Source organism: Eupeodes corollae, chromosome 1 (genome assembly GCF_945859685.1).
Source record: "Eupeodes corollae chromosome 1, idEupCoro1.1, whole genome shotgun sequence".
In the NCBI taxonomy this organism is placed as follows: domain Eukaryota; kingdom Metazoa; phylum Arthropoda; class Insecta; order Diptera; family Syrphidae; genus Eupeodes; species Eupeodes corollae.
The window spans coordinates 18,154,450-18,442,807 of record NC_079147.1 but is presented as its reverse complement, the minus strand read 5'-3'; the positions used below and the strand labels follow the sequence as shown (position 1 = coordinate 18,442,807).

The following is a 288,358-nucleotide window of genomic DNA, read 5'->3' as shown; positions in this document are numbered from 1 at the left end:
CTTTGTAATTACGGACTCGCCAATGTTTTTGTTAGCCTACTGCGACGAAGCTTTGAGGCGAATAGCATGGCTTGCAACTATTTGTTTGCTAAATATGTCAATAGGTATAAGGTAGAGTAAGGTGTCCAGCGCCGCAGATGGGGTCGTGCGAAGCGATCCACTTATACATATGCAAGCTGAACGTTGGGTTGGGTGCTATAATGAGTGGAAAATTGATAGCAGTTCTTGCGCAAGATCGGTAGCCACATTTGCTTTGGTTCCGGAGTGTCTAGGTATCCACGCAGGCCTAATATATCAGATTGTTGTACAAACTTATAAGCTCCGAAGAAGGACATTTATTTGTCTCATTTTAAAGACCCATGAGTATGCCGAGATTATCGGTCACAAGCAATAGAATAGAATAGAATATTATACATTTATTTATCAATAGCTGTTAGGTCTGCAATGTAGCTGCCTGCAGATTCTGGTAATATAGCTTGGTCCTTTGTCCTTTGTTTGCAACTGTATGATTGTGTGAACCGTTTGTGTTAACGATACTATCAGTTTTAGAAGCAGAGATCAATTCCTCGTGAAGCATCTAAATATTTCGTTGTCGCTGGTATTTTCCTTTTTGAATGGGGCAAGTTTAGTATTTATTGCAAATGTTGCTTCCAAGGCGGTTGCGTGTCTTCCAGTGTCTCCTCGTTATTGGATGAAAAAGCGCTTAGATAAGGTACTGTTGATTCGTTTTTTATTTTAAACCCCTAATATAGATTTTTCATTGCTATTCCTCGCTTCTTCAGCAGACTTGAAACGAGGATGGCGACCTGGATCAGGAAGTTCTTGCATTCACAAGATTAATTTTTTTTTTCTCCAAAGTTTACAAAGTGTTAAACGACTGCTTCCAGTCTGAGAGCTTCTATTTTTGTTGCTCCAAAGGTTGCTGAGATTATTTAAACACAATCTTTTATAGTTGAGTTAGTGTTGGTGATATTTTATCTTGATATCCATATAAAGATAGTAACACTGTGTTAAAGGTACTAGAAAAAGACTAGAATTTTTGCAATTTAAAGAACGCTATGAACAAAGTATTGTTCCGTCTTTTCAACTAGTTGTCGACAATCGCTCTTGGTTTATCATTCGCCAAAATGCGGCAGCATTTCTGCTTATTGACGAATCCACTGGGATGAAAATGTGCCTCATTGCTGAAGTTGATCATCGACTTTACCCATTTCTTGCCAACATTCTTAGCATTAAAAACGCTTGAAATGACCAAGAGGCTTTAGTGCTTGAGTCAATAGCACTTTTCTAGCGTGTAAATGGAAATATTTAATGTTCAGCAACAATGAACTTGAGAGGTGCAATTGTTGGGCAGTGCAATGAGTTGAGCTTCTTAAACTACACTATGCAAACAGCAGCAATATTTACTGGAGTACGAGTTGAACCAGCCTGCACTGGTGTTTTCACATCTCCTTTAGACCCGGTTTGCTCAAATGTTTGCACAATTTTTCAGATTGTACATATTCCGAAAAAATCACGAAGGCTACGACATTTTCATAATAGGCCCGAATAAATTACGTTGCTCGATTGTGAATCTTCCCATGTTTAAAGTTGAGTTAGTCTGAAATTGAGAAATGTCAAACTAAATGTAGACAGAAACTTGACGTTTAAATTAAACTACCCTTTATTTTACAAAACGTCATTACAAAAATTGGTAACGAAAGTCCATTATAATTTTTAAATCGCTTATTTCAACAAAGAAATATTTTTCCAACCAGTAGTGTTATCAAACAACATCATGTCCTACAGTGAAACATTGGAGTTTCAACTGTCAGTCATCACTTATCAAGACTGAATTGTTTTTTTTGTTTGCTAAAGACATGAGTGACTAGCCGTTAGAGACTCAGACCCCACCCTCAGAATTAAAACTAAAGCAGCTTATTCAACAAGTCACATATCTCAAACCATACCAACCATACTTGTATATTGAATGACTGACAGACTTGCCATAATAAACTCAGTCAAAGACCACACAAACTGACAGACGGTCTGTCGGACTGATTGAACGACAGCAAAATAGTAGCAAAAAGTACTGTCAGAAGTCTTGAAATTGTATATCTACCTTTTATGCCAGGTACCTATCTATGAGTCGAGTTTACAACATTAAACAAATGTACCTTCTCGTATAGAAGTAGAATTCGTTGTAAAACACAATCAGCACAAATCTCCGGATAAAACAATTGACTCGAACCACCATGGTCAATTGAAAAATTTAAAATGAGTTTGATTAACATGATTTTGTTGTTATTATGAAAATCAACTCAACCCTTGTCTTTTAGAGATTGTTTCATATTTTAGTACGTAGGCAGATAGACTGTTTTTCTTTTTGTTGTTGTAAATTTTTCCAGATTGGAAAAAATCTGTCTTGTTTTTTTGACAAAGTGTCAGACAATCAGAGCAATTTTATGATCAAATTGTTATCGTGACAACTGGATTAGCCAGAAAATATTGTTCCATAATAAATATTACTTAAGTCGTGAAACGTATGAATTATTTTTACATAATGTTTGTATAAAGAACAATAGAATGTACTGAAATTAACCTACTTATTGTGAATTGTTTATTTTTGGGAAAATCTTATCAGGAATTCAATTTTCTTGTCTAAGTTGTCATGCACTGACAGAAAAATAGAAACATGTCATGCACCTCCATGCAGTATTTTGACATAATGTACCAATTTTTGTCAATATTTATAATGCAGACAATTTTCAGAACTATGACCAAAGAAATAGAATAGAATAAAATAGAATAGAATAGAATAGTATAGAATAGAATAGAATAGAATAGAATAGAATAGAATAGAATAGAATAGAATAGAATAGAATAGAATAGAATAGAATAGAATAGAATAGAATAGAATAGAATAGAATAGAATAGAATAGAATAGAATAGAATAGAATAGAATAGAATAGAATAGAATAGAATAGAATAGAATAGAATAGAATAGAATAGAATAGAATAGAATAGAATAGAATAGAATAGAATAGAATAGAATAGAATAGAATAGAATAGAATAGAATAGAATAGAATAGAATAGAATAGAATAGAATAGAATAGAATAGAATAGAATAGAATAGAATAGAATAGAATAGAATAGAATAGAATAGAATAGAATAGAACAAAATAAAATAAAATAAAATAAAATAAATTAAAATAGAAAAGGGGTCATTTGGCGCTAAAGAGGAAGTTCGAACACTTATTTTTTCTCTGTGATATCAAAAATATCTCCTTTTAATTAGTAATTTCAAAAAAGCGCCCTTCATCTAACACCGAATTTTCATATCTTCCGACCTAAACACAACCCCCCCCCCCCCCCTTATTTGTGTTATATCTTTCCGTGATAGTTCATTTCAGAATTCTCTTAGAATTTTAAAAAAAATTGTCTTACTGCTTATAATTTTAACAGAGCGAGGGAGGGAGTTCCACAAACGAATAGAATGCACATAAAACTGGCGCTCAGATACAAGGAATGAGTAACGTACTGGGATAAGGTCGCATGATTTTTCAGAATGCGTAAAATGTATTTTATTATATAAGTATTCAGGTTGATGCGATTGTATGATATTGTGAAGCATGGTTAAAGTTCTTACTTTAAAGAGATTATCGAGTGAAATGCCATAGATTGACTTAGAAAAACTTGAGATGTCATATCTCCTAAGACCATAAAAGTAACGTGTGATACTGTTGAAACCAACTTTGAGTTTTCGCTTGTGTTCGAAGTCACAACTACCAAACACCTCATAACAGAATAACGTTTTGGCCAATATTAAGCATGTTTTCAAAGACGTTATGTGATGAGACGCCCAGAGCAGTCGAAGACCTCCATATACCTTACCTTAGATTAATATGAGTATTCCAACTTAGTGTTCTATTAAATGTAAGCCCGAGATTTTTGGCAAAATCGACGAACTCGATAGCACAGTTGTTTAAATATATCTCTGGAAAATATGAGGTATCCGTTACAAGATCATTTTTGCGGGACCACATAACAATTGTATTCAAATCCTCGTTGACTTCATGCACACCACTCTCAAGCATGTCTAGTTGAAAACTGTTGTATAATTGAACGTCGTCTGCATACATGTGCACAGAAGAGTTCAGTGGACATGATGGAAGATCATTGATATACATCGAGAAAAGTAAAGGGCCCAAAATAGAGCCCTGAGGGACACCTCTCTGCAGAGGAAGGAAAGTAGACATAACATTTTTAGCAAAAACTGCCTGAGATCTACCGGTTAAGTAGGAGAGAATAAGCTTAATAGATGCAAAAGAGAAATGAAATTGAACTCTTAAGTTTTTCACGAAGTCTAAAATGGTTGACGGTATTAAATGCCTTTGAAAAGTCAAGAAGCTTTAATATAGTCACTTTATCATTATCTAATTCATTTCTGATATTTTAAACGACGTCTATTAAAGCTGTAGTACAGCTGTGCTTAGGGCGAAAGCCTGATTGATTGATACTCATCAATTTATTACTTGTGAGAAAAATTCTTATTTGGTTATTTATCAGTTTCTCCAAAACCTTCGAAAGAAAAGGTAATATAGCTATAGGTCGATAATCATCTCCATCATAATTTTTGGGAATTGGTATAATCTTTGCCTGCTTCCAAACAGAAGGGAAAGTACTAGTCATAAATATATTATTAAAAATATAGGTTATGTATTTGACTATATACGGAAGAATGGCTTTAAGAAAAACCGGACGAATGCCATCAGTTCAAATAGAGTTAGATTTAACCAGTGCTTCAAACCGAAAGATTTTCCATCGCTTATATGCAAAATTTCGTTCTCCTATTTGATCCTTAATAAAATTGCTTAACCACGGCTTTCTTACTAGCTTGCTTAGTAACAAGTGGAACATGGAGGTTGAAGAGATAATCAATATTATTTTGAAAAAATAGCACTTGGTCATCAACAGAAGCCATATTATATATTTGGTACCACTCAATGTGATTCAGTTCCTTGTTTTAGATTTAAAAATAGGCGTGTCATTTAATTTCAACGCCTATTTTAGTCTTAAAAATCTGTGAAAAATCAAAATGTTTTAAGTCTAAACAAACAAAACCCCATTAAGAAGGCGTGACAAAGACCTTTGTCCATAGGGAACATAAACTCTTAAAGTATTCGAATAAATAGGCTTCTTCATGAATTTTGGATTCTTGACATTTTCCTTTGATTTTTTTCAAATTGAGACATTGAAACAATTAGGTTTTAGTGCAGCTTTTTGTTTGCTAGACAAGTTTGACGTGAACTGTGTACATCGTAGTAAACAAAACTTATTGCAACTGGAGTCTACTGTTTAATTAAAGAACTCAAATGAACATACAAGACATATGTAATTGATCCTAAAACTAGTCAATACCCAGATAATTGCTTTAAAAAAAAACACATAAAATGGCACTTATAATTAAGCGGGACTCACTGTACAACTTCCCCCAAAAAATAGGCTAATTTAACATATTTGTGTAATACAGTCAAACTTCTTTATAACGAACTTCCTTGTAACGTAATTCTCTCAATAATATCCCATACGAATTAGGTTCTTTATAACGAAATTCTCTTTATAAGGAACTAATTTTGTTCCTTTTTTTTCTTTATAACGAAATGTCAATTTTCAAATTTGAAAACAAAGTTTACTACGATTTGTATTCTTTATTTTAAAAGGGAACATCCTGTTTTGGGAAGAATTTTCTTAAAGTGAATGTTGTGTGTATGCATGGATGTGTAGTAGAAATGTTACGCATATCAACAGGTCCATTGTTTGAGTTGGCATTTTAAGTTCAAGAATTGTTGCCAAAATGTCGAAGCGCAAAGCTATTTCGCTATCAAAGAAGTTATCGATAATTGAAAATGTTAAAAGGGGAGAAAAGAAAAAAGATGTTGCAGAAAAATTTGGTGTATCGTTTAGTACATTGTCGACAATTTTAAAGAAGGATTGGAAAATTTTATAGTTTGTCGAAAAAAGTTCAAACAGAAGCCAAAGAAAAAGTAAGAAAAACAAAATACGGTCATGTGGATAAAGCAATGTTAAAATAGGTGCAGATAAACAGGAAAAGGAATTTACCAATCTCGGGCTCTATTATTAAACAAAAAGCTAAATTTTTGTCTGAATCTTTAATTTTAAAGACAGTACTGGGTGGCTGGATATATTTAAAACACAGTAAGCTAGTAAATTACCACACAACGTCTTGATAAAAAACCAAACGATAATAGTATGAGAGCTGCATTTGATAATATTCGAAGTTTTATTGAAACAAGAGATGAAAACTCAGATGATGCATATTAAACTCTTTCAGTCACGATTGTATACTAAGAATATTGTATCCTTTCTGTTTTACTTTTATAATTAAAATCGTCTAAAATATAGCAGAAAATATTTTTAAAAAAATCTGATTACTAAGGTTTTGGAGAAATGAGGTGGTTAGCAACACTAACCACCATGACTATTGACGAAGAGAAAACTATGATGGATTGTTTATAATTTGTATTATTAATTAATATTTCTTTCACAAAATAAAATTATAAACTTATTATAAACTTATAACTACTTGGTATGAAAATCTGCAAAACAGGTTTTTCTTTTGCGAATGCAAAGAGGAACTTTGCACGTATTGCACTGCCATATTGTCCTCACTGCATTTACTTTTGTGCTACATTTGCAGCATCTTCTCGAAGTACTTCTTTCTGGTTGATGTTGACTGCATTCTAGATGAATTTCCTCTGCGACTGTAGGCTTGTGGCGTTTGATAAATGCAGGTCGAAGAAATGAGGACCTGGAACTTCGTTTTCTGTGTTCTAAACCAGGCCTTTACTTCTGTCTGACATATTCCGGCGCCAGAAGACCCTGGTATACGCTTCGTCTAAAGCTTTTCAGAGTTAATGGGTTTAGGTCCGTGCGAGAAGAGGCCTGCAGTTCCTTATAAATTAAAAAGGCATTGACCACACAACAATCAAGGAAATGAAAAAAAATCCTGTGCCACCAGTTGTGTGATTTTCTATCAACAGCATGACTTCCTTTGAGCTGGTCAAATTTATCGGCTTTAACGGCTTCTGGACAGAAAACCTCGTTATAGGTGCCATCGCGCTCTCTACGGTTAACTTTACCAACGTTCTCAGAACCATGATAGTTTGACAACATGAATACTGATCTCTTGTCTTTCCATTTCAACAAACTAACTTTTGTCTTACTTATGCGGTAATCATGTTCTCCTCTGCGTAAATGCCTGTCTTCTTTTAGCTTCCGCAAGAACTTTCTATTTGAATTCACCGTTCCGTTTGTCTTCTTGTAATCTAACTTGTAAAGGGTAACTGTTGCAATAATTGTCAAAATAGACTTTATGATTTTTTCCATTCAAATTTTCACAAAATTTCGTTACAACTTTATTGCCTAAGTCAGTTTCAATGACTGCTTGCCAGTATAAAAATCGAAATCAAGGCAGTAACCTGACTCTGCATACATCATCCATACCTTGTAACCTCGTTTTGTCGGTTTTTTTTGGCATGTATTGCTTCAAAAAGTTCCTTCCCTTGAACTTTATCATACTCTCATCAATAACAATTCTTTCTGATGGCTTGTAATTGGTTCGAAAATTAGTTCGTAAAATGTCCAGTAGAGGTCTAATTTTATACAGTTTATCGAAATTTGGGCAGTTTCTGTCAGCCATTACGCTACTGTCATTCACGTGAAAATAATTCAGAATCCAAATGAAGCTATTCAAGCTCATAAACTTCGTGACATAGCTGTCATGAAAATCAGGTGCTGAAGACCAGTAATCCTTGTAGCTTGGCATTTTTTTTATACCTCTTCAGTTGTAGTGGGTGTATAAGGTTTTCCAGATTGAGTTGCGTAAAGGTTAGTTTGAAAACATAAAATGTTTTGTAAATGTTGTGTCTAATATAGCCGAAATAGTGAAAGAGGGCCAACATTCTCCATGCCCAGAATTTCATCAGATATTCCCACACTTTCCGAAAACTCACCAGGTGTGTCCATTCTATAATTTTTCTTCCACTTTGGAGCTAGTGTCATTGGTCTATTTACATTCACGGTGTTGGACTCCGTAACATTAGGATTTCGCTAAACTAAGTTTGATAAATGGAGTTCATCATCGGAATCAGTCATAATTGGGAACTTCTCCTAACAAAAGTGGATTTGGCTGATCGTCTCTTTCTTCTCCGTCATCCTGGTCACTACAAAAACTGTCGTTTCTTGAAGGAATATCTTCCAACAAATATTCGAAAGTTTCTCTTCCTTGTAGCCGGCGGCGGCGCGACATACTTGAAAAAATCAAAAACAGCAATTATATTTACATGTATAAATTTCATTTGGACTGTGACCACAAACACACAACATTCATGGTGGTTAGTTTAGTAACCTTACTTTTCCAATTCACAATTTTCTTATCATTATTATTAAGTTCTTATTAAAATTGAACCGAACGCAAAATAACAATTGTGCATTCAATTTACCGCAAATCTGTCGAATCCTGTCAAGCATGGTTCGAAAATTCATCACACTTTAAAAAATTGGCGCTAGAAGCTGTAAAACACAAAATAAAAATTCCGAAAGAGGTTGTTAGTGACACTAACCACCCAGACTGAAAGAGTTAAACTTACTAAATTTTAAGATTTTTATAGTTAAACAAAAATAATCAAAACTGCTCATGTGCAATCGAAAATTGATATGTTTTTAATGAAAAAATAAAAAGACATACATTTCTTTAAAATTAGTTTTTTTGTATTCATTCTATATAACGAATTTTTTATAAAACTTCTTAATAACGAAGCAATTTTTTGTTCCCTTGAAGTTTCGTTATAAAGAAGTTTGACTGTATCTCTTTCTGGAAAAAGACAAATATTTTACAATAGAAAACCCATGGACTCGGAAAACATTCACATGAATAGGACTCTTGTACATAATGAAAATTTTCAGTTTATAAAAACTCGTTTTTGGTGCAGTAAAATCGTCTTGTTGACAAATTTGACGTTGGACTTTTGTTTTTTGAACAGTGGACATAAAAACAAAACTTATCAATGACCATATTATATCAAATCTAAACAAATTCATCTAAACCTGTCAACTATATCAGGTTGTATAAATTGACTATTGCAACTTGAGTCTACTGTTTAATTATTCAATGTAAATGATGTAATTAAAAGCGGGACATGTAATTAAACACTGAACTAGCCAATACCCAGATAATTGCTTTAAAAAAAATCACACAAAAAGGCTGTTATAATTAAGCGGGACTCACTGTAAAGCTTGCATGAACTAATTGAAACATTAAAGCCTTTCTTGACCGCACTGCAATCAAAAAGAAAAGAAAATAATTACTAATCGATCAATCCGCACCTTCTTAATCTTTTGTGATTAAAATTTTAAAAATATTTCAATTTATAAATTGTAACTAATCTGTTGTAGATTATTTTTCCCTTACCTTGTTCATTTAAATTCCTATCGATTTTTAATGCCAAATCATTATAACACAAGCGACCCTTCTCTAATTCGTATACTTTTTGCAAAAAACTGAAAATTAAATCTAATGAATTATTTATAGATTGTTTCAATTAAAACACTTCGACGACGACGACGACGACCGAACGTAGTAGTCATTATCAACACCTCATTTCAAATCAATCAGTCTCATGTGCCAATTAAGAAGCGATTAAAATTATGTTATCTTGATGCATTTAGACGATCCAATGCACGTTTACTAAAAAAAAACTTCACTTTGTTGTTGCACAATAAAAAAAAAAAAAAACAAATTCAAACGTATCTAAGTTCAAACCCAGTACAAGATTATTTACCCACAAATGGTTACATTTAACAACAATGAACTTTTTTTCATATACAAACCAAAAGCCTATCCAAACCTCTCCTAAATGCAACAACCTCATAAACATTTCTTGAGTTCAAAGTTCAATTCATAAGACTTTAAATTTGTATTATAAATTATCTAACAGCTTGACTACCACCACTTTCCTTTTTCTATTTCTTCACTTGCACTTCTATCGTTGATTACACGATGATGATGTCTTCATCTTCATATCTCGGATTGTCAAGTCGTGCGTCTTCGTTTTATTTGGCATATAATTGAGTAATTTTAATAAACGCAATGAATTTTCTTGTTGAACTTTGTGCACCCCTAAACGAGTAGATAAGTATTTAGTATTTACTTAAGCGAATGTCAATGAAGAAGCCTCAACCATGTCTACGGAAGATTAGATACTTTTTTCAGAAGAGTATCTTTTCTTTTGCCTTTTCAATGAAATGTATCTTCACTGTGGAAGTCGTTGTATTTTTGTATCTTTTTGTTGTAACTGTAGCTGGAAGAAGCTCCCGAGACAGTACAGATTTATTTTTAAAACCGACAAAAATTTGTTGAATTCTTTTGGCATTAACAATCGACATTGAAATATTCAACATACGAGACTTTTTGGTGAAAAAATGGTGTAAGATGTCTCTCTGTCTCTTAGATTTTTCTATTTTTGGAGGTGATTAAGTTAATTTGAATTTTAAATAAGAATTATATAGTAATTAAATAAAATATAGCATTAACGTCACAAAAGGTGTTTTCTTCTATGGTATAGTGACCATTTTAAGAGAGAGTTGAAGAAATTGCTATCGTTATTATTTATTATGCCCACACTTAAATATTTTTGGTTTTATCTTAAATTGGAATCCAGTCGACTTCCTTGAAAATGAGGGTGGAATTTGACAGCAGAGCGTGTCAAATAAAATTAACTCAAAATCTGATTTGTTTTGATTTTTGTAATTTGAATGTTGATGTTTATTAAATGATGTTTCTTCATGATTTAATTGTATTTATCTGTAGAGAGAGAAAAAAATGGCTTACTGCATTAGTAAAATTTGAAGGGTGCTTGAGGTTTTGAAAATAAAAGTTTTTGAATGGGGCTACAAATATAAGAAATGGATGGATGAGTATGCTGAGCTTTTTAAATTTCTTTTAGAAGAAGGCATAGACAATATAATGCTGATTGGAGACTGTAACGCGAGGGGTGGGAACTCTCAGATACTGCAGATGCCGTCCGACTTGACCTCTTTATCAATTAGTTCAACCAGGTCAGCATGTGGCACAACGCTTGACACAAATGGGAGAAAACTATGTGAATCAATTGGTCTGACCATGTTGAATCGAAGAACAAGAAGGGACAAAACTGGTAATTCTACCTTTTTCCAGAGCAACTGCCAAATCCACAGTAGACTACTGCCTTTTACGTGGAAAGTGGCTCGAGTACACAAGAGACTTAACGGTGGAACAACTGGTATACTCAGACCATTTTCCAGTGGTAATTCCTTGTGAGCTCACCAAAGAGTCAGAACAACCCACCGAAAGCCTAAAACTCTTACTGAAACATCAGTGGAAGGAACGTTTTTTGCTATCATACCAAACAAGCCTTGACACAAGTCTGAGCCTTTTACACGATGATTAAATTCAATCGATAAGGGGTGTTGAGTTATTGTTTGCATGTGTCGAACAAGCCGCCCAACCGTTCCAAGCAAACCGTAGGCAAAAGAACTGTAGGGACCCATGGTTTGGTGCAGAATGTTAAGAAGCTAGGAACAAATCGTTCAGGCTGCTTAAGCTAGTCAGGACAATCAATTCAAACTCAGCAAAAATGTTGTACTAAAACGCAAATGTGGATTACAAAAATCTCTGCAAGGAAAAACAATATTCCTCATGGTAGGGCTGAACGTAAAATCATGTATCAGTTTAAAAAAAAAAACATTGGACCGAATTCTACCCAAACTCTAGGTCTCTGTAGATGCATTGGTTTCTCATCAATAATGTAATGATTTTCAAGGATTAATATTTGTCTATTTTGTTTGTTAACGTTGCCGCAGAAAAGAATAACGCTTCGGCAGAAAAGATGATTTTTCGTCATAATCGTTCCCCAAATCAAGGTGGTGGTGCTCCTTATCATCTGTGGGTGGTATCTGAAATATCATAATTTTGAACACTTGCTAGATTTCTGTGCAAAATTGTTTCGAGACCAATTTCTCCAAAATAAAATCCATCTCATATAACCCCATCAGTGGTAAGGGTCTTCTAGGGTAAAGAAAATAATCCGATAAAAAGCCATTGAAGAGCTGGTTAAAAGCTGCTGATAGACCGATTGAAAGCAGTTGATAAGTCGGTTAAAAGCGGTTGATGAGCCGGTTAAAAGCCGTAAGAATCATCAGCCAAGAAACACTAATCGAAGCGACCAATGCATAATAGAAGAGCCAAGAATCTTAGGAGAGTTAAAAAGTAGATAAGCCCTCTTGAACAAATACCATATCAGGACACCAATACCGTACCAAGGAGTTTAATTTATAATTTATACTATTTGAAAGTTCTGAATCAGGTTAAATCAGAGTTATAGAAAAAAAAAAGATCCTGGACTCGATGGGCTACCTCAGTCTTTGAACTCAAAATATATGACAAAAAAACATGATTAAAGTGAAGCTTTTCAATTTTGTCATTTAACTATAAAAATTATAATAATATGTTGATAAGGCTGGTTGAAAGTTTCAGAATCAATCAAAGTTCGGTTTCAAGGGTCATAATGGAAGCTACTGAAAACATTGGAAGCATAAAATACTACTGGTATATGTTTTGAAATGCTGGAACGGAAAAAGAAGCCGAAAAACTAGTCGGTTAAAAAAGTATGCATTTCAATACTATGTTAGTGCAATTCCTATTAACTTACACTTTAATTGATTTTGAGTCTGGAACACACGAAGGTAGTACCAGAGGTCTTGGATTCAATCCTTTTCATAATTGTGTCTTTTGGGAGGAATTGACAAATCCTCCAAGAGAGTAATTCTTGTCAAGAAAAGTACTTTCTCAAATCAGCCGTTCGAATTCGGCTTGAAACTATAGGTCTCCTCCATCCCTGACAACATTACTCGCGCACAGGAATGGTTGAGAGTTGTAAGTCACCAGGCCCTAGTTCTCAACGGACGGACAGACAAACGTGACAAGTTGTACATATAGTCATAATTTAGTGTAATCTGTTTATGTGTATAACAGCTTATCTTACATTTGTCAAACTATTGTTATTGCACCATTCCCAAAATTGATTTACATTTTCTTGTAGCTCTTTACGATGCTTGATGTAGTTAATAATTCGTAAAATCTTAAAATCGTCTTTATAGATTAGCGATGTAAAATTATTTAATAAACAAAATAAAAAGAAGTGGACCAAGATGACTCCCTTGAGGAACATCAGAATTGACTTTAAATTGACATATAGGGTATCTCCTGAATATGACGCAATAATACCTATCTTTAATATTGTGACGAAAAGCGATACACATCTATTCGTCAATTTCTACTCGTCAGCACCTACTTGTCAGCCCGACTGACAACGAGAAAGAAACGTCATTCTGGTTTTGGATAGCAGGCAGCGTGGTTCGCTTTAGGTTAAGTAAATTTTTGTAACTAAGAATTAATAAAGCATTTGGTTAATTTGTAACAATATATCGCGCCCTTCCCGCCAATTTATCGTAAGCGCCAAAACAAATGTTATCGTAGACGACAAATCAAAACTTTACTGCTGGCCCTTTAAACATCTTGTACCCATAGTCAGTATTGGAAAATGTTTAATTATGCTAAAGTATGACAATTCCTTCAAGGCTCTAACACATTAATTAAATTTTAATAATTGTGTTGTCTTTTTTATTGAAAATAGCGCTTACGATAGAATGGCGGGAAGTGCTCGATATGACGAAACCCAAATAAGTAAACGTTATAAAAAAAGCAATATTACTTAAGAATTATTTCAAAAAGTCCCATAGCAAGGCAATCAAATAGCTACAATTTATCTTTGAAGATTTTTAGCAACTATATAATTCGCAGTTGCTCTATACAGCTCTGATTATATGGAATCCCAATTTATTCTGCAAAATATGCGTCAAGGTGTAATGGTCATCTTCTGATGAGCCCAATCATTACACCGGGGCGAAACGCATATATGAACATTGCTTTATTTTGGTCGAAAATTTCTTTATACTGTTAGGGTTTTGTAGCACTCGTTTTACTTATTAGTAATTCTCATTTTTTATTTTATATAAAACTAAAGATTCAGAAAATCAACGTACCTACTATCTGAACTTAAACTGTCAGAATTTCTTTCAGCTGTATTAACCTTTTTAATAGAACAAACACACTAAATATTCATATTACAAACGTTCGATCCACTTAAAGAAGACCGTTTAAAAATTGATGATGTTTTGAGACTGAGATAGTGAATTGAGACAAACCTCTTACATTGAATTACACATCCTAAATTGAAATCTGTCGCATTGCAAATGCCCATACTCGCCATCTGAAGCTCATTCTCAGAGACTTTAAAAAAAGATTGTTCATACCACCATTTCTGATAAATTCCTCTCAGGTTAATTATCAAATGTTAAGCTAATTATCAAATGTTAAGCTTTTGATGTCTATAGTCAGTTGATGTTCTTGAATTGAGTCTTACTCTTTCGTCTACAGAACCCACATTTCTAGCCGTGCACACTGTACTGCTACGAGGACCATCAGTGTTCTACGGTCCACTGGCATACCAGTCCCCGAACTTATTCACAAGCTTGTGTACACCAGACTTGGTCAGGGGTTCATACCTGCCAAAATTCTTTACCAAAATGTTTTGCACTGTTTCGGCTTCTCTCTTTAGAAACAAGTTTTTCAATATTTTACAAGTTTGTTAATATTTTACAACATTGTTGCAAAACAACTTATTTCGTTACGTGGAGTTATGCTTATGTTTTTCTGTCAAGATTTCAAACTGTCAGTGTCAAAATAACTTATGATTCAAAAATATACCACTAGATAGCGTTCTTTGAATTTAGAATGAGTACAAAGAAAACAAAATGGCTGATGTGAAATGTCAAAAGGCCGTTGTAAACTGTCAAAATACTTTTGCAAAGCCTTTAAAGAATAATGTTTAATCAATTTGATGATGTTATGAATGAATTTATCTTTAATTTATTTCTTTTTTATGTCAGTTCTATTGGAATAACAAACTCACCCACAAATTATGGCATAATATACACAATTACACATCCACTACACTTCTTTATTTCTTCTCCTCTATCGAGGTCCCTTATTATGTTTCAGAGCAGAAAAAAAAAAACAAATGTATAACGTTTAAACTTTGTCAGTAGGCAGCACGGTTGTGGCAATTAAAATTGTCGCATGATATCTTTTTCATCACATAATAACAAAACAAAGAAACAAGTACAAAAAAACCTTAAATAATTCCCCTTTTTACAACAATCAAAAGACTTGCCGCTTGCCCTGTCATTGCATAAATGCTTGCAACAATTATTATTACTTTTTTTTATTGCAAAGCGCACGCACAATATCAACAAAAAGTGTTTCTTTTTTCAATTAAAATGAATTACATACCCATTCAAACAAAAGAAAATTAAAACAAAAAATAATTGTTAACAAAGTATATTTTTCTTGTACAAATCGAGTACGAATTTCGTAGAGTGAATTAAAGTACATAAAAATGTGCATCAGTGATGATGGATGAGTGAGTTAATTTATGACATACCATGGTTAATTAAATTTTCTCGCAAAAAGTGTTGATTTACATTATTAGCATGAATAAAAAGATATACGAGTCGTCTCTTATTTGTAAGGACAACAACGATGACAGTTTTTGTTTTGTTGGTTAAGGCATTTTGTATGTCACTAGGTCACGAAACTATATGGATGAAATATGGAGGTTAAATAAATAAGCAGATGGTTTAATCATCTATAACTTCAAGATATGAGAAAGAACTCTAAATGTATTTTTATGTTTTTGTTTACAGAACTAATGTACTATTTAAACTTTCAGCTGACAATTATTGAAAATTGTTACATTGTAATAAAATGACATTAGTTTCTAGTGACTTTTATCTTCCAAATATTTATTTTTTTAGAACGAAACACAGGCCTATATTTCTATGCAGAACACGATAGTCCATCTGAAATGAATTTTTTAAAGGGGTATTTTTTGATACTAGGTAATAGCTTAGAGATACATGTTTAAAGGCTACAATACACGAACGTGACTTTTTAAATAGAGCCCACCCCTAGCCACACCCACTAGTTCTAGTTTTCTTCTTAAACCAACATCAAAGCAGTGGCCAACGCTGATGACTCAACCATATTGATGACAGGAAAATTTCTAACCATTATAAGGTAACAACTGAACCAAGCGCTATACAAAATGTATACATAGACAAAAAACTGCGGCTTGATCAGCCCCTCAAAATAGACCTTATACTCTTTACTGATAAGAGCAAAATACCTGAATATAAAATCCCTAGCATCGAAGGAATCCTACTCCAATTATAATATTAATCTAAATACTAATGAGTAATCCTGGTTATAAAGCTGAATTTCGGTCAAAATACGAGATATTAGAGAGATAAAAAAGCTCAGATCGCATTATATCTGATCAAATAGATCGTTTTTAATCTACAATTTCCATACATTTTCTATAGGGTTAAGCTCTGGGGACTGGCCATTGGCCATTGGAACACGTCAATTCGTTTATGAATTCGTACTCTGTAAAATGTTCAAATCAAACAAAAAAATCATCTTGTACTTTTTCTATTTATAAATAGAATAGATTTTCCTAGTCTCGAAGTATTTCTCACGAGATGTGTCAAAGCCAACATAAAACAAAAATCAAAACAAATTAATTTTAAGGAAAAATAAAGTTCAATAAATGTAGAAAATAAAGAAGAACGATTTGAACCTAGAACAATTCTCGACAAATCAAATATTTTTGAAATGTGTGATAGAAGGTAAACAAAATGCGTGAGGGCCGAATTTATGGGAGGGCGACCGGGCCTTTTTTTGCTCTTTTACCTTTACCTACAGCCTACAGTACTTTATGCATACATGATTATTTAATTATATTAATCTTAAATAACAGAAATCATTCATCACTCAGTAAAATCTCAAATGGCCGTGATAAGAAGCACTTCACTACCCATCCTGAGCGAATATTCCAACAGCTTAGTGGCTGATTGGATTGGTACTTGGCCGGTATTCGATTCCGTGTCTCGAAATTTTGTTTTCTTATATTTATATGTATGTACATATAAATTAATTTCTGAAGAATCGGTGTTCTTCAATTCTTGGAAAAATCAATTATTATTGACTAATTGGTAATTTGTCCATCGGCTGTTCAATTCTTTGGCTTCCTACAGAATTTATACACGTTTCTCTTACTGAGAGATTGCATGCCTATGAAGCTGTACGTTCGAGATTTAGATTCCTAAATCACATCGAGCAGATGGATGCTGACAATTTGCACGCTACAACAGAGGTATTGGTAAAAGTGTATCCGCATGATTTAGAGCCTAGTCTTGGAAATGAGTTGGTGTCTTTCATTGACTCATACAAAAAGGATAAGGACAATGGAACAGATCAATCGCCTGAACTATTTTACTACCAAATTCTTGAAAATCAAAATCAATTATGTATTGAATGCTATTCGAGTGGTACTGTCCCCTCCCATGACTGGTGTGCCAGATATATTTAAGTTGCTGTAACCTTGAAGTTTTTAGGACCAGGAGGGTATCAGCACTAAATCGGCCATGACTACTCGATAGCAATGTAACAACAGACAACATCGAGTTCCCTTGGTTAACCGGGATGAGCACACATGAATTCCACCTTATTGCTTTTGTTTGGTATACAAATTTTTCGCTGATGATTCCCTGTAATGAAATTTATTTGCCTAAATTTTGAATAAAATTATCATTTCCTTACTTACATTTTATCTATTTCACACAACTCAACTCAATTTTCATTTTGTGTCCCTTGAAAACGACCTTCGAATTGCAATCCTTTACCTTTCATTAAGTAGAAACAAAATTTAGTTTTCGAACGCTAATGGCATTCGGAAACACATCGCCCTGTACGAAGAATCCGAATGCAAACTTCTCATTCCGTAATTATTAGATTTCTTATCCGCATTAGAAATAGAGAATTCAAAATATTCGTTTTTCAAAATATTTGCTTTTGAAACGCATTAGGACCCCAGGTCTTAACCATATTAGACGTGTGCTTGGGGTCGTTGTCCTGCTGAAATAACCATTTCAAAGGCAGAGGCAACTGATCCTCAGCATTATATTTTGCAAAATGTAAACGTTCCATTGTATCATCTTATTGGTGAATTGGTGCCAGTCCATGCCCTGAAAAACATCCCACATTATTACGTTATCTCCTCCGTTACAGTAGCTTTGGTGTAACGTGAATTTAGTGACACTTTGGCTGGTCTGCGAAATCGACGGAAACCACCCGGACCCTTGATATTGAATTTGGACTGGAAATTTTTATCTCTCCAGATTGTTTTTGGTGCAAATAAAGGCTTGATGATATAAAAGGGTCTTTTTTTTAATTGATTTTTAATATTGCAGAATCCTCTCGTTTTGTTGTTTTTCTTGGTCTGCCACCTCGACGAATCGTTTAAAATGACTTTTTGGATTTGTAATATTTTATTAGTTAGAGTATTTGTTTCCGAACATTTTACAAAACTTAGCTAAGAACACTGATAAGCTTGCCCGTAAACTGAATAACACCTAATAAATAGGTTCAAATGCACTCGTTTTTAACACCTTTAATATGAGCAATTGATTTTTTAGTTAACGAGCCTACTTTTCTCTATTAATAAGAAAAGGAGAGATAGTAATACAAAGTTGCTTTAACTGTCCTACTTTATGTCATATTTAAATGAACCGTTATGAAAACTATTTTCTATTGTGGTCTATTAAGAAGTACGAAGTTGGAGGTAGTATAAGTTACTATTGTTTTGACTAACACTGTATCCTTATGGTTCGAAAACTGCTCGAATCTGAAGTAAGTGCTTGTTTCTCTTCTAAAACACTTAATCTTGCCAAATTCTTCAGACTTTCCGATCAAAGCAGTGTATTTCAACCTGATGTATTGGCAGTAACATACGCTGCTAAAATGGTAGTGCTATCACAAGCTGATGTCACCATTTTCCTTAATAAGCAAGCAGCAATAAAATCGATTTCTAACACAATAATCAAATCGAAGCTTGTGAATTACTGTCGCCAAAAACGTATCGTTCTTAGCTCACAGCATATCATTAGGCTCTGCTGGCTACTTGGTCACATTGATGTGTCTTGAAACGAGTGAGCTGATGAGCTGGCGAGGATATGTACGACACTGGACCAATCCTGTATAGAATCAATTACAAACATCCTGCGAACTTAATGAGATCATTGGTTCAAGACACCTCAAGAAACTAATAAGAGATGTGCCACGGTCAGGAAATAATGACCTTAATTCGAAACTAGAAGACTAGATCAGTTCGATTAAACACCTAAACAAACAATCTCTACAATTGCTTGTAAGCTTAACAACAGACACAACAAGTTGGGGTTACATAAAAAGGAAAAACAGCCTACCGATGATATGTCCAAAGGCTTAATAATGAGACAATTGTTCTTTCGCCAAAATTGTAGCATAGAGGAAAGACATGAAAACCCACATCTTTTGGGTTTCGAAGAAATGTATTAATAATAAGTTGCAAATCATTTTTGTTCATTAAGCAAATAAAAGCTTAACACCTCTTTATTAACCCTCACGTAGATTTTATTGCTAAAAGCAATCTGAAACTCCTCCCATTCGAGAGACGGAATTGTCCTGGAACCAGTGTGACCTTCCATCAATATCATGTTAAAATTTCCATATTAGAAGCAAATTTGACGGTAATATCACGTTTTAGTGTATTTCAACATATTTTTACTATGGTACGAATCTGCACAACGCCGAACCCCGATAAGTATTCTTTCGGGAAATACAACCATTGAAAAAAAAATTCGACAAGAATTACCCAATGAATATCAGTAGAACTTTTTTTCGAGCCCTGTTTGACAATATTTTTGATTTTTCAAACCATTCTCCATGTTGTTTTATGGGCTCTGACCTTACGCGGATCTTTGTCAAAGCTCTTATTTTGCTCTTTTGTATTAATAACACTTATTTTTACATCGACCAATCCTATAAGTTTTTTGAATAATTGAACGGCCTTCATTGTTAAGAATATCAATTGTTCTTACTGGTTCTTCAGAAGTGCAGCCTTAGCCGTTCTTATAGCTTCTAATCCTTCTTATACTTGAAAAAAAAAAACAATAATTTAGCTTTGACAAAATCAGTACTTTGATACATTCTTCACCATATTTACATTTTACCAGGAATAAGCAAAGGGTGCTCCAATAAACAGAATAACTACCCTGTTTGTAACCAACACATGGTTATTTGAAACTAAACTTGTTTACCATAATTTATGGTCAAATATACTAGGCACGACCAAAGATTGAAAATCTAACTAGAGTTCCAATTCAACCTGATCCATGCACTTACAGTACAGGACAAAATAAAGTACGAACCGATGTAATTTTTGTGTTGGTGCTATAATGGATGACAAATAATAAGCTAATAATAAAAAAACAAAAAATATCGAAAATTTATTTTTTTATTTCATGTTTTCCAATTACTTACATGTTTTACAAATACTTGATAAACAAATTAAAATAAATATAGAAATATTTAAATCAATCAAAATTTAATTTTTTTGTATAGGACAAAATAAAGTACGCAATCAATAAAAGATTGGAATTGAACTTATTTAGTACTTCGTATGCCCTCCTTTAGCCTCGATAACAGCTTGTAGACGCCTTGGCATACTTTCCACGAGATTTTTTAAATGTTGGGGATCAATATTTTCCCAGGATGTACGCATGGTGTCAAATAAGTTGTCGCGATTCGTAACTTCCCCTTTTTCGAGGTTGGAGTCCAAAATAGACCACAAATTCTCGATTGGATTCAAATCTGGTGATTGGGCCGGCCAATCGAGCAGTTTGATCTTGGAAGAACGAAAGAAATCCTGTGTTTTCCTAGCCGTATGCTTAGGGTCGTTGTCTTGTTGGAAGACGAAGTCATCTTCCAGACCCACCATCAGCAACGACTCCTCCAGATTTTCATTGATTATATCAATGTAGACATCTGCTGTCATTGTTGTCTCGATTCGCACCAATTTTCCCGTTCCTGACCATGCGAAACACCCCCAGACCATAATGCTCCCTCCTCCATGCTTAACTGTTTTTTGAACATTTTTGTCGTTAAGCTTTTCGCCGGGCTTACACCAAACACGTGAGCGCTGCTTATGTCCAAAAAGATCAAATTTGTTCTCGTCACTCCAAATAACCTTCTTCCAAAACGAAATCGGCTTGCTGATATGTTTTTTTGCAAACTCTAATCGTTTAACTTTGTTCGCTTTTCGAATTAAAGGGCGTCGTTGAGCAAAACTATTTTTGAGGCCTGCTTCTTTTAACCGCCTTCGTATTGTTTTTTGTGAAACATTTACTCCAGTCTTTTCTTGAATAAAACGACTCGAAATCATTGGATTTTTTTTTACTTCCCGTATAATTTTGCGATCATCATAGGAACTAGTCTTTCTCTTTCTACCGCGACCAAGTTTATCATTTACCGAACCGAGTATTTGAAATTTTTTTTGAATCTTTCTTACAGAGGCTTCACTAATTAAATATTTTTTAGCAATTTCCCTATTAGAAATGCCTTTTTTTTGTCTAAAACAACAAGATTTCTAACTTGAATTGAAATTTTCGGCATTTCGATTTATTTCACCCACGCTCTTTACGCAATGTTGATAACTGTCCCAAAACTGTGCCAAGATGTTTGTCAACATAACGGCAAATTTATAAGGTACTTTTTGTTGCAATAGAATTGTTGTTATTGTTGCAATTATAACAAAATTGAAGTGCGTACTTTTTTTTGCCTAGTATAAAATGAGTCTTTGATGAAGGAATTACTTTCCTTCCAATTAATTTTAATGGTAAAGTATTTAAAGCGCTTGAAGAATGTCGAAAAATTAAAAAAAAAATGTTCCAGGCGTTTTACCTAACACATTTTATGCGAAAATAGCATAATCATGAAAATTCTAACTTTGCGTACTTTATTTTGTCCTGTACTGTAATTCGCCAAAAATAAAGTCTTTTAACATAAAACTTTTATTTAATAAATGCCTTCAAAAAAAAATATTTTTTCGTTTTTATGTACAAACATAAAACTTTGCAAAGTTCCCAATCTCTTCCTCCACAAAAACACAACTTTATTGCTTAGCTTAAATCTTCTTTCGACTCTTGTTTCATTGTAACAACTTCAAAAATGTCTTCTTTTTTTCAAATCAAATTGCAAATTCATATCAGGAAATCATCTTCTCTTCAATAAAAATCCCAACGATTATGTGTTTGCTTAGTTAAATGATTTTGAGGTTATCTTCCTCTAAATTAAGCTATTTTAAAATACACACAGTCAGTAGTTGCATATAAATGTGCATCAGCAATTGTATTTTAATTCGTTTCTTTTTTTTTGTTGAGTGCGTCACTTTGAGTGACATATCAATTAAAATCAAATAAAATATAAATCTTTGTATCCGCAACAAAATTATAAAAATACATGCATACAAAAAAAAATACAAACATCAAATTAAACTGTTGTGTGATGATTTATTTAATTTTTATTATTTTAAATTTTGTTTGTTTTTATTTTCTGTTTTTTTTTTCACTTACATTTCTGGTTAATAAAAACAAAAGGATATGAATACTAAAATGTAAATGGTGTTAAATAAAAATTTGACTTATGTAATTTATTATTTGAGTTGCGAGTTGTTTTTTTATATTTTATGTAAAGTAAATTTAAATTTTAGTACACGAGGTGAATTAGTTATTAAAAATATTTTTCTTTTTTCTTTATTTCAGAACACAAGTGAAGGCAATTAAAGCAAGTTCCATGTAAGTACAAAATTTTTAAATTCTATCAATTTGAAATATGTTATAATGTTGTCAAAAGTATTAGGAAATAATCCCTTATTTTGTTGATGTAGTTGGTCTTGAAATTTGTCATAAATTTACCTCAAAACTGACAATTTTAAGCTTTAAAATAAATCAAAAAAAAAAATCAAAAAAGGAACAAATAATTTGAAAATAACTTCAACTCTACGATTTGGTGGAAGGCTTAAAAAATGAAGACACTTTTCGAACTTTCTGCAGAAAAACCTAAAATGCACTTGGGATTAGAAATTGTAGTTGATTAAAAAGCTCAATTTTCAGCGTTTTTCCATGTACTTTTTTTGACATAAAATAGATTTTTGAAAAAGGCCTTTTGTTTAGTCTATTAAATTTATTGTCTTTGTAATACAAATCTTTACAAATAAGATTTGGCAGTATTTCTTTAAGATCGAGAAAACAAAGAAGGCTAGGACTTCTCTCGTCTATTAAAATAAATAAATATTCAACATAAAATTGAATTTTAAGTGACACCATTGATTGATGTCTTGATGAATCTTGCGAGAAGGTTCGCATATAAAATCAGCTTAGTAATTCCCTGCAAGCTCGATGTGGCCGATTCAATTAAAAGTTACGATTCATCATTTTATCTGAGGATTTTTTTCGAAATAAAAATGTCAATTCTTTAAAAATATGCTTCAAAAATAACTTCAGGCAATATCAATTTAAAAAATGTCCACTGTGGCGTATGCGTACTTTTTCAGTCAAATTTAAATAATTTTGTTTTTACATTATTTTGAAAATAAAATAAGTCAGTCAGTAACCACTTTCTTTATATTTTGTTGACTTGACAAAATTCTCTCTTTTTTTTTAAATAATTAACGGGCACTCAAGGAGTTACTAAACCCTTTACATGTTTAAAGTTTAAACACAGTGCGAGCTTTAGGAAAATATTGAAGGATTAAAGAGGATATGCCAACGCATATTGGTCTTAAAGTTTTGAATATCAAAATGGCTAAAAACAGAGATTGGTAAAGCATTCGACATTCTCGATGTGCGGTTAAAAAAAGAATCTCTATACTTGACAGTCCAAAATTGAGTTCAAGTATAAACTGATGTGCGTTGCTAGAAGTTCGAGTATTACGACTGAATTGTTTGAGGGGCGAATGCAACTAGCTAATTCGACAGAACACTGTTTATCAGGGTCAGTTCCTAGAGTGATGGAAATTGTCTTACATAACACCTGTATTTAAGTCAGGATCTAAACAGGATGTTACTAATTATAGACCAATCTGTAAAATTTCAGCCTTGCCAAAGTTTTTTGAAAAGATAGTCTTTGATAACCTATCTTTTCAAACAAAAGACATGGTTTCAGTGCATCAACAGGGTTTTATGTCTGGAAGATCTACGGTAACTAAACTGTCATTATTGAATAGTTATATAATAAACAATTTTGAATCACATTGCAAAACGGCAAACATCACCAGGTTCTTTTAAATAAACTTCTGCAGTTTGGGTTTCACTCTAACCTTTTCGATTAGTTAAAATCCTATTGAACTCAAAGGGTTCAAATTGTTATAATTGATCATAATTTTTCGGAACGGATCTTAGTGCGATCTGGTGTCCCTCAGGGCTGCCATTTGGGACCACTATTATTTCCATTATTTATCAATGCTATTCCTGACATATTCAAAAATTCATCATGTCTCCTATTTCCAGATGATCTTAAACTGTATCGCAACACTAAATCCATTCAAGATTGTAATTTGTTGAATGATGATTTAAATAGATTGGTGTGACACAAATTTTCTACACTTGAATGTCTCTAAGTGTCAAGTTATATCCTGTTTCCGTATCAGTTCACTTATAGACTTCAATTACACTATTAACGATTTAGAACTAGAGCGAGTGATTCAGAAAAAAGATCTAGGAGTTGTACTAGATACAAAACTTTCCTTCTTATCGCACATAGAATACATGATCAATAAATCCAATCAAATGGTAGGGTTCATTAAGAGGAAAACTTAAGAATTTAATGACCCATACACGCTTAAGTCCCTTTTTAATTCTTTGGCTAGTTCAGTGCTTAAGTCCCTTTTTAATTCTTTGGTTAGTTCAGTGCTTCAGTACTGCAGTACGGTTTGGAATCTAACTTATAATAACTCGTGTGAGCGAATCGTAAAAGTAAAAAGGAAATTTACGAGATATGCACTTTTTAAATTAAATTGGAGGATTATACTCCACCTTATAAAACCAGGTGCAAGTTATTTGGAAAACAAATTCTAAAAAGTCGTCGTACATACTCTGGAATAATGTTTATCAGGGACTTTTACACGTTTTATTTTAGTGATTTGATATTGTTTCATGATCGTTTTCGTAGAACAAACTATGGTCGTAATGAACCAATATCTCGTTGGGAAGCTTACCGTTCCTTAGGTAAGACTGTGGTTTTGTTGGACATTAAAATAGAAGAGCTTAATATTTAACTAGTATCAAAAATATGTTTCCATATTTCTTTTCTTCTTATGAAACAATAAGTTCACTTTTTTTTTAAAATATAACAATTCATTCTAAGGTAAACATGGGTTGCGGTAAGCATTGTTTCCTAGAAAAGAAAGCTGTTATTTTAGTTCTACGAAGTAAGGAAAAATCTTATAGAAAAATAGCCAGAATAATAAGCAGATCTCTCAAGTTGATTGCAAAAGCAATTTGACCGCTGAGAGCCAAAAAAAAAAAACATCAGGGAAAACAAGCAGACCAACCCAAAGAAAATACTAAAAGATCTTTTAGGCCTAAAAAAAAAGATCCTTACAAGTCTTTAATGGAAATAAAAAACAAAATACAGCTTCCAATAACTTCCAGAACTGACAGATGCCGCCGATTATTCGACTTAATGTCAAATAGATGTCACACTGTAATTAAACCTAAGGGACGGGCTGCCGTATATTAAAATAATTTTTAAATCCAGAATAGATTTGCATTTGCTGATTTCTTTACTCTTTCAATAAAACCCTTAGAGATTCTTGAAAATAAGAAGAACTGTGGAAAGGCTCCGCCGCACAACTTTTGGTATTTCACGTACTGATTTACCTTCTGGCTATGCAACAAAACTAATTACCGAACTTTCAATAACTTTTGTCTTACTTTTGATATTATTTCGACATTTATCAGGAAACTACCTTAAATGCAAGTAAAAGTCTTCCGAAATTATTAATTAATAACTTGATACGCAGTTTTTTTTTATTTCAAATTTAATTTGATAAAATGACGATTAAGCTTAACTGCTTCTTGGAGAAATTGCATTGCGAGAATTTACATTGTCTCTGTCCGATTAGTCGTGGAAACCACTGTATTTTTAATGGAAAAAGTTTAGGGGTGTTAAGTAAAAAGATATCAGTTGCCAAATGTGATTACCTCTTCATCCATGTTGGTCAAGAAACGCTTATTGCAAAATTCCTATTTGGCATGTAGCACTGTCTTGTTCAAGATAAAAGTCGTCCATATCAATGCCTTTAAATTCCAGACTCATTTTCAAACAAGTAAATTCCAATCACACTTCCAACCAATAGACCCATAGTTTTACCACCTATTTTATGAGTGGATATTATTACCTTTATTGTTCAGAGACATAGTGTCAGAACTAGAAAAGGAGAGATGGTTTGAAAGGAAATGTCGATGCACATTGGTTTTGAATTCTTGAATATTACAATGATTAAGAAAGACATAGTGTGGTAAGGCATTCCACATTCGCGCAGTACGGTTAAGGAACGAATCTCTGTATTGAACAGGACGGCCGAAGTTGGACTATAGGGTATACTGATTAGCATTCCTGGAAGCGCGAGTATTACGGTTGAACTGTTTAAAGGGAGAAAGGCAACTGACTAAAATAACGTTGGAAAAGGGTTAGACAAGAAACCTTACGACGATGTTCAAGCGAAGTGAATGAACTTATGATGATATGATTACCTATCAATTTAAATGCTCTACGTTCGATACTATCTAAGACGTTAATTAATCTGAAAAATGTCTTGCATCGTCATCGCGATGTGGTATCCGTGGCATGATTGTTAGTGCGTTGGACTGTTTTGCAAGAGGTCTTGGGTTCGATCCCTGCCTATGCCATCTAAAGTCTTTTCAAGGGTACTGCCTCTTGCGAGGAATTGACAAATTCTCCAAGAGTAACTATTGTCATGAAAAAAGTGCTTTCTCAAAATTAGCCGTTCGGAGTCGGCATATAAACTGTAGGTCCCCTCCATTCCTGACAACATTACTCGCACACAGGAATGGTTGAGAGTTGTAAGACACTGGGCCTTGGTTCTCAACGGACTGTCGCGCCACCCAATTTTTTTTATTTTTTTTTTATCGTCATCGCGATATCGCGTATGTGATCGTTCCACAAGAGGTGGTTGGTGTGGATTCGAAGACTTTTCGGACCGGAGCATTGGTTTCCATGCGCTCTACGTGACCCAGCCATTTTAGTCGTTGGACTTTACCTTTCTGGCTAAGTCTACGTCGCTGTATAGCCCGTGCAGCTCGTCGTTCTATCTTCTTCTCCACTTCCCTTCGATGCACATAGAACCGTAGATCACACGAAGAAATCACCCCGGATTCACAAAACTCAACCTGGAGGGTCAAATCCTTAGTATAACTCCAAGGACGGGGAGCCGGATAAACCGCTCCTTATAGGCCTGGGCTACGAATAAGTCGTAGAAGCCCTTTAAGGTGTTCACTAAGTGGTACTGTAGCACCACCGTTTCTTTCGCTGCCGTCTGGATAAGGAGAGGTGCCTAAGTGGAAACACCTCTCCCCCCCTCTCTCGCTTGCTGCCCCCAACAACTTTCCACTGGGGTTAGAACCCAATGTCCAGTTGAGGTACTAGGTACTCCATGTTCACCACGGGGAGGTGAGAGTAGGAGACGTTTTGGACGCTTGTGTCCTCTTGAATGCACATGTCTACCATGTAAACATCAAGCTTAGAGGACTATCGTCAGCGAAACAATGTATTGGATTTGAAGTTGGAGACAGGAGATCGTTAATAAAAATGAGAAAGAGTGTTGGAGATAAAACGGAGCCCTGGGGCACACCAGCATTTGTTTTGTGGTTTTTAGACTTGAACCCATCTTATACTATTTTTATGGAAGATCCGGAAGGACCTGTTTCATTATATGAATTATTCAGTAATATAGTTTGTAGAATCCATAATTCCAAAGATTGACGAGGAATTGACAAACCTGCGTTTTTGTCAATACAACAGGCTACAGCTACAGTATTCTCACTTATTTTTGAGGGAAGCCTCACTATTTCCAGACAGAGAAAATACTTACGATGACCCCGAAGTCCCTTGGTTCTGTGAACTGTGGCTATGTGCACCATCTTTGTTGTGAATTAGGTTTTACTTGTCAAATTTCAAAAGATGACATCTTCAAAAGCTACAGCTGTCTCCATAAGGGACCATTCGTTATGAAACCCCTTATTGGAAAAGCTTTTAGATTTCAATTGACTTTTTGATTAAAAACGAATCAGTTTGGTTTTGATTGAAATTTGATAATTCCACTTAGAATTCTATTTAAAGGAAATTTACTGACCAACATTCAACAGATAAGGGATTATCTATTTTATGACAACTTTTGCAATAAAGAAAAATATAAATTTAAGAAAAAAACAGACCACCAAAAAGTTCTTGCCTCAATACAAAATTATTGCAGACTGCAATATGGTTGCTATAAATTTGTTCAAAAAAGATAAGAAAAGTATTTACGATATACAAACATTGTACGAGTATACAAAACATTTGTAATTCAATGATTAGATAGACCATAATCTTTGTAGCCTTATTTAATGAAATGGAAATAGAATCTCCACTGCATTTCTCATTCATTCTTATCTAAAGATCGTTTGGTCTGAATCAACGTCTGGAATAAAATTAAACTCTCAGAATCTTTAGCACAAAAAAAACCCCTTTCTAAGAGTAAAATTGTTATTAAAAGGAAAAACATGAATGATTCATTTAAAACAAAACAACTATTAAAATAAATCAATAAAACAAGAAGTCGGAAGAACGTTTATCTGGGAAAAGTTCTGTGTGCTCGATGACATATTAAACAGGTTTGAATTGGCGCCAATTAAGAACGTTACCTTAATAAAATCTTACCTGCATTGATTAAACTTTTTTTTTCGATTATATTTTATGTATGTAGGTAACAATTTTACAACAAATCATTACTTTTGTTCAACAGGTTCTCTTTATTTTGAATGGTTTTTAATTTTTTTTTTGTTAAATGTTTATTTTTAAAAATGTTTAAAAATTATTATTAATTAATTTATTGATGATAAGTGGTTTTTAATTCTTATAATCGTTCTTCGATATGACCTAATACAGTGTAAAGTGTGTTACACTCTGAACTTGTGTCAAGAAACAGAGCACAGTTGCGACCAAAAAACTTCGTCTTTTTTTTTAAAACAAAAATGTTATGTTTTACGTATTTCGTTGTTTTATCATTATTTTTATGAGCAAAATTCTGTCAAACAATTCTGTCGCAATATTCGAAAAGATCCTAGGAAAGACATCAGTTTTATTTTGAACTCAATTTAAGACATTTTTTTAAGTATAGAGATTTTTGTTTAGCCGCACATCATGAATGTAGAATGCTTTATAAAACTTTTATTTATATTCTTTATATCCTTTGGTTTAATCCTTCGTTTTTTTCTAACGTGTAAAAATGTGTACAATTGTGAGTTTTCACGAGAGTGTGTTACTTTAAAAAATAGGGATATGTACATTTTGTGAGCTTTGCACAAAAGTAACGATTATGACACTGTTTCAGCGCTGTTTCGCACAAGATGATATAAACAAATAAAGGTCTTTTAATAAGGGCGATAAAAGAAGTCTTGTCCTGGATTAAAGAAAACGTGATATCAACATCTGATATCCGTATTCTCTCAGATAGTCAGGCCGCTATCAAATCTCTGGAATGTCTCTACAAACTCTATAACAGTCCATAACTGTCGATCATTTCTAAAAGAGATGGCACAGCAGTTTAATATTCACGTTTGCTATGTGCCGGGCCATAGAGATATTTGTAAGGCAGATGGGCTCGCCAGGAACGGTACACGTTTGGAAGGTACTGGCGTACCAATCGTTACTTGTAAATTGTTGCTAATGCAAGATGCTGTGAGAAGTGCAGGCAACGGGTGGAACATTACCACTTGTCAGGTCACAAAAAACAACTGGCCAACATTAGATTTAAAGCGTTCAAGGTGCTTGCTATCTCTAAGCAGGTCGCATATAAGCTCGATAATAGGTGTCATAACCGGACACTATAATAGGAAAGCACGCCACGAGACTAGGCGTATTCTCAAATGACTTTTGCAGAAGCTGTATGGATGAGGAAAAGGAGGAAGCAAGTCTTCATCTTCTCTGTACATGCCCTGCTCTAGCTTAAAAACGAAAGAATTACCTAGGAGAAATCTTCTTTAAAGATATAAACGATCTTAATCATATCAGCATCTCACGTTTTGTAATGGACTCAAACTGGTTCCATTGAGCAAACAAAGGGCCATTAAACTAGCCTGTGTATCCGTTTCCATCATGGACAGCCACTTTAACCTAACCTAATCTAAGGGCGGGCTAGGTGTTGAAATGGAATAAAACAAGCTGTGTGTGAGGTTTTAACAAAACATTTTTTTGTTCAAAAGGCGCAAGTATGTCATTAAATGTGGAATACGACATATTTCAAATGCCCGCCTCGGCTTCTTACGGTGGCATGGATCAGAGTGGTCAAATTTTCAATGTCTTCCGCGTAGATCCGGACGAATTCAAGCGATAGACTGTGTTATGTTCACCTTTAGGGCATCGGCCGATTGTCGTTCATTTTCCATAGGCCTGCGAGCTCCTGGACCAGTTGGATCTTATGTGGGTGTAGGCCCAAGTTCCGATTCAAAATTTCGCCAAGTTGAATCTTGTGAATGACCGAGTTCTTGTGCACGGCTAGGAATAGACTGCCTTTGGTTCTGCTGTACACTTTCACGGACCGCGACGATGTTCTCGGTCGATCTTGCGTTCGATGATTGTTTACTAAACCGGTCGTCTCAAATTTCGCCACCAATCGTTGAAGAGTCGACTGTTAAGTGCCACCACGTCTACTGTAAAATAGGCACAGTGCGTACAACGTTTCCGTTAACGAATATTCATTTTGATAATAAAGTTTTGACAGATGTCACCAAAACAAAATGGCAGCCACGGGTTGCCAAAATATACTAGCGCCAATTGAAAAACTCTTTACTTAGCCCACAAAACAAAATCAAACATTTTAAAAAGGTTTTCATTTATTTTTCAACATGGTCGCCTTTTAACTCCATACATTTGACCCAGCGATGCTCTAAGGCTCGTTTCACACTACACGGTTTTGACCGGACGGCGACATTTTGTTACAGGAGCGAAGAAGAGCTAACACGCTTTAATATTATACGATCACGGCAAAATGCCGTCGCCGCGCCGTGTAGCAACCGTCTACTGCTACTACAGTATACGGTAGCCGGACGGCGCGATAAGCTTTGTGGCGTACTTGATGAAATGCATGTCTTCTCATCATACGATTTTATTTATTCGTGCGGCAGAGTTTCTTCAGCCACTTTAAGACACGATACTAAGTACAGGAACCCTGCATACATCGTGTTTTACCGTACGGTTGAAACCGTATAATGTGTAATTAGCTATTGATCAGGTTTATGCCGTCCGGTTTTTCTCCCGTACGGTCAAAACCGTGTAGTGTAAAACGAGCCTAATTTCTTTAAACCGTCTGAAAAAGAAAGGTTTTCTCAAAGTTTGCTTTCCGCGCAAATTTCTGCAGCCCTGTGATGGTTTTGTCCTTCTCCAGGTAGTTGATGTAGATCACACCTTGTGAATCCCAGGAAACAGTGACCATCAACTTTCCGGCATTTCGCCTTCTTCGGAGCACGTTTGAAGTGGTCTCACGGTTGCACTTGTTGTGTGGAGGGAGCCAACATGGCAATCATCTTTTCGAAAGCTTATTCATACCCAACGTTTTATGTAGGATATGACCCACACAGTCTTTTGAGATGCCTACTGTGTCAGCTTTATAGCGTACCTTTAATCAGTCGGTGCATCGCGTTAGTCTGCCAATACGAAATCTTGAATTTTTGTTACGTTATCTTCCGTAGTAGCCGTTTTCCGGGCACCTGGGTGTGGCTTATCAAAAACCGATGTGCGATCACGCTAAAACGCGTTAATCCATTTTTTGACGGTAGAAGAGTCACCGTTGACTTCTTACAATTTTTTTTTAAAACGGAATTGAAAGTCCAGTGTTACGTTTGTGACATATTATGCGACCCATAAAACTTACAAACGAACCTGTATCAGGTCTAATATCCGGCATAGTTTTAATTTCCATTGCTGTTAAATTGTGGTCAATGGCCGTATCAAACTATTTCCTGACCTACATCAAGAAATATAATATTTTTTGTTGGTAAAGAAACTTCCATATTTGTGTGACTATGTTGACACCTTTTCTAAATTTGAACTTTTATAAACCTGGAAAAACTATATTTCCTCGTTAATCGTGACAAAAATAACGTGTTTGGCACCATGCATTACAACAAGTTTCATAGACGAACATATCATTAATATGTCTAAGGCTTTGGTCATCTTGTTATCAACCACGCTCAAATTTTATCAAAATGGTTCTAGATAAAATGTGAACCAAAATAAACTTGCCATTACATCAATAACGTTCAATCTCACCGAAAATGCTCTGACTTGCTGTCACCCAAAATCCTCATCTTAAATCCAATCAATATAGATCTACCGTTTCCGCCTTGAGGTATCCCAACCCACTAAGCTAAGTTTTGAAGTTTAAAAAATAAAACTAAGCTTCTATATCATCAACATTCAAAACAATACAAAATGCTAATGAAGTCCAAGACCTATAAATGGTGGATACTCTGACACACATTCCTTATAAAAGTTTTCATTTTCTTCTTCACATTCAAATTGAAAGAAAGAAAAATAAGAAAAAACACTATTGCATAAAAACAATAGAATTTCATAATTAATAAAAATGGAAACACAATTAGCATTCTTCGCGTTATGTTTTCCTATACAAAGTTGTTTAAGTTCATTCAACTATCTACACTTTACTTGAGCACTATGAAACATTTAAAGCTTTTTTTATCAAAAGTATCATATGAAAACAAAAAGAATTAAAGTTAGGGTACAACGGGGCTTCTTAAATAATGTGCTAAATTGTGTCTGATAGGAATGAAGGATTATTTGTATTCCAATTTTATTCTTGAGTTATGAAAAGTTCAAATATTTTGCTACTTAACTTTTAATGGTAATGTTTCAAGCAAATTAACCCCACTTTACCCTAAAAAGAGGGATTAATTGATTTAGACGGAGGTGAAGGTTTATTTTTATTCCAATTATTCTTGAGTTATGAAAAGAATTTGTCTGCAGAATCTCCAGTTACAATTTCTTGCTACATACATTTTTATGGAATTGTTTCAATAAATTAATCCCACTTTACCCTAAAAAAAAGGGATTAATTGATTAAGACGGTGATGAAGGTTTATTTTTATTCCAATTTTTCTTGAGTTATAAAAGTAATCTGTCTGCAGAAATCTCCATTAGTAAGTTACAATTTCTGGCTAATTAACTTTTCATGGGAATGTTCCAGTAAATTAACCCCACTTTACCCTAAAAAAGAAATAAATTGATTTAAATTTCATTTTTATTCTTGAGTTATTAAAAGAATCTATATGAAATTTTTCAATTGTCCATTAGTTAGTTACAATTTTTAGCAACTTAACTTTTCATGGGAATGATTCAGTAAATTAACCCCACTTTACCCTAAAAAAGAAATAAATTGATTTAAATTTCAATTTTATTCTTGAGTTATGAAAAGAATATGTCTGAAATTTTTCAATTCTCCATTAATAAGTTACAATTTCTAGTTACTTAACTTTTCATGGGAATGTTTCAGTAAATTAACCCCACTTTACCCTAAAAAAGAAATAAATTGATTTAGATTTCAATTTTATTCTTGAGTTATGAAGAGAATCTGTCTGAAATTTTTCAATTCTCCATTAGTAAGTTACAATTTCTGGCTACTCAACTTTTCATGGGAATGTTCCAGTAAATTAACCCTACTTTACCCTAACTTTCTTTTAGGCTGTGATTAACTTTATAGCTTTATTGATAACGTATTCGTAAAATTACCCCACTTTACCCTAACTTTCTTGCTGTGCTTGTCCGCCTGCATAGGATACATTTTTATGTAAATTAAACCCACTTTACCCTAACTTTCTTTTGAATGAGATTAACCTTACAACGTTTGTGGGAATTTCTTAGTAAATTAACTCCATTTTACCCTAACATTTTTTAGGGTGTGATTTACCTTACAGCTTTATTGCTAACGTTTTCCTAAAATTACCCCACTTTACCCTAACTTTTTTACTGTGTCTATCCGCCTGCATAGGATGCATTTTTATGTTACGTTAGTTTTATTTTGTCTTTAATTTTGCTTCACGCATGCAAAAAAGTATCTTTTAACAAAACAAAGCTCTTTTTGAGTTGTGTTTTTGTTTCTTGTTTGTAACAAATAAACGCCTACTAGACACTTTGTTGGGGTAATAAAATCCTTATAGATCCGGAGAATGCAGCTGGCTGATGTCATATTGCACTTAGTGAATTTTATTAGAGATATATCCACTGCCAAAGAGACCTGCCTGAAGCCTGCCTGCTTAACTGGCAATGGCATTAAGCTATTATACTCGTATCTAGTTAAAATATTATATACAATGTGCCCATAGCTTGCGCATCTATCTATTGTTTGGATGAAAATAAATTTTCCAAATTAATAGTTTCATTTCATAGATGCGACGAACAACCAACAGGAGAGGTTTGTATATACCTATCTATCTTTACTTATAGATACTTAAATGGATCGAGGAAATAAAATCTCTCAAAAGGTCAGAATCATCATTGAATTATTAATTTTAAAACACAACAAAAATAAAACATATAAACAAAGCTATTAAGTCTGGTATAGTGTAGATGTAGACATATAGAATACGCGAGGACTAATAAACTTATTAAGTTTATTTCCTTGGAATATAGCGCTGCTGGATATTGGAGAAGAAGAGAATGGTGGCTTTTGTAAATGAATTTACCACACACAGAATTGTTTACCATAGAGAAGATGATGATTCGTTAGAAACTGATTAGTTCTTGAAATGTTTTGTGACTTATGACAGTTGCAAATTAAGAGATTGAAGTGTTAAAATTCAGCCAGAAAAAAAGCTTACGAAAGACCGTCTATCGATTTGCATCTTGAGAGTCAAATTTGACACCCAAGGAATAAATGAGTGTTTCTAACATTATAGTTCGTCGGCAGGGGTTTTTTTGCAGCACTTTCTACCATTAAATTGAAACTAAAATTAATCAGCCGTTTCTATTAGATTGTCTTAAAACTTTTCTTAGCGGTCATTTAGTTAAGTGTGCTTAGATATTGAAGTTGCCTTTAAGTTTCAAAACTTAAATTCTTGACGATGTTTAAACAACAAAAAGTATAGCTTAAATATGTTAACAAAGGTTGAGTAGCACATTTAAATCCGGATGTGTCCAAACGGATGTCGATTGGATTGGCGACTCTAGTGACTGAATCAGCGAGCACTTCTAAAATTTCAGCTGATATCGCTTTACTTTCAAAAACATGCGATAGATTTGAAGTGTCAGACAGGGCGGGAGCAGCCATAGCCCCAGCAGTTCACAGACCAAAAATACTTGTACATAATAGTTGAAGCAGTTTCAAAAAACAAACAAATAACGTGCCAACAGATTTCTTCGGCTTTATGTTTCAACAAAGTCTGCTTCCGCAAATCTTATCACCCTTGCAACGTACATGGTCAAAGTTTACGCTACGGTATGGTTTTCTATTAAAACTCAACCCAGTTGTAAGGATATATCTTGACACTTGTTCAAACTAATCAAGCAAACCAGATATCTGCCAACAAATTTAAAAGTTGTTATCGACCCAGTTATTCAAAGGATCTGCTATTTCGCACATTCGGAAATCTTATTGCTTGCAATGATCACAGATCCCCAACCTCATATTCGTGAATTAGTTGCTCGTCGAATTTTAAAAGCTATATCAAAAACTTCAAAAAAAAATGAAGCTTTTCCAACTCCCGAAGGTAAATTTCAATGCTTTAACATATTACGACCTTTTGAGTTGGCAAGATAAAATTACTGAGCCACCGATATTAAAGTCAAACGAGTTCCTAGTATCAAAATGTTGCAGTTCAGCGTTTATTGCGTTAATTAGCCAAAATTTAATCTTGATTGCCATCCCTATTTTACTTCTTGTGAAAGTTTGAGTTCATCTCGCGGATTTGGCATACAAATTAAAAGTCCCCTCCATTCCCTGAAACTATTTGAATACTATGTTGGCTAGTAATTGTAGATTTCTGGGCCCTGCCAACTTAGCAGAGCTGATCATGACAGATTTGTTCGTGTCTAATACACCCTCTATTTTCAAAACCTTTCTTCTATTATCAGAATGAATAAGGCCTTCGTACAAATCTTTAGTGCCAACAAACAAACCCTAGCATACAAAATCAAGAATTATTCCCTCCAACTTTTACAGTTTATGATTATCTAAACGGACCCAATGGTCACTCACCTTGCAGAGGAATCCTTATTGCTGTCCAAAACAATACTCTACTACTCTATCACGGATGTCTGACAACCGATTGAATCCTATGAACTTGCCAGAAGTACGAGTGACCACATAACAGATTTATTTGACTCCAATGATGAAATACTTCTTTTCGTTAACTTCAACCATCAAAATCTAAAATGGACATCTTCAGATGATTAGTCAATCTATATAACTTCCAATTCAACATCCTCCAAAGAATCAAGATCGCCTTGCTGACTCAAGCCTCTATCAAGTCAGTGATATCTCCAATTGTATGAACAGACAACTTTTACTTATATTCTCGACAGACTCTTTGAACTATTCTGTTTAACATAGCCCCTATTTTCTATCAACTATTGATTGACTACTATACTGCCCTTCTCTTATCATTTTATCTTGACTCTATTATTTTCCTGCCCTCCTTTTGTAACTTTTACTTACGACTTTCATAAGGCACATTTTCGTCGAATTAATAAACACCTTAAAAGAGTTTCCTTTAATTTCGACGATATCTCAACCATAACTGTGCTTTCTAAAGAATTCTTCAATTCTATTTCTCCTGTCCTTGCGAAATAAAAAAAGCTGTGGGAAATGTTCCTTCGTTCACGATTCGTTGCTGATTATTTTTCAAACTACCTTGGCAGTAATCTACAATTTACTAAGCTATATAATTCCTTTTAACAGCGTTATCTATTGGAAACGCAAGTAAACTTTATTAAGGATCTTAAATAATTCTATCAGTTTTTTAACTACCAGAAAAAATCAGACGATTGCAAAACTTTTCTCCAATTTTTCCAAGCAATCTTTTGCTGATGACTCTTTTGTTCCTGATGCGTCCTACTTTAGTTATTTACAACAATTTTGTCTTGGCTTTTTCTTATTCGTATTGTCATATGTCAACCCTCATCACGGTCAAGTTAAATGAAATCAATTTCAGGAAGAATCAAGTCTTGGTCCTGACTCAAAAATCTTCTGTCCATCCCTCAATCAAAGTGAATTTTCTCAGATTTGGAAATCCTCATTTATAATTCCAGTACACAAAAAGGTCTCGAAAAGAGATGTTAACAATTATCAACCTATTCTAAACATTCTCATATACCTAAGCTTTTTGACAGTATTTTGTATGCGCTATAGCGCATTGTGCTCCTGGGCCTCAAGTAATAACTTTCGCCAGCTTACTCCATCTTTAGTTACCAGCTATCTCTAGTTTCGAATACCTCGGCCTTAACTCCACCGGAGATGAGGAATGCCTCTGCGTAGTGTTGAATACCTTGCCGGCTGGAGCTTCGATGTTCATTCGCTCGACCTGCCCCAGCCATCTTGAGCGCTGAGCACGAAGTTTTTTGACCAGTGGCAGGTCGCTGTCCAGCTCTTATAACTCCTGATTAAATCTTCGCCGCCAGATGTAACTTTGCTTGTCGACACAAACCGAACCACAGATCGTACGCAGAACCTTTTTCTCGAAGATACCAAGAGATCATCCTTCATCCGCCTGGGAGAGGGTTCATTCTTCTGGACCATACAGCAAGACTGGGATGATTAAAGTTTTGTACATTGTCTCTTTGGTACTTCGCGATAGGGCCTTATTCCTCAACTATAGGCCAAAGAAACAGCGTTTAGGAAGGGTAATTCTACGTTTGATCTCGCGCTCATATCATTTGCAGAATTAACAGCAGTGCCCAAATAAACAAATTCATTTACCACCTCGAAGTTATACCTGTCAATTGTCATGACAGCGCATCGCCTTGTCGAAGTCCTCTGTTTTTTTTGACGCAGCTACGAGCATTTTCCAGCGTCATCCTTATAAGTCGTATCAGTTTGATAGGAATACCAAAACTCTGTCTACACTGTAATAAGCTGCTTTAAAATCGATGAAAAGATGGTGTGTTTCGAAGTTATGTTCTTGGATCTTTTCCAGAATTTGGCGTAAAGTGAAAATTTGGTCGATGGTAGATTTTTTAGGCCTGAAGCCACACTGGTAAATCCTAATTAGTTCGTTAGTAAATGGCTTCAGGAGTTCACATAATACAATTGACAAGATCTTGTATGCGATGTTTAAAAGGCTAAAGCCTCTGTAGTTGGCGCAAAGAAGGTGGTCACCTTTTTTATGGATCGGGCAGATGGTGCTTAAGTTCCATTCGTCGGGCATGTTTTCTTCCGACCAAATGGTGCATGCATCTTACCAGATCTGCTCCAGCGTACTTAGAAAGCTCCACCTGCAGACCGTCATCACCGGCCGCTTTGTTCGACTTCAGACTTGTGATGGCTAGTTTGATCTCTCTCTGGTCAGGTAGGTGGAATTTTAGATCGTCAACCAAATAGATTTGACGTGGCTGCTCGCTGGCGGAACAGTTGACTTCGTCGCCATTGAGCAGCTGGTTGAAATGATCTCTCCAGAATTTTAGCATTGACTGCGTCTCGACTACGGTATTCCCCTCCTTATCTTTCTAGGCTCCAGGGCGGTTAATAAATTCCGTTGTTTTCTTTTTAACTCCTCTATAAAAGCTCCGCACCTGTTTTCTGTTAAAACATCCCTGGATCTCCTTAACTTCACGCTGCTCATGGACACAAAGAGTGTCTTCTGTCAATAGCAACATGGTCGATTTGGTTGCGTGTTTGATCATCAAGGAACCGCCAAGTACCTTTGTGGATATCTGGGCGCGGGAATCTGGTGCCATTCAATATCATGTTTTTCTCGGCTAGGAAGTCCATAAGCATGAGGCCGTTTCCAGATGTGATGTCGGGCAGGCTTTGTCTTCCGATTACCCTACGGCGTTAAAATCTCCCAGGAGAATTTTAAGGTCACTTTTGGGACATTGCTCATATATGTTTTGGCGAGGAGCTCGTAGAATTCTTCTTTGGTATTGTCATCCTTCTCTTCCCTCGGGGAATGCGCGTTGATTAGGCTCACGTGGTGGAATTTGGCCTTGATGCGGATTGTCGTCACTCTTTCGCTTACTTCCCAAAAGCTTAACGCTCTTTGCCATAGTTTTGCTATAACAGCAAAACCACATCCAAATAAGCACTTAATCCCATTGAATAGACACTTGCCTTAGTAGAAATCACAGCCATCGATCTTCCTACAGCCTGGCCTATTCCATCGCATTTCGTGGAGGGCTGTCACATCAGCTTTGAGTTTGGCAAGGGCATCGGCAAGCTGCTCTGCTTTGCGTGCCGGTTGAGTGTATGCAGATTCCATGTACAAACACGATACTCGTTGTTTTTCGTTTGCGAGGAGGAGGGGGGGGGGGGGGGTTGTCTACATTATCAGTCCATTCATCCGATTATTACTTCTGTTTTCATCACACTTGAAAATTTCCAGCATGTGAGGCCTGCGTTGCAGCTGGTTCTTCGGAGCGATATCTGGTCTTTTACTCCTACTTCCTGAGAAGATAACTCAGGTGTCACAGCTTTGGATCCCGATGCATCCAACGTTCGTCGTTAGTTTACCTTTCGGCTATCCAGTGTCACAAACGTAACATTGCACATTTATATATTTTGAATGTCTTAATTTTAAAACTTTCAAGTAATTCTTTAACAATTATGAAAAAATTTCCGTTCCGTTTCAAACCGCGAATTCTATCAAGGTTAAACTTTTAACTAGGTGTTAACCTGCAGGAGTTTAATGCAGGTAAAATTAAAACCTAAGTACTAACAACTATCAGTGTCTTATATTGCTATAAGAAGCTCGTATAGCTTAATCATAATTGCAATGTAATCCCCTTAGAAGAAAATAATCTACGTATTATCAGTTGATCACGTCTCTACGAACCCAGTTCAAGAAAAGCATAAATACTTTGACTAAGTCTTTTGTTACTTGTGAGTCATGCACCAAATGGCATTAAGTTAGAAAAAAGATAAGGAGGTGTCAAATTAGTAACAAAATTAAATTCCATTTGTTTCTAAATTTAATTTGCAGCAATAAATAACACATTTTAAAATTAATTCAAGTGTGTCCCATATTTTTCTCACGAGATTAGATATATTTTTAATGAAGTTAAAAAATGTTGAGGGACCTTGTAAGAGTTGTAATACTTAAAACAAAATCAACGTTATCAAAACAAAGTTTTCAAAGTTATGTCAAAGTCTTGAGTAATTTTTATTTTATTTATTTCTCTGTGTTGAATTTCGAAATGTCTATCTTTTGAAGGTCTGGATATTGCATTTCTTTAAAAAAATGTATCTCTTTTTTATTCCCAAAGTAAGATAACACCTTTTCTTAAAATCACATGTTTCATTATCAGTATCACACACGTATAAGCATTAAGTATAAATTCTTAACAAAATGAAAAGAAAAGATTAATAGATAAATTCTTTCATATTTGCGTGCTGTCGCGACATAATCAAAATCAACAACAACAACATCAACAAATAAAATTAATGTCAAAAATATAAGATTTGATTTAGCGCCCCCTAAAATAACCTGATGACAATAACCTTCAATATTTATAATAAAACACATATTTCTCCAAAGAACAATATAGAAATATTTACAAAAACAAAATTATAATAGAATCCAATATTGATAAGCTATAAAATACTCGTATGTTATGGAATTAATTTAACATCATCACACCGGCAATTAGTGCAAAATTAATAAAAATCAATAAAACAAAATGACAATAAAAAGGTACAACAAAAAGAAAAGAAAACAAAAATCCAACAATGTGTATTGACGACATAAAAATAATTATAATAATGTAATAAAACAAAACTTGGCATAAAAATCCAATCATCTGAACAAATGTATACAAAAAGAAGCCCCTTCGTGACGGTCTTATAGTCGTACAAAACGTAGTTAATATGATATGTTGATGTATACCGCCATCGCCAATCGCTGTCACTGCCGCCGCTACCACCAACACCACATTTGGTTGTTGCTTACAGTGGAACCATTTGAATTTTTTTCTGCACCCAAAATAATACAAGTTTTTGGTACGAACTTATTTCATAAACGTACAAATCAAAATTTTCAAGCACTTGAAATACTTTCTTACCTTTTTTTATTAGCTTAGAGAATTGCTATGATTTGTTTGTCACAACGTTTCATACTACTAAAGATGAAATGTCAACCCTTATGTCAAAAGCATTTTATCTACTAACTCTTGTTTCATTTCAATTTCATTCTATTTTATCGCTACTTTTATTAATAACAAACTAGCGAGTTCCCATCTCAAACTAACCTTTTCTCCAGTTCACTCGATAGTTTTTTCAAAATCAATCAAAATTCGAGTATATCGAGAATGATTTTGACAACTGACACATATTATTCGTTTATATAGCTCAATTGACAGCTATCTACAAACAAAATTAGAGATTTGAAAAGCCGGTTGCAAACGTTATTAAACAAACTTTTTCTCAATAAACTAGTCCACTTGCTAGTTTTTTCGAATTCAATCAAGTATATTGAGTAAATCGCTCATGATTTGACAACTGACACGTATTATAATCCACCGACTTACAATAACTCGTTTATATAGCTCAATTGACAGCTATCTACAAACAAAATAAGAGATTTGACAAGCCGGTTGCAATCGTTATTATGTTTGGACCAAACTAGCGAGTTTCCATCTTAAACAAACTTTTTCTCAATTAACTAGTCCACTCGCTAGTTTTTGCTAAGTCAATCATGCATATCGAACATAAGGTGAATGATTTGACAACTGAAACATATTATAATCAACCGACTTAATTGACAGCTATATACAAACAAAATTGGAGATTTGACAAGCTGGTTGCAAACGTTATTAAACTAACTTTTTCTCAAATAACTAGTTAACTCGCTAGTTTTTTCAAGGTCAATCAAGCATATTGAGTAAATCGCGAATGATTTTGACAACTGACACATATTATAATCAACCGGCTTACAATTATTCGTTTAAATAGATCAATTGACAGATATCTACAAACATAATTAGAGATTTGACAAGCCGGTTGCAAACGTTATAATGTTTGGGACAAACTAGCGAGTTGGATAGTAACAAACAAACTTTTTTTCAATAAACTAGTCCACTCGCTATTTTTTCGAAGTCAATCATGTATATCGAATAAAAGGCGAACGATTTGACAACTGATGCATATTAAAATCAACTGGCTTACAATTATTCGTTTATATGACGTTAATACATTTTACTGACTCGCTAGTGTAGATTTTATTTACTTGCTAGTGTAGACCCAGGATAAGTATTAAGAAATTCAGGAATTTTTGATGTGTAGTGTTTACACTTAACTTTTTCAAGCTTTGATAATAATTTTTTGTAGACCCTTCTTTGGAATGCGTACAAAAATATAAGGATTCAATAAAAGGATTCATATGGATATTATAAAGGAACGAGTACTTCCTGAGAGAGATGAATGGATAATTATTAATAATAAAAGAGTGAGTAGTCCCATTTACAATGATAAACATAATCATCTGGCATGGCTACGGTTGTAGCATCATATTCTTTCCATTAAATCTGTCATGATTAACTGGTACTTTAACGAATGGGTGTTATCAATAACTCCACCAATCCTATTTTTAAGACTGTAAATCGGACCGTATTTCTCATGTAAACCGACAAAATAGTCTTAATGTTTCAAAGGAAAAGATCTTTGGCGCAATTGTGATCAAATCTTCCAAAAGCATCACAATCAAAAATAATGCAATGACTGGGAAAGACTGAGTGGTAAGGCATTCCACATTCACGTAGAACGAATCTCTGTATTTAAAAGGACGACCGAAGTTGAGCTTGAGGGTATACTGATATGATGAGCATTCCTAGAAGCTCGAGTATTACGGTTGAACCATATAAAGGCAGGAATTCAGCTGGCTATTTCTCTAGAGCAGAAACCTTTACAGTAACGTTAAAGAAAGGTTATACAAGAAATGTTATGACAATGTTCAAGCGACGTAAATGAACTTATGATATCGTCACCAATCAATTTAAATGATAAACATTCAATTCTGTCCAAGAGGCTTCAGTAAGTTGCAGGAGCAATAAACTCACAAATACTAGGTATGATCAAGCTTTAGACGTATCTAAGTCTTGTAGATAACAAACAGATTAGATGAGGAGAAAAACTTTTTGCATCGCCTTATTAAAAATAAACATCAATGCTATTGACCGTAGCATTTGAACAAGCCTTATTTTCCAACAAGTATGGCCCAATCACACCTCCTTGCATTCCAAAAACCTCACCAAACAGTGACGAATTGAGGATAGAAAGGCTTTACACCATTCATTCATGGATTTTCGATTGCGACAATACTAATTATTAACGTAGCCTGTGAAGTAAAAATATGCCTCTTCACTAAAGATGACGTAAGTCCTTATCCAAAATAAATTAGGTTGCGCAACAGTCCGTTGAGAACTAGGGCCTAGCAACTCACAACTGTCAACCATTCCTGTGCGCGTTTAATGTTGTCAGAAATGCAGGGGACCTACATTTTTAAGCCGAATCCGAACAGCTAATTTGAGAAAACACTTTTTCATGACAAGAATTACTCCTGAAGGATTTGTCAATTCTTGGTAAGAGGCAGTACCAGTGAAAAAAGTTAAGTTGCACAGGCAGGGATTGAGCTCAAGACCTCTAGTATGTTCAACGCACTAACCATCACGCTATGGCTCCTTCGTGCAATGTCTAAACTCCAAAGATTGCGATGAATTCAGGAAACCTGGGTAATCATCGACACTATGGGCTATAGCAGTAATATTCTCAGTTGTTCTTGAGTAACGCAAACGGTTTTGATTCATTACATCAGTAACTTGTCCTTACTGCTTAAATTTGTTAACAAGTTTCAAAATTCTCAGCCGAAAAGTCGCTTCATGGCGACGATCCAAAAGGGCTTTAGTTTTTTGAAATGTGACTATTATAATTAAACCACTCTTATAGTGAATTTTAACAATTACAATGCATTGTTAAAACGTTGAACGTCTCATTTTTACTAATGACTGCATTAAGAAATGTCAAAAGATGACAGCTTCAGAATTGACAGCTGCCCAAATAGCTTTATATTCAAGCGACGTAAAGGAACTATATTTTTTTTATATTCAAAATGAAACATTTTATTGAAAAACCAAAAAGAAAAAATATCCTCTCAAGTTTAATCTGAAGACATATTTTGCAATTTGTCACATTTGTTGATGAAAGAGACATAACACGAAGTGCCAAAAATACTTCTTTTTCTTAAAAGTGTTTTTCACGACTACAAAGTATTACAATTCTAACCAAACAAAAAAACACCTTCTATACCCAACGAACTACTCAAAATAAATTCTAAGTCGAAAAAAGACCCACAGTACCTAGACCATTGTCAATCTAGGTTAATCTTCTAGCGACAACCACCTTAATAAACCAAACCATAAAACCATCAATAATTTGCTACCATACACACTTTTGTATTGTTTCGCTTCTTTTGCCCTACAGAGAGAGAGAAAAAAAGAGGGAGAGATATTTTCTAAGACTTAGCATAGCACTAGCAGTAGTTTTCAGCTGTTAAGACTTAGTTTGTCAGCAAAAGAGTAACAAAACAGTCTTCAAATTTAAAAAAAAATAAAAGTCTCTAGTACTTAAGTTTCTTATAGGCTAAAAGCTGAATTACGTTTTACTGTAAGAAAACCAAAAGATATATCATTGATCTTAAGATCGTAAGTTTCTCTCATATATCGTAAAAGTAGGGGTCTCTTGTGTCAAATATCAACAAGATATTGAAAACCCGAAGAACTGCTTGGAATAAACCGTAAACCGTACAAGAAACTAAAAAACAAAAGAAAACACACAAAAATAAGAAGAATAAGAAGGTAATAAAAAAGCACAAAAACAAAAACAAAATAACAAGAAAAGAAAAGAAAACCCACTTGGTGAGCAAATCAAGTACTACTACTACGTACCTACAGTCTACACGCTTGCTGCCAACAAACGACGCGACGAACGCTACCGCAACGAGGGGCCCGCTGCCTCTATACTCTACCACATCACGGAGAACGGACAGACAGCAAGCCAGCCAGAGCCCCCAGAGTCTATAGTCTTGACAAAGAGCGATTTCTATGAGCGCCCCTTTTCTGGGGCTGGAAGTTGTCTGACTGTTGGAATACAATTCAGTCGATGCGATTACTTTACAGCGGATGGAGGTATACCAACTGCGAATTTAGAAAAAAATTAAAAATATTATCGAGTGTTGTGTTTTTTTTCTTCTTCTTCTTCTTTATCGTCTTAGTCTTTCTTTTGACGAAATTAAATTAAATTATATTTGCAAAAGAATTGATATAAAATTTTTTAACGGAATTTGTTGTTTGAAAAATCGACACCATTACCGGAACAACGCACGGCGGCGGCGCATGTTTTTCAAACTAAAATTTTGAATAATTACCAAACAAAAAGAAATAAAGGATATAAACCGAAGTTTATGATCGATCGCGTTTCCTTCCGGGATGTGTTGATCTTCAGTTTTGTTTTTCTTTTAGTAAATCGCTCTCAAAACTAAAAACAAGAAAACAAAATACAAATACAAGTGTTATGCTAGTGATAATGTAAATTGAAAAGTATGTGATTTTAATTTCAGTTCAAACCAAAAAGAAAAAAAATTGATCTTTATTTTAAGAAAAATTGATCTTTTTTCCTTGAGAAGTCCCAAAATGTGTGTGTTTTTTGACGTCTTACTATTAGTGTTTTGGATAAGGAACTGTGTATGTTATCAGGTGGAATGTTTTTCTTTTAGTTATCAGTGACGATATTGTTATCATTAAAAATATTTGTTGTTTTTTTTATAATATTATTAAAATAGTTAATATTAGATGACAGAAGGAAACAAAAACAAGAGTTAAAAGTGACGTATCACACGCAGTGAACCAGATGATCGTGATCACGGTTTGTTACCTGTTTTGAACGATTTTTATTTTTAATTTGTATTTGTTTGTGCTTCTTTTGTTTAAGTTTTTTTTTTTTTTGTATATTTAAACAAACAAAGAAGAAGGTGGGACTAAAAAACAAAAACTAAGAAAGAAAAAGACGTTATACTAAAATTTAAAAACACAACAAAAGCTTAACTCGAAAAAAAAGATGACCCACGTGAAGAGAATGAGTAATTTTTGTTGGAAAGATCTGATCTGGTCTTGACTATATGACGGCGGCCCTCATGCCTCCTCTGTCTGTGTCTTGAAATGGTTTTAGACTCTGTCTTCCTATCGTCGATTAATCAATTCAATAAAATTAAGTTTATTTCTGCTTAAGTTGTTTGGTAGTTTTTTTTTTTTGTTGTTCCTTCTCTGTTTCTTTTTATTTTGTTTTATGTTAAATACGTTTACGGAATATTATGCACAAGAGAGAATGTCAGTTTGTTTATTTTGAATTTGTTTAATATTGCAGGTGCAGGCTGCACCAGACTTGAGGTACAAGTTTATTTTTTTTTTGGATTTCTTGATTGTAGAAAGTATGAACTTTTTTTTAAATGTAATTTTAAAGAGCAAGTAAAGTGATTATGTATACAAAAAAAGTGACAGTTAAAAACATAAACTTTTCCAAAAAGTTGAAAGGAGTTTTTTTTTTCAATCGTGGCAGGAAGGATGAAAGATTGATATGGAGGAGAAATATATACTTTAGAGGTTTGTCCAAATAATGGATTGTTCCATTTTAAGGTTCGCTTTTTCAGAAAGTGTTTTTTTAATTACAATTGGATTTTAGGTAAAAATGATTAAAATCAGAACTTGGTTAGAATAGAATAAAATAATTGTCACATTTTTGACGGTTAAGTGTAATTCTCGCCGAACTCTTCGTCTCGTCAGTTGGAAGGTGATTTAACTCAATTCAATTGAACATTTTCCCATATGAATACAATGTAGACTTGAGGTCGAAATACCATTAATTCTGTGTTATGGAGTTCTAGCTTTTAGTGCTAAGAGCTTCGACGAATTTAGATTGATCAAAAGATTCTTCCTTAAAGGTTTATTTGGCTTATCGAAAAGCACTCGATGATATGCACACTGAGTCGGGTATTACGCCAATTTTTAATTAGAAAATTAAAAGTCAATTTCGATTTTCTGATAAAGACCATGAACAAGCCTGATAATAGTATCCACACGCCAATTATGAGTTACCTTTTGCATACGAACTCGTCACCATTCAAGAAATGGAGAGCTCTAAAAACTCCCATCTTCTAGGGTTAGATCTATCTGAATCTTAGCTGGGTAGTTACACTTAGTTATTTCCGAAGTTAATATCTGAAGTTGACGAAGAAATATACCTTAAACATTTAAATCGTGTCTCTTCGTCAAGAAGGCTTATTTTATACAAAGATTTCATCGACTTAAAGCTGATACTTATTTCAAAGCAGAACTCCTTATAAAAGTTATAGGCACCATTTTTTGAGCAAGAGTGGAAACTGAATTAAGCACGGCAAAATCACACTATAAAGTACACTATCGGTCAAAAGTTTGAGACCACCTCTGAAATTTGAGAAATATCGAGTATTAACCCCTAAACTGAAGTTTTAAGAAAAAAGTTAATACGTGAAAGAAGTGAAGAGCTCCAGTTGTAAATGATAGAAAAATATAAACTAGTTTTGTACTAAACATAAACTATTTATTTAAAAAACCAATAAAAGCTCTAAATTGAGTTTTCATCAAAAAAACCCTCCTTTAAATTCAATAATTTTTTTTTACAATTCTGGGCAATCCTCTTACAGAGTTTTGTATTTTTTCTTGTGGAATATTGTTCCAGCAATTTTGTAGAGTTTCCCAAAGAAAAGATTTCGATGTTATGTGGTGATTCCGGACATTTCTGTCAAGCTCTTCCCATAAGAGCTCAATGGGGTTAATATCTGAAGACTGCGGTGCCCACACCATTACTTTACCCCGGCAAAGTTTTGAAGTGTGTTTCGGGTCATTGTCTTGCTGCAATCCAAACCTTCACCCATTAATCGGAGTCCAGATATCAAAACGTGGTCTTTCAGTATCGTTTTATAGACTTAGATCTCTTAGACTTAGATAGTGTTAGATCTCCTGCTCCATTGAAGGAAAAACACCTCCACACCATTGGCAGCAACTACTGTTCAGCACTGCGCCTGACGCACACTCTACAACTGGAGCCAAATATCTCAAACTGGGACTCATCGCTCCATAAGACTCTGTTGAAGTCTTCATCTGTCCAATCCTTATGGGTTTTGGCCCATTCCAACCGTTTGATCTTGTTTTGGTGTCGTAGAAATGGTTTCCGCACTGCAACGCGCCCAAAAAGTGCAGCATGCTTTAGCCTTCCTTGTATCGTTGATACAGATAATGGTTCTTCCCTGATTTCATTGATCTGGGTGCGTATTTCTGGTGCTGTTTTCTTCCTAGAACGCTTGCTTATGGTGATGATATGCAGATTTTCCGTTTTTTGTCGTAACTCTAGGTCTTCTTGACGTCGGTTTATACTTAAAACCGCCGGTACTAGAGTAACGCTGTATGGTCCTGTGAACTGCGCCTTTGGATATCTGCAGTTTTGTGGCGATTTCTCTTTGCGAATAGCCTTCTTCAATAAGGGTCATAGTCGCAGATCGAGTTTCAATAGTTAATTCCTTAACTTTTCCCATAATGCGAACTTTGTTTACTGGAGAGGATCACAGTCTCAAATAAATTTAAATTGGATCAAACCGAGCATTACATACAGAATCCTGAATATGTAGGTATTCAAATTTTACAGTTTTTTACCCTTTAATATTACCCGTCATAAAAAAATTCCAAATTGAATGTAAAAAGTCATAAAAAATAAAAACTATGGGAAATCCAACCAGAAGCCAAAAACCCAATACTGGTTTTTTTTTACCTTTTTTGGCAAAACTCATAATTTACAGAAAAGGATTATTATCTGGGGTTTTTTCACTTGAACCTTTTATGAATGGCCTAAGTTTACAATGCAGGTACAAAAATCCTATATTCATTCGTAAACCCAGGCGCCAGGTAGAAATAAAGCAACCCTTTGAAGGTGGTCTCAAACTTTTGACCGGTAGTGTATGTGTATCCAATTTTGCAGAAACTTGGAAGACTTTACTACCACTAATGTTACCTTACATAGTCAAGTCGCTCAAGGTGCTGTGTTCTCTACTCTGTAAATTTATGTGCTGAGTAGTGTGAAATGTAATCTAATTACTACCACTAAAGTGTCCTATCTAGAATACAGTTGATAGAAATGTTGAGAGCTCTTAGTTCTTGGAACTGTTTCTTCTTAATGAGTACAGATCTTCTTCAACCTTTTAACTTTTCATCTATCTTAATTTTTTTTTTTCAAATCACTATTAAATTGATCTAGTTTTTCTTTGTGTTACAAATCGCTCCAAAATTGTTTCAAAAGCTTTTGTTTCCAGGATTTATAAACTAGTTAATATCTTCATAATCGTTATTATATATTTTTCAAAGAACTTCAGTTTTTTCTGTCACAAAAATGTTTTTTTTTTTTAAATGGAAACAAAAATAGTGTCATATTCTTAGAAAAGTGACTAAGTATAAAATTTTAGTTGTGACAGGACCATTATTTTTGTTGTCAAAAATCAATCGCTTCGATACCAGGTTTCTGCCACAGCAAGAAAAGTTTTTCAAACGTTATTGTCATGGAGCTTAAATTTTCGAGATATTGTCCTATTTTGAAGGGAATTCCGTTTATTAAAAAAAAAAAAACATTTCGATATATGTATTTTGAAGATTTAAAAAGCAAGGCGAATATTGGACGATTTTGCCAATCAAGAATAATTAAAAAATTAAAATTACTGATTGCCCTTTAATGAAGTTTTTAAAACAATTATATTTTTAAAACAACATTTTTGCAAAGAATTTAAAGGTAGTGCATCGAACATTCTCAATTTAAAAGTTGCTGAACCGTTCTTTTACATTGAAGATATCTCCACTGGCAAGAGTCTTGAAAAAAAAGTCTCGATCTTCCCAAAGGAGAATTACATGATGATCTTTTAATTTTCCTTTTTGTTTTGTGTGAAAAAAAAAAACAGAATATAAAGCCAACGCGGCTTTTCGGCTTAAATAAATATAATTGCAATTTAGACCCTTGGATTTAATTACACTAGAAAAAATTAGGTTTTTTGCAGTTATTGCTAAATGATCAATATCGTCTTTAAATATTTCTAACACATCAATTTTTTTTTAATGCTAAAAACTACCAAAAACGGTGTTTCTAAGACTAAGTTCAAAATCATAATATCTGCTAACAATTAAGTGTATGATTATTTGACAGAGTATAATTACACACTTAATTTAGCGACCTTCTGAGAAAGGTGTAAAGATTCAAAGAATTTTTGGTAAAATGTACGGGAGTTGGTTGGAAACAATCGTATGACTTCAAGTGTATGAAAAGCTGAAGTTTTGGAATCCCATTTCCGATCCTTGTTGACATGTCAAGATGATTTACACTCGTTTCATTACGCTTGCTCAGGCACAGTCGATAATTTGCTTGATTCTTAAATAGTGCTTGATAAACTGAAATTTGCTCTTTTTCACTTGAAAAACAATAAGTCCCCAGAAATTGATGGCATTCCAAGCAATATCTTCTTTCTTTTTTACAACAACTTGTACGATTCCGCTTGCATTAATACGAACTTTAATAAAGCTGTTACATTTTCAATATTTAAGAAAGGTGGTGCTAGCTTGTCTGAGAATTACAGAGGTATTTCAATATTAAATTCCATTGGAAAAGTATTTGCTAGAATCCTATACAAAAGATTTATCAATTGGGTAGAATCAAACAATTGCTTAAGTATGTTTCAAGCTGGTTTTCATGAGGGCTTTTCAACGGTTGACCATATTTTTGCTTTAGCGAGTACTTACAAATTTATTAAAAAGAAAAAGAAGATGTATGCTTGCTTTATCGACTTACAAGCTGCATTTGATACCGTCAATCGACAAGCTCTCATTTACAAAATGGCCTCACCTGGAATATCTAAAAAAAATTCTGAATATCTACGAAAAGTTTGTATGTAAAAGTTATGCTACAGTTTGGCATAGGGCCAAGGTTTCAATCGACTACAGTTGTTCCCCAATGATGTATCCTCAGCCCAATCTTGTTTGCATTCTACATTGATGATATTTCAGATAATTTACCCGGTGGAGTTAATTTTTCTAAAAAGAAAAAAAAGCACTTCTTTACGCGTATGACTTGGTTATGCTAGCGGATAACCCATCTTCTCTCCAGCTACAAATTAATAGGGTCCAAACGTACTGCTATATCTGGGACCTTAAAATAAACTCAGATAAAACAAATATAATGATATTTCAGGCAAGGAGGTGTAGAAGGTTGAGAAGAAAGGTGTTTCCTTTGCAACCAACCTATTGAAATAGTACAGGAATTCAAATATCTAGGAGTGTTGATGTCTGCTAACGGTAGCTTCAATAAACTTGTTCAGCGTTAGAGTTAAGAAGCTAAAGTAGCTCCCAACATAATGTGGCCAACTTTCTTCTCAAACAAAAACATAGACTTAGGATCCAAATACCGAGTTTTTCAAGCAACCATTAACACTTGCTTGTCTTACGGTATTCAAGTTTTTGGTCACACCTATTTTGAAGAATTTGATTTGATTATATAAAAGATTACTACAAGAAATTCGAAGGCTCTATTTTCAACAGCATACTGTTATCTCAAGAGAACAAATGTCTGGTGTAATGAACTGATTCTTTTGGTGGATTTTATGTTCTGTGACCATGCTTTAAATTATCGAAGAAGCTTTTCAACCTTTTTAATTTTTTTTTAACGCTGTGTTCCTAAAAATATTAATTTCTGAAACAATTTATACTATGAATTTATAAAAACGTAAACTAAAACGCAAAAATCAATAGTTATCATCATCATGGACATCTTTCCTACAAAACATCGATCAGTGTTATTTAACGCATTTGTTACATTCAAATTTTAAAATAAAATGAAAAATTATATTTTAATTTTTCGAATCATTACAAATATACATTTTTGAATTTAAAGTAAGAAGAAGAAACTATTAATGGACTATTTAGAATTCTAAGATAAATTTGACTAATTTTAGTTTTTTTTTTGTTTATTAATGAAACATCAAAGAAAAATTTCGGAATTCTTCAAAAATAATTTTCTACAATTTCTCTTACAAAAGACATTACTCATGTGTGTCATTCTAATGGATTTATAATTATAAAAATAAAAACTTTTCAATTACCGCAATTTTTCATATTGTTTATTTTCAGAACAAATGAATAAAATACCTTAATTTTTGTTTTATTTAAATTCTGTAAAAAGTAAACACGTGTAGAAAATTTGGTGTGTTCTTGAAAAGTTCAAATTGTGAGAAAATTTTATTTTAAATCAGTCTTATTCGTCGTGCGTCGTTTACGTCGCATCGTCGTTGTTTTGAGAATGAATGAGAATTGATTTAAAAATAGATCACTGGTCGAGTACAACACAAAACAAATTCATTAAATTTAAAGATCGTTTTTATGCGTGATCTTGAAAATAATACGAAATAAAAATAAAATGAGAATTAAAAAAAATTCACACATCGCAGTTAGCAAATTAATAAACAATTCTTTAAAAAAGCGCACAATCACTTAAAACGTATTTTAATATTGTTTGCTTCCGTTTTTAATACAAAAACATTTTTTTATTTCTTTTTTTTGGTCAGAATGAACATTTTTGAAAACAAAAATTGAAGCGCCAAAACTCAATTATTTTTACATTTTCCATCACTTTATTTCTGTCTAAGAAGCACATTAATGAAAAATTGGAATTCTGGTGGAAACGTTCAAACATTGCAATTTTTGGAAGGCTGGGAATAAAACCCTGCACTAACCAAACTCAAATGATAAGAGGTTACGAGTTATCTTTAAGAGAAGTTCATCCACTCTTATTTTAATTGCAAAGAGGGGAACTGTATAAGACTTAAGTCTTTATGCAAAATTCAATGTTATGGTTTTTTGTGGAATACCTCATTCCAAAAATTGACAACAAAACTGGGTTTTCATCAACACTACGTGCTACAAAAGTGAAATTCGAAATTTTTCTTGTCATTAACTTTTTCACCAGGGCTTCGCTACGCGACGACTTAAGTTTTGCTAACATTTGATTGAAAAATTGCCTTAGACAGACTAATACTTTGGGCTGATCGGTGTAGACTGGGTGTTAACCCACACAAAACCGATCTGGTCTTATTTTCGAGGAGATACAAAATTCCATTTGTCAACCCTCCTTATATTAAAGGAATCCAATTAAAATTCTCAGACGACGCTAAATACCTATGTAGGTCTTGTCTTGACAAAAAAGTAAATTGGAAACGCAACGTACAGGAAAGATTCAAAAAAGCTACTGTAGCTCTCTTTTCTTGCAAAAAAGCTATTGGTAATAAATGGGGTTTACAGCCCAGAATCACGCATTGGCTATACACATCGGTAATCAGACCGATTTTAACGTACGGTGTCGCAGTATGGTGGCCTGCTTTAGAGAAAGGTATAAGCATTGATAAGTTAAATAAAGTCCAACGTTCAGCCTGCCTATGTATAAGCGGATCGCTTCGCACGACCCCGTCTGCGGCACTGGACACCTTGCTCTACCTTACACCTCTTGACATATTTAGCAAACAAATAGCTGCAAGCTCGGCTATTCGCCTCAGTGCTTCGTCGCAGTGGATTAACAACAACATTGGCCACTCCGTAATTCTAAGGAACTTAGAATCAATTCCAAAGCACACAGACTACACCATCCCCCAACTACAATTCGACAGGAATTTCCAGATTTCTATACCTACCAGATCTTTTAGGGAGGATAGGACATTCTTAGAGGATGAGTCAATCCACTTTTACACAGATGGCTCAAAAACCAAAGAAGGGGTTGGTGGTGGTGTGTACTCTGAACGACTGAAATTAAGTCTCTCATTCCGCCTTCCCAATCATTGTAGCGTGTTCCAGGCGGAACTTTTGGCGATTAAGGAAGTCTTGTCTTGGCTCAAAGAAAACGTGATATCAACATATGATATCCGTATTTTCTCCGACAACCAGGCCGCTATCAAATCTCTGGATTTTGTCTCTACAAACTCTATAACAGTCCATAACTCTCGAGCATCTCTAATGGAGATGGCGCAGCAGTTTAATATTCACCTTTGCTGGGTGCCGGGCCATAGAGACATTCTACGTAACTGTAAGGCAGATGAACTCGCCAGGAACGGTACAGTACAGCCCATCCTACCACGTTTGGCAAGTACTGGCATACCAATCGCTACTTGTAAACTGCTACTAATGCAAGACGCTGCGAGGAGGGCAGGCACCAGGTGGACCAACATCACCACGTGTCAAGCCACAAAAAACATCTGGCCAACACTGGATTTAAAACGTTCAAGGTGCTTGCTCTCTCTAAGCAGATCGCATATAAGCTCGATAATAGGTGTCATAACCGGACACTGTCTAATAGGAAAGCACGCCACGAGACTAGGCGTATTCTCAAATGACTTTTGCAGAAGCTGTATGGACGAGGAAGAGGAAGAAACGGTTCTTCATCTTCTCTGCACATGCCCTGCTCTAGCTCGAAATCGCAAGAATTACCTAGGAGAATTCTTCTTTAACGATCTAAACGTTCTAAATCATATCAGTATAATCAGCCTCTCACGTTTCGTCCGTTTCCATCTTGGACAGCCACTATAACCTAACCTGGTGCGTTTTTGAAATTGTAGTTTTTATATGTCAAATGTCAAAAGATGACAGTTTCAAAAAACACAGCTGCCAAAAAAGCGGGCTATCCAAAACGAAATATCTTATTGGAAAACCCCTCACTTTATAAATAAGACTTGGCAGCACTTATGAACAATATAAATCAATAATTCGCTTGCACTGAAGTACATTATAAGTTGACTACTTAAAAGGTTAATTTTATGAGGCGAAGTAAATTAAAAATGTAATATTAAATAATTTTCCGCTCCATAACCTTCGACAGTAGGTGTTTCTTTAAAAAGTTCCTTATTGCTTTAATTAACAGTTCAATGTTTTCATTCGATTTTTTCTTTTTTTATTTCTTAAGTACACCTGCTCCAATAGAGCTATGCCTTTGTTCGGCCTTGAACTTGTCGAATAAACTAAATATTTTGGCATTAAAAATGTCTTGTAAAACTAAATAAAAATTCGATTTCGCTTGTTTTTTTTTTTTTTTTTTAAGGTGCGTCGCGTCGAAGTGATCAACAAATGATTGTAAAATAGTTATTTTTTTAACGCCAAAGACATATCAAAGCAATAAAATAACATGAACCATTTAAATTACCAAAAAAAAGAAGAAAAATATGTTTATACAGCAGTCTTGAAACACATTAACACTGACCTTTATAACAATAAAAAACATCGAGGAAGTTTAAAGGGGAGGGTATTGGTTTGATGATAAAGTGCTTAACTTTTATTCGATGATAAACAAATTTGTATTTTTTGTTAATTCTCTTAAAAAAATAAAATAAACACTATGACTGTAAATAATATGGTAAAAAGGTGGATATACCTTTAGTCTCAAGACCTTGGTTGATCTGTCTTCGATTTATTTACCCATTTTTTAATAGTCGATGTTGTTTATAGATGTTCTAAGAAAGTCTTATAATTAAATTTTTACAATCAAATCCATTAGCTTTACCCTTACAACAAATAATTGTTAAAAAAGAATAATTGTAAATAAGTTTCAATTAAAAGTGTCAAACAATCAAAAGCGGCCGGGTCTGAGCGTTTTATAACAATTCGTTTACATTTTTGACCGCGCTTTAAGTATCAATCTGAGATTTAAATTATTTTACTATGATTTTATCTCTGCCTAACTCAAATGCCACCAATTTCAATAATTAAAAAGACACTGAACATCTGTAAACTAAAATAATCACATCAGAGATTATTTTTAATTATTATTAAAGAATCTATGAATCTTATTGAAGGTCAAGTGGGTCTGTGCATCATCCATTGTTTAAAATTGAATGGACTTTATTTGTTGTCAGTTTAAAGTGAAGCTGGATGTGAAGTTTGAAAATGTTTAAAGTGGTCATTTGTTCAGTCAATCAAATTTAATTAAATTTTATAGTTTTTTTTAACTATTTTAATAATAATAAAATAAAAAGAAAATTGATACTTAAAATGGACATTGAAAATATTTATTATTAGATTATTATCTACAGTATGACATTGTTTAAACATCAAAATGTATGAAACATAAGGAATGTAATTATGAAAGTCGTGACAAATTATCTTCACATTTTTTTAAATGTTAGTTTGTCCTCGGTAAATGACAGAAGAATAAATATTGAAGTCTCAATTACTCATATTCTTAGTAATGTGAAAAAAAAGGAAAAGGAAACTGTCATATATTTTGTCTGTAAATGTCCTGATGTGACCATGATAAATGGATAAAATCACAGGTCGACAAGGTTTCCTTGCTGGAAATAAAATTGCACTTTTCCAATGGGTAATTCAAAGCACGGCACATTTTTGAAATAACACGTTTTTTTTCAATAAAATCCGTGATGATGGTTTTCCAAATCTCTAATCCTTTTTTTTAATATTCAATAAAAATATTTATATTATTTCATCTAATGTTCGAAAAATCTTTATAAGTTGTAAGATTTCACGTGTCTAAGAAAAATTTGAAAGAAACGCTAAACCAATTGTGCTAAAACGGGTTTCAACAGAAAATAGTATGTTTTGTTCTTGTAAAGAATTTGTTGTCTAAATAATTCCATTATATTAAATTTTTGAAATGTATTAAAAAATATAAAAATATTATTGAAAACCCGGGTACTTTTTTAAACTTGCGCAAATAATTAAAATTAAAATTTTAATTTGAAATCAGCACTAAAAATTAAGACCAACAAATATTTATCAAAACTATGAAAGTATTAAATTCAAGGTTTTCTCAAAACGTCAAAAAAGACTCATAACTAATGAGAATCCTCAAAAACTAGGTAAGATATCAACAAAATTTAAATTACATCTAGAAGAGAATGTTTTGTTTCTAACTTAGCCTAAAAAGCCCTGTTTTTAGGTGTTTTAAGCATTTTTAAAGGGGCATATTTTAAAAACCATATGTAATAAAAATAAAATTAAGTCGTGATTTAAAGGTAGGATATCTTAATTATTTTTTGTCTATGGGACAGAAAAAAAATAATAGTGCATGTATTCGAAGAGGAGCTTTTAAAATGATTGGTGCCACTTACATCATTAACTCAGCTACGCCACTCGGAACATCGTCGTAAAGTTTCTTGCCTCAACATTTTTGTACCGTAATTTCAACAAACTATGCTATAGTTGTTTGAGCTTAACCGTAATACTCGGGATTCTAAAAATGCTCATCAGTTAACGTTTCACCCCAACTTCTGGAGTACTTTGAGATTCGTTCTTTAGCCGTACTACACGAATGTAGAATGTCTTCCCTCGATCTTTGGGGTAGGATGAGGCCTTATTGTTCGTAAATAAGCAGATTTTTTTGAACTTAACACCCTTTTTTTAAAAAACAATAATGGGTCTTATGTAAAAATTTTCATTTTCATATTTTAAAAAACAAGTGTTTTTTAAAGAGAAATCAATATGGATGCTAGAATTTAAACATGGAAGAAGTGACATTTTCAATATTCATGAGGTTTTCTAATCCAATTCGTAAATTTGCAAACTGAACTTCTTTTATGAAAAAACATCAAGAGTTACTTACATTTAGACACTCAAAGGACAATATCATTTCTCGATCAAATTCATCAAAGGTAAAAATAAGCCATTGTTCGAAACATTGTGTGATTGGTTAAACTGTCTTGTAAAAACTTCCAAAAATTTAATGACAAGTCCATTCAATTTAACGTAGAAAAAAAACATTACAAAATGTCTTCGAACCGATCTGTATCACTGTAACGTGACAGTCGTTTTTTTGACTAAAAACGATCCAATACCACAAATTTTATGATCACCTTACCGATCAATAACATTAGAAGCGGTGAACTTTGAAGACTGTCGGTTTTCAACTCTTCAAAACCCACAGTATGTTTATAACAATGATTTTTAACTTAAAATAAGCTTAGTCACATTGATCTTGATCATGATCTTGATAATGATCTTGATTTTGATCTTGATCATGATCTTGATCTTGACCATGATCTTGATCTTAATGTTATTGGCTCAAAATTGTAAACGATTAAGTAAAATGTTAAAGCCATTTTTATCAATGTACTAAGTTCAAAAAGTGATTAACCAAATTTATCTTAAATTTAAGGAAATTGCTACTTTAACTTTTCGTATTTTGTTAAATCATATCTGCACAATTATTCTTTTAAAAGCAGTGAATGAAATAGTGCAGTCTCAAGTTGGGATTAATAGGTCCGTTTAAGGTTCTTTGCTTTGTTTATTTTTAGGAACTGTCACTCTTTAGACATGTTCGGATGCCAGTTTTTTTTTAATAAAGCTGAATTAATAATTAACTTGTCAGTGAAACGGAAAGAAATGTACAAAATTTTGGAGTCGCTTAGTGAATTACTAAATATTTATAAAATTGGTACCTAGTAAAATTTCAAGCCCTTAACATTCTACTTGGGAATTCCAATTATTAGGTCCGTTTAAGGTTGTTTGTTTTATTTATTTCTACGAACTGTCACTTTTTAAACATGTTCGGATGTCAGTTTTTTTTTCTAACAAAGCTGAATTAACAATTTGCTTGTTAGTAAAACGGGGTCACTTAGTGAATTACTAAATATTTATTACATTGGTACCTAGTACAATGTCAAGCCCTTTACAAAAGGTTCTGTTAAATTGTGCGCCATTGTCACCAGCTCAAAATTTGATTATTTGATCGTCTTGACACTGACAGTTGTATGATATTTGTTAATGGGTGCGTTCACTTATAAGTACAAGGTTGTCAAATATTCCAATTCCTTCGCATTATTTCGTTTCTTCGTTAATCCTGAAAAACATCAATGGTTAAGTTAATCCAATGAACGATTCTTGTCAAATTTTCACTTTCACTTTTCCTTCAATCCACAGCAAACAAAAAAAATCGCCTTAGCTTCATTTAAATAAGATTTTAAAGGAAATGCTTTGTCATTTTTATTTCTGTCACTAGGATATTCCTCTATTGAACATTTAAACTGTCATTGGTTTTTGTATTTTATTTTGTTTCTATTGATTTTCGAAGCACAGAAATGCACATCCGGATCGTCCGTCGTTTTGTATTACTTTTTCTTGGTGCTTCTTCTTTAAGTATTTTTTTTTTGTTTCTGTTTTTAATTCAATGAAAATTAAATTTTAACGAGGGTGAAATTGGTATTACATAGACATGCATATTATACCCTTCACATGAAGGTATTTGAGTGTATGATAATTATTTAAAAAAGAACATTCAAAACCTTCATATGGTCTCATCTGGTAATGTTATAATTATTATTATTATTGTTTTCTTTTATGGCAATGTAGTGGTTTATTTAAGTTTTAGCTTATTTTGAGGACATAATTTTAGACGTTATGTATCTTCCTACCTCTAATTAGTATCTACGCTTGTGCTGACATAAATAGGTTTCTAACTATTGGGTGCAATTCATAATCCAGATTATCTTCGAATTTGGTTATGTACGAAAAATCGCATCAATTTGTGTCAAAACACTTTAGCAGACGTTGTGAGAAGTTCTCCATAGTCCTCTGAAGCATTTGACGTAGAACTATAAGAATGTCTTGAGTTATTGTCTAACTTGGGTCTTCGAGTATACGTGGTCCTTGAAATAGCCCCATGGTCACAAATCCGGTGATCTCCTCGCAATGAAATCAGCCGTTCAGGGAATGCTTTTCTTAAAATAACTCATTGTTGGCTGAAACACAAACACGCTTCAAATTAGGCTTCACCTGATGTTTACGAGTTCAGCCATAGGAATTCAATGCATACTATCACAATAAAGCTTCGGCCTCACCGTGACAACCGTAAGAAAATAACGTAATGTTACGTAATGTGACTCCAAACGGAAGCTCTGGTTTAAATTTGCTGAAGATTTGCTTTGTCTGACAGCTCAACACTTGGCATTCCAATTGGTTATTATTTTTTTCTATTTTTCGGTTTTAAAACTCATATTTTTGGTTTTATTTTGAGAAAAAATAACAGCTGCTAATGACAGAACTGCCATTTTAGAAATGTCGTATTGGAAATTTCATTCAAAGAAACTTCAAAGCCGGCCCAACGTAAAGCAAGCGAAGCAGAAGCTGAAGCATGTTTGTGTTTCAGCCATGTTGAATCTGTATATGATGAAAATGCACATCAAATTTCGAAATGCGACTAACTGAGCGGCTTAACATCCCTTGAGCCTGAGCATGACATACAGCCGGTTGACGAGGGCTGGCTTCAACAGCTTGACGCACTGTTTCTAGAGTCCTTACCTTTCGATCATCATCATCTAGCAGCTCCACGTGAATTCATCTTTGGGGCTTGATTGTGAGGTTCGCGGCGGATCGTTTTCAATTCGATCTTTCAAATTTGACTTGCATCGTATTTCCTTATTAACGAATTCGCCGGAAAGCGAAAATAGATCTTTCTACATTCCAGTGATTTGACACTTGGTTTTACTTTTGCTTCCAATATTCAGTGATTTGACACTTTTGGTTTGACAGCTTTCCACAAATTTAGTTTTGATTGAATTTTTGAAATGTGCGGTGATTTATTCAATAAACAATATATAATATTTATTAAACTTGTTTTAGCCCGATATTCAGGACCAACGAGTGCTCCCGTTGCAATTCCCTTATTTTCTTTCGTAAGCTCGACGAGAGCCAAAAATTGATGTCAATTTGTTTGCTTGTTTTTTTTGTTCCTTGAGTGAATTTCAAAATTTTATATTTTATTGTGGATTGTGGATAAATTATAAGAAAATTAAAATAAAGCTACCTCACATTTTTATATAATTACAATCAAGAAAGAATCCCCGAAATCGAACAGTGAAAAATAATAAAAAATCTTTCGCCTGTGAACCCGCCAAAAAAAAGCTGTCGGATTTCAACTCGCTAACAAACGTTATGAAATTTCAAATTCGTCTTTCAATTTGTTAATTGGTCGAATTCAAAACGAAGAAAGCGAAAGCAATTATTGAAAAATGGCAATCTCGCTAGCTAAACGATTTACCGCGAATCCGATAATCAAGCCGCTGTGTTTCAAAGACCCAATGGCCCGTTTCAATGAACGATACCCAATCCATGGTAGCTGTCGTTTCGTTCAATTGTAAATCTATAATTTATGGCAGTCCACATGGTTTTCATATTATTTTTTTTTGTTTAGATTCGTTTGAAAAACTGAAACAAGTTGACTGTGTCTTCACAGACTTCAGTAAGGCCTTTGATAAATTGCACACTAAAACATTAACTTCCAAACTTAAATTCCAAGGCTTTAACGATGACTCTTCTTATTTGACTAAACTCTCTATTTTCTCTGACCTTGGTATTATACTTGACTCAAAATTAAGTTTTACAAATGAGTTTCACATGATTTTTGCGACCCTTATATTCTTAAACTTCTTTATACATCATTTGTAAGACCAATATTGGAATATGGCTGCATAATATGGGCTTCCTTTTATTCAGTCCATATAAACAGAATAAAAGGAGTACAAAGAAGATTCATGAGCTTCTGCATCCGTTTCTTCCCATGGTCCAATAGGCTCGAACTCCCACCGTACAATCATAGGTTTACGCTCACAAATCTTCCATCGCTTTCTAAACACAGAGAACTATGACACATCTTCGATTCATTAAAGAAAAAGAAGTCAGCAGGTGTCGATGGTATACCCAACATTGTACTACGACATTTACCTCAGGAAGCTGTGGACATTTACACCACTCTGTTTAACAACGTTCTGAATAATGCATATTATCCGGTCCGTTGGAAAACCGCTGTGGTACATCCTCTCCCGAAAAAGGGAAAGGACAACCCCAAACCGGCGAATCTCCGGTCGATAAGTCTGCTGCCACGTATCAGTAAGGTATTCGAGAAGGTTATAAATAGAGCTCTGTCCAAGTGGACTGAGAATAACAAAATAATTCCGGATAATCAGTTCGGCTTTAAGGCGGGACATGACACTAATCATGCTGCGGCTAAGCTTGTTTCTGTGTTTCAGTGGAACAAATCTAAAAGACAATGTACGGGTGCTTGTCTAGTTGACTTGGAGAAGGCCTTCGACACCGTATGGTTAGAGGGCTGTATCTAAAGTAAACTGACTTGGCCTAAGTAAACTACTGTTGTATATGCTTTATGACATGCTTAATGGTGGACGGTTTATTGTCAAAATTGGCAATGTAACATCTACCAAAATCATTGATATTAAAAATGGTCTTCAACAGGAAGCGGTAAACTCGCCGATCTTATTCAGCATTTAAAAGAATTATCTAAATTATCTAACAACCTTGCGGCCAAACTGTAAAAGGTACACTTTTCGGAATAACACAAAAATCTTTTATGGCTGAAACACAAGCAAGCTTCATGTTAGGCTTCGTCTGCGTTACGTTGGGCCTGCTACCAGGTTACATAGAATGACTATTCCAATATGGCATTTGCAAAATGACACTTCCGTCATTAGCAGCTGTTAATTTTTCTCAAGCAGCTTATAATAACCGATGGGAATCCCTTCAAAAGCAAATATATTTTGTTTGTTGACTTTTTTACAGCTGTTAAGCTGTCAGACAAAGCAAATATTAGCAAATTTGAACTAGACATACCGTTTGGAGTCACATTACGTTATTTTCTTACGATTGTCAAATGAAACGTGAGGTCGAAGCTTCATTGTGATAGCATGCATTGAATTCCTATGGCTGAACTCTTAAACGTCAGGCGAAGCCGAAGCTGAAACGTGTTTGTGTTTCAGCCATTAAAGTTTCTCGCGAAAGAATTTTTAAATGATATTTTACTCTATTTTTACTCGAAGTGGTTTATGGCTACTTTAAAGTTATTATTTTTGAAAAACTTAACAAATCTTTTAAAAGGTTATTTAAAACAAAAAAATAAATTTGAAGAATTTAGAAAGAAACTACCACAACTTTTCGTTTAAACTCGAGTTTTTTTAGGCTTAAGTAGACAAAAGTTAAAAAACAAAGACGCATTTAAGACTTCTCAACGAAAAACGACCGTTTTTGAAAAAAAACAACAAACATAATACAAATGTTTATTATTTTTATAAATCTAGTTAATAATGCATCGGCTTGTTTCTATTAAATTAAAAATTAATTCGGAAAGCAAGTTGCAACGTATAAATTGTCAACAACAAATGACGGATCCCAGCAATCGCCATCATAGACTAAAATCAAATAAAAATATCAAAGTGATGACACAAAATAAAAATACAACAAATCTAACAGCATCGTAATAATTTATTAAACACAACTTATTTTATATAAAAATAAAAACAAATAAAATAGAAAATATAATTTAACAAAAAATAAATAAAGTTTCTTTTAAAAAGAATAAAAAAAAGTAACAAATCATAATTTTTGAATCTTTCAAAAGTCGAAAAGTGTAAAAAAAGTGTGATATAATAATTTTTTTTGTTGTTGAATTTTTTTTTCAATTTAAAATAAAATTTAAAATTTTTCTCAATCGAATTTATTCATCGTAATTTAAACAAAATTAAAATTGTGATAAGCTTTACTCTATATAACTTATTTAACTTAAAATAAAGAAATTTTATTTAATTATAACCAAAAATAAAAAAAATAAAAAAAATGCCTGTTGGACATTACACAAGTCGCCCTTACAGCTCATTCCGAGCGGGCAAACTCAACTCTTCATCCATCATTCACACGGCATCATCATCAATTTCAACAAAACCACAATACAATTATTTATCACCGACCGCATCCTCCTCATCATCATCAGTAGCAGCAGCTCAATCAGTCTCATCCTCATCGTTCACCAATCAAAGGCTACAACCATTTCGTAGTAGTTTGTATGGCACGAAGTCGACAGCTGGAGCAGCGGCCAGCAGCGACTACCGCAGGGTGACAGGATCATCAAGTGCCGCCGTAACTGCCATTAAGCCCCTAACCCCAAAAACTTGCAGACGCATCGAATCCTATGCCGATGCTGTAAATGGTGGCAACAAAACAAAAAACCTGACGCCGTTAAAAACGAATAACAATAACGGCAATAGCAACAACAACAATAACACAAATAGCACTACCAAACAATTCCTACGGAGTCGATCTAACAACAATAACATAGCAAGATCACAAAACTTCGATCGTGGCAACCAAAGTAACATCAGCTTCCGTAGCCGGAATAACCTCCAACCCCATCAGCATCAACATCAGCAACAACATGCCAAGTCACCTGCGGTAAGCAGTAGTGGTGCTTCGGACGAGTCAATTGTCCCGAAATACGGTGGTGCCATGTACAACAGCAATGGTGGGCGAACCACTACTGCGCTCCTTAATTGCGGCTCCCAGAAACGGGCCTACAACACAGTCAAAGTGCCAAAAGAAAATGTTCCTATGAACTCGAATAGCAGTCGTTCAAATGGTAGTAGTGGTTACTTCAACAGGTTTTCGACGTCGACAACGTTGGCATCAAAAGTTGCTCCACCAGTGACCAAAGACATAACCAAACCAGCAGGAGCAGGAAACAAGATCCCCCTAGCGCCTCTGCAACACAAAAAGAAATACAAAGAGGACAACAAACTCTCCAGCTCGTCATCGCCTCAGCTTAATGGCGTCCACAACCGTCGACAGTACCCGACTACGGTAATAGTGGGTGGTGGTGGAAATCGGGGTCGCGGTGATGGAGCTGGCAGCACTGGAAGTACTCTTAATGACAGCAGTGCCAGTGGAAGTTTAAGTGGAGGAAGCCAGGGCTCCCCGCGGACAAAGAAAGCCTTCTCCACCAAGTTCCCCAACGGTCTGCCATTCGAGGATGAGTTCTATCGATGGCGATCGTTTTCGCAATCCTCCAGCAACTACAGTCCGTACAGTGGTGCGCCAAGATCCAATGTCAGAGATGACGTTAATATGGCACGAACCAAGTTCAATGGCGATAACGACGTTGACGACGATCAGGATATCGACAACGAAAACGACTTAGACCGTGATGATGATGAGTTCACTCGAAAACCATCGAACGAACCACTCTATGTGGACTTTTCAAAACCGATTACACAGCAACAGCAACAACGAAGAAAGAATGACAGCGACACCAGTAGCATCAGCAGCAGTTACTATCAGCGACAGCAGCGACATCATCAGCATTATTTCGAATCAGCTCGTGGCCAGGCACCACAAGCAGCATCTAGTCATTTGCATTATACTCATCAGAGGCAGCAAGCTCAGCCTCAGACTCAGCCTCAGCAGGCCCAACAACAATATCGTACCAGTGGTTATCTGTACAATGGCAAAAACGAAAGTAGCAGTTTTAGGACAACAACGCGAAGAGTAGTCCGTGGAACGGGCTGCAGCATTCATGACAATATCAATAACAATGACTGCGCAGGCAATTATTGTGATGATGATGACGACGACGACAACGACGTCGATGATGATGATGTACACGACATTGTCTACGACGATCATCATCATCATCAACATCAACAACTTGGACAAAATGGTGGCAATAGACGGAAGACGGATGTTTATCGAGCGGTAGCATCGTGGGTTCCAAAATGTCCACAACACCAGCATACAACTTCTGTAGCAACTGCCACAACAACAAAGACTTATTCTTCGTATAGCGATCGTAACAACAACAATATCAAATTTTTACAGCAACAAAGCCGCAGAGACATTTTGGAGCCCACGAACTGTGAGTATAAGTAAGTTTACATTGCACATTTTTTTTTTCTTTTTATTTATTATGTTATAAAAGATATATTTTATTTTTATTGGAGAGAGTTTTTTGTTTAAAATTTATTTTTAGGGCATATCTTTGTTTTATTTTTTTGTTTGTTTTGTTTTAGAGAAAGGAATAAGTTATTGCTCCTTGGGGAATCTGTCAATTAAAAGGGAATATATACGAAAAAGTGTTTAGATGACAGAGTGACATAGTTTTGAAATACAGTTTTGAACTTTATTAGCAATGACGTAAAACTATAAAATTTAAAAAAAGTTCATTTAAATATGTCAAAAAGTGATTTACTAAGTGCTGAACGATTTCATTTCGAAAGAATGAAAGAGTTCACAAAAAAAACAATTATTTCACTTGTTGATGTCTTAATATGTCATGAACGCATCCAGATCGAATTCAATAGTTGTACAAAATGAAGATTTGTGATATGTTTTCATTGATCTTATTGTACAGGGTCCGGCATAAAAACCTCCCGTATTTTTAGACGTTTATATTTAAAGCTATTTATAGATAGTATGGTATTCCGGGTATAGATAGATAGAGGTCTACGTAACGTTTTTAGTTATCATAATGGCGCGGCACCGTGAGCTTTCCCCATTTGTCGTAGAGGAATGTATCGGTATTTCCGTATTTTTTCTAAGAAACTGGTCAAAAAGTTACAGATCGCTACTGTCACATGATTGAGACCTTCCTCCAAACAAACTTAAATCAGTATACTAGGAACCACAAAGAAGTCGGGTTTCAACAAGATGGAGCCACAGCACACACTTCACGGCGTTCACTTTTAAAATATAGGAGATCTTTTTGCCGGACCCTGTATAAGAACATAAATAAATTATTTTAGAAATTTCAATCTCAATCACTCTTTTTCTGCTTGGTCATTTTTACCTTTAGACAAAACTATCCCGTCTAAAAATCTAATGTTCTCTTAAATCTTAGCTCAAATTTCAAACCATATTATAAAATGTGTGTAAAAATTCGCAGCATTCAGCAAACACTTCACGTTTCTGTCAAAAATATAATAAAATATTAATTAAGGGGCTGCGAACTGTCAGATTAATACATTCTCAATTTACTTCAAGTGGGTGCGTTCCAAGATCCAGCAATAAAAAATTGATCCTAATCCACCTAAAATCTCATTATGATGTAAATTTGACAGTTCAAAATTCGTATGTTTGTCTAAAGTTGTCATTTTCCACATATTAAGTGAATGTTATCTTTTGCTGCGGCATTATGATACACCTTTGACAAACCAGAACTGTCTGCAAACTCTGATGTTTGTTTTAAGTTCTCATTTTTCCACTTTTTAATTTCTGTCAAAGCGGAAACAAATTTAAGAAAGAAGACAATTGTAAAGTATGTGGAGTTGGAGAACAGGAATTTTTGCGAATTGTCAAATGTTAATTCGCAATACACAACAACTAGAAGCGTTCCATAAATTAAACAATACGAAATTCATTCTAAAACAGCCGGATATTTTAATCAACATCACCATTTGCAGCTGTCTGCGCAATGTAAACGTCAAAATTCGTTCCTCATTTCAAACATTTAAAACTTCCAAAATACTTTTATTTATTTCGTCAAAGCATAAATGCAAAAAAATGCCCGAAAAAAGTGAAAATATTCACCAAGTGCTTTTTTTACGAACTGTCAAATGCGAATTCACAATCCACAATAACTTGACAAGTGCCAAACACCGATAAAAGCAAAATATGATCAAAATCCATCTGAAATTTCATGCCACATTATAATGTAGCTATAAAAATTCTTAGCTGTCAGAAACAATAACTTATTATGATAAGAATAAAACTAAAAACTCTCTTTTACCCACCATTAAGTGCATATGTTTGTCAACGAGTGATTTTTGTACGAACTGTCAAATGCGAATTCACAATCCACAACAACTTGGCAGTTGCCACACGCCGATAAAAACAAAATTTGTTCAAAATGCTTCTGAGATTTCGTGTCGCATTATGATGTCCCTATGACAATTCTTAGCTGTCAGAGACAATAACTTATTATGATAAGATTAAACTAAAAACCCTCTTTTACCCACCATTAAGTGCATATGTTTGTCACCAAGTGATTTTTTTACGAACTGTCAAATGAGAATTCACAATCCACAACAACTTGGCAGGTGCCAAACGCCAATAAAAACAAAATTTGTTCAAAATTTGTATGAGATTTCATTCCACATTATGATGTCCCTATGACAATTCTTAGCTGTCAGAGGTAATACTTTTTATAATAAGAATACAACTAAAAACTCTCTTTTACCCACCATTAAGTGCTTGTAACACTTAAACAACAATTCTGGGAAATTTTGAATTATGGAAATAAGTGAACATACCTTTTTTTTGTAAACAGTTAAATTTTAATCTACAATCCACAACAATTCGTTCTACAAACCTGCAAAAATAAATAAATCATAATTTGCTAGGATAGAACTTTGACAGTTCGTTACATTCAGCGACCTAAAGTGTTTATTTTCTTAATATATTGAAAGCATATATTAGTGAAAGTGCAAATTAAAAGCGAATCCTTTTCGTGAACCGTCAAATTTGAATTCGTAATTCACTGTATTCGCTCCACAATTAAAATTCATTCACAAACAGCCTTGTTTTCAGTTCCCTGATACTATCACTCAATATAATGTGAATAAAAATTCAAAACTGTGATTTTGTCTTTCGCAAAGAGCGAATGCAAAAAATTTCAGAAAATTGTGAATTACATTACAATCAGACCATTTTTGGAAACTGTCAAAAGCAAATTCACAATCCACACCAACAGAGGGAGCGTTCCACAAAGCCACGAAAATAAAATCCACATGAAATGTCATGATAAATTATGCCAGCGAAAATCAATCATTATGATGTGTAAACGTCAAAGTTATAAGTTCGTGTTTGATGTGGGAAGCTCAAAACTGTTATTTTGACATCATTCAACTGTTTAACTTCTGCCAAGTTTGTAATTTTTTAGAACACACTAAAATACAGAAAGATTGGGAATAAGGAGTAAACGAACAAATCTTTTTTGACAGCCCGAATGGTCGCGTTCAGGATAAATGTTGTTAAAAATAAAACAGAAAGATTAAACGAAGATTAAAATGCAAAATTTTTGATGAACGTATTTGGAACAGTTATTTTAAAGTGGAAATATGTGGAACAAACAAGGAAACGCCAAATCAAGATTTTCATTCGAGTGGAATAAAATTCAGAATCATTAATCTAAAAATTAAATTAAGAATTTTTTGTTTTTCTACAAAATAAGATCTATTTTTAGTTTTTTTTTAAACTATAAAGCTTGCTAAAGTGTGATACATCAAATCCATCCACCCACTCCTTATCCTAATTTACAATAGCCCCAGACAAAAATTGTTTAAAAAAAAAAAACTTATATATAACAAATCACCTCCTGAGTCATGGAATTTAATTAGCAACAAGAAATCAACCAGCAACACCACAGTTAGTGTATATTTGCGATGAAAGCAGAATTTAGAACCTCTTTGTACTAAACAAACAAAGTTGAATAAACTCCAGTGTGTGAACTGTGTAAAGAATATAATACCAATTATCATATATTTCTTTTTTTTTCGTTTTTATTGTTGCTACTGCCGACGGACGGACCGAACGACCAAAATTCAAAGAAAAGCATAAGTGAACCCATATCCAATTTAGGACAGGAAGAGAGGCATTATATTCTCTATATATCCATCAGCTGTCATTTGATTGACAGATTTGCTTACTTGCCACATGCGGGCACAGGATTAAGTTTTTAACGTCTTGTTCTTGGGAGAATGAAAAAAAGAACGAAACAAGAGGTACAAAAAAAACCTGCGGTAAGACTTGACGTGGGCTTCTATTTTGATAACTATTTTTTTTTGTTAATGGTATAAAACTGATTTTTATAAGTTGTGGGTTGAGCGGGGAACAAGTTTATGAAATCCGAATTCAAAGCTTGTTTAGTCGGTTGGTAAAATTAATTTTACAGCTTTTGCCCAATCATAGATTTAATCGACTTGCATGCGGTGGGAATTTTGTATGCAGCTTTACAACAAATTAAACAGTCGAAACTCTTTAAGGTGAATATTCATAAGAACTACTCTATCATCAAAATCAAATATTGAAGTTTTAGGTTTTTTAAGACCAATGTTTAACTTCAACTCATCGTCTTTACTCAATAAAAATCCCAACTGTAGAGTAATTAAATTTTGTTTCTTAACAACATTTTTGACAGTAAAGTCAATTGACATTTTTCCAACTGTCAGTTTGATGTATACATTTAAGTCTGAATTTACTCAAAAAACGGGCCTTAGGTCTAAGAATCTTATTTCTAAAAACACTTTTGTCAAGAATTTAGAAAAAAAAGTGTCGAATTTCAAGTTAAAGTGATTTGACTGTTGATTGATTGTGTTCAAAAATACAAGAAAAATTACAATAGTTATCACCTAAGATAGACCACTATAAAAATAAAAACGACAAAATGTTCAGTGGTTTCTTGGAATTAAATTTGGAATTAAATTTGTAAGACCGAATGATTCATGGGTGGCGACAGAAAAATATTATAGTTTCTCAATATTCTGTATCATTGCTCTACACAAAAAATAAATACACCAATAAAAAAATGTAGGCCCAGCTTTATAAGCTACTCTAATAATACCAAAGCCACACCATTTCAAGTTTTTCTTTTTGTTGTTTCAACTCCATGGCGACATATTTTACGTGGGTTGCAAAATACTTACCGAATGTCAGGTGTTGTGTTTTAAATTGAAAAAATATTTTTTTTTTATCAATTTCAAATAATCTTTTTATTGGTTCAGATGTGTAGGCAACACTCATGTCATGAAATAACTAAAAATGCATTTTTTCTATTGCATCATCAGTTTGAAAAGTATTTTTTTGAAGTTTTGTTTTGTATTAGTTTTAAGAGGCACTTCTAGAGTAAGCATATGGCAAAGTGAAAAATAATAATTCAAAGTTGGAACCTCCATGATTTGCAATAATTGAAATAGATAGGATTTCAACAGACTTTTGTTATGTCACATTGGAAAATCTTGTTATCTTTTATCATAATATAAGTAATGTAGAAAACAAGTAGCAGAACAACTTGAGTTTGAGTGTTACACTTTGTTTTAAACCAACACTAAACCCAGGTTGAGTTGAAATCTTAATTAAAAATCGTTGATTACACTTTTTTAGTTAATAAACACAGCTCCTGTAATATGCATGTCAGATCAAATTAGCTTATCGTACTGAATGTGTTCATCACTAAATCTGATTTCCGCTTCTTTTAACCTTCCCTTAGACTTCGTTTTAACCCGTGACTAAACTCAGATTAATTAATATTTAACCAAAGATTAGTTTCAATTAAAATTTTAACTGAACATTTAATTAACTTAGATATCAAAATCTTAAATCAGATTTTTTATAATTTTAATGGTCATAAGTTTTGACAAGTCCAATAAGCGTATCATACTGAATGCGTTCATCACAAATTCTGGAATAGTGGTTAGCTTTTCGATTGATTTGAATTTACTTTAAAATTCAAACTATTTTTGGTTGAGAAAATTACAAGGTTCAACTGTGCAAAAATTACCTTTCTCAAACTTGAGAACCTTAGTTTAACTTTATAAAGTGCTCACTTTCATGCATGGATGAAATTGACTATTGAATTCAACAAATCACTGAATTTGAACCACGTCATTTAACTTAAGTTTAAAAGCGTTCAGTTACTTAAACTTTGGTTGAATTTGAACAGTTGAAATAAATGAGTTTGAGATTTAATCCATGGGTCAAATTGAATATAGTTTTCCAACTAAACACTTCAATTAACCATAATTAAGAGACCTTCAGCTATGTAAAAAATTATCTGTCACTTTAGCCTTGGTTGAACTTAACTTGAACCACTTATTTACTATGATTAAAGTTTTAAATCCATTTTATAATTCGTTGAGCGATTCTTTGTAAGACTTTTGTCAAAGTTGACAATTTATGTCATCAGAAAAACTTAAGTTCACCTGACAGTTCAAAAAGAAAAAAAAAAACTTTTCCGTTAATTACTGAATGCGTTCATTTGTAGTTCACATAGATCACATTTACTACAGAATTCAACTACTACTATAAGCTAGGATCAAAATTCTTTAAATTTGAACCATGACAGTCAATCTGATTACTTACTTGCCACATGCGAGCACAGGATTAAGTTCTTAACGTCTTGTTCTTGGGAGAATGAAAAAAGAGAACGAAACGAGAGGAACGAAAAAAAACCTGCAGTAAGACTTAACGTGGGCTTCTATTTTGATAACAAATATAAAAAACGTTTGCGTTAATTACTGAATGCGTTCATTTATAGTTCACTTGTATCAAATTTACTATAGAATTCAACTAGGATCAAAAAATCATTGAATTTGACCGACGTCAGCTTTTCGTTTGACCTTTGCTTAATTTACTTGAATCCATTGTGGTTACTTTTTGTTTTGACAATAACTTCTGATAACTTTTCGTTCAGTTCTGACATTACTTTACTTTTGGTTAAGTCTATTATAGTTGGGGCTTCCATTTTACGTTTCGTTAAGTTATTCTTCGTTTGAGTTCTGTCAAAGTTTAAAATTCATGCGTATTCCCAAATGGATATCAATACAAAAACTTAAGTTTACCTTAAAAACATCTGACAGTTGACCAAATAATCATGAACATGGACTCACTGTTCACTTATTTACTGTAGGTCACATATTTATTTCAGCATTGTTTGATTTTTAATTAAAAAACATAAATACTTTGGTTATAGTTTTAATCCATTTTAAGTTTCGTTAAGTTATTCTTCGTTTGAGTTCTGTCAAAGCTTAAAATTCATGCGTATTCCTGAATAGATATCAATACAAAAACTTAAGTACACCTTAAAAACATCTGACAGTTGACCAAATAATCATGTACATGGACTCACTGTTCTAAACAAACATCTCTTAATTGAAAACATTCAAACTTTCGCCTTTTTACTGAATGCGTTCATTAATAGTTGTTAATACAACAATAGATGGAAAATGCATGCGTATTTCTAAATGGATATCAATAAAAAAAACTTAAATTCGCCTTAAAAACATCTGACAGTTGACCAAATAATCATGAACATGGACTCACTGTTCTAAACAAACAGCTTTTAATTGAAAACATTCAAACTTTTTCCTTTTTACTGAATGCGTTCATTAATAGTTCTTAATACAACAATAGATAGAAAATGCATGCGTATTCCTGAATGGATATCAACACAAAAACTTAAGTTCACCTTAAAAACAGCTGACCAAATAATAATGAACAAGAACTCACTGTTCTAAACAAACATCTCTTAATTGAAATATTCAAACTTTTTACTGAATGCGTTCATTAATAGATCTTAATACAACAATAGATGGAAAATGCGTGCGTATTGCTGAATGGATATCAATACAAAAACTTAAGTACACCTTAAAAACATCTGACAGTTGACCAAATAATCATGAACATGGACTCACTGTTCTAAACAAACAGCTGTTAATTGAAAACATTCAAAATTTTTCCTTTTTACTGAATGCGTTCAATAATAGTTGTTAATACAACAATAGATGGAAAATGCATGCGTATTTCTAAATGGATATCAGTAAAAAAACTTAAATTCGCCTTAAAAACATCAGACAGTTGACCAAATAATCATGAACATGGACTCATTGTTCTAAACAAACATCTCTTAATTGAAAACATTCAAACTTTTTCCTTTTTACTGAATGCATTCATTAATAGTTGTTAACACAACAATGGATGGAAGTGAATTGACCTATATCTTTTATACAACCATAGACAAATCCCCACGATTCCGCTTAATATGTGTTTACTGTTAACACGAACAACAGACACCCTTTTTACAAAAACAAAACAAGGAAACATCGCTCTGAATGGTTATCTCTCAATTCTTTAATGACTCCGGACTGTTTGCGAACACTTTAACCCGTTTCCCTGTTCTGCTCATCAACATCATTATCACTGGAACAATCCTCACTTTATATGACAGAATCATGAACAAGTAAGTTTTCATTCCTTTTGCGCTCCACTTTATTTTTGTTCTTGTTCTTTTGACAAAGAATTGCTGCTGAATGCGGCCAGTTCGGAATGGCGGGGTTCAGTACGCGTAAGAACACAAATTAGTTTGAGTTCGATTCCGTTCAGTGACTGCCACTGGACCTCTGATTGCGTTGTTTTTGTATTTTTTTTTTTGTTCTTCATACGTCTTGATTATGATTAACGCATCTTAGACAATTATATTGCGGCGGGCAAATGACCCCAATATAAAAACAAACATACCTAACTTATACGCCACTTCTTTATACGTTCCTGGTATTCATTGTTTTAGCAAAAAGAAAACAAAAAGGGAGCAACAAAAGCAGCAAGCAAGTGAAAACGGTTTTTAAATGATTATGATGATGATGATGGTGAAATGTTGGTGATGACGACCTTGTCTCTGAAATCATCAGAAGCTTTGTAATGCCAACAACCCCGCTATAAGATCGTTTGCGGTATAAAATTACATGTGAGAGTGAGAGGAGTTTTGAATAGAAAGAACAAGTTGTTATATATGAAATTTAATTCCCTGCTTACACTACCGTCTACCTTCTAAAAGAGTATGAATCATTTATTAAATGTCAAACAAAGAGGATGTTGTTTATACGAATATTAAGTATTATGAAATAAGTTGGTTCTTTGAGGTCATGCGGGTGTTGTAGACCTTGTGTTTATATTTCTACTCGTACTTAAAATTATGTTTATTTTATAACTGGATTTGAATTTCGCTTGTAATCCATGAAATCAAATTCAAATGCCAACGGCCATTCAACTGTCAACCATTTGCTTGTGTAGGAGCACATTAGGTGTGTTCGATTTGTTGTTTATTTTATAGTTCTTTGCTACGTTCTGGGTTTATATTCGATGACTTGCAACTGTCAACTGTTAGTGGATTTAATGATTTGTTTGTCAGAATGGAAAATCCTTTATTTTTAAACGAAAAAAACAACAAAGCTGCGTTTGATACGACGCGTTTTCTTAATCAAGTCAATTCGATCAACTTTGACATTTATTTAAATTTTCATTCATGCCTTTTCGATGTGCACCGGGAAAAGCTTTAATTTGTCAAATGTTCATCAAGTCTTAATTTTGCTGAGATGATTACAAATGAATCTTATACACACCTCGTATTGGTATATTATTTGTATGAAGTTTGCATTTGTTCGTTTTAACTTTTTGAACACTTGCCGTTGCCGTAGAGCAAACTGATTTATTGATCAATGAGATGTCAAAGTCAATTTTAATGCAATGTGTCGGGAATTTCAAGAGAAGTGTCAAGTCTCTTCTTCTCTCGCGCATCACCAATGATTTTGATGACGATGTTGATGATGATGATGGCTCGTGATAAAATTGTTTAACTACTTTTTATATCTTTTTAATTTAAATAAAGTGTCTTGCTAATGGCTTTTGCCAAAGAGTTGTGTGTCATTTAAACAAATCAAAAAAAAAAGAAACAATTTTAGACATGAAGCATGAATGATTGTAGAAAGCAAAAGAAGTGGTAATGAATCATTTTTTGAAGAAAACAAATTAGCATCAGGAGAGATTAGATGGGGATTTAGTTTCTTGTCAATCACTGTAGACTTTTGAAGTCTTTTGTAGGTGTAACCTTGTTTCATTGCGAATTACTCAATTCTTTGATTTTCCAAGGTCACACATATAGTTTTCCGTAATAGCAATTCAATAACGTCAACGCCGCAAAACCAAGGTCTAATTAAAAAAAAAAGCTTAAAACTATTGTACAATATGACTTAGATGAATGTTATAACTTTTAAATGTTTATCTAGAAATGTGTATTTAAATATTTAAATCAAAATAGGTACATAATCGTATTTTTAAATGAATAACCAAGTGGCTTGTTTGTTTTCTGTATAAATTCCAAGTATCTGAATCCATTTGTATGTTTTCTTTGGAAATTTGAAAATGAAGTGTTTATTTTGTAGACTGGAATGCTTCCAACTTTTGTTGTTGTGTGTTGGAATTTTTCATTGAACCTAAATCAATATAAATAAAAAATCATATTGTTTCAAGAAAACATAATAAACACATTTGAGGCTTTTGTATTTCTGAAAATTGAACATAAATTTGATAGCTTTTAGAAGGTGTTTCTAAAGAAAAAGTCCGTACTTTCTGAGAAAGATTGTGAACTGACAGTAAACAAAGCATTTTGGACTAAAACGACTCATTTCGTTCTATGGAGGTGTCATATTGACTTTCTGTCAAAATTTCGAGCGCTAAACAACTGTCAGTGCCAAATCAACCTGCAATTTGAGAAGATACCACTAGATGGCATACTCTCTAAAGGGTGGTTAAATTTTAAGGGTCGATATTGATTTCGAATAGAACACAAATTATTAAAGAAATTATCGTCATTTCTTTTTATTATGATAATATTGGTATGGTTCAATTATGTATGGAACAAAATATCGGCCAAATGAACAAGCGAGCCCGGCGGCAAACCTCCATTCGAGGTTTCAAATGTTCAATGATGCTGAGGCATAATTGTTGTTCTATGCCGTTAATGTGCCGAATTAGTTATTGTTAAGCTCTTGAATTGTGTTAAACTTTTCTCTTTCAAATAACCCCAAAGAAAGATGTCAAAAGGCACGATCTTGGCAGGTATGCCAAAACTATACATGGCTTTAAACAGCTCGTCTCTGTAGATGCTGTCATATGCGGCCTTGAAATCGATGGAAACATGGTGGGTGTCGAATTAGTGTTCTTGGGTTTTCCAGGATCTGCCGTAATGTGAATATATGATCGACTGTGGACTTTCCTGGTCTAAAATCACACTGATAAGGACCTATCAGGTTCACGTTCACGTTCACCTATTACGACTGAGAAGATTTTGTAGGCGATGTTAAGCAGACTGATTCCTCTATAGTTGGTTCCTCTCCTTTTTTCAGGATCGGGCAAACAATACTGAGGTTCCATTCATCGGGCATGCTTTCTTCCGACCATATCTTACAGATAAGGTGGTGCATGCTCGGGGCATTCAAGCCATCCGCTCCAGCGACTTTATTAGACTTCAACTTAGATACGGCAATCTTTATTTCGTCTAAGTCGGGAGGACGGGATTGTTGGCTTTCATCGTCTATGTTGAATGGATCATCCTGCCTGACAGCGGAATTAGGTTCGACGTCGCCAGTCTGCAGAAATGGTCCTTCCATATCCTCAGCATTGACTACGGTTTCACTACTTGTATATTTCGTTTCACCTGCTTATAAAACTTTCGAACTTCATTCCTGCTTTTGAACATCTTCTCATGCTCTCTCTTTTTCACTCTGAGAAGGCAGTGTTCCTCTCACCTCTTCTGCTCTTTAAGTTCGTGAGCAGTTCTCGTCTATGCAGCGCCTGTTGTTTGGCTTGCATTTGCCTGCCGACATTCCTCATCAAACCAGGAGTTCCTTGTTGGTGTTTGCTTGAAACCCAGCACGTCGGAAGCGGCTTCTCTAATTGCTTCTTGGCAATGTTGCTGCTGGTTTTCGATACATTGTGTTGGCGGCTGAGAACTTCTAGAGAGGTTACTTGTAACTCGGTCGGAAAAGGATTTGGTGATCTCTTGCGACTGTCACATTTAGCCGTTGTACCTTCTCCCAGCATCTCCCCGTTTTGCCTTGGGTCTGTAAACCCGAAGTGCTACCTTGGCTGCAACGATGCTGGAAGCGTATCTTATCGCTTCGATCGCAATACGGTCAATCTGGTTGACGGTTGATCTGGAGAACTCGTTTCGCCTCACAGCGAAATCTATGAGCCTGAATCCGTTGTCGGAAGTGTTGTCGTGTTTAATATCGTAACTAATAAACTGCTCATATGTTTTGTCTAAGATCTCGAAGATCTGTGGGGCCGTGCGCGCATATCAGGCTAATGTTGCCGAATTTAGCCTTGATGCGGGTGGTCATGAGGCGCTCGTAGGACGATGATAGTTCAAGACTTCTTGTCTAAGTCTGACTCCAATGACAAAGCCGCTTCCAAATAAGCGCTTTTGGTTTTCTCGGTAGCAGTCACCATAGTAAATGTCGCAGTTTTTCATCCTCTTTTTGCCCGGCCCATCCTATCGTACTTCCTAAATGGCGGTGATGTCTGCTTTATAGCAGTCTGGAGCCTCTGGGACCCAATATTCCACGTGCCTATCTGAAGCTTGTTGTCCTTAATTCGTTTGCGTAGATTCTCAACAGTAAATCCGTCCGTAAACGAAACTATTTGGTGCTTCGCAACTATGATGTTTTTACGTGGTCAGGAAGTCATCCCGACGGCACAACCCCTAACCTGGAGGTCCAATCCTTAGTATAACTTCAAGGACGGGGAGCCGAATAAACTGCTCCTTATAGGCCTAGGCTTGGAATAAGTCGTAGTAGCCTTAAAATAAGCCTGAACAAATTTAACGCGTTTCTCCATTGTGATGTGAATCTACCCATTGTTCAATTTGAGTTAGTCTGAAATTGAGAAATGTCAATTGCAATGCAGAGAAAAAACTTGACATTTAGGTGTGGTTCACATTCAACATCGGCCCTTCAAATTCAACCAGCCGCTAAATATATTAATAGGTTATGCTTATTTTCATAAGAAACAACAGAACCTAAAATATTTCTATAGTTTTTTTATTTTATAACTTAAATTAGTTTAACTAAGTTCACTAAGACAAAAGACTTTTGGAAGTTTGAATAGAAGTAATCCGGCTCGAAGGACCAATGTATATTTTGAACAAGAATTTTTATTTTTTTTTTAAATTTAGAAAAATAAAAGAGAAATTTTACTTGATTAAGATTTAATTTGAGTGTGAAGTTGTATAAATTTTACATTTTATCAAGGCTTATTTTTGCTCTATTATTCTTCTCTCACAGGAAGAAAGAAATAAAACCCAAACCTTGAAACATCCACATTCTTGAATATAACATTAGTACAACTCTCAGTCAACTTATAGTTTGAAATTATTTAAAAGAATTTTATGTAAATGTTATCTTTGTTTTGAAACGATTATATTATTCCATCAAGCTCAGGCTCTCTTTGTCTTACAAGCTTAATATCTATGTCATATTCATATTGCTACTTCCAGTAGAAAATATCAACTGCTGCAGTAGCATAAAACTAGAAATTATGAATTATTCAAAAAAATCAATTATATTAATATGTTTTACAAGAGTGCGAGTGACTTCTATAAAGAGTGTCCCCTTGAGGCACGCAAGCGCACCGTGCATTCACACTTTAGGCGTAGACCAAACAACAAACTGCATAAATGACAAACTTGATGAAAAATCCCTCACTCCAATGATTCCAATTATACTACGAGAAGTCCTAAAAACCAAACAATCTCTCAACGTCAAAAGGCTCATTTTATTCATACGTATGTATGTTTCTTCTTGTAAAGGTAAGTGAAAATGTTAAGATTTCCATTTCACGCGAATTAATTATGAAAATATGGCAAAGGAAATACCACACCGCACGTTGCCGATCGCCATGGACTTTTTTTTGCGTTGTGTGGTTTAGGAATGAATCTCATACTCCACTTCATTTGCCATAAATAGTTGTTGAAGTTTTCAACGATACGATAAGTATTTTTATGTAGGTTCAGGTTTATTTTTTTAAACTTATAATCTACAAGAGTAGGCAAAGCGAGATGAAGTTTTGTATAAAGTTATAACCACAAAAACCAACCACCATACACTCAGGGAGTTGAGTTGATGCGATAGACCTTGATTACGCGCCATAATAACAGCATCAAGTCGGAGATACATATATTTTTTCTGTTTTCATTTTTATTAATTTAATTTTGCATTTATAAAATTTGCATCAAGAGATTTTACTAAGCTTGTAGCCATATGAACGTTTACACGTCCCTCGGTAAAGTAGAGTGTCGTTGTCAGTGGTTGTTGGTCGACATTGTGCAGTGGGACGAAGAAGCCTACAAATTTGGATTTGAATCAAATTAGATTTATTTTCATAAGGAGTTGGAGTCATCCCTTTAAAGAATTCTACTGCAATACCTATACTCTTGCTTATAGAAATGCCCATCAGTACGATCTGAAATCGAATTTCGGCCAAACTGTCAAAAATCCTTTTTCTTAACTGCACAACACGAATGTGAAATACTTTGTCTGGTTTCATATCTCTCAATTACTTCATTAACGAATTTGTTAAACCTATTTTCTAATTTGCACCTTTTTTTTAATCATTTCAAACAAACTGTCAAGCAAAGAGATTATTTTTTTAACCGTACAACACGAATGTGATATACTTTATGCGTTTCAGTATTTCTTATTTTATCGCGCAGCCATTTAAAACCAATATGTATGGGTTTCAGTTCTTAACATCTATTTCCTAATTGAGGCACTGTGTTAAATCATTTTAAACCAACTGTCAAAAAAATAGATTATTTTTTTAACCACACAACACGAATGTGAAATACTTTATCCGTTTCAATATTTCTTATTTTATCACACATGCATTTAAAACCAATGTACATCGGTTTCAGTTTTTAAAACCTATTTCCTAATTGGCGAACTGTGTTAAATCATTATTTTAACCGCACAACACGAATGTGAAATACTCTATCCGGTTCAATATTTCTCGATTTTTAACCAATGTACATCAATATAAACTTTTTAAACCTATTTTCTAATTGGTCCATTGTGTTAAATCATTTAAAACAAACTGTCAAATAAAGAGTTTCATATTTTTAACTGCACAACACGAATGTAAAATACTTTATCCGGTTAAATATCTCACTCATTTCATCGCGTAGATATTTAAGGCAAATATGCATCGTTTTCACTTTTAGAAACTTATTTTCTAATTGGCGCACTATTTAAATTATTTCGAAAAAAATGTTAAATAAAGAGACTCATGTTTCTACCCGCACAATACCAATGGAAATTACTTTATCCGGTTCAATATTTCTTACTCATTTTATCGCGCAGGCATTTAAAACCCATGTACATCGATATCAATTTGTTAAACCTATTTTCTAATTGGCGCATTTTGTTCAATCATTTCAAACAAAGAGATTTTTTTTTCACCGCACAACACGAATGTGAAATACTTTATCCGTTTCAATATTTCTTATTTTATAGCACATGCATTAAAAACCAATGTACATCGGTTTCAGTTCTTAAAACCTATTCCCTAGTTGGCGCACTGTGTTAAATAATTATTTTAACCGCACAACACGAATGTGAAATACTCTATCAGGTTCAATATCTCTCGATTTTTAACCAATGTGCATCGATATACATTTTTTAAACCTATTTTCTAATTGGTCCCTTGTGTTTAATCATTTAAAAAAAATTGTCGAATAAAGAGTTTCATATTTTTAACTGCACAACACGAATGTAAAATACTTTATCCGGTGTAATATCTCTCACTCATTTCATCGCGTCGATATTTAAAACAAATCGTTTTCACTTTTAGAAACCTATTTTCTAATTGGCGCACTATTTAAATTATTTTGAAAGAACTATCAAATAAAGAGATTCGTGTTTCTAACCGCACAATACGAATGTGAAATACTTTATCCGGTTCAATATTTCTCACTGTCCACCTGTTTCAGATTTTAAAACCTATTTTCTAATTGGCGCACTGTGTTTATTCATTTTTAACAAACTATGACATAAAAGGATTCATTTTTTCACCGCACAACACGAATGTGAAATACTTTTACCTGTTTTAATATTTCTTATTTTATTGCACAAGCATTTAAAACCAATGTACATTATCAATATCAGTTTTTAAAACCTTGTTTGCAATTTGGCGCATCATCGTGTTGAATTATGATTAAAGTATAACCCTTGAGTTTAGAGCTTAGAAGGCTGCATGTTAAAAGCTCGAACTTTGCTAACTAGAAGGTGAAGAGGAATTTTCGTCCATTTCGAAGCAAGCAAAAGTTACAAGACACAATTTTCATCAGTCTTGACTATATTTTTTTGTATTTCACACAATTTACCCCACTGTAATATTCAGTAAATGTAGTTTCAAGTGGGATTAGCTTTGAGAATAAAATAAACTGAACTCAACTCGACTCGGTTCGAACATCGAAGTGGTGACACTTAAAAAACTTGCCAAGTTCTTCGTATTATGTATGTATTTCCATCCCACTCACAACAAGTTGCTCTCCAATAATAAAATCTACAAGAGGTAGGTTTATAAAAAGACCCACAAAAAATAAGTGCACTAAGAAGTTTGTTAAAGATACAACTTAAACGGACTTAGACTTGAGCCTCTCCCACTTTAAATACTTTTCAGTACACTGACCAATTTATTATGATGTACAAAGGGTCAAATCAATAAAAGAAAAAAACAACTTATTCAGTTATCGACCTTGTCTCAATTGTATTGTCAACGAAAGTCTCCACAGTTTGTAGGTAATGTAGTTTTGACAGACAAATTAAAAATGGCGATATAAATGTGCTATATCCGAGTTCTTGTTCTTGAAGTGGGGTTATGTTTTTGTTGTTGATGTTGAATGATGGTATTATAGCATGCCATGAACATTTTAAACGTGCGCGTTTTTTTTTTGTATAGTTATCAATCTTCTTGCTAATTGTTAGCGTATGATCACATGTCGCAAGTATTTCTTCTATTGGGCGATAGACGTGGGAAAATGGCGGCTTCGTTGACAATGGCTCAATGCTAACATGATACTTTGGAATATCAATTAATCTAGATTTCTTTGGATTTAACAACAAGAAAAAAAGAGCTTAAATAAATTATAATTTGATGTTAATGTCAGAATTTTGTCTTTAGTAGATTTTTTTTAGGTTAGAAATGGATGTTCTAGTTCTCATTGGAACTAAAAAAAACAAAAGTTATGATGAGATGTTTAAACATAATTAATTGATGAGGAAGAATCTAATTCCCATTAATACTTTGTTTAAATTATTGTAAAAGATAAAAGAGATCAAAAAATTAATCAGTTGATGGATGTGTACAAGATTAGGGTGGTTCATGAAATTGATGAATTGCTAAAGTCTTTAGAAGTAAAATGTTGTTTCGAAGTAACGTTTTTGATAAGAGCTTTTTTTCAAGTCTTTATTTATATTATTTATCTGAATCAAATGACTTCTAAACTTTAAAAGTTGGTAAATGTCATAATTGGAGTTACGTACATATATCAACTTGGCTGTCATTTGTTCAGTCCGTTTTGCCAAATGGTTGGATATAGATTTAAACAAAAATACAATCTAACCATCTATTGATTTCTTCTGGATGTATGTTGAAACCATTTGACACTGATATTTGTTTCTCGCTCGAAATATTGACAGAAAGTTGACATAACACATTCGCGGATCGAAATAAGACACTTTATGCTTAAACAAGTTTTGAAAATGTCAAAAACTTACTGTCAAATAAGTACTGTTCTCAAACAGGGCATTTAAAAAAAGATGTCTTGGCTGAATGTGTAAAAGTTCGTGTGACTTAAAGTTTAGTAAAGAACACTTATAGTCATCGTACGGCTCACATTCCACAATGTGTTTTCTGTATGACGAACATCAACTTGACATCATCATCAGCTCAGTATTTCATTCACTACCTTGGAGTAAATTCAGCACAATGATTGGGGAAGATCCAATTGTCTCAGCATTTGAAGACGCTCAACCATGCACTTCATTATTTCTTCGCCGTTAGGGTTTCAATCAGCTTGAATTAAATAACGATCTTTATTTCTTTATCGTTTCTTTATCGTAGGAATATAAAGAGGGATTGAAGAGGGGATACCTAAATACATCGTAAGACATTTCACATTCTTGATGTGCGGTTGAACAAGGAATATCTAACTTGACAGTATGTTAGCATTGACCTTTACTTATGAACTTTCTTGATAGTTCGAGTTTTTCGGTTGAAATTGTTTGGGGGGGGGGGGGGGGCAGACTGCAATTTCTATTAGATATATGAGTGACTTAAAAGTTTTGGTTGCAGTATTATGAACTTTCAAAATATTTTTTTTAATTTTTTCCAAACGCTTAAGCTTGTTATAAAGACTCTTACTCAAATAAATAGGCTATACTCAAGATTTGGCCAACCGAAACTTTTGTAGAATACAAACAAATTAGAAAGAGTTAAGCATTTGTGACTGTGTTACGGATGTTACGTATTTGTAGTTTAAGACTATTAACTAAGGTTAGGTTAATTGATGCATCCGTAAAGGCCGAGAAACTCCAAAGGAAAGGAGATAAGATTGGGTAAGATATGAAATTAGATTTGAACCATCCGGATTTCCGGGAAAATTTTAGAATGGCACCTAGAACCGCAAGGATGAAGCGACAAAAAAATATGTTCCTAATGTAGTCATTATTCATTTGGAAAGTGGAAATTATCTTTCTACATCTCCTTGTCCTCACATCGTCTACATAAATCAGATACGGTGATACCCATTCTATTCATGTATGTTACTTACTTACTAAAAGTGGCGCTACAGTCCGGGCGGACCTGGGCATCAACCAACATGCGTCTCCAGCCACCAGCTCGGTCCCTAGCTAGTTGTCTCCAGTTTCGCACGCCAAGTTGTTTGTGGTCTTCCTCTACTGCGCCGTCCCTTGGGATTGGATTCGAAGACCTTCCGAGCTGGAGCCATCTAAGCCGTTGGACTTTAATTCTGTTAACTAGGTCAGTGTCGCTGTACAGCCCGTACAGTTCGTCGTTATATCTTCTTCTCCATTCCCCAACTATGCGTACGGGACGAAAAATCACCCGAAGAATTTTTCTCTCGAAGCATCCTAAGACGCTCTCATCTTTCTTTGACAGGTTCCAGGCCTCAGCGCCATAAATGAGAACCGGGTAGATGGTGAATTTAGATGCTCGAGAGAGGACTTTGCTTCTCAATTGCCTTCTAAGTTCAAAGAATCAGCGATTTGCAAGAGTTATTCTTCGTTTGGTTTTAGCGCTGGTATCGTTGTTTGAGTTCAAAGCGGTGCCTAGGTAGACAAAGTCATTAACTACCTCGAAGTTATAGCTGTGCATGGTGACGTTTTGTCCAAGACATCGTTGTTCAATGTCCTTTTTTCATGACAGTATATACTTGGTAAACCCATCTTCTTCGCTTCCGTCGCAATACTCAAAAACGCTCCACTGACATCACGCTTTGATCTTCCAATTATGTCAATATCATCTGCGTATCCAAGTTATTGGATGGACCTTTGGAAGATTGTGCCTATATTGTTGACGGTTGACTTTTGCACAATTCTTTTCAGAACGATGTTGAAAAAGTCACATGACAGTGCATCTAAAACCTTTTTTGACATCAAATACATCGATAAGATATTTTCCGACCTTCATAGAGCAGCGTGCATTCTCCATCTTCATTCTGCACAAATGAATAAGTATGGCAGGAATGCCAAAACTAGACATTGGTCTGTAGAGCTCTTCCCTATAGATGCTGTCCTACGCGGCTTTAAAATCGATAAACAGATGGTGGTATCGATTTGAAGCTCCTGGGTTTTTTCCAAGATTTCATGTATGTGTCTAAAAGAAATTTCCCAATCTTTGGTCATAGATTCCTCAAAACCCTGCAAGTTTCAAGAGCTGACCACCTGCTATTGCGATTTGAATGAAACTTTTTGAATCAGTTCATTTACTTCCTCTAGTTTCTTGTAAATCATTGATACCAAATGGCTCGGACTAAGTATTGATCCCTTTTTTTGAGCAATTTGTCTGCCTTTTTCATAACCCTGTTGGCTTCGTTTAGTAAACGAAGTGACAGTTGCAAATGTAGCTTAGATCGTTGCTTAGCTGTTGATAAATATATCTATGTTTTTGCCTTCCAAATTGTGGGAAGGAAGATCAATAGCGGTTCCAAACATCGGCAGTTCCCGTTTTCCATCCAGTCTTCCAATCTATTGTTTTTTAACTTTTCTGTGACCTAAGAAACACCTTTTCCAGTTAAAACACTGCGTATAAGACGTAGTAAGCTTTTGACCACCAGTTCTTTCAAGATTATAGCGAGAGGGGCTAGCAAGTTGAGTGTCTCTAGGGCTTCCAGTTGGTGTAGTCTTCATATAGCACTTCAATACCCTTGTTTTTTAGCATTCTATAAATAGTATAGTAGAAAATTCCCAAGAAAACCCATCGGCAGTAGGCATTTTTTTGTATTTCAAAATTGGTACAACTGAAAGAAGATCTGTCAGAATAATAATAGAAACACACAAATAGACGAAAGGTTTGTGAAAATCAAAAGTTAAAATGAACTTCAGAAAAAAAAAAACTAGCTAAAACTAATAAAATGGACAATTTTCAAGTAAGAAACCATCTGGCAATTGAGATTCTATAAAAAGAAGCTCATTTAACAATTGCTTCAAGCAGGGGGTTTGTTCATAGACTACTACATTAACATGTGGTGTTGAAGAGAGCTTGAACCTCTCCTCAATTTTATATATACCTGATTCAAGTTGAAACGAGATTGACTCGACTCGTTTCCAATAGGGGATCAGAGCCGATTCAAAATTTGTGAAGAAAAACCTGTGTGGCGGAGTTGATTTTACAGATAATGCATTATGGTCTGTTTATTTTCATGTTTGTGTACAAAAAATATAGTTTTGTTTTAATCAAATTAAAAAAAAAGTTGCACCTGGAGTAGATAGCATATTCTTATATGGTGCTGAACTAATCAGCAATTCATAAGAAACATCGAAACACCATTTGCATTTTAGAAAGTGCTGTCAAACTTAATCATTTTTAAATCTTCTTGTGCGGTGAAAACACCAAAAAGATTTGTTTAATCTTGAATGGAATAAACCTTTGGTGGAAACATAGAAAAACTTAATTATCTTTTCTATTGTTTTCATTAACAAAATTATATAATATTAAGAGTAACAGATTGATTTTTCCTCAATGGAAAACACATTATTCAAAATGCACAACTACTCAACGAACACAGCCATCGAGATACAAATGCAATATCAATCGTACCAACATTTGACAACGAAATCATAGAAGATCCATTCGAGACTCGTATAAATGTCTTTAACTTTTATCGGTAGTATTCATACTGGGATATTATTTTTCTTATTCGTGTAAAATCTTACTTTACTATTGATAGATTTTTCTACAAATTACGGGTAATGGTTTTGGGGCTTTGATCCTATCTTCTGTCAAAAATCTTGCTGCAGGTATAGAAATTAACTGATTATTTTCACTGTAACATATTTGTCTATAGTAGTTAAAAGTACTTAGTTCTACATAACTCCATAATAAGCTCTAGTTTTCTGTAGTACAAAACTTCATTCAGTTTCAGAAAGCTTCAAAGTGTTTACCCACCTAGATTTAAAAACAATTAAATGGCGTGACTTTATCTGTATTTTGACCTTTAATTCATGTTAAGTATAGGTACGTAAGGTTGTTAATTGTTAAACTTGTAGGTATCAAACTCTTATCAAGCTAACTTATCATGCTTCTTGTTTTTACCCCTCATATCAATTGTTTATCAACAGAAAACCCTGATCTAAATACAAACATCAAGTCTATCTATTATAACTTAAGTAGGTTCGTATGTCGTATCTATTTTCTTTTAAACTTGTGTTCCTATACAAATTGAATACTCCACCCACGTAAATTGAACCAAAACCTAAAAAGACTTTAAAAAAACAAAATTCATTGTTAAAAATACAATAAGATAAAGTTCAACCTCGAACCTGGCCTACTTACGGTTCAATTAAATTAAAATTTATATCCAACTTGAATATCAACTTTATGTTTATTTCCCTTATACGACATGTCTACTGTTCATTTCCGGAAGAATTATTGAGAAACACTTTTGCTTTGATTTGCTTCATTTTAATTGATAAGAAAATCTATTTTCTATATAAATCATCAAGAATTTATTTATATAAAAATAGATTGCATCAACTTTATAATTATATGATTCATTGAAGTCATTGCAATGAATTTAAAATAAAATTATTTATCAATCAATTTAATTTCTTCTTTTAATAGATATGCCACATGCGTGCCATAGAAATTAGAAACAATCATCAATTCAAAAGAATAATTTGTTCTTCTTTTTTCTTTATTTTCATATTTATATGCATTTATTAAAGTAGGTAATCAATCGCTTTCAATTAAAATGTTTCATTTTATTAATAATAAAAAAAATTAACTTCACTTTCAAAACAAATCAAACATTTGACATACGACAAAAGGCATATTTTTAAATATGAAAATGATGGCGGCACTGTTGATTGGATGATTTGAAAATAACGAACGTGTCAGAAATTTGAAAACAATATAATAATTCGTTACTTATTGATCTTATTTTACCTACACTGAAAGAAACTAAAGCCGTATTCAAATAGTTTTTCAACTATGTCAAGTCAATTAAAAATGTCCTAACTTCAAGTTTCCATACTCTGGCTTCATTTTTAAACAACGTTATTCATAAGTGACACTAAAAAAATCTGACATTCAAATTCCTTAATTTTGACAATATTGACGTACAACTGTCAAAACGCCAAATTTCTTCTTTTTCTAAACATTGTAATTTCACACTTACATTCGAAAGCAACATTCTCTTTTTTAAAAGTTTTAGGAGAAAATTGATTGTCACAACAAAACTTAAGTTACTACTTTTTTGACATAATATAAATGTCAAACGGTGGATATAACTTCAATTAATTTTTTAAATTACAACTTGTGTTGCGCTTTCCATTCGTCAAAATAAATCGATTTATTTAATTTTGAAATTGAATATTCGGATATTGTTTGTTAATTTTAATGTGTCAATTTGACAGTTGGCACCGATATTGACACTTTACATTGTTATTTTAAGTGTATACTTTCGCCTGCCCTGAATGTTTTTTATACAATTTAACTAAGACATCACTTGTCAAACCAAAAATGAAGGGCAAGCTTCAAGGGTCAAACATCTGTAGAATGAATGCATTCAGAGGTGAAGTGTGGGTTCAGTTTAGTTTATGCAATGCTAATTTGAATTCTAGATATTTAGAACTTTTCAAATCAGTTAATTTTAGATTTAAATTTGTTTAACGTCATTTCTCATAAAAATAAAAACCAATTACATATTTTTGAATCAATATCAGCCTCATCTTCAATTTTAATTCAAGAAATTTAGTTAAACAAATTTCTGAATCAGTTGTCAAACGTCATTTATGTATCTCCAAAATAAATTGATTTATTTATGAATTTCTAAAATAGTTCAAACGTTAGTTCTTTGAGTGATTCGATGCTTCTTGCAGCAGAACAATTCACATCTGTCAGTTTAAGAGTTGACACTATTACCGACACTTTACATTATCAATTTTGATATATTCTACCTTTCGCCCTAAATGCTTTGTTAGAAAAACTATCTCAGATACCGCTTGTCAAATGAAAAATTCAAGGAAAATCTTCTTTGACTTCAACAGAATAAAAGTTTAAAACATTTGTAGAATTTAGTTGAGTTTCAACTTTAATTTTAATTCAAGGAATTCAGTTTGACATATTTTTGAATCAATTGTCAAACGTCATTTTTCTCAAAAATAAATTGATTTGTTTCTGAATTTTGAAATCCTCCTTGCATCAGAACAATTTACATCTGTCTGTTTGACAGTTGACACTCAACATTCTCAATTTTGGTATGTTAGATCTACCGGTCTGAATGCATTGTTAGAGAAAAAAAACTTGAAAGTCAAAATGTAAATGGAAAGCTTCTTTGACTTTGACAGAATAAAAGGGTCAACCAGTTTAAAACTTAATTCTTTGAGTAATTAAATGCTCCTCGCAGCAGGACATTTTTCATCTGTCAGTTTGACAGTAAACACTACTATCGACACTTAACATTCTCAATTTTGGTTTATTCGATCTCCCGATCTAAATACTTTGTTGTGTTAGAAAAATAAACCTGAACGTCACTTGTCAAAACAAAAGTGAATTTAAACCTTTTTTTTTACTTTGACAGAATAAAATTGTCAAACAGTTCAAATCCTAATTATTTGAGTGATTGAATGCTTCTTGCAGCAGAATAATTTTACATCTGTCAGTTTGACAGTTAACTCTATTATCGACACTTAACATTCTCAATTTTGGTATATTCGATATCCCGATCTGAATGCGTTGTTAATAAAAATAAACTTCGACGTCAACTGTCAAAACAGTTGAATTTAAGCTTTTTTTGACTTTGACAGAATAAAAGAGTGAAACATCTTTAGAAGGAATGCATTCAGAGAAGGACGAGAGTGGGTGACTTAAGTGTATTGAGCTGCAGCTTTAGTTTTAATTCAAGAATCAGTTAATTTTAGACTTAAATTTATCAAACGTTATTTCTCGGTCAAATAAATTGATTTACTTGTGAATTTAAAATCAGTTTCATAAATCTTCCTTTTTTCCATCTGTCAGTTTGACATTCTATGAATTCACCATGGCTTATTTACTTAACTGTCAAATATATATTTTTTGAATGCCTCATTAGTAACTGTTTCTATTTGTTTTTGTATTCTCTAGAATTTTCAAATCAGATTTGTCTAATTTGATAAGCCGTTAGAGTACTTAAAATATTAAAATGGGTCATAGAATGAATTCTAAGGACCGTTAACTTTTTGTGAATTTAGCTAAGCCTTAGTTAATTTTTTAAATTGAGTGTCAAAATTGTCTGTAAATAATGCAATTACCACCATCGACTTTAAAAAAAGAAGACAAAATTATTCCCGCCTCAACGCAGTTGACATTGTTCTAAAATTACCCTCCAAATAGAAAACCTCGTAACCCACTTGTCCCGGATTGAGGTTATACCACATCCAATGTTATTTTTTAAGTACAAATTAAAGCTGTTTTATTCTTAAGAAGTTCTCAGGTTAATTTAAGAAGCTTAGAACATACAAAAAATAAGTAAACTTGTTAACGTGACAAATCTGAAAAAAGAAAAATAAACGTGAAAGAAAATCCATCTGAGATTTTGAAAAGAATAATATTGGCGACCCAATTACATAATAAGAGACATACAATTTATGTCTTGCTAAATAAATAGACAAACAAAAATATGTCTTCAAAGAATTAAGGTAACCCCACAATTAGATATTTTTTCAACAAACACTTAACGCATTAAGTGGGTTTTCGCTTTGTACATACAACAAGGCCAATTAAAGAAATCATCAACAGTTCACTTTCCAATTTACACTATGATGATGATAATGATGATGAACATCTTTTAATTCTAACAACTGCTGCAACTATACACTATACGCATGACATAAAACATTTTGAGGATTTTAGGTCGTTGGTGTAATTTGCTTTTAAGTCAAGTTAAGTAAAGTTAAGACAGCAAGAAACGTTCAATTATGATGCTTGTTAGATTGCTAATTGCATCTTTAAAACTTTTTTAAAGTACCTTAATCATTTCCACCATATCGCAAATCATATCTTCACCACTTAACAGGTTTTTTTTTCTCACCACGTTCGCTTTCAATTGCATTGTATAACCAATTAAGGTCGGCTGTTTAAACTTCAAGTGAATAAAACGAATACACTTTCTCTGCTAATTAAGTACCTTATCATTTCCACGATCATTAACATCTCCCGACCTTTAATTCTTTTTTTTTGTAACAAATCACCGTAATTGTTTCAATGGAATAATGACGTTTATGAAACTCCCCATAGCTTACGTCAAAATAAAAATAATCATCCAAATATTGATTCATCGTGAATGAATAATTTAAAAATTGAATCAAATTTAATTCAAACAAAAAAATCCAAACGACTCATCTTCCCACCTTAACTGACAGCTAAAACAATGAAGCGACGACAACAATGACAACTACTTCGACGTCGTCGTCGTCGCACGATGGCGATGATGGCGCGACACGGCAATGTCAAAAATTAGACAATAGTGTCTAGGTCAGGTCTGTTTTTGCAGCAAAGATATCAACAAATCACAAAACGTGTGTCTGTTACACAGATGTTTTTTGCTATCGATCGTGGTGAATTGTGTATTCTTAAGGTTTTGGTATCACCATCAAAATTCAACTATGCATTATTGCCTCATCTAAATACAACACACACATTTGGTAGGTAAGGTAGTAGGATTGAATTTTTGATGAATCACAATAATTGTGTTGTCAGCTTAGCTTATCATAGCTAAATCTGACGTTTCTTTAAAGTGTCATGTTTAATTTATCAGTAGAATATTTAAATTTTTCAGACACGCCTTTTATAGCTGTTGGAAAAATATTAAAATATTTGAACTCGTAAGTTCTTTCATATGGAATTATGTATTAAAAAAAGCAAAATTAAACGAATAAGCTTTATAAGAACTTTTGGTATACTTAGCAAAGTCCGTAAGCCGGAAATTTCATATTGAAGGCATTATTCTTAATTTAAAGTGGTTCTGGTTAGGTTAGTTTTTTTTTTTTATCATTTAAAGAGTACTTAGAATAAGTTTAGTGGAATAATTATGCGTTGTTGTGTCTTAACCAGTACCAGTTAACATACAACAATAAAAAAATAAAAGATGTAAATGTGGTTTTGGAAAGTTTAAAATACAATTATAAGTTTAATTTCATGCTAATAGAATCAGAAAACACTGACACTTATAACTACTTTGTGGTGGTACTGGCTGACATATCCGATTAAATATGAAATTTGATGATTAAATTCATTATTATTATTATCAAGACAATGGAAATTAATGTGTGTGGTGAATCACAATATTGATGATGGTGGTGAGGTAACATTTGCAAATGTTTGTAATTTTACACAACACCACAAAATTTACAAAAAACAAACAAGTGAAAGTGTTTGTTTTTCTAAAATTTGAATCAGATTTTATTCATTTTAAACAAAAGATTGAATTTTATAAATGAGCAATATTGAAAACAATGCTAATTAAAAATTTAGCTTTATTCTGATATCCGCATTGGTTTTTTTTTTTAATTTTTCAGTCGTCAAAAGGTTATGAATTCTTAAACACAGCACATTGCATGAGTTTAAAATATTCAAAAAAGTTTAAAATATTCAAAAAAGTATGAAGGTGTCAAATCACAAGACTTCGATTCCCGATCGCGAATTCTGATAACCAATTCTAGGCATAATCAAGAAACTTTTCGTGCAAACTGCAACTTGTGACAGTTCCATTTACCTGTCAAATGTCGAAGGATGACAGCTTCGAAAATTATCAATTTTTTGATTTCTATAATTACATTGTACATATTTACTTTTTCAAAAACCTTGCTTGGTTGTCAATTACAAAAATATGACAGTTCGATTTTAAATTTTGACATTACTTGTCAAAATAATGAATTAAATTAAAGCTTCTTCAAATAGAAAAAAGTGTCATGGTTTAACTTCCTTTTTTCAACTACAAGCATTTAAATTAAAGAAATAATTAATTTTGTATATGCAGATTTAAAAATGCCAAATTTCAAATTTCAAAAATATGACATTACTTGTCAAAATAAAGAATTAAATGAAAGCTTCTTTTAATAGAATGAAAGTGTCATATTTTAAATCCCCTTGTTCAACTACACTCATTAAAATTAAAGAAATAAATCGATTAATTTTGTATTCAGAACATTAAAAATGCCATTTTTTTTCTTTTTGCTAAATTTGGGATTTGACACTTAAAAAGTAACATATTTATTTTAAAAGTTTTGGGTGGAAATTGATTGTAGGAACAACAAATGTCAAACCATGTATAAGATTCATTTTTGTTAATTTGTATCTGTCAGTCTTTGTTAGAAAAATCAACTTGAACATCACTTGTCAAAACAAAAATTAATCTAAAGCTTCTTTGACAGAATAATAGAATCATAAAAGTGTAGAATGAATCCATTCAGAGAAGGATTGTGGGTGAGTTAAATAAATTAAGCTGCAATGTTTTATAATAAGCTCACACTCAAGAGGATATTACTTCCATTATTAAGTGTGAGCACTAGAAAGAGTTTAAAAGGAGGTTTCGGTGCACATTGGTTTTGAATTCCTGAATATTGCAATGGCTGGGAAAACAGAGTGTGGTAAGGCATTCCACATTCGCGTAGTACGGCTAAAGAACGAATCTCTGTACTCGACAGTACGACCGAAGTTCGACTCGAGGGTATACTGATGAGCATTCCTAGAATTGCGAGTATTACGGTTGAACTGTTTAAGGGGGAATGCAGCTGGCTATTTCACTTGAGCATAAACCGTTAAAATAACAGTAAAAAAGCATGACACAAGAAACCTAACGACGAAGTTCAAGCGACGTTAATGATGATGTTTAAGCTTATATTGTTCCATTTATAGTAATGGCGTTATTTTTACCTGTCAAATGTCGAAAGATGAAAGCTTTGGAAGTGACACCTGTAGAAATAATGCACATTAAAACGGATGTCTTGCTTTTGTTTTTCATTCAAATGTCAGTTTTGTGATGTTTGTAAATCTGACATTTTATTGAAAAATTTATAAATTCTCACTAAAAAGTCTGTTTGTGTCTAATGTCTGTTTGTGTTTAATGCATCAAAATTCAGTTGATACTTATTGAGGATTATAAACTTTAATGACAATATAAATAGAATTTCGACAAAGATCATATGAAATTTTATTCCTGGTTTCTGACAGTTCAACTGACATTTTAAAAACGGATTGACAATTAAATTGTAGAAAATGACATTTCTGAAATTAAATTGTTATGTATTTTTAAGGAACGTTTAAGATTGATTACTAAAATTTCAATGCAAGTTAATAATTATACTTTTTGCCATGTTTCCTCTCATTTTGCAATAAGATCGTACAATATTTTCACTTAACTGAACTTGAAAAAACTATTTTATAATGACCTCTGAATTCTTCAATTAACAAGTAAACATAATACCCATCACTCATTTTTCATTACGTATGTCTTTTCTTTTTTTTTATTTGAATGCCTATAATATGCATGAAGAAGAATAAAGAGAAAAATATAAACAGCTTACTTTTAATTAACTGAGTAATTGAAATCGTTTGTCTATTTTTGTATAAAAAAAACTGTTTAATATTCTGCACCATTGAAAATAAGTTCTTTATTATTTCTGCTTAGAAAAATAAAATAAACTATAAAACAATATTGCCATATTGTGTGTGCCTGTGCGTATAAATCAAATCAAATGACAGCTTTGTACAAACTAATCCGCATTAAACGCGCGCGCGCCTCTATGGCGCTAATTTAAAGTGACAATGAGTTTTGTGATATCCATTTTTAAAATCTTTCATCTTTTTTTGTCGTTTTGTGATTATTTTTCAAATGACATAACGCATAACCGTTCTTTTCTTTATACTTGTGTTTTTCATACAAAATGATTTTTATTTTCTGGATTCCAATGGAACATAATTAAGATTGTGTTTTTATTTGTTTAAGATTTATGAAGTGTCATATGAATGCAAAAGAATTTAAGAAGAAATTTTTGAAAATATGACATTAGTAATGTCAGGCACTGGTAATGAATCAAAACTGTTTGCAAAATGTTAACTCAATTAGTGACACCTGACATTAATGTCAATAATTTAAATGTTCAAAATTTATCTTAACTATTTTTATAATTTGGATTTGTTGCTCCTCCTCATTTTGCAATCGGAAACTTAAAGAAAACACTGAGTTGCCAGAAAAATAGCCCAGTGCTAGTGCTTCCACCTCCTTAACTGTCATCTGTCAAACGTTCTTACTAATCTTCATTTGCTTATTGAGTTTTTCAATTCTCACCTGTCAAAAGTCACATGAATTAATACAACACGAAAAAATACTTATTTCGAAATGAAGTGCCAAACCATTTTTCCGTATGATATTCATGTCTAGTTGACGTTTATTTTGCACCTGCCACTTTGTCACATGCCACAGAAAAATTGACATTTTGATGCGATTATCATTTGTATATAATTTAGTAACTTAATTGGTAGCAATTTTTGTTGACATTTATTAAAACAATTGAGAGTATTTAAAGCACCTGATTTGTTTGTGATAAATGGACGAATGGGTCGATAAATTTCTTAACCTCAACGAATTAATAAATCAAAATGACATGTTTTAGACGCAAAACAGAGAAAACTAGTTCGATCCCATTAAACAGGGTTGATATAACGACATTTTTCCTAATAAAATTGGAACTGTTCATTTTCACAAGATCATTTGACTAAGTGACAGTGGGTTTCCTAGTAAATGTCACTACTCGAACAAATTTCAATTTTATTTAATGGAATGAATGAATGATTTAGAATTAATTTAACGCTTTAACGAAAGTGATCGAAAATTAAATAAATTCAAATTTTCATACATTCTAAACGAACCAAGTAGTGTCAAATTTTTGGATTTTCCATGACTTGCAATATTGAACTTATTTCTTAGCGTGAAATGATTAAAAAAAAAACAAAATTTAGTTTCTTAATAATTGAATTTATGGGCAAAGGAAAATTATTTAACGAACCGATGACGTTTCGATAAATCTTTTGCCATACTATTGACACACTTTCTGTCAAAAATGCAGACACCAGCACCACCGCCGACCCATACATTGTTTTTGTTCTTGTTTTTCAAGACATCATACACTGCAACGCTCGCCTACATCATAATAATGATCACTAGCGTTTATATAAACACTCATATATTTTTTTTCTTCTCCATTCGAATCTATTAAGAATTCTAGGCTAAACGAATGTATCTTTAAAATTTTATCAAACTTCCAGTTTAGTCTTCGTGGAACGTACTATAGTAGGTATATACATTTGTATGAAGAAGCAGTAGTATTGAAGATAAATAATGATGACGGCGGTAGTGGCAGCGGCATCGATAAATTAGAACGCGAGCCGCCACACACTTAACGAGCCATCGACGTAATAATAATTGGAGGCAACGCAGAGCGGCTGGCGGTGGCGTTGAAAAGAAGAAGCCCAAACCGTATCTTTTAAATTGTTGTGTTCTTCATTTTAATGGCCAATTGCTAGTGAAGATGGGAAGGAAAGAAAACTAAATCTATCATCCAAAAACCATGCGAGAATAGTTGGTGTGTGGATTCTTACAATGCAAGTGGCAGATGCGTCACGGCTAAACAAAACACATACAGAAAAACGGAAAATTATCGCGTCCGCTGTTTGCTCCCGATGCATTTAAACAAACAATAAGCACGCCAGGCGGTCGTAAGTCTTCTCAGGGTTGGATTTGCAGTTCCGCCCAAAAGCTAAAAAAAATATAAAAAAACTGATATAAAATATACTTTTCCACGAAGACTGATTTCGTGACAAAGAATATAAAAATATTGATTTATATAACATCCCTGGCGACCGACTGTCAATTTTGATGTTTTGTTAATGCTTTCCGAAACCACATCTTTGTACTTTCTAAGAAATTTCTGTTGATCAAATGTTTTTAAATTGTTCAACAAGGCAATGACAGTTTTAATAATGATTTATTCTATTCAGAATTAAAATATCTTCGAAAATTGTTTCGAATTCGAAAAAGTAGAAGCGATAATAAATAATCTAGATCTAAATTTAAAATCTGGGATGAAAATTGTGTTCATTTTTATAATAGTAATCACAATTCATATTTACCTCTTATCGTACTTTGACAACTTCAAATTAATATCGAAATAGTATCTTCGATTTCGAAATTCGAATAAAGTAACATATTGAACCCTTGCTCTTTTTTTGGATTGAAACTAATTCGACTCAACTTTTGAAAGTACTGATAGTTGCTCATTTTACTATAGAAAATATGAGAGACATAAAACGAACATTGGAAAGAAAGTTTTCGAGTTCGAAAGAAAACGAACACTGAAAAGAAAGTTTTCGAGTTCGAAAGAAAACGACGTACTTCAGATTCGAACTAAGAGTAAAGTATTGTGGATTTGCTCCTGTTTTGATTTAAAGAAATTTATCTACTCTTAAGTTGAATCATGACAGTTCCCAAATGGAAGAACTAGAATTGTTCTAAGTCCGACCCTGATCGAAGTGATCGGAAAGGGCAGCAATGGTAGCACATTTAAAGTCGTTATTAGTGCAGTTTATATTGTTTCATTCCAACATTACAAATGAGTATTATTCTATTACGAGTTAATTTTCACTTTTCTTTTTCATTTTTGTTTAATTTAAATAAGAAATTGGTATTTCCTTGATAGTAAAGCAGCTGTAAAAGTCTCGTATTTTTTTTTTTATTTGATTAAGTCTGTGTGTTGTCTGATAAAATAAATGTCTGGAAGTCACAGTATGAAAGTTTATTGTAGTTTAGCAAAAGTGGATATTTTATATTATATATTATAAGATCACTCGAGCATTGAAATTATGTTTACATTTTAATTTTCTTTAATAATAAACGCAAATAACTTGCGTGAATATCAAGTTAAGATAAAATTGAGTGCAAGTGTGAACATTAAGGCCGTCATTACACTGACTTACTTTCTTTTTTTTTGTTTTCATGTGTTTTATTTTAGAAGTTAAGTTGTCTCCTTTTTCTTGGAAACGAAACATAACTACACCCATAAAGTTTCTATCAGATGGCAAATTAAAACTTGACAATGGAAATAAGGAAGATTTATTTTATTTTTATGCTCTGAGAATGTTAGTTTTAATTATAGAAAACAACGACAAAAAAGATTTATTTGTTTTCAAATAAAAACCATTTAAAGTTTTGGAGACTTAAAACATTAGTCTAATTAAATTCCTTATATTAGGATTTATGATGGTTCTTTTTTTAGTATAGATTCTTGTCTCCCATAAAATAATGTTCTTGGAAAACCATTAAAGAGGAACTAAAATTCATAAGATTTTTAACCTTTAATTATGCAAAAGTTATTCTGCTTAAGACTTCAGAGGACATCGACCCTCCGATCATCAAAATGTATTTTATTCCAACTTCTAGTGGAGTCCCTCAGGGTTCCATTCTTGCGCCACTACTCTTTGAATAAATAATGATTTTCTTATTTTTATGACACTTTGGAGATATAATTCCTTCGATAAGGCTGCCTTTAATTAAAATGGTTTCTCTACAAAGTAATTCACCCATATTGGATTAAATTAACTATTTGAGTGATTGCTCTGTGGTAAAGTTGTGTCCCTTAGTACTACTTCCGCCTTATGTCCAGCTAAATTTACTTTCAGATCTGATTTTCACTTCAAACTGTACCTATTGGATTTAATTTTAGGTCGTACATTTTTTCACTGAAAACATGATGATGGTAAAAAGTTTTGAACAGTTTGAAGGTTTATAAAAATGATGATGATGGTAATAATTTTTGAACAGCCCTTAAAGGACAGATTTTTGAAACCTGAATTCGATGTTCTATGAATTTTCTATCAAAGTTTAACCATCCTGCAACAATTTTCCCTAAATGTCATTATTTTTGACAAGTCAAACAACATTCTGAGAATAAACGAATCAAAAGATGGCAATTAAAATATCAATAAAAAATAATAGTCCAAACAATTCCAACATGTCGTATGTTCATAAAAGTAAGTAAATAAATTATGTGACCAATTATTTGCTATAAATATTCCGGAAATTCAATATAAACTAAAAAATTGTTTAAATCATTGAAATATTGTCAAACTACAAACATTCAAACAGAACGAGAGAAAAAAAAAACAAAAACACCATAAACGTCAAATAGTTGTAAAGTGTAAACGCACTCCAAATACGTTTTGTTACCCATAGCTGTCAAACACACATATACTATACTACTCTAACTACATATGCATAAATCCATACAAAACAGAGTAACAACATCAAAACTAAACTGTCAATTAACAGATAATCTCTCCAATGCTCTTCCTCCGAATTTGAATTCCAGTCAAGAGATTTTTGCCATATTGGGGCTAAACAAGCGGACACTAATGTCATAAACTTGTTACTGCTGCACTGCAACATGGAACTGAAATAACAAATAAAAAAAAATAAAAAAAAAAACATAAAACGAACGGGTAATGAATAATCACAACAGGTTGTCACTGACAGTCACAGAGTACACAACTGTAACGACAAACTTCAACAGCAAACGTCAAAGGCCAGAGGAAGAGACAATAATAATTCAGCAAAACATCAAATGAAACGAAACAGACTGATCTGCGATTTGATCTGATGCGGTAAGGCAGTGGTGGTGGTGTGTGCGAGTTTATGTTTTTTTGACTTTGAGAATAGTAAATTATATTTTTTATGTTTTTGAACTTAAATAAAAAACAAAATGAAATGTCAGAGAAAAAAAAGAGACAACAAATACATATTTGAAGTTTTGAACTCATAAATTCGCTGTCTGAATCTGAATCTGTTCGTTCGTGAGATGTCGCTGTTTAGGTGTTGAGAGGGACTTGGTGTGGTAGGTTGGTTCGATTTGATTTGGTACTGCTCTGAGAGATGCTGGACAGACGCGCCGAACGAACAAGCCAAGCTACCCCTACACAAAATCTGACATAAAATTCTTTGCAGTAAATTAATCAAATCGTGTGTAGATATATTTTGTCTGCCTTCACAGTATGTCCCCTGCGAACGATGGATGGTTGGTTGAGTAAGGGGGGAGACCAGTTTTTGTTTTTTAGTTCGTTGTTGGGTCGTTTTTACTGTTGGTGGTGAATTGGCTATATTTGTCGCAAACTGGTTGTCTTCTGTCAATCAGATTAGACCGATTACGTGGAATGATATGTCACAATGACATGGACGTGAGAAAGATCCGCCAAGTGTGGTGTGGAACTGTATAAAGGAAGTTGAGTACACAAAAAGACGTCATCGCCTTTATAGTGATGTTATTATATCATCACATCACTCTCAATATTTTGAATTTAAATTTTTAAATCTGAATCTCTAAACTGTTCTGGCTCTACTTACTTGATTGGATTGGATGGTGGGTGTAATTTAGTTTGATGGATTGAATAAGGGCGAAAAATTGTTTTAATTTATTTTAAATTGATGCACATTGCACGTGCAATGGATGATAATTGAATAACAGCATATTGCAATTTTCTTGTTTTATATACTTGTGCATACATTTTTGTGTTATGATGATGTTTAATGTCAAAGGGGGACTTATAATAGACTCTGGGGATAGATTGAATGAAGTTTAAGGGCAGTAATTATCAAACTTCTTTAAGATGATTTATAGAAAGTATATTTTGAAATTAGAACTTGTTACAAAAGTACAAGTTTGCTTGAAACTCCCCTGCCTGTAAAAAAAACTCATAAATGACAGTTGATTCAGTTGACGTCTAGGATTCACTAAATAACATATTTGCATGTATAGCAGACGTCTTTTATTTAGAATTTAATGTGGAACACATGTCTAAGTTAAAGTGTGAAGTAGAAAGATCAATAACTCATAACCCGTGTTGCGGCCTTAACTTATTTACAGTTTCGGATAAAAGATACCATTCAATTAGTGTTAGAAAGTATAAATTACTGAGATGGTTAAAACTACCAATTTTAGTGTTATTCTTGTAAAACAAGTGTCCTTCAAATCCAAAAACTATTTCAACTGATCTCAATCTGTAATAACTGTCATCATTGAATTCAGTAGGCAGGCTTCACTTAATTACAGTGTCACGAATTTATTTTAAGAAAGCAGAAGTATCCTCATGATAGTTTCAAATAATAATCCTGTATTATTTTTGTATAAAAGATGTAGTTAAATATAGTTTGAGATAGCATACTAACCTTAGTTACAGTGTGAGATAGACAGAGTAATCATAATCACCTTTTATTTACATTAGGATAGTTGTATGTAGTTAATTATAAAGAAGCTGACTTCACTTATAAACAGTTTTAAAAAGGTGTTTTAAAAACAACTTTAAAACGTCACTGAAGTGTGAAAAACCAGTATACTGTATTAGTAAAAAAGCTTTACCAAATTACAGTGTAGAAAACGAAACACTAGCGTTTGGTATGCACAACTTTACTAGTTTACAGTGTGATGTATCAAAAGTGACTCATTTACAGTGTGATACGGCAAACGTTACTTAATAACATTGTAAGTGAGAACACCTTATCATCATGTAATTTTAGACTTCATGTAACTCAATTAGAATTAAACAAATAAAATAAAAACCAATTACAGTGTAATAAAGCCAATACTGTAAATTACATTGTAATATACCTCAATTTTAAGAGTGCCAATTAATTGACTTCATCTTTATATTTAAGTCCACATATTTAAATCATAAGAATCATTCCTGTATTTTTTGAGGATAACGGTGTGATAAAGACAGTGTGAAATTACAGACTACCCTCAGTGAAAGTATTGTGTAGTTAATTCTAAAAAAGCTGACTTCCTTATAAGCAATTTTTTAAAAAGTTGTTTTCAAAACAACTTTTAGTGTTTACACATCACTGAAGTGTGAAATATAAACCATCACTTAAGTACAGTATTAGTACAAAAGCTTTACCAAATTACAGTGTACAAATTTAACGACAGATTTCAAACAAAAAACGAAAAACTAGCGTTTGGTATGCATGATTTTACTAGTTTACAGTGTGATATATCAAAAGTGACCTATTTACAGTGTGATACCTACTTTCAGACGTCATGTTACTCAGTTAGAATTAAACAAATAGTTGTATAGCCTAAAAACCAATTACAGTGTGATAAAGCAAATACTGTAAACTACTTTGTAATATCGCTCGATTTTAAGAGAGCCAATTTATTGACTTCATGTTCATAATTGAGTGTGATATATCAGAAGTGACTCAATTACAGATTGATAGGGCAGACGTTACTTAATTACAGTGTAAGTAGAAATACTTCTTCATCATATACTTTTAGACTTCATGTAACTCAATTTGAATTAAACAAATAGTTCTACAGCCTTAAAACTGTTTTAAATAGCAGATGTCACTTAATTACAGTGTGATAAAGTTAATACTGTAAATTATATTGTAATATCGCAAAATCAACTAAATAACACTAAAAATAACTACCCAAACTTTATGAATGCCAATTTATTGACTTCATCTTCATAATTGAGTCTACAGATGGAAATTATAAGAATTCCAAGCCATTCTTTTTTTTTAAATTCTGATTTATGTATCTTCTTCAAAAATTGGCATCTCACAAGACAGGTTTAAATTCTACTTATTCTTACCAAATCACTTCTAAGCTCTCCTATGTTAAGTTCTCTTACGTAATAGTCAAATATACACAAATTACAATCACAATGTGTGTAGGAGGGCTTGAAAATATCCTAATCCTCAAGACACCAATCAAAGAACCAAAATGTCACAACCTATCTACAGTACTCGTATACCATCGGCGTCTTCGTCGTCGAACGACCTGTGCTACTGCCTACACACGCATTCACGCGAAGCGAATACCAAACTCAATCAAGATTAAGCTAGGAAATAATGTGTAAATGTCCGTCCTTGCCTGACACCCAACCTGAACCCGAACCCGCCTTGCCGCCCATACTGCCGCCTCGCCGCCGTACCACATCACAAAATGTGCAAAATTTTCTTAATCTTTTTTCTTTTGGTAACCTACTACAGATGTTACCATATGTGCGCGAAAATAAATCGGAGTATCTTAGAAGTAGCCCCCAAGTGCTATCTCAAGACCACGCATGGTTTTTAACCAAAAACAAACACAAAAATTAACTTTAAATACCGCATGGTCGGTCTTTTGGAGTAAGATCGTTGCTGGGGCACCAAATAACTAACCAACCAAGCAACCAACTTTATACGAGTACAGTCATAGAAGACATAGTTAACCCACGTTAAGTTTTTAGCTGATGTTTGACAAGCTGACTTGCTTCAACTGACAAGTAGAAAATGAATTACTGTACCTGTTCTTCTAAATCAATGTAATTATTATGTAAATCTTAATGTTGCTCCATTCATCATAAAACAGTAGCTTAAAAATATTGTTGAATAAATACCAAGTTAGATCTTGTGATGTGGAATGAAACTTTGGGTGGCTTGTGACGGAAATCAAATAAATTCATATGCGCATAAAACCTTCAATTTGACATTTGTACATTTGTTGTACAAGGCGCCAATTCAGCAAAAACAAAAAATTTAATTTCAATTGCAAAATTTTGTATATTCAGTTTTTTTCATTCATCATATAAATGTCATAAACAAATAATGGAGAAATGATTACATTGGCGTGTGCCCACTTCTTGTCGTTGTTGTCTTGCGTCGAGGTGAATTTCAAGTCGGCAAATTTTTATTTTAATTATACATCTATACATGTACTTACCTTGATTATGGCATGTCTCGGATCAATTTCTGTGTGTTAATCATATTTTTCGCAATACCATTATTTCTTTACACTTAGTTTTGCTTGATGCTGGTTGAAAAGTCATATAAAATGTCATTTCAATGTTATTCACCACGAGTGAAGTTTTATGTTTGAGGTAGATTTATAAATGTCAAAATTTGAGTCTTTTTCGTTCACAGTCTGATATTTACCATTAAGTTTCATAATGTTACCAATCTTAGTCAACCATTCCATATTCGGAACAATTTGGAATCAGTATTTCTGATACTGTAAAACTGACACTATCTTTCAAAAACTAAAGTAAAAACGTCAAATGTAATACAAAAATAAAATGTTGACATTTTATTCATATGTTTGAGCATAAATGTAATCAAACCATTAAAGGGGAAATATTGGATGCGATTCGTGAGTTCTTAAACGCCATCACGATCGAATGTCTGTTCATTTGATAAAATAACATCACCACCCAAAATAAATAAGTTGACACCTCTGTGTTCAGACCTTCAAACATAGTCACTTACCTCAAGCAAAATAACTTTTTTTGTATGGCTATGTTGAGTTGAAATAGGTTTGAAATTTGATATGTCTTAGTTTGTGGAAAGTCAAAGATTAATGTAAATCGTCATCGGTAATACTGTATCATTGAAATGTCATAATCATTTGACTAACACGAAGAAAGGCGGAGACTTCCATAAGCTTTACCAATGGCACTATTAAGATTGTCATCCCAAGTGAGAGTGCGATTGAATGCTACGCTTAGGTTTCTAGCAGTGCTAACATATTTAATGGTTTCGTCGCGTGGTCAAGTTTTAACGGGTTTAAACCCGATAGATCAAAGTTATTGCGATATATGGGGAGGGATATTGATTTGACAGGGTTAAGGCGGAGATCGTTCTTTTTTGACCACTCTTAAATGCGGAGCATAATTTGCATAATTTTAAGCCACAAAAGGCGGACTTATCAGGAGCTGCACATCACTAGCATAAAGATGAATTCAACAATGTTGTGGTAATTCATTTATGTAAAGTGAGAAGAAAATAGGTCCAAGGATGGATCCCCGTGGCACTCCACTAAAAACATTGAGAACTGTTTACGAGTGTCCATTGGCCACCACGCATTGTTGCCTCTAGATGAGATACGAAAGAACAAGCTTACAGGATTCTAAAGAAAACCCAAAATTAAATCACAGCTTTCTACAAAGAATTGAGTGGTTAACAGTATCAAAAGCCTTTGAATAATCTAACAGAGTTAGCAATTTAACATGATCACTGTACATTGCCATTCAAATGTTATTAGTTAGGCGCCAAACAAAAAGTTAGGCGGACTTGAAGCTGCGCTTAGGATGAAAACCAGACTGACAGGTACTTGAATAGTTATTGATTGTAAGATATTTTTGGATCTGCCCCAGAATAGTTTTTTCAAACACCTTCGAAAGAAACAGAAGAATGACAATCGGCCGAAATTCTGTAGCAGTACTTGTTTGCTTTATGGGAATAATCTTAGCCTTCTTCCATTCTAAAGGAAACTCGAAAGTCGTCAATATGCTGTTAAACATGCAGGTTTTATAGAGCAGTATATATGGAAGCAGTAGTCTCAAGAACTTAGGGTCCATTTGGTCCAGGCCAGTAGCATTAGATTTAATCGATATTATTGCCTCTACAATGTCTTCCTCTTTTACAGTGGAACTTCCATATGTTGAACTCTCAAAATGAAGAAAAAAAAAATCGAGTTAAAAAAACTTCGATACAAAAAAATGAGACAAAAATTATCGAATTGCTGCTTTTCCAACTAAAAAACAATAAACAAACTAGGGACTTTTCTGCATAAAAACTAGTAACCCGTTCAGAACCGAAGTTCAAATGAAAAACTCTGAATAGCCATCCCTCTTCTTCAAACAAAACTACAGAAATTAATCACAGTAGACTCAAGTATTTTTCAAAAAATTGAAAAAGGGGGTTTTCCAATTAAGAGCAAAGAGTTTAGAATGTATCTACTGAACAATTGTCTAAAATAATTATAGGAGCCTTAGTAAATTTCGAAAAAAAGAGGTTAAATAAAATGGGATTTCCCCAATAGGAGAAAATATCGAGCTAAAGAGACTATTCGGCATCAAACAGAATCTAAAAAAATCGATGTATAGAGAAATTCCAGAAGTTCGAATTATGGAGTCCAAAATTTCAAAGTTCTCAATAAAATTTTGAGTTATAGAGAAATTCGACTTAAGGAAGTTCGAGTTATGGAAGTTCGACTGTATTCCTTTAAAACACAGAGAGCTGTTGATAGCAGTTGGTTACTCCTCAGTAAGGGAATGAACGGGTGAAGCAACGTTTAAGGGCATGGCCGTAAACTTCCATTACATTATTAGTGTGTCTTCGGCCTTAACCAACTAATCACTGCAAGTTTGACGTTTGTAAACTTCATTTTACCAGATGTCATTTTACAGAGATCAATAATACAACAGAAAAACAGGTTGTGTAAGAGATACATTTGAGACACGGAACTTTGACAGATGATTGGATTTTGTTTTATTAAAAGAAGTGGAAAACGTTATTAAATTTGACAAGCTGTCTTGAAAATGTTATTAAAGTTAAGAACCACTGCATTTTATAAGATAAATGGTACTTAATTTTATTAAATCAATTACACTACACTACAAGGTTTCTTTAAGGCCTACAAAATGCAATTTTCCAATGAGGTTTGATTTCCTTTGTTCAAACCCCACTTCAAACTTAAAGTTAGGTTTTTAAGATATAACTTTTAAAAATTCTAAAAATAAGTATTTTTGAAGCTATCTAAAATAGCGTGATGGTTTTCCAAATCTATTTTTTTCTTTCTTCAATATTCAGTTAATAATTTTTATATTATACGAAAAATAAAAATAAGTTGTTATCTGAAAGAAACTCAAAACCATTTATGCTTAAACGGTTTTCAACAGAAGAAGGAAAAACTGTTTGAAAGTAAGTTATGTTCTTGTAACAAATTTGTTGTCTTCACAAATTTACTGTATGAAGTTTTTTAACAATATATTGGAAACGGGTGTATTTAAAATTTAAGGAAATAAAGGGTGGTGAAGTTGAATTTTTTCGCTCTTTTGAGTAAGCTTTGTGGCACCGTCGCATAATGGTTTAAATGCGGAAATAAACCAACAAAATTAAAGTGTTAGGATGAATTTATTTATAGTTATATGGTTGGTCTATGATTTTTGAAAATTTGAGCAATTTTGTTCATAAGTATTAAAGTTACAAAGTTTTCAATTTTGAAATTCCTATATTTTCTTGCACTAACTTCTTGGCATGAAAAATAGCGTTTATTAAACTTTAAGAAAAATTTTTATTTTTATTTCAAAAACATGTACTTTAAGCTTTAAAAAAACATATACTACATATGTATATTTTAGATAAGTCGGAGTAGAGAGCTCTAACATAAAAATTGTAATGTTTTTTCCTTGAAAGCTACAATACTCACCTAACTAGTCCCAAAAAATTGAAATCCGTCTGGATCCAACCCTGCGACTTATGTTCAATCTTGTTCACCTGAATCAGGTCTTAAAAATTTCTTCGAAAATACTTGTCACAGATAACTAGATAAGAGCTTAAATTAATCCATTGACTAACCTGTGAGGTATTAAATTTTTAGCGCAAAACTTTTTTTTTGTCGGACTTATTTTCCAATTGTTTCCTAACTTTTAATTAAAAAATTACAATATCAGTAAAAAAAAATATGATGTATTAAACTGTAATAAAATATGAATAGAAATCCGGTATAATCTTTAAATTGTGTATGACATTACGCAAAAAATAGGGACAGGTAAAATAAAAAAAGGTGCTTTTTGTGGTTTTACCTGCATATTGGTTTTTCCTAATACTTGATGTTAGGTATTGATAAATGTTATATGAATAAAAAACAAACAATTTCTTTTTTTACGACCATTTTCCGGAAAACCCTTTCAGGATAGGTAAGACCTTATAAGAATAGTTCAGATAGACAACAAAGCAGTAACCGAAACAGCTTCAGGATTTGCTAGATCACACTGCAAGACCAATTCCAAGTGATGAGCTGGAACAACTGAACAACCAAACTTTAGAACTTCATACAAAGTGGAGCTATGATGGCGAAATTATGCAGAAGTTTTCCATCGAAAATCAGGAAGCTTCGGATGCACATCTTTTCATGACGTCGATTGTGCCCCTCAAAATGACCTTTCCATCTGACGAAAACAATGCCACATGGATCAATTCCCGTCCGTCTTCAACACGATATTGCAGAACTTTGAAATTTGAATTCAAAAAGGAAACACTTGACCTCATGAGTGAAGAGAAAAACCGAGTGGAAAATGAAATACAAGGATTGGAGACGACCTCAATAAATATTGGCACACTTGCCATAAAAGTTAGACACCATCTTTCTTTCACGATGATAGATGAAAAAGTTTCTCAAGCTGTCACAAATACTAGTTCTGCGAGCAATTGCATCCTTTGTGGAGCTAAGCCCTCTGAGATGAATAATTTATCTAAGATCAGTACCAAGATATTGAATGAAGATGCTCTTAAACTAGGAATATCATCATGCATCTCGTCTACAACTTAAGCTTTAAATCATGAAGAATATTTGAGGACACTGGTGCTATTAAGGAAGTGGAAAAAAAAACAATCCAAGCTGAATTCATCGAAAAGGTTGGTATCAAGGTTGGAATTGTAAAGCAAGGAACTGGAACAACAAATGACGGCAATGCATCACGAAGATTTTTTGAAAATCCGCTTCTGACTGCAGATATCGCCAAAATAGAAGTTTGGAAGTAATTTGTAATTCCGGCCATAAAAAGTTCGTAACATCTCACGATATCGAACACCATTCACAATAACTGCCTGACCGGCCTCATTTTGGAAAAAATAGGGCCCTATGAAGCCGCCAGCCCTTAAAGCGCACCAAACAGTCACTCTTTGGGGTGAATTAGTTTTTCGACAATCACCCTTGGATTATCATTAGCCCCAATGCCTTGAGTTTTCGAAGCATTAAATTCTATACGGTTTTTGATTCCCCATTGAACAATGCTTTAAAGATCAGAATTTAATGAGCTTATCATAAGCTGTTGTTGTTAGTCCGCATCAGAAGAATAAGGATGAGAATCTAAAAACGGAACTGTCATCAGCGAAACAATTTAGTGGGTTAGAAGTTTCAGACAAAAGATCCTTTCTAAAAATGAGGAAGAGCGTCGGAGACAAAACGGAGCCCTGTGGCACACCAGCATTTATTTTGTGAATATCAGATTTGAACTCGTCCAATAAAACTTGAATAGAAGGGTCCGAAAGGTAATTGCTAACCCAACGAAGAAGGGATTCATCAATACCAAATGCACCCATTTTCGATAAGAGAGCTTGATGCCAAACTCTATCAAATGCTTTTGAAATATCAAGTGCAATAATCATACATTCTCCAAAACGATGTATAGATTTGTTCCACGTTCGGTGATATAACCAAGAGATCACCATTGGACCTATTGCTACAAAAGTCACACTGTCGATCATGAAGAAGCTTCCGTTCTTCAAGATATTTCCTAAGCTGTTAATTTATCAATGTTTCCATGACCTTGGAAAGAAGGGACGTGAGTGGTATTGAACGATAGTTAGAGAGAGAGGACGATTCGCCTTTTTTAGGGACAGGCTTGACAAATGCAGTTTTCCATCCACTCGGAAAGAGACCTGTAGAATAGGACAGATGAAAATGCTTACGCAGTGATTTTGCCAGCGTTGAAGAACACCTTTTCAGAACAATAGCGGGGATGCTATCCGGGCCAGCGGATTTGTGAATGTCAAGATTTTTACGTGCTCTAGTAACTGAAGGAGTGCGAAAGAAGATTCGTCAAATAGAATCGTTAACGCTTTCAAGTACAGGCGGAGTCATGTCACATGTTCTGCAAGCCAAATTGGCTTTTTTTACAAATGACTAAAAATTTGTACTACCATTGGAACATTGTAGTATTTTTTGCCGTAATTTCTGGTCGTTCAAAAATTTAATGCGTCGTATATGTCCGTTACAGGTCTTTCTAGCTTGTTTGAACTTATTCCGGTTTTCCTCAGTTGGGTTGGCTTTGTAATTCCGGAAACTTACATTTTTGACGAACGCTTTAAAAGGTCAAGAGGCTTTAGTTCCTCAACCAATTGCTGGTATTTTCACATCTGGTACGGATTTGGTTAGCTCAAAATGTTGCACGATTTTTCCGATTATACGCACATTTCGACGATAAAATTGATTGACAAAATCACGAAACGCACGATATGCATTTTGATTTTAACGTCCATCTTTATAATAAAATTGAGTTAGTCTTAAAAGATACAGATCAAACTAAGATGAAGAACTTATGCTAGTAAATCAAAGACTGATCCAAACCATCAACGGAACAGAAGAGCTAACAATCTGTATAGTCACAGCCGCAAGACCACTCCAATCAAGACAAAGGGAAAACAGCCTTGGTATGATTGGGAATACGAAGCAGCCAGAAAAAAAACGTTCGCATTCTTAAGGATAAAAATTGTTTCTTCCATGTTAGCGACCCACTTAGAGAAACTCCTGAACAACAATCTCAATGAAAACGAACTTCACTTTGCGCTGCCATGTTTGGAAGTAGAAGAGCTAGATCGCCCAATAGCTGCAAAGCTCCTAGTGAAGACCGTAATCCATATGAATTCTTCATAAATTAAATTCTAGAGGAGCTTACAAAGGCTTACAAGTATATTTTTAATTTTGGAAAGGCACCGGAAAGCTTCAAGAAAAATATAATATTTACTTTACTAAAGAAGAGTGACCCAAAAAATCTAAGCAATTACAGAGGAATCTCGTTCCTAAATGTTGGAGAGACTGACGAACTGGATCCGAGACAACGATCTACTCAGTGAATTTCAAGCGGGTTTCCGAAAAGACTACTCCACCGTGGAAAATATTATCTCCCTTTCTGGGATTGCGCAGTTGTTCCGGGATAGAGGAAAGAGCCTTCGACTCGATAGATAGGAAATCTCTATTTTTTAAATTGAGTAACCTAGGGATGTCAACGAAAAAGCTCAAGGTATTGCAGAATCTATATGAATATAATCTTACGGCGTAATGGGATGGAAACACTTTTTCTAGTTGGTTTCAGACGAAAACAGGAGTCAAGTAGGGATGCCTCCTGAGCCCAATACTCTTCTCACTTTTTCTTGATGATCTCAAAGATTCCCTACCTGGTAGTATAATGTTTGATGGTCTTGCAATAAAGCTGCTGATGCAAACTACAGCAATATTGCTACTTATGGAATCTTCAACTCAATACGAGCAAATCCGCAACGGAGAAAACTGGAGTCTTTTATATAACTTCTAAAAACTGCACTAAAATACCGGCAACAAATTTTGAATGAAGCATTCTAAATAAACACATCTATATATTTTCTTAGTAGTTTTAGTTTTAGTTTTCTCTAGACATCTAGACAGTTTTAGTAGACATCCCGAAAAATATAAATATTTATGTCGAGGCCATAAAATTTCAAAAGGAACCACTTCTTAATTAATCAGCAATCTAATCAAACAAACTATCTATTTAAAAATACATGAATAATTCTTAAGTGCTACTTAGTTCCATAGCTCAATACTCGTATACCACTTCTTTTTCAAAATCAAACAATCTTTAGATATAAAAGTTGTTTATTTTAAATAAGCGTGGGTGTTATAAATTATTAACATGTTCTAAAATTGGTGAAGGTCACAAACTACACAAAAGACACGCAGCAGCAACCATTATTCCAAATGAATTAGATATTCATAAAATATGCGTTATTCAAATCAAATTAAATTTTTGCTCGTTTCTTTTAATGGAAAATAAAGAAAAGAAAAAGAAATATAAAGATAAAATCAATCATATTACGAATTCTTATGTCCAATTAGTGCTGAGGTGTTAATTAATCAAAATACAAAGCAAAAGGAATGAGTCAGGTTTAACAAAGTTTAAGTTAATTTGCATAAAACTTAACAGGGTGAGGCATAGTTTTTGTTGCTATTCCTGATTTGGGTGGGAATTTAGATCGGATTTGAATTGATCACTACTTTTGACAGGAGTTATTGTTTTGTATGGCAGATTGGTGTCTTTTCACATAATTTTAATGATATACGCTATGAAGGATATTTACAAGCTTCTTGAAGGTTGTTTGTGTTGTTATGAATAAGCAAAAATATAGATCTGTCAATCATATTTTTTTTGTATATGTTAAACAGTAATGGACTAATTGTTCATCCCTGTGGCACTCCAGAGATATTATGTTACAATGGCAACTGATATTAATTATTGGGCTGATTGGGCTAATCTTAACTCATCATAACTCATCCTATGATTTTTGTTTTCGCTGATATAGTAAGTAAAAATTTATTGTTTAAGTTTACCTTAGCGCTTAAAGAAAAAGAAACCATTTAAAACTCTTTTTAACTCATCCCAACTCCTCCTAACTAATTTTTACTCATCCGTACTCATCGTTTACTAATCCTAACTCATCCTAACTCATCTTAACTTATCATAACTCATCCTAACTCATCCTAACTCACCCTTACTCATCCTAACTTATCCTTACTCATCTTTACTCGTCTCTACTTATCCTAACTCATCCTAACCCTGGTGCTCCAGAGATATGGTGTAACAAATGCAACTAAGTTAAAAGTAATGGGCTAATTGTTCATCCCTGTGGCACTCCAGAGATATTATGTTACAAATGCAACTTAGTAAAAAGGAATGGTCCAAGTGTTCACCCCTTTGGTACTCCAGAAATATTATGTAACAAAGGCAATTCAGTTAAAAAAATTGGTCTAATTGTTCATCCATGTGGTACTCCAGAGATATTATGTTACAAAGGCAACTAAGCTAAAAGTAATGGTCCAAGTGTTCATCCCTTTGGTACTCCAGAAATATTGTGTTGCAAAGGCAACTAAGTTATAAGTAATGGTCCAAGTGTTCATCCCTTTGGTACTCCAGAAATATTGTGCTACTACCGCAAAGCAGTTAAAAGTATTGGGCTAATTATTCACCCCTGTGGTACTCCAGAAATATTATGCTACAACGTCAAAACAGTTAAAAATATTTGGGTAATTGTTCATTCCTGTGGCACTCGAGAGATATTATGTAACAAAGGCAACTGAGTTAAAATTATTGGGGTAATTGTTCCCGTCGTAGTACCCAAGAGATATAATGTTTTAAAGGCAACTCAGTTAAAAGTAATGGTCCAAGTGTTCATCCCTTTGGTACTTCAGAAATATTATGCTACAACGGCTAAACAGTTAAAAGTATTATGCTAAATGTTGATTCCTGTGGCACTTGAGAGATATTATGTAAGAAAGGCAACTGAGTTAAGATTATTGGGCTAATTGTTCCTTCCTGTGGCACTCCCGAGATATTATATAACAAAGGCAACTAAGTTAAAAGTAATGGTCCAAGTGTTCATCCCTTCGGTACTCCAGAAATATTATGTTACAACGGCACCACAATTAAAAGTATTGGGCTAATCGTCCTCCCTGTGGTACTCCAGAGATATTAAGTTACAAAAGCAACTTTGCTGTCTTCTATTTAACATATCTAACAAACATAAGTATAATATTTATCTCCTTAGGTACAATCTTCTATATTTTGCCTTTTTAGTCTTTTTTCCAAATACACTAATTGATTAATTTATCTAATTTGCAAATCACAAAAAAAGTGATACAATATGTATAATGATGTGAAATAAGATGCCGACTTAATAAAACAACATCATTCTAAAGTTAAGATATATATTCATCTCTACATATGTTTATAATGAATGGCAATGGACTTGAGAATTTAACTGTCAACTCCCAGCAAGATCAAGAGGTTGTTTCGAGTATATTTTGTTTATCTTGTTTGTTTTTTGAATTGTATGCAAATTTTTACAATAAAAACGAACTGGGAAAGATGCTTGCTCGGGGCTTGAAGTCGATTGTGTGATTTTTTGTTTTCTGTTTTTGTTGATCCATTAATGGACATAAATGTTCAACTTTTAACCATGTTTGCTAAAGAATCGAAAGTAATTGAGTTGCTTTACAAGGTAGATTTTTATCGCACGATTGTTTTTTTTTTTTTTTTTAATTCTTATTGTTTATGTAAATTTTTAGACAACATTTTGATGAAGTTTTTATTGGATATTTCCGTCAGTTCAATGGTTTATTATTATTCGTTGTAAAATTAGCTTTAACTGTTTGTGGTGTTTTTGATCGGAAAGATGTTGGTTGATCGTTTAAACAGTTGACAATGAGAATAGTCCTGTTGGTAGGACAATTTTGACAGACCTAAAATGATAGAAGCTCATCGAACTCTTATCATATTTTGATCATAACATTTTATTGACAATAATTTTCTGATACTTCAGTCAGTATTTATTTTCCTACTAGTTAAAGGGAATCTGAAAAACTCGACATCATCAAAATCGGTCCTAAAAAATTCGACATCATCAAAATCGAACTTTTTCTGAGATATAATTGGCGTAACTTTTGTTTATCGATGATATGTTTTTTATTTGAACACAGATTTCAATTTTTTAACATTATCCTTCAAATGTCTTCCGTCGAGTTGTAATCAGTGTTCAAAACGGGTCCTCGTGTTGCGCGCCACACCCTGCAGTAAACTTCATAAAATTGTTTTGATTTTCTTGACGAATGTTTTCTTTTAGGTTCACTAGAATTCGGGGATTGTCGCTTTGGGGTAGCCCTAGAAAAAATCCATTTGGGTTAAGTGGGGAGACCTCAAAGCAACTGTCGCATGGCCCCTAGCATTTTTGATAATAAATGGTCGCACTATTTCATGTGTGTATAAGGCGCACCAAATAGTTACGCTAGGGCAATCCAATAGCTTTTGGTGCTTCAGTCGATCAGGGGTTCTTCTAGCCCAGTATCGGCAGTTTTGTTTATTAACGTACCCGTTTAAATGTAAATGAGCCTAGTTGCTAAAAAAAAAATGGGATTCAAAGTTCGAAAATACTTCAACATCGTCTCACAAAATCACTTTCTCTGAACTTAAGATCGTTTTTTTTTAATTTTATAAATACTAGTCCCAGTGAGGCTGCCCTTTTTTGTATCGATAGTCGTGGATTTTCACGTAAGCTCTCTTCAACCACTTCTATGTTTTCGGGAGGCCTTGAAGATCGACTGGGTCCTATCCGAGTCCAGTGGAGTTTTCATAGTCGAAGACGTTGCGCGGGACCTCTGAACCCACGAAGGAATTAAATTCACGTTGTCCCATCACTTATTCGTCGTATTTCGAAGTGTGGACAAAACTGTCGAAGTGGAGTTACGTACAATTCGTTACTCTTAAAATGTGTGATGCTCACTTGGCTAGTGTGACATCGCGACTCAGAAATCCGAACCCCCTTCCCCCACCGTATATTATTTTTTTTTTGAAATTATCATAAAACAAAAACCCGCCAATACACACCCTGTATATGATGATCCGTTTCAAGATAAAGGGCGCTGTCATTTGACACCTGTCAATCTCATCTGTCATTTGAAGCGTCATAATATGAGTTATGTGCTAAAATTCTTAAAACTTACTAAGAAAGTTGTGATACAAACGTGGCAACTTTTGACGCACTGACTCCGTAAGCAATTTAAAGAATTGTGAACAAAGTCTAATGCAAGCTCAGTAGAAGGGTTGCTGATGCAAATATTGCTGGTGATCAAAAATTATTGACTTCGTAGTGTTCGAAATGTCATCATAATGCAAGCTCAGTAGAAAGGATTGCTGATGCAAGTATTGCTGGTGATCCAAAATTATTGACTTCGAAGTTTTCGAAATGATATTATAAAATGGTCGAATGGTAACCGATTCTTTTGGCTTTTCATTGCTTGGACTTTCCATGGTTCCAATAAAACAAGACAACAAACCAAGTATGGCTACGCAAAACACCGTGAATGCTCAAAACCTATATACTTCCATAGGTCCTCAGACCTGTTAAGTCTGTTGGGGGCACCTTAAGGAGCATAGGGCCTCTACTACTCCGTGTACGGTTTCTGGAGATGTGTTTCAGCTCCCTCCAACTCTTGCCTAGTGACGCTGATTCCGCCTCGACTGTCATGCGCCATGTGCTTCTCGGTCGTCCAGCTCTTCTTCCTTCTTGGGTGAGCGGATTGCACTCCATTGCTTTGCCTGCAATGCAGTCGTTACCTTTTCGAAGTGTATGTCCAATCTATTGCCATTTACGTCTTGTATTATAGATTCTATAGGTTCCTGACCTGTCCTTTGTAATACGGTTTGGCCAGAAAATACTTAGGATGTTACGAAGGTTTGCAGCTTTCTTGTTATGGCTGAAGTAACCTTCCAAGTGCTGCACCCATAAAAAAGCACTGATTCGACATTTGTGCGAAACAGTCGTAGCTTTGTTCTTAAGCTGATAGAGTTATTCCTCCAAAATTTTGACAGCATACCGAAAGCCGCTTTTGCTTTGCCGATGCGGCAGATGGCGTCTTGTTCGGTTCCGCCTTCGATGGAAACGATGCTTTCAAGGTATTGAAAGCTCTCCACTTTTGTTGGTTGTGGAATATTAAGACAATTCACTTCACATTCGTGTAGTCCGGTTAAATAAAGTATCTCTTTGCTTTGCAGTAAGTCCTAACTTTATTTTATTCATGAAGAAAAACAAACAAAAATATTGTAAATCTCATTGTTTGTCCGTAAAGTGATCCTTTTGTAATGCCATTTGATAAACCAAATGTGTCAAATGATGACAGCAACTAGAATGTCAAAAATGTTAATATAAAATGGCTGTCCGAAGTTTTCCGATTCAGTTACTATTAAATATCTCAAGAAAAATTCCATAATTTTAATTTCGAACCTTGTTTTACTATAAACATACTATAACTGTCTATAACTTGATTTTCAAGCTTTGTAACTTTCTTTGTTTGAAGTTTGAATGCAAATATCATAATCTTATGAAATAAATTAAATAATAATGTAAAAGTCAAACAGTTTCTTTGTTTCTTTTTTCTTTATGGAATTTATAATGCAAATTCCTACCCAACCTTGATCAATAACCTATTTATGAGCAATTCATATTCTATAAAAATATAATCATTTTATTATTTTCTTATGGTTGATTTAGATCGGTTTAATTATTCTGAGGTCTCAATGACGCGTACATCTTTTTTTCATATTTAACAAAAGCAAAACAAACAGAAAATCCTCGGATTAATCGTAAAAACCTTATCGCACAAAATGTCAGTTGATAACAACGAGAGCACATCATAAATTATAAACATTTATATGAACAACTATTCCCCCTACATGCCCAATAATGCCCATCCATAGTCGTCTTAGTAAGCTTGAAGATGCATTTATTTGTTGCACTTGCAATTTACCACTCTCTCGGTGTAAACGTGATCGTCTAGCCCACCAAAAAATTAAACAACGACCACAAAATTCTATTAGGAAATAAAATTCAATTTAGCTATCTGTCAGATTTTTGTTTGAAAAATTGTTTGCTGCATGTGCCAACCCCCTTAATCAAAATTAGCATTTTGTAACAAGAACAAGATGTCAAATCCTCTCGAGTGATTTTATGTTTGTAAATTTAATTTTTTGGGACGAGTAATTTTGTCCGCAAATCATAATTGAGTGCAAAATTTGATCTTTAATAGTGAGCAAGTGTTTTGTTTATATCGCGAGTTTGATAAGTTTTTTTTTTAATTTTTAAAGAATATTATCTAATTGTTATTATTTTTGTTTTTTTTTCTAAAATTAGATCAAATAAAACCGCGTGCGCTTTAATGGTGCTTTTTGATATTATTCATCAACAAAAAATTAAAACAATGTAAATTAAGCTTGTTTAACTTGCACCACTGCCTACACGCGTGTGTTTTTAAAACAAAAGCGTTAATACTCAGCCTCAGAGTGCTTCAACCTAAACCTGCAACAACAAAAAGTGAAGAAATGTGCTGGGAGCATACACTTTTACTTGGGCGGCATCTAAGTGATATTATTCATTTGAAGTCATGCGCCACAAACTTTTTGTATGTTTTCTTTTTATTATTATTAATAATTTTTAAACAATAAAACAAGACGAAAGAAAAACAACATTATGATACATTATTCACATAATTTATAAGAAACTCAATTTTATACTCTAGATGTGTTTTCTAACCTGAGGAAACAGTTTTTTTTTTGTTGAATTAGTTAGTATAGGAGTATTGTTGTTGCATCATGATACACGCACTTAAATTTAATTGTTTTTGATTTTCCATTGAGTGAATTTTTGATTTTCTTATTTTGATTATGAGAAAATGTTTTGCAATATGTCTTGGAGAAAATTTTTAGTCACTAAAATATATGTAACTAGGCCCTTGGATAGAAAATTTGCTTAAAACTAATAAAAGATTAATTCCCTTTTTAACAAAGCGATGCACCTGAACACGTCCGAAAAGTGACAGTTAGTTCTTGAAGATAAAAATATAACAAACGAACCTTTTTTTTTATTTTGATATTGTGAAAATGCTTGCAATGTATGTATATCAGAAAAATTGAAGTCATAAAGACATAACTTATAAAGTTCTAAAGTTCCCTTTTATTAAATCAGTGCATCTGAACACGTCCAAAAAGTGACAGTTCGTGAAAAGAACACATAGCAAACAAACCTAAAATGTTTTGTTTTTCTTATTATGATAATGTGCAAAATGCTGGAAATATATGTATGTATATCAGAAAATTGTAGTCATGAAAATATAACTTATAAAATTCTAATTCCCTTTTATTAAATCAGTGCATCTGAACACGTCCAAAAAGTAACAGTTCGGGAAGAAAAAAGAACAAAGCAAACAAACCTTAATTGTTTTGATTTCCTTATTTTTATTTTGTGAAAATGCTTGCAATATATATCACAAAAATTGAAGTCATGAAAACATAACTTATAAAATTCGAATTCCCTTTTATTAAACCAGTGCATTTGAACATGTCCAAAAAGTGACAGTTCGGGAAGAAAAAAAACAGCAAACAAACCTTAATTGTTTTGATTTCTTTATTTTGATTATGTGAAAATGCTTGAAATATATATCGGAAAATTGTAGTCATGAAAACATAACTTATAAAATTCTAATTCCCTTTTATTAAATCTGTGCATCTGAACACGTCCAAAAAGTGACAGTTCGTGGAAAGAACACATAGCAAACAAACCTAAAATGTTTTGTTTTTCTTATTATGATAATGTGAAAATGTTTGAAATATATAAAATTGTATTCATGAAAACATTACTTATAAAATTCGAATTCCCATTTTATTAAACACGTCGAAAAAGTGACAGTTCGGGAAGAAAAAAAAACAAAGCAAACAAAACTAAATTGTTTTGATTTTCTTATTATGATTATGTGAAAATGCTTGCAATATATCTAGGATAAAATTTGTATCCAAAACATTACTTATAAGATTCTAATTCGTTTAGTGTCAGTGCATCTGAACACGTCCAAAAAGTGACAGTTCGGGAAGAAAAAAAAAACAGCAAATAAGCCTTAATTGTTTTGATTTCCTTATTTTGATTATGTGAACATGCTTGCAATATATCTAGGAGAGAATTTTTAGCCATGAAAGCATAACTTATAAGATACTAATTCCATTAGTATCAGTGCATCTGAACACGTTTCAAAAGTGACAGTTCGTGAAAAAAACATAGCAAACAAACCTAAATCGTTTTGATTTCCTTATTTGATTATGTAAAAATGCTTGCAATATATCTAGGAAAAAAATTTTAGTTATGAAAACATAACTTGTGTGCATCTGAACACGTCCAGAAAGTGACAGTTAGTGAAAAAAGAAACGCATCGCAAACAAACCTAAATTGTTTTGATTTTCTTATTTTATTATGTAAAATTGCTTGCAATATATCTACGAGAACATTTGTAGTCATGACAAGAATAGTATCAGTGCTCTGAACACGTCCAAAAAGTGACAGTTCGTGCAAAAAAACATAGCAAACGACCCTAAATTTGTTGAACGAACCTTTTTAGTTAAAATTTCAGAAACTCGTAAGTCATACGGACTTAAATAAAACCGTATATAGAACAAATTTCAAATAATTTGACAGCTTCTCCAACACAATTTGACATTTGTTTGTACACGAACATTTTTTTAAGAATAGTTCTTAATCTATCATACACATTCCATTCCATTAATCTTGATCATTTCGTGTTATGATAAAATAATATATATAGATTTTTTTTTGTAAAAATTTGGCAATCGGACTGAATTCTTTTTCACTTTCAGTTTGACATGTGTTAGTCTTTATATACAGTGGACTAATTCAGAAACGAAAAGATTGAGCCAAATTTTGTATGTCTAGTAGATTTGTCAAATCATTTGAGTTTATAAATTTATATTTATTTGATTCATTTTCTACATGATTTAACTTAATCAAAAATAAATAGGTCAATTATTTAAATGCTATGGAAAATGTTTTAAATATAAATGTTTGTATTTTAATAATATAAAAATAATATTATTTGTTTTTTGCGTTTTTACAAATCGCTTTAAGTGTTATGTGAAGTATGACGAATATTTATGATTAAGAACATGCCGCCTTCTATTTGCCAACAAACGTTTCTCTTCTTATTTTAACGACAAATTTTATTTTTATTTTCTTATTTTTTTTTTTTTTTTGAATAAGTAAACAAAATAAAAATACATATTTTCTTTTTTGATTTTTGGCAAACTAACATGTTTTTATTTTTATTTATATATTTTTGTATCTTCTAAGTTAATAGCTGTTGATTGGATCAATTTGAATTAGCAAATGTTTTCCTAAATGTTAATACTTCTATCATTTGTCATATTGCTTTGATTCGTAACAAAAACTAACTACAAATCGATATAATAAGTGAAATGTTTCATTAATATTTCATATTTTTGAAAAAATTTGGGAGACCAATTTATGAACACTCTAATAAGTTTCACGTGTGGAAAAAGTTCATTTCACTTTTCCCCTACAGTGAACTTCACCCAAAGGATTGACACTTTTAATAAATTCTGCTTTATGAGTTATCATTTCCTTCGAAATTCCATCAAATCAAATTAAATTATATTTCATGACTGAAATGTTCGCTTGGTTTTTTTTAGACTGTTATCTTTTCTTATTTCAAATTTCAAGTGAATTTTCGTTCTAATGAAACCCGTAATGGCTTCGAAACGAGGACAAATGTTTTCGGTGAAAATCATAATTAAGTTTTTCAAAATTCAAATTTTTCATTACTAAAATATTAAAATAAAAACATTTCCAATTAGTTTCGTAGAAGTGTATTTCCATAATTCATTCAAAATGGCTGCGTACCTCCATAATTCAAAATGGATGCATGTTTCGATAATTCAAAATGGCTGCGTATTTCCATAATTCAAAATGGATGCGTTCCTCCATAATTCCAAATGACATCGTATTTCTGTAATTCAAAATGGCTGCGTATTTCCATAACTCAAAATGGCTGCGTATTTCTCCAATTTAAAATGGCTGCATATATACATAATTCAAAATGGCTGCGTGTTATAACAATCACGGTTGCCACTTGAAAAAAAGTCCACAACCAAAGCTGAAATAAAAATGACCAATCGTACCAAAAAAACCAAAATAATCTTTAACCGCAGCGGTTTTCAACTTCCGATAGGAAGTTATTGTAATCGGTCCGATTCGTCGAATTGAAAATTTGAGTTTTTTTATTAAATATAAAAACTTAAACAAAATTACTAAAAGCTGGTAAAAAATTACTTTCCACAAATCTCTTTTCAAAATTAAAACAAATATTGGCTTCAAATTAATTTCTTTTAAAAAATATTGTTTCCGATATTCCGTAATTTTTTTATAAGAATCCAATAGTCAGTTTCTTTCATAAAAAAATTAAATCTACAAAAAATAGTCAAGTCATAAACGAACTTACCTAAATTAAGAAAACAATATTAATTTAAAACTGTTTTTATGATAACCGACCTTTTCCTAAAATTCTGACATGTCCATTTTATCCATACGATTATGATCTTGAGATGTGATGATTTTGAGATGTCATTTTGAGCCATCTGTCAATAAATTGTGAAATGAATTCATTCAGCATGTGCGTTCAATGATCGTATTTGTTATGGGGTGTATTCAATTAAATGCATTTATGTACCGTTTGCATTGCTTCCATTTTGTTTTTGAGAATAGAGTCGAGTTTGACTTTTTGTAGAATCTTCGAAACAATTTTTTCAGAAACTTCAGTTTTATCTGAGATGTCTTTAAACGAATCGCTTAGTTTAACTGTCTCAACTTTATCAACCATATGAAAAGTTTATACTTGGCAATTTACAATTTGGTTAGGCGCAAACAAAAATTACAACCAAAGGAAATTTGACCAAATTTGGTCGTAATCTGGCAACCGTCACCACAATTCAAATTGGCTGCGTTTTTCCATAATTCAAAATGGCTGCGCATTTCCATAATTCAAAATGGTCATGGGATGTTTAGATGTAATAAAATATCGTTAAAAAAATTTGATCGGGTCACCAGAAATTTGTATTTGGAGTTGACAATAGTTTGACAGAGTTGCAAATGATCTGACGTTCAATAAATATCTTTCAAACAAAAATTAACTGTTCACACCATTGGCAGATTTTGTTCCAACTGTCATTATATGAAATTTGACAAGTTAAAATTTCGTCATTACTAAAAATGCAACGATACAACGCTTCGTAAAATAAAAATGGTGACATCTAGATCTTACGCACTTTTTTATCCATAACAGTGAAATTTGTAAAACATTTCTAGCTTCTGGAACGAATTAGTCAGATGAAAATGAATCTGAGAATTATCCTAGACTGAGAAAACACCGTCGTTACCATAAATATTTAGATCGTAAGGCTTTGTGGCAAAAGTTCTGTCGATCATCAGCAAAGTTGTATCTTTTGGGTCTTTGAAACGCAACAAATTTATACAAATTCACTAAAAATTGAGTCAAAAAAGTCCACACGATATTTGATATTTATTTATTTGTATGTTAGTTGTACATCAAGTTGAACTTAAATGGTACAGGATATAAAACATTGATTTAAGATACAATTGACAAAAGAAAAATTGACTGCGCGATGTCAAACACGTAAAGGTGGACGAGCACAATAAAATGGAACGGCTAGAAACACAAATATTAAGTCTGTTACATAGATTACTTGGAGTCTTTTAAACAATGAATTTGAAGAGTAAAATACAGCAACGATATTTGAAGAAAGCTATCAGATCGCAATTAAGAAGCTGGACAAGCTTGAAAAGAAACGTGATCGAACCTAGGTAGGTTAAAAACAAACCGAGCTATTGCATTAAATGACATCTTTAGTTTGTGAGCTGATTGAGGATCAAGATCAGCAAACATCTCACACCCGTATGTTTTTATAGGTAGGGCAAGTGCTTTTAGCGGCTTTAGTAACAGAAAGTCCTCTTAGTGAACCCTTTGACACAATTGTATCGACATGGTTATTCCAAGTTAACCTGTTGTTAAATACCACACCTAAATTTCTAACTTGGGCAACATATTCAAAAATACAATTATTCAACATAACGGGAGGGAAATTATCTAGGTTAAGTCCGTTCGGTGTCGACCAATACAGATATTGTATCCTTAAGCATCATCTCAGGAAAACTAATATATAATTCGACATCATCTGTATAGATATAAAACTGACAAAGACAAAACAGAGGGCAGATCATTAATGAACAATGAAAATAGTAGGGGTCCAAGGATTGATCCTTGAGGAACACCATTATTTACAGGGAAAAATGAGGACATTCTACTATTACAAGACACGTCTAGTGTACTATTGGTCAAATATGAGTTAATAAGTTTTTTAGTTTTGTCAGAGAAGTTAATAAGGGACGTCAATTTATCACAGAAAAGATTCTGGTTTACACAGTCAAATGCCTTTGAAAAGTCAAGTAAGGTTATCACAGTTGTAAATTTACTGTCTAAAGCCTGTCTTATGTCATCAGATACGTTAAGTAAAACTGATACACAAATATATCCAGACCGAAATCCAGATTGGAAAAGATTCAATAATTTCTTGTCGTTAATATAATATTTTATCCGGCTTCTTATCAGATTTTCAAAAACTTTAGACAGAAAAGATAGGATAGGAATCGGTCTATATACCTTCTTCTTTCCTTGTCTTAGGATGGGAATAATTTTCGGTGTCTTTCATAGGATGGGATATGTAGATGTCATTATAATGGTGTTGAATATGTGCGTTATTGTCAAGTCCGGTTTATTTAGATGTTATGGAGAAAACTACTTTACCTACCTGATAATCATCTACGGAACTTACCGAAAAGGCGCTAGTAGTATCATTCTCTGTACTTCTAAAAGACATTCCACAGAATTGGGTTTGTGAAATAAAAAATTTAACATTAAAACCTTCCAAATCAATAATATCATCACAAGATTGGACATCATTTCTCAAACCAATACTCCTAACTTCCTTCCAAAAAAAACTTTGACGACCGATCTGAGTTAAATTTATTGTTACAAAATTTGTATTTCGTAATTTTGATCAAATTCGTTACAGAATTACGTAAAAATTTAAATTCGAGGAGCATTTCTGGACAACCACAACGTCTCCAACGTCGGTATAAGACATACTCCTAGCATTAAGTATATCCGCAGAGAGCCAAGGACAACTTAGAGATTTCATATGACACGTTTTTAATGTAGCGTAATGTAATGTAACGTAAAGTATTCAATTTGATTGTTTACGTTAGATGTGGTGTAATCCATCGACATATATTCGTTAAATAAGTTTCCAACATTAATATTACGAAAATCACGATCGAAATTTAAGTCAGGTGTTGAAAACATAAGGTCATAATAACATTTAACAATATTTTCATCACTATTAAGGAGAACATCAGTCAACGATTGTGCAAAGTTAGGGAAGAAGTGAATTGGTTTAGTATTATTAATAAAAGAGAGTCCTAGGGAACCATTGTCTCCAAAGTCACAGCTTTGTCAGATATTTTAATCAACCACATCTGACACATCGTAGTCTGAGAATCATTGACAATGACGTTTGTTCACTCATCATAAGAAATGTTTGACAGTTTGTTTTATTGACAGATCAAACAGCGTCTACACTTAACTTTACTTTTGGAAAATTTAACAGCAATTAAACGTAAAAGCCAAACTTAACTTTCGTTAAGTTACATTACTTAACGAAAAATTGACAGTTCTTCCTTTGTTAACGAAAAACTTAATCAATTTTAGAACGTCAATTATTTCTTTAACAAAAAAGAACTAAAATTGTTAATACCTAAAACAAAACATTTAATAAAATTCGATATAACTATAAAAGATAAAACAGATTGCATTAAAAATGTTGCTGTTTTTTGACAAATGTTACATTTAAGCACAATTATATTCATATTATTTGTTTCTCCCCACTCCCAATCACAAACATAAACAATTTTATAGGCAAAATATAAAAATTTTGAAGTTTGTATACTTCAGAAAAAAAATCATATCCGAATAAAAATTTGTTTACATATTTTTAAAAAAATATTTTAAGCTGTCTAATTGCCAATATTCTATGCAAAACCTCCCTGATAATGTTGAATCAAAGTTCTTGAAAAAAAGGTCGTCTGTATTTTACATTTAATTTTTGAATATCGATTTCTTGACATCCTAAATTAATATATTATTTTTTTGTTCTTTTTTTTAGTTATGATCGTTCTTCAAGACGACGTAAAGAACGTTCAAAACGTTCACATCGTAAATCACCAACATCAGGAAGACGTGCTCATAAGTATCGCTACAGGGACGAAGCATCTCATAGTAGTTCGCGTCGTCGCCATCGTGATCGTCCAAAGGAAAGGGATAATAGGACATCACCATCTAAGGTAAAACCATTTCTATTTATATACAGGAAAAATATATTTGTTTTTATAATTTGTAAAAAGAAAAAAGAAAAATAAGTTTTAAAACCAAACACGAAACAAGAAAGGTATCAAAAAAAAGGTGGTTAGGTAAAATCTATTAATATCAATATTTTATATGTTTAATATTTGTTTTCTATATTTTATGTAGTTTATTATTTGTCTTAATTTTTTTGTTTGTATGTTTCTATAGTTTATGTTTTAAAAAGGTCCTTAGCAGACATCATAGGTAGGATATATTTTTAGGGTCATAAGTTTAACCAAAGTTCAAGTTTTATGGATTGCATTTAAAAAAATATGTATAAGTAGGTAAATATTTTTGAAAATAAGCAAGTTCAAGATTTAAATTGGTATAATTTCTAAAGATTTTTAATTGTTTAAGCATATTTAAGTAAGCACATTAACAAAATTATAGTAGAATCTCTCTATCTGGACATTAAGCCTAGAAATTTAACACTTCTTTTTTTGCGTAACCAAAGTTTCCTCTTTTTATAAATAACTTCACTTATTATAAACAAAAGTAAAATAAAGATGTGTTCCACTTAGAGAGTTTTTACTGTACTTGAAAAAATGTTTGACTAATCTTTGACTCATATGGATATTTTGTCTGTTTTTTTTTTTGTATTTCTTGAAAAATCATTAATTTTATTTCAAATAATATAAACAAAGTCTCCATCTGTCATTCAATGGCTCTCAACCAAACCTTTAACATCTAAACTTCTGCAAAGAAAAATAAAGAAGAAGAAAAATTAGTATCTATAAAGCTACCTATGCTTTTCGCTTGCCAATAAATTCATGTGATTTATTTTTACTCATTCAATGTTCAAATCACCTATTTTCATTCTCAAAGCTTACGCGACTTTACCACCAAACAGTCTGAGGGTCTACTCTTTATTGATTGGCAATATAAAAAATATTATGCTAAAATATTTTATTTTCTTCTTTTATTAAATAAATTTGGATAAATCAAACAATTTAACAAAAAATATTCATAATTTTGGTGAAAGTTTTCATAAAATTAAAGAAAAATGGTTGTAAAAATTTATAAAAAAGATAATCTAGATGATTTGGTGGGAAAATTAATATTTGATATTTATGTTGGTGATTTTGTTGAAGAACAAATATTTAGAGATGACAGCGATGATTATCTTGTAAGTGATTTTAATTCCCTTTCTTAATTTTTTTCTTTGGATCTGAGAGGAAGATGTTGAGTACAATTTTAATTTACTTTTAATTTCAAAAACAATGCATCGAGTGTTTTTTTTGTTTTGAAAATTACATTTTTGCAACTTTGTTTCTGTTGTTTTTATTTTTGTGTGAATTTGTTTGGTTTGTTGATATTTAAATAGTTTTTAAGCTTCCGAAAAGCTTTGGTTGTTTTGGTTTTCTCAATATCAAGGTTAGGTATTTTGATAAATTTTACTTATAAACTTCAGACTAAAAGTGAAGGCGTGCACTACGTGACCATACCTTATTTTTTCAGTTAACTTCTATGAAATAATTTAATAAGCTGTGTTTTACACCTTCGAACCTTCGGAAGTGTTGTCAGTTAAACACTGTTAGAAGCTTTGAACAAAACAAGTGTTTTTTCTTACAATTTCGGACCATCGTTAGCATTTACAACTTACAAAAGTTTGATTCATAAAATTGATTCCTCCTAAAATTGAAAGAAATAATTAATCTAATTCACCAACTTGAAAATGAAAGTCTCTTCAAACGAATATAATAAAGAAAATGCTCATTCATAAATAATTGAAATCATCCGCGTGCCCCAAGGGAGCCATTTAGCACCTGGTCTTTTTCTTGTTTGTGTTTAATGCATTCAAACAATTTTTGAGAAAACTCAAAATAATCTTTAAAATATATATTTAAAAAAACTTTAAGGCCTAAGTTCAAGGGTGTGCCAAATGCTACTATTTAACTATAAAACACTTCGGTAATGTGGAGCTTTGGTTGGCTTTGCACTGGCGCATTCTGTCACTTTAATTTTTCAAGAATGTTTTGTTGTTTTCGGGCTCTAGCTTTTGATGATGTTCCCCGTACAGAAAAAACTCCAAAGAGTTCAAATTGCAGCTTGTTGTTAGTTAAACATTGTTAGAAGCATTTGAGAAAACAAGTGCTTTTTTTTTTAAATTTCGGAACAACGTTATCATTTTCAACTTACGAAACTTTGGTCCATAAAATTGATTTCTCTTGAAGTTTAAAGCAATAATTACTTTTATTCACCAACTTGAAAATGAAGGTCTCCTCAAACGGATCCTACAAAGAAAATGCTCTTTCATAAATAATGGAAATCACCCGCGTGCCCCAAGGGAACCATTTAGCACCTGATCTTTTTCTTGTTTGTGTTTAATGCATTCAAACAATTTTTGAGAAAACGCTCAAACAAGAGTAATATCTAAAAGCCTAAATTAAAAGAATGTGCTAAATGTTTCTTATTAACTATGAAACACGTCGGTAATGTAGCGCTTTGGTTGGCGTCGCACTGGCGCATTCTGTCACTTCAATTTTTCAAGATCGTTTTGATGATATTCCCTGCACAAAAAAAAACTCCAGGGTTCAAATCGGAACTCCGTTATAGAGCTCAAAGCTTGGGATTTTATGATTTTCAAAGACAGGGAAAAACATCTTCCGTGAGTTGTACCTTCGTGAAATGTATACTTGTTAGAAAATATTCCAAGCGAAATTTTCTACACTATTGCAATTATTATAAAAGGTACACCATCCTAGTCCTCCGTTTAATATTTCGTAAAGTCTGCTTGGCGAAATGTAGCTCTCATCAAAATAGAGTCGGTGGATTTCCTGCCGTATTGGGCAAATGGCAATGAAATGATTTAAATCTTCATTTTCTTATTACAAAGCCAACAGATTTGGGTTAAATCTGCTCGATGAGGCATAAGGTGTAAGTTAAGAGCTTCAACACTTGCTCTAAATGTGTAGCGTATAATTTCAGCCGAGTATTCATTACGAAAATAGTTCATTCCTGAAGAAAATTGGTTATTGATATTCTTATAAGTGCTCCTAGACAATGTTGAACTCGCTCTGGATAGATGTTTGTTATAAATCTTTTCGTCTATTTTCACAGTAACCTCCGCAAACATACCCTGCCATTCATCAACTGCATGAGAATGAGCTAGTTCATTATAGTCGTTGTCATGATAGACTTGTTCAATTTCTTCTCATGACCTTTATCAAATAATCATAGTTGGCTTATAGATTTTTTATGTACAGAGGCATTATACCAGAACTTTAATTTGTATATCAGCAAAAGGTATCCCTCCTGGGAGTATACCACAAATGTCGTCAACAAACAAACCAAAAAGTAATGGGCTTAAAATACAGCCCTGTGGAACACCTGCAGTTGTTTCAAATCATTCTGAGAAGTCCCACACAGATGCAATAGATAAAGCAAGAAATTTAGAGTACATGCTCAAAAATTATCGGGAGATTCCTATTGTTGAAAGCTTGTACAGCAAAGCCTGTCTGTTAACTTTGTCAAATACTGCCTTCAAATCTACGAACCAAGCGTATAGTTTTTTCTTTATATCAATGGATTTTCTAGCAATGCTTGTCAAAGCAAATATTTGATCCATGGTTGAGAAGCCCGACCGAAAACCATCTTGGAACATACTTAAAAGGTTTTTTTCTTCGATCCATTTAGTAAGCCTTTCGTATAGAATGGAAGTAAGAATCTTTCACAAAGTGCTTAAAATAGAAATTCCTCTGTAGTTTTCCGGTAGAAGGTAATTCTTGCATTTAACTGTGCTATTTTTGTAGAATTCTACTGGAATTCCATCTATGCCAGGAGCTTTATTGTTTTTCATCTTATGAAGTGAAGAATTGAGTTCAGACAAAGATATTGGACAATCCAGTTCATCAATTACAACGTTGGGAGTATGGCATCTTACTCTCTAGCTTGCTGTCTCCAATTTTGAATACCAAGCAGGGCCTCAACTTGATCACTTCACCGAGAATGAGGGCTGCTCAAAGGTACCAGGGGATTTTTCATTCACCTGGGGGAAAGAGTCCATGCTTCTGCACCATACAGTAAGTCTTATATAGCGACAATTTGGTCCCTTGAGAGAGGACTTTACCACTAAATTGATTTCTAAGTCCAAAGAAACAGCGGTTAAATAGAGTTATTCTGCGTTTGATCTCAGCGCTGGTGTTGTTTTCTGCTTTTACAGCGGAGTCTAGGTAGACGCAGTCCTTGACTACCTCAATGTTACGTCTGTCGATGTTGACGTTTTGACCAAGACGTCGATGTTGTATGTCCTTTCTTGACGACAACATGTACTTTTTTTTGCCGTAATTACCATTTAAACCCATTTTTGCCGCCTCTGCCTCAATACTCACAAAATCCATATTTTTAAGTACGATGTTAAAAAAATCGCATGAAAGCGCATCACCTTATCTTAAACCTTTTTTGACATCGAGAGGTTCTGTTAAATTGTGTCCAACCTTAATGGAGCAGCGTGAATTCTCCATGGTCATCCTGCACAAACGTTTCGTCCCTGTAGATGCTGTCATATGCGGCCTTGAAATCGATAAAAAGATGTTGGGTGTCGATTTGGTGTTCTTGGGTTTTTTCGAGGATATGCCGTAATGTAAATATTTGATCGACTGTGGACTTTCCTGCTCTGAAACAACACTGATAAGAACCTATCAGTTTGTTGAAGATGGGCTTTCTTCCGACCATATCTCGCAGATAAGTTGGTGCACGCTCCTAACCAACTTATCTCCGGCTGCTTTAAAGAGCTCTACATGCAAGCCATCTACTCCAGAAGCTTTATTAGATTTCAGCTTGGATATATCAATCTTTACTTCGTCTAAGTCGGGAAGACGGTATTGTTGGCTTTCGTCGTCTATGTTGAATGGAGCGTCCTGCCTGACAGCAGAATTCGGAACGTGTCGTCGCCGGTGTCCAGTCTGCTAAAATGTTCCTTTAATATCCTCGGCATTGAATGCGGTACTACTATGATGTGTCCACTTTCGTCTTTGCAGCCTTCGGTTCGAGGTTTATATACTTGTGAATTTCGTTTCACCTGCTCATAAAATTTTCCCACTTCTTTCCTGCTTTTGAAATTCTCAACATCTTCGACCGCACGCTTCTTATGCTCTCTCTTTTTCCTTCTGAGAAGTCGGTGTTTCTCTCGCCTCTTCTGCGCAGCTCTCGTCCTTTTATGCACCGCCGCTTTGCGTGCCTGTTGTTTAGCTGCATTTGCTTGCCGACATTCCTCATAAAACCAGGGGTTCCTTGTTGGTGGCTGCTTGAAACCCAGCACATCAAAGGCGGCTTCTCTGATTGCATCTTGGAAATGTTGCGATTGTAGCCGTTATACGTTGTACCTTCTCCCAGCACCTCCCTGTTTTGCCTTGGGTCTGGAAACCCGAAGTGCTACCTTGGCTAAAACGAGGTAGTAGTCCGAGTCGATGTTAGCACCTCGGAAAGTTCGGACATTCATGATGCTGGAAGCGTGTCTGGCGTCCATCGCAATATGCTCAATCTGGTTGACTGTAGATTGATCTAGAGATCTCCAAGTTCCTTTGTGGATGTTGAGGTGTGGAAAACGCGTACTGGCTTTCATGACGTTTCGCCTTGCAGCAAAATCTATGAGCCCGAATCCGTTGTCGGAAGTGTTGTTGTGCAGGCTATTTTTCCTTTTACCACCTCGAAATTATAGCTATCAATGGTCACGTTCTGACCGAGTCTACGATGGGAATCGACTCTATTCTATAACAGTAAGTACTTCGTTTTGTCCTCGTTAATCACATTTTTGTTGGTTCAGACTTGATACCGGAAAAGTTACCCGTAACTGTTCGTTTGGTACTTCGCATAAAGTTATATCCAAGATATTGTGTAGATTTTTGAAAGATGGTGTCACTGGTTTCGAAGTTGTTTTCTGGTAATTTCGAAGGTTTCATTTTCTCTACCAATTTTGACGCAGCAACAAAAATTCTTCAACGTCATCCTGGTAAGTTGTAACAATTTGACAGATATACCAAAACTTTACATGGCACGGCAGGCAGTCATAGACAGCTTTGCAATCGATGAAAGATAGTTTACTTTTTCCCTACAAAATCCGTGACTGTATACATTCTGACTTTTCTCTCAGGATTTTTAACAGACTTCCAGCAAAAATTTAAACTTCGACTATTTTTGACAGATTTGTATAGTTTTAAATCAAATATTTAAATATCTCTGAATTGATCTTATATTTTATCTATTTATTTGAAATTCTCAACAAAAAAAATTACTCATACGCCACGTAGCCCCATGAAAATTCCTACTAACTTGTTTTACACCTAAAAGTATGTGAACATTTGTGTTTTAAAAATGTTTCTCTTAATTCAAAATAAACTGTTTCTAGACATATCTTCTACAAAAAAAAAAAGAGAACAGAACGCTTTTATTTATTTGAAAAACGCCAATGAATTATTTATTTATTTTCATCCCCAAATGAAACAAAACAGTTTTTCACTAAAATATTTTAAAAAACATACTCACCACTTGAAACAATTTTGAAAATCAAGATCGATTTAAAGAGAATTCCTAAAATCATCTCAAATAAGAGATCATTTAAAAAAATTAAGTGAAATAATCTCTCTTGAGTGAAAATGTCTCTTATTTTTCTCTCTTTATTTTCTCTAGCAGCCATATAGTCATCTTCTTCCTTCTTAGCAGTTTTTAATTGCGCATGACTGCAACCACTGATTCAATGCAAAAATCGTCTTCTTCTTTTTCATTAGGACGTCATGTGTAAACAACAGGAAAATGCTGCGCGCGTACGAAAATGGTTTTTTAAAAGTATAAAACGTCATTATTATTGCGCATTGATTTTTCGCCTTTTTTTCTCACTCCTCCTTTTCTCTCTTGTTTCTCTTTCTCTGTTCTTTTATCCGATCCTTTTTTTAAGTTGTTCCAACTACACCTTTCTCTGTTCTCAAAATTAACCGAAAAAAAAGTGATTTTCAAAAAAAGATCGTATCTGTGGTTTTTTTTCGCCTTGCGAACTTTTTAATGTTGTGAAGATGTGAGTTGTGTTCTGTGCAGGTCTGTCAGACTGTCTATCTATCCTCTGCGCCTTAGAGTAGAACTTACCCACCGCAGAAGATCTTCATTTGTCGGTTGTGCGCGGCGAACAGAAAAATCCGTTCCCAAATTTAAAAAAAAAAAAAAAAAAAAATCCACCTTCTCTCAAAAAATATATCTATTTTATTTTGAGGAACTAGATATTTTTTGTTTTTGAAATTTATTTTGTTTGGAAATTAAATTTCGTTGAAGTTATTCCTCTTATTGCAAAATATAAGAAGAAATAAAATGTAAAAATACATTTTTTTAAAAATTTATTAGTTAAAAAATTTCGTTTGTTTTTATTCAATGTCTTTTTACCTGTCTTGACTTTTCGACCTTTTTTTTTTAATTTTTTTGGTGAATTAAGTGAGGAAAATAAAAATTAATTTTCCCTAAACTAAATAAATTATTTTGTTGTTGTATAAAAGTGCTTAACAAAAAAAAAATTCAAATTTCTTTCAACAATAAAAATAATAAATGTTTATTTCCTTCTCATTATGACTTCGGATCAGTGAATATTTTTGACGCCATTGAGTCGAATGTGTTTTGAATTTTGTTTTAATTTAATTTCTCAAGAGAGATCAACTTATCTATTTTAATCTGTGATATAACATTGAAAATATAAATTGCAAAAAGTACAAGAAAATAAAAAAAAAAAAGATTTAAATTCATTTTCTTCGTTCGACTTTTGTGTTTTTGAAATATGAAAAAAAAAGAGTGAAAATATTACTCCTGATCTGTCGTAGTTTTCGGTCGTCGTCTTTTTCGTTTTTGTCGTCGTTGTCTCTTCGTCGTCGTCGTTTGGAAAATTGGACGATTAAAAATATAACCCATTCGAACGCACTCGACGCGACGACGCACGGGGTGGTGAAAAATAAGGAAAACTTCTTTTTCCTCCCCCTTTGGCGGCTATACAGACACAGAGATACACGTTTTGCGCCTACTTAATGGCTGCTGAATTTTCATCATGTGTGCACGGCTCTATGGATGTTTAGTTTGAGCAAATTAAATTAAAAACAAAACAAAATAAAATAAAAATAAAAAGAAAAATCCGAACGTGTGATGTAAAATAATGGAGGAAAAACTATTTTTAGAGATCGAAGAAAAAAAAGATACACTTCTATTTTGAGTTGAATTTTCTTTTTTACCAATTTTTGACAAATGAATACAACAACAATGATTTTAACAAATTGGGAACAATAACAAAAACAGTGTTCTAGTTCTAGTTACAACAAAAATTATAATTTTTTCAAAACTTAATTTTCTTCTTCTTCTTCTTTCACGAATCCACGAATCTTGTTGATGATAAATAATAATATTTTTATTTTTTAGTAGAAAAGTTGCTTAAGGCTTCAAAATGTATTGTACTTCTAACAGGCGCCCGGTACAAAATTTCATTTAAAAATATCAAGAAGAAAACACGAATATTTAGTTCGATTGATTGCTCAATTAATTCAAAAGTTTAACAAAAAAAAAGAAACAAACAACGAAAAAAAAATACTATTTTTAAAAAATTTAATTGAAGGAAAAAGAAATTAACCGATTTGTTTTAATGAAGGAATCTATTAAATGCACATTGTTGGTAAAAAAAAAAGATAATAAAATAAAAAAAGAGAGAAAAAAACTAAACTAAACAGAAATGTCGTCAAAGATCAAGGTTGCAAGTTTCGTAATTAAATAGATTAGCATATTTGAAATTATCTGTCGTTTGCTTAGTTCGTTTTTTTTCACTTCATTTCTTTTCTTGAATGTTTCACTAATTAGAAATTCAATTCTACAAGATTTGAAATGTCATTATGTTACTTGATTTAATGTTGTCGTAATTTAATAGAAATACTAAGAAATTACTGTAAAATTACATTTAGGGAATTACCAGAATCATGAAGTTTACATATTTCGTGGCATTTCCGATTTACATCTTGTAGCTCATTGCAGATCTCTTACTTAAATTGTAGCTACTAGCCCGTTTTCAAAAATGATGTTAACTATTAGCTTTGAATCATTTAAGCGTTCCTTGCTACACCTCTTAGGTCACGCCGTTTACATACAAAAAAAGCAATTTTGATAAACTTAATCAATTTGTTGGCCCTCATTAAAATCAATTCAGCTTGTCTTTAATTTAAATTTGACAGATCTAAACATTAATTGATATTTCTCCTCCATTAACAAATCGAACCCGCCTCATATCTTGCTGGACGCATTCATTTGAAAAGAAGTCCGTTGAACTCATGAAACCTAAGGTTTACATTTTAAGAGCTTTAATTCAAAAAACAATTCTTATTGACTTAAGCAACCTTTTTCTAGCGGAAAGACGTTAGTTTCATTGTTCTTCAATTTCCTTTTTCACCATAAGATTTAAAAAAAAAGTGCTTTTCCATTCAATTTTATCTTTAAATTTCAATGTGCTAGAGCCTTATGAAAAATGTTGCTTCTTAAAATACGTTTGATTTTTGTCTTCCTTAAAATCAATTTAATTCGCCTTTAAATAACATTTGAAAGATACAAACATTTATTGATTTCTTCTCTCTTAACGATAAAAAAATAAGAAATCTTAAAACTGTTTTTGAAAGAAGTCTTAATAAGAATTTACACATTCTGTAATCTAAACCTTCCAACAAATGAATTTGTTCTATTTGTCCAAAGTTTACACAAAATTTACAAATCGAACTCACCTTATATTTCTGCTGAACGCATTCATTTGAAGAAACATTCATCCGTTGAACCTAAGGTTACTCTTTAAACAACTTTAGAAAGAAGTCTCAACAACATTCTACACATTCCGTAAAATATATAACTACCAACAAATACATTAGTTCTAGTGTCTTCTCAAAAGTTTAACAAATCGAACTTACATTATATTTTGGCTGAACGCATTCATTTGAAGAAACATTCATCCGTTGAACCTAAGGTTACTCTTTAAACAGTTTTAGAAAGAAGTCTTAACAACATTTTACGCATTCTGTAATATATAAAACTTTTAACAAATACATCAGTTCTAGTGTCTTCTCAAAAGTTTAACAAATCGAACTCACCTTATATTTTGGCTGAACGCATTCATTTGAAGAAACATTTATCCGTTGAACCTAAGGTTACTCTTTAAACAGTTTTAGAAAGAAGTCTTAACAACATTTTACGCATTCTGTAATATAAAAACTTCCAACGAATACATTAGTTCTAGTGTCTTCTCAAAAGTTTAACAAATCGACCTTACCTTATATTTTGGCTGAACGCATTCATTTGAAAAAACATTCATCCGTTAAACCTTAGTTTTACATTTAAATACATTTAATTTAAAAAACAATTCTTATTAACTTAAGCAACCTTTTTTTTAGCGGAAAGACGTTAGTTTCATTGTTCTCCGAAAGCTGAAAAGCAATTTCCTTTTTCATCATAATATTTCAAAAAAAAAAAATGGTGCTTTTCCATTAATTTTTATCTTTAAATCTTCAATGTGCAAGGGCCTTAAGAAAAATTTAGCTTCTTAAAACACGTTGTCTTTCTTAAAATCAGTTTAATTCGCCTTTAAATAACATTTGACAGATCCGAACATTCATTGATTTCTTCTCCCTTAGTGTTGAGAAATAAGAAATCTTAAAACAGTTTTTGAAAGAAGTCTTAACAGCATTTTACGCATTCTGTAATATATAAAACTTTCAACAAATAAATTAGTTCTATTTGTCTTCTCCAAAGTTTAACAAATCGAACTTACTTATGTTTTGGCTGAACGCATTCATTTGAAGAAACATTCATCCGTTAAACCTTAGTTTTATATTTAAAGACATTTAATTTAAAAAAAAAAAACAATTCTTATTAACTTAAGCAACCTTTTTCTAGCGGAAGACGTTAGTTTCATTGTTCTCCGACAGGTGAAAGGCAATTTGCTTCCTTACCATAGGATTTAAAAAAAAAATCTTATACTTTTTTCTTAAGACATTTTAAATTTAAAAAGTTTTAGGGTCTAAAAAATAAATTTTAAAAAGTAATGAACGTTTATTACTTCTTGAAACAAGATGGGTTTTACGTATCCTTTAAATCAATTAAATTACTTTTTAAATAACATTTGACAGATCTAAAATCTCATTGTTTTCTCTTCCAAGAAATCTTAAAACAATTTTTAAAAAGATGTCTTTAATATCTATCATTCTACACATCTTTAATAAAAAAAAACCTCCAACAATTCATTAAATTAGATGGTATTTTTTTATTTTCTCCAAAGTCTACCAATGGAATACACCTTTGCGTCTATTGTGCTGAACGCATTCATTTGAAGAAACATTCATCCAATGAACACATGAAACGTATGGTTTGCATTTTAAGAGCTTTAATTAAAAATAAAAATTTTGATTAACTCAAGTAACCTTTAACCAGCGAAAATATGTTGTTCTTCAAGAACTGAAAAGCATCTATCTTTTTCTTTAGAACTCTTAAATTTCAAAGTGTTAGGGCTTAAAGAAAAATTGTTTAAAGTATATGCACGTTTATATCTTCATGAAGTAGTACCCGTAGGGTGATGGTTAGTGTTAGAATAATACTTGTCATGAAAAGTCATGTCAAGTCTACCAATCGAACACACTTTGCGTGTATTGTGCTGAACGCATTCATTCGAAGAAATATTAATCCTCTGAACACATGAAAACTATGGTTTGGATTTTAAGGAACTTTTGATTTTCAATGGAAATTTTGATGACTTAGTGACATTTAATGATGTCTCATGAGTTTTAGGATAACAAATAATCTGATTTACATTTACCGATTGATTACTTTGAAGTTTACTTAGCCTAAAAAAATATCTTACACCATAAGATTTTAGAATCTTACTTTCGGTTGACCTTTTATTGACTTGAATATCAGAAAACAATTAATTTAATTTTTAGTTATTTGCTTAATCCATATGCTTTCTATTTTCTTGACTCCGAGTCTGTTGAAACCACATATCGTCCACATCCACACCTTCCAGTACGGGCCATAAATAGTTAGTTACTACCTGACCGGCTTCATAACCCTCCTATAAACAGCACACGCCACTATTGGATTATCATACGCCCATATGGGAAAATTCTGCTTATTGTCGTAAAAATGTGCCTCCTCACTGAAGATCATTTTCTTCCAAAATTAAAATTAAGAATTTTCCCATATGGGCGTATGATAATCCAATAGTGGCGTGTGCTGTTTTCTTCCAAAATTGATAATCAACTTTTGCCATTTGTTGTCACTATTTTGACCATTTGCGAGGCTTGAAATGGTCAAGAGGCTTAAGTTCTTGAGGTGCAATTGTTGGACGGCTTTTCAACCACACTTTCGTCAACAGCAGTAATATTTTCGACGATTAAATTGAACGAAAAGATCTCTAATTTTACGATATGCATTTTTATTCAAACGCTCATTTCTGTAATAAGATTGAATAGCTTTAACGCGTTGCTCAATTGAGTATCTTTCCATGGTTAAAATTGAGTTAGTCTAAAATTGAGAAATGTCAAATGAAATGCAGAACAAAACTTGACATTTTAGGTGTGAATCACATTCAACATCGGCCCTTAAAATTTAAACACCTCCTATCATTTGATAAATCTTTTCACCTCATGTTGTTTTAAATTGTATCCGATAAATAAAGAAGGTCGTGCAACAGTCCATTACGAACTAGGACCTAGTGACTTACAACTCAAATGAAAACGTTAAATGAAAAACACTAATTCCAAAAAATGTGAATACCTTTTTCAATCGCTATTGAAATTGCTGTAAGAAGAGTTCACACTCATGATGAACAGTTTTCGAAGTTATAAAACAAAAGAAGCAAAAAAGCCAAAAGATCAATCGAATTTGTGAGGATAGTAGAAAAATGCCTTAAGTAACTTCTAAATAACAAATTCCAAGAAGCTTAAGTTTACACAATTCTATTATTTTAATAGACTCCAACCCAAAAACTTGCTTGCATCAAAAATCGAAGACATTTAAGGTTTTCTGAATCAGTCTCGTGTATTTCCTCATGGCATTGAACGATTCCATTTCATGAGAAATTTAATTTGACACTTTCTGTCAAATAGAGTTTCATCTATGAAGATGAGAGGTGACAGAAGTGTCAGATGTTCTTTCAATTTCGAAGAACTTTACAACTACTTCGAAACTAGAACAACTCTTAGTGGATCGATCATAGTGTGTTTTTTCAGTTCTTCACAGTCAGAGTTTTGGACGAATTTTGAGTTTTAAAACTCTTGTTTTTCAATAAAAAATCTGAGTGTTTTTTGGGTCTTTTTCTTACTTTAACAAAAGAAGAAATTCAATTGGCTTTTGTTTGGAATTCAAAAAAGCTGAAAAATAGACCAAGACTCGCAACGTGCATTCTTCTCGAGGTAGCACATCTTTCTTCCCAACGTTGCATTCATTGGTGCTTCCTTCTTTTTTGCTTCCTCAAGTTGCATTTATTTCATTGAATACTTCTTCCTAATCTTATCTTCGTCTTACCTATTTTTCTTCCATTTTAGTTTTTCGTATTGTTTTTTTAATGTCAACATAATACACAAAGTATAGTTGACAATTTATTTTCAATTTTTTTGTTTTTGTAAATTTCTTTGATGATAATAGAAATTGCGCGAATCAGTGCCAAGCAATCGCAATCGAATTAGTTTATTCATAGAATGAAATTTTGTACCGTTCCCAACATTCGAAAAAGAAGCATTACAAAACTACGCGTTAAAACAATTAATCGAGTCGATGTATCGTCTTCGTCCATTAAAATTGATAGAGAGAAAAAAGTTCTAATTTAAAATCGCTTTCAGCAACACGCTTTTTATAGACGAATTATGCACAAACCTTATTACTAAAAACTATACGAGTAAAAAAACTTAAATTAACTTATTAAATAATAAATTAAAAAATGGACTATGAGCACAGTGAATTCCTTGCACTTAGTAGTGCTTCATCTAATAGTCTTACTAACTTAAATAAAACGGTCGATAAAATCACCGATACCAATATTGACACCAATGACAAAATCAATAATAACATCAGCAATACCAACAACAACATAGAAACCTGCAGTAGTCCAATTGACAATTCAAGTGAAAATATGACTGCAGCACCGCAATTTAATTTCAATTCGCGCAGCTATAGCAGCAGCAACAGCGATGAGGTGTCGTCTGCAGCACCTCGCAATGCCCTATTCTCGTGTTCGACGCCGGTCTGTTTGAAATTGACAACCCTACCGCAATTTATTCCCATTGACTATCAAGGTCAAGAGTCGTCGACTTCGACATCATCGATGTCGTCGTCATCGGGTTCGTCGTCGGTAAGAGCAGACAGCGGTGTTGGCAGTAGCAGCAGCAGCATCGCTGGCGGCAGTAGTAATAATAATCATTTGCTAATAACAACAACCACAACCACCACGGAGAACGTTAATCCAGATCCCGATGGAAAAGGCGGCCAAGACCAGACCACCACAAAGACTACGACAACAACAACAACCACCGCGATACCTGTTTCGGTGCCAGATTTGGCCAAACTCGATCTAACCTCCCCGAATGGAATCGTTTTCAAGAGTGGAGACCTTCGCATGACGATGAGTGAACTTGACAAGTTCGTTGAGTCAGCTGTAGCTGAGACACTTGCGGTTGTCGAAGGAAAAGACAAACCGAAACCAGGTCATAAAGTTAAGACACCACCACCGGTGGGTGTCAATTTGGGTGTCACTCTGAAGCGAGTCACACCTCCCAAAACTCAGATATCTGTCAAGAATGGTCCCATGTTGGGGGTGGTGTTGCGTAAGGTTGAGAAGAAAGTCGAACCTCAAAAGAGCATCCTCGACGACGATAAGCCACTTTATCACCTGTCGATAGTTCGCACTGGTGGCGATAGTCCTACAAGGAGGCCTAAGCCAAAGCTAAAGCCGAAACTCCCAAAACCAGTGCCTCTGCAAAAAGTGGCGACAATAGGTGCAATTCCCATAACGCGTCCGTCAACTACTGCCGCTGCTGCTGCAGGGAAATCTTCTACCGCTGCTGCTGGTGGTGCCTCTGCTACTGCTGCTGCTAAGCCGCCTGTTGGTGCGACTGCCGCTAAACCCGGTGTTCCACCAAGTGGAACGGCTCTGCAAAAGACCAAATCTGCGCATAGTATCAGACCCGCCAGACCACAGCCAGGTGTGCCCATAACGATTCAGAAAATCGAAGGTGATAAGATTATTATTATCAAAAAGATACAAATCCCGAAGAATAGTAAAGTACCTGAAAACTTCATACCAAAGGTTGGTTGTGTCTTGTCTGTCCTGACTGTTCTTGTTGTGTTGTATAGACGAATTTTGTTTGATTTGGTTGTTGATTGTGTCGCCGTCGGTTGATATGATGTCGTGTTTTCTTTTTTTTTGGCATTTTGAAGTAGAAAATATCAAAAGAGTATTTCGAGATATCATTTTTAATGTTGTCAACATAAACAAAACGTCATTACAAAGTTTTTTGACTGTTGGAGTAAGTTTATCATTTGTCATGCATGACACATTTTCAAACGAATTGTATTTTTGAACTTGTCATCATATCCGTCCCAATGATTCATCAATTGATCATTTACCATTTAGTTTTGAGAAAGTTAATTTAAAATAAACTAATCATCGAACTGAATTACTGGACATGTAAAAATACTTTATTTTTGCCTTCAAGACATATTATGCCGAATCCAACGACCGTAAAAAGACTTTCCTTGTGTTCAACACATGATTACTTAAAATGGACGGAAATCTGGATTTTAGAGCTTTTTATAGGACAGCTTATAACAAAAGTTACATTTACTGACGTTTAGTGAAATTTTCTAACGTTTGGTGGAGTTTAGTGAAGTTTTAGTGGCTTTTAGTGACGTTTAGTGATGTTAAGTGACTTTTAGTGACGTTTAGCATTGTTTAGTGAAGTAACGCAACGTAAAGTGATGTTAAGTGACGTTTAGCAACGTTATGCAATGCTCAGTGACATTAATGGCTGAATCACAAACACGCTTCAGTTTCGTCTACATTACGGTGGGCCTGCTTCGAGGTTGCTTTGATTGACATTTCTATTATTTCATCCCTCCAAAGAGCAGATATTTTGTTTGTTGACATTTTTTTAGAGCTGTTGTGCTGTCAGAGAAAGTAAATGTTCAGATAATTGAATTAGAGCTTCCGTTTGGAGTAACATTACGTTCTTTTCCTTACGATTGTCAAACGAAACGTAAGACCGAAGCTCCATTGTGATATCATGCATTGAATTCCTATGGCTGAACTCGTAAACGTCAGGTTAAGCCGAAGCTGTGTTTGTGGTTCAGCCATAGTTGACGTTTCTAAACTAGTATATGAATTTGACATTTGCACTTAATGATCGTTTATATCCCAAAAATCAATCCTGAATTACAGTTAAACTTATGCATTGAGTGATACGAATTTGTCAAAAAACATACGAAACATATCACTTAAATTGTGACGTCTCATAATTTCATGCCTTAGGAGGCAAAGAGTTCGTGACTTATCTCATCAGTTTGACAATAAATAAATTGACCAGCAAACATCCTGATTTTTAAAATAAAGTCAGCCATTTTGGATCAAGGAATCTGTCACTGTCCCCTTCACTATCACACATGTATTTATGTCAAAAAACTGCGAAATAGAATTCTAAATCAACGAAGCACTTTCCACTCGTAAAGTATTATTTAGATTGCGGTAAATAAGTAATAATTTATTGAAACGTGAATTTGAACAGATCATTTTTACCAAATGTCAATATTTTTTCTGTTTCCTTTCCTCTCTAACGTTGAAATTGTCACTTTGGTGAAGTTGACATAAGAAACTTTTGTTTAAAGCTTTTTAATTGATTGTGAAATTTTGTCTACAGAAAATTCGTTAGAATACATTCAATTTTCACATTAAGGACAAACCAGTTTAAAAACGATTATTTCATCTGTCAAATTGCCAAAGTCATGCAAAAATTTCAGTAAACGTCAAACAAAAGAAAAGACATTAAATTTTCAAATAAAGGACAAACCAATTTAAAAAAGGTTATTTCATCTGTCAAATCTCCAAAGTTAAGCAAAAATGTCAGTAAACGTCAGACAGAAGAAAAGACATTAAATTTTCACATAAAGGACAAACCAATTTAAAAACGGTTATTTCATCTGTCAAATCTCCAAAGTTAAGCAAAAATGTCAGTAAACGTCAGACAGAAGAAAAGACATTAAATTTTCACATAAAGGACAAACCAATTTAAAAACGGTAATTTCATCTGTCAAATTGCCAAAGTGAAGCAAAAATTTCAGTAAACGTCAAACAAGAGGAAAGACATTAAATTTTCACATTAAGGACAAACCAATTTAAAAACTATTGTTTCATCTGTCAAATCTACAAAGTTAAGCAAAAATTTCACTAAACGTCAAACAAAAGAAAAGATATTAAATTTTCACATAAAGGACAAAGTTAAGCAAACAATTTTAATAAACGTCAAACAAAAGAAAAGACATTCAATTTTCACATAAAGGACAAACCAATTTAAAAACTATTGTTTCATCTGTCAAATCTCCAAAGTAAAGCAAAAATTACAGTAAACGTCAAACAAAAGAAAAGACATTAAATGTTCTTGTTAAGGACAAAGTTAAGCAAAAAATTCATTAAACGTCAAACAAAAGAAAAGACATTAAATTTTCACATAAAGGACAAACCAGTTTAAAAACGATTATTTCAGCTGTCAAATCTCCAAAGTTAGGCAAAAATTTCAGTAAACGTCAAACAAAAGAAAAGACATTAAATTGTCACATAAAGAACAAACCAATTTAAAAACGATTATTTCAGCTTTCAAATTTCCAAAGTTAAGCAAAAATTGCAGTAAACGTCAAACAAAAGAAAAGACATTAAATTTTCTCGTAAAGTCAAAGTTAAGCAAAAATTTCAGTAAACGTCAAAGAAAAGACATTAAATTTTCACATAAAGGACAAACCAATTTAAAAACGATTATTTCATCTGTCAAATCTCCAAAGTTAAGCAAAAATTTCAGTAAACGTCAAACAAAAGAAAGTTGCCAGCAACTTAAACTTCCATATAACTGTCAGAATTTAATAAAAAGAGTTCAAAGTTTGAAGGCTTGTTTGCTGTGATTCCAATGTTCTTCGAACTCTTTTCTAAGCAATTTCTTCCACCTCTCTCCAAATTGAAGTCTACTTCATTAATTTTGCTAAAATTATAAGCAATTTTTTTAAAGTTTCACGTTGAATCAAATTAGCACACGACATCCGATGCAACATTAGAGTTCATCCATTATAAACCAAAAAAAAAACTTCAATCGATTTTTCATCTTTTTACCATAATCATGAGTGTTACATTAACCTGATTTCCCTCTGACCCAACAGTCAGTCAATCATTCATATCTTCTACATACATATATTTTTCTTTAATGTCTTCGCATTATCCTCCATATAAATCATTGCTTCATCAATTTAATCGCACATATGCAACCATTTCAAAACAACAGTTATGTATATTTCTCAATCTTTCAACTTGCTGCTTGCAATAAGTTGCAATCTGAATTATTAACGCGCAATACAACAACTATAAATAATAACGATACTAACACGATTTCAAAAGATTCAAGACATAAGAAAAACTCGAATGCCATCAGTTAATATTCTTGAACTTAATTATACCCAACCGTCATCGTCGTCGTTGAGTTTGACGCCGCCATAGTCGCCATATCGTCGTAAGCGTCATCAATAAGATACAAAAAATTACTAAGAAGATGAAGAAAATTATAGTTAATATATTTTTGTAATGTTTTTATTCTCCATTAATTTTATATGCAATTTCACTTTCTAACCTCCTCAACACTCTCAATAGAGTCAGCGCAATAAATCATAATTATGCGATAAGCAAAAAGAAACAAACCCAATTTATAGATACTTTATCGCGGATAGAGCGCAAGGTGCGAAGAAATATCAAAAAAAGCGCATAAAATATGCGATCAAAGATTAGTTGCAATGAATTTCCAATATTCCAACAATAAATGTGTGAAAATGTTAGAGATTTTTCATCATCAACACCAAAAGCAACATCAACAACAACGGTCACGTGCTGCTGCTATTCCCCGCCGCCAACTTTATCTTCTTTTGCTACGACTTTAACGGCAACGACAACGATAACGACACCAGCGCCACCGCTATCAATAATACCACCAGAAAAAATGATTTCTTCGCAGCAATTATTGTCCACTAAGGCGCAAGGTGAAAATGCTGTTGCTATCAATAATAACAGCAACATCTTAAGTAACCAGCAGCAGCATTTGCAGCAACGCATGCAACAACAAACAAGCGGTAACCAGCTTAGCAAGGCTGCCTCGTCTATGGCGATCAATCATCATAATAGAAACCACAATATTTCCAGTCAGCCGATAAAGAAAATCGAAAGTCATGCCACTCCCCCGGTTGCTATTCCGCCCAGATTAATGGCCGCCCAAACAGGCTGCTCGCCAGCCTCGAGTTTGTCTCTATCGTCGTCAACTTCCTCGCCATCTACATCGCCGCCACCTCCTCTACCGCCCAAACTTACAAAAACCCTATCGGCCGGTGTAATCCATCGTATATTGAACAACCCAAACATGGATGTAAGCACTGGTGGCGGTACTGGTGGCTACCTGAACCAGATGAGCCGCAGCATGATGGCTCCAAATCAAAAACCAATTACATCCATGGCCAACATGTCAAAATCAATAACCAACGATAGCAGTTTGAATAACAATCTCGACCTGTTGCTCGAAAAGAAACTTCACCTAACGAAAGATGTCTCAATACCAAGTGCTCCGACGATGGCTTCTGCTGCTACCACATCATCATCAGTCCCTGGCAAAGAAAGTGATTATTACGATGCAGAAATCGATTACATGAACAAGTATCTGCAGAGCTTGCCCGATTATGGTGAACTGGATAAGAAAATCCACAAGGAGTATAAAAAGTGCGAAGACCTCTGCGATCAAATGCAAAATTTCAACACCAATCATCAGCCTTTATCGCCATTTAGACGCCACCAACAACAACAACAGCAGCAACAGCCACAAGCGCAACCACTTTCTAAATCCAGTTCCCATCAAAGTGTAACATCAGCGGCAGCAGCAGCATCGTCTTCGGTTGGAATCAGGCCCCCCATAGTGTATCCCAGACCTGTTCTGACGTCGTCATCGATAAATATTCCAACTGCGGATGCCCCTGTCGCTGGATCGAAGTCTCGTCTGCAGTTTCCCTCCACATCTGCACCATTGCAACCTGCAACCAAACTTATGAGGAGCATATCCAGTTCGAATGTGCCACCACAATATGGAGTAGTACCTCCGTCCAAGCATATGCAAATGTTGCCACTGTCTAATGCTCCATCATTGATTGGTGGTGGTGCTGTTGCTGCTGCTCCCTCACCCTCGCAGGTGACAGCTTTGCAGAAAAGCGCGTCGAATGCGTCGATAAAATCCAACTTGAGTGCTGGCAAGCAGCTCATGAACAATTTCTGGTCAGAGAACCTGGGATCCGCGGTGAAAACGCCTAAAAAATCCATATGGAATTACGAGAAAATCTGTGCTCCCACAGCGACTGTCGTCGAACCGAGAAAGTTCAAGCCAACCCACGAACCCCAACCGAACAAGCTGCAAAAGAACTACTCGCTCTCCCATCTGGACAGGCAAATCCAACAGAGTGCGACGAAGGAGGACCTTTACAAGCTCATGTGCAATGACAATCCAGCGCCACCAGCTAAGCCGTCGATAACAAGCAGTTTCACGAGTAAAGTGCCAGTTAAAGTGATCCAAGCTAACAAGGAACCCGAAATGAGTCTGAACAAGAGTGTGTCATTGTCGCACGTGCCCGGCGGCGGCGGTAACATTGGGGTCGTAAAGTCGGCGAGTAAAACTCACATACCGTGCTATATGAAGCACCTCCCATCGCTGAGTCGAAGTACGTCCAATAGTGCGATTTTAATGAATCAGAAGGACATCAAGGAGAAACAAGCGCAAAAACCTCCTGCCCCGGCTCCACCTCTGCCAGCGGTAATGACAGCTTCGACCCCCCTTGCAGCATCATCATTGACAAATCCAGGTCTACTTAAGTCAGCATCAAGTTCAAGTGTTTTCTTGCCGAAATATCAACCGTTCTATTTGCGGCCTAATAATTCAGCAGTTCCGAAACATCAACAACAACAACAACAGCTGCAGCAACAGCAGCAAAAGAATCATCATCTAAATCCAACTCATGCAGATGTTTCTTCACCAGCATCTGCATCAAATATGACGCATGCGACACCACAACACGATCGGAAATCAGAGAACAGCAGTAGTAGCAGCAGCATAGCTACAAGCAATTGCTGCGCCACGCATTTGCCCCAGCTTTCAAAATTTACCTCATCATTTCATATTCCGCCGACAACATCTACGTCTACGTCGTCGTCTTCTTCGACAACGAATACAAGCAACAAACAGCAACAATTTAAAAATTCATCTGCGGCGCCGATGCCGGCGGCGGCGGAACCACAACAGCCCCCACCGTCAATAGCTGGTGGCATGGTTAGCGTTGGTGGTGGTGGTGGCTATAAAATTGCGAAAACACAGAGCAACGTTGATTTAGAACTTTCGAAACGCCAAAAAGATGCCGAAAATAAAATCGAGAAGTGTCTCAATGATATGTTAAAAATATCTTCTTCGACCAATTACAACCAACAGCAGCAGCAGCAAAATCAGCAACAACAACAGCAACAACAATTATCGTCAGTGAATTCCCCTGCTGCATCCTTGGCATCGTCGTCGTCGCAGTTGGGTTCAACCACAACAACGATGGCAAAGTCAGACAAATGTCATTTACATCAGCATCAACACCAACAACAACAACAACAACAGCAGCAGCAGCAGCATTCACTGCAACAACAACAAAATTCATTACAAATGCAACAACCTGTTATAGCGGCACCGCTTGGTTCAGCAGCTGTTTTGGGCGCCATGCAACAGAAATCATCACAAATTAGACCAAATCCCATTGGGAAATCATATAGCGCATCGCAAGTACATCAAGCTTATCACCGTCAAGCCATATTGCAGCATCAACAGGCGCAGCAGGAACAAATTCGACAACACCAACAGCAGCAACAACACCATCAACAACAACAGCAACAGAAAAAACCGTTAACAAGCTGGAATGCCTTCGGCATGGATCCTTACTTGCAGCAAAATCAAAAATTCATCAATCAGTCCAAATCTCAACAACAACAACAGCATCAGCAACAACCTGTCACTAACAATCTGTCATCAACAAGTAGTGGCGCTAGTGTCGGTGTGGGGACTTCACAATCAGCCGCAGTTCCGTCCAAAACTAATTTCTCATTTGAAAATGCGTTTTCCAAACTCAAGAACAACAAAGAGAACAAATTCCTTCCGGCTTTGGGTTTCCTTCAACAAAAACCCAACCCTTTATCTCATTCGGCCTCTTTTACGGTCGGTAAACCTACGGCGGCTTATCAACAACATCAAATGCATCAACACTTACCGACATCAGCGTCAAAACAAATGTTTAATAATTTTAAAAATGGCGGCGGTAGTAGTAGCGGTGGCGGTGGCGTTGGCAGTGGTTGTTGTTATAACTTGGGTCATTCCGATGAACGAAAGAACATTTTACAACCATTCGATCCGTACTATTATGCGAAACAACAAGCTGCGACGATGGGTAGCAATAATTCGAATGTAGGAGGAGGACAACAACAGCAACAACACCAGCATTATGCTCCTAACATATCGCAACCTCAACAAACTCCTGCGCAACAACAACAACTACAACAACAGCAAAACACAACACAACAATCATCTATATGTTTCAATCCTTGTAGTAATATGTCTAAATCAGCACTACATTATCTCGAGGTAGATTTATTGTGTTTTGAGATTTAATGAGTTGTCCTTGTCATCAACGGATGTTGTTTCGTTTTTATTTATGTTTTTGTTTTTTTCTTAAGGCGCTGCTTGTCTTTGGAGTGTCAAAATGTGCCCTTTGGAAAATGTTTTGATTGGTGTTTTGCTTTGGTAATAACAATTGCATGCTTTTAATACATTTTTTTAAAAATATTTATTACAAATCAAAAAATAACAATTTGGCAGCACTTTTTGGTTTAAAAATGGAGTACCTGTCTAAAATCTCACTCACTGGGTGCGTTCAGGTACATATGTAAATTTTTTGGTTTTAACGCCGGCAATGTAGTACAGATTCAAAAATGTCTACACCAGCCCCTACTTAATTGTCAAAATCTAATGGTTTGACATAAACAATTTAAGGTGTAATTTATCGACAGGTTAGAAAGCGTTGCTTCGAGTTATAATTTCTCTTCCATTCAGTGTGTTGTATAATGAATTTGTATAATCATTACAAATCTATTACCGTCAAAAATGACAGCGTTAGTTTTAGGCCAAATGACAACTTCAAAATAGGCTTTGAACCAACAACGATAGGAAAGTTTTTTCTTAATCCGCTTTTTCACTTTAATTTATCGCTGTTAAGACACCAATGACAGTTTCCACAAAGTGATGAATTTGATGTTTGAACGAAAAAAAAACGAGATAAAATAAAAATTATTCTGCTTTCGTTAAGTTCAAAACTTCAAATAAGTATTATAAGAAATTAAAAAATCATTTTTGTACAATCTTTGATTATGGGTTACCGTCAAAAATAACGGTTTTGGGCCAAATGACAGCTTCAAAATAGGATTTGAACCAACAACGATAGGAAAGTTTTGGCTTATAAATCCGCTTTTCCACTTGAATGTATCGCAGTTAAAAAACCAATGACAGTTTCCACAAAGCGATGAATTTGACGTTTGAACGAAAAAAAACGAGATAAGAATGAATATGATTCTGCTTTCGTTAAGTTCAAAACTTCAATCAATTATTATCAGAAATAATTTATGTACCATCTTTGCTTATCGGTTACCGTCAAAAATAACGGTTTTAGGCCAAATGAAAACTACAAAATAGATTTTGAACCAACAACGGTAGGAAAGTTTTTTCTTATAAATCCGCTTTTTCACTTTAATTTATCACTGTTAAGAAACCAATGACAGTTTCCACAAAGTGATGAATTTGACGTTTGAGCGAATGACTTTGACTCTGCTTTCGTTAAGTTCAAAGCTTCAATCAATTATTATCACAAATCAAAAATCATTTTTGTACAATCTTTGCATATCGGTTACAGTCAAAAATAACAGTTTTGGGCTAAGTGACAACTACAAAGTAGCTTTTGAACCAACGACGATAGAAAAGTTTTTTTCTTATAAATCCGCTTTTTCAATTTAATTTATCGCTGTTAAAAAACCATAGACAATTTCCACAAAGTTATGAATTTGACGTTTGAGCGAATGACTTTGACTCTGCTTTCGTTAAGTTCAAAACTTCAATCAATTATTATCAGAAATTAAAAATTCATTTTTGTACAATCTTTGCATATCGGTTACCGTCAAAAATGACGGTTTTGGGCCAAATGACAACTTCAAAATAGCTTTTAAACCAATACCGATAGGAAAGTTTTTTCTTATAAATCCGCTTTTTCATTTTAATTTATCGCTGTTAAAAAAATAATGACACTTTCCACAAAGTGGTTTTGAATTTGACGTTTGAGCGAATGACTTTGACTCTGCTTTCGTTAAGTTCAAAACTTCAATCAATTATTATTAGAAATCAAAAATCATTCTTGTTTGTTTTTCTTCCAAAAATATTGCATTTTTATTCTTTAAGTCATAAAGAAAAAGTTAAATTTGTTTACCTCGTTAAAATTTCTTTTTTTCGGGCAACATCTGATATTTATCGTTGTCGGATTTTATTTAGTGATTTTTTATATTAGTATTATTTTAATTCTTCTCTTTTTATTTGTGGTATGCCATTTATTTATTATTTTATCGTCATTTTTCCCACACGTCTATAGAATCTCTTTTTATTCGATTTATTATTGCAACCAATTTTAATTGTTGTTATATATGAAAGAATATTATTATTTGATGCAATATGGGTTCTTTGTCTTAAAACAAAACAAAATCAAATATTTATATGAATATGTCATGCTGCGTTACGTCTGTTGTGGTGAACTCTCGTAAATCATGAATCGTCGTATTTATACCATTAACCTCGATTTAGATAATCAAGCCATATTCATTATTTTGACAGACTCTGTCTGTTGTGTTTTATTGTCACAACTCACATAATTTGTGTTGTTGTTTTCATTAAACTGCATTATCATTCAAAGAGGGTAATAAACTTCGTTAAATGCATTGCGTCAAATGATTAATGGATTGTTTTTTTTTTAGAAGTAACTTACTGCTCCGCCTCACACAGTGTCAAGTAATTTCTTGGGAGTTAATAACAAAATTGCGTTAAAGAATTTTAATTAACCATTCGAACTGTCAAAAATACCGTCTCAGTTATATTATTATGCCGACAGTGTTGCAGTGCCCATTAAGACATAAAATGAATTCCAATACAACAACATAATTAATAATGGTATAAAATTGCCAATTTGACACTTTGATTGCTAATCTGTCAGTTTGAGGTTAAGTGAATTTTGACACCTCACGTCATAAGAATCCATGAAAACTAAATATAATGGCTAGAGTAATTATATCGACAGATTTGTTTTTGCTCACACTACCTTATCTCTATTTTCAAATAATTTATGAACTTCTAAATATAAATGTGCCTACTTTATCATAGGAATTTATAATAGACTTTTTCTTGTGTTTGAAAATGATGTCAAGGTTCTTTCAATCTCCTCGTTATGTTTACACTTAAATTTTGTCCATTTTTAAATTAATATTGCACTTCTATCGATTTGTTTATCTTTGATGGGCATTCCTTAGCGCTAATATATCTTTTCGCGGTTACTAGATCGAGTAGTTTTTTTTTCTTCAAAAATGTATATATTTTGTTTTTCTTCTTTTCACATACCTCCTATATTTTTCAAAAAATCTATTTCCTCATTTTGGTCGATAGAGGGAGAGCAGATTTGTTTTTGTGGCCGATGAGAAATGATTCTATTTTTAAATATTTCAAAAAGAAAATACAAAAATTTTAACAAAAAAAAAAACAGAACTAAACTAAACTTTTTCAATTGACTTGTTGAATATACAAAATAATTATTTAGTCATTTTGAAGATCACCGCATTCATTTAAAGATACTATAGTGATGGTGATGCCGCGATGTTGTTGCTCCTTTACGATATGCGCTATAGAATTTATTTGTCAGCTAAATAAATTCGGCGGATTAATTGAAATTTATTGCATACATGAGGGCAGTTTGTGTGCCTGTGTCCATATTAATGTAACTTATGCTTAACATCAATTATTATGCTAGTTCTGTTTAATATATTGTATGTTGTGTGCTTGTCAAAAATATAAAAGTTCATTTAAATCATATAGAGGGGAAGGCGTGTTCAAATTTGTTTTTTTTTTCTTGCCGATGTATAGTCCTCTTATGTCACTTTAAAAATCAAACAGATCTTCAATGTCAAACCTTATTCACAAATACATAAATTTTGATTGATGTTATGACGATTAAGTTATTAAACTTAAAGTTTTATTCATTTTTGTTTATCTGAGAAAGTATAATCAATTTCAAATCTACATATTCGAATCAGCACAGCTCTCGATAGAATTGACTGGACAATTAGGCCTGTTCGGTATATAAATCTTCAATTTAGCGCATATAATTACAAATGTCATGGAAATGTGACATAATAAATGACGGAAAATGTCATCCTACTTCGACATTTATGTCACAGAAAAAGATATACCTAATATTAATGAATAGCGTTATTTGCTTCAACAAACCATACATAAATTTTACAGTTTTTGAAATACTTTTTGCACTTGTCACTTTCAGCTGTGTTATTTCGTTTAAGATTAAAAAATCAAATGACATTGAATTCTATGCATTCTGTTTTAGCTGCCAAATATTAAAAATTCCAAAAAGAAAACATACAAATTCAATATATTAAATGTCACATTGAAAATAGGTTCGTTCTCGAAAAAAATCCTTTTAAAAGTTTTGACGGAAACGTCATTCAGTTTTTATTTTTGCAGATCTGCGTCACTCCTATTCATTTTTTTCATTTTTGACAGAAGATTTATGCAAATTTTTAAATGAATTTAAATTTAATTAGATTCAAAATTATGTGATAAATTACATTTATTGGAAAAAATCAAAAATTCATATTTCGGCGCCAAATTATAATCTTACAAGTTCATCATATTTGAATTTTTGTGTGTGTTTAGATGGGCTTAAAACTAATGCTGGTCTATTGCCAGCACGCGCTTATAGCTTTTCATCGTACATAATAAAGAAAATAATACCGTGTCGGATAGTTTATAGATAGTGGCTGCCCAAGTCGAGAAATACTTCCCACCCTTTCACCGGTTTTTTCCTTCACAAGTCCAAAAAATATACTTTTTCGATGAGGTATGAATATGGCAGTTTGAAATAGACCAAATGCCATAATTTTGTAAGGGTGACTAATATAACATATAAGTTGTTTGTTTCTTATTTAAGACTCACTATAGTACTTTTTAATGTTCTAATTATAAGCGTGAGAGATTTGTAGAGATGATATTGTCGAGCATATATACGAACGGACTTGATGTCTAATGTTTTGACTAGTCATTTTGTTTTTGAAATACGGTCCTATCGAATCTACATGATTTCACCACAAGCTACGGTACGAAAAAGTCTTGTATAGCGTTGTAGTAACAAATTAATCAATTACGCATGTTGCTGGTTGGTTAAGGTCTTCAACATGAAAAATATGTTTTTTAGATGTTTATGCCAAGTTTTGTATATTTATTTTTAAAATGTAATTTCTTTTAATTTTTGTTTTAAATAGTTTTGGGTCAGTGACATTGAAAAATCATTTTGCAGAACTTTTGGCTTTGACATTTCCGATTGAAAACGTCACAAAGCACAGTTTAGTAAACTGAATGTGCCCTGTTTACAATCGGTTGTGATATTTGACAGGAGTTTGATATTCACGTAGAATTTGACATTTGATCAGAGGATTTTGATGTTTACAATCGATTCTATTATTTAACAGGAGTTCGATATTTACAATCGAATTTTTTTCTTCTCTAAATTTTTGTTTTAACATTTGCTTTGACATTTCCCGATTGTTCACCATATTTGGTTGTCAACTAGCAGTATCGAAAATCATACAACTTACTGAAGGACAACATCCTTATAAACTCTTTTAGAGTTTCTTTTCAATTGGCTTTGACATTTCCGATTGAAAACGTCACAAAGCACTGTTTAGTAAACTGCATGTGCCCTGTTTACAATCGATTGTGATATTTCAAAGGAGTTCGATATTTACTTAGAATTTGACATTTGATTAGAGGATTTTGATGTTTACAATCAATTGAAAGGAGTTCGATATTTACAATCGAATTTAACTTTTGAGAGGATTTTGACATTTATTTTCTTTACATTTTTGTTTTAATTGCGTGTCGTTGAAAAATCATTGCAAATAATATTTTGCTTTGACATTTCACGATTGTTCACCATATTTGCTTGTCAACTATCAGTATCAAAAATCATACAACTTACTGAAGGACAACATCCACATAAACTCTTTTAGAGTTTCTTTTCAATTGGCTTTGACATTTCCGATTGAAAACGTCACAAAGCACTGTTTAGTAAACTGGATGTGCCCTGTTTACAATCGATAATGTGATATCTGACAAGAGTTCGATATTTACATAGAATTTGACATTTGATTAGAGGATTTTGATGTTTACACCCGATTAAGATATTTGACAGGTGTTCGATATTTACAATCGAATTTAACTTTTGAGAGGATTTTGACGTTTTTTTCTCTAAATTTTTGTTTTAACATTTGCTTTGACATTTCCCGATTGTTCACCATATTTGCTTGTCAACAAGCAGTATCAAAAATCATACAACTTACTGAGGAGAACATCCACATAAACTCTTTTAGAGTTTCTTTTCAATTTGCTTTGACATTTCCAATTGAAAACGTCACAAAAGCACAGTTTAGAAAACTGCATGTGCCCTGTTTACAATCGATTGTTATATCTGACAGAAGTTCGATATTTACATAGAATTTGACATTTGATTAGAGGATTTTGATATTTACAATCCATTCTATTATTTGACAGGAGTTCGTTATTTACAATCGAATTTAACTTTTGAGAGGAGTTTGACGTATTTTTTCTCTAAATTTTTGTTTTAACATTTGCTTTGACATTTCCCGATTGTTCACCATATTTGCTTGTCAACAAACAGTATCAAAAATCATACAACTTGCTGAAGGACAACATCCCAAAAATTCTTTTACAGTTTTTTTTCAATTGGCTTTGACATTTCCAATTGAAAACGTCACAAAGCACAGTTTAGTAAACTGCATGTGCCCTGTTTACAATCGATTGTGATATTTCACAGGAGTTCGACATTAACATAGAATTTGACATTTGATGAGAGGATTGTGATGTTTGCAATCGATTGACAGAAGTTAGATATTTACAATCGAATTTAACTTTTGAGAGGATTTTGACGTTATTTTTCTTTAAATTGTTGTTTTAACTGTTTGTCGTTGAAAAATCATTGCAAAGAATATTTTGTTTTGACATTTCACGATTTTTCACAATATTTGCTTGTCAACTAGCAGTATCAAAAATCATACAACTTACTGAAGAAGAACATCCACGTAAACTCTACATATTTTCTTTTGATAAACAAACACTGGTGAGTGGTGAATATTTTATGATATTTACAGATTTGTCATTGCTTTAAAAGGTGCATTGACAGTTAAAACACCAAACTGCCCTAATTGAAAATCCCTTTATAAACCCAAGAAGAAAGACTGGAAGATTCAGATTACTTTGTCATCTGTCAAACAAAGAGAAATGGAATAAACAGTAAGCAGATGTGGTACAGGAACTAAGAACTGTCATTTAAGATTATTCTCTGTTATTGTCATTCAAAAAGTAACAATTCATTGGAATTATTTAATTTTTGACCTCGATTTACTTGCATATTTGACTTATTACAAAGAGTAACAAAAGACGTGTTGTGTTTTTCTTGAATTATTGAGAAGAAAGTCATTTGTCATTTTAAAGATGAAACAAAAAAAACAATACTTTCTTTTGTTTTGTAAATAAAATGATGACAATAAAACACTGTTCATTATTTTCCGTATTTAAACCCGGAAAAGTGAAGAAATTAAGAATCAAAACAATGAGATTATCAAGATGAGTTAAATTATTCAAATCCACTCATAGTTCTCTTAATTTGAAAACTAAAACACTCTTAATGAAAGCAAAACGTTATCAAACATTCCCTTAAAAATTGAAAATTTCAAAATGAAAAACCATCCACCACCGATTTTAAACAAAAGTATTTACCTTCCACTCAACTTGGGAGATATTTCTTTTTTTGTTCTGTCAAAAAATATAGAGAAAACTCTTGGATATTTTTATATTCACCACACCCAGTTGGTGGTGTGGTAAGTTTCTTCCTCTCTCTTTCGATTGGGCTGTGTTTCAAAAATAGCTCATTTTTTCGTCTTCAAATCAAAATCACACCAAAGAAAGGAAATATTATTTTTGTATTTGATTCAGAACCCAACATTGTATAAATGTTTACTATATATTTTTTTGTTTTTCAATTTTTACGGTGGTGGCGAGAATCAAATAAAATTACACTCAATTTCCAATATTATCAGCCTTGTCTTGCTTGTGAGCTTGCAACACACATCGCAACCCAACAATAAGCAGCAAGCGCAGCTGTGTATGGGGAATAAAAAATTATTACGCGGATTTGTAATTTTCGAAAATTTCCCTTAGTCACTTTTGAAAATTATAGTTTACCGGGAGAGCCGTAATACTTTTGTTTTTGGGTTGGTTTTCTTGTCTAGTGTATATAATTCGGGATGTATTTTTTCGGAACAGCATATTTGCGACAGTGCGAAACATATTTAGCTCTGAAACGTCGTGAATTTCGTTTTTCAATACGGGAATGGAGGTCAAATGTTTGTTGAAGTGAAGAAAATTAAACATGTGGGTTTTTTTTCGCATGGCAGCTCTCGCTTTGAGGGAAAGTGCATCGAAAATAAAAATTGTATTTCGAACACCAATATTTCAAAACCAGTGATGGGGTCATATAGATCATTTGTGAATTTAGTCTTCCGTGAAGATATTTATCTTATTTTGCAACGTCTTTTCATCGCATTGACGTAGATGTTTTTTTAAAAAAATTTCAAATTGAAAATTTATACATATTTCAACGAAAAAAATAAGATCTTATTATTAAATAAAAATGAAAGTTCTATTTTTGTCAAGCTAAATAAAAGTTCCTGTTTATCTTTCGGTGTGTGATGCTGCATAGCAGTGTTTTCGTGTTGTGTTATTCTGTTTATTTATCTTCTTTATTTTTTTTTTTTTTTTGAGTTTTCGAAAACCTTCTGTCACTTTTGAGGGCTGAATCTATTGTTAAAAAATGTACTTCTATTGCTTTTCCTGATCGAAGTGATATTATTTTGTAAAACAAAAATTTAAAATAGTTCAATAATATAAAAGAATCAAAAATACCATCAAAATACAAAATAAAAAGAAATAAGTAAAATCTACTTGAGAGTGAAAAAATGTGTTCTAGTGCCAATTCAATGTGAAACCGATGTTCCGAGCTATTTGTGTATTTGGAAACTAATTCAAAATAAAATTACCTATACAAAAAATAAAGTACGGAAATCTAACAACAGAGAATACAAAATGCTACTGGCTAATTGTTCTATTGAATATTTTGTTGCTCTTTTTTTTCAAAATAGTGAAATATTTTCAAGAAGATTTTAGTTCATTTGAATTCATTTACTACTTCGGCTATTATGGCTGTCAAATCAATCAACTAAAATATGTTACAAAGAAATTTATTTCACATTTGGGTCAGAAAATTTAGTTAAATATAACATTTGATATCATTCTGGGTTGCAAAATTTGAATTCAACATTTCCCTGTATATTTTTTCACCATGAAAGAGGTGGGATTGTTTTGACGTTTAAATTATTTTGAAATGTTTTTACATATTATTTTTTTTTCTTTATATCCCATATCAATTGTGTGTACAGTGAACACATCCTTAAAAGTAAACAAACTGTCATCGAACATGGTATTTTCATTTGGCGTTTTTCTTTTTTAGTTCAGAGCTGAGCACTGAGCAGAGTCTGAGCGAATAGAGAAGAGTTCTGAGCAGAGTATGTTCAGCGCTCTTTGATTGAATTATGAAAAAACTTGGGCACTAAACTGTCATGATTTAAAATGTCGCCTGTTTGAAGGCGTTCAAAATTGTCTTTAATCAAATTAATTAAAAAAACAGTCAGAGTTTATTCATTTGAAGTCTAAAATATATTTGATTCATAAAAATGTTATATGCAATTAGTTTTTTCTAAATTATCTTTCCTTCTGCACTAAAGCTACCAGCCTCTTCCGCCATTTTTATCGTTTGACGAAGGATTTTTTTAATTTACCGGCTTTCAAATGTCAAATTGTTTGTGTTTAGCATTTTACTCTGTTCTTTTATTTTGAGCTCACAGAGCGCGCTCTGAACATGTTCAGAACTAAAAAAGAAACACGAATTTGAAGCTCTGAACGATCAGAGCTCAAAAAGAAACACAATTTTTTTTTTGACAGTTCGAGCTCTGCTCTGAACTGGAAAAGAAATTGTCATGTGCAGTTCAACTTTCGCTTTCAGTTCACAATTTGATTGTTTGGGTTTAAAAGTTGAACTCATGTGTCAAATAGTGTTTTTCATTGACAAGAAGTTTTACCGTCTATCTTGGGGTATTATGACACTCTCAGTTTTACTTAAAAGCAGAAAAGCTATGTAGATAGACATTTTCTAAATGAATAAACATTTCTAATTGTACATTTTCTAAATAAATGTAAATTTTCTAATTTTTAAAGCATTTCAGGGAGTATTTTTGTAAGAGAAGTCAATGGATGTTTATTTTAATGTAAAAAAGAAAGTCTAGCCGAACAAAATAACAGACGCCCGACTTTATTTTCCAAATCAGTTCTGTGTACAGTGAACACATCCTTAAAAGTAAACTAACTGTCATCGAACGTGTTATTTTCATTTGGTCATGTGCAGTTCAACTTTCGCATTCAGTTCACAATTCGATTGTTTAGGTTCAAAAGTTGAGCTCATATGTCAAATAGTGTTTTTCATTGACAAGTAAAATGAATAAACATTTCTTAATGTACATTTTCTAAATAAATGTAAATGTAAATTTTTTAAATAATTACAGACTCCCCACTGCTAAGTTCTTTTTCATGAAATTTCGTATGAGCAAATAGAACATTTTCGGCTTTTTGTCTTTGATAACTTTATCTTAAAAATATTGAGTCTATTTTGAGGCATTGGTCTTATCTTTTATGTAACTAAAAGTGTAAAATCACAAACCTCGAAGTCCAATTCCGATCACCTGTTCAAGAAGGCAAGCAGAACTTTGAACGGTGTAATTGTAACCGTTTGCCATATTTGAAAACGTTTGAAAAGTTGATCGTACTATTCTTAGCTATTTCTCAGTTTTCACTTGTCAAATGTCAAAAATGACAGCTAACTAAAAGCGAGCAATTCTGGGTTTAAAGTGTGATAACTATTAAACACATCCTTAAAAGTAAACTAACTGTCATCGAACGTGTTATTTTCATTGTGTCATGTGCAGTTCAACTTTTGCTTTCAGTTCACAATTCGATTGTTTAGGTTCAAAAGTTGAACTCATATGTCAAATAGTGTTTTTTATTGACAAGTAGTTTTACCGTCTAACTTGGGCTATGATGACACTATCAGTTTTATTTGAAAGCAGAAAAGTTATGTGGCTAGACATTTTCTAAATAAATGTACATTTTCTTATCTGACAATTTTCTAAATAAATGTACATTTTCTATTTTGAAAAGCATTTCATTTAAATATTTAAAAAAACGAGTATTTTTGTAATGGAAATCAATGGATGTTTAATGTTTATTTTAATGCAAAAGAAATTTTAATGTAAAATAAAAAAAAATCGGCTTTTCGTCTTTGGTAACTTTATCTTAAAAATATTGAGTCTATTGTGAGGCATTGGCCTTATCATTCATGTAACTTAAAGTGTCATATCACAAACCTCGATAGCCAATTCGGATCACCTGTTCAAGAAAATAAGCAGAGCTTTGAACGGTGTAATTGAACAAAATGTTTACCGTTTATCGTACTACTTTTAATTATGGCTCAGTTTTCACTTGACAGATGTCAAAAATGACAGCTATCTTAGAAGCGAGCTATTCTACATAAAACTTGTTTTTGAAGACCATAGAAGTGGTGACATATATGTACCTACAATAACACATTACGGATGGGTTTAAGGGGTGATAACTATTGACTATTTTTTGCATTTAATCTAAAGTTTGAAAATAGATATTGATGAACAACAAATTTATGGAGATTGGTCCCCTCAAATAAAAATGTTCCCAGAAACTATTATATCTTAACATTGAAAGTTATATTTGACCTTACTGTAAATTTACCCTTGTTTACCCTATAATATATCCGAGATTTCAAATATTTGTTTCTATCTAAAGGAATTTCGTATTTTTTTCGAAATTGATTGACCCAAAGATCTTAGGAATTCTAATTTTTATATATTTACCTACGTTTAGTTAGATTTTTGTATTTATTTTGTTCTTCCAAATATAAATTCAGCAACATTCCTATTTGCCTCAGTTTGAAATAAATTTCTTTGTAAACAAAATATTTATTGTCTTCCCACTCGTTCCTATAATAATAATTATTCGTAAATTAAATTTGCAATTTTTCTTCCCTTAAACAACGCATCTGACTGTGTGTGATTTACAGAGTAAAATGAAGAGAACAATATTTAAAAATTGTTGCTCCATGTTTACATTTAATTAATTATAATATAATGTGCTGCTAAGAGAAAAATAAGTTTTTAAATTTAAAAAAAAAAAACAAAAAAAACCTACAATAAAATAAATAAATAGAATGGAAAAACGCGAAAAAAGCTCAACGATTGCGTCGAGAAAAACTTTAACACCACCGCCAGTCGAGTTAGCAGTGTCGCCATCTTCAGCATCGATTGCTACAACGACGACGGCATCATCATTATCATCTTCAACACCATCTACCGCAACAACTGCAACATCATCATCAACGCCGAGGCGCAATCGTTATATCCGAAGCTCGACAGCAAGTGTTACACAGTTATTGTCGGATAGTTGCAACAGCCTGCTGCAAAGATTTCGTCGAAATCCAAGCGAAAGACCTGAAAAAAGGCAAAATCGGTAACACAAAAAAAAAATACTTCAAACCAATTTTTGAAAAAAGTTAAATTAATTCCTTTAAAATGAAAAGAAGAAGATTAACGGTTTAATAATGGTGCATGTCAAGTTGCAGTGATTTTTTATCAAATGCTAAAAGTTATATAAAAACAAAATGAGAGTTTGACACTTTGCGCGATGACTAAATGTCAAAACTCCTTAAGTTTAAGAGTAACGAATCGTTACTTTATTTTTGTATTAACGCCCAAATAAAAGTGTCATTTAAAGGTGGTTCTAAGGACAATAAAAGATATTGATTATCCTTCTTGAACTAAGATTAATCACAAATCACAAGTTTCTCAAACATAAAACGAATCAAGAAATGAATAGAAGAAAATTTAAATGATAAAAATAGCGTTCGCCTAAGTTTAGCTAACATTTAATCGAATCGAAACGAAAAGAAAAATCCAATCAAGAAGACAAAAATGTATTTTTATCAACAGGTTTGATGCGAAAGCTTTTCAAATGAAAGCTTTGTACGAATTAATTCTTATAATTTTGTTATTTTTTTTTTGTCTAAACATTTCAATTCTGCGTACGCGCGTTGCCAAATTTTTCTAATTCTATTTTTGAATTTATAGAAAATTCATCAATTTTTGTAGTGTGTGAGTTTAATGTTTTCTTTTTTTTCAAAAGTGAGAGAAAGAAAAACTATTAAAATAATGCTTTCCTTTCGGATTCTCTCGAATCAAATTCTTTCTCTCACTCTCTCTCTCTTTCTGTATTATGTTCGAGTTCAAGGTTAGCGGTTCTAATTCTAAATACATAAAACAACGAACTACTCGTTTGTTTTTCAAAACTATATAGGTAAATAATGCGAGGTTACTTTGTTTTCTTGGTCATGTTTTGAAAACCATGGTTAAGGCACCTTTAAGTAAATAAAAACACCAAACACAGGAAGTGTTTCTTTTTTCGGTTGACTTGGCGGAAATGTTTATTTTCATGGTTTTGTGACATTTTTTTAGCTAAGGAAAAAAACAAGACATCAGGAACCGCTTTTTAAAAAATCAATTTCAAGGCATAGTTCTAGTTTTATGTCTTCAAATGTCACAACAAAATAAATCGTGTTGATCCCACTTTTACGGAAATTTCCGTCATCTATAATTATTGTTTGAAGTTCAATGCAAATGTCAAAACCAATTCTTACCATATTCTGAATGATGTCCACTTCAAGGAATTTAAAATATCAATTTTTGTGTGCCATTTCTTAATGGATATAGAATTTCCAATAAGAATATGTTTTATAATTACATTCCATTTTTAACAATTTAAGTTGACAGGTGATAGTTGTACGAATGCTGTCAGTTATAATTAAATTGTCAAAATTAATTTTAAATGGCAGATTTTATGAACAAAAGTATTTTTTCACCTTAGAACAAGAAATACGGAGACATGAAAGTAATTTTTTAACAAAATTAGTTGTTTGTGTTTTCAGTTTTTTTCAGCAGAACGGTCCTTATTTTAAATAAGTTTTTTTTTTCAATCAAAAAGTATCTAATACTTTTATAATAAAAATCAATCTTTAAAATTCTCTTGGCGTTATACAAACTTTGTAATAATTTTATAGTTTTAGTGACAATAGTTTTGACAGATGATTTTTGATCTGTATAAACTGCTCCATTTTTGGACTGTTTGTAAAAATGGCGAACTCTATAGATTTTATTCTCCAAATCAGTTTCAACAAACAACAAAATATGACATTTCATAATTTTGACTGTTTGAAATGTTCTAGTTTTCATCCTTTCTTCAAATTTACAATCGAATTTCTCATAAAAGAAGAACTGTCATCCAAGGTCCCCGCGCTGTTGTAACACTTAAATAAAAAACGCGTATTGATGTCAATGTTACAAAAAAAGATTTATTCTTCGAAGAGCACATGATATTGAAACGAGATTTTATTTCCTCACTTAGTCATTTTGACAGGTATCAAATTGAGGCTTAAATAAAAAACTCGTATTGATGTCAATGTTACAAAAAAAATGTTTTCAATGATATCTTCCTCGTATTTCCCATGACATTAAAACGTTCTTTTATTTCCTCACAGTCATTTTGACAGATGTCAAATTAATGTTTATTTTTGACAGTTTGTTAAAATGGTGAACGTTAGAGATTTTATTCTCCAAATCAGTTCCAACAAACAACAAAATATGACATTGCATAATTTTGACCTTTGAAGCGTTCTAGTTTTCATCCTTTCTTCAAATCTAAAATCAAATTTCTCATAAAAGAAGAACTATCATCCAGGGTCCCCGCGCTGTTGTAACACTTAAATAAAAAGCTCGTATTGATGTCAATGTTACAAAAAAAGATATCTTCTTCGTTGAGCTCATGATATTGAAACGTGCTTTTATTTCCTCACTCTGTCAGCTATTGCAATATTCAGGAATTCAAAACCAATGTGCACCGACATCTCCTTTCAACCCCTCTCTCCCTTTCCTAGTGCTCACACTGTGTCTACATAATAAGGGTAATATATCCCCTTGAGTGTGCGCTTATTATAAAAAAAAAAAAAATCAGTTCCAACAAACGACAAAATATGACATTTCAACCTTTGAAGCGTTCTAATTTTCATCCTTTCTTCAAATCTAAAATCTAATTTCTCATAAAAGAAGAACTGTCTCGTATTGATGTCAATGTTACAAAAAAAATGTTTTCGAAATATCTTCTTCGTATGGCACATGACATTGAAACGTGCTTTTATTTCCTCACTCTGTCATTTTGACAGTAGTCAAATTATGGTTCATTTTTTACTTTGTGATAAAATGGTGATCGTTAGAGATTTTATTCTCCAAATCAGTTCCAACAAACAACAAAATATGAAATTTCATAATTTTGACAGTTTGGAGCGTTCTTCCTTCATCCTTTCTTCAAATCTAAAATCAAATCTCTCATAAAAGAAGAACTGTCAGCCAGGGTCCCCGCTGTTTAAACACTTAAATAAAAAACTTGTATTGATGTCAATGTTACAAAAAAAAAATGTTTTCGTAGAGCACATGATATTGAAACGTGCTTTTATTTTCTCACTCTGTCATTTTGACATCTCCTCAACACAAACACATGTTTCAACAATAAATTTTTCATGTTTTTCTTCATTTCACACCGGAAGGAAGCTCCAAATAACCACATATCACTTTCGTCTCACTGCATCAATAATAATTCACTACTTCTGATATAATGTTGTGCTGCTGCTGCTGATGATGCACATCTATAGATGACATTGTCCCAGTGCTAGAGCTAAGTTGCATCAAATAAAAATACCTCAAAAATAATAAAATAGGCGCACATACAAAAAAAAACTGAACTAAATCTCTAGACTCTCAGACTTATTTATTTAATATTTCGAGTCAATTAAAATTAAAAAAAAATATATTTTAAATTTAGATCAAGAGAACCCATTCAAGTTGATCTAGCTCAATGCGAACGCACTTTATTGCACACGCAGCAGGTAAAGCAGACGAGTCTCTGAAAGCTTTAAAAATATGCCAAGACCCTACCTATTCAAAAAATTGTCCGAGATACGTCATTTTCATCTTTTAATTTTTTTTTTGCTATAAGGGGAAAATTGTCTTTAGCTATTCTTTCCGAGAAAAACCAGCCGTTAAAATTGAAGAGAGAAGAAATTTAATTTTCCAACACCCCCGAAAAAAAAATAATTTTCAAAACCGATAATTTACATTTTTCTTCTACTTTTACCCCCACTGACGTCGCGACGTCTACAACTTGCCCTCACTAGATATTAACCTGTGGGAAATTTTTTTCGTGTTGAGATTCGATTTACCCAGTCTCATCAGTGAAACCGTGAAAACCACTCGTTTTTGACGTGAAGCTCCACATTTTCAACGTTCAATCTTCTTCTTTTCGTAACAAAAAAATATACATATATTTCAAAAATAAGTAAAATTTCTGCTTTGAAATTCACTGTAAAATAAAAAAAACTAAACGGACGTTTCTTTTCTGTGTTTAAAAAAAATAATAGCTTCGAGCTAAGTCCATCGGAATCCGCTCCAGATATCAATTCAAAAAACGATTCCATGAGTGATCGCAGTCGGAATCGTTACAACACATCAACGTCCGGCTATGGAAGTGGTACCGGAATCTCATCCGCTCTAGATAGGTTACGTTCGAATCTAAGTCCAGTTAGTTCGTATTATAAACCGTTAATGCGTACATTCGGTCGACGTGATGACGAATCAACAACAGTTTCAACCACAAAAGTTAGTTAAAAGACTTAAAATAAAAATTTCAAAAATGATGGGAGGAAAGTTTTGCAAAACAAATACTGTCATAAGTTTTCGAAATACGATTTGCGTTGACATTTCTGAGTCAGAAATCTGGAATAAATCATCTTTGTGTATGTTGTGTATGTGGAAGCGCGGAGGCGTATAGTGTACCTGTGCTGCCAATAGCTTTCTTTTTTTTTCTTCTTTCAAAAATTCAATTGACGTGAAATATTTTTCGTTTTCGAAAAATAACAAAAATTATAAGTTGATTCACAAAATGTGGGAAATTAATTTGCTTATATTTTATTTGTTTATTTTCATTAAAATGAGAAAAAAAGCTCTTTCCAAAATGTGAGATTTATAGGCATTTGCTTATTTCGAATGCTTTAAAATTGAATTTTAAGTTTATTTTGCTTTACGAATTTAAACAATGCCAAAGAAACTTAATTAGAAAAATATAATATTGCGCTCTCACAAAGTCATATACACAAACACAGAGAATGAACAGGAAGGTCGTATAGAATCTATTTGCGGGCCATTTTGTTTTATAGAGACTTTTAATTTAATTGTTTATGATTTGATTTTTGTTTTCTATTAAAAATAAATATAAATTTGTTATTCCTTCTTATATTTAAAAATAATTCAAAACAGGTCGTTAATATTGAAACTATGCTTTTGTTTCGAGGTCAACGGGTTTTCACTTTTCTATAAGTTGCCAATTTTCTCATGTCTAATTTTTGATAGGACAAAAATAACCTCATGTGTACTTTTTCCTTCGAAAATGACAGATGTCACTTTGACGTTTGTATGTGTTGACATCTTTCGAGCAAAACTTTCTTCCTAAATTTATGACTTTCAAGAAAATCAGTACTCAATAATTATTCTAATCTTAGAAAAAAGACAATGGCGATAGAAATAAAACGCCAATAGCCGATGGTAAGTCAGTTTCGACAATATCCCGCCTCGAATCGAAATACTCGGATGTTTTGGATCGTTTTGCCAGGAGAAAACGTCACAATGACAAAGATCGTGACAAAACACTCGAACCAGATGGCCCAGGAAATCCATTGGCACGTTCCTCGACATCAGTTCAAATACCAAGTACGTCAGGAGCTGGTCTTGGCAGCTCGTATTCATTTAGTACTGCCGATAGAAAAGAACGAACGCCATATCGATTAGCGGGACGGAATAAAACAACCAAATATTTGGTTGATTCGGCTGATAGTGGATATTTGACAAGCAGCAATGGTAGATCTCGACCAGAATTGACCACGCTGAATGACAGTCCACGTTATGGTCGGGGACTGAATAGCTACGAGTATGATCCCCTTCTTGCGGGAAGCAGATACAAAGACTCGGCCTATGATCCTACGAATAGATATGCCTCGAGTTTTAAGCCTCGCAGTGGATTGGACTATAGCCACTACTACGACGGTTCTCGGGGATCGGACAAGGAGAACCAGTACAAGTCGCGTTATGATCCCGACGAACTGTACGCCGATCTGAATAACCACTACGAACCTGAAGGCGGTTCGAGAAGACGGCAGAAATCGTATCGCCGCAATAACACTACCGGTGATTCGGTAGCCTTGCGATACCATATTCCAGACTATGAGCGTGAACCGTATGCGGCAGCCGCAGCCACTGCTTCAGCCAGCAGTCGGTTCACCGGGCGAAATAACCGCAGTTCGTATGGAGTGCAACGGTCAAAAACCCAAGGCAATATTTCCGACTTCGATATGCGGGAATACGAAGAAGGTGAAGACCGATCATCGGAAGACAATGCTGCAATTTTGGCAGCTCTCAAAGAAGACAACAATGATGCAGAAGCGAGGGCTTTTTCCGATCGCATCGCCAAGAGAAAACAAATCAAGAAAATGATCATGAAATACGCCCAGGATGATGCCTACGACGAACAGGGACACGAAAAACATGACACCAAGACAACAGTCACCGATGGTAGCAAGGATGAGGACAACCAACGATCTCATGTAACTAGCCCCAGTCGTGGAAGTTCGCCCAAATCTACTAAATCCACAAAAATCAATCACGATACAATAAACGACAGAAACAACAACAACACAACCTCCTCCTCTTCCTCCAACACCGCCACAACATCAAAAATTACAGCCCCCACCATCACAGCCTCTGGCTCAAGTCGAAAACTTAAATCCCCTCCTGCGTCGATATTGCGTAATGATCGTGATCGTTATGCCACGCGTGATCAAAATCTGCACTTCAATCCCAGAGATTATGCTGTTAGTAGTCGACAGTTTTATAATCCCATGGTTTTGCCAACAGCAGGATCTGCCGCTAGTAGTGGTAGTCACCTTAGCAAATACCCTGCCTCCTACAAGTCCTATTTGTTTGACAGCAATCACAATCGATTGTTGAACAGCAGGAAGCCAAATATTGGAGCAACAGCATCCAATTCCTCGGCAGCAGCATCTGCCATGTACTCGTTAGCCAAGTCTTCGTCTTCATCGGCTTTGTATGGGCACAAGTCACGCATTCCAAAAACACTTTACTCCTTTGTAAGGATTTTTTAATTCTACTTTTAAAGTTTTTAAAATTAGTTTAAGGTTTTCTTTTGCTGCTTAAGCTTGTGCAAGCCAAACAAAAAAAATCGAGCTTAATAATTAATAACAATTAAACTCTTATATATCGCCAAACCAAAAAAACACACATTTGACAAATTTTATTTATTGATTTGTGTTTTTGTTTATTTTTGTTTTTGTGTTGATTTGTTTAATTAATAAAATTTCCAGATGGAATCTCAACCGACTAAGTGAGACTAACTTTGTGCCTGCAATTTGTGCTTGCCTAAAATGTTGTGTACTTAAATAAATATTTTGGAGTGTCTCTACTAATCACAGTTTTATACTATAGGTAAAATCTTGAACTTTGCTTATTTTTTTAAACTTTTGTTTTTTTTTTTGTGAAACAGAAACAAATATTATGGAATTAATAAAGTGTAAGGATTTTTAAGTTTTATACTTTTTTAGGTACTTTAGTGTAAAATATTAAGAATTAAAGAAAAAAAAGGATAACATATACAAATTTTTTAAATAACTAGTTATTAAACAAAATAAGCAGGCTCGGTAGAAAGTATACTTTTGTTTATACTTTGAAGTTATTAATTGGATAGAAACATAAAGGTTAACAACTTATTTTTTGCGCAAACAAAACAAGGTTCAAATAAAATATTACAATAATTTTTAATTAAAAGAAGTTAAATATTCTATTATGATTTAAAAAGATATCAAACGTTCCACATTAATTAAAAGTCCACTGAAAGAGCTCACTTATAACAAAGAAAACACTCTTATTGGTAATAATACAAATTAAACAAACAGAACTGGACCGAAATGGCAACCTTGTGGTATGCGAGAGAAAACGTCAAACAATTACACGTTCATTAAAGTTTCTATTCCCTTAATTCTTTATTAATCTTGATTCTTGATTAATTTGCCAAAGTTGCATCACAAAAGTTCTTAAAGGAAATTCTTAAACCTTTGTATGAAATGTGTCAACAAATTTACGGAATTATTCTCGTCAACTTTGTGAATAAATTAATGAAGCGAGCTAACACTAGTTGACAAGCTTTTCTTACTTTGAATAAAATTGCACTTTTCCAATGGTGGCTCTCATTCAAATCCGATTTCAAAATTAATGTATCACGTCAGGTTTTTGAGACACTACTTTTTAAAATACGCGAAAAAAAAACTTTATTAGGCTTTTTGAAGCTGCCTAATTTATTTAAGAAGAAGGTTTTTTTTCAAAAACATCCAAATCTTCCATTTCTTCAATATTTAGTTGAATTCTTTATATTATTTAATATAATTTTCGAAAAACATGATTTGTTGTTAAATTTCACCTGTCCTACAAAAATCTGAAAAAAACACTAAGCCATTGCTAAAACGGTTTTCAACAGAAACATTAAAACCGTTTGAAAGTAACCTTTGCTTTTGTTCTCTAAACAATTCTACTATATCAAGTTTTCGAAATATATTAAAAAATATAAAAATCATGTTGAAAATATGTATTTTTAAAACCTGAGCAAATTGTTAAAACTAAAGTTTTAATTTGAAATCAGCACTAAAGGACCTTGTACATAAGAGCGAACAACGAATGAACGTGATTTTAAACATTTCAAAAAGTCAATTTCATACAAAAACTCATTTAAATTATAAGAAACCAATTGACAATTATGTAAGGATAATAAAATTTGCATTTTGTTCACTATAATAAGACAATTTTGTAAAAAGAATTTGGTAGTAACGAATTGCAGTGTGTTTGCTACGAACTGTCAAACTCTATTCGCGTTCCACATACAATCCACACTGCAACGAATAAATTGTTCGCGCTCAACTTAACCTCATAATTATACCCCACTTGTTTTGTTTGTTGAAAAGGGTAATTATAAATTGACAATTCGTCGCTGTATGCGAATAGAAATAAAACTCATGTGAAAGAAAAGTCAAAATATGCGAACATCCACAGTGCGCAGTTCGTAGCTCATGTGCGAGATAAATAAAGCATTATTCACATGAGCACGATCAAGGAATGAACTAATATTCATCGATTTTGACATTTCTTTCACATAAGAGTTTTTAATTCGTCGCGAATGAAGTTTGACTTTGACCACCGAAACCGAAACAAGAATGATTTTTTTTAGGTTAAATACACTCGATTATTTTATTAGTTACGAGTGTGGATAATGTGGAATGCGAATAAAGTTTGACAGTTCGCATCAACCATAATCAACTATAAAACGATGGCAGTATAGTTTCTATTTGATTTATGATGGATACTTTTACTTTTCAATATCATATATTAATAAATTTAATAAAACAAAATGTAGTTGATACGAACTGTCAAACTTTATTCGCGTTCCACATTATCCACACTCGCAACGAATAAAATAATCGCGCGTACTTAACCTAAAAAAATCATTCTTGTTTTGCTATCAGTGGTGAATAGTGTTTGGCTCTGGCTCCTTGTCAAACTTCATTCGAGACGAATTGAAAACTCTCAAGTGAAAGAAATATTAAAATCGACGAATATTCGTTCATTCGTTGGTCGTGCTCATGTGAATAGTCGAGGAGCTCGAAATTAATAAGTTTTTACGATTGATTTGTATGTAATATTTTATTTCGGAAAAAATAACATATTTAGTTCATTTAAGTTCACAAGAAACTTACCGCAGTTTGCACTCCTCGACTTACTCTTGAAAGTTCAGTTTCATAATGAAATTTAAATTAGGGATAGCCGGAGAAACAAAAAATAAAAAATAAAATGGCGACATTTCCAATGTGAAGAGTGCAAACTGCGGTATCAAATTGAGACAGCTATATTGCTGCATTTAGGCCTGTTTATTTTATGGATAAAGTTAAGGGCGTTCTTCCACAACTCCGTATTTAAACGTATTTTTAAAAAACTATGAAACTATTTAATTGAAAGTTTGCTTAAAACTTCATATAGAGTCAAGTAAAGACTCATAACTAATAAGAATTTCAAGAAGCTAATTTATATACTAAAATGATTTAAATTGTATCTAGAAGTGAAAGATTTATACTTTGCAAAATCATCATACGATTTCTTATTAAAAAGATATTTTGAGTTTTAACATAGCCTTAAAAATACTAATTGTTTTTAGCATTTTTAAAAGGCCGTATTTCAAAAAACCTGATGTGATAAAAAAAATGTAATGGCAAGATTCTAATTTAGGACGTCTTAGTGCCTCAAATAAGTATTGTCTTGCTTCTTGGGCAGAAAATAAATGTTATTTTGACGACTAGTTTATTGAAGCTTTGAGAGAGAATGTATTCCATTAGTAACATTCTTACCAAAAAGTTAATTTAATTGAATAACTCGAGAAGACAGGAGGTTATTTGGCTATGTTAAACAACCTAATTTTCTTGTTAACGGATTTTTGAGCCATCTCGCTTGTTATTTTGAGAAGCTCAAGGTTCAAAATTATTTGAAAAATGTAGAAATTCATTTTTGACAGCCAAAGGCGGACTGATTTTTACTCATTTTGAACTCTTAGATTTATTGATTTATTTTTATTAAATGACAAGCTAAGTGCAACGCAATACAAAAATTGGAATGGAGTAAGTTTTGTAGATAACAAAAAAAAAAAAAGATGCCTCTCAAAACTTCAATTGTTTACTTACGTCAGAAGAACTAAAAACCCCGCTTTGATAATTTAATATCAAGCTTTTTTCAAAAATTGACACTTAAGAAAAGCAACTTCTAATGTTTTAATCCACATTCACCATTTGAAAACCGTTTAATAAATTGGGTTTTTAAATAGAGCTTTTTAATAGAGCTTTACACACTTTATCCAAAGAATCTAAATGTCAAAGATTTCGGTGCCGAATTGTGATCACTTTTTCCATAAATAACACGGGTGGTTAACATTTCCTGAAAAATTGATATTGTTTCACAAAATTCATTGTAAATTTTAACATGTAGTAAGTTATGCTTGTGAAATGTCAAAAGGTGACAGGTGGCTATTCAAAATGGGCAGGTTCAGACAACAGAAGGGACTACATTTGCATTCTTTGAACGTACATTTTGGCCAAAGCAAAAACTTACTTTTTCATGTGTCATAAACTTCAAACTCGGAACTTTACTTCACTTACAACAATAAAAATCTCCTTACAATTCCATCTAAATCCGTATTTTGTATTTTACAAAAAAAATGGAATGATTCCTTTTCCAATTTGACATTTATCCCTTTTAACATTCAACATGAAATAGAATAATACAAAAAATAAATAAACCACAAAGTAATAAAGTTCAGCTATTAGTTGAATGACAAAATTTTAAATTATGATTCGCTGTCATTATGACACAAGTGGAATTGATTTGATGGTTAGGGAGTTTTTTCTCGACTAACTATCCAATAAAATTGTTTTAATTGGAAAGCAATTTTTTGACACCTGGCCAATCAGAAATTTGCCTTACTTTCAAGACCCTTATGTTGTCTGAACCTGCCTAATGACACCCTTCAAAAATTATAAATATCATATGTGGGAATTAATGTGGAACTTATTTCTTTTTAATTTCACTAAATTTGTTTCAGTAGGTAATTTAACAGCAAAGAATAATTAAATTTAAGAGAACTGAAGTAGGAAAGTGATATTTTTTAAAAAAGCTTATTTTACAAAATGCAATCCATTAGGTTATCAAAGTTTAGCAAAGTTGTTTTTCGCCATATTCTCCTTTTTTAACCTTTTTTAACTCTCTTCTATTTTGTGTTTAAGTTGTATTTCCAAATGTAGCGTCTCTAAACCCTTTAGTAATGTAACTTCCATATTTTTTTTAAATTATTTTTAATTTTTATAATTTAAAGCAGAATAGTTTCTGTTCTATTTGTTACTGTTTCAAGTTCAAATCTCCAATTTTTTAATTTTTACTTATTCCAAACAATTTATTTTATATCAAGTGAAACACAAAATTCCTGATTTAAAGAAAAAAATTAATAATTTGCATAATTTGTTTGTGTTGATTTTGCAAAAAAAAAAAGAGAAAATTAAGAACTAAACTAAATAATAATAGATTTATCTTCAATAAATTAATACATTAATATATTTTTTCTGTTTTATAAAAAAAAAAAAAAACAATATTTATATATAATTTTTTTGTTTTAATTAATTTTGTTATGAAACAAAACAAAAAAAAAACTTTGTCCGAACTAATTTTCTTACCGAAAAACGATCCGTATTTTTCTCGTGTTTTTTTCTGATTATGATGATGATGATGGTTAATCATGGTGTGAACAACATTGATTGATGAATTGTGAAATTAAATCAACAACAACAACTTCAACTCTGTGCAACAACAACTTGGGTAACTACTGAAAAATGGTTTTGGTTGATGGTTAATGTGCCAATTGCTGCGTTGTCGCCTCGCCTCGCCTCCATTCGACTCTCTCACCATTCTGATGATGTGTGCTACTTCTTCTCTCTGTGTCTGTTCTGGAATCCCGATGATGCTTTCTTGAACCTTTCTTAACCCCCCTACACTCACGATGACTGATGACTCTCTGATGGATGGATGGATGAATGATAATATCAATGATGACTATGATGATGATGACTTTAACGACGATGATGATGATGAAACCTCCAAACCCCCAACTATGTGTACTGAATACAGCAAGCAAAGCCAGTTATTCAAGATGACGCTGATGGCCACTTGATATATCACACCGGCGACATTCTTCATAACAGATGTTCGTGACAATTTTTTTTACAAAAAAAAACAAACCAAAACCAAAAAATTAAAATAGAAAAAAACATTTCCATTTATAATTTTCTTTAATTTTTTTTCTGTTTTAAATTTTTAATTTTTATTTCGAGCTATCTATTGATTTTTTGTTTCTTCCTTCAAATCTTGTTATTAATTAAAAAGTATTTCAAATGCAACAAAAACGCGTAGTTTAATGTATTTTTATCAAATTTATAAAACAAATTTCATAAAAATATATTTACGACATAAATTCTTTTCCGAGAAAATTCGAAGAGTAAATTTAAATTTAAAGTCGATATTACATATTTTTTCCCGCGAAATAAAATCATAAGGAATTTCTTTATAATTTTTGTTTTAATTTTTCGACGAAGAAATCAAATAATTGAATAATTTTTTGTTTTAATATTTAAAAATCAATTATAATGGTAACACACGGTTGATCGAACGAACGTACGAAAACAAAACGGTATAAATTTCACTCATTGATTTTTTTGTTCACAAAAAAGTATTTAAAAAAAAAAAACTTTAGTAAAAAATTGTATCAATAAAATTTTAAAGAAACATCAATTATATATTTAAAAAATAAATATTTAATAAAATAAAAATCTAGGAGATTGAAAGTTCTGTGAAAGTTTCAATGGTTATTTTAAATTTTACAGATAAAATCATGGCTACACTGGGCGAAGGCACATTTGGACGTGTCGTTAAGGTCAAAGACATGGAAAGGTTAGTTTATTTTAAATTAGATTTTTCAATGATTTATTACATTTTGATACAAATTTGTTTTTTTATTTCTTTAGGGATCACTGCATGGCCTTGAAGATTATAAAGAATGTTGAGAAATATCGTGAAGCTGCTAAATTAGAAATTAATGCACTGGAAAAAATTGCTCAAAAGGATCCCAATTGTGATCAGTAAGTATTTTTGTTAAATGTTACAAAATGTAGACCTCAAGTCATCTTTTTTTGTGTTTATACTTAGAATACAAAGTTATCTTCAACTAGCTTCAGTACTTTAGATTATTTTCTTGTTGTCGAAGTAAAGCATCCTTTTTTTTATCTTCAAGAACTCAAAAGGTTAACCTGGGAAAATAAAGATCCTTATATGTTTATTTACCTTTTAAATGTTTCTGCTGCTTTTCTATCAACAACAATTCACACTACTTTACGTTACAAATCAAAATATGCATCTACCGGCCATAATGAAATCTAACCCTTATTCAAATCAGGATCCATAATTGTATTGCATATTAAAAAATAATTCAAACCCCAATACGTAACCCATAAGAAAAAATAAACCTATTATTATTGAAAACGAATTAATCAGGCCTATCACGAATTCCGAAAAACCTGCTCACGAAATTATTTGGTAATAACTTTTTTTCGGTATTCGTAAAAGTTTCCGATTGCCATGGAATTCGTGATAGGGCTGAATTCTTCTTACGAATTACCATTCCTTGATTTTTGAAAGAAAACTTTTAAAATAATTTGTTAGTGCATAGATTTTATCCTAGGAAGGTTCTAGTATACTAACCTCCTCTGGAATGACTAATACAGCTTAGAGATTATTGTAGTGTTTTGGTCCTCTAAATTTGTTTCTTCATGCCGGTTTTCAACCACAGCCATATCTACAATTGTCAGTTAGCCAAAACTGGGCAATGTAAATTCATGAAACTATTTTTTATTGTTTTATAAAATGTGTGATGATTTTCCAAATTTATATTTCAATCTTCAGTTTCCAAAACAAGGCTATCTGATCAAGTTTGTTTTTAATATATTAATGAAACAACGTTAAAAATGGATACTTTTTTACTTCAAAATGAAGTTCAGTCCCTCGAAATCATAATATTCAAGTTTTTTTTTCAAAACTAGTAAGTATTTCAAAAAGTTAAGTGATATACTAAAAGAACCGTATAGCCTTAAAATATCTTGTTTTGGATTTTTAAAGAAGTATATTTTAAAAACTTAACCTGATAGAAAATAAAAAAGTCCTTTGTAAAAGTATTATTTGATTTTTATATCAGATAAGAAGAAACTAGAAAAACGAATTTGCGTATTTTTAATGAAAAAACCATTAAGTCTGTCTGTTGATGACTTGTGAATTTAATAAATGTATTGTATTCAAAAGTTCATAAGCTATTTGGTAGATTGAAAATTGTTAATCTAGTTGTATTATTTAACTATTAACGAAGGTAGTTTTCAAGCTTTTGAAAACTATAAAATGTTAGCGATGGCTTACACATTTTCCCCTTAATCATTTTTCTAATTAGAATTTACAGATTAGCTTATAAATTAAATTTTTATTTGAATCACAAGTCACAAACTTAAGCTTAACTTATTTTTTTTATTCATAAGTCACTGAGGCCTGTTAGCTGATTCGACTCAACACTATTTAAGTTCTACATAAGTTATTAACTCCTGCTTAGTGGTTCGCACAGAACTCAAAGTTTGACATAAATGAACCTAAGTGAAACTTATTTTATGGGAAAGAAATAGTGGAAATTATGTTTTGTGATTAATTGTTGTGCCAAAAAACTAGTTCTCTGTTCCAACTTAAATAATTGGCCGATTTGCTGGAAGATGATGTGGAGGTTGTTGAATTGATTGAAGTTGGGTTTCCCTGCAGGTTAACGATAGGAATGAGTTTTTTTTTTTAATTTTGATGAATTGGCCTTCTTCAAAAGATTTCGTTTGCTTAAAAAGATGACTATCCATGTATTAGAACAAATCGAGAAGGATCTAGAACGGCCTTATAACAGGTCTGATACATGACTTTTATAACAAATCGTTGAACAAAATTGTCCGTCTTCTAGAAATAATTCAGTTGCACCTATAAACCAGCTATTGGTAGCTCTACGATTATTTGCGACAGGCAATCATCTTTTAAGTATTGCTGATTTTGGAGGGATTCATGTTTCAATTGTTTTAATAGTTGCAACAGGAATTGCAAAGCTGTATAGGAAATATATTAAAATTCCATCTACATCATCATCAGCTACCTTGCTAATTTCTTTTTATATCATTGGTAAAATTTGTTGAGTGCTTTAACGGTTCTGTAGCATGCTGAATCCGAATGGGAATTAAAATTCGATGTTATTCTCTTCCAAGTTGTTTCCTTTTCCTTCCACGTAACTCCATCTGCTTTTTTGTTTTCAATGATTTTTTTTCTTGATAAGCACATTTATAAAGTGTTCGCTCTTCTTTTAGAGAAAAATTGGGATTTCTTATCAGCCATTATTAATTAATTTTAAACAAACGCAAAACGTTAAACAATCTTTTCATAAATGTACCGTTTATAAAATATCACACATACTTTTACACCATTTGCATTTTTTTGACACTTTACATATAAACCAAGTTAGCTACGTTTCATTTTATGTGCTACTTAGTAAGGTGAACAATACAAATGTAATAATAATATCGACAAATCCACTTAACCAATTTCACCCTAGGGATCAATTGTCACTATTGGTTAGAACCCTTAATGGGCATAACTCAATATGTATACACGGAGATTTGAAGGATAAAGAGAAAGGGGACACTTTTTACTTTATCAGCAAGCTTAAAATATAATAGCAACCCTAGGAAAGCACTGTCCCGAAGCAACTTCACGACGTTGCCAAGAGGGTCCTAAAATCCTCCCAAAAATCAGAATGGTTGATGGAGGTGCAACCATCCTCTTTCAACTTTCTACCTAACAAAATCTGATCATATTCTGAAGAACCCAACTCAATATTATCATAAAAATGCTTTTGGAATTTATACTTCATTAACTTTACTAAAGGGTTGGTTGAATTCCAACGTCTATCTTGTCGGAAAAATGTACGATTCAGTCTCCGCTTTAACTGTGGTACCAAAAACGACCGTAGCATCTCGACATAGCGCTCTGTATTCACGGTTTCGGTGAAAAAGTAGGGGCTAACTATCCCCCAATCTGCAACTCCGCACCAGACGGTTACGCGTTCGGAATGTATCGACAGTTCTGTTTATTAATTAATGCACCTCATCGCTAATCATAAGGAACTCACGTGGAATTCCTTTGCTGGCTTACCTTGCTGACATTTGCCTAGCAAACTGTAACCTCGTCGCATAATCGGTCGGTAAGAGTTCTTGTGTGATAAGAATCTTGTATGGATGAAAGTGCATTGCTTTCAACATCCTATTGAAAGATCGGCGAGAAATTTTCTACGCTTGAAAATGTTTTACGGCCGAACGGAGAGGACTTTTCTGTAAAGCACTCCTAACTCGATCAGCGTTTCCTGGTGTACCCACCGTTATCAGCCCGGGCCGTTTCCCGAATGTTTTGAACCCATAGCTTAACCGTATTCCGCGATGCGACCGGATCAAAAGGATTTAATTCGTATTTTTTACGAAATTCACGAATAACAGCAATGTAAGAATTTGTAATGAAAAATCGCTCGCAAACGAACGCACGATGCGGACTTCTCCATGTTGACACTATTCTCGCAACCACGAATATCTCGCATCTCGGTAGGGCGGAGCCAGGGGTCCTTAAAATGTGTCAGATTTGTATGCCCAACCCTGTATTTGGGATCCGTTTCCGTAATTGATTTTTTCAAAAACTTGGCCTTTTATGTTTTGCGATTTTTTAGTTACTTGTAGTGAATTCAGAAATTTAAATGCGTCGCTGAAACGTGTGTCGTTTTATTTTTAATAATGGTGCAGTTTTTATTTGGCCAATGGCTAAAGATGACACCTGCACAAATAGGGGGCTTTTTAAAATGAATTCCATTATTGATAAACCCTTAAAACCACCAGTATGTCATTAAAACTCTCTGTTAAGTATACTGGTACTCCAATGAATAAGTTTGTACTTTTTGCAATTATTTAAAACAATTTAAATGTGTCCGCTTCTGAACCTTGGCTTCTTAAAATCTGTTCTAAGAAATCTTCTTGCAAGACCAAATTATTGCAAAAATACATTATAAATGATTTATTTCATATAGCTACATACAAAGCACGCAATTAATCCAACCTAATGACAAAAATTAATAAGTTGCCATCGCATTTCAGCAAATTAAATAAACTAATAACTCATAATTTGAAAACAATAAAGAACAAAACCACTGTCATTTGATTAAGCATTTCGATTTACATAAATAAATCAATTACACAAAAATAAGAAAGCCGTTTATTCCTTTTAGAATTTATTTAATGCAATGCAACTAATAACAATCGGATCGCAATGTTAAAAGTCATTGTATTCAAAAAAATAAATAAAATGTTATAAAGGAAACTGTTCTCATGATAAATTTAATTTGTCTAAATAAAGATTCCAAAGTCAAGTGACAAATAATAATTGCTTTTAAATGGTTTAAAGATTATTAACCCCAATTTTTGAAGTTCTGTGGTTATATATGAAAATATAAATTATTGTTATTATAAAATACAAATATATATTTATTATTTAACTAATAAAATCTTTTTTGTTTTTATTACAGTTTGTGCGTAAGAATGATTGATTGGTTTGATTATCACGGACACATGTGCATTGCATTTGAAATGCTCGGTTTGAGTGTTTTCGATTTCTTGGTAAGTACTCGTACTAAAATGAATTATTTATTTATTTATTAATAAAATGTCTTTTCATACGTAATAATTTATTTTATTTTACATAAATTAAACAGAGAGAGAACAACTATGAACCATATCCGCTGGAACAAGTGAGGCACATGGCATACCAACTTTGCTACTCAGTTAAATTCTTACATGACAACAGACTAACGCACACGGATCTCAAGCCTGAGAATATTTTATTCGTTGACTCTGAATACACAACACACTATAATCATAAGATTGTAAGTTTCAATTCGTCCTTTATTATGTTTTTATTTCCTTATCAATTTATCTAATTTAATTATTTTCTTATAGAATCGCGAAGTTCGTCGCGTTAAAAGTACAGATGTTCGTTTAATTGATTTTGGAAGTGCTACTTTTGATCATGAACATCACAGCACAATTGTTTCGACGCGTCACTATCGAGCTCCAGAAGTAATCCTCGAATTAGGATGGTCGCAACCGTGCGATGTTTGGTCAATTGGGTAAGAATTCAGCATTAAACATTGTTTTCCATTCAAAAAATTAACATATTTATCATATTTTTGAACAGTTGTATACTATTTGAGTTGTATTTGGGCATTACACTCTTTCAAACGCACGATAATCGTGAACATCTTGCCATGATGGAACGAATTTTAGGACAGATACCATATCGTATGGCACGGTAATAAAATTGAGACATGTTTACATTCTCTATGATCAGTTATTGACACAAACAAAATTAATTTGTAGTAATCATGTTCTTTTCAGTAAAACCAAAACAAAATACTTTTATCATGGTAAGTTGGACTGGGATGAGAAATCATCAGCTGGACGGTATGTCCGCGATCATTGTAAGCCACTGTTTAGGTACCTGATGTCCGAGAGTGAAGATCATTGTGAGCTATTTGACTTAATTAAGAAGATGTTAGAGTATGAGCCAAGTCAACGTATTACGTTAGGTGAGTGCGTTTTGTTATTATTTTTTCGTTTTGTTTTGTTTACTCTTGTCACCTTTTTTCTAACAAGATGTCGTATTTTTGTAAAGTGTCGTATATTTTCTTGAGACAAGACACATCCGTAGCTGCTTATAATGCAATAAGTATTTATTAATGTGTTTTTTAATTTGTTAGTCCCTTGAAGAGTTTGTAATTGTTGTCGACGTTCGTCTGGCTTCGAGTTGTCTAATAAAAACAATGTTGGTTTATTTTGTGTAAATTTCTTATAAATGTAATGTTTTCCGTTTATTAAGAAATGAACGAGACAAATCACAGATTATTGGCGCCTATTTCGCAACTTACATTTTTCACATATCTAAATATTATAATAACAGAAAATAAGTATTATCGATTTTTTACCGTTACTGCTTTTTAAAAATATGGCTGTTCATAAAAATAGCAGTGCATGACAAAGTACTCGATCTATTACGTAAGAAGTAAGAAAAATTGTTATAAGTTTAATGAAGGTATACATATAATGTTAGCTTACAATTAGTTCTTTGTTGCATAACCATCGTTTTTTATGACGCTTCGCATCTACGTGGCATCGAGTCCACTGAAACCTGACACCTCTCGACTTGTATTGCGTTCCACGAATCACGCACTGCTTCCCACAATTCTTTCGAATTCTTGGGTTTTGTTTTATGAACTGCGTTCTTAACATTCCCTCACAAATTTGCGATGGGGTTAAGGTCAGGGTATTGAGCGGGCCACTCCATAACGGATAACTTCTTCTGCGCAAACCATGATTTTGCCTTTTTTGGCGTATGCTTTGGGTCATAGTTTTGTTGTTATACCCAAACCAACGGCATTTCCTTTTCAGCATAGGGTAACATAACCTTCACGAGAATTTCCACATACTCAGTTGCATCCCTTATACCCCCATGGGATAAATAGGCCCGACCACGTAATATGAAAAGCAAGCCCATATCATAATTTTTCCTCCACCATGCTTCACTGCTTTTATAGTGTAGCGTGGATCGTATACTGCATTTTAGGGACTTCTCACATATTCTCGACGACCCTTGGACCTTAAAAGGAGGACTTTGCTTTTATCGCTCTACAGAACATTCCTCCATTTCTCTTGTGCCCAATCTCTATGCGCTTCAACAAACTTTATTCTCTTTGCAACATGCCTTTTCGTCAAAAATGGCACCTAGCGTGGACTTCAGGCTTGTAACTTCGCTTATAAAAGACGTCTTCATATTGTGACACCGCTAACAGACAGTTGAAGCCCATTTCTTATTTTCCCAGAGCCTATGGAAGGGTTCTGTTTTGCGAACTGAACAATTTTTCTGACAGTTCTTTCAGTAGCCATTTTTGCGGAGCAGCCTAAGATGTTTTCAATATTTTGGTAGGTTTTTCCCTCCAAAAGCAGTTTTCGAATAAGTTTTCGAATTTCTTCGGTGCAGTGTTATTTTTATAAACACTATATCCAGAGATTTTGAAACAATGGGTGTTCACCGAAAAACTTCAAGATAAAGAGATTAATATGAAAACCAAAGATCGTTAAATGCAAGTAATGTATTAATTTTTTTGAAAGAATTTCCGTTATTTAAATAATTGACAATCTACTAAAAAGTGCCCATCACTGTTATTTTTATGAACCCAACTGTATATGTAGGGTTTTTCAATAGGATTTTGTATTTTGATATAAAAAAAACGAGAATTTTAAAAAATAGAATTTTACTTCGTTCAAATATGCCCTTCATAAAATTTTTCATGAAGGTGTTAAGGGGTCGTCTACCTTGGCGCTCAAATTTTGGGCCTATTATTCAAGTATGGATTGCAAAAAAACTACTCATGATATTTGAACATTTTTTTTACTTGGTTGGTCAATTCTTGAACTTCATTAAAAAACAAAAAAGGATGATTTTTCTAATTAAATTAGCCCTTAACGTCGTTGAATGCACAACTGCCGGTGCGATGGAGCAGAACGGTTGGCACCATATCCCAGCTTCAGAACCTTGAAACAACAAAAAAAAAAATGTTTTACTTAATTTTCAGAACGTTGATTACAGTCCCTCGCCATATTATTAGACGCACTGCAGAATTCTTGTAATTATTAGATTATACGCAATATTTCAATATTTTTAACTTTCAAGAATGGATGTTTGGTTACATTTTTATGCAAGATGGAGCTCCATGCCACACAGCTCGTTTTATAAACACTTATTTGAGGGAAGAAAAGTTACAAAAATAACAACACAAAAACTGAAAATATTAATTTAAAAAAAAAAATGTTTAAATCTGTTGCTTTGTTTCTATTAAGTAGTTTATATTCTGCATACAGCATAATTTAAATGCATCACAATATTCGAAAACCTGATTAAAATAACTGGAAATTAAGTTTTACATGAAATCTATAGTGCGTCTAATAATATGGCCAGGGACTATAGGTCTAGACACAAGCTTTTTTGCATATTTGAACATTTCACAAAATTGCAGCGATTTGAAAAAAGCTTGTGTCTAGACCTAATGAGATGTTTTTTTAATAAGTAACGCTTTGCAGGTTTAGGATATCTTCTATAGTTTCTTCCATATCGTGCCAAAAGTTTTGAAAAACACTACTTTTGGGAAAATGTGTTTAAAGATAAATGTTGCCACTTAATAGGCAGGGGCCGGTTTTAAGGCTCGATATCTCGTAAACCAGCATGCTTCTTTATCAAAACCTTCACAGAGTTATGTCTAGAAATATGCAAAATAAAAAAATTGATTTTTTCAAACCACGAAGGTAGATGTCTCCCTTAAATCTTTGACTACAACTACAATATGCTTATGCGGCAATTTGCTACTCGGTGTCTTTATGCAAAGTGCGATAAATCGACGAAATTGGGTTTTCGTCAATACCACGTGAATCCCGTGGAACAGGGATATGCTCAGTTGTTTTTGAGCGACTCACTCTTCGATTTTGTACTTCACTTACGTGTTCCAACAGCTCAATTTTTTAAATAATTTTGCAATTGCCAACCACGAAAGTCACTTTTTCGAACTTGTAATTTTGGTCATAATCAAATAGTTGCCCGTGGACAACCTCGATGAGGTTACACAAGTACTTCATCGTGTATGATTATTGCGCTTATATTCCAATCGAAATTCTCAGCATTCAAATTTTTGTCGTAAAGAAACTGTGTTGTATCGTTAAAACGAAATAAAATACTGTCTTGTATCGTTAAAACGAAATAACAACCACCCTTCCTCATGGCACTTGCATCAATGAATCTGAACACTGCTATTAGTGCTATTATCAGTACGTTTTTCACCAACTTCCTCTCGAAAAACAATCCCATACGCGATTTCCACAAAAATGCCACAAGATGTTTGGGTTTTCTAAGAATTTTGCTAAATAAGATCGATACAGCCCTAACATCTCGTCTTGGAACTTCTTCTCCGTTTCGCCTTTCGCTCGTTGAGATTCAAAGATTCAAGGGCAAGAGACTTACCACACCCAAACATTCCTGTGTACGAGTAAAGACAGCTATAAAGGGGACCTTAAGTTTGTATGTCACATCTGAACATCTAATTTAAGAAGACAAGAATTACTTTTGGACGATTTGTCAATTCCTCGCTGGAGGCAGTACTCGTGAAAAAAAAAACTAGATGGCGCACGGGTAGCGATTGAACCCAAGACCTCTGGCACGACAGTCTTACCAAGACAATAAATTCATACAGATGTCTTACCCTTATTAAGAAAAAGGGGATATAAAAATTGAATCAACAATAAAAAAAGCTTTTTTGAAAAACTTGTACACAATCTTAAATTGCGAACGAAATATGTTTTCTGAAAAGTAAGAAAAGGTCAAAAAAAGGTAAGGAGAAAATATGACCCATGTTTGAATGCAGGGATAAGACATCTGTATGATTTTATTATATGTGGTATTACTACCACGCGCTAACCATCACGCCATCTGCCTGCCACCAGAAAATGACTTCTGTCAAAGTTTTAAGAAAAAGAATTTTTAAAATGATTGGCGACAATAACATCATTGAACATTTACGTCAGTTGGTAATCGTCGTAACGATTTCTGATTTACCTTTTCTCCAAGTCATTAACACTTACTATGCTTTAATGAAATATCCAATAACATTCCTTTTTTAAACAGATGCTTCTAGAAATGACCATCAGTTTTCATTAAAGCCTAACTTCGGCCGTATGTGTTGTACAGAAATTCGTTCTTTACCCCTTGAACAGAATGGGATGCAGCTGTAGCTATAAAAATCGCTGTAGTGTAAGCTGTCAATAAAAACGCTCACTAATGTAGCAAAGGTCGCTCACAATGGTGTAGCGCAAATGCATTGAACGTTCCCAAAAAAAGTGAAAAGTCAAAGAATGAAATGGGTTTCCCCCATCTGTCATCTGAAATGTAGCTTGTAGCGCCGCCAAAAGTTAAAGTTGAGTCAACTTGCGCTGCAGCTACAGCTACAGCTTCTCATTGTGTCGATGTATAGTATTGTCGTATCTTTTAACTTTGACACTGCTACAGGCAACAGCTACAGCTACACCATTCTGTTCAGCCAGTTAGTCGTACTACGCGAATGTTGAATGAATTACCACGATCTGTCATTTCAAGAATTCAAAACAAATGAAGACTGACATCTCCTTTCTAAATCATAAGAGTATGCTAATTATACAAAATAAAGGTTGAAGTGACCTTGCCTTGGTAATCTGGGCTCGAACCTGAGCAGAGCTCAACCAAAAAGAATTGTACCAAAATTTCTTATGTTACAGAATGAATGGTTTTAGATTTAAGTGAGTTTTAGAACTTTACAAAATCATTATCTGTTATTTAGCTTAGATTTTGATGTAATGTGTCTCATTAAAGAAAGTACATATTTACAAAAATCGACAATACAGGTTAGAAATCCTAAGAGAAATAAAGTCTTATAAGTATTTTAATAATTTTATTATTTGCAATTTAATAATTCACAGGAGAAGCACTGCGTCATCCAATATTCGAAAAACTCCCACCTCACCAGCGCATCGGTGATCTCGGCAGCAACAATGTTGCGGCGGCTTCTGGCAGTAGCAGCCGCGAAAGGTCGCACAGTTTATCAAGATGAGATTTAGCTCGATTTGGTTATTGTTAGTTAATACAACACAAACAATCAACAAGGAAAATCAAAATACATGTTTGCAGATATAAAATTAAATAAAAACAAAAACAACACAAAATTTGAAGAAAAATAAAACCTTAATTACCAACTGTACCAATAAAAAGAAGACATCAACATTCGCAACAAGGACAGAAGCAGATACCTAATTGGGAACAACAACAACCACAACAAAAACAACTTTATCCAACCATACGCTGATCCAACAAGGAAACTTAGTTTATATATATAATAATTTTATTATAATAATTTTAATTTAAATAATTTAATCCAATGTTTAATTTATTTTCTTCTTTCATTTCATTGAAGAAAAAAGAAACAAAGGAAAGATGATAGCAACATTTGAGATTGCTTTAAGTTTGATTGTTTAAATAATTATTTTATTTTTTTTTTAATAAAAAGGTTTTATTTACTATTATTTGTAATTTGTAAGTTTAGTCAACAAAGACAAAATTTAATTTTACAGTTGTACTGTATGAATAGTTTATTATTTTAAAATTAGTTTTTCCTTTTTGTTAATTTAAATTAAAGAAAATAAAAATAAAAAAGAAAAAAACACAAGTCATGTGCAAGTTCAAGCAGATGAAGTCGTTTTTTCTTCTTTCTGACTCGCAATTAAACTTAGAAACCCTAGAACCTGAAGAAACAACTAAGTTTTGATGATTTTCCTCAATCAAAGTAGATTTTTTGTGAAATGATCCCTGTGTAATGTTAAATGTAATTGGTATTAAGGATTTTAATGTAATTGATTAATTGTAACCAAATCGTCTGAAGAAGTTTGTCTTTTCATTTTATTTCTATCCACACACATTATACATTTTCCATGAAACAAAAAACGGTGAATATAATTATGTAAAATTGTTTATTATGTTCAACGTGCAATGTGAGCGTTAAATAGCGTTTATATTTCTTTCTTTCTTTGAATAATTTACTCTTATTCAAAATGGTAGATATTAATTGTAAGAAATTTAAATAAAGATTTTTTGAAAACAAATAAAAAAAAACAAACAAAATTTAAAATGTACTTTTATTTAACAAAATAAAAAGTCACTGAAAAAATACCATAAATTGTAAAAAGAACTAAATGAAAACGTTTTTTTAGAGAGAATTAAAAATAACAAAAGTTTTGTTCATGCTTAGGAAAATATTTTTTTGTTTTGTAAATTTGAAAATTTAACTAATTAATATTTCATACTGGAGTTGTGTTTCGTTTGAAAATTTAAACTTTTGATAAAGAAAAAGGAAACTTAAGCTAAGTTTTTTCTCTTTCTTTGATTCGGTGTAAAAATATATTTATACGGACAAAATCAAATGTATAAAAAGAAAACAAAAAATATAATTCATTCACTCATAAAATCTAGTTGTTACAATAATTGTTTGAATATATTTTTATCTATTCTATAAATTAAACAATAAACATACAAACAAACAAAAGAAAATGATCACGCATCTGTGACAATGCCAAGAGAAGAAAAACTTAATTTTTCTTATTTTTTTTTCGTTTGCCATTGCAAAAATAAAAATATTATATATTCTTTAGGAGTTAAATATATTATTTTCTTCTGTCAATGAATTTATATTAAAACAAAAATGCATACTACGAAGCATCTCATTGATCATTTTACATGAATACAGGGCAAACTTATGTACATTTGTCTTGTTTTTAGATTTAATAAAGAAAAACAAAATACAATTTCTTGAAAATAAAATAAATAAATATAAATAAAATTGAATGTTGTTTTTTAATTGTATAAATACGTGATTTTGTGTGTGTTCAAGGCTACAAAGGCCTTAAAGATCATACGTTTTTCCACTTTCTTATGTTTCTCTCTGCTGAAGAGAGTGAAGGGAAGATGATTCTAATTGATAAATCATTGAAACGCGAAACCAACATTCTCTGAAAACACGAAATGAAAAAACAATCGAACTATAAAATTCTTAGTAGTTGTTTGTCGACATAGTGATTTATTCTGGGAGGACAAGATAAGCTTTTAAATAATTGTCGAATTGCCAACAAAAAAATAGTTTCTTCTTAAACCATTAGGTATAAAAAGTGACACCAATAAAAATATTCTTGGCCCCTTTTTCCAAACAATCCTCTTTTTACTATTTACACAAAGTATATCTACAGAACGAGAGGAACCTGATCCTCAATCAATCAGCTAGGTCGGTTCGTGGCTAACTCCTAGTTAATCTCATCAAAATGATCCAGGAACACTCACTACCTCTTGAATCGAAGACTTTTCTGGTCATTATTCTTGTTAATTGCTTCTACATGACTCAGTTCAGTTTGTTTTAAACAGATGGATATTTATATCTGTTCAGCATGTCCCAAGGTTAGGTTAGGTTAGGTTAAAGTGGCTGCGGATTCAGAATCCATACAGTTAGGCCAAAAGAGGGGACACATTGTGATACCACATAAATCTAGAGAATTACTTCCCACTAGTCGAACCATATTTATAAAGCGAAGAAGATATTTGATATCTTTTTAGCTAGTTCACTGGTGGGTTATTATGAAAAACGATAATCGTTTTTAATACGGAGTATTTGTGAAATTGCGATTACGAAAAACGATTGCAGGAGCGCGTATTTGTAAAATTGCGATGACGAGAAACGAGAATCTTAAAAAAAAAGATATTCGTATTTTTATTTGCGAGTGCCTTCAAGCACTCGTTCAACTTTTGTTTTGACAAATGATATAAATTTTGGGCACAGAATATTTTCCATTATTGGCAATATTTTTGCTAAAGTGACCGATAAAGTTGGTTGTGCCATGCTAACAAGGAAATACTGTCCGGTTCCTCTTTGATAGCAAAGCAAAGTGTTGCAGGAAATTTCAATACATTTGGTATAGATGTTGAATTAAAACTTGGAAGTTGTTGATCGATCTCATCCAATACAAATTTAAACGCTTTCTTGAGACGAAAAAGTTATTTGAACCTTGAAAATATTTTATGAATTTATTTAAATACAGCATGAACGAAAGGATATTCATTTACTTACATACGTGGAACTTGAAAGGCTCATTGGGTCGGATAAATCCCTTAAGAGTGCCCTTGTTACACGCATTTCCGAACCGAATGCAAATCAAATTTAAACTTAAAACTTTTCCAACATTCACATTTTGACATTTGTAAATAGTTGTAAAGTTACTTGCGTTTAACAAAAACACTCTATATATATATATATACATATATAGAGTGTTTTTGGCGTTGATGTTCAAATGGTAGACATGTGCATTCAAGAGGACACAAGCGTCCACAGGTTTTTCTTAAAACCAACCTCTGTCTATCAACTCCTACTCTCACCTCCACGTGGTGAACATCGGGTGCCTAGTACCTCAACTGGAGATTGGGTTCCAACCCCAGTGGAAAGTTGTTGGGGGCAGCAAACGAGAGAGGTGGGGAGAGGTGTTTCCACTAAGGCACCTCTCCTTATCCAGACGGCAGCGGAGGAATTCCCGAGATGGAATCAACGGTGGCGTCTACAGTTCCAGTAAGGTTGAACTACTTAGTGAACACCTTATAGGGTTTTTTCGAGTTACTCGAAGCCCATGCCTGTAAGGAGCGGTTTTATCCGGCTCCCCATGGAGTTATACTTAGGATCTGGCCCTCCAGGTTGGAGGTTGTGCGTCGGGGTGACTTCCTGGCCACGTAAAAGCGAAGCACCAACTTAAGTAAGTAAGTAAGTTTTTGGCGTTTAAAAAAAATACCATTTTTCATTTCTGACTGGCAACATTTTCTTGATTCCATTTTTGTTTCTCATAATCGCTCTACGCCATGAGTTTCGTTTTTCTGCCGTTCGTTTCGTATTTCATAATAGGGCCCCTGGGATTATCAAAAGAGTATTCTCCCAGATGAAGTTTGCGTCTTAGTGAAAGAGCAGGGCACGTACAGAGGAGGTGAGAGATTGTTTCCTCTTCTCCCTCGTTCATACAGCTCCTGCAGAAGTCATTTGAGGCTACACCAAGTCGTATTGCGAGTGTGCCTATAAAACAGTGTCCCGTAAGGACACCTATTAGGGAGAAAATATGAAGTCTGCTTTGAGATAACAAGTCTTTAGAGCGCTTTAGGTCCACTGAAGGCCACATGAATTTTGTGGCTGCGCATGTTGGTAAATTGTGCCACCTAGAGTTTGCTATCGCAAAAACTGTTTCTTTTAGCAGAAGTTTACATGTATATTCTCCCTTTCAGGTGAAATAGGTATGACAGGTTCCATTTTTAGCGAGTTCATCGGCTCTACAATTTCCTGTGATGCTCTGTGGCCCGGCACCCAACAGAGGTGAATGTTATATTGAGGTCCGTTTGAGATTTGGTTGAAGATGTATATCAGAAGTTGATACCACGTTTTCTCTTAGCCAGGAGAGAAACTGTTTGATCGATAAAATTTCCGCTTGGAAGACGCTGCAATGATTAGGGAGGCGGAATGAGATGCTTAGATTAAGCTTTTCTGAGTACACACCACTATCAACTCCCTCATTTGTCTTGGATCCATCTGTATAAAAATCAATACTTTTGTTATCCAGGAGTTTATTGTCTTCCCATTCATCTCTGGATGGAATGGATACCTGGAAGTTTTTTCCAAATTGGGGTTTAGGAATAGTGTAGTCTATGTACCTACTTTCGTATAGAACCAAAGAGGTTCAAAATAATGGAATGCCCTACATTGTTGTTGGTCCAATGAGATGAGGCGTTGAGTCTTATAGCTTTACTCGCTGGCACTTCTTTACTAAAGATGTCGAGGGGTGTCAGATGGAGGAGAGTGTCTAACTGAAAATCTTAATTTCAATCAGAACAATTGTTTGGACTGTAGGGGCCAGGAAAGACAGCCAGACGGAAGGAATATAGGTACCCACTTTTTTCGATTTCTCTACCGTCGTGATGCCATATTTGATTAAAAACTCTAGTTTGAAATTGTTTACTAATGAAAAACTTGCTATATACCTTAGGTTAAAATGTAATAATAAAATTGAAGGCTAGTTTAAGGAATTCAAAGGCAACTTAATATAAAATTGATGATCTCTTATTCAAGGTTTCTTCTTAAGAACCTGAATATTTGCTCTTTTTCCCAGAAACAAATTTTATGAAAATGATTTAAAGCATGACTAAAGTTTTTTCAAGTTCTAAATTGAGCGAAAATAAAAATTTGAGTTGTTTTTGACAGCAATCCACTTTTTTGTGAATGTCGTTAAATTACCAATAAATCTTTAAATGACATTTTTACTTATACAACTTAACTGTATAAGCTTTTTGGCTCATATGACCCCCCCTGGATAGTCAATTGGTCAAAAGTTGATGAATTTGTGAAGTGTTATTGGAAAAGGGCTGAATATCCGATTCATATTATGTTCCTATTCCAATCTTCAGTCAAAAGTAGTTCTTTTAGCAACAAAGTTTAAGGAAGTAAAATGCAAATTTTGTTTTCATATACAAAAAATTAATAATTCAAAATATAATAGGGGTCATATCCATTAACGCAATACGATTTGTTTTGAATTGAAGGGAATTACTACGAAAAAGCAAACAAATTATCTCCCAGGGGGATCCGCCATTGCATAAGTATTGGTCGGATGACCGATGTGTATAGCTATCGAGGTTGAAAACCCCATTTGCTTTCTATGGCTTTCTTGCAAAGGAAAAGAGCTACTGTAGTTTTTTTTAACTCTTTCCTGAATATTAGGTTTCCAACTTAATTTTGTGTCCAATATCAGACCAAGATATTTGGCTTCATTGGTAAAAATTAGTGGTAAACCTTTTAGTGAAGGAGGTACAATTACTGGGATCTTGTATTTCCGTATAAAAAGGACGATTCTTTTTTTTTGAGGATTGATACTAAGTCCGCAGTGATCAGCCCATCTAGCATATAGTCCGGTCAATTTTGACATTTGACCCACGACAAATTCAGGGGAAGCTGAAAATTCTTAAAATTGTTTAAATTATAATTATAAACATTGTCTTAAAAGTCCCAACCGATCCCATGTAAGGAAAAAATTTTAGCGGGGTAATAAGGTCCAAAAAATGAGTTTTTCGCGATTTTCTTAAAAACGGTAAGTTTTATCGCAAAATTACCCCAGACATAATTTGTAGATCAGGGAATTTCCTATAAAAAAGGTATCAATAATTTTTTCCCTAAAAGCCACCGCTTCTGAGATATAACGATGCAAAAAATTGCAAGCGTCATAAACGCACACGTTTCCACGCCACCTCTGAGGTAGTGTACTTAGCGCGTTTTTTTTTAACGTGGTTTCCCCAATAGGCCTATTCCACGGGTCTGTTGTGATTAGATTTAGAAATTAATAGTTTATTCGTCGGATTCGGAATCGTCAATCACTTCTTCTTCTTCCTCTTCTTCTTCTTCTTCTTCTTCTTCTTCTTCTTCATCCTGACTATAGGTGAATTGTGTTAAAAGTGAAGCATCACATGTTTCTTCGTCAGTATTAAATGAATCCTCTGTTGTTGGTGATTCTACATTAGAACAAGACTGGCCTTGACAATTCGTACAAGCCAGAGAACAAAACAGCCCAACTTTTTTGCAACCACATTTAGCATTGCATCCTTTTTTACAGTTACAAAAGATAGTGTTGAGCAATTTTTCCGGCGCAGGTTGAAGCAAAGTCTGAATTGGTTCTAATATATTATCGACCAACTTCCAACCCCAATCTGTTGGGTTTAGTTGATAACCAAGCCACACTTGAACTTGGTAGTATACCCGAAGAAGCTGTTGATGAGCAGAGACTGAGGTTGGAGGAAGACAAGCTTATTGTACTTGTTTCTTATTTCGAGTATTTTTGACAAAAGATGCATATCGAAACTTGTCTAAGCAGGTAGTTTTTTTATGAGCTCCGTACATACGAAGAAGAAAGTGAATTCCGTTGGTAATAACTTCTTCTGGAGTTGAATTACATTTTTTAAAAACTTCAGCAGTTGCAAGTAAGTCTTGCTTTTCAAACATTTTGAATACAGTTGTTTTACCCCTCCTGTAAAATGCAGATGTCGTATCACAGCCAGTTATGGCGTGTAAAAATAGTATGTGATTTCGACACTTTGCAAAAGTCGACAAACTTTTTGATGAATAAAACTCTGATTGATTTTGAGATTTTCCTGGTTTTAAGAAGAAAATAGTTTTTTCAGCTGGACTTCGAGCAGTGAGTAACACGAGTAAATCTACATCTTCACCCACAACAATCGTTATATTTGTCATGTTAACTTGTTCTATTGCTGTTTCGATAATCAGTACATCGGCGTCGTTATGAGCTTGTTTAACCAGTATATTCTCAGCAGTAAACTTTTCTTTTAACATTGAAATAAATCGAGACTTGTTGTGAGTATTTGCCAAAAATTTCTGTTGACTAGTAGGAACTGTCATAAATTCATCAAATAAAATGTCGGAAGATGAAGATGTTGTCTCAAGGTTACACTATTGTATGTATTAAGGGATCGAGTTTCATTATACCTGATATTCTCAGAATAATACTCATGAGTATTTTATATTTTAAATGTAACTTAAAATCACCGACAGAAACATATTCTTACTTACATTACAGCTACAGAAAGTATATGGGTGAGGTACTTAGGCATTTATGGCAATTTTTTGCATCGTTATATCTCAGAAGCGGTGGCTTTTAGGGAAAAAATTATTGATACCTTTTTTATAGGAAATTCCCTGATCTACAAATTATGTCTGGGGTAATTTTGCGATAAAACTTACCGTTTTTAAGAAAATCGCGAAAAACTCATTTTTTGGACCTTATTACCCCGATAAAATTTTTTCCTTACATGGGATCGGTTGGGACTTTTAAGACAATGTTTATAATTATAATTTAAACAATTTTAAGAATTTTCAGCTTCCCCTGAATTTGTCGTGGGTTTACTGATTTTTTGGTCTAATTTGACCGGACTAATAGAGGAAATATATTATATTATAATATATTTCCTCTATGCCACCTAGCTTGCATATTGAGTGCGTTTTGGAGGAGGTCGCTCAAACACTTGGTTTTATTATGAGTTCTACCCGATATGATAGATCGGACTTATCTTAAATTACTGACTGATCTTAAATTTTAAAAAATTGTTTTTTATGCTAAGGTAGCAAAGATAATTTAGTGGATGAAGACAATGTCGGCAACTGACGGAACGATGAGAACAGGAATGTTGGAAAAGTTTTAGTTTAAGAGAAAGATGCAGACATTTAAACGAAATAATCATGGATTTTCATTTACTGTTATCTGTGGCTACGACGATATGAGCCTATGCAGACTTTAAGGACTAAACTTTTGCATACAAATCCTCCAAAGCCAAATTTGAAGCTACGGCAAACGTAAGTTGAGGAAACACCGTTAAGTCATAAAACCAGTGACATGCTAATGAGAATTGCCCCATTTGGGCGAATGTTAATGAAAGATTGATTGATAAGAGGAGATGAGTTCTTATGAAATAATAACAAACGATTTGAAAGATGTGGAAGATATGAAGTTTTAACCCGCCAATGGTGACCTACTGGTCTGTGAGACCGGGTTCGCGAAAAAATGCGAATAAATTTCTCCTCCGTTATTGTCTTTTGTTGAATTTGAATTTGTGCATTGTCATAACAGAGCGTCTGTTTATTTAATTTCGTTGTTTTATTGTCAAGGAACATATATTTAAAAAAAAACCTGAAATATTAGTAACTTATTTCGAAAAATCTTCAGTTGAAAAACCCGGTCCATGAGACCGGCGTCACCATTTATCAAAGTCAAATTTGCGTCACCAACGGCGGGTTAACAGGACGGTGCCACTTGCCAAAAAGCTAACGAAACAATGGCTCTTTTGGCCGCCAAGATGATGTGATTTGACACCTTTGGACTTCTTTGTTTGGGGTTATTTGAAAGAAAAGGTGTACTTCGATAACCCAACAAGAATTCAAGAGCTAAAGCATCAGATAATTCGGCACATTAAAGTACTTTTCACATGAGAGCAACCAACGACCGCCGAATGAACGAATATTTGTCGATTTTGACAGTTCACATGGCATTTTTTTATTCATCGCGTTTTACTTTAACAATTCACTTGATTATTTTCGTAATCATTTTAAAAAGTGTCTGCAAAACAGTATAAGGTCAAATGACTTCATGAGCACCCACTTAACCAATAACGAAATTCTGAAATAGAATAAATGTTTCTTTAATAACCATGTTGCCGATTGTTCTACAAAAAAGCCAATACAAACATTAAAAATTAATTTGATAAAAATGAAAATATTCATTATTAACATGGGACTTCTACGTTCGGGATGAGGAACTTCATCATCTCAAAGTAAGAACATGAATTTTTATTTTGAAGTTGAGCTTATTCGCGAGCGAATAAATCATTCGTTCCAGTGTGGATGGTATGTGGAACGCGAATAGAGTTTGACAGTTCGTAGCAATCGTAACGACCCATTCATTTTTTCAAATTTCGCAAACGCAAATTTTAGTATCTTAATTCTAAACATGAATTTATTTCAGTTTTCTACGATATTGTCTAGTTTTTGTGGAGGATTTAAATTTGTTTTTTTAATATTTTGCTTAATATTTTGTTCCGTGCATAATTGAAACATACCAAATTTAACCACCCTTTATATAAATCCTCCAACGTCAAATTCAAAGCTACGGCTATTTGTTGTTGTTATACAACAGTAAGAAGTCCATGCTGCCTTCCTTTAACCCATGCATGGGCATAATATAGGATTTGGGACAGGTGCGAGATTGGATGCATGCAAATTTACTTTTAAATTTGAATGTGAGAAGCCATAAAATCCATTCTATGTTTATTTAAAATCAACTAGCATACATTTTATATAAACAGATTCAAAATAAAAATTAAGAACGATATTTTTCGATAAAAATAAAAGCGAAACAACAAAGAAACAGGAAAGAAATATCAAAATAATACATTTTGCTGGTGTTTTATATGAAAAAGTGAACTTTCAAAATTGATTGAAATACAGAATACATTTGTAATTGTATTTATTTGCGCATATCTATCAATTAATAAAAAACAGTTTATATTAATTCCAAAAATTGCCTAAATAACCCTTATTTATATTCTGATATACATACATTTATATGAAGTGCAGAAAAATGTGAGATCGTATATATATAAATATATCAAATTTAATTTGGAGCAAAGCAACTCAAGTTCAACTTAACTTGTCTTCTCATTACCGAAATTTTTAAAGCATTTTGAATTATAAGTGCTGTACTCTGCCAATTATGTAGTGCATCCAGAACTATTAAGAAAACAAATCTCAAAATCAAAACCAACTTCACTTCAAACCGTACAGCCTACTGTCAAAATTTTTTTGACATTGTTCGATTCGTGGTTCACACAGGATATAGGTTACATAATTTCTAAGTTAATTTTTTAATGAAAAAATAAAACAATTTATTTAATTTTTAGACAAATAATAACATTAAAATGGCCGATAAAGCAATTGAGAAGCCAGCGGGTCGTCCCATGAAATTCCCCTACACATTCTCAGCTAAAATTGCCCAATTCCCATTCAAGTTCTACGTCCAAAACCAATGGGTCTGGAAATACTATTTGATCGGCCTTGCTGTCTCATTCCCAGTGTTCTACAAGATCCATAAGCTAGGTAAGATCTTATTTTATAGGAGAGTTATCTTTATAAATTCTAATTATTTTGTTTTGCATCTTTTTTACGAAATTAGCTAACTCTCCCGAAAACGTTGCTGCCCATGCCGCAGCTAAGAAGAAGGAGGCTGAAGCACACCATCATTAGGAGGGTTTATTTTAGTTGGGAGCAAGCATTCATTATAATAAATTCTATAGATTGGAAAAACACTGCTAACTTTGTCGTAATGAAATAAATAATACAAAAAGTAGACTGCTGTTTCTTGTGAAAAATCAAATTTATTGAAAAATGTTATGTAAAACGTTTTTACAGGAAAGGAATTACACTGGGCGAGTATCATGATGATAATTAAAACATGCTTCTCCGGCTTAGAATGACCTCATAGATAGTAAAAATTATATTGTTGGACTATACTCTGGAACAATTCTTATATCAAGGGCACTCGCATAAAAAGGCTCTTTGAGTAAATTCAATTTCTTTGCTCTTATGTACTCTTGGTTTGTTTTTGTGAAATAGAATTGGGGAAAAATTTAATCATAAAAGCACTTAAATGTACATGTTCAATTGTTAGTGCTGGAACCTAGAGTTCATCGTTCCAACAAAAGGCTTTAATTGAATGGACACATTTTAATATTGATTTTCAGATTTTGTATTCCTGATGGATAAAAAAGAAAGATGAGACAACTAGACCGAACAAAATTAACCGCTTGAGAATCAGCTCAGTAGTTTTTGAGATCAGACAAAACAGTGGAATGAACTGTGAGATTATGATAATAAAGTTTCAAGTCATTGAGTCAGTGGAAATATGAAAAGCTTAAAAAGAATTCGCTAATGTGATAAGACTCGTAAATTAATTTGCGGATTTTTGTACCCTCTGCAATAATTTTATTTATTTCATATCTTAAATTTGCAAAACTTTAAGCTTTAACTAAAGTACAGTCTGTCTGGTAATCAAATGGATCCAATTGTTTCAAATGGTGAAAACCTAATCCGAATGCAAAAAAGCCAAATGCTCGTAAGCAAAGTAAAAAAAATTAAAGAAATTATGGTTCCGCTTGATTTTTGTTCTCAGGTATTATAGTAGACATCGCCTTTAACAGTTTCAAACCTCATTTAAAAATTGTTGGGATATTTCGTATGAGAAAGGATTAGTTTATTTTCATATTTCAAAGTTGTGTATTGAACAAACATTTATTTCATCATATTTCATTTTATTCCATCCGTATCTCCTTGGAAGGCTCTTCCATTGATATTAAGAAGCCCGCAGCAAGCTTTAAAAATTATAGAAATCATATCACGTGAATTGGATTTATCAAAGTAGTTCTGTTTGCCAAAGTACATCAAGTTGCAATATTCATCGTGAAATTCAAGTAGATTCATGTCAAAAAAAAAAATCCATAGACATCCATGAAAAAGATCCAACCATTTTATAGCCCAGAAGATTTTCTTGTTTATAATGGCTTTTGATAAAATGTTGGGTAATCTATTATTAGGAAGATTTAGATTTCGTCTTATGAAAAAAAATGTAGCTGGAGGGACGTTAGAAAACCCTTCGGTAAACCAGTTTTAATTTGCAGCGCATAGTTAGGCGTATTATCGGGCAGTAAAAAGCATCGTTTCATGAAGAAACGCTGCAATTTTGCGACTTGGTTGTATTCGCGGTATCCCCAAACTTGAGCACAGTACAACATAATAGCTTTTGAGGAGGCATTATATACTTTGAACTTTGTTGAGTATTGGATGGTATTGTCTCGCAGCAGTTTTGACCAAGTTGCATTGATGGAATTTTGAGATGCTCCTAATTTGTTTGTTAGATGCTCATTCCAAGACATGTTGTAATTAAACACTACGCCAAAACATTTGTATTGATTAGACACCTTTATTTCTTAATTATTGTAAACCCATTTTCGCACGCTGCTCTTCTTCCACCATTGCGAAATATTACTATTTCTGACTTATCAAGATTTATTTCAAGATTCCATTGAATGCAGTAAGTCTTAAAACCCAAATTGGAAGGATTATCTGGCAACAGTACAATATCATCCGCATATAAGAGGGCGTTCATTTTAAGATCGTCTAAATCGATACCGATTGGAAGTTCCGCATGAAGATCATTTAAAAACAGAACGAAAAGAAGAGAGCTTAGCACACATCCTTGACGTGGGGAAGAAGTCTGACAAACACGAACCATCCCAAACAGCTGCAGTAGTTTAAATATAAAGAGTCTTTATAGAAGCCAGTATCTTCGAAGATATTCCCAGAGTTGATAGCTTATAATAAGAGAATTTCTGTCAATGCTATCAAAAGTAGAGTTTCTTCTTTTGAAGTTGAATTATGCATGAAAGATTATAAACTTGGTCCACAGTAGAATAATTGGTTCTATATGAAGCTTGAAATTCATTGATGATGTTGTTTTTTTCTATAGAGCGTAGCGAGAATTGAAAGTTCTATAGTTTACCACAACATTTGTATCTCCTTTCTTGAACAGTGGGTATATAATGGATTTTCTGAAAGATGATGGTAGCGTTGCAGTTTCAAGAATCTCAGTGAATAACTTTTGTATTTCTTCAATAAGAGATGGATATGCACTTTTATAAAATTCATACAAATAATGTCTTTTAAAAATAAATAAGTTTTAATTAAAGTTTTGATACGATATGTGTATTATGTTTTTGAGGTGTGGTGATCAGTGAATGCCAAATGAATGATGTTCTAAAAATATTATATTAAATCAGTTAAAATCACACTCGAAATTGAAAAAAAGGCCTTTACCATTTTTATATATATAGATACAACGCCAATGTTAAAGGTTTGAATATATGCAGCCTACAATAAGAACAATAAAACTTGAACTCTATTCGCCGACATCATAAAAGAGCATTTGTCGCTTCCGATGAATAGCGTTTTATAGATCCAGTAAAACACAACTAATACGGCTACAAAAAGTAAAGTAAACCGCAACATAATCTATTAAAATGTGATTTTGCAAATTAACATCTTCTAGATAAAGTTTTAATCATTCTATTTTTGACTTAATTTTCGGAAATGTTAATTTTTTATGAGATGACTTATGATATGTGTGGTTTTAGACCAGGAAAGTCCACAGTTGATCAAATATTCACATTACGGCAGATCCTGGAGAATTCACGCTGCTCCATAAATGTTGATAAATGTGATTTTTTTATCATCGTGCTTGAAAGAATAGTGCAGACTGCAGAGCTCACAAGTCAACACTAGAGGCACTATCTTTCAAAAGTCTGTTCAATTTCTAGCATATGCTGATGACATTGACATAATCGGAAGAACTCAGCGTGATGTCAATGGGGCTTTTGTGAGTATTGAGGCAGAGGCGGCAAAAATGGGTTTAACGGTTAATGAGGGCAAAACAAAGTACATGCTATCCTCAAGAAAGGACATATAACACCGCAGTCTTGGTCAAAACGTCACTATCGACAGACGTAACTTTGAGGTAGTCAAGGACTTCGTCTACCTAGGCCTCGCTGTAAACGCAGAAAACAACACCAACACTGAGATCAGACACAGAATAACTCTTGCTAACCGCTTTTTCTTTGGGCTAAGAAAGCAATTGAGTGGTAATGTCCTCTCTCGAGTTTCCAAAGTGTTACTATATAAGATCCTTATCATCCCCGTCCTGCTCTACGGTACAGAAGCATGGGCTATGACAAAAGCGGATGAAAGCACCTTGGGTCGGTTCCAGAGAAAAGTTCTTCGTGTTCACTATCAGGTGTTCGGTTCAGGTGGCGCGCACAAGTGGAAGGTGATCTCACCCAACTTGGAGCGCGAAACTGAAGACATCTAGCTAGGGACCGAGCTAGATGGAGAAGTTTGTTGGGTGAGGCACTAGTTCACACAGGACTGTAGTGCCACCTTAAGTAAGTAAGTAAGACTTATGATATGAGTCTTTGAATGACTCTATAAATAGTTTTGAAAAATCTTTCATGGTTTTGATAAATACGTTGTGTTGAGTCCAAACAAGAAGAAAAAAAATACTTTTATATACTTTTCTGTTAAAAAATAAATAGAATAGATAACTTTTCTAGAAATAAATAAATCACCAGTTATTAAACCTTGTTTGCAAGTGTTATTAGTTATTAACCATAAAGACTAAAGTAAAGCAATGTATATACTTTAAATTTTATTTCAGGTTTTGACTATAAGCAGATCATAATTTCAGCAAAAATACATAGCATAGATTTACTAACAATTTCAGACTTTATGAGGATAGCATTGGAAAACATTTACCAACTTCTTCACTTATTTGTTGAATGCAGAGTTAAACGATTTCTTCGTTCATATCCACTTATACCACTTTGTTCGATTTTTAGTAAGTCTACGGACTGATCATAGATGAATGGAAAACATCTTTATTTCTCCAACATTCAAATCAGGATCAATACAAAAAGTATGTACCTAACTACATACCGATGTGTAAATTAACAGTTACTCCAAGTTATGAGTCCCAACACGGGATTGTGTAGGGCAGATCTAATCATCTTCTTCTAATATCACTTTTTTATGTAGCTCTATTATAAAAGATCTTGAAAAGTGTTTTCAGACAGACATAGTTTACACTGATTTCTCTAAAGTCTTTGATAAAGTGTGGCATGAAATTCTTGTTCAAAAATTGTCCGTGCTGGGATTCAATTATCAGTTCATAAAATGGATAGGTAAGCAAATATTTGAATAATCGGAAGTTAGATCTGAAGTTATCAATGTTACGTCATATGTTCCACCAGTGGAGTCATATTGGACCTTCTTTTTTTGTTATTTTTATAAAAGACAATTCTGATACAATTAAATTTTCTAAATATGGGTGTTGTATGTTGATGATGAAAACATTTTTGAAGCTATAAAATGAGTAGATAATTGCCTATTGTAACAGGATGATCTAAATAAATAAGCATTATGGTTTTATACAAATATTCAAAGTTTAAATTTTTTTAGAAAAAACTCACACGTTTTATTTGATTGCTAGATTAATAATATTGTTTTTTTTTTTTGTTGAACAATTTACTCAAGAAAAAGATTAAGATCGTGAACTTTCATTAAATTTTTGCATTTATTTTATTGAAAACAAAGCCTATAAGATTGGATGATATGTAATTCTATGATCCTTACGCACCCAAACGACTTTACTCAGCCTGTATAACATCTAATCTGAAGTATTGTAGTGTTTTTTAGAATCCGTATTAAAACTCTTATTCCTAATGAATAGAAAGCGTACAGAAATCTTTGACTAAGTTGAAGATGAGTATTGATTCTTTTTGGTAAGCAAGAAGGATATGTTAGGAAGAACGTATTTTTTTAATAATGATGGTAGAAAATATCTTAAGCAATCATTAATTTGTTGTTATTCATTCTTAAATGTATGCATCTTTATTTTCCTTACAAAAATTTCCGTATGTCTTTATCTATGATTGCTATGAAGTAACTACGAATAACCCATAGCCCGTTGCATCGAAGCTCCAATTATTTTTTTGCGCTGCCTCAACTATTTCAAATCTCTTCAAGAGTAGCTTTACACATAAAATTATAAATTTATATTAATTGAATAACAGAGATTTAAAATTATCTATCAAGGTCGCAGCCTAGCTAAAGACAGCGGCTCTTTGTTTTTTTAAAGAAAAAATAAAATTAATAAACTTAAGCAACAAAAATAAGAAATCTTTTTATTAATCTTCATCTGTCCGTATTCTCATTTTTATAAATTAAAATCACAATTTATTTTATTTTAAAATAGTCGGTCTGCTTTTCAAAAGTAGCTGTGAATGAAAATAAACATTTTTTCTTTTAGCTTGTTACTTTTAACAGATGGACGGGAACTTAACGATACCGAGTATATAAAGTATAACCCTAGTACTATCATAGAGCAATTCTTGTTTACGTTCGCCATAGACGTAATTTGGCGCTGGAGGTTTTATAAACAAAGGTCAAGTCAAAAGCCTGCACGACCTAAGGACGCCGTGCTATCTGGTGACACCCCCATAGCCTTTACGTTGCTAGAACGAAAGTTCTGAGCAAAAATACTCCATTAAATGGTAAATGGAGTATTTTTGGTTCTGAGTATCAATATGTTCGCCGGTGCTTGGAAGGTTTTCGATCACCGAAAGACCAATCGTTTTCTAAATATTTAAGAGGTTATCGAAGGAGTGAGCTGTTTTAAGAATCAACTTAAAGAATCCAAATTGAGTAAAAATATTTGAATTCTCCAACAGGAGCTTTATTAAACAAAAAACTTAAATTTAAATATATAGTTAAACAATAACAACATAAATCTAACCGTCCGTACTGAGGAAATGGTCAGCATCAATACTGGAATAAATGTGTCCTTCCGATGTCATGAAATCCAGAGCATTACTGGAAATTAAAAAATCAAAATTTAATTTAAAAATTTGTACAATAAAAGATTTTTTTTCATGAATTCTTACTCTAACTCGCTCCTTGACATGTGATTGAATTTCTTTTGAAGATCCATACGGCTGATGCCTTCTTCTGAAGCGTGATTTTTAATCGCTTGGAATACAGCCAATTGTTTGCTGTCTAATCCCAAATTATTGCCACCACCAGATTGAGCACTCGGTTGTGCCCCACCACCCATGCTGAAATCACCAAAGCCTCCAGCGCTGTCTATTTTCTGAAAAATATATTACAGAAGATTCCTATAAAATATACTTTTTCACAAGAAAAACCAGATCCCCCAACTGACCTTAGAGTATTCTTCAGCCTTGAATCGGGAGTGGAGAACCTCAAGCAAGTGTGTTACAACTTGATTGGCATCGGTGACTGGTAACATTTTAAAAACCATGAGTGTTTTCTGGCCACCATGTTGGCGGACAGTTCCAAAGACTTTGGCATAATTGTTGAGCATTATGTCGGGAGCTTTGAGGGCATCACCCTCCTCCAGCCAATAGTGAGCTTCAATTTGTCCAGTGTGATCTTCCAAATGATAGGTCATTTTGGTGGAAGACGTATCGATAGATCGGACAATTGCAACGTTAGTCACCATCCCGAATGTCATGCCCCACATTTGGAAATTACCCTCTGGTGATTCGAGAACTTGTTTTAATACAACTGGCACAACTCCCTAGTCACAAAAAATATTGTAATTTTTTATGTTTCTTCAGAACATGTTTGAGCATGTAAAAACAAAATTACCTCGGCCTTTTGTTCGGTTGCCGCACCGGCACCGCCGCCTTGAGTTGCATTAAATGTATCGCCTCCAACTATTGGAATTAAGAAACGTTTCATGTTTGTTTTTAAACTTTTCACATATTTTAAACTTACATGAATCATTCATTTTGTAATTATAGTTTTTATTTTATTTAAGCTTTATTATGACGTTAATTAATTTAATCAAAGCATAAAACTTTTAGTTTACTTTATTACGCTGCGGATGCGATAGCGATGCTGTTGTAGTATATATTTCTTTTTTGTAATTTGCGCCAAATTTGAAATAGCAAATTACGAATAGGTTGTCAAATTTGACAGCCAGTGCTATTAACCAGTAAACACAATGGCTGCGATGAATCTCGCGTAAGATAGGATAACCCTGGATAAATGGATTTTTAGATAGCTGATATCTTATATCGATATCGAAATAGATGAACAAATATAAGTAAAAATTTCAGCGGTCCGAGGAATTTCTTCTAGCGATTTCTGGGCTGGCGGTCAAATTCGATTTGACATTCATGGTAAGTAATGAAAGAAAAAAAAAAACTATTGATCAAGAGTTGCCCTATTCATTCTTTTTATTTTATTTTAGTTTTGGTATAATTGTATGCAATAAATAACATTTTTACATCTCGTAAAAGTTTGAGAAAAATCGAATTGACTGTTTTTTTACAATAAATAAAAAACTAAACAAAACAAAAGTTTTTAAAAATTGATTTTTGACTGAAATATTTCTAGAAAAAATTGAGATATTGGCATTAAATTAGTTTTATCTTAAACGTATTGTTTTTTACAAAAAATAAAGCCAAAAAAAAAAATAGTACAAAAACTTGGTAAAAATTTACTTTCGACTAAAATATCTGTTCAAAAATTGAAAATATGGGGTTCAAACTAATTTTATCTCACCGAAAATATTGTTTTCAGCATTCAGTAATTTTTTTATTAAAATCCAACTGTCAATTTTTGCATAAAAAAATAAAATCCACAAAAAAAATACGCAAATGCTACTAAAACTTTTAAAAAATCTTTTGTTTTCTTTTTTCGACTTTATCGACTTATGTGACATTTGAAGCGATGTCATAAAATAAGCGAAACATCTAGTGAAAAATTTCAAATATCCAAGACTTATATATATAAGCTAAAAACACACAAAAATGGTTGATTTTGACATTTCTTCCCTGTTTATTTGTTCAGTGTTGACATACTTTTTTTTTTTTCTTAATGATTTCTTTTATTTTAGCACTCAAATGAAAAAGGACTTTGCATATACCCAAACTCGCACCCACCCCAAATCCTATAGTGATCCCAAGCAGGGGGGTTGCATACATACCTAGCTGTTAGTTCGCCGTGCTATCAATTAAAACAAACTTGTTTTAGGCTCAAAAAATGCAATACAAAAAAAGTAGGGTTAAGTCCGAAAAAGAAAATATTTTTTTTATGACTTAAAGTTGTTTCTATTGAGAATCTACCTAACTGTAAAAAAAATCAGAAGGAAATTTGTGCTGCTGTAATAGAAAGTCGCCCCTAAATTTCAGCTTTCCGAGGAATTTCTTCTACAGATTTCTGGGCTGGCTGTCAGATTCGATTTGACACTCACGGCAAGTAATGACAGAAGAAAAAAAAAACTATTGGCTAAGAGTTGCCCTATTTATTCTTTTAATTTTATTTTAGTTTTGGTAAATGTGAATATTGTTCATATTTTCTATTTCCTTTAATTAATGAAATAATTTTCATAAAATTCATATCTTTTTATAAAACTATTCTTGAAGAAGAAATTTCTAGTACAAAAAAATTTATATATTTTTTTTTTGTTGAAATTTATTGAAAATTTAATTGATTTTTTGAGAAAAAAAAACTCATAAATTTCATTATTTAAGGAATAATTTTGTTTTTATTTAAAATTAATACAAGTTTGTTTGATATTTTTTATTAACTTCCCATAGAAAGTTATAGTAATCGGTCCGATTTGTCGAATTGAAAATTTTGACGTTTCAAGATCCCTAGATTTAAAATAAAAGATTTGTAGAGAGATGTCTGTGCGTGTGTGTGTACGTACGTTCATACGTCCGTACGTTGGCGAATTTTTTTTCGTCATCCATAGCTCAAGAACTAGAAGAAATATCGACTTCAAAGTAAATTTGTTATACCAATAATAATGCAGAAAGATGCCAAAAGGACTCTCAAGAAAAATAGGTTTTTTATAAATAAAAAAAAACCGAAAACAAAAAAAATCGTTACTGAGAATATTTTACGAACAAAAAAGTTGATTTTTGACTCAAATATTTCTTTAAAAATTGAGATATTTGCATTTAGTTTATCATATGAAAAGTATTTTTTCAACATTCAGTCAAATTTTGAGAAAAATCGAATGGACAGTTTTTTTACAAAAAATAAAAACCAACAAAAAAAACAGTAAAAAAACTTGGTAAACATTTACTTTCGACTAAAATATCTGTTCAAAAATTAAAAATATTAGCTACAAACTAATTTCATCTCACAGAAATTATTTTTTATTAAAATCCAACAGTCAAATTTTTGCATAAAAAAATAAAATACGCAAATGCTACTATAAAAAATTGGTTTTCGACTAAAAATCTTGATGACAAAAATAGATTTTGAAACTATTTTATAAAATCAAATTATTGTTGCTAATTTTTAAACTTTTTAGAATAATTCAACTGACAACTTTTTTAACAAAACACGAAAACCTACAACCCTTTTAACCAAGACTAATCGACAGGAGGAATGGAAAGTTATCAGTGTGTGTTGCATCCCAGCCTCTTTTATTTTCTTTTTTCGACTTCATTGACTTATGTGACATTTGAAGCGATGTTATAAAATAAGCGAAACATCTAGTAAAAATTGCAAATATCCAAGACTTATCTATATAAGCTATTTTGCTTTTTGTTGGCCGTCTCGTTATTCAAAATTTGTCGGCAAGTCTAATTTTGAACAAGATATTTGGTACAGCTAAAAACTGTTGACTCTGCATGTATATAAATTTCCAGTAAAAAGTTTAATTTTTATACTTAAAAATAAAAAAAAAAAAAACAATGAACAAACATATAAGTCGAATGTGCGATGGTCGATTGCAGCGCCATACTTTTTTTTTTCATTTTTACAATTTCAATGTATCCTTAACATTGACATACTATAATATATGGAATGCAGATTACCTTTGTAAATGAAAACTGGAAATAATATTTTTCTCTCGCTCCCGCTGAATTTCTCCACTTTCGATACTAGCGCCACGCCAATGACTCGGCATCCGGTCGACCTAAAAGTTTTTGCTCATGAGAGTACTATTGTTTTCATATACAAAGGTACTGTGGTTTTCATATCTGAAGACCCTTAAAAGTGATTTCACCCATTTTGCTAAATTTCTCTTGTAGATTTGGTGGCAAAAATAAAAATACGAAGTTATAAAGTTTACAAAATAACCGCTATATAGTTAGCAGCACTATAAGTTGGTTAATTAAAGTGCAAATAATTTGGAGACACTTGAAGAGAAATTTTCAGAACTTCGATCGAAAATACTTTTCTTTTATTTGGATAGAGATTTTTAGAATTTGGGAAAGCATTTGTATTATATAATTAACAAAATGTAAAAGATTTGACAGTTCCATAAGAAATATGGAATTTACGCACGTATGTACATACCTTTCGTAGTTGGAAATGGAGGAAAAGTTTGTATATTTTTATTATGTTGGTATTACGTTCCATTATGTAGCCAATGACTGTTTGCTTTTGTAATTTTTGAATGTTTCCATTTTTAACCATTCAATTGCATTTTTCAAAAATTCTTACCTGTGCTCTTCAAATTCAAAAATATTTCATTGTATTTTCTCCAAAATCTTTATATTTCTAGAACATTTTCCTAATTTGAAGATGCCAAGATTTTGACATATCAACATTTCAAGAAATAACTTCCCAGGTACGTCAACTGAACTTTAATTGATAATAACTTCTTATTTATGCTTCTCCAAATTCTGAAATTTTTGTCCGGATATCCTTAGCAAAATTCCCTTTTTTAATTTGGAAACACGTAGAAATACGATTCTTATAATTTGGATTTCTCGAAATTAAGGTTTTTTGAAACTTGGAAAAGTGGTTTCGATATTTGAACATATAGAATTCTCTAAATTAGGAAAATAGTTCACTAAATTTTTGCAAATGTTTTCCAAATTGTTTGCGTCAAAAATAAATTCCGTCTCAATGCTGCAAAACACAAAAATCAATTTCCAAAAGTGTCTCCATATTTCAAACTCGAAGTTGGCTACTATCTTAGTATGTCAATGGCTGCGTTCAATATCAGACAAATAGGGTATCCGGATAACTTTTTCTTAGTGTTTTACGTGTAAAATAACAGCTGATCAAAAATAGCTGAGATGTCAAAAAAGAATCCAAAGGTATCCAAGAATTTCTGGGATATGTAGGTGTAGGTATCTGACAGAACAGCTGATTCAACACATGATTGAATTTCAAGAAACTTGAAAATTGATGTTTGTATTTGTTGACAAACTAAAAGATACAACATGTTAGTTGAAGTTGTATTTGAGGATATTCTGTACATAATAGACGATAAAGAAGTTATTTGCCTTTGAATTTTAAAAGGTAATTATGATTTATTTTCTTAAACTTCAAAATTCACTTATTTTGTTCTCGTTTTGTTAGACCAATTTGCTAGGTCAGTTGAATTATCCATTAAATGTTTTATCTTACAACAATTTTGACTGCAAGGCTTAAATATTTCTCTGCTTTTTGTGAACAGCTGAAAGTTATTTTTATTTTTTGACAGCTATCTCAATACAACTATCCAACTCGTTCAACAAGGTATCTAAAAATCCAACTATCTAAGATACCCTATCCAACAAGAGATTGAACGCAGCCAATGGGAAATTACTTCAAAACAGTCTAATGGATAAAATCGACACTATCCAACCATTTTCCGCTGTTGAAATTATTAAAGCAATTTCTTTTTACTACTTAAGTTCTAATCCACTTTAAGTCCTCTGGGTACAAATAATACAAATATTTGCAAAAAAAAAAAACAGATTTTGACATATTTCATCACGTTAGCCAATTTTGATTTATAAATTTCCATTCTACGTTGCATGGGCGATAAAGTTGACTCCTATTCTATTTTTAATTCCCATAGAAAGTAATTGTAATCGGTCCGATTTGTCGAATTGAAAATTTTGACATTTCTCGACGTTTCAAGGTCCCTAGAGTCGAAATAAAATATTTTTAGAGAAATGAGAGATTCAGGAAATTTTTTCGTCGTCCATAGCTCAAGAACCAGTAGAGATATCGACTTCAAATGAATGGTATATGCGGAAAGGGCTCTGAAAAAAATTGAGTTAGTGGTTTTTTTTACCATAGATATGAATTTAAAAAAAAGGTGAACATTTTGGTTAAGCCAAAATATCTCAAGAACCAATAACGCTATACAATTGAATTAAATTTTGAATTATACATTGTAATGTGATACCAAACTATAGGGTTCACAAAAAAACTTAGTTTTTGGAAAATGCTATAAAAACATCGAGTGTGGCTTCGGCTGTGTGGCACGTGTGTATGTAGTGCCGTCCTGTTGAAATTAAATGTTGCCAATATCCTCCTTCTCATTTGGTGTGAACGAAAATTCGTTCAACAGGTCCGATAACGATTGCCATTGACTGTAACGGCCACTACTTGCTCATTTTTGAAGAAAAATGTCCCAATTATGCCTCTGGACCAAAATCCGCACCAAACAGTGATTCGTTTTAGGTGTATCGGCTTTTCAATGTATGCATGCAGGTTTTCTGTTCCCCAAATGCGATAATTTTTTCTTGTTTACATACCCGCCAAAATCAAAATGAGCTTCATCTGAAAAGATAATTTTTTTTGCAAAATCGGCATCTTCTCTTAGCGTTATTTTCAGCGTCTTTCAAGCGTCCACACAACCATATTCGTTCAGCGGAAGGATAAAACGGATAAAACTTACTATGTTTCTGTCAAATGATTCACGAAATAAGCAATAGTTGAAAAAAAAAAACATTAGATGGCGGACCCTGTTGTATATTTTTGGAGAAAACATCCAATTTACGCTTTTTGTTTTGAAAAAAAAAATGTCTAACCTCGAATATTTTACGACAAAAATTAATTTTGTGCAAAAAATCGAATTGCTAGTTTTTTTTATAAAAAAAATAAAAACATACAAAAAAGTTGGTAACAATTGATTTTCGACTTAAATATCTTTTCAAAAATTGGCTTCAAAATAATTTTATCTCACAGAAAAAATTGAATTCATGGGCTTTGGTGTGAATCGTGAACGCCACCGAAAAAAATACGATGCTTAAACATAACGAAACATCTAGTGAAAACGTCCGAATCTCAGGAACTGTCTACAAGCTGTTTTGCTTTTTTTGGTTGCCGTCTCGTGTTTCCAAATTTCTCGGCAAGTTTTTTTTCTGTCCAAGATGTAGGTGCAGCTAAAAAGTATTTTGGGTTTAAAATTTTTAGCTGAAAAGAGCATCCATTTTTTTTGTTAAACCTTGACCCACCGCGGGCTGTTTTCTTGTATGTGTCCATTTTTTTTCAATATTCATTACATTATAAATAAAATTTGATCTATGTATTCAAATTTAAAAAAATTGTTAAATTTTCCTAATTTGAAGAAGCCTAGATTTCTCGAAATTTAGGCTTTTCGAAACTTGGAGAGTTATCGATATTTCAACATATAGACTTCTTTTAATTAGGAAAATAGTTCACCAAATTTCTCTAAATGTTTTCCAAATTATTTACGTCAAAAAAATAAAATTTGCGCTTAATGCTGTTACAGCTGTGTTCAAAATAATAGGAGTGTTTTTACAAGATTTGCTCAAGTGTTTTTTTTACCATGTGTATACTGGTAATCAGCCCATTTCTCTATCGGTAAGTATAACGGGACGTTAAAGATGATAAAAGAATGAACTGGTTTGCAATTCATAACCGTTTAAATTTTTAACCAGAGATCAAATGATCTTTACTCTCAATCAGGCTATTAAAAATAATAGGAGTGTGAGTTATATTGTACGTAACAAAAAAAAAAAAACTGTAAGTAACTAAATTAAAATAGGAATATTAAATAGTTAGGTTAGGTTAGGTTATAGTGGCTGTCCAAGATGGAACGGACACACTTAGGCCAGTTTAATGGCCCATTGTGATACCATATGAATCTTGAGGCTTCCTCCTAAGCTCAATGGAACCAGTTAGAGTCCCTTACGAAACGCTGATTATACCGATATGATTTAGATCGTTTAGATCGTTAAAGAAGAATTCTCCTAGGTAATTCTTGCGTTTTCGAGCTAGAGTAGGGCATGCGCAGAGAAGATGAAGAACCGTTTCTTCCTCTTCCTCGTCCATACAGCTTCTGCAAACGTCATTTGAGAATACGCCTAGTCTCGTGGTGTGCTTTCCTATTAGACAGTGTCCGGTTATGACACCTATTATCGAGCTTATATGCGATCTGCTTAGAGAGAGCAAGCACCTTGAACGTTTTAAATCCATTGTTGGCCAGATGTTTTTTGTGGCTTGACACGTGGTGATGTTGGTCCACCTGGTGCCTGCCCTCCTTACAGCGTCTTGCATTAGTAGCAGTAAAGCAGCAAAGGTGAATATTAAACTGTTGCGCCATCTCCATTAGAGATGATCGACAGTTATGGACTGTTATAGAGTTTGTAAAGACTGAGTCCAGAGATTTGATAGCGGCCTGGCTGTCGGAGAAAATACGGATATCAGATGTTGATATCACGTTTTCTTTGAGTCAAGACAAGACTTCCTTAATCGCCAAAAGTTCCGCCTGGAACACGCTACAATGATTGGGAAGGCGGAATGAGAGACTTAATTTCAGTCGTTCAGAGTACACACCACCACCAACCCCTTCTTTGGTCTTTGAGCCATCTGTGTAAAAGTGGATTGACTCATCCTCTAAGAATGTCCTATCCTCCCAAAAAGATCTGGTAGGATATAAAGTTGATGTTGGGGTGCTCTGATCAAATGATCGCCAATGCTGTAAAATATGAACAAAATGTCGAAACCCGGGGACGGAAACGGGAAACGAGTGAAAATGACGATCGACGTATTGTTCGCTACAGCCGAAAGGATCCTTTTGCGTCCTCTAAGATGATCCAGGAAGATCTAGGACTGTCATTAAGTAGTGTAAAAATAAGAAGGCGATTGGTGGAACACAATCTTTCCGCTCGCAGTCCACGAAAAGTGCCGATGCTTACAAAAAAAACATGTAGCCGCTCGTTTGAAATTTACAAGAAGCCATTCTAATTGGCCTACAGAGGAATGGCGAAACATTTTGTGGACTGATGAGACCAAAATTGTTTTATTCGGTGGAACTGGCTCTAGGCAATACGTCCGACGTCTAGAAAATTCCGAGTTTAAGCCTCGGTGGATATAATGTCCAGTGTGATGCTGCCTTATGCGAGTTGGAATATGCCGGTTAAGGGTATTTCAACATGACAACGACCCGAAACACACCAGTAAGTCTGCCAAGGAATGGTTTCGGGTCAATGGGGTTGAGGTCATGAACTGGCCAGCTCATTCACCTGACCTCAATCCCATAGAAAATTTATGGGCAAATGTGAAAAAGGGTGTTTCTCGACGAAGACCCCTGAATTCGAGGCAGTTGTGAGACGCAGTCGAGGAAACATGGAACTAATTCCAATTGAGCGTTGTCAGGCCCTTGTGAATTTTATGCCACGCAAAAGTGCAGCAATTATAAAAAACAAAGGATTTTCCACAAAATACTGACAACAAAATCTTAATATTGAATATTTTTTTTTAGTTTTTTATACTTTATTTTGTTTACTCCTATTATTTTGAACAATTCTTTTTGGCTTTATTTTGATACAATTCATGTTTTTACTACCTTATTTGTTTTAAAGCATAATAATAAAAGACTGGATTACCTATTTTGTACAAAAGAAAAAATAAATTTAAAAAAATTATACAACTTTTGAGTCACGATTTAATCAAAAGAACAGGCACTCCTATTTTTTTGAACACAACTGTACATAAGCCTAGTTGTCGATGTTTGCGCTCTATTCATACATTCCAAATACAGGGAATCATCTATTTTAGCTATACAACTATGGGCTGTATTATTGAGGTCGAAGTCTACACTGTGTTTAAAAGCTAGATCATTCCATTCTTTCAAAGGCGATATTTGACGTCTAAGAACATAATTTAATATCTGTTTTTGAAGATTTGAGTCAGGCCTTTTCATAACTTTTATTATATAATCAGCATTTGATTTTAGATTTTTTAAATACTTGTGGCATACCGGATTCAGTGTGGATACAAATAAATTTAGCAGTTGCACCCACATACTTGTTGCAAAAGAAATTACTCCACATAAGATTTATTGCCGTTTTGGCTGCAGTGCATTTTTCTTTTACATGTGAGCGAAAATCAAGGTTACGAGTTATCAAGAAACCTAAGTATTTGAACTGATTTACTATTTCTATTGGTTCACATTCCAGAAACCATTTATCTTGGGAAGTTTCTCTTCGATGAGTATTTTCAAAACCATGATTTTCGACTTGAACATTTTTATTTGCAACTGCAAAGCTATAGGATCATCTGCCAATAGTACAATATCATCCGCGTATAGGAGCATTTTTATTCATGTTTCACCAACCTTAAAACCACTAGGGAAATCTTTCGATACGTCATCAATATATAGTGCAAACATTAATGGACTTAATCCACAGCCTTGTGGAACACCAGCACTTGTATTGAAGAAATTAGACATTCTACTCCCATTCCATACAGCAGCAGAGATATTGGTTATAAGAAACTTATATTAGTTAAGAAATTTTTTTGAAAAGCCTAGGGTCGATATATTATAAATTAAAGAACTCCTTCTGCCTCAAAAAGTCTGTTAAAGAATAAAATTATATGAGCCAAAAAATTTACTGATTAGTTTTTGTAAAATTCAACCTGAATACCGTCGATTCCCGCAGACTTATAATTTTTCATTGATTTCAAAGTATCTTGTAACTCTTTCATTGAAATTGGTCCATCAAGTTCCGGAATTTTTACAAAAGGTAAAACAGATTCGAACGTTTGTTTAACCAATAACGGGTTCAGAAGAACTTTGAAGTGATCGGCAAGTTTTTAAACTGGCAACACCCAAGATGCAATATTTTTACAGCTACCTTGCAACCTCACCTTTGACCAAAATGTTTTTGAGTCCTTACATGATAAGAGACCGGTTGCTACACCATTAAAATAAAGTTTTCGTTTTTGAACTAAAAGCTGTTTATATTGTTTGTTCGCCTCTATGTAAAGTGTTTTGAAAAACACGGAGTTGTTTTTCCTAAAAAGGTTAAGAAGAGCGAAACACAGGCACAAGTACAATACTTTAAATGTGGATTTCTCAAAATTCAGGTTTTTTTCAAAACTTGGAAAAGTGTTTTCGATATTTTATCATATAGACTTCTCTAAATTAGGAAAATAGTTTACTTAATTTCTCCAAATGTTTTCCAAATTACTTTCGTCAAAAAAATAAAATAAAATATTCGTCTTAATGTGGCTCACTAAACGACGGTCTCAAAATAAAAAAAATACAAAAATCAAGTTCTAAAGGTGTCTCCATATTTCGGACATGAAGTAGGTTACTACCTTAGTATGGCAATGATCCTGAAGCTAGTATTGTTCAATGTCAAAAGATGGCAGTGCTTTATTACGATAGCCGAGCAATAGTGTGACCAATTCGCGGAACAAAACGCACCATTTTCGAATGTCTACAGCCCGCTTAAATCAAGTCAAACTGCGCATGAATCCATAAGCGGAAGTGCAGCCGGCGTGATGGCGATTTGCATTAAAAAAAAGGATTAATCCCAATCCTATAAAATTAAACATTTAATCAAAAAAGCGCACATTTTTTTACTTAGTAAATTACCACACCCGTCTAAATGGTAATGGAGGTCCCCCTTCCAATAGTAACAAATGCTTGTATTATGACACTATACCAGTATTGGTATTCTACGTCTCTTTGAAATGAGACTAACATCCTTGCATTTAAATGCAGTTGTTTGCTTGTATGCATGTGCATCTAGCACATGTTTTGAAAGCTTCCAATTCGGATTCAAACTACCCTTAACCTCCCTAATAATATTTTCAAAAAAAAAAATGTCGAGCCATGACACGTTTTGCAATTTCAATGTTTTATTGAAGAGGGCTACTATAGTGTAATGGTTTTTGAAAATTTAAGAAGTTATGCATCAAAAGTACTTCAGAATTAAGTACGAAAAAATTCTGTTGATACTTTGCTTTGAATTCATTGAAAAATGTCTCGTAGAGAATGTAAATTTAAAGATTGTCAATAAAAAGTATTTGAAAAATTGTTATGATATCTTTTTTCTCAAAAATATTAAGCGCATATTTTATGTGAGCTTGTGTTTAATAGGTTAAGTAGATACTTACTAAAACACACTTTAATTTTTTAAGCTTCTACTAGGTTTTCACCAGGTAATTACCTTTGAGTCATATCCACAGCTAAATTTACTTGAACAACCCCAAAAATGTTGAGTTTGGGACACCATATATACTTAGTTTGAGCGGTGTAATTTAGGAACGACTTTTTCCCACTGCTAGCTGAAAAATACCATGCAAAGTCCCCAAAACGGCTTGGAAGGTATAGTGATTGCTTGGAAGGTACATTAAGATTAATTTTGGTTCACTCACTAAACTCAACTGATGAACATTAAAAGGGTAATGATAATAAGCACTTGTCACGATGTATACACCAGGAAGCTCACGTTCTGTTGAGGGCTTTGATTTACAGATTGTCAACCATAAACGGGGCAGTAATCTTGTAAAATCTGTATCAACAGTGAAATTTATCTTTACCTAGTTCTTAAAAAGGAGTCACCCGGTCTTTGTGAGTATTTGATTTTTGAAAAAGCTCAAAATCTTAAAAAATAAAAATATAAAACAACTAATTTCGACTTAAGCTTTCTTTTTCCAAAAAGTCTGTATTCAAAAATGGTGTAACTAGGCTGAAGACAAAAATATGTTTTGATAATTTAAAATGGTGTGCTCTTTGGATTTTTCCGTCCATTTTAAGAATTTACAAGTTTTTACAGAATTGTATGAAAAAATTTTGACACCTACAGTAACTCGTAATACAGTGTTTTGATATACAGTATTTTAACCTACAGTATTTCGATTACAGTATTATTTCCCACTCAATATTTTCGCCTTAATCCACCTCAAAAATTTATTTTGATTTTGAAGCCGTATTAGACCTAATGCCACAAAAGTCCTACAGAAAAGCTTAATTCCATTTTAGTACCAAAATTTTGTCAACCAGTATTTTTTGTTTTTAAAGTTCAAACAAAACAAATTTTCTTTGAGAACATTTATTAGGAATGGTTAAAAGTAAATTAAAATGAAGGATACATTATATGTATGTAGTTCATTGGAGTAGATTTTTTTGTCTGAAAATATCTTCAAGTTTGGATTCCAGAACTTCGTTGGTCCCACGAAGGTTGAAAACGACTCTTTCGGCCCAAGCGAAATATTCATCCACGTTTTGCTATATAAAAAAAGTAAACACAAAGAAAAAACAAATTTATGTTTGTAGTATATGTATGTACTTGTTTCAATCAAATGTAAAGCATAGGATGAAATTTACTATTATAGCTTACTTGGTTCCATCCATCTGGAAGGACATTTTGTAAATCCCTGAGCTTATCCACTGTATCAGCTAACTTAACTAATTTGGCATTTTTGGTTAATTTTTTCGAAAGTTCAACTTGAAGTTCTTTTCGTTCTGGTTCCGGTAGACTTTTGTCAACAGTTATTTCCTTAACAATGTCAGCGACATTCTTTCCAAATGCTACTTCAATTTCCTCTAAGGTAGTTTCTGTATCTTCAATGACGTCATGAAGAAGAGCCGCTTGCAAAATTTCCTTATCCTCAATGCCAGCTTCAACAGCTAATATAGTTGCAACGTTTATAGGATGATTTATGAATGGTGTCTTATTGGGATCTTCTCTGCGTTGGTCTCTGTGTTTGTAAGCGGCAAATTGAACGCATTGCATCAACTCAGCCAATGGGTCCATGTCCATGTTCACGATGGAAATGAACGGGTTTTTAGTTTTTGAAATATTCAGACCCAAGTCACGATTTAAAATGCGCCAAGTGGAAGTCTGCGAGAGGCCGAGTTCTTTCGCGCGGTTTGGAATCGACTGATTCGGATTTTCCTGCACACTCTCAAGAACCGCGGCGATATTCTCGAGAGATCTTGCATTTCTTTGGCGCACCACTGCTGGCTGATTGTTTACCGAACCAGTCTTCTGGAACTTGTTTACTAAACGTTGGACAGTCGACTTCGAAGGGCCGCCATGCTTGCTGTATAGGGGACGCAATGCACGCAACGTTTGTGTCAAGGAACAATTATTCTTATAATAGAGTTTTAACATTTGTATGTGGTCTTCAGTTGTGTAACTTGATTTGGCCATTTAGGAGTTAGATTTATTTGAATAATACGAATTTTTTTATTACAAATTTATTCAAGATACAAGATACAGTTTATACTAGAACAAGCTAACTTCTATAAGATAGAAACTTGAGAGAGATAGATACAACACCAGACAGACACCGACCGGGTCTAGCTGTTTGTTTTTATATGCACATAATATTATGTATATAAAATAAACATAAACAATAGATTTGACATCACGCGTCGGCGTATTAGGGATTAGGAACAAGAATATACCAACTCTATTATTGATTTTTCTGATTAGGACTAACTGACCTGAAGCTTATCCATCGTCCTAACCTGTGTCCATTAGAAAATCTATTCCACACTAGATGGAGTAATAATAAATAAAGCACAAGTTTCTAAATCCAACTTAAGCTTTTAAATTTGCGTTTTTGTCTCTTTGATGGAAATTATTAAAATAGTATAAGGTTACTTCACTAAGCACTAACTTCAGCTAATAGTACATAAACTATAAAAAACATTAATGTCTACAAAACACTCCTCAGGCAGGCTACAAATCCGTCACGATTGGCATTTTATATTGTGAAAAAATATTACTTTTTTAACTTCCCATTGGAAGTTATTGTAATGGGTCCGATTTGTCAAATTGAAAATTTTGACATTTCTGGACGTTTCATGGTCCCTAGAGTCGAAAAAAAAAGATTTTTATAAAGATGTCTGTGCGTGCGTGTGTATACGTACGTTCGTACGTCCGTACGTTCGCGACGTTTTTTTCATCTTCCATAGCTTCTTCAAATAAATTTTGTTATACAGATAATAAGACAGAAAGATGCAGAAAGGGCTCTCAAGAAAATTGCGTGGGTGGTTTTTTTTACCATAGCAGTTTGAAAAAAAGTTGAACATTTTGGTTAACCCTAAATATCTAACGAACCAAAAACGAAGTATATTTTTTGAAAAAAATCCATTAAACGGTTTTTTTTTATAAATCAAAAAAACTGAAAAAAAAATTTGTCACCTCCAAAACTTTATGACTAAAATATTATTTCATCTCCAAAACAATTTTGTGCAACGAAAAATAATGTTTTTGACATCTGATACAATTTTGAGAAAAATCGAATTGACAGTTTTTTTTATAAAAAATAAAAATCTAAAAAAATCATTACTCAAAGTTGGTAAAAATTGAATATCGATTCAAATATCTTTTCAAAAACTTGAAATTAAGGCTTCAAACTTTTTTTATCTTATAAGAAATATTGATTTCAACAGGTCTGAAAAATGTTGAGAAAAATCGAATTGACAGTTTTTTTTACAAAAAATAAAAACCTCAAAAAAAATTAATAAAAGTTGGTAAAAATTGATTTTCGACTCAAATATCTTTTCAAAACTTTGAGATATTGGCTTTTAACTAATTGTTTCTTTTAAAAAATATTGCTGTCAACATTCAGTAACATTTTGAAAACAATCGAATTGACAGTTGACAATTATCGAATTGACAGTTGACAATTAAAAACCGAAAAAAAATTAACAAAAGTTGGTAAAAATTGATTCTCGACTCAAATATCTTTTCAAAAATTTGAAATATTGGCTTTAAACTAATTTTATTAATTAGAAATATTGTTTTCAACATACAATACATTTTTGAAAAAAATCGAATTGACAGTTTTTTTTACAAAAACTAAAACTCTAAAAAAAAACAATACTAAGACTTGGTTAAAATCTACTTTCGACTCAAATAGCTTTTCAAAAATTAAAAATATTGACTTCAAACTTATTTTATTTCACAAAAATATTGTTTTCGATATTCAGTAATTTGTATATAAAAATGCAACAGTCCGTTTTTCATAAAAAATAAAATCTACAAAATTTGGTAGAAATTGATACGAGTACATATAGACAAACTTTTAAGCAAGACAAATCGGAAGACGGAATGGGAAGTTATCAGTGTGGGTGGCATCCCAGCCTCTTTTTCTTTTTCAATTTGACAAGCAACCCTTTAACACAAAACATGAAATGGAATTGTGTAGAAAGCAAATGGCTGCGTTCAATCTCAGACAGATAGGGTATCCGGATACCTTTTTGTTAGTGTTTTACGTGTAAAATAATAGCTGATCAAAAACAACTGAAATGCCAAAAAAGGAATCGATTGGTATCCAAGAATGAGCAGGTTGAGACGACATAAGGAACTTGAAAGTAAGGCAAGTTTCTAGTATCTGATTGGCCAGCTGCCAAAAAATTACCTTCCAATTAGTGCAACTTTAATGGAAAGTTGACTGGAAAGATAGTCAAGAAAAATCTCCCTTGCTATTAAGTCAAGTCTACTTCTATCAAAATGACAGTTGATCATGTTTTTTTCTTTCAACTGTAAGCTGAACTTTATTATTCTATGATTTATTTATTTTCTGCACAACTTCATTTAATGCTTTCTGTATAAGAGTTCTTTGTAAATTTGGAAAAGAAATAACTAATATTTCTTTACAATACAAAATATAAATCGTGTTGGACCTGTAGCTTGCCTGGAGGAGTATTTTGTATACAATAATTTTGTTGGTAATTGTCACACTATGAACTTTAAGTAAAGATTTGCGAAGTAAAGTTCTTAATTTGAAATTCATGACCCTTGAAAAACTAACTAGTTGCTTTGGTCAAAATTTACTCGTACGTTCAAAGAATGAAGTTGACTGTAAATTAAGTCTCTTGTGTTACCTGATCCTGCCCAATTTCTGGGGTATGTAGGTATCTGACAAAACAGCTGATTCAGCACCTGGTTGCATTTCAAGAAACTTGAAAATTGATTTCAATTGAACGCTGCCAATTTATCATAGAGTTCAGCTTTGAGTTGAATGAAAAGACATGATTAATTGTCATTTTGACATACGTTAGCTTGACTTGACTTGACTTTATAGCAAAAATACTCCATTTAATAAGATCGAAATCTTTCGTACGTTTCACTTTCCAAAACCCGTTTGTTTACATTGTTGTATTTGTAATTTTGACAATTAGTCCATGAATAGATGTGAAAACAAACAAAAAACAAAATGGGGAGGTTAATAAGTTTTTTCAGATTTTTCTTTTTACGTTTTCGATGAAAAACTCAGTTTTAAGATTTAGTTTTGCAGTCATTTCATTTTGTTGATAGCGAACCAATGTACATTTTTGTCTTGAATAAAGCATGTTCAACATCAGTTTAATAAAATTAATTCACTCATTTACAGCAATCACTACGAAATTCTATAAATTTCATAATTAATTTTCAGAATATTGTATCAAAGATGTGTTCAAACAATCATCAAGTTAAGGGCGCGAGCGCAATTTATTGAATTCAAATATTTTTTTTGCAACTAATTAAAATCTGTGTCGATTTAATTACTCCAAGTATATTTATAGTTTGTTTTTAATGATTTTTTCAATTGATTGATTAATAAATATTAAATTTAAAAAATGAGTTATAATCGAAAAATACCTCATCCATAACATTCTTGATTGATGGAAGCATACATGTGGGAGGGGTGCGCCGACAGAAAAGACAGTTTAGTTCAGTAAAACTGATTTCAAAGTTTTATTTTGAATACTAAAATATAAGTACAAATTCAAATTAAAATAAAGTTGTGAAAAATATTACACTAAAGTTAAACTTTAAGCAAAATTAGCAAATAATAAGAAAAGGTCGATGCGTCGCGATGATGTGGTAACCGTAGCGTGTTCGTAATTGTTCATCTCTGGTCGCATAGAGGAAATATATTATCTAGAGTCCCGACCGGTACCCGTCCTACCTGAAACACACTCAAATTTTATTCAAGGTGAACTCTCTCAAATTCGAGGTAAACTCTCTCAAATTCGCTATCGGTGAATACATGTGAGTGGAGAAAAAAAAGCAAAATGGGGGATTCGGCTAAAAAGAAACTTATGGAATTTTTGTGACCTGTCAAAAAGGTCCCGATGATTCTTGAATAATGAATATTCTATCAAGGTGTTTTTCTATAGCAATTAATTTGTCTCAACGACCGACGACCGTAGTTTATTTCGTTCTGTTTTTGTTTTGCCACTAGGATCACTGATAAGACCTGTAGCTTTTCCAACTAACGCAATTGGATTGTGTCTTTCTCGATGCCATGCAGAAGTCCAATTATTAACAGGAGATTGCCAACATGTAGACTATCGGGAGCTGGATCAAAGCCGGAGTAGATTGTTTGTTGTTTCCTTGTGAAAAGTTTTGTCATTTCCGGACTACCGTTTTAAGAAGAACAGAATATAATTCATTACGATTTCTTATAGTTTTTATAAACATACAAAACAATATACAACTTACCCAGCGGTGTCTGGAAAGAGATCCTGAAAGAATCCTCTATCAGCTAGAGCCAAGTTACGTTGGGATATAGGTACTTCTTCGTATATAATGAAGGCACTTTTTAGATCGATGAAATAGTTGACTCTGGATCATTTTGTATGAAATTATTTATATAATATGGATAAAACAGTTAATCAGGAGTACTATTAACAACTTTGTTTTTATTAATTTTCGCTTTTGTTTTGATTTATTTAAAATTTAAATCGCAGAAATTGTATTTTGTTTTCTTTTTAATTTTCGTTGTCAAAATACTTACCTCGCTGTTCATCTGTCAAAACTGGGTACAACTCAAATTGGGCCACGTTCGCATTGCAGTTCTGGGGTGCGCCTATACTTTTAGCATGATTTATTTTGTTTTTAGCTAAACTTTTCATAAAAATCATAGAATTTGTTTGCCAAAAGCAGTTAAATATTATTTTTAGCACTGTTTTCACTAAAAAGAAGTTGCAAAATTAATTTTTATTAAAATATTGCATTAATTTTTCAATTCTTGAATTCAACGGATCTCTTTTTTGAACGGCTGAGTTCACCTCATTGTTTTTTCCCCAGCGGTTAAGGAATATGGGCACAAATTCCATAACAACTACATTCAAAATGGCGTGGTCCCATAAGAAATGCACGGGACAACTAACACATGCTTATCCTTATGGACAAAATCCTTACAATTTAGCTTGTAGGCCGAAAAAGAGCAAACCCATTAAGTCGGGACTCTATATAATATATTTCCTCTATGTCTGGTCGTTTGTTCTTTTTGTCTAGCTGGTGGTTTATTTGACTGTCGTATGATTTAGCAACGGTGCCAAGGATTAACAGAAGATAATGGGATAATATGGTATTGGCACATCGTTTTCTGGCCATCTAAGCGGATTTTCAATCGATAGTTTGGTGAGCATTTCTATGATAATGCGGTTCATACGTTTCACCTGACCACTACCCCGAGGAACTCCAGTCGTGATTTGAACGTTTTGGATACTTCTTTGCTCGCAATACTCTTTGAATGCTGTCGATACAAAGTCAGCACCTTTATCCGTTATAATTCGGTGTGGATTTCCGAATATGTCTTCAAGGAATATCATCTTTTTAAGGACTTCATCCGTCGTTGTTGTCTTGACCGGGAAAATCCACACAAATTTTGTAAAAGCATCCATTACACAAAATATTTACTTATAGTTTTTAGCCGTTGAGGGCATCGGGCCAAGGTGGTCTAAATGATAGGTGTGTAGCGGTATATCAACTTTTCTATAGGGTTTAGAAAACCTTCCTGTTTTCCGCTCTTTTTTACTGCAAGAATGCAAGACACACAATTCGAAATAAAGTCTGCAACTCTTTTTTGTATACAAGCGAAGTAATATTCCTGCCTAACGATCTTTTCTACCTTTTGGGCATTGATTCGGGACAACAAGTAAATAAGAACCTTTGAGGAATTTGTACAAAACACCACTTCTGTTAATGTAGTTTTCGTAGCTATCACGTTGCAGAACATTTAAAATTAATTTACAAGTTTCATCTTTGCTTTGCGCGTTTTTGACACGATGTAAAATTCCGGTTTCGACGTTTGTTATAGTAAGTACTCTGCTAAGAGCATCTACATGTTTCATGGCAGTAGCTGGTCTATGCAAAACCTCGCAATCGAATTCTTCTAGTTGTAGAGCCCATCTCGCCACCCGTGAACATAACTCTTTTTTTCATAGTCATCTGAAACGCTTAACAGTCAGTGTAAACTTTAAATTTTAGTCCCATTAGATAAACGAGGAGTTTGTTCAAAGAGTTACTACAGCGAGTACCTCGAGCTCGTAGCTGCTGTATTTTTCTTCTGCAGGCTTAGTTTTGAAACTTATATAAAACACTGGGTGTAAAGCACTATCGTGAAGTTGGAGTCGGACTGCTCCAAGGCCTATCTTACTGGCGTCGGTATGTAATTCGGTTTTTAAATTTGGATTAAAGATTTTTAAGACAAGGTCATTACACAGAAGATCTTTTAAATGTTCGAACGCGGATCTTTGCTCATGTCCAAAACGAAATACAGACATAGAGTTACTTGTCATATCTGATAGGGGTTTCGCAATTCTTGAATAATTGGGTATGAATTTTCCTGTTAACCTGTTAACCCGAGAAAGCTTTGCATTTGTTTACCGTTTTTAGGCTCAGGGAAGTTTCTTACTGCTTTCGTCTTTTCGATCGAGGGCTTAACCGTACAGTGTTCGACAATGTGTCCCAAAAATTCTATAGATCGTAACATAAATTTGCATTTTTTCCAATTAAATTGAAGACCGTTTTTAGCTGCGACGTATAAAACTAACAATAATGTATCGAAATTTTCGTATTCATCTTTCGAAGCGATTATAAAGTCATCCACGTAAATGCGCACTAGCTTTTTCAAAATGAGATCTTTAAAAATTTGGTTAATATATTCCTGCAAAACAGAAGGAGATATACAAAGACCAAACGGCACTTTACAGAACTCGTACTGTGCATCAGGTGTTAAGAAAGAGGTATATTTTCTACTTTCGGGAGCAATGTAAACGTGAAAGAAACCGTTTTTTAAGTCTAAAGTAGTAAATACATGGGCGTTGTAAAGTTCATCGAGAACGTCTTCCATAAGCGGAAGGGGATATCGTATTTTTATAATTTTCGTATTAAGTCTTCTAAAATCAATGCATACGCGGTAAGCACCATCCTTTTTTTCGCGAGCACTATGGGACTTGCAAAATCAGAGTTACTGGGGACAATGACACCCTCGTCCAACCATTTTGCAATTTCTAACTGAACTATCTTCTTCTCTTTTGGAGCTAATCTCCTCGCGCGAGTTACATATGATATAGCAGCACTACAATTCAACCGATAAGTGCAGCGTCGACAATGAAGGGTCAACAGCACGATCAACCAAAAAGTGCAGCATCGGCTAATAACGGTCAACAGCACTTCCAACCAATAAGTGCGGCATCAGCAATAAAGGGTCAACAGCTCAATCACCCACTAAATGCAATGTCAGCATTAAAAGACTTTAAAAGCAAAGTCATAACCGATCAGCGGAGCCCAATAATACGTATGTAACCCCAATGATCGCAGCGACGCTTGGACGGCGGATCATTCTGGTTTCTTAGTTTTTTATATTTAATATTAATTAATAAAGCGTAAGAGGCCTGTGGCCCAATAAAAAATAAATAAAAAGTTTTTTTTTCTTTCTGTGGTCACATAAAACGTAAATGGCGCAGTCGGTTGTCCTCTATAATATAAATTAGAGGATAGTGAAACGAAAAAAAAAAGAAATCTCAGTGTTTTGTTTTAGAAATAAACTTTTCAATAAAAAACAATAACCACGGATTATCAAAGTGTATGTGATTATAATAAAGTGACTTTAAGAAGCTAATAATCGCATCCGAAACCAAAAACCTTGTGTTATCGAAGTGAAAACTGTGATTATAATAAAGTGACTGTAAGAATCTAATAATCACTTTAAAAAATTAAAACACCAAAAACCTTGTGTTATCGAAGTGAAAACTGTGATTATAATAAAGTGACTGTAAGAATCTAATAATCATTTTAAAAAAATTAAAAAACCAAAATGGCACAACCTATAATGGAACAATGTCTACTAACACTGACTGAAATTCTAAACAGTCAGAATAATGCAGTGCGGAACATAAGAGTACAATAGAAAAACGTTTAAAATATGTAGAGAACTTTACGGGAAAGCAAGGCACGTTACCTTCTTTTATCGCGACGATAGACCCAATTATAGAAGAATTTGGACCGGTAAATATTAACGAAGTGTTTGCTGTTGTCTACAATGAGAAAATCGGAGGAATCGCAAAGAACTTCCTAGCAATTGAAGCACCAGCATCGTGGGAGGAATGCAAGCAAAAACTGAAGATACACTTCCGGCCAACCAAAGACGAAGCAACAATCCTGAGAAGCATTAATAGTATAAAGGTATATAGTATAAGTCAATTATTAGATAAGATACAAAATATTATTAATTATATAACAGAATGTGCAACATTCAATAAAAATGGTTTAGAAATTGCTAACTGTCTAAATAATGCATTAATTCTAAAAATAAAAGATGTAACAGCAGGAGCTTTAGCTGCAGAGATTTACAATGAATACAATTTATCAAAAATTAGAACAATTTTGTTTAAATATATAGGTCAGGATGAATATAATTTACGATCAGATAGAACACACAACATTGAACCTAGAAATCAATGCCAAAACACAACTTCTCAAAATTTCCAAAACAACAGACACAATTACACTAATCCAAATAAAAACAATACTAACACTAATCAAAATCCTTTTAAAAACAATAATTACACTAATCAATATCCTAATAGAAACAACAACTATACGAATCAAAATCAAGTTAATAGAAACAGTTATCAAAATCAACCTAATGGGAATAGCCCGACAGGACAAATAAGAAATAATAATGCATCAGGCCAAGCTAGAAATAATGGGTATAATAACCATCCCCAAAACATTCAAAATTCAGGTCAACTTAGATCAAGACAGGCTAGAATAGAACCTATGGAAGTAGACTATTTAAGTAATAAAGATGAAACCAATCAAATAGAGAATCACGAGTTTTTTATCAACTAGCCTCGGATTCAAGAAAAATGTGCATACAATTAACTTTTGAAAAAACAGACTATATAGCATTGATTGACACAGGATCAACCATTAGCCTATTAAATTCAACTAGAGTTCCCTCAAATCTTTACGAATATATTAACGATACACCAATTCAAATTAATACTATTAATGGTATTGTTAACGAAACAGCACAAGTAAAAACAAAATGTCCAATACAATTTAATCAGCCTTGCAATGCAAGAATGAAATGGACAAAAGTAGAATTAAATAAACCTTACGATTTCCTAATAGGAATGGATTGGATAAGGAACAATGCAAAAACTATAGACTTAAAAAATGAGGAAGTTATTTTAGTAAATGGTATACATCTTCCATTCCTAACCACATTACTTGAAGAAGTTAATGTGTTGGAAACAAGTGAAGTTTGTAACATTCAAACAAATCACCTCAATGAAATAGAACAAGAGTCTGTAGAAAAGCTTTTAAATAAATATAAAAAATTGATTTTCAAAGAAGGCGATCAATTAACAAACACTACTACAGTAGTTCACGAAATAAAAACTACTACAGACCAACAAATTAACTCTAAACTATATAGGTATCCACCAAAACATGAAGTCGAAGTACGTAGGCAGATGGAAGAAATGGAGAAACAAGGAATCATTCGAAAGAGTAACAGTCGTTACAGTTCACCAATAATAGTTATTCCGAAAAAACTTGACAATACCGGCATACAAAAATACAGGATTGTCGTTGATTATAGAAAGTTGAACCAAGTAACCGTAGATGATAAATACCCAATTCCCAATATAGACAGTATATTGGATAAGTTAGGGAAATCACAGTACTTCAGCACATTAGATCTGGCAAAAGGTTACCACCAGATCTTAGTTGCACCAGAAGACATTGAAAAGACAGCGTTCGTTACTCCAGCAGGTCTATATGAATACATCAGGATGCCATTCGGGTTAAAGAATGCACCTGCAACGTTTCAGAGACTTATGAACAATATCTTACGTGATTATATAAATAAAATATGCGTAGTCTACTTAGACGATATTTTAATATTCTCTACAACATTAGAAGAACATATGCATTCTCTAGAAAAAATATTTAAAAAATTACAAGATCATAACCTTAAAATACAAGCAGATAAGTGTAGCTTTATGAAAAGAGATACTGAATTTCTCGGTCATATTTTGACTAAGGAAGGGATTAAACCAAATCCTAACAAAGTAAAAGAAATTGATAACTTAAAGATACCAAAAACAGAGAAACAACTTAAAGGTTTCCTAGGGATGACTGGGTACTACAGAAAATTCGTAAGGGATTATGCTAAGATTGCTTATCCTATGATAAGATATTTGAAAAAAGGTGAAACAATTAATATTAAAGACCCTCAATATATTTCAGCATTCGAAAACCTTAAAGATTTAATAACTTCACACCCAATTTTAAAATATCCCGAATATGACAAACCCTTTGTAGTTACAACAGACGCAAGCAATTATGCCATTGGCGCTGTTCTATCTCAAAACGGGCACCCGGTATGCTTCGTATCCAGAACCCTTAATAAACACGAACAAAAGTACAGTGTAACAGATAAAGAGTTCCTGGCAATTGTTTACTCAGTCAACTATTATCGACCATATTTATATGGAAATCATTTTAAAATTGTAACTGATCATATTCCAATAAAATATCTAAATAGCAAATATAAAGGAAAGGAGATCTCCCAACGAAATCAAAGATGGCTTTTGAAACTTCAAGAGTATAATTTTGAAATCGAATATTTAAAAGGGAAAGAGAATAAAGTAGCAGATTTCCTAAGTAGATTAGAAAACACTCCCAAAATAAACGAGGATAATGATTCAGAATCTAATATGGAGCTTACGGAAACAATTCATTCAGTCGAGGAACAGCATTTAGATCATATAGGAATAAAAGAGGAAATTGTTAACAAATATAAAACGCAATTAATCCTAACTTACAGTAGAATAACAAACGAAATAGAAATATTGCATGAACGTAGAATTATATATCTGAATCCTCTTGAAGGAGTGGACAAAATAAAAGATGTTCTAATTAGAGTAACTAAGAAAGGAACAACAGGTATATATTCTGAGGTAGAAGATCATGACTATAATAAAGTTCAACAAGTTATAATTCAATTATTCTCCATGAACAACAAAATAAAATTCATTAAATGTACTAAAAGAGCAGCCGAAATCAAAACCGAGGAGGAGATTCACAAACAGATTTCCCTCTATCACACTAAAGAATCTATGCACAGTGGTATAAACGAAACATACTACACGCTGAAAGAAAAATTTTTTTTCCCTTAACTTCACGAGCAAATACAGATAGTAATTAACAATTGCAAAAAGTGTCAGGAAATAAAATACGATAGGAATCCCATTAAACCAAAATATAACTTAACAGAGACCCCAAAACATAAAAATGAAATAATACATTTAGATATATTTCACATTGAGAAAAAAGCATTTCTAACTATAATCGACAAACTTACAAAATTTGCGGTAGGGTATGTAATAACCGATAGAAATTGGAGAAGTAAAAAAGCAATTATTATTGAACATTTCTCAAAATTCGGTAAACCAAAAAAAATAATATCAGATAATGAATTCAAATCAGAACATATTTTAGATTTTCTTAATAGAAGCGAGGTCGAAATACACTTCACGAAACCTAATAGCCACACAGGGAATGCGGATATTGAAAGATTGCACTCAACTATTTTAGAAAAAATAACAGGCATTGAAGAAAAAGATTTATCAATAGAAATGAAATTGCAATTAGTTCTAGATAATTATAACAACAGATATCATTCCACGATAAAAACCACACCTAAAATAGCTAAAGAAGAAATTGATGAATTAGTACTTTATGAAAGAATCCAACAAACGAAAGTTAAGAAAATTAACAAACTTAATGAAAAACGCGAAACATATTCAGAAAAAAGAGAAGTAGGACCAATCAAAAATTACAAAAATGTTCGACATAAAGAACAACCTAGATATAAAATTAAAAATCTCAATAACGTACACATTAGCAATATTAAAAGACCTTATAAATTTTCAGGTAATAATGCTCCTAGTACTATTAGTAGCACAAACAACACAAGGCATTCTTCAAACAACACTAATTAATGAACAAACAGGTTATTTAAAAATAAAAATTAAAGATCTAGAAATTACTAACCAAACAAATACAATTCTACATATTATAGACCCAGAAGAAATTCTGAACACAATAACACTCATACAAACTAACATTAAACACTTACAGATCGAAAACAAAGATATGATATTTAAAGAAATAGAAACAATTATAGCAAAAATTAAGTCGATTACACCTAAAGAACAGAGAAGATTTAGACGAGGTTTAATAAACGTAGTCGGAAACGTAGAAAGATGGCTCTTCGGAACCATGGATAATGAAGATAGGGAACAAATTTGGAACTATTTAAGAATATCAGAAGAAAACAGCCATAATGCAATTGATGTAATAAATGAACAAATTAAAATAAATAAAAATTTTAATGAATCGATAGAAACATTAAAAAAAACAATTTTAGATGATAGAGAAAAAATACTGAATACTTATAACAGAATACAAAATTCTATCTCAAAAATTGTAAAAAACCAATTATTTTTAGATCAAATGACAAAATTACGTTTTATAGAAAATAAAGTAAATCAAATTCAAGATAATGTTGTATCAGCAAAATATAATATAATACACCCCAGTATATTGACATTGGAAGAACTAAATGAATATGAAATTGATTTGCATAAACTTAAATTAATTAAAATGGGTGTACTAGAATACAAAAACAAATTTCTCATAATCGCCATTAAAATTCCAAGAAATTATGTAACAGTAGAACAAAAGTTAATTTTACCTTTACCAAATGATAAACATTTTGAAATTGATTACGAAAACGAATATATAATAGAAATTAATAATAAAACATTTGTATACCAAAATGATGTAACTGTGCAACAATTAAAACCAAGCAAACATTGTATCCTAACTAAAGATTGTAAATTGAGACATAACAACAAAACTCAAATACAAATAATAGATGATGAAACTTTAATTGTAAAAAATGCATACAAAGAAAAATTAAAACATAATTGTGATGACAGAGAAATTGTATTAAACAACAATTATCTTATTAATTTTTTTAATTGTCAAATATATTTGCTAAAAGAAATTTTTTATAATAACAAAACAATTGTTCAAGAAAAATATTTTTACCCCGAAAATAATTTTAATACTTCCTTTAAGAAAACCATCACTTTTGATGATATTGTTTTAAATAATTTTGAAAATATAAAAGAAATTAATGAGTTAAGATTTCATAAAAATATATCATATGTAATAAACATTACCATGATTATAATGATTATTTGTATATCAGTAAGCATAACCTATTTTTGCAATAAAATGTATAATAAAACATACAATGTAAAACAAGTAAATTATAGAATTCAGGAGAATTCTTACTCAAACCGAGGAGGAGTTACATATGATATAGCAGCAACTACAATTCAACCGATAAGTGCAGCGTCGACAATGAAGGGTCAACAGCACGATCAACTAAAAGGTGCAGCATCGGCTAATAACGGTCAACAGCACTTCCAACCAATAAGTGCGGCATCAGCAATAAAGGGTCAACAGCTCAATCACCCACTAAATGCAATGTCAGCATTAAAAGACTATAAAAGCAAAGTCATAACCGATCAGCGGAGCCCAATAATACGTATGTAACCCCAATGATCGCAGCGACGCTTGGACGGCGGATCATTCTGGTTTCTTAGTTTGTTATATTTAATATTAATTAATAAAGCGTAAGAGGCCTGTGGCCCAATAAAAAATAAATAAAAAGTTTTTTTTTCTTTCTGTGGTCACATAAAACGTAAATCGCGTTGATAAATAGGTTTATAATTTTCTAACACAATATTCATTTGGACACATGACTTTTCCGGTTTTTGTGGTCTATAAGCTTTAATGGCATTCTTGAGACTATCTTTTATTTCAGCATTTTGAATGCCATCAAAATCACAAATTTGTTAACTTTTCATAACATTAGCGTATATTTTAAAGATGTCATTTTCGTAAACATCGGTAGCACAACATGAGTTTGAAAATATAGGGGTTAATTTGACTTGTCCATTTTCAATGTTCAAATTTGGGTATTTTGAAATCTCTGTACATATTAATATATCTTCTGATAACCATTCATCGTTTAGGATATCAAAAATAAGCGTATATGTCGTGTCCTGAACCATAACTGATAACTTCAAGGAACCAATCGATTGTCGAATCTCTTGGCCCAAGCCGGCAAGGAGAGTACCCGAGTTTTCGACTTTTTCATCTAAACGGTCAAATATTGACTTCTTAATAAGTGACAATTGACTACTGGTATCGATAAGAGCACTAAACGTAAAAAAATTGATTTTTAATTCCACTAAAACCGTCGGCGTGGTAACTCTGTTTACTTTCGAGATTTTTTCAGGGGATTTCTTTGATAGATGCCCAAAATCACTACAATTGAAACATCGTGATCCTTTATCTTTGAAGCATTTAAATGTGCATGAGGACTAAAATGAAGCATTTTGATGGGCCGGAACACTAAATGTGAGAATGTGTTTGGTTTTTGCATCATTTCACGCACTTTCATTTCATTCCCATTTAGTGTGCAGTTAGCTTGTAGTAATGGAGTATTTTAGCTTCATAGATTTTCCTTGACTAACTTTCCAGTCAACTTTGCAATAAAGTTGGGTTAGTTGAAAGCAATTTTTTGGCAACTGGCCAATCAGATAATAGAAACTTACCTAACTTTCAAGTCCCTTATGTCGTCTGAACCTGCTACAATCTACGGAAAATGCTCCAAATCATCTCTGGTTCATATCACAACACCTTACCATCCCGCCACCAGAAGCTGCATGAGAGCCATATGCTCAACACCCATCATTAACATATTAATCAATGAGACTGAAAAGCTCGATATTCTCGGTATGTGTGTCACCAACCATCTCTTGTGGAATGATCACATACGCGATGTCGCCAAAAATGCCGCAAGGTGTTTGGGTTTCCTTATAGGCGATGCAAGACATATTTTATCCCTTCTGATCTGGCTATTATCTGCAAGACTTACATACGTCAAAACCTTGAGTACAACTCCCATCTCTGGGCTCTTGCTTCTGCAACTTACTTAAGCCTCTTGGATAGTATTGAACGTAGAGCATTTAAATTGATAGATGATAATATCATCATAAGTTTATTTACTTCGCTTGAACATCCTCGTAAGGTCTCTTGTCTGACCCTTTTTTACCGTTATTTTAACGGGTTATGCTCTAGGGAAATAGCCAGTTGCATTCCTCCCCTTAAGCAATTCAACCGTAATACTCGCGCTTCTAGATATGCTCATCAGTATACTCTCAAGCCCAATTTCGGCCGTACTGTCAAATACAGAGATTTGTTCTTTAGCCGTACTACGCGAATTTGGAATGCCTTACCACACTCCTAGTCATTGCAATATTCAGGAATTAAAAACCAATGTACACCGACATCTCCTTTTTAACCCTCTGTCCTCTTCCTAGTGCTCACACTGTGCCTTTGCATAATAAGGGTAGTAATATCCCCTTGAGTGTGTGTTTATTATACAAAAAAAACTGGGCTTCCTCATTTAACGCACAGAATTGACTTTCTCACGGCCAAATAAATTACAAAAATAAATTCTTCATACAGAACATCTATCCATCCAGAAGTCAAAAAAAGTTTGAATGGAAAGAGACATCAAAGAATCCAATCAACTTTATGTAGGGCACTCACGTTCGCAAAGAACTTTGATGTTCCGATCTCTATTCAAAAACTACGAAAAGAATAGCCAACCACCTTGAATTCTTCAAAGTAACAACATAAACACTGAACTTTGTAACTAGCCAAAAAATTCAACCTCTGATGATATGTACACAACACTTTTTCAAGACATCGCAGAACCACAAATCTCTTGGATGGAAACTACTATTAACAGACGCATCCAAAGGGGACACGTACACCTCGTTTGCTGTTGTTGGCACCAACGGTTCTATTGTCTCCAAAGGGCTACTATCCTCTTACACATCCACTTTTGCTGCCGAAACGTTTGCTATATACCAAGCGATAACACACTCCCAGGAAAGAAAAACGATCATATTTTCGGATAGCCTTTCAACTATAAAGGCTATAGAAAAAATTTCGAACTCGATTGAAATAGTAGAAACAATAAGACACCATCCATAAATCCCGAAACTGTAAAAATCATCTGGATTCTCGGACACGTTGGAATCGCTGGCAATGAAGCAGCTGACGCAGAAACCAAATCAGCAAAAAAAGAACCATTGAAAGCCTTTTCTCAACACAATAAAAATGATACTACCAAATTACTTCTAGAAAACTGGAAGTTTAAAAGAAAAGAATCTTGGACAATCTACAACCACTTATACAAAAATCTAAATCCAAACGGGGACAGAGCAATCTATCCCAGTAACATATCTTTAAAAAAAAACTAAAGCTATACATCAGGCTCAGTCTGGGCCACTCATACATTACACACAAGCACCTGTTCAATTAAGAAGCACCTCCACTCTGCCATCTCTGCGAGAACAGAGAACATGCTCAAAAATATCAAATCAAAACTTGCACCATCTTTTGAAAAATACCAATTTTGACACCATATCACGCTTTGATCTTCCAATTAGTATGTCAATATCATCTGCGTATCCGAGTAATTGGATGGACCTTTGGAAGATTCTGCCTCTAGTGTTGACGGTTGAGTTTTGCACAATTCTTTCCAGAATGATGTTGAAGAAGTCGCATGACAGTGCATCGCCTTGTCTAAAACCTTTTTTGACACCAAATGCATCGGTAAGATCTTTTCTGACCTTGATAGAGCAGCGTGTATTCTCCATCGTCATTCTGCACAAACGGATAAGTTTGACAGGGATGCTAAAACTAGACATTGCTCGGTAGAGCTCTACCCTATAGATGCTGTCATACGAGGCTTTAAAATCGATAAAGAGATGGTGGGTATCGATTTGAATTTCCTGGGTCTTATCCAAGATCTGCCGAGGTGTGAATATTTGGTCGGTAGTAGACTTTCCTGGTCTGAAGCCACACTAATAAGGATCAATCAGGTTGTTGACGAACGGCTTTAGACGTTCACATAATACAGCAGAGGAGATCTTATATACAATGGTTAAGGAGACTGATGCCTCTGTCGTTTTAGCGCAATTTAGAGAGTCTCCTTTCTTATGTATCGGACACACTATTCTGAGATTCCACTCATCGAGCATGCTTTCTTCCGACCATATTCTGCAGATAAGTTGGTGCATGCTCCCTGCCAAGTCATCGCCTGCTGCTTTGAATAGTTCGGCAGCGATGCCGTCAGCTCCAGCAGCTTTGTTTGACTTAAGTTTAGATATAGCTGTCTTCACTTCGTCAAGGTCGGGTAGGCGGAATTGTTGATCTGTGTTGCCGAGTTTGAGTGGTTCTATCTCTCTTACAGCGGAATTCGCTTCGTCATCGCCGTTATATAATTTGGAGAAGTGATCTTTCCATATTCTCAGCATCGACTGCGGTTCTACTACGATGTTCCCCTGATCGTCTTTACAGGCTTCGGTTCGTGGCTGGTACCCTTGGGAGGTTTTTTTTACCTTTTGGTAAAATTTACGAACCACATTTATGTTGTTATGTTCGGATATCCTGTATACTGGAGAAGTGTCGTGCGTCGATCGCAATGTGGTCAATCTGGTTGACGGTTGGTTGATCAGAAGATTTCCATGTCAATATCTGCCTTGCAGCAGTTCAGGGCTTCCGCTTATTGTTCGGCTGCACGTGGTCTGTTAATGCCTAACATTCTACGTACATATCCTAAGTTTGTTGTCCTTATTTCGTTTGCGTGGGTTGTCAACAGTGAATCCGTCCGTATCCGAGGCTTGTTGGTGCTTCGCAACTAAAGGTATTTTTTACGTGGACAGGAATTCACCCCGACGCGACGGCACAACCCCAACCTGGAGGGCCAGATCCCTAGTATAACTCCAAGGAACCGCTCCTTACAGGCCTGTGCTCCGAATTTGTCGAAGAAGCCCTATAAGGTGTTCACTAAGTAGAGAGGTGCCTTAGTGGAAACACTCCTCCCCCCTCTCTCGTTTGCTGCCCCCAACAACTTTACCCTGGGGTTGGAACCCTATCTCCAGTTGAGGTACTAGGCACCCGATGTTCACCGCGGGGAGGAGAGAGTAGGAGTTGATAGACAGAGGTGGGTTTTGAGAAAACCTGTGGACGCTTTTGCCCTCTTGAATGCACATGTCAACCATTTGAACACCGCTAAGAACCCGACGGATTCTAATTATTATTAGGTCAACAAAGAAACCATTTTACAGAAAGGATTAAATAAAGTTGTGCAGAAAATAAATAAATCTTAGAGTAATAAAGTTCAGCTTTCAGTTGAATGAAAAAACATGATCACCTTTCATTATGACATGAGTTGACTTGATAGGTTTTATATTTTTCTTGAATAACTTTCCAGTCAACTTTCCAACAAAGTTGCTTAATTGGAAGGCAATATTTTGGCAGCTGGCCAATCAGATGTTAGAAACTTAATTTCAAATCCCTTACGTCGCTTGGACCTGCCCAATGTCTCTGTCCATTTAAGTGGCAGTATGTTTTTTTGGTTTCTATTACTCTTTCATCACAGACATAATGAAAAAGTATGTACATAAGTATTTTTATTCCTTAAAAAGTTTGGGGCTTGAGTACTTTAATTTGTCTTTAGATATTTTTCTTTTTTATAAATACAAATACGCAACTGTAGATCCTATCTGCTACCCCCAACCTAAACAAAACCCTTAGATTCTTCTCACATTATTTTGCTGCAGTTTTTTCTCGTTTTTCTTAAAGCAATGATTTTGGATTCCACTGCATTTACTGTCCTACAATAATGTCTTTAATAGTGTCAATGGGTTCCTGACCCTTTATTCTATAGTGCAATTCTTCATTGGATATAGGATTGGTCGAGAAAACCCCTAAGATGTTTCATGGACACCTGTTAATGAAGGTGTTCTGGTAATTCCTGCTATTATCTCCAGGTTCTACAATCGTATAGTACCTACTGATTCGACGCCTGATCGGAACAGTGGTAGCTTTGTCTTCAACCTAGGAGAGTTGTTCCTCCAAACATTAGACAACATCCCGAAAGCAGCCTTGGATTCGATAGAGACCATACTACCAAGATACACTTTGCTTTTTCTACTGATTGCTGTGCAATGTTTACCAGAGAGGATGAGTAGGAGATTTGGAGGCTGAGCATCTTACTTTTTGCCATGTTGATTTTCAACCCCAGCTTTCTACTCTTCCCTTCACCCTTCTTACCATTTGATGGAGATCCATTATCCTGTGAGATAGCAAGCATGCATTGTCTGCATAATCAACATATTATAGATATGTTTTCAGGGTCCGTGGTCTTGAATTCAAACACGGTGCGCCGCCAAGACGGTAAGCGTTGCAAAGTCCCCAAAGGCCTCACCACTGTCGTCCCAACTGCCAACTCCATGCTTTCCCATGACATGTCTGAGCCCATCGTTGTTATTGCTCATCTTAACAGTGAAGTCTCCCATTATAGTTAAGATGTCTCCACACGAAGTGTTGTTATAAGCGGCACTAAAACGACTGTAGAATCATTTTTTCTCTTCGTCTTGGACGAGTTCCTATTGGGCGTAACACTGTGTGATGGTGAAGTTACGTAATATACTCCTTCACCTAGTGATTTCCATAAAATCAGACTTCTGATAGCTGTTTTGCATCCAAGAGCATCCTAACATTCCAGAAACCAATCTTTGTCCGGGTACAACAGACAAAATTCGACAACGTGTGATCATCCCTCAGACAAGGCGTAGTTTCGGTTTCGTCAACGTAAAGAATTCAGTTCTAAAGAATGCTAACCTCCATAACCTATCACAGAGAACTTACAATTTTAGTTTAGTTATGTATGTATGTTGATGATATGATGATGATATATGATCAATCTACCGTCAACCAGATTGACCATATTGCGATCGACGCCAGACACGCTTCCAGCATCATGGATGTACGAACTTTCCGAGGAGCTAACATCGACTCGGACCACTACCTCGTTGTAGCCAAGGTAGCACTTCGGATTTGCAGACCCAAGGCAAGACAGGGAGGTGCTGGGAGAAGATACAACGTCGAACGGCTACAATCGCCAGAGATCGCCAAATCCTTTTCCGAAGTTCTCTGCCGCCAACACAATGTATCGAAAACCAGTGGCAACATTGCGAAGATGCAATCAGAGAAGCCGCCTCTGATGTGCTAGGTTTCAAACAGCCACCAACAAGGAACCCCTGGTTTGATGAGGAATGTCGGCAGGCAAATGCAGCCAAACAAGAGGCACGCAAAGCGGCGCTGCATAAAAGGACGAGAGCTGCTCGTGAGCTCTATGAGCAGAAGAGGCGAGAGGAACGCCGACTTCTCAGAAGAAAAAAGAGAGGGCATGAGAAGCGTGTGGTCGAAGATGTTGAGAGGTATAAAAGCAGGAATGAGGTTCGAAAGTTTTATGAACAGGTGAAACGAAATTCACAGGTACATAAACCTAGAACCGAAGGCTGCAAAGACGAAAGTGGAAACATCATAGTAGAACCGCAGTCAATGCTGAGGATATGGAAGGACCACTTCTGCAGACTGTATAACGGCGATGAAGAACTGAATTCCGCTGTCAGGCAGGATGACCCATTCGATATAGACGACGAAAGCCAACAATCCTGTCCTCCCGACTTAGACGAAGTAAAGATTGCCATATCTAAGTTGAAGTCTAATAAAGCCGCTGGAGCAGATTGCTTGAATGCCGAGCTGTTTTAAGCAGCTGGGGATAAGCTGGTTAGGAGCATGCACCAACTTATCTGTAAGATATGGTCGGAAGAAAACATGCCCGATGAATGGAACCTCAGTATTGTTTGCCCGATCCTGAAAAAAGGAGACCCTCTAAACTGCACCAACTATAGAGGAATAAGTCTACTTAACATCGCCTATAAAATCTTCTCTGCCGTAATATGTGAACGTCTAAAGCCCATCGTCAACAAACTGATAGGTCCTTATCTGTGTGGTTTTAGCCTAGGAAAGTCCACAGTTGATCAAATATTCACATTACGGCAGATCCTGGAAAAAACTCAAGAACACCAAATCGACACCCACCATCTTTTCATCGATTTCAAGGCCGCATATGACAGCATCTACAGGGACGAGCTGTATAGAGCCATGTCTAGTTTTGGCATCCCTGCCAAACTCATCCGTTTGTGCAGGATGACCATGGAGAATAAAGGTTGGAAACAACTTAACAGAACCTTTTGATGTCAAAAAAGGCTTTAGACAAGGTGATGCGCTGTCATGCGATTTTTTTAATATCGTGCTTGAAAGAATAGTGCAGAGCTCACACGTCAACACTAGAGGCACTATCTTTCAAAAGTCTGTCCAATTACTGGCATATGCTGATGACATTGACATAATCGGAAGAACTCAGCGTGATGTCAATGGGGCTTTTGTGAGTATTGAGGCAGAGGCGGCAAAAATGGGTTTAACGGTTAATGAGGGCAAAACAAAGTTCATGCTGTCGTCAAGAAAGGACCTATAACACCGACGTTTTGGTCAAAACGTCACAATCGACAGACGTACCTTTGAGGTAGTCAAGGACTTCGTCTACCTAGGCTCCGCTGTAAACGCAGAAAACAACACCAGCGCTGAGATCAAACGCAGAATAACTCATGCTAACCGCTGTTTCTTTGGACTAAGAAAGCAATTGAGTAGTAATGTCCTCTCTCGAGGGACCAAAGTGTTGCTATATAAGACCCTTATCATCCCCGTCCTGCTATATGGTGCAGAAGCATGGACCATGACAAAAGCGGATGAAAGCACCTTGGGTCGCTTCGAGAGAAAAGTTCTTCGTGTGATCTACGGTCCCGTATGCATCGAAGGGGAGTGGAGGAGAAGATGGAACGACGAACTGTACGGGCTGTACAGCGACGTAGACTTAGCCAGAAGAGTAAAAGTCCAACGACTAAGATGGCTGGGTCACGTAGAGCGCATGGAAACCAATGCTCCGGCCTGGAAAGTCTTCGAATCCGCACCCACAGGACAGCGCAGTAGAGGAAGACCGCGGATCAGGTGGCGCGCACAAGTGGAAGGTGACCTCACCCAACTTGGAGCGCGAAACTGGAGACATCTAGCTAGGGACCGAGCTAGATGGAGAAGTTTGTTGGGTGAGGCCCTAGTTCACACAGGACTGTAGCGCCACCTTAAGTAAGTAAGTAAGTATGTATGTATGTATACATAATTAATTACTAGCGAGAAAAGCGAGCACTTCGTCGTGGCTCAAAGTTGCGCTGCTGGTATACGTGATACTAAAACATGTGAATATTTTTCAGATATTTATTTTATTAACAGAAAATATAACAACTTATGTATATTCAATAATAATAATGACAAATAATATTTAGCTAAATTAAACTAGTCTGTTTTTTTCTCCTTTTTAATCTTAAGCCAATAAAGAAACATCCATTGCATTTATGCGTTTTTTGTTTTACTACTATATTATTTTATGGAAGACTGTGTACTATCGCAGATGTCGTGTGCATTAAATTCAATGTGGAATCATTATTTTGTAATTTGTTTTAATTCTTCAAATTTCCCAAACAAAGATACTTAACCTCAACATATTCATCGATTCCATAATGAGAACCTTCACGACCAATACCCGATTGCTTGACACCACCAAACGGTGCTTCGGCTGTGGAAATGATACCCTCATTGATGCCAATCATTCCAACTTCCAATTTCCGGGCCACCCTAAATATTTGCTGAACATTTTCACTGTAGAAATAACCAGCAAGACCACTATTAGTATCATTGGCTCTGGAAATAGCTTCCTCTTCTTCTTTGAACTTGATTATTGACAAAACAGGTCCAAAGACCTCGTCAGTGTATAGTTTCATGGGTGGTTTGACATCGGTGATAATAGTTGGTTCATAAAATAGTTCACCAATATCAGGGCGAGGTTTAGCCCCTGCAATTATTGTGGCATTTAGTTTTTTGGCATCATCCACGAATGAGCTGATTTTCAAAAACTGTGCTTTGTTAATTAGAGGACCAATCTGAACATCTGGTCCATCACCGGAGCCGATTTTCAGAGCTGCTACTTTTGTTTTCAGTAGCTCTATGAATTTATCATAAACACCTTCCTGCACAAAGAATCGGTTTGCCGACACACAAGTCTGACCACAGTTACGGAATTTCGAAGCTATAGCTCCGTCAACTGCCTTTTCTATGTTTGCCGAATCGAAGACTATAAACGGAGCATTGCCGCCTAGTTCAAGAGAGATTCTCTTCACTCCATCGGCACAATTTCTGTAAAGCAACTTGCCAACATCTGTGGAACCTGTAAAAGATATCCCAGCTACATCAGGGCTCGTGCAGAGAACATTGCCCACAGGGGCAGACTTGTTGGTCGTAACGACGTTAATAACCCCATTTGGAATGCCAGCGTCTACAGAAAGTTTTGCAACCGCCAGACAAGTGAGTGGCGTGTCCTCAGCCGGCTTTATTACAACAGTGCACCCTACAATTAGAAATGTGTCAAGTATTTACGTAGAGATAAATGATAAATTCTCTTACCAGCAGCTAATGCTGCTCCCGCTTTTCTGGTAATCATAGCCAGCGGGAAGTTCCAGGGAGTAATCAATGCCGCTACACCAAGTGGCTGCTTCAAAACTATCAATTCCCGATTGGGTGTCGGTGATGGGATCACTTCTCCATTGATTCGGCGTGCTTCTTCTGCAAACCATTCGATGAATGAGTTGCCATAGGTCACCTCACCCAGTGACTCGTTGATTGGTTTCCCGGATTCGGCAGTCATAATTTTCGCAATTTCATCTCGATTTTGCTCGATGAGATTATACCAACACTACCGAATGAAATTGTTAGGGAGAGAAGGATAAACTTTGTTGGAGACTTACCTTCAACATTACCGACCGTTGCTTTGCAGTGAGACCAGCCCATTCAGGAGCGTGAAGTGCCTTCTTTGCTGCTGCTACAGCCTTTACTGCATCATCTGCTGTCATATTTGGAACATTGCCAATAACCTTACCATTGGCCGGATTTGTTACAGCAAATGTCTCACTGTTGGAAGAGTCAACCCAAGACCCATTGATGAATCCCTTCGACTGAATAAGGGATGATATACTTCTTTGTGGAAGTCCAAAGTTCGACATTTTGGTTTTTAATAAAATTGTTCGTAACATTAAAGTGGGATTTGAATGACTTGTTGTTGGAAATAGAAAATTATCTATCTGCACTTAAGACTTTAGAAGACTTCACTGATAACAATGAAGAACCAAACCAATAACCTATTTAATACTGATTGTTTTTTTTACATCGAGCGCAACCGCTCCATATCAAGAGCCAGCTGTTAAATTGAAAAGCTCTTTTTTTTTACAAAAAATCAATTAAAAACAATTAACTGTCAAATTTTGTAGATAATTTTTGCAAATTTAATGAATAAATGGAACGCAAACTGCTAGCGTAAAAGAGATGGCTAGTTCGCTTTGTTACTACTTTTACCCTGCTTCAAAATATTTAACGAAGAATCTTTTGAAATGAAACATTTGAGTGGAAAGTAATTGTGAAAAACAGAGTTACCAAAGGAACGTAATAAATGCATTTAGATAATAATTTTAGTGAAGATTGAGATTACATTTTTATTGGAGAATAGCTGACCCGGCAGACTTCGTACTGCCTCAATCGATAAATAAAAGACCTAAACTTTTATACAAATTAATTTCAAAACAGACAAAACGTATTGAATAAAAAAGCATTTTTTTAATGAAGCATGAAGTTTTATTATTATTTTCGATACATGTTGCTTACTTAAAAAAACAGAGTTTTCCTGAAATACTGGCTATTTATAAGGTTTAAATTTTTATTAACAGACACGCACTGTTATGATACAGTTTGTTAATCAATTTAAAGCTTTTTCATAAATTATATTTTTTGTTTTGTTTTGTGGTGCGTAAATAATCAAAGAAGACGGTTTTCCGACGCGCTAATACGTGACGTATGATTGTCCATCCGCGAAACAGGGAAACTCCAAATTTATTCCGCAAACTTCTAAAGACTGTCCTTGCGATTTATTTATTGCCATTGCAAAGCCAGACGCACTGGAAATTGTAAGCATTTAAAATTCAATGGTAAATCCGTTGGAATCATCAAGACATCCTTTCCTTAATATTTTCCTTTTATGATTGTTGCCTCAATGACGTTATTCATCAGCTTTTTCGCAGCCAGTCTTGTTCCATTCCATAGTCGAGGTTGATTAATGTTACGCAGCATGATGACAACTGATCCTACTTTTAACTGCAAATTGTGAGGTGGAAATCCAGGCAATTCCAGTGAATTTAAAAACTCCGTGGGATAGTTGACTACGTCATCCTGGTTCATAACGATGTCGACTGATTTGAAAGAAACCAACTATCCTGGAAGAAAATTCTGAATGGTCGAATTGAGATCCTCGACATCTTTGTTTTTCGATGCCAATATTGCTCATTCACCAAGCCAATTAAGGTTATTAAACACGCTGAATAAGCTCTTCTTTAGAACATGTGATGTGACAGAAATCTGTGGGTAATGTGATGAATCCGGTCGAGGTGTTCATTGCAACTTTATTATTTCCAATATCTAAGAACTGCTTCGAAAACACATTTTAAGTTTCATCATGTTGCAAAAATACTTGCATGTTAGTTGTTTATTAGAGTGTCTTTAAGTACTGCCAAAAATTCGAGGACTTTAGACTTTCATTTAGTTCATCAGCAACAGTTAATCGGGGAATAACTGGAAGAGTTATGGGCCATTGTGCATTCATCCCAAACAATTAATTTGCATACGTATAGGATCACCGCCATTTCGGTGATTTGCATGTTTAATGATAGTTTCAATTCAGAATGCGAAATGCGAAGCCAACGCTAGAGCAACATCAGTTCACGATCTGATCCTCGCCAAAAGCAATTAAATTATATATCTTCTATCATGATCAATGTCTAACTGTAAATTTCTTCAGTTATTTGTAGCGTAGGAATATCGTAACCATTATCGTAACACAATATCGTCAATCGTAATATTTTTTTCTGTGTTCTGATTTTTTATTTATTTTTTTTTAGTTTACGTTTAAGCCATAAATCTTCGTGTTCTGAAGTGCGACGGAATGATTGACATATGTTTTAGTTGGTTGTCAAATCTAATGTCAAATATTATGGTTGTGTTCAGAAACTTAATTTGTGACAAAACTTAAGATTTATCAAATTGCAAAAAATAATCTGATACAGTTACAACTGAAGTTAGCTAAAATTAAGTTTTGCAAAGCTGACCAAATTAATTGAAAAATCAGAATCAGAGATTTACTTTTGTTTATTTTAGGAACGCGACATTAGATCCTCCAAAGCGCACGCAAAGACTATTTTCATAGATATGATGGAATTTGAACTTTATGCAGCGGTAATAAATTGCAAATTGACTCTTTGACGTTACGAACATACCTCAATTGTTTAGGCAACAGTGAGTGATAATAATTTAATATGAACTTTATTGAATAGCAATAAAGATCAAATTGACTCTAGAAAACGTTTGTATGGGAAATAGAAAAGATCTGTTTTTCGAGTTTTTCCCGGAAATTATTAGATTTTTTCTCGCCTTTTTAACCTTCCCCAGACAATAACATTTCAAGACTAAGGTAAAATAAATCCGTTCAGCCGTTCTCGATTTTTAGTGAGACTAACGAACAGCAATTCTTTTTTATATATATAGATAATGTCTATTACCGAAGCACGATTATGTTTGGATGTTTAAAAGTTAGCAACGGGTCTCAATATTTATTTATTTACTTATTTTCGTCTTTCAAGTAACATGACTTTATGGAGACTACAATTAAATCAAATAATAATAATATTTATAACATGAATGCAATATAATTAAGGTATAATAATACAGTTTATAACAAATTTAATAAATTTCTCTTAATATTTAACCTACTATTATTAAAATCATACCAGGAAAGTCCACTATCGACCAAATATTCACACTACGGCAGATTTTGGAAAAAAAAACAGGAACTTCAAATCGATACCCACCATCTTTTTATCGAATTTAAAGCCGCGTATGACAGCATCTATAGGGAAGAGCTCTACCGGGCAATGTCTAGTTTTGGCATCCCTGTCAAACTTATCCGTTTGTGCAGAATGACGATGGAGATGTCAAAAAAGGTTTTAGACAAAGCGATGCACTGTCATGCGACTTCTTCAACATCGTTCTGGAAAGAATTGTGCAAAACTCAACCATCAACACTAGAGACACAATCTTCCGAAGGTCCATCCAATTACTCGGATACGCAGATGATATTGACATAATTGAAAAATCAAAGCGTGATGTCAGTGGAGCGTTTTTGAGCATTGCGACGGAAGCGAAGAAGATGGGTTTAGTGGTCAATGAGGGCAAGGCCAAGTACATGCTGTCATCAAAAAAGGATACTGAACAACGAAGTCTAGTTAAAGATTTTGTCTACCTAGGCACCGCTATTAATGCAGACAACGACACCAGCGCTGAAATCAAACGAAGAATAACTCTTGCAAATCGCTGCTTCTTTGGACTTAGAAGGCAATTGAGAAGTAAAGTCCTCTCTCGAGCATGTAAAATCACCATCTATAAGACACTCATCATCCCGGTTCTCATTTATGGCGCTGAGGCGTGGACCCTGTCAAAGAAAGATGAGAGCGTCTTAGGATGCTTCGAGAGAAAAATTCTTCGGGTGATTTTTGGTCCCGTACGCATAGATGGAGAATGGAGGAGAAGATATAACAATGAACTGTAAGGGCTGTACAGCGACACTGGCCTAGTTAGCAGAATTAAAGTCCAAGGGCTTAGATGGCTAGGTCCTGTAGAGCGGATGGACATCAACGTTCCAGCCCGCAAGGTGTTCGAATCCAATCCCGAGGAACGGCGTAGTATAGAGGAAGACCGCGACTCAGGTGGCACACCCAGGTGGGAGAAGACTTCAACCAACTTGGCGTGCGAAACTGGAGACAGCTAGCTAGGGACCGAGCTGGCTGGAGACACATGTTGGTTGAGGCCCAGGTCCGCCTCGGACTGTAGCGCCACCTTAAGTAAGTAAGTATGTTTAGTAAAACCCCAGGTATTTTTACGGACAATTTATTTGATATAATTTACCTTTTCAGCTTTTCAATTCACAAACAAAAATTAAATATGACATTTGTCTGTTATAATAACTACTTAAAAACAGCAATTCCTATGTTTATAGTTAAACCACTGGTTTGGCCCTAAACTTAGGTTTACATTTATTTATTAATAGCCTAAACTCTGGACTAGCTTGATAACAAATATTTTTGCAAAGTTTAAGAAAAATCTACTGACGGGTACGGATGGGAAGTTAACAGCGTGGGTCGCATCCCAGTCTCTTTTTGTGTGTATACAAAATATTTCTAATAATCTAGCCTTAGCTTTTGCGTTAAACATTTTTTCAAAAGCATAATTCAAAATACGGGTAGTTCGTTAAAAAGTTAATGGAAAAAAACTTAATCTGACTGCTAGCGAAGCAACTGTCTTAGCGTTGTCTTAGGTAAACTTATGGAGACGACACACTATTATTTTTGTTTATTTTACCTCAATTACGTTAAACAATTTTAAGAAAACTAGCTTAAAGCATTCACGTACAACCAAAATAATAACAAATAGTTATTTAGTTTACAAAAATGTTCATACCGACCTCTACGTGATTCTGAGTTGGTTTTGTTCGTATATAATCTGAACTGAAAGTGCACTTGAATGGAAAAAATAAAGGTGTGAACTGAATACAAATTTTTTGTATGCACGTTAAAAATATCTTTTCATAAAATCTAATCAAACTAACAAAGCAGTCAAAATGTCTTTTTAATTAGTTATGGAAATATTTTCAGATTAAATTTAATATTATAGATATATCAATAAAAATATGTACACATGAAAGTCATAAGAAGCTCAGATGATAACTTTAAAAAATAAACTAAATATGTACATAGGTTTAAAGAATAAAATATTTGCATTTCAGAGAATGGTTGTGTATGCACTTATACAGTTGTGTTCATAAAAATAGCAGTGTTGATCACATTTTATTAGATTGTCAATTATTTAAATAACGATAATTCTTACAAAAAAATGACCATGTTACTTGCATCTAACGGTCTTTTGATTTCATATTAGAGACTTTTAGCTTAAAGTTATACCCTACTTTTCCCAGTGAACACTCATTGTTTCAAACTCTCTGGATATAGAGTGTTCATAAAAATAGCAGTGTTTTTGATTTTATAGTTAAAAAGTGTTAAAATTCAATTTTTTTAATTTTTCGTTAAGTGAATATTTTACTACATAAAGTTTTAAGTATTTGTAACATACTAGCATATAAAAAATTAATAAATATTAGCTCAAAAATAAACAATGGGACGGTCAAAACACTGCACCGAAGAAATTCGTAAACTTATTCGAAAAATGCGTTTAGAGGGAAAAACCTACCAAAATATTCAAAACGTCCTAGACTGCTCAGCAAAAATAGTCAGTAACGTTTTAAAATGGGAAAATAAACCGAAAACGAGAGGCCTAAAAAGGATGGCTACTGAAAGAACTGACAGAAAAATTGTTCAGTTAGAAAAACAGAACACTTCCATAGGCTCTAGGGAAACAAAAAAATGGACTTCAACTGTCTGTTAGCGCTGTAACGTTACGAAGGCGTCTTTTATAAGCACAGTTACCAGGCCGAAGCTCACGCAATGCATCATTTTTTGACGAAAAGGCATGTGGCAAAGAGAATGGAGTTTGTTGAAGCGCATAGAGATTGGGCAAAAGAGAAATGGAGGAATGTTCTGTGGAGCGGTGAAAGCAAAGTCGTCCTTTTTGGGTCCAAGGGTTGTCGAAAATATGTGAGAAGTCTGCAAAATGCAGCATACGATCTAGGGTACACTATAAAAACAGTGAAGCATGGTGAAGTAAAAATTATGATATGGGCTTGCTTTTCATACTACGGGGTCGGGCCTATTAATTCCATCGGGGGTATAAGGGATGCAACCGAGTATGTGAAAATTTTCGTGGAGGTTATGTTACCCTATGCTGAAGGGGAAATGCCGTTGGTTTGTGTATACCAACAAGACTATGACCCAAAGCATACGTTCAAAAAAAGCAAAACCATGTTTTGCGCAGAAGAAGTTATCCGTTATGGAGTGACCCGCTCAATCTCCCGACCTTAAACCCATCCCAAATTTGTGGGGGATGTTAAGAACGCTGTTCATAAAGCAAAATCTTAGAATTCGAAATAATTGTGGGAAGCAGTGCGTTATTCGTGAAACACCGAAATACCAGTCGAAAGGTGCCAGGTTTTAGTGAACTCGGTGCAACGTAGATGCGAAGTATCATAAAAAAATGGTTATGCAACAAAGTACTAATTGTAAGCTCACATTATTTGTACACTTTCATATTAATTATTACAGTTTTTCTTACTTCTTACGTAATAGATCTAGTACTTTGGCATGCACTGCTATTTTTATGAACAGCCATATATTTGAAAACGGTTTTTACTGTGACAAAGCTAACGGTAAAAAATCGATAGTACTTATTTTCTGTTATTATGAATAAAATATTTTAGTTTGTTATTAGAAGTTTAATGAAATATTTTATAACGTTGATATTGAAGGCCTTTTTGCTTTATTTGGAGAGCACTGCTATTTTTATGAACACAACTGTATATAAATATGTTCATATTTATGTAATTATTATATAATCATACTCCGTGTTAACTCTATATTTGTAAATAATATTAACCTTGATCTGCATAAATTAATCTAGTTTTATCTTATGTAAATATGTTTAGTTAAATTAGAATCAATTAACATAACGTATTGTTATATTTTTATATCCATAGTGTACTAATAATCATCCGATATATTCGTCTGATAATATGATTATATTGATATTTTCTTAAAATTAGCATATTCGGGTGTTTCGAAATGTTTCAGAATTTTCATTTCTTTCATTTCTCTGAATGTCTGCATTTTTTTCTTAATTTTTCAAAGTCAAATAACCAAGCTATTATAATTATTTTTACGACATTGTACACCGGTAAACGTCAAAAGTGACAGTCAACATTAGGAAGAACTAAACTGGTTCAGATGACATAAGGGAAATTGACAGAAAGGGGATCCGTATATATTTTTGTTAGTGTTTTACGTGTAAAATAAAAGCTGATCAAAAACAGCTGAGGTGTCAAAAAAGGAATCTAAAGGTATCCAAGAATTTCTAAGGAATTCAGGTATCTGACAGAACAGCTGATTCAACACATGGTTGAATTTCAAGAAACTTGAAAATTGATTTCAGCTTTTTGTATTTGATTGAACGCAGCCATTAAGTAAGACAAGTTTCTAGCATTTGCTAAGCCAGATGCCAACAAATTGTCTTAAAATAAAAGTTGCTGGAAAGTTAGTAAAGGAAAATATTCTATATTATAAAGCAAAGTCTACTTTTGTTAAAACGTCATCTAATAATTTTTTTTATTCAACTGAAAGCTTCATAACTCTGGAATTTGTTTATTCAGTACACACATTTATTCAATTTTTTTTTGTAAAAGGGTTTATATTGGAAAAGGAATAAGGACTTTTTCTTTACAATTACTTATGACGGACTTGTACTGTCTGTAAGGAGTTTTTTTTGTAGGTAATAATGTTATGGTAGTTTCTGCAATGAAGAGATAGTCAATAATGGTTTAAAGTTTGAAATTTATAACTGCAAATGAAGTCTTTTACGTTTTGAATTACGAACTTTACTTTTACTTCATTATTTTTACCTTATAAATATTTTGACCGAAGTACACTTGAATTGAAAGCAATAAAAAATGACTAAATTTCTAGTTGAATTTTCAATGAAGTTGCCTACATTGCAAGGCAGTTGACGAATCAGACACTGTAAACTTTATTTACCTTCGATTCGAATCCATAACTCACCGTTTAACTTTCTAGTAGGAAGTTGAATGAAAAAATAATTACAAGCATCATGTGGGCCCAAGACCTGTAGATTGTTCTGTTAAGCCAAAAGTTACAGGTTTGAGTTGAATGGAAAAAAGAGGCTGGGATGCGACCCACTTTGATAAGTTTGTCTATATCTACTCGTATCAATTTTTACCAAATTTGCGTACTATTTTTTATGAAAAAACGGACTGTTGGATTTTTATATAATAATTACTGAATATCGAAGACAATATTTTCTGTGAAATAAAATTAGTTTGAAGCCAATATTTCAAATTTTTAAAAAGATATTTGAGTCGAAAATCATTTTTTACCAACTTTTGTTAATTTTTTTTCGGTTTTTAATTTTTTGTTAAAAAAAATTGTCAATTCGTTTTTTTTTAAAATTTTACTGAATATTGAGAACAATATTTTTTGAAAGATAAAAGTAAATTAAACCCAATATCTCAAAGTTTTGAAAAGATATTTGAGTCGAAAATCAATTTTTACCAACTTTTATTAATTTTTTTTTTAGGGTTTTATTTTTTTGTAAAAAAACTGTCAATTCGATTTTTCTCAACATTTTTCAGAATGTTTAAAACAATATTTTGTATAAGATAAAATAAGTTTGAAGCCTGAATTTCAAGTTTTTGAGAAGGTATTTAAATCGATATTCAATTTTTACCAACTTTAAGTAATGTTTTTTTTTAGATTTTTATTTTTTATAAAAAAAAAAACTGTCAATTCGATTTTTCTCAAAATTTTATCTGATGTCAAAAACATTATTGTTCGTTGAACAAAGCTGTTTTGGAGATGAAATCATATTTTAGTCGTAAAATTTTGGAGGTGATAAATTTTTTTGATTTATAAAAAAAACCGTTTAATGGATTTTTTTTCAAAAAATATACCTCTTTGATATCACGTTACAATATATTATATAAAATTTAATTAAAGTCTCTAGCGTTTTTGGTTCGTAAGATATTTAGGGTTAACCAAAATTATCACCTTTTTTTCAAACTATGCTATGGTAAAAAAAACCACTCACGCAATTTTCTTGAGAGCCCTTTCTGCATGTTTCTGGCTTATTGAAATCGATATCTCTTCTGGTTCTTTAGCTTTTGATGACGAAAAAAACATCGCGAACGTACGGACGTAAAGACGTAAGGACGAACGAGTACGTACACACGCACGCACAGACATCTTTCTAAAAATGTTTTATTTCGACTCTAGGGACCTTGAAACGTCGAGAAATGTCAAACATATATGCAAAACCGTTTGCAACAAAGTATCCACAACCATTTGAGGGGTACCATCGAAAAAGTGCTTCGAGAATCCATGGAAGGCGATCCTAACTATTACGAGGATATTTTACTAAGGGAACCTTAAAGAAAGATTCTAAAGCAGGGAAGGTGCTTCTTGTGTCCTAGGACATTAGTTAAAAAGTCAAAAACTTGCAGTACTTGCCAAAGCCACATTACCAAAACTTTTTCAATGTACTAATGTTCCCTTATATGCCTTCTTTCAGAAACAAAAATTGAAACATTGAAGCTTTAAAAGATTGAACTAGTTTTTTTCCTACAAAATTAAGTCTGAGCTTCGATTTTACAGGTGTGTTCAAGCTCGTCAGTTCAGATTCTGGTTTCTTGGTCGTCTTTTAGAATATGACCTATGGACGGAATCGGGGACCCACTTTTTTCGACGTCTCTACCATAGTAATGTCATGTTTATTTTACGAATGTAATACTTTCCATATAATTCCCATACGTCGCAAGTAAAAATAAAACCCGTCCAAAAAAATGTTTTAAAAAAAGAAGCAAGTTCCTTTTTAAGAAGGTATTATAGGTTGGGTACATTGTGAATTCCATTAGCATTACACCATATAGAGGACCGACATATCCAGCATCAGTATTTAAGTGACCAACCCAAATACCTACCAACATATGTATACGGATCAAATAACTTCGGCTTGTTAGAAATCCAAACTTAAGTGAGATAGACCTACCTACATTTTGGAAGATTTAAAAGATTGATCAGGCACCAAATTGGAGACAACCAAAAGGTATGTACAGTCGTAAAGTTGTGCACATCCAGCCTACAGCGCCACAAACAATCACACAATTCAACTAACGCAACGCTAAAAAAGTCACCATCTCAGTTGAATTCGAACTTGAAATCCAAGCTTGACCAGCAGCGCTCTTCACAAAAACATAAAAAATGCGTGCGCATCATTTTTTTCTTCAAAGATATTGTATGCTGCTTTGGTCAAAGACTGCATTCTTGAGTTTTTTTTTTTCGTTGTTGTCTTTACTCGATGCTAAGCCTTTCTTTTAGCAGCTAAAGAAATTAAAAATAAAACAAGAACCAAAGTCAAGATATGTGAAGAAAAGTGCAAAAATAAAATGAAAATAAAGAAACAACAAACATGTTTTGACCGCCACCCCATAATAATAATAATCCGAAGACTTGCACCAGAGGAAAACTGAAAAGAATTTGCAACCGCTATATGCCTAACGTGTATTCGAAATCAGTTCAAGAATTGCATTTGAATTGTGCAGACACACTTCATCGTGTTACCGCTCGTACGAGATCACACATATAAAGTTTAGAACTATAAAAAGGGTGAAATCTTAGTTTCAATTTAATCTTAAAATAAATTTCAATTTTAATTTGAACTTTAATTTCAAAAACTAAAGGTTAAGGAGAAGTGCAGTGTAATGACCTTGAAACGTTTGCTTTTTTTCGTCAACGGTTTTTTATTTTAAAGTATTTATAATTTGAATTTGTTGATCTGATTTTGTGACGTCACATATTTTATCCGTTTAAATTATCCAATTCACTCTAAGATTAGAGTGATTATTTTTTAGCTCAGACTCGACGACTCAAACAAACCAACTCAACTCAATTTGAGTATTAAAAATTTAACGAACAATTAACGAAACACGGAAACGGAACAAAATTGGCAAAAATGAACGACAAGCAGAAAAAAAACAGTCTGAATTTGAACGTCGAGGGGAACGGCGCAGTTCCAGGGAATACGCAACAATCACCCGGTGGAGAAGTTGTTGAATCAAAAGAAGAAGAAAACAAGGAAACATATAAATCCATTCCAGAAGATAATCTTGGACCAGAGAATAATAAATCAGGTAAGGAACGAAAACTTCATCTCTTGATATAGTAATCTTCTTTGATATCAAAAAACAAGACTCGGTCAATATCTATAGCATGTGCTCTTTTTCTGAAAATAAGTATCTATAGGTACTCTAATTGATTGAGATTCCTAAACGGAAAGTGTATGATGCAATAGTTTAGTCAAAAGACTAGAAGATTGGGTATGTCTTAAAGAATTTAAGTGTTTAAATGGGTATAATTATCCTTTTGATATATAAATATCTATGTACCTACTTGTAAAATGATACGCCCCAAAAATAGTCGTTCGATAGGTTGATTAAGGTGTGGAAAATATTCTGTATCGACTATCGACCTCTCTCTTGTATGTACCTATCTTATTAAATTTCAGTTAGAAATAAATTTTGCGGATGTGGCTATAAAAAGTGTGTGTAGGTACAATTTAATTCAATTGAAAGATTCAATTTCACTATCAAAAGCTTGTTTGTCACTATTCCAAAGTATCTACCATACAAAAATTAAACTGGTATTTACCACATAAATTATTTCTTGTGGTTATTGTCTGGCTTGTGATAAATAAATTGTTTCAGAATAGATAAATTTTAATGCTATCAAACTTTATCCATAGAGTACTTTTACCTATTCATAAAACTGGAATTCGAGCTACATATTCATTTCGATACGTTGGCTATTATTAGGTTTTTTTTTTGCATTCTTGCTTTTACCTCGAACTGGATAAAGAATTAAGAAAGAATTTGCTTTGTCAGTATGTTTTAATTTTGCATTGCAATTTGTATACCTACCTATATTTTTGCTGTCTGTCCAGTTCCAGTGACAAATTGCTTCTGTCTGTTGTCTACAGTCCATGTCGCATGAATAAGACCATTTTTTTAAATTATATTTTGATACACATTAATAAATGTCTACTTATTTATCGACATTTTCAAGTGAGGGAAAATTTATAAAAAAAGTATTTGTAAAGTCTAGGTAATTTTTTTTTCAAAAAAAAGGGCGCCAAAAAGCAACAGCTGTCGGCTGTCTTAACAAAAATTGAAAAATCATAGCAGCTCTCATTTATCAAGTTTTTTTTTCCTATATTTGGCATTTCTGTGTGTTTTTGTCAATGCATCAAAAAAATCCACCACAACCAAATGTGCGTAGCTAATATACATAATTTTTTTGGAAAAACAGTTCAGTCGAAAATTATATGTTGCCCCCTGCTGCGCGTTTAGGTGCATACAAATATTTATTATAAGAAATATCTAAAAAATAAACATTAAACAATTAATTTTCGAAAAAATGTGTAGCAAAATCAACATTTAAAGCTATTAAATTTAATTTTGTTTTGAGAAGAATAAAAAACAAAAAAAGAGGCTGGGATGCGACCCACACTGATAACTTCCCATCCCGTCTGTCGATTTGTCTTGCTTAAAAGTTTGTAGGGTTTCGTGTTGAGTTAAAAAAGTTGTCAGTTTATTCTTTAAAATTTATAGGAAATAGTTTATTTTGAGAATCTAAAAACAATTGTTTACCAGTTTTAGTAGCATTTTACAATTAATTTGATTGATATCAAGAACCGAACATCAATTCTTACCAAATTTGCGTACTATTTTTTGTAGATTTTATTTTTTTGTGAAAAAACGAACTGTTGGATTAAAAAAAAAAACTACTGAATATCGAAAACAATATTTTCTGTGAAACAAAAAAGTTTGAAGACAATATTTTTTATGTTTGAAAGTAAATTTTTACCAAGTTTTAGTACCGTTTTTTTGTTCGGTTTTTACTTCTTGCAATAAAGCTGTCAATTAGGTTTTTCCCAAAATTTTACTGAATGTTGGCAACAATATTTTTTAAAAGATAAAACCAGTTTAAAGCCAATATCTTAGAGTTTGAAAAGTTATTTGAGTCGAAAATCAATTTTTACGAACTTTGAGTGATGTTTTTTATAGGTTTTTATTTTTTTATAAATAAAAATGTCAATAAGATTTTTTTCAAAAATTTATCAGATGTCAAAAACATTATTCTTCGTTGCACAAAATTGTTTTGGAGATAAAATCATATTTTAGTCGTAAAATTTTCGAGGTGAACATTTTTTTTTTCACTTTTTTTTGTTTATAAAAAAAACCATTCATTGGATTATTTTTAAAAAATATACTTGATAGGAATCACGTTACTATATATTATATAAAATTTAATTCAAGTCTCTAGCGTTTTTGGTTTGTAAGATATTAAGGGTTAACCAAAATGTACAACTTTTTTTAAACTGCTATGGTAAAAAAAAACACCGACGCAATTTTCTTGAGAGCCCTTTCTGCGCCTTTTTGCTTTATTATCTGTATAACAAAATTTAATTGAAGTCGATATATCTTCTGGTTCTTGAGCTATAGAAGACGAAAAAAACGTCGTGAACGTACGGACGTACGAACGTACGTACACACGCAAGCACAGACATCGTTCTAAAACTCTTTTATTTTGACTCTGCAGACCTTGAAACGTTGAGAAATGTCAAAATTTTCGATTTAAAAAAATCGCACCCATTACAATAACTTCCGATGGGAAGTTAATATATTACCCAACAGTAAAAAGGCAAGGGGTTCCGTCTAAAGTCAATAAAATAACAACATTTTTTAAAATAAAACTCGTTCAATGAGCTGAAAGATCATAGTTTGTCATGTTTAGTTACTATGAAGACCAAACAATATCCGATTTTCAAATCTTACATTAGCCATTGCACTTTTAGGATGGCAAAACCTTAAGAGAAATTGGACAATTAGTAAACCGTAGTCATTCGACAGTGCATTTCATTATAAAATGTTACAAGGAAAAAAGACTTTCAATGATGCGGATGAGTGGTGGATTTTTCGACAGGTCAAAGATAACTCAAGAATTAGTGTCCCCAAATTTGTTCAAGAGGCCGAAATTTATCTTTCCAAGCAAGCATGGACGGAAATAATTCTTATAATCTTAAAGAACCATAATTATCATAAATGAGTTGCCTGGAAGAAACTGTTTATTAGCAAACAAACAAAATTAAGAGTTTCATTTGCAAAAAAGAATGTCTACAAATATTTCTATTGTTAAAAAACATCTACTTTTACCGACGAAAGCAAATATATTTTTTTTGGTTTGGGTGGTAAGGTCAATGTTTACCATTAACCCAATGCAGATCTTAAAGAACACAAAATGAAGACAATTGTCACGGGAATTGGAAACCTACATTTCATTGAAGGAATAATGAACCAACACATTTACTTGGACAATCTGAAAATAAATTAACATGCAAGTGCTAACAAACTTGGGATAAGAGATAGTTTTAAATTTTAACGAGAAAATGATTCTTACTACAGAATTTATATACTGCGTTCATGGTTGCTACACAACTGCCCATGATTTATACTCCATCACAATAACCACATATAAATGTGATAAAACATTTGTAGTTACTTGGAAGACTAAAGACTTTCAACCGGAGCGAGTGTTAGCGGGAAATAATTCCAAAATACCACCTTCATAACTTAAGAAGTAACTTAAATCGAAGTTTAAAATGTATCAAAGCAAATAAAGACATACCAACTTAATACTAATTTGGATTTGTTTTGCCATAATAATGTTAATGCTTAATGTGAGGTTTTATTTTTGAAGTGAATTTTAGTGAATTTTTTTGTTTGCCTTGTATTTATTAATTTGGGTTTTATTATAATAACTTATGAATCTTGTAGTTACGTTGAACTAATTGAATTTACGTGCGATAGTTTTGGTGTTTAAAATGTTATTATTTCAAAGTTATCGGATTCTACTGATTAGCCGGGTACTGAAACACTTACTTACCTACTTCAGGTGGCGCTACAGTCCTGTGTGAACTAGGGCCTAACCCAACAAACTTCTCCATCTAGCTCGATTCCTAGCTAGATGTCTCCAGTTTCGCGCTCCAAGTTGAGTGAGGTCACTATCCACTTGTGCGCGCCATCTAATCCGCGGTCTCTCTTTCTCTACTGCGCTGTCATGTGGGTGTGGATTCGAAGACTCCGTGCCGTAGCATTGGTTTCCCTGCGCTCTACTTGACCCAGCCATCTTAGTCGTTGGAATTTTACCCTTCTTTACTTTTCTCTCGAACCGACCCAAGGTGCTTTGATAGCGCATGTTTCTGTACCGTAGATCAGGACGGGGATGATAAGGGTCTTATATAGCAACAATTTGGTCCCTCGAGAGAGGACTTTACCACTCAGTTGCTTTCTAAGCCCAAAGAAACAAAGGTTAGCAAGAGTTATTCTGCGTTTGATCTCAGCGCTGGTGTTGTTTTCTGCGTTTAGAGCGGACCCTAGGCAGACGAAGTTGTTGACTACCTCAAAGTTACGTCTGTCGATGGTGACGTTTTGATCAAGACGATGTTAAAAAAAATCGCATGACAGCGCATCACCTTGTTTAAAGCCTGTTTTGACATCAAATGGTTCTGTTAAGTTGTTTCCAACCTGAAACACTTAATTTAAGAAAAATTCAAAATTTATGTATATATGTATATTTTAAATAGTAACATTGTAGAGCTTGATGAGGTATTGTCCTTTACAAATTTCTTGGATAGCTCAAACTTATTCACGATAGCCTCTAATTTCGACCCTTATCAAACCGTCTTATAAAACTCAAATTTTAATAAGTTAGTGCTTCGCTAATAAAATGTCGTATTTTAAAAACATGACTCAAATTATTCGATCTGGAGTGTTTTATACATTTCAATTATTTTTTTTTATTGTACTGATGACTAAGAAAAAATCTTGGTAGAATTATGTACCTATATAGTATTATATAGGTTGGGTATACCACACTATATTTATGTACTTAGGCACTCATAAAACAGCAACAGAAAACCCCTTTTTGTTATATTACTTGCAGTGATCGATATTCTTTTTCCACAAGTCAATATTTGCTTGGCCTTGATTGCAATTACAATAATGTGCATATATATCGTTGTCATGTATTAAAAGGTTATTTTATATATGAAACTTTTATTTTTCTTCTGCGAATAATGTACAAATACATAATATAAACATAAAAAAGTTAATGTTCGACACCGTGGTTAATAGGTACAAACTTTAAATAGTTAAAATCAGTAGAAACTTTAACTTACTCCAATAAAAACAATTTAAATTTTGTTATTACCTCCAGACAGTTAATATTGTGTCTTTTATTTATTATATTACTTTTCATTGTTCGTATAGAAATAAAAAAGAAATGTTTTATCAAGTGAAACAAACTCAGTAAGTGAGCAAGTAGGTCATTCGTATTTATTGTTTGGTCATCTAAATTAATAACAAAAATGTAAACTGTTAAATCAAATAAGTTTAACCATACTCATTATTTATGTAATTTCGTTGATTTATTTGACTTCCTTTTCTATAATTTTTGAAAAAGTCAATATTTTTGCATTTGTTTGGAGAGTTTTGACTCTACCTTTTCTTTGTTTGGTTTAGAAAAACTACTTCAGGTATTGTGTAGATGATTTGAATCAATATACCCATTATTGTGTTAGGGGCCGATTATAGCAATCAGTAAAATTTGTGTTTTTATTTTTTGAACATGTTACAGATTTATTTCTAGCAAAAGATTGATGCAATAAGATGAATCCTGTATTCAAGTACTTGTTTCAAAAAGGAACAAAGTATTTAAAGTTTTATTTAATTTATAAATCTATTTTAATGTTTTTAATGATAAAATTTAATTTTATTGAAAAGCTGACTTTCCAAATTCCAAAAAAATCAATTTCGTTTTACTGTTGGTGGCCCAATTTTTTTACTGTACCGATCACATCATTACAAATTTGTTTGATGAAAGCAACAGTGAACAATTTGTCTGAGGCGCGAAGCTCGATGTTATGATCGAAAGAAAACAATTTAATGACGTAAATTTACTAATTTCTATAAACGCTCATCAGTAAAACATTTCAGATTCCTCCTGTTTTAAATTTTACTGATACAGTTTAACTTCCCTATAACGAACTTCTTCATAACGAACAACTCTCTATTACGAATTGATAGATCTTCTACAGAATTTCCATAAAACGAATTTTTCTACAAAAAAGCAAATATTGTTGCTGGAAATCCAAATCTCATACGTTTTTGTTTCCACATAACGAATTTTTTCAAATATTTTTCTGTTAAAAAAAGAGCATGGAGAGAAAAAACCTTTTAAGGGGATTTCTCAAGATTTTAAATGCAATCATTCTATGTTCGGGCTCCAGTGAATATAATTGAAAATGTATCGAAGTAGAATTTCTCTTGAGAAAAAGTTGTTGATAATAAAAAAAGTTGAAGAACGGTTGACTAAAAATACAGATATTGCTATTGACGTGTATCGAACCTTTCTGGAAATTAATGTCTTAGTTTATTAGATGAACTTGTTAAAAAAGATAAATGGAGGAATGTTATCCAAACTTATATCACTGACTTTTTTAAATAAAAGTAAAAACAAAAAACGAATTTTCTATACAACGAAATAATTGTATGGTCCCGTGCAAAATCGCTATAGGGAAGTTTGGCTGTAGCTATAACCGGTCCCTTAGTATTAAAAACACTTTAAAATGTGTCATTCTCTTCATCGCCTGAAGTGGCACGTAAGTTTTAATTCTTGGTATAATCTTCTTAATCAGGGCGTTTTTCGCATTAGTTAACATTTATTTCTAAGTCGTTATACCTGCATTCCAAATAAAAATCTTGGGAATTCCCCTTTCTTAGCCAAGGTGGTCAAAAAAAAACCACCGAAATAAACACTTATACCTGCAAACCAAAAATTTCCTATCACCTCTGGGACTATAATTGAAAATGTAAACTCCAACGCCCAATTATATATATGAAGGGTCTGGCATAACACCTCTTTACATAACAAATCTTAAAACCAACTCAGACTACATATTGAAAGTTATGAGGAGGGACGAAAGAAGCCTTCACAAATCCATTATGACAAGGCTTATGAAACAAAAGCCTCCCCTTTTAAGGAATGGAACCAGATAGCTTCTTCAAATGATAGTAATCTATTGCTTTTGGGGTCCAATTTTAATCAATGACAAACCATGTTCAATGATCTGATCGTCAGAACTGATGAATATATCTTCAGTGAACACCTTTCAAGAGCCTGAACAACATTATCAAGAAATGTGTATAGAAACCTCAACCACCAAATAACATCATAGTAACGAGTTTTCTTCTGAGGCTATTGGTTACATGTTTAGAGCCCGAGTCGAAATACTGAATCTTAACTCTATGCCTTTGTAGCACCGGAAAACCAGAAGACATCACACTTCTCTGTATCGTGTCCTCTACTCCAAGAGATTCGATGAGTTTTCTTCCCCCAACTCGGCTCTATAAAACCTTTAATGGAGACTTTGGATGGTCAACTGTATATAGATACTGAAAACATGCTCTAAATTACCGCATAGTTTTCCATAACTCTACAGCTAGCTATTGTCATTGAAGGTCCAAACAAAGTTTCCTAATTACTATTTTTTGTTTCAAATCATGTTTTTTTATTTCAAAATTGTTGACTTCGCCCTTGATGCTTTAACAAACTATTATTGCTTTTTTATATTTTATATAATTAGTTGAACTTATTTATGTTTATTATTTGAATTTTAACTTCTTTACATTTAAATTGTGTTTTTTGTTATAAAACGCCGATCAGGCAGACGGCAGAATTGCCATTCTTTAAAAAAAGCATTTGTTAATAATTTATATCTCAAAATAAAGAAACTATCTATCTATTGATTGATCTATTGACTTCAAATTGACGTTTGAAACAAAAGTTTTCACTCGACAGAAATTAGTTATCGTCGGCAGTGAATTTTGTATGAGAAAAATTAAGAAACAAAATAATATGTCAATAAATAAAAAACAGACTGAGATTTTGACCAATTTTATGAGTTCTCAATTTGATATGTACATTTTATCATGTAAAATAGAATTCATAATATTACCATCATTGCATTCAAGCTATGGAAATCTTTTTCGGTTAAAAAAGATGTGCTCGTTTTCTTTTGGTCTTAAAATAGGAATATCAGTACCATCAACGCAGCTCACTATTCCCGGTAGTTTAAATTTGCTATAATAATACTCGTTGCTGTCTCCAAATTTAGAGCTATCAAATTTTATCCATTGCGGACAAACGTTCGCCGAAAGAACTTGGAAACTGTTTTCTGTTCCATACTTAGCAACACATTTGTTCCAACATTAGTTTGGTAACTCCCACTAGCTAGGAGATTTAATGTTGGATAAAGCTGTAGAACTGGTGGAATTATTTCTCAAATATTTTCTTTTGATTTTAGCAAAGGATAGTTCCTAGCCTTCACTTTCACTCGAAAAAAAAAACTTAAAATTGAAACTAGATTGAAATAATTTCAAAGAAAACTCATTTGACATTTCTTTGACAATAACTTTTTTAAGTCAAAGTCACAATGGAACTCGTCCAAACTACTTGCTGTCAAAAATAATTTGTTTCGAGTTGATCGACGATCGACAATCCTCGATTGCATCAAGTTACGTGCTGGCACCCCTGTATTGAAAGAAGAGCCCAAACATCATCGTCGTAAAGTTTGTCGTCTAACCTTTTTTTTGGGACAACTCAGACTTTTCTGTTACAATCCTCTCTTTAACCACTTTAACCCTTATACTAACGCTTATTAGAATACCGAGCAGTTTCAGAGTAAGATGCCTTCAGTCCAAAATCGTCCGTTAGGTTAGGTTATAGTGTCTGTCCAAGATGGAAACGGACACACTTAGGCCAGTTTAATGACCCATTGTGATACCATATGAATCTTGAGGCTTCCTCCTAAACTCAATGGAACCATTTTGAGTCCCTTACGAAACGTGAGAGGCTGATTATACTGATATGATTTAGATCTTTAAAGAATAATTCTCCTAGGTCCTGTGTTTTTGAGCCAGAGCAGGGCATGTTCATAGAAGATGAAGAACAGTTTCTTCCTCGTCCATACAGCTTCTGCAAAAATCATTTGAGAATACGCCTAGTCTCGTGGCGTGCTTTCCTATTAGACAGCGTCCTATGACACCTATTATCGAGCTTATATGCGATCTGCTTAAAGACCGCAAGCACCTTGAACGTTTTAAATCCAGTGTTTGCCAGATGTTTTTTGTGACTTGACACACGTGATATTGGTCCACGTGGTGCCTGTCCTCCTCATAGCGTCTTGCATTAGCAACAGTTTACAAGTAGCGATTGGCATGCTAGTACGTGCCAAATGTGTTAGGATGGGCTGTACTGTACCGTTCCTGGCGAGTTCATCTGCCTTACAGTTACCTGGAATGTCTCTATGGCCCGGCAAAGAGCAAAGTTGAATGTGCCATCTCCATTAGAGATGATCGACAGTTATAGAGTTTGTAGAGACAGAGTTCAGAGATTTTATAGCGGCCTGGCTGTCAGAGAAAATACGGATATCAGATGTTGATATCACGTTTTCCTTGAGCCAAGACAAGAAATCTTTTATCGCCAAAAGTTCAGCCTGGAACACGCTACAATAATTGGGAGAGAGCGGAATGGGAGACTTAATTTCAGTCATTCACAGTACACACCTCCACCAACCCCTTCTTTTGTTTTTGAACCATCTGTGTAAAAATGGATAGACTCATCCTCCAAGAATGTCCTATCCTCCCAAAAAGATCTGAGGGGTATAGAAATCTGGAAGTTTCTATCGAATTGCAGTTGGGGGATGGTGCAGTCTGTGTGCTTTGGAATTGATTCTAAATGAGTGGCCAATGTTGTCGTTAATCCACTCCGACGAAGCGAATAGCTAAATATGTCAAGATGTGTTAGGTAGAGTAAGGTGACCAGTTCTGCAGATGGGGTCTTGCGAATAGGCACTTATACATAGGCAAGCTGAACGTTGAACTTTATTTAGCTTATCCCTTTTAATACCTTTCTCTAAAGCAGTCCACCATACTGCCACACCGTACATTAAAATCGGTCTGATTACCGATGTGTCTGGGTTGTAAATCTCATTTATTACCAATAGCTTTTTTGCAAGAAAAGAGAGCTACAGTATCCTTTTTGAATCTTTCCTGTACTTAGCGTTTCCAATTAAGTTTTTTTTTTATCTAAGACAAGACCCAGGTATTTAGCCTCGTCTGAAAATTTTAATCGGATTCCTTTAATATTGGGAGGGTTGACAAATGGAATTTTGTATCTCTTTGAAAATAAGACCAAATTGGTTTTGTGTGGGTTAACACCCAGTCCACACCGATCGGCCCAAAGTATAAATCTGTCTAAGTCATTTTGTAAGAGTTCTTTTAGGGTGTTAAGATGCTTTCCTGAAACTATAGCAACGTCATCCGCATAGGCTATCACTCTGAAGCCCTCCGCTTCTAGACTAGTTAGGATTTCATTCACCACTATGTTCCAGAGGAGAGGGGATAGAACACCACCTTGCGGTGTCCCACTGCTAACGAAACGTCTACTAGAAGAGTTGCCCAGTTTTGAGTTAATTATTCTGCTAGTAAGCATTAAATGAATTAACTCCCGAAGCGAACTCTACATTTGGAGTTGTCAGTGCAGATGTGTCCACAATGTTAAAGGCACCTTCGATGTCAAGAAAGAAGTCTTGTATCAATACTTGCCCTTAAATGAATATCAATCAATCTTTCCAAGGTCTTAAGAAGGAATGATGATAGACTTATAGGTCGTTGATCTTTAGGATTGACTTGATAGCATTTACCTGCTTTGGGTATAAAAACCACTTTAACTTCTCTCCATGCCGAGGGAACACTTCAGATATTTATTAAGTAGCCGTACTATGCGAATGTGGAATGCTTGAACTTCTCTTCCTTCTAACCTCTCTTCCTTATGTTCACACTTTGGCATTAAAGGTATTCAATACCCTTTAAGCGTGCCCTAATTCAAAATTAGTTCCAATTTATTTGGTATTTGAACTTTATTTCTCATTTTTTCCATCGAAAGAGACTATGCAAAACATTCAAAAATTGATAAACATAGCCTTTTCGGCAAGCACCAGGCTTTTAATTCACACTCTTAGTTTCTAAATATAATATTTTATCAGTACATTCCTTAACACTGATAAATCTTTTTGTCTACCGATGCCGAAAGGTCTCTTATCGTTCAGACTTTATGATATTGCTAAGAGGTAGGTACTTCAATAAATTAGAACGATCTAATCTAATTCGATTAAATGCTTCTCGAAAGTTAATTCTCTCTCCACAGTATGGACAGATAGTGCGTGTATATACATATATTTCCTTTCAAGTAGATTAGAATTGAAGCACATGAATGAGTTCCTATTTTTATTTTGCTTCTTACTGATAACAATACCACATGATAACATTATGTTTTGAAGAGATGCAAAAATTGTTATCAAACATCTAGGGAAATTTAAAAACCGCCAATATTATATTTTCATCATTCTTATCAATTCTATTTTGTATTTTTTAATTCAGATAAAGCACCACCTCCAATAATAGAAGTAAAGATGGTTCAAGGAAACGATGGTGCTGATGAGCAAATGCTCGGAAAGAAGGAGGAAGTTAAATTCATCAAAGGCGACCATCAAAATGGTGACGCTAAAATCGACATTGGAGCCGTTGGCAAGGTAAGAAAAATCAAATGAGAAATCCATATGAATATCTCATGAGTTTTTATTTGTATCTTTATTTAGACTTTCACTGGCATGAGCAAAGATGAATTAATGAAATACGCAAATGATCCTTTCTGGGTGCGTATTCGTTGGATTTTCTTCATTCTGTTCTGGCTAACATGGGTTGGCATGTTGGTTTTGTCGATCTTGATAATTGTCAATGCACCAAAATGCTCCGCCCCAACACCATTGAAATGGTATCAACGAGGACCATTCGCTTACTACAGGACCGTAGATGAAGTTACACCAGCAGATGTGGCAGTGGCTAAGAAGATCTATGCAACCGGAGTCATTTACAAACTTCCCGCCGAAGAAACTTATTCTGTAAAAGATCCCCAAGTCGAGGAGAAAATCAAGAAACTAGTTGAAACCTACAAGGGTTCTGAGATGAAGGTGATTTTGGACATCACACCAAATTACGTGAAAAACTCCTCGCATTTGTTCATAGACGCCGTGAATGATGAAACTAAACGATCGGCATTTGTTTGGGTGCAAAATGCAGAGAAACCAAACAACTGGGTGTCGATTGTGAATGGATCGGCATGGGATGAAATAAAAGTTGGAAATGTCGTCTTCCAAGTGTTGAGTCAATTTGGCGAGGGACTTTATGATCTCCGTATGAATGACACTTTGGTTAAGAAGGAGCTCGATTCAACTCTGAGGCACTTGGTGAGCTTAGGAGTTCATGGATTCCGCTTGACTAACTCGAAATACTTCCTGATAAATCCCATTATGGAAGATGAGGAGGCCTCTGGCAAGACTGAGTACGACCTTAAACAATATGGATTCTGGACACATTCGAAAACCACATTCCAAGAGGGTCTCGGTGAATTGCTCTACGAATTCATGGTTGCTGTTAAGAATTCCAGCGATGAAGCATTCCTCTCGGTCAGTGAAGACACCATTAATCCTGAAGTCTATCGAACAAAAACTGGAGAGTTTGGTATTGATTTGCCCATCTACGGACGCTTCCCCAACGTCCTAGGCACACTTAAAGCTAAAGATCTTTATGCCGATTTGGATAATGTGGTAAAGACTGTTGGAAATTCAACTTGGTTGCAATGGAACTACAACACTCCAGAAACAATGGACCCATCTGCATATTCTCTATTCATGAGCATGCTTCCTGGAGTTCCAATTATTTCAGATAATTCTGCAGCATTGAATCTCTCAGCCAGTGTATTGGAACATATCAACAAAATACGTGAATCTCCTTCGTACATGCACGGAGACTTTGATGTTTACCTTTCTGGTGATGTTATTGCTTATGCACGGTAAGTTTAACATTTTCCTCAAATAATTAATGTTGATTAAATTTAACTAAAAACTATATTCTTATGTAAAATGTAAATAATTTATTCACTAATCCATCCATAATAATGAATGTATATACATATATTTGTATTCACTCACTAATCGCATTGTGCACGTAATTTGGGATTCAATATCTAACCGTTAGGCAAAGGTAATTAAGCATTTAATAAATTCGCTAACATATTTTATCATTTGCTTGTAATTTTTTGGTGGAATGTTTAAACAATTTTATTAACTTTTTTGGCTTTTTTCTCAAACTTAGAATCAAGTCTGGAAATCCTGGATACTTTGTGGCCTTTAATCCAAGTGAAGAAACAGCCACCGCTCACTTTACAAACGTTGGCTTACCAGACAAGATGACAATGGATATCTTTAGTGATAATTTCAATGCCACTGGAGTTGAATTAAAGTAAGGACGAAATTTTAATAATTTGTTAAATTAAACTCAAATTAATTCCTTACTTTTTTGTTAATATTTTCAGAGGAAAAATATTAACCGATTCCATGGTGCTGTCGCCTCGATCAACAGCTATATACACATATGTTCCAGTTAAATAAATACATCGTAATAAGCTATAAAGTTAATCTAAGTATTAAGTAATCAAAAGTTAAAATATAAAATGAATTCCGTTGAATTCAGTTTTCAGCTTGCATTTTAAATGTGCATTTCAAATGATATATTATATTGTAATGTTTAAATTGAAAAAATATTAAATGAAGTATACAACAAAAAGAACTAATTGTTGTTAGCATTATAACAATGAAGACTTGATTTTTTGGGCTTTCTTTACTTACTTATTAAAGGTGGCGCTACAGTACTGTGTGAACTAGGGCCTCATCTAGCATGCCATTTGGATGCAGTTTTTCTCTACTGCGCTGTCCTGAGGGCGTGGATTCGAAGATTTTCCGGCCCAGAGTATTGATTTCCATGCGCTCCACCTGACCCATCCATCTCAGTCGGTGGACTTTTATCCTTTTGGCTAAGTCGCTGTAAATCCTGTACAGCTTGTCGTTTCATCTTCTCCTCCAATCACTTTCTAGACAGTAGACCACGCGTTTCTCTTGAAACGACCCAAGATGATTTCATTCGCTTCTGTCATAGTACATGCTTCTGCTCTGTACAGCAGGGCGGGGATTATGAAGGTCTTATATAGCTACAGTTTAGTCGCTGATAGACGAAGTCCTTAACTATCGAGAAGTTACGTTTGTGGATTGTGACGGTTCTGACCATAATTCGGTGTTTTAGGTTCATTCTTGATGACAGCAAAGTTTTGTCCTCATTAACCGCTAAACCCTGTTTTGCGGCTTCTGCCTCATACCCCTATTATGGTTGGCGAACTTTACAATTCGAGTTCGAAATTCAGTTCTTTCATACAAAAAAAAATAACGCATAAATAAACGTCAACTCATGCCATTTGAAAAAGACTGTTGTGTTCATTAATTGATTGATTTGTTTTTTGGAGAAAACAAAAATTACAGAAAAAAGTAAGAATGCTTCGACTGCGGAAGAATATTAGAGACAACTCTAACAACTCCAGGTTACCAGGAGTAATAGAATGTGTTGACGGAACCCATATAGGAATCGTTGCTCCGATTGAGTTGCGTCATCAGTAACTTTGCAGAAAAGGATATTACAGTTTAAACACAATGATAGTAAGTTTTTTTCCCCCAGAGTAGCTTTTGGTTTTTAAGGCGTGTGACCATAAAATGTGTATTCGTTATGTTGACTTAAGATATCCTGGATCAACCCATGATTTCTTTATATGGAACTCCAGAAATCTTAATAAAGTTCTTGAAACGTGGTATTAAAGAGGAGGACGTTCAATGTTCCTTCTAATCAACGGTAACAAAAATTTCTCACACTCACACGTTTATTCATTCGACTCACCAATGGTAATAGGGGTATCAATACTCACAAAATCCTCATTGACAACACGCTGAGTTTTTCCGATAATGTCAATGTCATCAGCATATGCTAGTAGTTGTTGTCATGAAAGCTCTTCACTATTCTTTCAAGGACGATTGTTAAAGAAATCACATTAGAGTGCATCACCTTTTTCGATTAGACTGTTACCAACGTTTATAGAGCAGCGCGAATTCTCAATTGTCATCCTGCACAAACGGACGAGTTCGGCAGGGATGCCAAAACTAGACGTGGCTCTATACAGTTCACCCCAGTAGATGCTGTTGCTGTCGTATGCAGCCTTAAAATCAAAGAAGAGATTAGTGTCTATTTGATGTCCTTATGTTTTTTTTCCACGATTCCTGCTGTTCCTATCATCGGACATGCTTTCTTCCAACCATACCTTACAGATAAGTTGGTTCATGCTCGTAACAAAATTATCTCCTGCTGCTTTGAGAAACTAGGCCTTAAGCCACCGCTCCAAGCCTTTGTTAGACTTCAATTTAGATATGCAAATCTTAACTCTTAACACTGGATTGTTGACTTTCGTCGTCTATGTTGAATGGATCATCCTGCCTGGAAGTGGCATTCGGTTCTTGCAAGTCGTTATGCACTCTGCAGAAGTGGTTTTTTCATATCCTCAGCCATTGAGAAATATATTTATATGTAGATATATTTCTCTATGTCCTCAGCATTGAATGCGGTTCTATTATGATGTTACAACTTTCGTCTTTGCAGCCTTCGGTTCAAGGTTTATGTACTAGTGAACTTCATTCCTGCTTTTGAACCTCTCAACAGCTTCGACCGCACGCTTCTTCTTTTTCCTTCTGAGAAATCGGTGTTCCTCTCCTTCTTCTGTTCAAGAGCCGCATTTGCTTGTCGACATTCCTTATCAAACCAGGGGTTCCTTGTTGGTGGCTGCTTGAAACCCAGCACGTCAAATGCGGCTTCTCTGATTGCATCTTGGCAATGTTGCCACTAGTTCTCAATACATTGTTTTGGTGTCAGAGAACTTCGAGACGGGTTACTTGTGACTCGTTCGGAAAAGGATCTAGCGATCTCTTGTAGGTATATTTCTCTATGGGTGAGAGTAGGAGTTAGTATACAGAGGTGGGTTTTTAGGGAAAAAAATGAGGGCGCCTGTGTCTTCTTTAATGCATCTAAATAAGCCATTTCAAGGAGAGGACACAGCCTTTTGAAAACAGCTTTCCTTTTTTTAAGAATAGGCAAATTTGTCTATGGTGTTGTTAAACATGTAGTTATTTTTTAAGCAATGGTAAGTTCAATTTTTATTTGACAAATGACACAGTTTCAAAATTACTGCTTTATTAAAAGCGGGGTATTCAAAATGAGTTAATTATTGAAAAACCCAATATTTATAAGCTATATAAAATATATTAATTAGGTGTCGCAACAGTCCGTTAAGAACTAGGGCCTAGTGACTTACAACTTTCAACCATTCTTGTGTGCGAGTACTGTTGTCAGGGATGGAGGGGACCTACAGTTTTAAGCCAAATCCGAACGGCCAATTTGAGAAAGCACTTTTCATGACTAGAATTACCCTAGGAGGATTTGTCAATTCCTTGCGAGAGGCAGTATCCGTGAAAAAAACTTTAGATATCACAGGTAGGGATCGAACCCAAGACCTCTGGCATCACGGTCATGCCACGGGTACAACGTTTATAAGCTATATATTTACAAATAAAGCAAACTTTAAGAACTTGAAAAAAGACATTCATGTTGATTGGACAACCTGATGAACGAATTGGTTGCGTGTAATCTTTTGTTTTGTTTTATAATCTGCATTAGTGAATTTAAAATTAATTTTTTTTGTTGAATCAGCTGTTCTGTCAGATCCCCACTTACACTAGAAATTCTTGGCCAACTTTGGATTTCTCTTTCGATATCCCAGCTGTGCTATTCCTCGTAAAACACTTACAGGTACCCTACCTGCTTGAGATTGAACCATTGCTAATGGATTGATGAAGAGTGACTTCTTAAAATTTTTAATAAGAGCTTATATGTCAAAATTGACAATTGTGTAGGTAAATCTGGAGAAAAATGACAGTCCAACATTTTGCAAGCAAATTTATTTTGAAGTATTTTAAAGATGAACAAATCATTTCAACAGAACCATTTTCAATTTGCATAAATCTGAACATTCCTTATTTCGTTGGTGAATTCCATCAACAATTGTCAACAATAATTGATAGCTGTCATTTTAGAAAGGCATTCTCGCATAACAACTATCTTCTCCCGGCGCGCGCTTATTTTATTTTCAAAACACCTGTGACTGAATCTTTTAGTTTTTTAAACATTTAAAGCAATTTTCTCTAATTTACAAACAATAATTAATATAATTTCTTACAACTTACTCAATACGCAAATATTCAATTACCAAACATGACAAATTCAAATGAAAACACAACAACAGCTGCGAATCAACAAAAAGCCATTGAAAAAGCAGCTCGCTCTAAAAATCCCCTCGAAACTCAACCAGATGCATTCAAATATTCCAGTTCAAATGGTGACTACACTCTCTATTGTAAGAACAAATCAGACATGGATGCGAAAACCCTCAAATGGGCCTTCAAGCTGGCCGAAAAGAATGTCGGACCATTCTACAAAGAATCAACTATGGGTTGGCAACCAAAAATCAAACAAAACGATTTAAACAAAAACTGGGCCAGGTATTTGGTGGCTCTGGACAAGTCGAAGAATCCCGTCGCCTATGCCATGTTCCGCTTTGATCTTGACTATGGAAATGCTGTCTTATATTGGTAAGGTTCTTCACAATCGATGGTCTATTGGCTTGATACTTATTTGATGTTTCTCTTTAGTTATGAAATGCAAATCGAGAAATCCTTCCAACGACAAGGTTTGGGAAAATTCATGATGACTGCTTTGGAAAATTGTGCTAAGCACTGGGAAATGGAAAAGGTTGTTTTGACGGTGCTAAAAAACAACCCAATTGCTGCGGAATTCTTCCGTAAAATTGGTTTTGTTCTCGACGAAACTTCTCCAGATATCCTGGAGAAGGCTGAATATGAAATCCTAAGTAAACAAATAAGATAGATCAAGCTTAAAATAAGTATAATGTTATATGTTTTTTATTATTATTAAACTTTTATTTTAAAATACATAAATACGCATAAAGTAAGCACCGTAAATTATTGTTTTAAAGTAACTTCTTTGCTTGGGATTCCATGAAATTCGCAGCTCGAATGTCCTTTGCACTTAAACCGCCAACATCGTGGGTAGACATTGTAACTTGGACCTTATTATAAACATTGAACCATTCGGGATGATGATTTGTTTTCTCTGCCAGCAGAGCAACAGCTGTCATGAAGCTGAAAGCTTGAGTAAAATCAGCGAATAGGAACTCCTTGTAAATGGCATCACGCCCGGCAACCATCGACCAGCCAGCATCTAGGAGAGGTAGGAGTGTGGATACTCGTTCGGCTTCAGTTAGTTTTGTCTGCAATTTGAATAATATGGAACCAGATTAAGTTTATGTATGTAAAAGAAAATTAAGAAGTTAGAGCAGACTTTCTGATTCTTGAACTAGATTTTTAAAGCATTTTTGAGAGTTTAGCTTTGTGCAATTTTTTGATGCAGTTGAATAATTTTTAAGTGTCTCATTCGGAAGTTGTTTTAAAACATTTCCCATGACTTAAGATTCCATTACATTTACTTCTAAACTTCAAGTTCCTACGTCACGCTTCAAAGCAAAAAGAAGAACAGAACCGAATTAAAAGCAAAATGTGATTAAATATTTTCACTTTCTAAGTACCTACGCAATCATTTCTGAATGTGATATTAATGAACAATAAATAATAAAATCACCAAAGGTTATCAAAAAAACCATTGACCCTCCCATGACTAAAATCATTCCAAAAAGCAAACCCCTACAAAATGCACTTTATTCAGGTATCTACCTCCTTTTCTTCAGAACACAAAAACTGTATACATATTCAACAAGTAATTTTGATATTTTATTAAAATATAAATCAATTAAACCAGTTTGCGATTTTGGCGAGGAGTGAGACGTTAAGATACTTACCATTTTTTTCTTCTTTGGCTGGACAGCTGCTGTTGTAGTTGATGTTCCAAGGTGACGTGTTGAACTGAATCTGAAAGTAATTCAATAATAATTTAAAGCTTTTAATTCAAAGAAATATCTCGGCTTTGATCTCTAATGTTGTACTTGTACTGTATTCACTTTATACCTACATACTTACCCCCTCTGCCAGGGAATTGGTCTGGTAAAACCAGTAACCGGGAGTGATGATGATGATTTGGTTGGAAGGGATTGTCGAAAGGAGAGGGAGGTGTTTTTTTCAATGCGATTGTGCGTTGAAATAAAAGAAATTTGTAACTTTTTACATAGTTGTATATTTTGTGAAGTTAATTTGGGAACTTTTCTTAAGAATATTAAACTCATGATAATGTGTAATTAGATTTTATTTGTTATTTTTAGAAATTTTCTAAAAATTACTTTTGTGTTTTGTCACTTTTTTGTTTACTTTTTTGACAGTAGTTTGTATTTGTTGTATTATGGATTGTATTTTGTGGAACGTATACATTTGAAAAAGGCTAGTTCCACGAAAAAAATCTCCGAGCGATTACATTTGTTTGCTTAGCAGAAAATAATCGCAATGTGAACACGTCTAAACACATAAGTTGAAAGATAATGCCGGAAGTGTGGCAGCTATAGCAAATTTGGGTAAAACAAGTGTCAGTTACATTTTAGATTTTTCAATGGAAACCCAAATGACTAATTTAAGGATTAAAATTACACTGGTAAATAAGGTTATCAATCAACCTATCACGTTCCTCAAGTTCTTGAGTACGTACAACCTTTCATAATTGAAACAAATAGTTGTAAGATTTCTTCTGCGATACATAAGCCTTTATAAAACATTGGAAACCATCAAGGTATTACATTCAAAATAGAGTCAAATGAAGACCTATAAGTCATTCCATAACTTATACCAAATTACAAGAACTAAAAGTAAACTGTATATAAAATATAAAGATTTGTGTTTTGTACATTGTACAATACCTTTTTAAGAACTACATTGCGATGTAACCTAGTCTTATTTATTTTCAGAGGGCATATTTTAATGATGTAATCTGATAGAAAAATTATGTGGTGAGATTTCAAATCAGGATAACCAAATTTTTATGAAAAAGTATTGTGCAAGCCACAAAATAAAATATAATTTTGTTGAACGCTTACTTGAGGTGGCACTACAGTACGGGGCGGACCTGGGCCTCAACCAACATGCGTCTCTAGCCAGCTCGGTTCCGAACTAGCTTTCTCCAGTTTCTCACACCAAGTTGGTTGAGGTCCTCTCTCACCTGGGTGCGCCACCTGAGTCGCGGTCTTCCTCTACTGCGACGTCCCTCGGGATTGAATTCGAAGACCTTCCGGGCTGGATTGTTGATGTCCATTCGCTCTACAGGACCTAGCCATCTAAGCCGTTGGACTTTAATTCTGCTAACTAGGCCAGTGTGGCTGTACAGCCCTTACAGTTCATCGCTATATCTTCTCCTCCATTCTCCATCTATGCGTACGTGACCAAAAATAACCCCTAGAATTTTTGTCTCGAAGCATCCTAGGACGCTCTCATCTTTCTTTGACAGGATCTAGGCCTCAGCGCCATAAATGCGAACCGGGATGATGAGTGTCTTATAGATGGTCGATAGAGGATTTTACATCTCAGTTGCCTTCTTAGTCCAAAGAAGAATCGATTTGCAAGAGTTATTCTTCGTTTGATTTCAGCGCTGGTGTCGTTGTCTGTATTAATAGCGGTGCCTCGGTAGACAAAGTCCTTAACTACCTCAAAATTATAGCTTCCATTGTGACGTTTCATCTAAGACGTCGTTGTTCAGTGTCCTTTTTTGATGAGAGCATATACTTGGTCTTGCCCTCATTGACCACTAAACCCATCTTCTCCGCTTCCGTCGCAATGGTCAAAAACGCTCCACTGACATCACTCTTTGATCTCCCAATTATGTCAATATCATCTGCGTATCCGAGTTATTGGGTGGACCTTTGGAAGATTGTGCCTCTAGTGTTGACGGTTGAGTTTTGCACAATTCTTTCCAGAACGATGTTGAAGAAGGCGCATGACAGTGCATCGACTTGTCTAAAAACTTTTTTGACATCAAATGCATCGGTGAGATCTTTTCCGACCTTGATAGAGCAGCGTGCATTCTCCATCGCCATTCTTCACAATCGGATAAGTTTGACAGGGATGCCAAAACTAGAATTTGCTCTGTCTCTTCCCTATAGATGCTGTCATATGCGGCTTTAGAATCGATAAGGAGATGGTGGGTATCGATTTGAAGCTCCTGGGTTTTTTCCAAGATCTGCCGTAGTGTGAATATTTGGTCGATAGTGGACTTTCCTGGTCTGAACCCACACTGATAAGGACCAACCAGGTTGTTGACGAACGGGTTCAGACGTTCACAAAATACGGCAGAGAGGATCTTATACGCAATGTTAAGGAGACTGATACCTCTGTAGTTGGCGCAATTTAGAGGATCTCCTTTCTTATGTATCGGGCATACTATGCTGAAATTCCACTCGTGGGGCATGCTTTCTTTCGACCATATTTTGCAGATGAGTTGGTGCATGCTCCCTACGAAGTCTCCGCCGGTATCGATGCCGTCATCTCCAACAGCTTTGTTTAGATATAGCTTTCTTCACTTCGTCAAGGTCGGGTAGGCGGAATTGTTGATCTGCGTCGCCGAGGTTAAGTGGTTCTATCACCCTAACAGCGGAATTCGGTTCGTCATCGCCGTTATATAATTTGGAGAAGTGATCTTTCCATATTCTCAGCATCGACTGTGGTTCTACTACGATGTTCCCTTGATAATCTTTACAGGCTTCGGTTCGTGGCTGATACCCTTGGGAGGTTTTTTACCTTTTTTAACCTCATTCCTGTTGTGACATCCCTCTATCTTGTCGATCGCGCGCTTCTCATTCTCTCTTTATTTCCATCTAGGAAGCCGATGTTCCTTTCTCCTCTTCTGCTCGTAGAGCTCGCGAGCAGCTCTAGTCTTTTTGTGCAGCGCCGCGCCGTTTTGTATGCCTCTTGTTTCGCTGCGTGCGCTTGCCGGCATTCGTCGTCAAACCAGGGGTTTCGCTGTGGTGGCCGTGTGAAACCTAGCACTATGCAGGCAGCATAGGACTCCTTAAGACGATATTAGAAACTTGATCGGAAAAATACATGGCAGTCTCTTGCGATTGTAGCCGTCTAACGTCGAATCTTCTCACAGTACTTCCTTGTTGGATCGGGATATCCGTAGCCGCACCTTGGCTACAACGAGGTAGTGGTCCGAGTCAATGTTGGTCTCACGGAATGTTCGGATATCCTGTATACTGGAGAAGTGTCGTTCGTTGATCGCAATGTGGTCAATCTGGTTGATAGCCAGGGCACTGCTCATATGTCTTGTCCAAGAGCTCGAAGAATATGTATTTGGTGTCTTCATATTTCTCCTCTGTTGGGCCATGCGCGCATATTAGGCTTATGTTGGCGAATTTAGCCTTGATGCGGATTGACGTGATGCGCTCGCTCACACTGTTGAAACTCAAGACTTTTTGCCTGAGTCTAGTTTCAACAACAAATCCACACCCAAATAGACGCTGTCTTTGTTCTTGGTAGCAGTCGCCGTAGTATATATCGCAGTTTATGGCTTCCGCTAATTGTTCGGCTGCACGTGGTCTGTTAAGGGACCTAACATTCCACGTACAGATCCGAAGTCCGTTGTCCTTATTTCGTTTGCTTGGGTTGTCAACAGTGAATCCGTCCGTATCCGAGGCTTGTTGGTGCTTCGCAACTAAAGTATTTTTTAAGGTGCGTGTCCATTTGAGAGTTCTTCTGCTAGTTAACTCTCGATAGCAACTCTCGGGAGACTGTCCATTTGAGAGCCAAATTTAAGAAATTTTGCTATCGCGAGCTCTCTGGTAGAATATTGAGAGTTTTCTTGCTGAGAGTACTCTCATAACCGTGTCCACTTTATAGATTTCTTCTGCTAGCATATTATCAGTTGGCCATGTATTCTTACAAGCAAAGGGTTGCAGCTGCTTTAATTATCAACACTGCTCTAAAAAAACGAAAAATAATTAAAAAAAAATGTTGGGTCAAACCGTGGGTAGATCGTCGTAACCAATTCGGTGCGGGGTCTGCTCTTTCAAGAGAGCTTCAAATTGAAGATCCTCAACAATTTCGAAATTTTTGCCGATTGTCAGCTGGTCAAATTGAATTTTTGATTCAAAACGTTGGACCCATAATTTTTAAAAAAGATACCCAGTTAAGGGAAGCCATACCAGTACGCGAGCGTATACTGGTAACACTTAGATTTTTAGCATCCGGTAAGCATAATGAATCGCAAATTTCGAAGGAAAAGCTAAAAGTTAATTGTATAATCTGTGCAGGTGATTCATACGGCAGCCTTCAGTACCTTTTTTGGATTCCAGTGTGTACAATAGGAAGAATTGTGAGAGATGTCTGTCCAGCCATTTTCAACAGTTTAAAAGACAAGTTTTTGAAGGTAAAAACGAAAAAAATTTATTCTCAACTCAAATTTATATGAACAAAATACATAGTTTCAAGATAAAGTTATTTTTTTTAAATTTCTCGAATTCAACGTGTGTTATATATTCTCCTGAAGTTTTATTTGATTGTCCTCCTGATAAGTTAACGTTCGAAAAGTTTAATTGACCAGAAACAGATGATGTAGAATCATCATTTGTTTTAGAATACTGAAAGCTTGTAGAAGGTTGTGAAAGTGAGTCATCATCGTCAGCTATACGAACTATAGCCTTGCGAATTTCACTTTTGAGCTTTCGTTTATTAAAATCAAACTTTAGGCTACGTAATTCTTGAGCAACATATTCCCCAAAAATATCATGCTCATCCGGTTCCCTTTTTAAAATTTTTAAGGCCGCTTTGAGAGAATCTTCATCATCTGCTTCAGCTCTCCTTTTTTTTTGTTTTCCTTTCGGATCACTCTTTTTTATGATTTCCACCGTTTTCAGTGATTCAGATGTATTCTCAGTTGTAACTGTAGTAGGCACATCATTTTTACAGTTCGTTTCTTTATTCTGAAAAATGAAATGTCATATTAAATAAAATTTTGTTGAAATTCCTAATTAATATACATATGTACATATGTATGTATACAATGTACAATGTATGTACATTGTACATATGTATGTGCAAGAACATGCGAACTTAGTTTTAATAAGTTTTTTTTTCTTCAATTTGTCAATACTCTTTTTAGTTTCCACAAAATGAGAGAGATTGGTTGAATAATGCGGCAGACTATGAAAGTCGTTGGAATTTCCCTCATTGCATTGGGAGTTTGGATGGAAAGCACGTGGTAATGGAAGCTCCAGATAACAGTGGAAGCCTTTATTATAATTATAAAGGTAGCCATAGCATCGTTTTGATGGCAGTTGTTGATGCGAATTACAAATTCACATATGTCGATGTTGGATGTAACGGGCGCATCTCTGATGGAGGAGTATTTTTTAATACATCTTTGCACAGTGGATTAATAGAAAACACTATAGTTGTGCCAGATAAAAAACCTCTTCCTGGTAGAACTAACCCAGTGCCGTATTGTTTTGTGGCTGATGATGCGTTCGCGATGACAAACTTTATATTAAAGCCCTATCCATTTCGCAACCAACCAGCACCTGAACGTATTTTCAACTACCGGCTGAGCAGGGCTCGAAGGATAGTTGAAAATGCCTTCGGAATTTGTGCAAATCGGTTTAGGGTTCTTAGGAAACCGATGAACCTAAGTCCAGAACGAGCAAGAGATGTGGTTATGGCTATCTGTACCCTGCACAATTTCTTGTTATCTCAAAACGAACCCTACTACCTGAGCATGGGCATGGTTGATTCTGAACAACCAGAAACTCGTGATTTGCTCTATGGAAGCTGGCGTTTAGAGAATAGTGAGGAAAATTCGTTTTTTAATCTGGAAAATGGCACAAGGCACAACTATAGTGTTTCTCAAAAAGATGTTAGGGACGAATTCAAACATTATTTTTTGACTCCAGAAGGTGAAGTTCCATGGCAGTACAGACACATAACAATGAATAACTAAAAAATTAAAGAGGTACTTACCAGATTTGAGATAGTTTCAGAAGGCGTTAAAAATGGAATAAGAAACTGCAGAGCCCGAAAATAGGGCCACTTACTGCTATATAATTCGTCAGTTCCTGCTCCACTTTTTCTTTTTTTACTTTTTTTAATTCTTGGGACATCTGTAACATTTTTGTCACGATTATAAAAAATATTTTAAAAATAAAAATGAATATCACCTGGTTTCTTAAGTTATGAAGCTTTCTTTTTATTTCATCTTCAAAACACGAGAACTGTTTCGCAAATTCAGTTAAAACTACGCTTTTTTATTTCTATCGCGAAATGATTTATCTGAAGTTTTCCACAATATTTCAACTGACTCATATTTTTCAATGAGTTGATTGGTTTCCTCCAATGTCCACTGCTTTGCCATGTTAACTCTCGAGAGCTACTCGCAAAATACGAACTGTGTTGGTATTCCGCGTGCTTATCTCGGATAGTGGTAAGCACATGTGTCCACTTGCGAGTGACTCTCAAAAAAGTCGAATGTCGAGAGTAGTTTATCAACTCTCCGCGAGCTACTCTCCAGACTATGTCCATTTGCGAGATCGCTCTCGAGAGCAGCTTGAGAGCGACTCTCAGCACGTTTACTCTCAAATGGACACGCACCTTTACGTGAGCAGGAAGTCATCCCGACGCACGGCACAACCCCCAACCTTGAGGGCCAGATCCTTAGTATAACTCCAAGGACGGGGCGTCGGATAAACCGCTCTTTACAGGCCTGGGCTCCGAATGTGTCCAAGAAGCCCTATAAGGTGTTCACTAAGTAGTTCAACCTTACTGCAACTGTAGACGCCACCCCTGATTCCATCTTGAGAATTCGTCCGCTGCCGTCTGGATAAATAGAGGTGCCTTAGTGGAAACACCTGTCCCCCTCTCTAGTTTGCTGCCCCCAACAACTTTCCACTGGGGTTAGAGTGCAATCTCCTGGTGAGGTACTAGGCACCCGATGTTCATCGCGGGGAGGTGGGGGTAGGACTTGATAGACAGAGGTGGGTTTTGAGAACATCATTTGAATATCTACATATTATGTACCTTTTTTAAAAAGTCATTAATAAATAATTGTTACTCAAAAACTTGTTTTGTTCTTATTTTTTCCCTCAAAAATTTCGAACCATTTATTATTTCGAGCTCTCAATAATTTTAATTAAAATATTGTATAATTTAATTTTAGTAAAATATTTTTGTTTTGTTTATGTTTCCAAATTTTACTTACGTCAATTCATTGCTGGATTTTTGACATAGAATGTAGTAGACATTGTAATAGAAGGCTAATTAGAAAAAGACGTGTTCATTTTGGTTATTAGTATACACGCTGTTAAAATTTAACTCAACGATACCTAAACGTGTGTTTAGTGATTTATTATTGGTAAGGCTCAATGTAAACGTTCAAACTGTATAATTAAAAAGAGGCTGGAATGCACCCACACTGATAACTCCCCATCCCGTCTGTTTACTTGTCTTGCTTGAAAGTTTGTTGGTTTTCGTGTTGGTTTAAAGAAGTTGTGGTACCCGTGGCATGATGGTTAGTGCGTTGGACTGTCATGCTAGAGGTCTTGGGTTCGATCCCTACCTATGCCATCTAAAGTCTTTTCACGGGTACTACCTCTTGCGAGGAATTGACAAATTCTCCAAGCGTCGCTATTGTCATGAAAAAGTGCTTTCTCAAAATAAGCCGTTCGGAATCGGCATATAAACAGTAGGTCCCCTCTATTCCTGACAACATTACTCGCACACAGGAATGGTTGAGAGTTGTAAGTCACTAGGCCTTGGTTCTCAACGGACTGTCGTGCCACCCAATTTATTTTTTTATTAAAGAAGTTGTCAGTTAAATTATTTTTAAAGATTTTAAAATTACCAACTACATTTGTCATATAAGTAAATAGTTTAGTCTGAAAATCTAGTTTTGTTAAATAGATTTTTAGTCGAAATCAAATGTTTACCAATTTTAGTAGCATTTCTTAAATATTCACAAGTTGGATGCATGAAATTAATTTAAGAGATATCAAGAACCGAACATTAAATAAAAAAACTATCAATTCGAATTTTTCTTAAAATTTTACCAGATGTTAAAAACGTTATTTTTCGTTGCACAAAATTGTTTTGGAGATGAAATCATATTTTAGTCGTAAAATTTTCGAGGTGACACTTTTTTTCAGTTTTTTTTTATTTATAAAAAAACCGTTAATCGGATTTTCTTTCAAAAATATAATTGTTTTGTAGCACGTTACAATATGTAATATAAAATTTAATTCAAGTCTCTAGCGTCATTGGTTCATGAGATATTTAGGTTTAACCAAAGTGTTCACCTCTTTTTTTAAACTGCTATGATAAAAAAAACTTTCTGCATCTTTCTGCCTTATTATCTGTATCCAAAAATGTATTTGAAGTGGATATATCTTCTGGTTTTTGAGCTATGGACGACGAAAAAATACATCGCTAACGTACGGACGGACGTACAGAGGTACGAATGTACGTACACACGCACGCACACCCATCCCTTTAAAAATCTTTTATTTTGGCTCTAGGGACCTTGAAAAGTCGTGAAATGTCAACATTTTCAATTCTACTAATCAGACCGTTTACAATAACTTTCTATGGGAAGTAAATTAAATAACATTTTTTCAGCTCAAAATTTTTGTTTTTAATGAATTTTTGGACCAATTTGATTTGAATGATCTCGGACGTGGAACAAGTTTTAGATTTCCTATTTGGAAAAGGAGGCAGGGCTGCATTTGTTTGTAAATTTTTCATACTAAAAACCAATATTAAGAAACGAATCTCTGGAACAGTTAAGAAGAGCCTCAGAACAATTGGGAACAAGTTTTGGAATTTTGAATTTCGAAACAGGGAGGCCAGAATATGGTTAACAGAATGGTACACTGTTAAGTTTGGCCTTAATATCTTTGTTTTTGAACATATTTGAATTAAACTTTGGACAATCTGATCTGAGTGATTATTCATATACAAATATTTTTAAATTCGCGTGTTTGGAAAGGGGGGGTTGGGGATGTTTTTTTGAATGTAGGCATGATCATTATTAATTTCATAAAGTCGGAATCTTAAAGACATTTTGTTCTTTGCTGAAAGAATACAGCTTTGGCTGTTTGGAACAATGTTCAGGGGGGCTAGGTCAAAAACAGTTTTGGGGTCTAAAACCCCCACTTTAGCGTACTTTTCAAAAAAAAATTGTAACAATGAGAAAAAACCGGGAACAACCTGGAACAACTTTCCAAAATTGGAAAATCGAAAAAAGGGGGGCTAACTTAACGCACTCTATATCTTTTGGTATAAAGCTATTTTATCTGGCAAAATGCTCTTAAAGAATCAAGGGTCTGTTTTCTCGCACTCTCGGGACCTAGGGCCTTGCAATTTACAACTCTCATCCGATTGTACGTGGGAGTAATGAGTCAAGTGCAAAGAAAATTTGTATTAGTATCTTTTTCTACCAAAGAGTATCAAAATAGGAATAAATAGAGACAAATTTAAAAATAGAGAACTTTAAAAAAAGTTAAATTTGTTCCTAAAATAAATAATAAATAAATAAACTAGCTGACCCGACTAACGTTGTGTTGTCATATAAATAATTTCTAATGAATATTTTATTAGAAATAAATAAATAACTTATTTTAAGTTTGCAAGGATGTGGTAACGGTGACAAAATATTAAAATACGAAATAAAATTACCAGAGATCCAATCTTAAGTTGTAAATTATGCGGTGTATCTTGAGATTTAATTTGTTCACATCTACATTTGCTGAAATTGCTATTTCTGCGGGCCACTCATGATTTGTATATTGTCTGTGTGCATCGGGAATTATCTGGTCAATGAGATCATTTTGTGAATCAATAATCGTGCAGAAATCGACAGGTAAATTTATGCATCCAGTTCCATCTGTATATAGTAACTTTTTCGCCACCTATATCTAACAGTTGTTTTGAGAATGCTTAAGCGGATAGATCTTGAAACATTTAAACACGCATATTTACTTTCAGTTGTACTTTTTCAAATTACGCCTCAGTGGCGATGATGATGGCATGCGTTGATCTCATCAGCGTACTTTGAACGCGGACCAACGGGAAGTGTATGTCTGAAATCACCTAAAAAGAGTAACAGAGTGCTGCCAAATAGTCTATCGTTCTTTTTTATCTTGCAATGTCCTGTTAAATGTTTGTGGGCATAGTGCATCCCAGTTGATAATTTTACCACTTCTAGGTTATTTTGAATATTTAGTGGCAGTTTAAATACTGAAGGAACTGAGCTGCCTCCATCCAATAAAGTTGCAGCAATGCCAGAAGATGGAACAGCCAATTAGATACCATTATTTCAGTAAGAATTGGCCAAATAAGGAATGTTTTATAAGTTCCATTTGGTGCATCCAAAAAAAAAAGAACCCATCTTTTCCTGCCGAAACTGCTGGCATGATGTGGTCATAAATGGTTCTTTGACTTCATTCATTATTGGGACATTGCGAGTGACTTTCGCTGACATTTCTACAGTATTGTATTGTAGTTCGCTATTCAATTCAGTGTCTATCAAATGATAATGAAGAGATCCTCAATAGCAATCAATGCTTCATTGTTTGATCGTTGCACCGTGTACGATGTTGATGCAATTAAACCATAGTACTTTGCAATATAAAAAATAAATAAAAACCTATTCTCTGACCTAACGAATGTATATGGAAAATTTCATTGAAATTGGTTAAGTCGTTTCGGAGGCAACTAACACTGTGACAGGAAAATTTGATGTATTTGAATATTGTTATTGTAGTTTTACAAAATATTACAAATTAAATTTTTTACTAATTTGAACTAAGTTTTTATAAGATTTTTGTATCCAGAAATTGATGATGCTGGTTTTCAAAAAATAATAAATCCTGTCTGAAATGGGTTTTGATTAACGTTTTATATTATATTCATGAATAATTAATTCATATGACAAATACAAACTTACAAGTACCTATCTACCAACATGATGTTATTAATGTTTTTTATAATAGGTATGTGAACCGCTACCCAATTATAACTTTTTTAATCGACGACCTTGCCATTTGCAAAACATAAGCATAACCTTTAATGTTCTTCAGGTGTACCAAACCAGATTCCTTAAACACTGAAAACTATACATTTAATTAAATTACAACCAATAAATTCGTGTAGACAGGACACGTTGTTCTAAAATGACCATTTCAAAACGAGATCCCGGGCTTTAACTTCTGAATTTCACTTTGAATTTGGAATAAGTATGATAAATAAATCTGGTGGCGCTAGTGGCTTACAACTCTCTACTTAATGTGTGTTCAAAATGGAAAGGGCCTACAGTTTTTATGCCGAATCCTATCTGTTAATTTGGGAAGCAGTTGACGAGTTATGATGAGTGTTTGAAAATTCCTCACAAGAAGGAGAATCCGTGAAAAAAGTTAAAGGTGGTACAGGTAACTCAGAAATTTGGAATGTCAGTCCTATGCACTAACCATACCGCCACACTGGTTCTACGTGACATAAGTAACGATTTAAAAAAATAACGTATAAAAACTATTTAAATTCTCCAAGACTAAGGTACTGAATAAAATGTATCATTAACCTTCAAAAAATGATTCTTTTCCTTTTGTACAATTATCAATGAGAATGAAAAAACAATGAAAGTTGAATCTCATCCTTTTAAACAACCTGTCTCCATAACCAATAAAGTTCCCATCGTTTAAACTTCATATTCTTAAGGGCGCGTTTAGAATTTCTCAACACTTCATCAAACCCAACTGTTAGCCAAGCGACCGAGAAAAGTGTTTACACACGATGTCATAAGATATCCCACGTTGCATGTACATTATATTCCTCATCATCATACCGAACCGATTCAATGAATTTTGAAGCAAGAAAAAATTGCAGACATTTCATTATCTCGATACAAACCGAATTTATAAAATTGAAACTTGATCTTCACTATATAGACGCGACCGACAACGGCGACGCCCGATGACGAGGGACGGGCCTACTAATGGGATCGATGTGCTTGCTAAATTGTCAAAGATTGCACATACAAAATAAAGACCATGAAGAGGTCGAAAGTATTTGATCTCTATATAATTTCAAGCTGGATTAGACAGAGACCTAGACCTGTCAAAATTTCGTATTTTATTTTTGGAGGTGTGGATAATAAATTTGAGAAGTTGATTCTACTGAGTCAAAAGTTAAGTGGTGCATCAAGTGTTGCTTAAAGCAATATTCACATGAGCACGACCAACGAATGAACGAATATTCGTCGACTATGACATTTATTTTACTTGAGAGTTTTTAATTCGTCAAATGAATCCACGACCGAACACCATTCACCACCGAAACTAAAACAAGCATGATTTTGTTTAGGTTAAGTACGTGCGATTATATTATTCGTTGCAAGTGTGGATAATGTGGAAAGCGAATAAAGTTTGACAGTTCGTATCAACTACAATTTTTTTCGCGACGAATAAATATGTTTTCTTGAATTTATTAATATATGATATTGAAAAGTAAAAGTATGCATCATAAATCAAATAGAAACTATATTGCAATCGTTTTGTTAAAAATTTGTGTGGAAATATGTCTTCAAACGTATATAAACTCACATTTTGTAATTCTCGTTGGTGGCGCTCATGTGAATACTGCTTAATATGTCAAATCAATTTCAGTTCTGACTTCTTACCACTATCTTAAAACACCCTGACATTTACATATCTGAACTTAAATACAAAATAAAATCAATCAAATTTGCCCCATGGAATACAAAAACAGGTGAAATTTGTGGTTTGACAGCTCATTGATTTATTTTACTCGTGAAAATTCCGATGAGCAACTCAATTTGACGTTTCTTCATTTTATCTCTATTTCCTTTAAAAACAGGAGCGAAATGAAATGATGAAATGGGTAAGTGATTGGCGTCAAAAGATTTAAATTAAGTGAGTTTAAGAAGTTCATTAATTTAAACCAGTCCAAGAAGTTCAAAATTTCCTTTTCCTCAGCTTTTGACAATAAAACAAAATTTAGACATTTTGTTGAGGAATTTTATTCAGGATGTCTGAGATGACTGACATTTTTTTCTGAATATGCCTTTTCTTTGTATTTGGTTCAAAAGTAATTTTAATATTTTTTTTACGAAACCAAAACATGCCCTAGAGACGGTCCCTTAACCACAATTTAAAATTCAGAACAAAACAGGTATCCTAACCACGTCTTCGACACCCAGACTATCGATGGCGGCGGTGGCATCACACCGGTTCGGTGGCGGTATGGATGAAACTTAAAAGTGCGTAAATAAACAAAGTTATCCTCTTTGCTCTTCCATATGTTCAGCTCATGTATGAAGTTCTGGTTTCAAAAAAAAAAACATATGCCAAGATCTATAAAAGGGCTACAACTTCTTTGAAGACTCGTAATTGTTCCGAGACATTCAAAGCGTAAGAATTGTGCGGGCATTTTCAATAAAATCAAAAACATAATAAATTAACTAAAGAAAAAGGTCTGCAAGCTTTTTAAGCCTATTCAAGGGATAACATCACATAAAGTTCTATTATTTTAGATGGAATCAACATTGAAAATATTTGCTGCTGTTGCTGCTCTTCAACTAGTTTCGGCTGGACTTGCACCACTGGTCCTGCCAGCAACAACTCTCCTTAGAACTCCACAATATGATTCGGCGATAATTCAATCGGACAGAGTTGGAGGAAGCTTTGCTTATAGTACAATTGAAGGTCATTCATATCAAGCTGTTTCACCACTTGTCAGATCGGTGAGTTATTTGATCCGCATTGTCTTGCTCTTTCAGAAAGTTCATTGATCTCTTTCTTTTTGTTTGTTTGTTTTTTCACCAGGCCTATCAACCAGTGGAAATCCGTTACAATTTAAATAGTGTTCCATTGTCTTATGATTCACCAAGCTACTATGTGCCAAGCTATGTTTTCAGTGATGGTGAAAATGGGAGTTCTGCCGGGAGGCCAAGTCAATCCGAAGCTGATTTGGACGATTCCAAACGTACTGAGGAGAATGATACAGTTTCTGTGGAATCGGCTTAGACCTTAGAGTATTGTAGTGCGATGATGCTGTAAAATGCTCATCTTGATTTTTCTTAAGACTTTTTTTTAGTGTAGTTGAAGTAAATAAAATGGTTTGGAAGAGGTTTCTGTGTAGAACTGTTTGTTTCGTAAAAGATAACTTGTAACATCCGTTGCACGTACAAAAATGGATTCATAAAATTATAGAAACCAACAAATGTACGCTATAAACTATTGTTTGTGATTTTCACTCAAAACTGTCAATCATGAAGGACAGACTTCAAATTTCGGTGGATTAGAGATGCTACAGAATAAATAGTTTGTATAAATGGTTGCTTACAATAGAACTGGAATATTTATATTATAAACTATCATGGGACACAACTGTGTGTTCTTTTTGATTGTTGTGTCAAAAAAGTTATTAATGACATCTAATGTGAAAAATACAACGATCGCCATGTCACAAATCTGCGATTTACACAATTAAATTCGTGATCTAATTTGACATATTTACATCTGAGGGTTTTTAACCTTTTTCTCATTTAAGGCCACTCATTTTGTATTAAAGCATTTTATCTCCCGCTTATTAAAACAAGACATAATTAAAGTGATCATGAGATTAAATAATAATAGGCCACAAATAATTTAAAGTTTAAACAGAGCTTCATACGGGGAAACGTCAAAATATGTCCTCGAATAAAAAGAGGATGCTTTTGAAATTATTTATAGTAAAGCATCAGTTTATTTTTAGCTTTAATGAGAGCTTGTTTTTCTAAACAAGTCTAATTTTCTCTTGTCAATTCTTCTTAATTTTTAAAATAGTAAATCCACATAAAATAGCGATGAATCATTTTGAAAAGTCATTTATTTAATCTCGTTCATTTTTTTTTTAAAACTATATCCTTAACTTTCCCCATTTTTAATGTCAAAGGAGACAAGGAGTCCAGCAAAGAAACCATCGTGTTAAGGAAGTTAGGTTTGACAGTTGGATATTATCTCAGATAAAGTTTTTGTTCGTTAAGCTTAAAGCCTAGTACATACTTCCTCGTGAAGTGAACGTTCGCCAGTGGAGAAAGTGAACTTTTGACATTGCTCACTGGTACACACTTGTGAGTACACGTTGTGAACATTGTCAAAGCTTCACCAACAGTTCCCGTACATTTTGCACGTGAATTGCCCGTGAACGAAAACTCTCCACTTTGTTCTCCACTCAGCTTCACGAGCAAGTTCACGGGTGAACCAAAAACTGAAATTTGTATGGGTTCACGAGATGGTTCACAAGTATGTACTAGGCTTAAAGGTTAAAGTAACTGTTTTTTAAAATCTGGGAAGCAAATTTAACTGTGGTGTAATAGAGTACGTTATTTTTGCTGAAACAAGTTAAGGTAACGAATAAACTTTAAAGTGGCGACATTTTAAAAATAAAAACCCTGTTTGTTTTTATAACTCAGGAAAAGTTAGGTTAATTTTAAGTACATTTCAAGGACCAAACCTGATATATTGATGTAAAACATCAACATGAACTTACTCGAATGATGTCTTGATAATGTACTTCAGAACGTCTTACAATTTATATCTAAAGGATGGTTAAATTTTAAGGACCGATGTTGAATGTGAACCACACTTAAACGTCAAGTTTTTTTTGCTTTCAATTGTCATTTCAGCCCAACTCAATTTGAATTATAAAAAAACACAATCGATCAACGCGTTTAAGTTATTCAGGCTTATTATGAAAATGGCCGTTGAAATCAAAACGCTTATCGTGCGCTTCGTACTTTTTTTCGGTCAATATTATTGTCGAAATGATCGTATAATGGAAAAAAGCTTGCTAAAATTTGAGCAAATGAGGTCTACAGGACATTTTTTTTATTAACGGGAACTCAAGGTGTTATTAATACTTAGCTATTAGGAAGAACATTAGGATGTTCAAATGGTAGACATGTGCAATTAAGAAGGCACAAGCGCCCACAGGTTTTTCTCAAAACCCACCTCTGTCTATCAACTCTTACTCTCACCTCCCCGTGGTGAGCATTGGGTTCCTAGTATACCTCAACTGGAGATTGGGTTTCAACCCCAGTGGAAAGTTGTTGGTGGCAGAAAACGAGAGAGTGAGGGGGAGGTGTTTCCACTAAGGCACGTCTCCTTATCCAGACGGCAGCGGACGAATTCTCGAGAGGGAATCAACGGTGGCGTCTAAAGTTACAGGGCTTTTACGAGTTATTCGGAGCCCAGGCTTATTAGGAGCGGTTTATCCGGCTCCCCGTCCTTGGAGTTATACTAAGGATCTGGCCCTCCAGGTTGGGAGTTGTGCTGTCGGGATGACTTCCTGACCACGTAAAAACATCATAGTTGCGAAGCTCCAACAAGCCTCGGATACGAACGAATTTACTGTTGACAACCAACGCAAACGGACAACGAACTTCGGATATGCACGTGGAATGTTAGGTCCCTTAAAAGACTACGTGCGGCCGAAGAATTAGCGGAGACCCTGGACTGCTATAAAGCAGACATCACCACCATCCAGGAAATACGATGGATGGGCCGGGCAAAAAGAGGATGAAAAACTGCGATATTTACTATGGCGACTGCTACCATAAAAACCAATAGCGCTTATTTGGATGCGGCTTTTTCATTGGAGCCACACTTAGGCAAGAAGTCTTGATCTATTGGTGCATCAACAAGCACCTCATGACCATACGA

At 33.7% G+C, this 288,358-nt stretch overlaps 12 protein-coding genes across 15 annotated transcripts; 7 read left to right on the top strand and 5 right to left on the bottom strand.

Moving 5' to 3' along the window:
* The first annotated feature begins 64,259 nt into the window (after nt 1-64,259).
* On the top strand, nt 64,260-140,203 carry LOC129948469 (uncharacterized protein DDB_G0283357-like). Its single transcript, XM_056059515.1, has 4 exons — nt 64,260-66,018; nt 66,220-66,337; nt 126,279-126,456; nt 140,147-140,203. The coding sequence occupies exons 1-4, from the start codon at nt 64,260-64,262 to the stop codon at nt 140,201-140,203; spliced, it is 2,112 nt and encodes a 703-aa protein (XP_055915490.1).
* Nucleotides 133,129-187,817, top strand: LOC129951391 (AF4/FMR2 family member lilli). Of its 2 annotated transcripts, none has more exons than XM_056063515.1 (11): nt 133,129-133,815; nt 145,398-149,442; nt 174,324-174,399; nt 175,076-175,142; nt 175,217-175,330; nt 179,878-179,968; nt 180,064-180,234; nt 180,308-180,477; nt 180,546-180,659; nt 180,728-180,936; nt 185,903-187,817. In XM_056063515.1, the coding sequence occupies exons 2-11, from the start codon at nt 145,564-145,566 to the stop codon at nt 186,031-186,033; spliced, it is 5,022 nt and encodes a 1,673-aa protein (XP_055919490.1). In that variant the 5' UTR covers nt 133,129-133,815; nt 145,398-145,563; the 3' UTR covers nt 186,034-187,817. The 2 variants fall into 2 exon arrangements, with proteins under 2 accessions (XP_055919490.1, XP_055919498.1); XM_056063523.1 differs by having other exon boundaries at nt 133,130-133,815; nt 180,746-180,936.
* On the top strand, nt 140,439-141,896 carry LOC129948311 (uncharacterized). Its single transcript, XM_056059302.1, has one exon. It carries the CDS (start codon nt 140,439-140,441, stop codon nt 141,894-141,896), a length of 1,458 nt encoding a protein of 485 aa, XP_055915277.1.
* Nucleotides 187,818-196,290: 8,473 nt separating the features above from the next.
* On the top strand, nt 196,291-196,945 carry LOC129942714 (uncharacterized). The gene is made up of 3 exons (XM_056051758.1): nt 196,291-196,438; nt 196,500-196,695; nt 196,772-196,945. The coding sequence occupies exons 2-3, from the start codon at nt 196,518-196,520 to the stop codon at nt 196,840-196,842; spliced, it is 249 nt and encodes an 82-aa protein (XP_055907733.1). The 5' UTR covers nt 196,291-196,438; nt 196,500-196,517; the 3' UTR covers nt 196,843-196,945.
* A 5,958-nt stretch (nt 196,946-202,903) lies between these two features.
* On the bottom strand, nt 202,904-204,156 carry LOC129942698 (replication protein A 32 kDa subunit). Its single transcript, XM_056051745.1, has 5 exons — nt 204,001-204,156; nt 203,872-203,939; nt 203,423-203,800; nt 203,145-203,350; nt 202,904-203,073 (listed from the first exon to the last, which is right to left on the bottom strand). The coding sequence occupies exons 1-5, from the start codon at nt 204,011-204,013 to the stop codon at nt 202,992-202,994; spliced, it is 747 nt and encodes a 248-aa protein (XP_055907720.1). The 5' UTR covers nt 204,014-204,156; the 3' UTR covers nt 202,904-202,991.
* Nucleotides 204,157-216,271: 12,115 nt separating this feature from the next.
* Nucleotides 216,272-217,517, bottom strand: LOC129942697 (guanosine-3',5'-bis(diphosphate) 3'-pyrophosphohydrolase MESH1-like). 2 transcript variants are annotated; one of them, XM_056051744.1, is made up of 2 exons: nt 216,563-217,517; nt 216,272-216,463 (listed from the first exon to the last, which is right to left on the bottom strand). In XM_056051744.1, exons 1-2 carry the CDS (start codon nt 217,389-217,391, stop codon nt 216,450-216,452), a joined length of 843 nt encoding a protein of 280 aa, XP_055907719.1. In that variant the 5' UTR covers nt 217,392-217,517; the 3' UTR covers nt 216,272-216,449. The 2 variants fall into 2 exon arrangements, with proteins under 2 accessions (XP_055907719.1, XP_055907718.1); XM_056051743.1 differs by having other exon boundaries at nt 216,576-217,517.
* A 22,294-nt stretch (nt 217,518-239,811) lies between these two features.
* Nucleotides 239,812-241,909, bottom strand: LOC129942692 (succinate-semialdehyde dehydrogenase [NADP(+)] GabD). Its single transcript, XM_056051738.1, has 3 exons — nt 241,409-241,909; nt 241,068-241,356; nt 239,812-241,011 (listed from the first exon to the last, which is right to left on the bottom strand). Exons 1-3 carry the CDS (start codon nt 241,691-241,693, stop codon nt 240,068-240,070), a joined length of 1,518 nt encoding a protein of 505 aa, XP_055907713.1. The 5' UTR covers nt 241,694-241,909; the 3' UTR covers nt 239,812-240,067.
* Nucleotides 241,910-252,212: 10,303 nt separating this feature from the next.
* On the top strand, nt 252,213-266,292 carry LOC129942689 (uncharacterized). Of its 2 annotated transcripts, none has more exons than XM_056051735.1 (5): nt 252,213-252,618; nt 264,046-264,197; nt 264,264-265,516; nt 265,819-265,965; nt 266,039-266,292. In XM_056051735.1, exons 1-5 carry the CDS (start codon nt 252,441-252,443, stop codon nt 266,112-266,114), a joined length of 1,806 nt encoding a protein of 601 aa, XP_055907710.1. In that variant the 5' UTR covers nt 252,213-252,440; the 3' UTR covers nt 266,115-266,292. The 2 variants fall into 2 exon arrangements, with proteins under 2 accessions (XP_055907710.1, XP_055907711.1); XM_056051736.1 differs by lacking the exon at nt 252,213-252,618 and adding an exon at nt 257,747-257,853.
* Nucleotides 266,293-269,693: 3,401 nt separating this feature from the next.
* On the top strand, nt 269,694-270,630 carry LOC129942699 (N-alpha-acetyltransferase 40). Its single transcript, XM_056051746.1, has 2 exons — nt 269,694-270,239; nt 270,300-270,630. Exons 1-2 carry the CDS (start codon nt 269,863-269,865, stop codon nt 270,532-270,534), a joined length of 612 nt encoding a protein of 203 aa, XP_055907721.1. The 5' UTR covers nt 269,694-269,862; the 3' UTR covers nt 270,535-270,630.
* LOC129942700 (pterin-4-alpha-carbinolamine dehydratase) lies at nt 270,548-271,978 on the bottom strand. Its single transcript, XM_056051747.1, has 3 exons — nt 271,701-271,978; nt 271,523-271,592; nt 270,548-270,937 (listed from the first exon to the last, which is right to left on the bottom strand). Exons 1-3 carry the CDS (start codon nt 271,901-271,903, stop codon nt 270,638-270,640), a joined length of 573 nt encoding a protein of 190 aa, XP_055907722.1. The 5' UTR covers nt 271,904-271,978; the 3' UTR covers nt 270,548-270,637.
* A 4,043-nt stretch (nt 271,979-276,021) lies between these two features.
* On the bottom strand, nt 276,022-278,259 carry LOC129948232 (uncharacterized). Its single transcript, XM_056059184.1, has 3 exons — nt 278,079-278,259; nt 277,611-277,750; nt 276,022-276,577 (listed from the first exon to the last, which is right to left on the bottom strand). The coding sequence occupies exons 1-3, from the start codon at nt 278,257-278,259 to the stop codon at nt 276,059-276,061; spliced, it is 840 nt and encodes a 279-aa protein (XP_055915159.1). The 3' UTR covers nt 276,022-276,058.
* A 6,710-nt stretch (nt 278,260-284,969) lies between these two features.
* LOC129942712 (uncharacterized) lies at nt 284,970-285,796 on the top strand. Its single transcript, XM_056051757.1, has 3 exons — nt 284,970-285,126; nt 285,187-285,396; nt 285,479-285,796. The coding sequence occupies exons 2-3, from the start codon at nt 285,187-285,189 to the stop codon at nt 285,677-285,679; spliced, it is 411 nt and encodes a 136-aa protein (XP_055907732.1). The 5' UTR covers nt 284,970-285,126; the 3' UTR covers nt 285,680-285,796.
* The last annotated feature ends 2,562 nt before the right edge of the window (nt 285,797-288,358 follow it).

Coding starts and splice junctions, on each gene's coding strand:
- LOC129942689 (XM_056051735.1), top strand. CDS start 252,441: ATGAACGACAAGCAGAAAAAAAACAGTCTGAATTTGAACGTCGAGGGG. Junction 252,619..264,045: donor ACCAGAGAATAATAAATCAG/GTAAGGAACGAA, acceptor TTTTTAATTCAG/ATAAAGCACCACCTCCAATA. Junction 265,517..265,818: donor GATGTTATTGCTTATGCACG/GTAAGTTTAACA, acceptor TCTCAAACTTAG/AATCAAGTCTGGAAATCCTG.
- LOC129948469 (XM_056059515.1), top strand. CDS start 64,260: ATGCCTGTTGGACATTACACAAGTCGCCCTTACAGCTCATTCCGAGCG. Junction 66,338..126,278: donor CCCACGAACTGTGAGTATAA/GTAAGTTTACAT, acceptor TCTTTTTTTTAG/TTATGATCGTTCTTCAAGAC. Junction 126,457..140,146: donor ATAGGACATCACCATCTAAG/GTAAAACCATTT, acceptor TGATGATAATAG/AAATTGCGCGAATCAGTGCC.
- LOC129948232 (XM_056059184.1), bottom strand. CDS start 278,259: ATGACTTCCTGCTCACGTAAAGGTGCGTGTCCATTTGAGAGTAAACGT. Junction 277,751..278,078: donor TCACTCGCAAGTGGACACAT/GTGCTTACCACT, acceptor AAAATGTTACAG/ATGTCCCAAGAATTAAAAAA. Junction 276,578..277,610: donor CTGAAACTATCTCAAATCTG/GTAAGTACCTCT, acceptor TTCATTTTTCAG/AATAAAGAAACGAACTGTAA.
- LOC129951391 (XM_056063515.1), top strand. CDS start 145,564: ATGTGTGAAAATGTTAGAGATTTTTCATCATCAACACCAAAAGCAACA. Junction 175,331..179,877: donor AAGGATCCCAATTGTGATCA/GTAAGTATTTTT, acceptor TTTTTATTACAG/TTTGTGCGTAAGAATGATTG. Junction 179,969..180,063: donor TGAGTGTTTTCGATTTCTTG/GTAAGTACTCGT, acceptor TAAATTAAACAG/AGAGAGAACAACTATGAACC.
- LOC129942699 (XM_056051746.1), top strand. CDS start 269,863: ATGACAAATTCAAATGAAAACACAACAACAGCTGCGAATCAACAAAAA. Junction 270,240..270,299: donor GGAAATGCTGTCTTATATTG/GTAAGGTTCTTC, acceptor GTTTCTCTTTAG/TTATGAAATGCAAATCGAGA.
- LOC129948311 (XM_056059302.1), top strand. CDS start 140,439: ATGGACTATGAGCACAGTGAATTCCTTGCACTTAGTAGTGCTTCATCT.
- LOC129942712 (XM_056051757.1), top strand. CDS start 285,187: ATGGAATCAACATTGAAAATATTTGCTGCTGTTGCTGCTCTTCAACTA. Junction 285,397..285,478: donor TTTCACCACTTGTCAGATCG/GTGAGTTATTTG, acceptor TTTTTTCACCAG/GCCTATCAACCAGTGGAAAT.
- LOC129942700 (XM_056051747.1), bottom strand. CDS start 271,903: ATGAGTTTAATATTCTTAAGAAAAGTTCCCAAATTAACTTCACAAAAT. Junction 271,593..271,700: donor CCAATTCCCTGGCAGAGGGG/GTAAGTATGTAG, acceptor AATTACTTTCAG/ATTCAGTTCAACACGTCACC. Junction 270,938..271,522: donor AGCCAAAGAAGAAAAAAATG/GTAAGTATCTTA, acceptor TTCAAATTGCAG/ACAAAACTAACTGAAGCCGA.
- LOC129942714 (XM_056051758.1), top strand. CDS start 196,518: ATGGCCGATAAAGCAATTGAGAAGCCAGCGGGTCGTCCCATGAAATTC. Junction 196,696..196,771: donor CTACAAGATCCATAAGCTAG/GTAAGATCTTAT, acceptor TTACGAAATTAG/CTAACTCTCCCGAAAACGTT.
- LOC129942698 (XM_056051745.1), bottom strand. Junction 203,801..203,871: donor CAACCGAACAAAAGGCCGAG/GTAATTTTGTTT, acceptor TTTTGTGACTAG/GGAGTTGTGCCAGTTGTATT. Junction 203,351..203,422: donor AGGCTGAAGAATACTCTAAG/GTCAGTTGGGGG, acceptor TATATTTTTCAG/AAAATAGACAGCGCTGGAGG.
- LOC129942692 (XM_056051738.1), bottom strand. CDS start 241,693: ATGTTACGAACAATTTTATTAAAAACCAAAATGTCGAACTTTGGACTT. Junction 241,357..241,408: donor AACGGTCGGTAATGTTGAAG/GTAAGTCTCCAA, acceptor TTCATTCGGTAG/TGTTGGTATAATCTCATCGA. Junction 241,012..241,067: donor GGGAGCAGCATTAGCTGCTG/GTAAGAGAATTT, acceptor TTCTAATTGTAG/GGTGCACTGTTGTAATAAAG.
- LOC129942697 (XM_056051743.1), bottom strand. CDS start 217,391: ATGGCCAAATCAAGTTACACAACTGAAGACCACATACAAATGTTAAAA. Junction 216,464..216,575: donor TTCCAGATGGATGGAACCAA/GTAAGCTATAAT, acceptor TTTTTTATATAG/CAAAACGTGGATGAATATTT.